General features: G+C 44.6%; 1 protein-coding gene across 2 annotated transcripts; it reads left to right on the forward strand.

Moving 5' to 3' along the window:
- The first annotated feature begins 4,193 nt into the window (after positions 1–4,193).
- Positions 4,194–219,251, forward strand: KCNN2 (potassium calcium-activated channel subfamily N member 2). Of its 2 annotated transcripts, none has more exons than XM_063964144.1 (8): positions 4,194–5,435; positions 5,775–5,870; positions 30,147–30,565; positions 153,731–153,872; positions 186,416–186,526; positions 202,270–202,397; positions 208,076–208,145; positions 208,549–208,662. In XM_063964144.1, exons 1-8 carry the CDS (start codon positions 4,452–4,454, stop codon positions 208,645–208,647), a joined length of 2,049 nt encoding a protein of 682 aa, XP_063820214.1. In that variant the 5' UTR covers positions 4,194–4,451; the 3' UTR covers positions 208,648–208,662. The 2 variants fall into 2 exon arrangements, with proteins under 2 accessions (XP_063820214.1, XP_063820213.1); XM_063964143.1 differs by lacking the exon at positions 208,549–208,662 and adding an exon at positions 218,319–219,251 and having other exon boundaries at positions 4,213–5,435.
- The last annotated feature ends 69,107 nt before the right edge of the window (positions 219,252–288,358 follow it).

The following is a 288,358-nucleotide window of genomic DNA, read 5'->3' on the forward strand; positions in this document are numbered from 1 at the left end:
GTGCTTTAAGGATCTACGTGGATCGTACCATTGCCATCAGAAAAACAGACACTCTCTTCATTCTCTACGTATTTCACAAGAGAGGATAGCCTGCTGACAAGCAGACACTGGCGAGGTGGCTTGGAATGACGATTTCAGAAGCATATTCTCAAGCTGATCTCCCTGTTCCAGCTAATGTCTCTGCTCACTCTACTCGTAAGGTAGATTCGCCATGGGCAGCACAACATGGTGCTTTAGCAGAACAGATATGTAAGGCAGCCACATGGTCTTCCAGTAACACATTCATTAGACATTACACCTTTGATACCTTTGCCTCTCAGGACGCCGAATTTGGGTGAAGGATTCGCCTGTCCAATCAGGAGCGTCCCCACCACTAAATTGCTTTGGGACATCCCAATGTTATCCTGTGGATAACCTGTGGACCCTGCAGGATAAATAATCGTTATGGTAGACTTACCGTTGATAACTCTATTTCTCCTAAGTCCACAGGATCCACAGGGATCCCACCCTGATGCATCTGATTTGAGGATCCTTTTACTAACCTCTTCCTTCTTGTATGGAAGGGTGTGCATGTGTGTCCTTCTCGTCTGATTAGGGCTCTCTATGATGTTCCTGCCTTGAGCTTTGGAAAACAACTGATTTGCCTGAGCCAGCAGGCGAGGATATAGGGACAGGCCCGTTGCATTCTCGGAGGCCAAAAGCTTTGATCGTTCGGTGCCAATCCGCTGTCGCTACCTCATATCCCAATGTTATCCTGTGGATCCTGTGGACTTAGGAGAAATAAGAGTTATCAACGATAAGTCTGCCATAACGATTATTTCTCAATAAGAAACTTTTTACCTAGTGATGCCATGAAAAACGTTCTGATACTCTAGGGTGCCATGATTCAAGATGTTTGGGAACCACTGGCCTATGATATACTAAGTTTAGGTAAAAATCAATTGTATGGTCATTAATATTATATGTATTATCGTTTTATAGCTCCTCTGTTTAAAGCTAAAAATAGAAAAGTCTTCTCTGTTCAATCTTGTTTTTAATGATCTCCATAATGTCATTAATTAACCAAGATTTGTTGTAGGTTTACCATAATTGTCTTTGTGGTATCTATTAGTAAATGAATCGTCTGTGTTTACCTTTTTTGTTGAATGTAATATTTGACTGAATGGCTGGTGGTATCTTCTGTGTAAACTAGGCAGCATAATTAGAAAGACCATGGGCAGTGTACACACAGTATATTCACATAAATTTGTGCTACCATATATGTGTACATAAAGTATATTCACATAAATATGTGCTACAATATAGCCGTGGCTAAAAGTTTTGAGAATGACACAAGTATTGGTTTTCACAAAGTTTGCTGCTTCAGTGTTTTTAGACCTTTTTGTCAGATGTTACTATGGTAGACTGAAGCCAAATTACAAGTATTTCATAAGTGTCAAAGACTTTTATGCAAAAAAAATATATATATTTGCAGTGTTGACCCTTCTTTTTCAAGACCTCTGCAATTCGCCCTGGCATGCTGTCAATCAACTTATGGGCCATGTACTAACTGATATCCACCAATTCTTGCCTAATCAATGCTTGGAGCTTGTCAGCCTTTGTGGGTTTTTGTTTGTCCACCCGCCTCTTGAGGATTGACCGATCTTTATTCATGGCTGTGTTCTTAGGCAAAATTGTGAGTTTGCCCACTCCCTCGGCTGAGAAGCAACCCCACACATGAATGGTCTCAGGAAGCTTTACTTTTGGCATGACAGAGGACTGATGGTAATGCTTACTATTCCTTCTCCGGACAAGCATTTTTCCAGATGCCCCAAACAATCTGAAAGGGGATTCATCAGAGAAAATGACTTTACCCCAGTCCTTGGCAGTCCAATCCCTGTACCTTTTGCAGAATATCAGTCTGTCCCTGAGGTTTTTCCTGGAGAGAAGTGGCTTCCTTGCTGCCCTTGTCCGGAGAAGGAAGGTGAGCGCTTCCATCAGTCTTGTGTCATGCCAACATTAAAGCATCCTGAGACCATTCGTGTGTGGGGTTGCTTCTCAGCCATGGGAGTGGGCTCACTCACAATTTTGCCTAAGAACACAGCCATGAATAAAGAATGGTACCAAAACATCCTCCAAGAGCAACTTCTCCCAACCATCCAAGAACAGTTTGGTGACGAACAATGCCTTTTCCAGCATGATGGAGCACTTTGCCAAAATTTTGGGTCCATGGCCAGCAAACTCCCCAGACCTTAATCCCATTCAGAACTTGTGGTCAATCCTTAAGAGGCGGGTGAACAAACAAAAACCAACAAATTCTGACAATCTCCAAGCATTGACTAGGCAAGAATGGGCGGCCATTAGTCAGTATGTGGCCCAGAAGTTGATTGACAGCATGCCAGGGCAAATTGCGGAGGTCTAGAAAAAGAAGGGTCAACACTGCAAATATTGACTCTTTGCATAAACTTAATGGAATTGTCAATAAAAGCCTTTGACACTTATGAAATGCTTGTAATTTAACTTCAGTATTCCATAGTAACATCTGACAAAAAGGTCTAAAAACACTGAAGCAGCAAACTTTGTGAAAACCAATACTTGTGTCATTCTCAAAACTTTTGGCCACGGCTGTACAATGTAAGCACACCCATAAACTATTATTGCAATCTATTTATTTGGCTCACTGAACTAGTAACAAATCACCCCTAATACCCTAGTCAAAATTAACATAATCAGAAATGTATTTTGAAGTGGATGGGACAAATACAACCTAGGGCCAATTAGTGCAGTAGATCTCCTACTATTAAACACAAAAGTTAGCCACCTGAAACAACACTAATAAAACAAAGAAATTAATGTGAAATGTTTATCTATATAAAAACCAAGCTCATCCTATATAACAAAAGGCTAACGCTGCTCCTCACCTGTATGGGGGGAATTTGTTTTGCGCACTGGTGACCATTAGAGCAATTCAATTGTTGCTCTGTTCGGGCGCACACAGCTGCCGGCGCTGACATTACTGTCATGTTTTTCCATCATTTTGACGGGCTGGTAACTAGTATACTATATAGTGTACAGCCTGTTAATGTTTAACTTTAACTGATGGCCTTTACTAAAGTAAGTGATGAGCAGTCAAAGCATAACTATAACCTGGGAAAAGTAATATGGAGCTACAACCAACGCTGCTGTGAGTACAATAAGTGATCCAGACACAGATCACTACCTTAATCAGTACCACGAGCTTTGTGTATATACCAAACACTAGAAACAAAATCCATATACAGGATATCACAGTACATTGTGCCTGCCAATATACAGTAATAGAGAACCCCAGCCTATTCTATTCTAAAGACTTCCTATGGGAGCAAAAATTAATTTATCACTTGGTATAACTAAGGGGGTAATTCAGACCTGATCACTGCTGTGCGTTTCTCAGAGCAGGCGATCAGATCTGAACTGCGCATGCGTATGTACCGGGCATCGGTGCCCAGCGACTGCAAGGTGCAAAAAAATCAATTTGCACGGTTGATCGCAAGGTGATTGACAGGAAGAGGCCATTTGTGGGTGGCAACTGACCGTTTTACAGGAGTGTCCGGAAAAACGCAGGTGGGCTCAGGCATTTTCGGGGAGGGTGTGTGACGTCAGCTCCGGCCCCAATCAGCAGGATTACATCACAGAGGAAGAGTAAGTCCTGGGCTCTTCTAGAAATGCGATCGCACACCTGCACAGACTTATCCCCCTCCCCTGTAGGTGGCGACTATCTGATTGCAGGGCTGCAAAAAAAAAAAAAAAAAACAACCTGCACCCTAGCAAATCAGGTCTGAATTACCCCCTAAATGCAAACCTAATGTTACATGCAGGATAAATGTGGTGTGATATTTATAGAACTTCAGAAACATATGGAAACAAAAGCTCATATGTAATTTATCTGACTGATATGATGTTATGGTAAAAAACAGATGTTTTAATTCAATAGATAATAATAAGTGTATGTCTGTAGCAGCAGGGAGTACGGATGAGCTATGATGAGTATAGCATGTAGCGCTGCAGCCACCAGTTACTGTCCATGAAGCCTGCGCTGCCACTAGTACTAATTACCTGTGTATGTGCGATTATGTTGCAGGCTGAAATCCCGAGCCACGCCGTGAGCTGTCCCGCTGCAGAGCACGTCTACACAACACAGCCATCAGCACCGGACAGCGCCCAGCCCACACCCAGGAGATGCCCTGCCCCTGTGTGGGGACCTGAGCTACTGCCATGCCCGGGGATGCCCCCCAGTACCATGTCCCCAGCAGCCCTGGAGTGATGTGCGGCTCGGTGCCCGGAGCGCAGCTGGCAACCGGAGTGTGACACCCACCTGCGAGATCCCGGCGCCGGACACATGTGCTGGAGGCTGCCCGCACTGGATCACACTGAGACGCAGCCGTCGCACTCTCCAGCGATTCCGCCCTGAGCCCCGCCCAGGCGCTGACGTCATGCCCGTTGTTTTGGTCCGCCCGACCAATCGGACGCGTTGCCTGGATTCTACGGGAGCCGAGATGGGCCCTTCCTCCCGTGCTGGGGACATCCCCGTCGCTGACAGCAGCAGCACGCATTGCGCTGGGTGCGCTGCCTCCTGGCGCTCCTGTAACAGCAGCAGCAGCTTTATCAGCCCTGACATGGAAACAGCGCTGCAGTTCCCGCCCGGCTACTTCCCAGAGCAGCAGCAGCAGCAGCAGCACAGCCCGGACCAGCAGCAGCAGGACAGCGGCGGCGGCCAGTGCCTCCAGTGCAACAGCTGCTCCTTCCACGGGGACCAGCTGCCCCTCCTGCGGTCCTCCTCTCCCATCGCCGCCGGCGCTCTCCGCAGCAACTCCTCGCCGCTGTCTTCCTCCTCCTCCCGGCAGGGCAGCCAGCTCAACGTGAGTGAGCTGACGCCTTCCAGCCATGCCAGTTCGTGCAGAGCTCAGTACCAGCAGCAGCACCAGTACCACCAGTGCCACAGCCGGCAGCAGCCGAGCCCCAGCGACAGCCAGCGCCGGGAGAGTAACCCCTTCACGGAAATAGCCATGAGCAGCTGCAGGTACAACGGCGGGGTCATGCGGCCGCTCAGCAACCTCAGCGCATCCCGCAGGAACCTCCACGAACTGGACTCGGAGTTCCAGCCGCTGCAGCCCGTCTCCAGCTCTGCCCCGGAGATCGTCGTCTCCAAGCCCGAGCACCACTCCAACAACCTGGTGCCGTACGGAGGCTCCGGGCAGGCGGCGGCGGTGGGGGGCGGTGGGCAGTGCAGCAGCAGCAGCGGCGGGGGCAGCAAGTCCAGCAAGAAGAGGAACCAGAACATCGGCTACAAGCTGGGGCACCGCAGGGCGCTCTTTGAGAAGCGCAAACGCCTGAGCGACTACGCGCTGATCTTCGGGATGTTCGGGATCGTGGTCATGGTCATAGAGACGGAACTTTCCTGGGGAGCCTATGACAAGGTAACGCTGGGAGCTGGCTGGATGCAGAGCCGCTGGGACATTTACTGATGAGGATAGCACCAGATTATTGCACAGTGGGCAGCATTGCAGCACTTTGTTACATAGTGTAATGTACTTTGCTGCATAGTGGGTAATTATTATTGTGTGTGCTGCTGCCTATGATACAGTTTCCCTGACAGCTCCCTGCTCTTCCCTGTAGTCTTAGTGCAGCGTTCTGCCCCCCTGAGAGTAGTCCCAGGTGCAGGCAATGCCTTGTCCCAGTACTCGCTATGCTGTGTCTATGACTTATCTGACAACTTTCTCTTCCCTCCACCAGTCTGATCCGTGTTTCTGTTACAGGGCTCGCTGTATTCATTAGCTCTAAAATGCCTTATAAGCCTTTCCACGATCATCCTGCTTGGTCTTATTATTGTATACCACGCAAGGGAAATTCAGGTAAATTACCTTTTAAATTATATCCTTGTGAATTCATGTATGTCTTATTTATTTCATTTTGCAACCTTGGGGCCTTACTTCGTAGTGTTAATAACTATAATGATATTTGACGCATGCTTTTTTACTACTCCCGTGTGTGTGTGCGTTATATATTTGGGTATGTGTGTAACATAGATATCTCTCTCTATCTATCTATCTATCTATCTATCTATCTATCTATCTATCTATCTATCTATCTATCTATACACACACACACACACACACACACACACACACACACACACACACACACACACACGTATGGCACGTTATATCCAATGTAAATGGATAAATACAACTTACTTCTTTTTTATACATGTGTAAGCTTCATTTGGTGTAATGAAACAAAGCACAGCTTCCACTTGTTTTAAATGTTTGATCTGTTTGTTGTCTTTATGGTTGTAGTGATGGAGCAGTTACAGCTTATGCATAGTTACTGGGTGCACTTTATTTCACGCACGAAGTGTCATTAATTCTAATGTTTGTTTCAAGTGAACGATTTATTTATTTGACAGTTGAATCATTGTATCTAGCTACCAGCAAGGTTTATAGCATGCTTTGTGCTTCCACAGCTTATGCACATTCATCTTTATCTATCTATCTATCTATCTATCTATCTATCTATCTATCTATCTATCCCTAACATTTGTCTTTATCGTTCTTGTAACCTGAAAGTGAACCTGTTGCTTTTAGTGGAGTTATATTAAATTTAAGTGATAGATTGCAATTTGAGGCTTCTTTTTGCGGAATATTCAATGTTTGTACGATGTGTTTGGTGTTGGTCGTTTTCAATATCATGCTAATTATGCAATGTGTCGTTACCAGAGAAGATAAACTAGAAGAAAAATTGTTTGTTCATGAAGCCAATGGTCTATTTTCAGTCCGTTTGAAATACATTTGTATAGAGTATATACTTTAATTATCTGCCTCTTGTGAGATCACAATAGTTTTCTGTAGCAAATGCTAAACTTATGGATAAGACTCCATGTCAAGTGTACGGAAATCGTGTCTGGTGTGTGTGTGAGAGAGTATATATACTGTGTATGTATTATGTATGTATATGTATATATAGTTATATTTTTTTATATTTTTGTTCCAGTGTCTGACACAGTGTATGTGCTTTGTGTTATACCCATAGTAGAGTAATGCGGTAATAAGACAATTATAGCATAAATGAGTGTTTAGAATTGAAAGTAACTGAATTGGATTTTGAAAGCCACATTTATTTCAAGTGAAACGAAAATCGGGAGTATTCATAGTTTTGTCTGTTTATTTTGTCTCATTACTGTGTCAATTAATGTTCTGTCCTCACGGGAAGTCTCAGAAGAATGATGCACATAGAATATACACTGCTACAGAATATATTCTGTTAGATCGCTTCTTACAAAGCGGGATTAATAATTCTAACCTTATGGTTGTATTCCCCCACCTTCTCGGTACTACGTATAAATTCCATATAATGTTAAGTAAAACCATGTAGATAAAGTTAGCTAACCATGCCACAGTCCCATGTGGATGCTCCATATATATAGTGACTCTTCAGATGAAACACATTGGTCTGCTCGTGCATGTTAGAATAAGAGGCTACCTTCAGGAATGTCTTCATAAAATAATTATTATACTCACAAACGAATACGGCCAAACTCGTGTTTCTGTGTGTTCAGTAGCAATCCATTAGGTTACATATGTTCATAGGCTATGCTCCTGTGTGGCACATACTGTTACTATATACACATTGATTGTATTGGGCTGTGTGCGCTGCAGAGCGTTCAGCACCTAGGACAGCTCCGAGCACAAGCTGAGTGATCCGCGATCACCCCCCCCATCCCTGTCAATGCTCTGTGCTACATCATGCATGCATTACATGTGCCCCATGCACAGACATTTACATGTGCCGCCTGGCCCAGCATATTCCGTGTAATAACTCCAGCAGTGTATGTAAGGCGGCACAGTATATCCATATTTCGTGCAATAACTCCAGCAGTGTATGCACTGTGCTGAAAATAAATGCAGCCATTATAATCTGTATGTAATTACTACATTTCACGTCGTCATTTGTGCATGTTATACATTGTCATTTGTGCATTAGATACTATGAAATGTTTTCATGATTACCGATAAACTAATGTCTCGTATGGATCAGAAAATGAAGCATGCATCGCTAGAGGTGCTCCTGCTTCCCTTTCAGCTGGAGCGCAGAGCAGATGAGATGGGGAATCCCTTTCATTTCCCCACTACAGTTACATACCGCAGCAGCTGGCAGTCCGAGGTGCCCCTCACTCACTGGGCTCCATGCATTATTAATGTCTCCGAAGCTAAACATAGCTGAGGTGCCGATCGAGCCCGTAGACTGCTAATGATGATGGGGTTACCCCGGCGGCTCGGAATCCCCGGATTCTCCGGGACTGCCTCTGTGTGTGCGGCTGGGAGTATAGCGCGCATGCGCAGTGCCGCATTGCGTGGGGAAAGCAGCTACTAATCATCTGTGCAGACAGGGTGAGGGGGGCAGCAGCAGCAGCCAGAGGGGGGCTTCCTCTGCTAATAGTATACCCTTGTGGAGAATAATTAATTATTGGTACTAGCTTAGGCTGCAGCATGTACAGCGGATTACAGGGAAAGGTAATTCCCTTCATATGGATGCATAGCATGTCTGCTAGGGTGTAACCTGGGATACTGTAGCTAATGCAGAAAGCATAACCACACAGATGCAGGAGAATAGATATTATCCTCTCAATCACAAATGTCTTTAGATATGTATAGGTGGGGGTATTTTGTTCTCTGTTTGTGAAAACCTGGCTGGCATTGTGCAGAGACTGAATTATTTACCAGGTTCATTTTCGAAGAATTCTTTAAACATGAGAGCACATTGCTTGCCAAGGGCATTTTGTGGCTCCATGGATGAAGACGTTGCCAAATTGTTTTGGAAAAAACATTGCTTTACTTTATGAGATGCCACAGGCAGTGAGTACGGTATGGAAATAACGCTGTGGGAAGTATTCTTTAATGCTTTTAACCTTTTGGGGTATTTTGTGCAGTGCTGGCCCATTATAAAGTATTTGTTTGTATTAGCAGGCTGACTAATATTCATGCTGTTTTGTTCTGATGGTTCCAGTCTGAGTTTGAGTTAGTGTATATGTAGTGACCGATATAGTTCACATAATAACATACATCCTGTATTACAGTTATAGTCCGTATAAGTGTATTATGTCAATCTATGTTCAAGCAGCTTAATGCATGAGTAGAGAGAATGAAAAAATAAATGTATTCCATCATTTTTACACAACATATCAGCTTTTTCAATTCTCGCGCTACAATGGTGCTCGCTGGGTGCAGCAAATCCCATCACAACAAGCCATGCAGCATAACCAGCCCCACTGCATACCCATAAGAAGACACATGGCAGTTAACTTGTATCCACACATTATTATAGAAATTAATGCTACTTAGTTGAAATTCCACTTCACATTATAGCCAGCAGGAATCATTCAGTGTCTGTATGAGTCATAGAAAAATGATCATTGTTTGCAAATGATGGCAGCTTTATTAAGATTATCATAGTGTCAATGTAAGTTAGTATGTTACATATTGTGATTTACAATATTTGAGTGATCACTCTAAAAATGATCCAGCAGCATTGTATTAGATCATTATATGCAAGCAGCACTGTGTGTCAAATGCTGTAGTAACCAGCACGCTTGCACCTTCACTGGAGGGTGTTAATGGAGGATGCTACATTATCCCAAATGCATTTATTTGTGGTTATTGCTCATACATCTACAAGTTTTGTATCCATAAAAGCGATTGTTAAAAATCAAAAAGCTTTTCTAAGCACATTCTGACACCAGTGAATAAGGGGCATAAGGAACAGTGTACCTCTCCTACATTTTATGCTTGTGAGATGATATTATGTTATTTTGCACATTTAGCTATAATGCAGCACCACAGATACAACCCCAAACATAACATCTTGAGAAAATGAATTTAGTAAACAACGTCTTCCCTTTATCTAGGGTGAGTGACTGCAGAAATAATCTGCACTGTTCCAGGCTGCACAGTAATGCTTTCATTCAGGTCTACAGTCTCTGTGGGATTATGTAGTAATAAGGCAAGATTCACTCCCAGTGCAATAAAGTATACATAAGGGAAATGTCTTAAAATATCATTAAATATAACAATTACAATTTAAGTACTGTTTCATTGATGTCTCAGTCTCAAATACAGTGGAAGTCTTTAGGAAATCCAATGAAAACTGCAGAGGCACATTGCAAAATCAGTGTTGGGCCTGCTGTGTTTTTGGGTTTGCAGAAGTGTACCTACTGTAGATATTTACAGAAGTGCATAGCTTTATGGAGGAAGACTGCCATGATTGCAGTGCTGATAAGTTTGCACAAGCAATGTACAGAGTAGGTGCGCTGGTGTGCCTGGTTTTGCAGAGCAATATAAAACAAGACTTAATTTTACAGTGCTTGTATATTGAAACCAGATAAAGTGGTGGAGAGGCTGTATTGTAGGGGTGTTTATTGTTCTGTGAAGAGACTTCTGGACATTTTTATTCTGCTAAAGGAGTCGACTTTCACATCTGCTCATAGCCAGTGGTACCAGGGTTCAAACTGTATTTTTACATTTTGTTCCTTTTGTGTTGCATATTTATAGGTACACTCTGACAAATCTGTTATAATGCCTTTCACACAAAAATGACAGGTAGTAAAAGCAGACCTGGTCTGTCATAACTCTGATACTAAACTGAACAATATTTTAAGAGGAATATGGAAACATTTAATTGAATGAAAGGGGTAGTTCTATAAAAGTAGAAGGTTTGACTTTCTTTGTGGTGATTCAACTTTTGCACAGTGCTCTTTTTGAGTCTGTTCCACCTTTCCAACTGGGTGCACCTCTACCTATCTGAAGCTTCTCTGGAGAGCAGAGAGTAGATGCACCTTAATATGCTGTGGGCAGACCATCCAGTTGAATAAGCGTAAGATCAAGGCCCACTTTCTGTACATGCACTGTGAATAGTTCATAGTGATTGAGTGTTAAGATGACTGGTGCTACATCTAAAGCAGTCTACAGTGTTTTTCACAATTTCATATTTGATTGGTTTGATTTACAACAAAGGTTGTAAACTACTTCAAATGATTTAATAGGACGAATTCAGAAAGATACAGTATATATTCAGGGGTGTAACCAGAACTTTGTGGGCCCCATAGCAACCCTTTCCCAGTGCTTCTTGGGAGACATCTCACTGCAGCAGTTATTAATTTTATTCCCCGTAATTGTGCCCTAGTTCATTTTCTGAGCCATAGTAGTGCCCTAGTTTATTTCATGAACTGTCAAAGTGCCCTAGTTTGTATTATGTCACATTGTAGGGCTGCCAGTACACATTATGCAATACAGTATCCCCAATTCACATTATGACTGTGTGCCCTGTTCATATTATGCCACATTACAGTGCCCCAGTACATAGTACACTATAGTACCTCCATTTCATATTGTGCCACGTTAGCATTCCCCAGTTCTTATTATGCAACATTATAGTGGCATTTACATTACAATGAGCATATCAGATAAATTACATTACAGTGGCCTCCAGTTTACATTATGCCACATTACAGTGCTTCCTTACCATGATCACACCCACTACACACTCCTCTCACTGAAAATATATTGTCACACAGTTCAGGCTGGACAATGGATCAGACCCAATTGCTTAGCAGGCAAATCTGGGAAATTGGTATGCATCTTTAAAACTTGGGTCCAGGCCCCCCTAAGCTTCTGGGTCCCATAACAGTAGCACCCACTATAGTTACGTCCATATATATAAGGTGTGTGAATATATTGTAGAACTGAAGTAATACATGTACAGTTAGGCATTTAGCTGCATTGTTAGTACAGGTTCTGCAGGCATTCCTTGTTGTGACAAATTATTGTTTTGTGACACACCTGTTCTACAATATATAATGACACATAAAAGTTACATCGTTATTTAGAATCTTACATGCTGCAGTTATAAAATATGACCTGTGATGAGGAAGAGATTTCAGCAAAATGTAATTTTGTGCCTTCTGACAACTTTTACATGTTCTTTTTCAACTTTGTATGCGATACCTTTATAGGAGCGTTTATCTCTGTTGTCATGGTATATGATACAATGCTGTACTCTTAATGCACTTACCTCCAATGCAGAGAGGAGAACGCTATCACTGCTCAGGTCAATACAATGAATAGCTCTTCTTTATGATATAATGACATGTCAGAAAAGCACAAATTGATTTAAGAAAGCAAATGCAATGTATTTAGTAAAAACTGCAGTGTGGCACTCAGAGCCCATAAACTAATATTATTTATCTACATAACAAGCTACATGAAGCAGCTGTGTTTTAAGGTATACAGTTGGTGTGCTGGTGACAGCAGATGGTCAGAATTGATGCCGGCATGGTTAAAATGTTGCGATTGACCGTTATAATGTGTACATTTTCAGGTTAGAGTTAGGGATAGTGACAGAAGGAGAAGAACATGCAACATGGTCGATGTCTATATAACCGTGTGGACAGTGTATATATCAAACCCGGATTTTGTTTTTTATTCCAAATATTTATGTTTCCATTCCACTATGGAACACACCTGTCAGAAAGCTTTGTAGCTTGGGCTCTTTATGAGGACTCATGGATGCAGGAAATGACCGTGCACACGCCAGGGTATTGACCGTTGTTCTATGCTTTACTTACAAAGTAAACAACTATTTTAGAATGGTTTTTTTTAACTGATTATTACCATAAAACAGACAATAAAATAGTACTTATTATGATACATCTGGTTGCTTTATAGGCTTGCTGTAAAAGCTACTTTATCTAATTATCACTTCAAATGTGAGGCTACTCCGCATAGGGTGGTTTCTAGCTTTTAAAAATGTATTTCTTTTCTACATTTATCATAATGCAATAGCCACAATTACACCACTTTGTACTGTATGTATTTGCTATTCTTTCTCTTTCAGCTGCTTTCATTGATGTGACAAAAATGTGTCTTGTGGCAACAATTCCTTCTTAAACCTGCTGAGCTCTGCTTCATCCCACATTACCAAATACTATAGCAGACTAACTAGTACTGTACATCACTATCACTTTGACACTTCTATCAAAATAATATACATATAAGGCAACTTGAAGGCACAGTGGCTAGTATTGTTGCTTAAGTGCTGTCTGTATGAGTTTGATTCTAAGCACTCTAGCTTTCCCTGTGTTGTGTTTTATTCCACTGGTTTTATTCGCACAGTTCAAAAAACATACTCCTTTATTAGCTTCTGGCAAACACACTATTGCAGTAAGGGAATTCACAGAAGGCTTTAGGCACCACACAAATTACTGATGTGAATGACTACATAGAAAGGAGCACACCTCAATGTCTGCCTCGCCCTCTGCAGTAATGTAAAGCTTTGATTCCTATTGGTAGAAAAGTTCTATATAAATACATAATAATAATAATAATAACAACAATAATACTAATAATGTTTTTCCACATCATCGTCATTATTATATGATTTTTCTTCTTCTTCTTCTTCTTCATAATAATTTTCTTCTTCTTCTTCTTCTTCTTCTTCTTCTTCTTCTTCTTCTTCTTAATAATCATCTACTTCTTCATCTTCTTCTTCTTCTTCTTCTTCTTCTTCTTCTTAATAATCATCTACTTCTTCATCTTAATCATCTACTTCTTCATCTTAATCACCTACTTCTTCATCTTAATCATCTACTTCTTCATCTTAATCACCTACTTCTTCATCTTAATCGCTAATAAGTTCACCGGGAGCTAACCTGTTAGCACCAAAGCTGGTGTCCTGATCCCCTGATGCCGGCACTTATCGGGGATTATGTTTCTTCGCAATAAGCCGCCCACAGATCCGCAATGACACATGGGCCCTGGAACTTATTCCAGATCCCATGTGTTATTGCCCGAAAGTGGGACCATCAGTCATATATCACGCTATCAACACGTTTTTTTTAAAAGCATCGGAGCTAATAGGATACCCCTCTTAAGTTTTTGTACCAAAACAGGAATCCTATGTGATCCTAATGAGATCTTAAATTTGAAGTTACACCTCATGAAACTAGCGACAGTTGTGGTGCTTTTCGTTCATTTTTTCCCCCTAATGGATTATTTTAGGAAAGGAGAAAAGAAGATTCCATATGAATATAGTGAAATGATACAGTGGAAGCCAAGGGATTTGGATGAGTATTTAAGTTAAATAAAATATTAAAATCTGCAGTTTTTTTTTTTTTTTTTACTGCAGTATTAAGTTTGTATCTATCTGTGAAAATCTTCTCATCATCAACACATATATTTACAGGAAAGCTTTGGGAGTAACAACAGGTACGTTGCCTAAGAGATGTATCTGGAGATGCAGCATGCTATAAATAGGCTCAGATTGCAGGGAGCATTGCTGTCTATCTGCCATTCTGGGAGAGTATGCAATATGGTCTAAACTGATCAGATTGGAATTGACTATGCCTTTTAATATGGTTAGAAGATGACCTTTTTCGATCCATTTGAGGTCATCCTCTAATTCCACAGACTCCAGTGATTTCAAAACCGGATCCTGTAAGATCAAATTGGATCCTGACCAACACATTTGACATCTGTGACTTTGTTGTTCTGTATCATATCCAATTAGGACAGTGTTCTAAATATGTAGATTACTAGTTGACAGAGCTGTAGTGGTAACACTGCATTTGCCTTTATACTGTATTTTATATAAGAATATTTAATTTTGGAATAGAAACTATCTGTCAAAATTGTTTTTATAGACTGTGTGTTGTCTATTTGTCTTCAGTCAGAAGACTGTTATGTTATCTGTGATATAAATGTAGCTGGTTACACAGCAGGATTATTTTTTTTATTTTTTAAGGTTGTAGAGTATGATAGATTTAAAGATCTAAAGCACATGAAATTGTATTTGATCTGTAGTTTGTCCCCCAAAAGTTACTCTGAGCAAACTGGTACATAAGGCTTGGACATATTTTAATGGAGTTTTCCAGTAGTTGCATTGTCTTATCAAGTCTAATAGTGAATATTCCCAGAAAACTACATGTATTAATAGGCCATGTACCATATAAAATATGGATGACTAGCATTGTACAAAGCATTGAAAACACTATGAATTATTTTCCTAGTTTGCATAAGTTTTACTTTAAAAGATCTGTCATCCAAACTGACATTTATTTAGTTAAATGGTAACTTCCTCTGGTGCCCTTCCTAGAATCCAGGCATAGTAAGCGAATTGAACAGCACTGAGATGGCATGGTGTCCGAAAAGTCACTACTGACACAGTTATGGCATCATAACAATATTACTTTTTTAATGTGTATGTATATTTATGTGTGTGTGTATAAATGTGTGTGTGTGTGTGTGTGTGTATATGTATATGTGTATGTATGTGTGTGTATATATATATATATATAGAAAATAGTAACATGCGGCACTCACAGCTTAGTAGAAACTGGTGAATAAACGGCCAGACTCCGTGAAGATCAACGTTTCAATTTATAAAATTTTCGTCAGGATTATAAATTGAAACGTTGATCTTCACGGAGTCTGGCCGTTTATTCACCAGTTTCTACTAAGCTGTGAGTGCCGCATGTTACTATTTTCTATTTCATCCACACATGGCCGTGAGGGCACCGGGCGTGTATTAAGTATATATTGGAGTGCCGGACATTGCTTACATATATATATATATATATATATAATATACAGAGAGAGAGAGAGAGATATTTGGTTTTGTTGGCTGGCAGTTATAGTTGATGCTGATATAAACTTTGTATCCCTATTTATAGTTACTATTCTTATAACTAATGGGTCCTATGTGTTGTCACCCAAAAATTTGATTTCTTTTCTGTCGAAAAAAACATGCTTGTAGTGAATTGCCCAAATAAACAATTGGTCCAAAAATTACCGTAAATCCAGTTTTTTGTCGGGGGGGGAAAATTCAGCCGCTATTGAATTGCCTCCTAAGGGGCAGCACAGACAGTGTTATGGTTAACATTACTGCCTCCCAGCACTGAGGTCCCACTGTGGTCTTAACTGTGTGGAGATTGTATGTTCTCCTCATGCTTGCATGGGTTTCCTCCGGGTACTCCGGTTTCCTCCCACAATCCAAGAATATACTGTTTGGTTAATTGGCTCCCAACAATATTAACCCCAGCGTAAATGTGTGTGCGTGTACATGTGGTAGGGAGTATAGATTGTAAGCTCCCCTGGAGCAGGGACTGATGTGAATGGCCAAACATTCTCTGCAATGCGCTGTGGAATATGTGTGCGATCTAAAAATAACTCTTAATAAATAAATAAATAAATAATAATACTCTCTGGCGAAATGAGCATCACTAGATACATTTTTGCCTTTTATAGTGCTCATTTTTGTAACTATACTCGGGTAAATTTTACTAAAGTGGGAGTTTTTTTTTTAGAACTGGTGATGTTGCCCATAGCAACCAATCAGATTTTATCTATTAACTTCTAGGAGCAGCTAGATAAAAGTTAAATAGAATATGGTTGCTATGAACAACATCACCAGTTCTAAAAAAAACTCTTACTTTAGTAAATTTACCCTTAAGACTCATTTCTGATCACAGATGTACCAGACATACGCCATCATGGTCTCATGGCCCATATAACACAAAAAAGATATTAGCGTAATAATATGTGTCACAGTTATAACATTTCTATGTAATATAGACTTTGGCATCATAGATTGCAGTTTTTACTGGAACACAGCTGCATCATTCAGTTCTCTAAATTACTGTTGCCAAAATAAAAACTCATATTTAACATTACAGAATGCTGATATGTACCTAATAATAATCCTTCAGTTCAGCTAGGAGTGGTCAATGATGGAACACAGATCTGTTCACACTTAGAGGCAGATGTACTAAGCCTTGAAGAGTGATAAATTGAAGAGAGATAAAGTACCAGCCGGTAAGCTCCTAACTGCAATGCTGTGTTTATTAAATGACAGGAACTGGTTGGTACTTAATCTCTCTCCATGTTATCATTCCCCCATAAAATGTTAGTTGGTCAGTACAACTAAACTCTCAAACCATTCTACAGTGTGTGGCCTTTTACTTTACATCCACAATCTGCTTGTTTAATCCATAAGGATGTATACCAAGGATAATCAATGATCCCCATCTCCCGTGTGTGAGGTCCGCCAACTCTTACAGTGTACAGCCAATTTTTTATTGAATTTCCATTATGTGGACATTGTTATTATAATCATTAGTGTATATACTGCCAGGATATTCTGCAGTGCTTTACAAATGGGTTATTACAATAGTATGAGTTCTGTGCCGTTTGGCCAAATTTGTAAACAAATTAGGATGCAGTGATTAAATCAGACAGGCGGGGAGCAGGAGCGTGCCTGACTCTGTCGCTGTAAGTAAGAATATACTGTTGTGGTCAGGGAACTTGGGGGCTGTCTCTGAGTAGGACGCGATGCTTCATGCAGATGGTCGATGCTTTTTAACTGCACATCTAAGTTGCTAAAAAACTCACACAGTGCATGCATTCCACAGTGGGTATCCGCTGACATGGTTGACATGGACCATGTCTACATGCACAGGGGGGTATTCAATTGTTTGAAAAGTCAGTTGGGCGTCTGTTTTTTCCTATCTAATAGACAGGAAAAAACAAACTGCCAACTGACTTTTCAAGTATTTGAATTCCCTCCCACAGTGTCTACATTAGAATGTCACTGTGCAACATGTCAACAGGTACCAGGTTGACATCCTCAGAATGTCAACATGCTCACTGTGTTGACATCTGAAATGGCACATTTTCAGAATGTCGATAGTTAGGGTTAGGCGCCGCTGCTATCTCCACCATGAGGTGATAGCCGGCGATATTTGTGCCATTGCTGGCCTTGCTCAATAGACTTTTGCATGTATTTGCATGGGAAACTATCAACAGTTGCTTGTTAAAACTCCCTTGCAATTTTTTTTTGCCCAATAGTTTTTTGGGCAATTCAATTCAAGCCTTTTTTTTCACCCCCTCAAAAATACAATTTTTGGGGCAAAACACATAGGATGTGGGATAAGTTCCCTGACCTAGGTGTTTTTCCTGAAAGCTGCTGCAAAAAAGCAAAACACACTTATCAGGGATTTTATTCGGGACCTCAGCGGGTCCCAAAAAATATCCCCAGTAAGTGTCTGCGTCAGGGCTAATTGGATAGCCCCCAGGGAATCAATTAGCCGAAGTTAATTTTTGCAGCTAAGGGAATTCACCCCTTAGGGGTATATTCAATAAAAGTTGGATCCATTCCAACATGCATTTGTCGGAATGGATCCGACAACCCCTATTCACTGGCTGGCCAAATCCGACTGTCTGATTTGGCCGTACCCAGGGTGCTGTTCTGCCGCTGCTGTCAGCTGCCGGCTGCGCTGACAGCGGTGGTGGGAGGAGCAGACAGCGGCGGCTGGTGGTGGGTAGGTGACGGCGGCGAGCGGCAGGTGACAGCGGCGTGCATGAGGTGACAGCGGCGGGAGCTGGATGGTGGCGGCCCGCGGGGGGAGCTGACAGCGCCTGAGGAGAGTGATGTCTGCGGCCGGGGACGGAGAGAGGTGCCTGGCAAGGTACCTCACATCCCCGTAGCCTGCGGCAGTGCTCCCCGTCTCCTCACCTCAATCCGACTGGTTTTCAAGTCGGATTGAGTTTGTCAGAAAGGGGGCCAAAACCTGTCGGATTTGGTCCCATTTCCGATAGAAGCACGCGGATCGGCGGCTATTCTGCTGATCCACGTGTTTTCCAACAAGTCAGGAATTCCCAACTTATCGGAAAAAAAAAATCCAGTTTTTGAATAGGTCGGAACCCCTTCCAGCCGAAATCTGTCGGAAGCTGCCGTCTTTCCGACAAGACGGCAGCTTCCGACAGTTATTGAATATACCCCTTAGTGTTCTATGGGGGTAATTCAGACCTGATCATAGCAGCAAATTTGTTAGCAGTTGGGCAAAACCATGTGCACTGCAGGGGGGGCAGATATAACATGTACAGAGAGAGTTAGATTTGGGTGGGGTGTGTTTAAACCCCCCCCCAAATCTAATTCTCTGCAAATGTTATATCTGCCCCCCCTGCAGTGCACATGGTTTTGCACAACTGCTAACGAATGTGCTGCGACGATCAGGTCTGAATTACCCCCTATATCACTTTTGTCCAACTACTAAACAGCAATGCTTGGCTAAAAGTGAACATACTGTAAATCATTACATTATTGTACCTACAGTACTTCATCCTGTGTTTACTTCTAACAGTAAGTATTGTTATTTAATAATTGTTTTTATATAACCATCTTTGATCTAACGTCACTCTTATAATGTATCGGACTGTCTTAAGAGGAAACCCTATATTCGTTTTATCTAGTACATGGTCATCACGCAGAAGCATTGCAGAGCAACCTTTTCATAGATATTTTCCTCCTACGACTCTGTGTCCATGACAACAATCTTCAAATCTCAATGGGTAATTGAGAGGAGTTTTCAGATAAGTGGTTTCAAATAAAGAACTACTTTACCTGCAATAAGCATGGCATGTTGCTTCTTTTCCAGCATAAACGCAAATATAGTGTGATTGTTTAATTATGATAGATAGCTATTTAACCTGCCTATTGACCCAATGAAAACATTTTTGCAGTTACTTAATCTTACAATTTGATATTTGAGTCATGCTGGCATTGTATAACAGTTGCAAGGTAAAAGAACATTCCAGGCTTTTGTGTTTTTAGAAATAAATCAAAATGTAAATTTTTTTTTTCATTGTAACTATTTGTAGTTATATTTTCTGATTTCTCCCCAAACCATCAAATACCACAGTGCAACACATTTTTATTGGTGGATTCAGTAATGTTTTAGGCAGTTAAACATTCGTTAAAGTGCACTAGTCGTCATGACACAGCGGTTTCAGAAGAGTATTCAATAATTCACATCAGTACCTGTCCTGTTGAGCTGCGCTTACAGAGTAAATTTCCTTTTACACAAACTAGAGTTCAATTTGGTCAGCAGTCGGTGTATTTTTTATTTCCCAACTGCAGTTGGAATGAAACCTTTAGGCTCAGCACTGTGAAGCCGCAATGTAAAACACTGTGTTACCATACTGGCTATCCAAAATGTTGACAGATATTTTGTTTGCTGATGTTCTTAAAATTGCATCTTTCCTTGGTGTTCTATATTCATTGGTTAGTGCTGTTTTTATTTGTTTTTCATATATCACCGCACAGAGTTCACTTTATTTGACAGCTTATCTTGGTATAATATCATGAAGCATAATTCTTAGCTACAGTAAAATGCTGGATATCAGATATAGGGGTTGCTTGCTGAATCTACCCATAGTTGTTTATTATACAATACAATGTGATGCATGGAATTTAGTAGCTCTTAAAATTTCATTTTATTGTCTTTATCTTATTTTTCCACTGAGAAACAAAGAGGAATAGTTTGGAAAATTGATGCAAAAGTAAAACTGTCCATAGATAGCACATTGAATTTTTTTTCTACACTGCAGTTTAAGAAATGAATGCAAGCACCGTTTGCTATAGGCAACATTACCTTTTCTTCTTAGCACCAGTTTCCATAAATGTCTCCAAGCGTGTCTCTATGATGTCCCTGTTTTCTATTAAAGTGATAGACCAGAGTCATATTAATGACTGGGCAGGAGGAGGGGGGGGGGGGGGGTGCTGCAGGCCCCTCCTCCATTCAGCGGGCCCTCTTCCCCCTACCTTCTATGTATACAGCGATAATTTTAGGAAGATGGGGCATACACAGAAGGTAGCAAAGGCTTTGGCATAGTGCCATAGTCTTACCTATAACCTGTGCACATGCCAATTTTCTGAAGATATCACATGAAAGATGGTGCACCACGGACAGTGGGATCTATTGTGGGTGCAGTGGGCTCCCCTGATCCAGTGTCCCATGTTCATTGCACCCCCTGCACCCATTATAGATAAGCCACTGTGATAAACTATATTCTTCAGTCTCCCTACTATGGGAGGTAGCCAATTAGAGCTGAAAATTTTTTCGGGAGTGAAAAAGGGGAGGTTTTTTTTTTCATTATTTTTTTTTTTTTTTTTTTTACATTGTTGAAGATAAAAATTTTTTTTAACCCATCCAATTAATCCCCGTGTTTTATGGGCATAGGTCAGGGAAACTATCCCGGTTCCTATGTATCTTTGCAAGAAATGGGTCTGATAGGGCTCAATTTTGCTAATTCTTTTTCACTAACTTAGGCAGGTGAAAGGAAGCCCCCGATAACTGCCAGCTTTCGGGGCTAATTGGATAGCCGCTGGGGGATCAATTAGCCACGCTAAATTACACTGGTCTGCATCATTTTTGAAGTCAAGGTTTTCATAGGTGATCTTTTATATTTAGTGCATGGTCATTTCAAAAATATAACTAATTTTACTCAATCATGTCAGGTTTTTTTGCACTCTCAAGTTTCAAAAGTTCATATTTTTTTAAATACATTATATAATAGTTTGTAAATGATGATGTTTATTGTTTCAAAGCAGACAAGCATTTGCATCAAATGCCTCAAGAGAGATGTTCCAGGTGCAAAACACACACAAAAAATAAATATATATATATATATATCATACTAAAATGAGCCCCTAACAGCAATTTTATTTTCGTATTCTTCTCTAAGTGAGGGAAGAATGTTCATTTTGCAGAGTTTCTCATGTTTGCTTTAATGCTGCAGACAATAGGCACCTTAAAGGTACACTATTTTTTTACTTTTCATTTTTGTATTTGTCTAATGTAAATCTTAAGCAGACCTCAATCATGTTGCATGGGTTTCCCTAGCTTCAATAAAGGTCTCACACAGTCGGCCTCCAGAGTGACCTATTGTGTCTTTAGGTTTTGCCTGTAGTGGTTTTTTTGTACCGTGCAGCATGTTAACTTGTTTCAAACAAAGAAAAACGATTCATGTGATACTACTAGGGGCAATATGTTTTTAAACACACTTAATGATAACTACTTAGTTCAACTAATTGAGGAACCAACTAGGTACAATGCAATCTTAGACCTGGTATTAACAAACAATGGGGATTTGGTATCAGGTATTATAGTAGAGGAACCCATAGGATACAGCAACCACAATATGGTCACATTCAATATCAGTTTTCATAAACAGCCCTATACTGGTTCAACTAGGACTCTAAACTTTAGCAAAGCGAATTTTGAAAAGATGAGGGTGTTTTTCAGGGATATTGAATGGGAAGGTTTGTTTTTAGGAAAAAATACTACGGAGAAATGGGAGGTACTAAAATTCCTGCTAGCTAAAAATACACTCAAATTTATTCCTACGAGCAGCAAATAAAGGAATAAAAATCATAAACCGATGTGGCTTAACAAAAAGATAAAGGAACCTATGGGCAAGAAAAGGAGAGCATTTAAAAAATACAAATCTGACGGGGAAGCAGAGTCATTTCAGCACTATAAGGAATGTAACAAAATATGCAAAAAGGATTCAGTAATATCAGGTATGGTTCCCAAAGACTGGCGTATAGCGGAAGTAGTGCCTATATTCAAAAAGGGAAGTAAAGCTGAACCAGGTAATTATAGACCAGTTAGTCTTACATCTATAGTGGGGAAAGTATTGGAAGGTATTCTAAGAGATAGTATTCAGAAGTTCCTTGACGTCAATAAGGTCGTTAAAAGGAATCAACATGGGTTTATGAAGGACAGATACTGTCAAACCAATTTACTTGGCTTTTATGAAACCGTAAGCGCAAACCTAGATCAGGGTAAAGAGGTGGATGTAATCTTTTTAGATTTTACCAAAGCATTCAACACTGTACCACACATGAGCTACAAGAATCAGGGCTAGGAAGCACAATATGCACTTGGGTCAAAAACTGGTTAGATAATAGGGAGCAGCGCGTTGTGGTTAATGGATCTTTTTCAACTTGGACTGAAGTGCTAAGTGGTGTGCCGCAAGGCTCAGTATTAGGACCGCTATTGTTCAATATTTTCATTAACGACCTAACAGAAGGTCTAGAGAGCATGGTGTCAATTTTTGCAGATGATACCAAATTGTGTAAAGTTATAAATGCAGAGGGGGATGCTGAGTCGCTTCAGAATGACTTAGTTAAATTAGAAGCTTGGGCAGCGAAATGGAGAATGTGCTTCAATACAGACAAGTGTAAGGTAATGCACTGTGGTAACAAGAACAAAAATAACACCTACCTACTAAATGGGGTAAAATTAGGGGATTCTGTACTGGAAAAGGACTTAGGTGTCCTCATAGATAGCAAACTAAGCAGTAGTACCCAAAGTAGGACTGCAGCAAAGAAGGCTAATAAGATATTAGCATGCATAAAACGGGGAATTGATGCTAGGGACGAGAGTATTATACTCCCGTTATATAAATCGCTTGTGATTACACCTTGAATACTGTGTACAATTCTGGGCACCTTACTACAAAAAGGATATCCTGGAGCTAGAAAAGGTTCAAAGGCGGGCGACCAAACTAATTAAGCGTATGGAGACGCTGGAATACGAGGAAAGGCTTGCAAGACTAGGCATGTTTACACTGGAAAAGAGGAGATTAAGAGGGGACATGATCACCATTTACAAATATATAAGGGGACATTATACAGATCTTGCGCAGGACCTGTTTATGGTTAGATCAACACAGAGAACTCGTGGACACTCGCTCAGGTTAGAGGAGAGGAGATTCCGCACAATACGGCGCAAAGGCTTTTTTACGGTAAGGACGATACGTGTTTGGAATTCCCTGCCTGAGGGAGTTGTAATGGCACACTCAGTCAACACCTTTAAGAATGGGTTAGATAAATTCCTAATGGATAAGGATATCCAGGGGTATGGTGCATAGTCACACACTATGGTTATTATAAAAAAGAGGGGTAAAACGTAACGGCAGTCATCAACTTCAGTCAAAATTTTCTACAAAATAATTGTGCATAGGAGACCACAAATAGGTTGAACTCGATGGACAATTGTCTTTTCTCTAACGTCCTAAGTGGATGCTGGGGACTCCGTCAGGACCATGGGGTTTAGCGGCTCCGCAGGAGACAGGGCACAATAATAAAAGCTTTAGGATCAGGTGGTGTGCACTGGCTCCTCCCCCTATGACCCTCCTCCAAGCCTCAGTTAGATCTTTGTGCCCGGCCGAGAAGGGTGCAATCTAGGTGGCTCTCCTGAGCTGCTTAGAATAAAAGTTTAAGTTAGGTTTTTTATTTTCAGTGAGTCCTGCTGGCAACAGGCTCACTGCTACGAGGGACTTAGGGGAGAGAAGTAAACTCACCTGCGTGCAGGATGGATTTGCTTCTTAGGCTACTGGACACCATTAGCTCCACAGGGAGTCGGAACACAGGTCTCACCCTGGGGTTCGTCCCGGAGCCGTGCCGCCGACCCCCCTTGCAGATGCCGAAGTTGAAGAGGTCCAGAGGTCCGGAAACAGGCGGCAGAAGACTTTCAGTCTTCATAAGGTAGCGCACAGCACTGCAGCTGTGCGCCATTGTTGTCAGCACACTTCATACCAGCGGTCACTGAGGGTGCAGGGCGCTGGGGGGGCGCCCTGGGCAGCAATGTATTATACCTTTTTTATGGCTAAAATACATCACATATAGCCCTTGAGGCTATATGGATGTATTTAACCCCTGCCAGATCTCACAAACTCCGGGAGAAGAGCCCGCCGTTTTAGGGGGCGGGGCCTATTCTCCTCAGCACATGGCGCCATTTTCCTGCTCAGCTCTGCTGTGAGGAAGGCTCCCAGGCTCTCCCCTGCACTGCACTACAGAAACAGGGTTAAAACAGAGAGGGGGGGCACTTATTTGGCGATATGATTACATATGTGAAAATGCTATAAGGGAAAACACTTGTATAAGGGGTTGTCCCTGTATAATTATAGCGTTTTTGGTGTGTGCTGGCAAACTCTCCCTCTGTCTCCCCAAAGGGCTAGTGGGGTCCTGTCCTCTTTCAGAGCATTCCCTGTGTGTGTGCTGTGTGTCGGTACGTGTGTGTCGACATGTAGGAGGACGATGTTGGTGAGGAGGCGGAGCAAATTGCCTGTATTGGTGATATCACTCTCTAGGGAGTCGACACCGGAATGGATGGCTTATTTAGGAATTACGTGATAATGTCAACACGATGCAAGGTCGGTTGACGACATGAGACGGCCGGCAAACAAATTAGTACCTGTCCAGGCGTCTCAGACACCGTCAGGGGCTTGTAAAAACGCCCATTTACCTCAGTTGGTCGACACAGACACGGACACTGACTTCAGTGTCGACGGTGAAGAAACAAACGTATTTTCCTTTAGGGCCACACGTTACATATTAAGGGCAATGAAGGAGGTGTTACATATTTCTGATACTACAAGTACCACAACTAAGGGTATTATGTAGGGTGGGAATAATCTACTTGTAGTTTTTCCTGAATCAGATAAATTAAAGTGTGTGATGATACGTGGGTTTCCTCCGATAGAAAATTATTGGAGGTATACCTTTTCCCGCCAGAAGTGAGGGCGAGTTGGGAAACACACCTTAGGGTGGATAAGGCGCTCACACGCTTATAAAAACAAGTGGCATTACCGTCTCCAGATACGGCCGCCCTCAAAGAGCCAGCTGATAGGAAGCTGAAAAATATCCTAAAAAGTATATACACACATACTGGTGTTATACTACGACCAGCAATCGCCTCAGCCTGGATGTGCAGCGCTGGGGGGGCTTGGTCGGATTTCCTGACTGAAAATATTGATACCCTTGACAGGAACAATATTTTATTGACTATAGAGCATTTTAAGGATGCATTTCTATATATGCGAGATGCGCAGAGGGATATTTGCATTCTGGCATCAAGAGTAGATGTGATGTCCATATCTGCCAGACGATGTTTATAGACACGACAGTGGTCAGGTGATGCAGATTCCAGACGGCACATGGAAATATTGCCGTATAAAGGGGCGGTCCATCGGACCTGGTGGCCATGGCAACAGCTGGAAAATCCACTTTTGTTACCCCAAGTCACATCTCAGCAGAAAAGGACACAGTCTTTTCAGTCTCAGTCCTTTCGTACCCATAAAGGCAGGCGGGCAAAAGGCCAATCATATCTGCCCAGGGTTAGAGGAAAGGGAAGAAGACTGCAGCAGGCAGCCCATTCCCAGGAACAGAAGTCCTCCACAGCTTCTGCCAAGTCCGCAGCATGACGCTGGGGCCATACAAGCGGACTCAGGTGCGGTGGGGGGTCATCTCAAGAGTTTCAGCACGCAGTGGGCTCACTCGCAAGTGGACTCCTGGATCCTACACGTAGCATCCCAGGTGTACATTGGAAATTCGAGACGTCTTCCCCCTCACAAGTTCCTGAAGTCTGCTTTACCAACGTCTCCCTCCGACAGGGAGGCAGTATTGGGAAAAAATTCACAGGCTGTATTCCCAGCAGGTGATAATCAAAGTACCCCTCCTACAACAAGGGAAGGGGTATTATTCCACACTATATTGTGGTACTGAAGCCAAACGGCTCGGTGAGATCTAAAAGATTTGAACAATTACATACAAGGGTTCAAATCAAGATGGAGTCACTCAGAGCAGTGATAGCGTACCAGGACGATATGGTGTCACTGGATATCAGGGACGCTTACCTACATGTCCAAATTTTGCCCTTCTCACCAAGGGTATCTCAGGTTCGTGGTACAGAACTGTCACTATCAGTTCAGACGCTGCCGTTTGGATTGCCCACGGCACCCCGGGTCTTTACCATGGTAATGGCCGAAATGATGATTCTTCCTAAAAGAAATATGGACGCTTTCCTGATAAGGGCAAGGTCCAGAGAACAGTTGGCGGTCGGAGTAGCACTATCTCAAGTAGTTCTACGACAGCACGAGTGGATTCTAAATATTCCAAAATCGCAGCTTTTTCCGACGACACGTCTAATGTTCCTAGGAATGATTCTGGACACAGTCCAGAAAAGGATGTTTTTTCCCGGAGAAGAAGACCAGGGAGTTATCCGAGCTAGTCAGGAACCTCCTAAAACCAGGAAAAGTATCAGTGCATCATTGCACAAGGATCCTGTGAAAAATGGTGGTTTCTTACAAAGCGATCCCATTCGGTAGATTTCACGCAAGAACCTTTCAGTGGAATCTGCTGGGAAAATGGTCCGGATCGCATCTTCAGATGCATCAGCGGACAACCCTGTCTCCAAGGACAAGGGTGTTTTCTTCTGCGGTTGCTGCAGAGTGCTCATCTATGAAAGGGCCGCAGATTCGACATTCAGGACTGGGTCCTGGTGACCACGGATGGCAGCCTGAGTGGCTGGGGAGCAGTCACACAAGAATTTTTTTTTCCAGGGAGTGTGATCAAGTCGGGAGACTTCTCTCCACATAAATATACTGGAGCTAAGGGCAATTTACAAGGCTCTAAGCTTAGCAAGACCTCTGCTTCAAGGTCAGCCGGTATTGATCCAGTGGGACAACATCACGGCAGTCGCCCACGTAAACAGACAGGGCGGCACATGAAGCAGGAGGGAAATGGCAGAAACTGCAAGTATTCTTCGCTGGGCGAAAAATCATGTGATAACACTCTCAGCAGTGTTAATTCCGGGAGTGGAAAACTGGGAAGCAAACTTCCTCAGCAGGCATAACCTCCACCCGGTAGAGTGGGGACTTCAGCGGGAAGTCTTCCACATGATTGTAAACCGTTGGGAAAAACCAAAGGTGGACATGATGGCGTCCCGCCTGAACAAAAAACTAGACAAATATTGCGCCAGGTCAAGGGACCCTCAGGCAATAGCGGTGGACGCTCTGGTAACACTGTGGGTGTACCAGTCAGGGTATGTGTTCCCTCCTATGCATCTCATACCAAAAGTACTGAGAATCATAAGAAGGAGATGAGTAAGAACGATACTTGTGGTTCCGAATGGGTCAAGAAGGACTTGGTACCCGGAACTTCAAGAGATGCTCACGGAAGAACCGTGGCCTCTACCTTTAAGAAAGGACCTGCTCCAGCAGGGGCCTTGTCTGTTCCAAGACTTACCGCGGCTGCATTTGACGGCATGGCAGTTGAACGCCGGATCCTGAAAGGGCATTCCAGATGAAGTCATCCCTACCCTGGTCGAAGCCAGGAAGGATGTAACCGCAAAACATTTTCACCGCATTTGGCGAAAATATGTTGCGTGGTGTGAGGCCAAGAAGGTCCCTACAGAGGAATTCCAACTGGGTCGTTTCCTACATTTCCTGAAAACAGGACTGTCTATGGGCCTAAAATTAGGGTCCATTAAGGTTCAAATTTCGACCTTGTCAAATTTCTTCCAGAAAGAACTGGCTTCAGTGCCTGAAGTTCAGACGTTTGTAAAAGGGGTACTGCATATACAGCCTCCTTTTGTGCCCCCAGTGGCACCTTGGGATCTCAATGTTGTTTTGAGTTTCCTAAAGTCACATTGGTGATCCACTCACCACTGTGGAATTAAAATATTTCACATGGAAGGTGAAGATTCTATTAGCCCTGGCTTCAGCCAGGCGTGTGTCAGAATGGGCGGCTTTATCATATAAAAGCCCTTACTTAATTTTTCATTCTGACAGGGCAGAATTGAGGACTCGTCCTCCATTTTTACTTAAGGTGTTTTCTGTTTTTCACATGAGCCAACCTATTGTGGTACCTGCGGCTACTAGGGACTTGGAGGACTCCAAGTTACTTGACGTTGTCAGGGCCCTGAAAATATATGTTTCCAGGACGACTGGAGTCAGAAAATCTGACTCGCTGTTTAGCCTGTATGCACCCAACAAGATGGGTGTTCCTGCTTCTAAGCAGACGATTGCTCGCTGGATTTGTGGTACAATTCAGCTTGCACATTCTGTGGCAGGCTTGCCACAGCCAAAATCAGTAAAAGCCCATTCCACAAGGAAATGGGCTCATCTTGGGCGGATGCCCGAGGGGTCTCGGCTTTACAACTTTGCCGAGCTGCTACTTGGTCAGGGGCACACCCTGACTGAGGAGGACCTGGAGTTCTCTCATTCGGTGCTGCAGAGTCATCCGCACTCTCCCGCCCGTTTGGGAGCTTTGGTATAATCCCCATGGTCCTGACGGAGTCCCCAGCATCCACTTAGGACGTTAGAGAAAATAAGAATTTACTTACCGATAATTCTATTTCTCGTAGTCCGTAGTGGATGCTGGGCGCCCATCCCAAGTGCGGATTGTCTGCAGTACTTGTACATTGGTCCTCATTCCGAGTTGTTCGCTCGGTATTTTTCATCGCATCGCAGTGAAAATCCGCTTAGTACGCATGCGCAATGTTCGCACTGCGACTGCGCCAAGTAACTTTACTATGAAGAAAGTAATTTTACTCACGGCTTTTTCTTCGCTCCGGCGATCGTAATGTGATTGACAGGAAATGGGTGTTACTGGGCGGAAACACGGCGTTTCAGGGGCGTGTGGCTGAAAACGCTACCGTTTCCGGAAAAAACGCAGGAGTGGCCGGAGAAACGGTGGGAGTGCCTGGGCGAACGCTGGGTGTGTTTGTGACGTCAACCAGGAACGACAAGCACTGAACTGATCGCACAGGCAGAGTAAGTCTGGAGCTACTCTGAAACTGCTAAGTAGTTAGTAATCGCAATATTGCGAATACATCGGTCGCAATTTTAAGAAGCTAAGATTCACTCCCAGTAGGCGGCGGCTTAGCGTGTGTAACTCTGCTAAATTCGCCTTGCGACCGATCAACTCGGAATGAGGGCCATAGTTATTGTTACAAAAATCGGGTTATTCTTGTTGTGAGCCATCTTTTCAGAGGCTCCTTCGTTGTTATCATACTGTTAACTGGGTTCAGATCACAGGTTGTACGGTGTGATTGGTGTGGCTGGTATGAGTCTTACCCGGGATTCAATATCCTTCCTTATTATGCACGCTCGTCCGGGCACAGTATCCTAACTGAGGCTTGGAGGAGGGTCATAGGGGGAGGAGCCAGTGCACACCACCTGATCTTAAAGCTTTTATTATTGTGCCCTGTCTCCTGCGGAGCCGCTAAACCCCATGGTCCTGACGGAGTCCCCAGCATCCACTACGGACTACGAGAAATAGAATTATCGGTAAGTAAATTCTTATTTTTTCAACCTTAGATACTATGTTACTATGTATTAATAACCCAGATTATGTTAATACCTATATTTTAATAGTGTAGATTTACTTGAAAAGGTGACGTAGAGAGATAGAATATACTGTACAACTACTGATAAAACATTTTATACTTGCAGTTGTTCATGGTGGATAATGGAGCTGATGACTGGAGAATAGCCATGACCTATGAACGCATCTTTTTTATCTGCTTGGAAATACTGGTGTGTGCAATTCATCCCATACCGGGAGATTATAAATTCACATGGACAGCACGACTTGCCTTTTCTTATACTCCCTCCACGGCTACAGCTGATGTGGATATTATTTTGTCTATACCAATGTTCTTAAGGCTATATCTTATTGCCAGAGTTATGCTTTTACATAGCAAACTTTTTACAGACGCTTCTTCTCGAAGCATTGGAGCACTAAACAAAATAAACTTCAACACACGTTTTGTAATGAAGACTTTAATGACAATTTGTCCCGGAACAGTATTGTTGGTTTTTAGCATTTCATTATGGATAATTGCTGCATGGACTGTCCGAGCCTGTGAAAGGTAAGATTCCTATTTTAATTTCTACCAATGATCTATGTATAATAGTTCTTTATTTATATTTAATGATGCACTGAATCTCAGCTATTCGCAGGATTTTTGATTCAGAAGCACAGGTTTCATTTTCCCAGTACTTAATGGCTAATTTCATTGAAAGCCTTCACAGCACTAAGGCTGATACTTCCGATGATATTTCACTGAATACTTTCAAAAGCAAACGGTTTCTTAATATTTATAATATGTGACTGCTATTAAATACCAATTATCTGTATTGCAATTCATAGAAATATATGGCTGTCTGGTTTACATTTCACTGCATTACAGTTAGTTTGTAACCAAATGCTTTATATGCATTGTAATTTAGGGCCTAATTTAGACCTGATCGCAGCAGCAAAATCTTTCTCTAATGGGCAAAACCTGGGGGGTCATTCAGACCTGATCGCACACTAGATTTTTTCGCTGCACTGCGATCAGGTCAGAACTGCGCATACGTATGCAGCGCAATGCGCAGGTGCGTCGTACAAGTACGAAGAGGATCGTTGCCCAGCGATGGATTGTACGAAGAATCTGTGCGCACAGCCGATCGCAAGGAGATTGACAGGAAGAAGGCGTTTGTGGGAGTGTTTGGAAAAACAAAGGCGTGTCCAAGCGTTTGCGGTGCGGGTGTCTGACGTCAATTCCGGCCCGGACAGACTGAAGTGTTAGCAGTGACTGAGTAAGTCCTGGGCTACTCAGAAACTGCACAAAACTTTTTTGTACCGTCCGGCTGCACATGCGATCGCACACTTGCAAAGCAAAAATACACTCCCCTACGGGCGGCGACTATCTGCTCACAGCAGTGCAAAAAAACCCTAGTGAGCGATCAGGTCTGAATGACCCCCATGTGCACTGCAGGTGGGGCAAATATTATGTGAAGAGAGAGTTAGATTTGGGTGGGTTATTTTGTTTCTGTGCAGAGTAAATACTGTCTGCTTTATGTTTCCACTGCAAATTTTGATTTCAGTTTGAACACACCCCACCCAAATCTAACTCTCTCAGCACATGTTATATCTGCCCCACCTGCACTGCACATGGGGCCTAATTCAGACCTGATTGGTGCTGTGATTTTTCACACCGCAGCGATCAGGTCTGAACTGCGCATGTACCGGCACCGTAGTGCGCCGGCGCATGCCAGACAGCCAACGGCTGTCTCAGCCCTGCGATCGCCTCTGCCTGATTGACAGGCAGAGGCGTTCGCTGGGAGGGGGCGGGCCGGTGGCGTTTGGCCGCCATTTTAGGGATGCAGTCCAGGCAACGCAGGCATGCTCAGACCGTGCGGGGGGCGGGCCGTGGCGGCTGCGGGACCCTCACAGCGACGAGTAGCTCCCTGCCAGCGCGCAAGAGCTGCGCTGGTGGGGAGCTATTCTTCAAGTACAAAAGCATCGCCGCCGTGCAATGCTTTTGTACTTGTGCAACAGGGCAGGGCGTGACATGCGGGGCGGACTAGCCCTGTGCTGGGCGTCCCCCTGCATGTCAGGGAAGCTGATCGTAGATGTGCTAAATATAGCACATTTACGATCAGGTCTGAATTAGGCCCATGGTTTTGCCCATTAGAGAAATATGTCGCTGCTGCGATCAGGTCTGAATTAGGCCCTTAAGGTATGTACACACAGTGAGATAAATCTGTAAGATTTTAACTATATAGTCAAAATCTTAAGGAAAGTTAGTGCACATCTCAAGGTGTTAGGCAGCTTGCGATACTGATTCGATCCCGATGCACATTCCCTTGGGGTCAGTATCGTAAGGCTAGATAGACTGTGCAGGCAAGTCAATCTTGACTATCTACTGTAGTATCTAGTACAAAGTATAGTCAAAATTGGCACTTAGTGAAAATCGTACATAGACAAAGTGGTATATTCAATAACTGTTGGAAGCTTCTCACCCCGTCTCCTTCTCTCTTCTGCTCCGTCTCCTCCTCTCTTCCACTGCATCTCCTCCTCCTCCGCTGCTCTCCCCGCTGCTCCCCCCCACCGCCGCAGACCTCTCCCCACCCTTCCCACGGCAGCCGCTGACAGCTCCCCCCGCTGCCGCTGTCAGCGCACCCAGCAGCCGCTGACAGCAGCAGCAGGTCAGGACACCGGGATCGGCCAAATCCGACAGTTGGATTTGGCCGCTCTTTGAATAGAGGTTGTGGGTCCATTCAGACAACTGCATGTCAGAATGGACCCGACTCTTATTGAATATACCCCAATATCGAAAGTATCGTCAAAATCTGTGCTATCTCGGATCTGGGGGAGTACAAGGGAAATTGCATAGTCAAAATCGGGGTTAACAAGGATCTCACCGTGTGTACACACCTTTAGTTTCCCAGAAATGTTTCCATACACTTAAAGAACAAGTGAACCAGTCCTGGACTTTTTGTTACGCAATAGACCCTAATGTTATTTTTTTGTAAATTGAAGTCCTGCCTATCCTGTTTAATTAAATAGATACGCTCGCTTATAGAGTGTATTTAGTGGTACCAAGAAGTAGAGATCTGAAGAATGTTCTCTTTTCAGGGACAGCACCATAAGCAATCCTATGGATATGCCTAGCTCTACACAATTTGTTATCAGCCTGACCTCAGCAGTTTTTACATCCCATGGATGAATAGCTGTGTGTTTGGGTGATTATAAGCCAACTGATACTGGGCGTGTGGCATGGCGGTGGGGGTCAGTATTTGATACCTTCAATGGAAGAGAGATGATGCTTTCCTGCACTATTATTAGAAACATTCTGCAAGATAATATGGGGGACATATACTAAGCAGTGATAAGCGTGGAGAAGTGAGCCAGTGGAAAAGTTGCCCTTGGCAACCAATCGGCACTGAAGTAACATCTATAATTTGCATACTATACAATTATACAGAGCTGCTGATTGGTTGATGGGGTAACTTCTCCACTGGCTCACTTCTCAGCTCTTATCACTGCTTAGTTAATGTCCCTCAATATCACCAGAAAAACAAAATAGACGGGGACTTTTTTTTTTACAAAATGATACCTTTTGATTCCACAACCTACGTTATTTAGAAGAAAAAAATACACATAGGAATAGATCTCCATAATTGTATAATATGAGCATTTTAATAAAACTATGATTGTGCTACATAAAGTTCTTTTCACTTGTTCATATACATACTGTTCATGCCAAATCTACAAAAATACAATTATTAGTTTAAAGGAAGGACACTGTTAATACTATGGCTACCAAGGAGAATAGCAATAGTTAAAATGCTTTATTAGAATTTAATCATACGATATACAGTTTGTGAAGAACATTTCAGAACACGGATGTATGTAAAGGAGCTTATAATGAAATAGCTAAGAAGCTGTGGAGACTGGGATAATTAACAAGACTAGGATCCCTGGAGTGACAAATATACACCCCAGTGTACACAGTATGATGTATAGAGGTCCTTATTAGACTGACAAGGGTCCAATGCCTTTTCTTATTACAATACTCTCACTCCTCCAAAAAGGAATAGAATTCCTTTACTGTTCTGCAAATCCCAGTGACAGGGCGCCTATTTTGCATGTTATAACTCAATTCTTTATCCATCTGTCCATAATAATTCCTGGCCCTCCACAAATATGGACCTCTTACATTTCTGAAGCGGTTTTTTTTTCTTCATTTTGGAATTAACTTTGACTGTGCATATAACAGGTGCACTTTAAATTTACTGTATAATTATAGGTTACCATATACTATAAGTGGGCAAATATGTAGAATTTGTTATGTAGTCTCTCAAAGAAAGCTATGTGCTAAAAGATATTTTAAGAAAGTGATTCTGAACTGTCTGATACTTGTTTTAGCTTAAACATATACAGAATCGTTAGACTAGGCAACAAAACTCAAGCAGGCAGGTCCTCTTAAAGCAAAGTTATGCAGTACACATGGTGTGTAGGCTAAAAGGAAGAGGGGACAAAAGCAGAAAGCTCTCCCAACTGTCCCAGTTTTGGTGGGATATTTCTGCTATCCCAAGGGTGGGCTGCAGTGGTCACCAGTGCGGAAAGGTTGGGAGGCTTCTCCCACCTGTTGCTCTGCAGAGTAGCAGTGCGTAAATGTCTGTGGCATATTAATATTAGAGCTAGAGAGACTGGGGCAGCCCAACAGCTCGGAAAGCTCTGGACACACCCTCCAGCAAAACAAGAACTGGGGCGTGATGCTCAGGCATGCGCTCATGATGTGTGGCCAGATTTTGAAAGGTTAAAGTATGGGTTAAGATCTGGAGCTTCATAATATCTGAATTAGCAGGGTGAGCACTCATACGGCTGGTTCAACCCATTCCCCAATTCAACTAGACTGTTAGCTGTATAATGAACAGGTCCTCCCTACTCTTCGTTTTCATGTCTACCTTATATATCTTACAGATTTGCATGTACCCCAGTGTTTTGGTTTTGGAAAAATCACCCTCAAGTGTTTTGGTTTGATTTTGGTTTTGGATTCCTTTAAATTTATAAAAATAGCTAAAACCATGTAATGTTTGGACCTGTTCTTGTTTCTACAGTAATATTAACATTAATTTCCAGTCATTTCCAATGTGAAATGGCACCTCAAATCACACGGGAGGGCCTAACATGCCATCAACCACATGCAAAATATGTTTTTTAGAACCAAGATCTGACCCCTAAGTGACATGAGCCAGGACTCTGTTCGACTCGAAACCCCAAAGTTTGGGTTTGCTCTCTAATATATCTTTGTTTTATATACAGTACGGTATGTCCTATTTTTCCCACTCTCCAGCTCTACGCAGCACTGTGGGGCATAAGTGAGCAACAGCTGTATATTGTATATCCATAAGTACATCAGGAAAGCTGAGGAACAATGCCACCGGCACATCTAATGTTTTATTTCAAAAGTTAAAAAAAATCAATAATAGAAAATGTATTTCTAACATTTACATTATGAATAATGAAGCACCACTGACTCCACCAACTGCAGAAGCTACATTTATATGTATATAAAGCTTGGTTTTGCAATAAAATGTGATAATTTAATTTAACTTACTGTTATTTTAAGAACCAATGCTCTTGGTGACTCATTAAAGTGAGACACCTGCCAGGAACATCATCCTCCACCAGGTCTACCAGAATGACAGTTTTAGCTTGAATCTCAGCAGGAACCATAGGAATTCCCTCATAAGACCTAGCAACAGGGAAAGGCAGCTTGTTACACTCAACTGGAGGCCACACAGCAATTTATTTAAGATTAGACAGAGTTGTCATTGACAGCCATCAGGGTAACTTCATCTATTTCTAATTGCTTCATGGTTTCTTATGTTGGTTACTGCACTCCAGGAATTATCTGAGTCAGTTCTTCACACCTTAGACTAGGTGGTAAGTATAAGAAAGGAGGTGATAAGAATACACTTTTGTGAGCCAGAACAAACTATAGTATTACTGTAGAAAGGACATGTTAATTGCAGATTAGGGGGTATATTCAATAAGAGTCGGGTCCATTCCGACATGCAGTTGTCGGAATGGACCCGACAACCCCTATTCAAAGAGCGGCCAAATCCAACTGTTGGATTTCGGCGTGCCTAATGTCCTGTCCTGCTGCTGCTGTCAGCGGCTGCGGGGTGGGGGGGAGCTGTCAGCGGCGTTGAGGGGGGGAGATGGCGGTGGGGAGAGTAGCGGAGGAGACGGAACGAACTGGGGGAGGCGAGGAGGAAACGGGGAGCAGCGGCTGCAGCAGCGTAACTGGAGGCTCATGGCAGCGTCCACCCGGCTCCAACAAGCGGGACCTCACTTGCTGGAGACGGGTGGATTCTGCCGCTGGGTTCCTGCTCTCCCCCGTCTCCTGCTCTCAGCTACCTCATCTCAATCCGACTTTTTTTAAAGTCGGATTGAGATTGTCGGAAACGGGGCTAAAACCTGTCGGGTTTGGCCCCGCTTCTGACAATGCACACTGATCGGCGGCTGATCAGCGTGCTTCGGAAAAAATGGGTCCGTAATGAATAGGTCGGAACCCCTTCCAACCTAAAACTGTCGGAACCTGCCGTCTTTCCGACAAGACGACAGCTTCCGACAGTTATTGAATATACCCCTAGATGTATGTTGAGGCTGTCAAGGGACAGGCTCTTCACTGGTTTGGTGTAAGTGAAGGGATTTATGCAACTACACTTTTATTTGTCAGCTGCTGCAGGTTTTCCTGCTTAACTACGCTTTTACTCCTAGGGGTATATTTACTAAAGTGTGGGATTGCAGAGGTGGAGATGTTGGCCATAACAACCAACCAGATTCTAGGTACAGGTTGAGTATCTCTTATCCAGAATTCAAAATCCCACATTTTTTGGGTCCCCTACTGAGATGACATATATTTTATACATTATGTGTATATATAGATATCTATATATATAAAATAATATATATGTATATGTGTCACTCTCTCAGTAGGGGAACCAAAATTGTGTGATTTTGAATTTTGGATAAGGGATACTCAACCTGTAATGTCTTCTAGAAGGTGCTAGATAAATAAGTAGAATCTGGTTGGTTGCTATGGGCAACATCTCCACTTCTATAAACCCACACTTTAGTAAATAAACACTCTAAACATCTAAATCACACATAAAGAAGCTGCCATCACACAATGCTAAGGTTTTAAACAAATAAGGAGCTGTAGTAGATTTATAGTTGGCAAATGTAGTGCTAACATTTTGGACCATATCACATACTATTTGATAACAAAAATATCAATATTGCAGATAATTGATTAAATATTTAAAATTAAATGTCAGAGTATTGTTGCATGGTTATAATTGGATTTGCATATAGGCAAATATATTTTTTTTTCTGTAAACACTTAATTTGAGCAAGATACTCCTGAGTTACTTCCAACTGCATCTGCCCCCCTGTGAGCATTGGCAGTAACACCTATTATGGCTGATTTGTAAAAGACACTCTGCTACACCAAAGAGTAGGGAAAACAAGACATGCATAAAAGAGAGATGTACAATGTAGGCACAATAGTTGCAGTCGTGAAAAGGGTAGGGATGACCCTGCTCATAGGAGAGCTTACAGTCTAATTGGTAGAGAGTGCAGCTGAGACAAGAGGAGCCAGTGTAGCTCAAAGATTGGACTAGTAGTGAGGGTGCATTAATGTGAGTATGCTGTAGTTGGGAGAAATGTAAACTTTAATAATGGGAAGGTTTTCAGAGTGTTTTTAAAGAATTGACTGTGGGAGAGTGTAATCAGGCATGGTTTTACATGGGAGTATGCAGGCAGGAGTGTGAGGTGGTTACTGGAGAAGAGGAACAAGTCAATCATTTTAAGAAGGCGAGTGAAAATATTTTCATATGAGTTGTGAGTTGTATGGAAGGGTTGTAAAATTGATTATAGGTGAATAGCTAAAGAGGAGTAATTTCAATTGGACTCTGGAGTAAAGAGGAGTAATTTTAATTGAATTCTGGACAATAGTAATTTGCAAAGTTGTGAGGTAAGAGAGGAAGATCAATCATGCAGAGACATTTAAGATCATTGGTGACACATACTAAAAACTGGCTGATGTTGCTTCACTTTCAAGATTAATTGAAGGTTGCATTACCAAATATTTTAATAATGGGCTCCTGCCCCCCAACTGTAGCTTTGGGGTTTTGTACGTGCAGTCATTTTTCCAAAAACGAAATCAGTCTAATTTGCTAACTTAAACTGATGACAGCGGTAAGACCAATTAAAGCCGTTTGTCTTTGGCCTTTGCGGAAAGAGAGACAGGTTGATTCAGCTACGGGGCATGTCAGGGAAATGTTTTCCATGGGGGGTTTTGGAAATTTAACCACTTACCTCACATTTCCCCCCCCCCCCAAAAAACGCTCAGAAATTGATGTGTGTTTTTTTTATTTTATGAGTGAATTAGGTGAAGAACATGAATTTAACCCTATGCAAAATGATTTTAGTTAAAAAATTATAATTTTTTTCCCGAAACATATGTTGGAAACACCGTGACCATTGAAACATAGGTAACAACGCGACCATCGCGATTTTACCTTTTAGAGCCCGGACAGCCGCCAGATACGCAGTGGAAACTGGGGGTGGCTTGGAGGAGGGGTTGTTTTACACTTCTCCAGCGGCTGCTATTGTTTGCAGCCTCTGGGGGCGGGGGTCCTGCCATGCTGACCGAACAGCAATGATCGGCAGCACAGCAACACTGTGGGGAGGGTGCATGGAGGTAGACAGCAGCAGCAGCGGAGGGAAGTTTCTCTTCCTTGCTGCTGCTAGCACTGTTTATCTGACTGGTCGCATCCTGTGTGACCAGGTCAGATAAAACACTGCCTGGTGTGGTCATGCCAGGCAAGTGGTTAAAGCACGGCTGAGGCTGAACCAAGCCTCAGACATGCTGAAAGTTTAAATGAATGAAGCTAATGATCTAAAAATGGGAATAGGTTAGAACGTCTAAGCAAAATGTACACTTTTCGAAATGCTAATTTTCAAGTGAACAAATGAATAGACATATCACACTGTTAACAATGGGCAGGAAATATATGCACATCATGAAATATGCTAGATGGGCAATTGGGCACAATTGTGGCTATAACAGTAGTGTGGGATGTCACCTTTTGTGCTTCTTTTGCTTATTTAAGCTGATGCTTTGATTTGGAAAACACAAAATACATAAAACATACATAGAGTAAAGTAAGAAAATGTTACAATTCCATGTAAGAATATTGAAAATACAATTATAAAATTTCCACCTGGACCCTATAGCCCTTCATCTTTTATTTGTATGGTACCGCAAATTGTGTAGTGTCTGACATAAATGATGTACGCAAAAACAGGGCGTGTAATAACGGCTATCTGGGTACTGATGAGAGGAATTATAAATGCATGGATGTAATTTGAATAACAAATGAGTCTTACAGAAATATTCAAAAGCAGGCTTAGTGCCCTTGAGCAGAATAATAAATGCTTGGATACAATTGGTTACAATTAACAGAACAAAATAATGCACATGTGCTACCATTTACACAGTAATAGGCAATCATCTTCTATGCTTTAGCTTGCCAGTAAAAGGCGCTATCACGTACCGGTAATGCCACCTACCTAGTTTTCACCAAGACTGTCAGAGTTCAGGGTGTCAATCCCAATTTTCAGAATATTTTGCAGGTTTCCTTAAAGAAAAAACAAAATTAGACACAAAGTAATACAGTTCTGAGTGCGAATGAAACACATGACTACAAGTGATCAACTGAAGTGATAGGGACAAGGGTAGGCACTACAGTGTGGTGAAACTAGGCGCTAATCTAAGTCCCCAATATATATTGGGAACCTAAAACACTGAATGCGTATCTGTATGTCACTCGTCAAGTCTTTTTAATCCCCCTACTTGAGTGCCAGACACTGACATGAAGAGGAAGTAGCCAGCAGCTCACTGCCTGTGATATGCTAGGAGTGTCGCGCTTGGTTATGATGTCACAACGAAGAGTCCCACTCACAGTTTTGGGAGCAGAAGCTACTCCACCTTCCGCCAAAGGTAGGAAGTAGTAGCAGTGAGGGTTGGTACTTTAGGGGGGAAGGGAGCACTCTGTAGGGATCGTGCTGGCACTTATGGGAACTAATTTGAAATTTCAGAAAAGCAAATTCTAATTATTGATGCAGCATCAGTTACACCAAATTAATTTTGGATTACTCTACATTCATCTCTATTTTATTTACAACATAATAACATTTAAATGTATGTAATATTTGAGAGAGAGTTAATCGGGGAACAAACTAAACAATTTTTTTTTTAAATGACAGAACGATTTCCAATGGATGTAAACGACAAATCTTTCACATCGCTCAGTGTGTACGCACTGTCGTGTGTCATTTGTCACATCTTCAGATTAATCGTGCATGCAGCTCAATCTGATGATATCGTCATCAATTTTTAAGCAAATTGCCTAGTGTGTACGCCCTACCTACATATTTACCTGGTAATATTGCTAACAACCAAACTACCGAATGATGGGGGTATTCCAAGTTGATCGCAGCAGGAAATTTTTTAGCAGTTGGGCAAAACCATGTGCACTGCAGGGGAGGCAGATATAACGTGCAGAAAGAGTTAGATTTGGGTGGGTTATTTTATTTCTGTGCAGGGTAAATACTGGCTGCTTTATTTTTACACTGCAAATTAGATTGCAGATTGAACACACCCCACCCAAATCTAACTCTCTCTGCACATGTTAAATCTGCCTCCCCTGCAGTGCACATGGTTTTGCCCAACTGCTAACAAAATTCCTGCTGCGATCAACTTGGAATTACCCCCGATGCGCAATATATTGTTCGTCGTTTGTAAGATTGCATTATATCGTTTGTCCAGGAGTTCAAGGGAAATCGAGACGGCCATTACGTCATTTGCACATGGTCTAATACATGGGTCTTCAACCTGCAGCCCTCCAGCTGCTGTTGAACTACACATCCCAGCATGCCCTGCCTCCATTTTATCATGCCTTAATAGCATAACTGTAGCAGGGCATGCTGGGATGTATAGTTCCACAGCAGCTGGAGGGCCGCAGGTTGAAGACCCATGGTCTAATGTGTACCCAGCTTTAGAGGGAACCTGTCATTTTTTATGTGGAAATAATGCTTAGAGTGACTCTCTTTTTTTTTTTTTTTTTTTTTACTTCATGGAAAAGCTTACGTATGCTGATATATATTTACAATCATGCACAGCAATTTAAATAAACTGTTCTCTGTGGGAGAATAATTTATTTTGTCCGCATGTCAGTATGTTAGTATGTTATGCAGTAAGTAAAACTGCTGTTTCCTTCTGTAGACCATTACTGCTGCTTTTGTTGTAATAAAACTACTGTGTGCTTAACCAAAACGCTTCCATGCATATTTTTCTGTTGTAACAGCATTTCTGCTAAGGTCAGAGGGAAGATTTCCATGTTTATTTAAGTGTATTGAATGAGCCCCTTATGATGCACCTACTGATCATGTTTCTACAATTACTGTAAAAGTACATTTTAAATATTTATTAAGACTGGAATCAAGCTGTTTTGCTGTCACCTTGATTTATGGCTAGGAAAGAATATGAAGGGTGAGATAGTTGTTTCAAATGTAGTAAAAGTTAATTAAAGTAAGGTGAAGCCTAAAATCTATTTTAAATCATTCATAAATAATATGCTTAAATGCCTCTAGCGAAACACTAGTTCCCTTTGTTTAATGATATGTGTGCCCTTGGGTTAAGTAAGCATAGAGATTGCATCATTGTAATAGATATTTAAAACTGTAAATACGTATAACTAGTAGTATGTTTATCTAGGTCAATGTTCTTAAGTCAAATAAGATGTGCAATAAATGGTTAACCTTTATGTGGCAGACCATGGCCTAACAGCAAAATCAGCATAGACCTTTGATAAACCTTCAAGAAAAATAGCCTTTACATTGGGATTAAGAACAATTTGTTTAGATAGAGAACTGCAGGGAGAGAGAACTGCAGGGGGGTTTCCAAGTACCCAGAACTCCCCTCCCCCCCAGCCTCCCGAATGGACCTAACTCTTTTTTTTTTTTTTTAAATTCAATAGTTTTTATTGGATTTTCAAAGTAAACATTGAAAATTTACACAAACATAACGAACAATTACATACACGCACCTAAAGCGTGTGAACAGCTGTACATATATGATATTGATAAGGCATTGAGTGAATATATTGTCTCGTAAATCACACAGTCACAGATTATCGGTGTCTGAAAGTAACAATCCATAAACATATCACTTCCGATATAGACAGAAGTATTGCAGAAGAGGCACAACAATACCTAATATAACACAGCATGGCCGGCCGCGAGGGTGTCCACCCCCACACAGTTCTTCCATAAAATAAGGAGAGAAATACTCATCTATACTTTATCTGTCCTTGAAATATCTAGAATCTATCCACCTGCCCCAGATCATGGACAATTTCCTTTCTACCTTCCTCGCCAGGAACACAATTTTTTCGTGTGCGATAGTTTCGTTGACCAGGGATATCCAGGCCTTCAGTGCCGGGGCCTCCCCTGCTAGCCACAACCGGGCTATACAGACCCTAGCTAAAGCACATAGATTGGTAACATATCGCCTGCTAGGTGGGTCTAAAGCCTCTTCATCCACAATCAGCAGCGTACACAGTGCAGGCGTACATACGGAGGCGGGAACACCCGTATCACATATGGTGCGTATAACAGCCGTCCAGAACCGAGACACGCCAGGGCATACCCATAGGAGATGCCAGAAGTCGGCACCCACAGCTCCGCATTTGGGGCACCGTGAGTCATGAGACCCCCCAATATGTGCCAGCCTCACCGGGGTCATATACACTCTATGCAGAATGTATAATTGTATTTGCTGGTATCTAACAGAGGAAGTGGAGATCCGATGGGCTCCCATAGCAGCACTCCATGCATCGTCTGATAACACACCCACATCAGTCTCCCACTTGCCCCGGAGAACAGCTAGAGGGTCCATATGATGCATCCGGAGAATACGGCCATATATCTTAGAGACTTGGTGTCCCGAGTCCAGCGTTTGCAACATTAATTTGACCGGGGAGTCAATGAGGGCCGGAGGGCCATTTGGAAATTGGGCAGCCAAAGCGTGTCTCAGCTGAAGGAATCTAAAAAAGAACCCCGAGGGGACATTATGTGCCTGTTGAAGTTGTTGGAATGAGGTAAGGGTCCCATCACTATACAGTTGTCCTAGGGAATGCACACCCCAATTACCCCAAACCTCCCGGACCTGGAGCCGACACAGTTCCGGCAACCCGTAAGCATTATCCAGTGGGGTATCAGGATCGACACCGTGGCCGCGCATCGCAGAGTGCACCAGCCTCCATATTAGGATGGATTGTTTAATCAGTGGCATTGTGGACATTTTGACGCTACCACAGAGGAGTAGCTGTAATGGGGAGCCCCCAGGATAATCATGGTGCAGCATCAGCGAGTGCAAGGCCAGGGCATCAAGATCGGTAACCCACTCCCAAACATACGTCAGCTGCGCCGCATAGTAGTAGAAACGGAAATTGGGTAGAGCCAAACCCCCCATTTCACGTGCCCTGGTCAGAGTATCTAATTTCAAACGTGCCCGCTTACTAGCCCACACCAGGGAGGAGAGTAACCCATTTATTTGTTTAAAAATCTTCTGCGGAATATAAACGGGAGAGTGCTGCAGGACATATAGAAGTTTGGGCTGGAAAACCATTTTTACCATATTAACCCTCCCCGTGACCGTTAGAGGTAATTTTCCCCATGCCTTCACCCGACTACGAAGATATGTTATTTGTGGGTCAATATTTAGGGAGGAGAATGTTTGAGGGTCATTAGACACCCAAATGCCCAGATATTTGAAGGAGTCTACCCAACGCAGCGGAAGAGCCACCAACGGGGAGGCAGGAACCGCGCCCTGGAGTGGGATAATGGAGGATTTCTCCCAATTAATCAGGAGCCCAGAGTATCGCCCGAACTCAGCAATAATTTCCAGAATCCTAGGCATAGACTCAGCATAGCGACTCACAAACAGCAAGACGTCATCAGCGTATAAGGCCACCCTGTCCTCACGGGCACCCACCTTAAAACCAGATATCCCAGCATCCGCCCTCAGAAGGCACGCAAGGGGTTCAATGGCCATAGCAAACAGAGTAGGGGACAGTGGGCAGCCCTGACGTGTACCTCTAGATAAGGGGAAGGAGTGAGATACGAAACCATTAACCGCCACCCTCGCCGAGGGAGAGGAATACATCAATTGAACATATTTAATGAAATTTGGGCCTATACCGAATCTACTCATAACTTCAAACAGATAGGCCCACTCCACCGAGTCAAAAGCCTTAGCGGCATCCAATGAGACGACTATGGAGGAGGCGGGGTCCTTGTGGGGGAGTTGTAGATGGGTAAACAGACGTCTAAGGTTAATGGAGGTCGATTTATTGGGCATAAACCCCGTCTGGTCCGGGTGTATAATGTGAGAGATAACGGAGTTTAATCTGCCCGCCAGCACTTTAGCCAATATTTTTATATCCGTGGGTAAGAGGGATATAGGGCGATAGGACTCAACTTTCTTAAGATCCTTGTCAGGTTTGGGCAGGACCACTATCACTGCCTCCGCCATAGATGGGGGGAGAGACTCCTGCGCAAAAATCTGGCCATATAACTCAAGTAGTCGGGGGACAAAGAAATCCAGGTGTTGCCTATATACCTCAGAAGGTATTCCATCTAAGCCCGAGGCTTTACCACTAGGGGAGGCGTTAATAGCAGCCATAATTTCATCGGAAGATATAGGCGCCTCCAATAGGCCACAGGCCTCGCTAGAAAGAGTGGGAAAACAAATACTGTCTAGATACTCATTTAGATGCGACTGAGTGCATTCCATTTTAGATTCGTACAGACGGCTATAATAGGATACAAATTCAGCCGCTATCTGTGGAGTCTGAGTCAGGGATTCGCCATCAGAGTTCACTATCTCAACCACCACATTATTAGGTCTGTCCCCCCGGGCCAAGGAGGCCAGGTATGACCCCGGCCTATCCCCAGTAGCGTAAAAAGCATGTGCTGAGAAAAGAAATCTATGCTGAGTCTTCTCCATTAGATAATCCCTCCAGTCTCTCTGAGCCGATAACCAGGCCAACTTAGAGCTATCCAAGGAATCCTGTAAGTACTGCAATTCTGCAGCGACACTCTGGGCCTCCAACTCCGCCTCCCGTCGCTTATAGAAGGACTTCAAACTAGATACTCGCTTAATCAAACTCCCCCGCATAAAGGCTTTAAACGTGTCCCATAAAGTAGAGATAGCCGTTTCGGCACTGTTCAAATCAAAGAATTCCCGCCATGCGGCCACTAGGTCAGAACCATCCCCCATATGAACGAGCCAAAATGGGTTAAATTTCCATACAGCTTGGCCCCTAGAACAATTAAGGTCCAAGGTAAGAGTCACAGGGGAGTGGTCTGATATACCCCTAGTCTCATATCTAATACTACCAACCCGGGGAACCATGTCACTCGAGAGGAGGGCCAGGTCAATCCTGGAGAACGAAGAATGGGAGTGAGAGAAACAGGAGTATTGTTTGAGAGACGGGTGTCTCAGTCTCCAAGGATCGACCAGGCCCAGCCCCGACACCACATTTGCAAAAGTGGATTTCCCAGGACGTATAACAGGTGAAGACACAGAGAGCCTATCCATCTCCGCATCTAGCACATTATTGAAATCCCCGAGGCAAATAACCGATATCCCAGGGTATGAGGCCATAAACCCAGCAGCTTTCTTAAGAACATCAGGAGAGTAGGGGGGAGGCACATACACAGCTAGAAGGAGGACTGGGACATAAGAGAGTCTACATTTCAAAAACACATATCTCCCCCATGGGTCCGTCTGCATAGACTCCAGCACAAAGGGGACGGTCCGCTTAATAAGGACTGATACCCCCCGAGAGGCTGAAGTGTGCATGGAGTGGTATGCCCATCCCACCCATGGCCTTTTTAGTGAAAGAATCTTACTCCCCACCAGGTGTGTTTCCATAAGGCGAATAACATCAGCGGCATAGCTTTTGAGCTGTCGGAGTACCAGGGACCTCTTAACTCTATCATTGAGCCCCCGTACATTCCACGCTAGCACTTTAATCCCCGTCATATTGCATTCTAGATAAAATAAATGTAACACCTCGCGGCCAGCCATTTCTGCCACGCGCAGATTCAGTTACCAGACACCAATACCTCAGTAGTACAGCCACATACCTTATCCATTCACATCGTACACTTCCATGCAAACAATAACTACTACCCAGAGCCTTCCCCCACCCCCCTCCCTGTATACCACCCCCAACATGCAGCATACTTGGATCCCAAAACTCAATACGAACACTTAAAAATCAAAAAGAAACAAACCTTGTAGCACCATTCACTGGTGCAAACACTCCTTAGTCGGGGCCAAGAATATAATGACTCTCGGGAGAAATAGAGATAGCCTCCAGCCACCAACCATCACCCCCCCGAAAAAAGGAGGGGAAATCATAAAATCCACCCCCTAGGTCTTTCAATACCCAGAGTAAAACAACCACGGATATCAAAAGCCAGACATATCAAGCCTGAAATATAAACCCCCCCCCCCAACGAAAAAACACCCGCCAAAACTAGGATAAGTTCAAGAGCATACCCAGGATATCAGAGTAGGCAAATTAATAATCACATACCCTGTCTTAACCGTGGGTACATAATAGCAGGGATACAGTGGGCCCCCTCATCTATCACCCACCTCCGCATCCCAGGGTAGCTGACTTATATAAAGCTACCATAATAAATGACAACACATGAGATAGTCAGCATTAGAGTCAGACCGGAGATTCACGGGTCTGCAAGGGCACGCCTCGCTGGGAACCGCCTGTCCAGCCAGACCATGGCCTCACGAGGAGTTGTGAAGAATCTTGTTTCCCCATCGGCCACCACCCGCAGCTTGGACGGGAAGAGCATGGCATATGATAGGTCAAGTTCACGGAGTCTCCTCTTGACCGGCAGGAATTGAGCCCTTTCCTTTTGCACATCCACTGCGAAATCCGGGAATACTGATATAGGTGACCCATTCCATTTCAGCGGGCCCTTGGTACGAGCCAGCCTCAGCACGGCGTCCCGATCACGGAAGTGGAGGAACTTAGCAATAAAAGTGCGTGGTGGGGCCCCTGGAGGCAGTGGGCGCATCGGAACTCTATGGGCCCGTTCGACGGTGAAGTAGGGCGAAAACTCCTCAGATCCAAAGGCATCCCGGAGCCATTTTACGAGGAATTCTTCAGGAGCTGATCCCTCTTCTTTCTCGGGCAGACCAATGAATCGGACATTATTACGCCGCAGACGTCCCTCCATGTCTGTCAGCTTTTTGCGCACATCTGTCATCTGAGATTCTAAAGCATCGGTGCGACGACCCAGCGGGCCAACAGAGTCTTCAACATTAGATATACGGGTCTCAGCCTCTCCCACTCTCTCTCTCACCCGCTGAAGATCCTGATGAATAATGGAGAGATCGGATTGTACTTGCCCAATTTTATCAGATAGGCGCGCTTCACTGGCAGTCACCGCATCCAGTATTCTCTGCAGTGCGGCATCTGGAGGGTCAGAAGAGGCGGAACTGTATGCAGGGGATGGGGGTGATGCCTCAGGTCTTACAGTCTCTCCCCTTCGCTGCTGAGGGCCAGGGTCACGAACAAATTTATCCATTGCTCCCGTATTAGCGCCAGTCTGGCGGCCCTTCACCATTTTGGACAGCAGGTTGGTGGTCCCTCTAGTCTGCAGGATAATTTACAACAATTGCAGGCGAGGAGGGGCGCCCTCACCACCACCTTATACACCGGCCAGTGGGTGCAAGAGTGTATGTAGATGTATATATGTAGAATAAACAACAGAGCAAAAGTCCCCAGAGTTAATGCAAAGTGTCCACCTAAGAAGGAATACAGGGGCTGCCACCTCCAGACAGCTCTGTGGGGTGTATAGGATCAATCCCCCGGCAGGAGCCTCCAGATGCAGCAGGGAAACTCTCACCACAAATGAGTTGGGCCAGGTTAGTGAGCCAGAGGAGGGATGCAGGCAAAAAGGGGTATATGCAGCCCAGTGATTTCCCAGCCAGTCCAGCCAAGACTTCAGGTGGTAGCTCTCCCCACCTTAATCAATGTGCGCCCCATGTACCTGATTCCAGCGCGACTGGGGCCACATAGCAGCAGGAGGTCCATGAAATGGCGACAGGGGCTGGTAGGCAGTCGGTGGTGCGCAGGATGGCCTCTCTCCCCTCCAGACTTCACCCAGGAGGCAGCCCAGTCCCGTGATCCGCGTCCTGGAGGTCTCGGCTGGCTGCAGCGGGCGGCGGTGGGTAGCGGGAGCCGCACTTCCGGTCCCCTGCACAGCGCGAGTCCTCCCCGGCACGGCGATGCAGGAAGCCCAGCAGGACTTCCCCTGGTCACAGCAGGTGGCAGACGAAGCAGCAGGGAGAGCGCGGCGCCCCCGTCTCTTCAGTGTTCGGCTGGTCACAGCGGGCGGCGGCGCGGAGGGGAGAGAAGAAGCCGAACTTCCGGTTAGAACACGGGGCAGCAGCAGTCCCAGCGCAGACCAGGGCCCGCCGGTACAACAGGCTCCAGCACCCCCACAGACAAAGGCAGCAGGCTCAACTCTTCCCAGGGGGGGCAGGAGGTATTCACACACCTATGGCCCCAGTATCAGACCCAGGGGGGGAATACAGGATATATATCAGGATGAATTGGCTGGAGAGCTGCACTATGCAAGTGCTACTCCATGCCCGTCCAGGCCACGCCCCCCACCTAACTCTTTTTTTAATCAAAGATGGAGACTGCACCTGCTGTGGGCGAACTGCGATTGGAGCTAGGGAGTTGCTGCAGGGAGAGCATGCACTGGGTAGAGGCTGCGGAGGGGGGGGGGGGGGGGGGCAGGGGTACCGGGAAGAGGCTGCAGGGAGCAGGGGGGGGGAGCAGGAACGGAGGATAAACTGTGAGGGGAGTGGGCACTGGGGAGAGACTGCGGAGGGATCAAGCACTGGTGAGAGGCTGCGGGGGAGGGGGTGGGCAGGGACACTGGGGAGAGGCTGCTGAGGAAGCAGGAACTGGGGAGAAGCTGCCAGGGAAACAGGGGCACTGGGGAGTGGCTTGAGGGGAGCAGGGAAAAATGAGGAGATGATGTGGGGGAGTGTGCACTGGGGAGAGACTGCGAGGACACTGGGGAGAAGCTGTGAAGGTAGCAAGCACTGGGTGTTAGGTTCCTGGTGCTCAGAACAAGGGAGATGTTGCGCAGTGAGTCCTGAGCACCAGAACGTGACACTGAAATAAGGTGTGGTGTGGAAATAGCCCCTAGCACCCTACCTCCGTTGTTTTACCCGTGTGGTCAGTTCACGCCTGCATGACTATGGTTTCTTGGGCCCATGGCAGCCGCGTTTGAAGGGCGGATTAGGTCTGCCCAACTCCGATGCCCCCTCAGGTCTTAAAGGGAGACAAAGCGTGAACTGAGACAGGGTAATAACAAGGGGACCTCTAACTGAAACAACCAAAGCCGGGGGCTACTGACTAGCCTAAAACTAAATGTGTGTGCGGCTTGCCGCCAAAGGAAAAGAACAACCAAAGGAAATGCTGTCCACACGCCGACACAATACTTTTATGTACCGGCGGTGACAGCATAAGCAGAACCCTCTGCAAAACACCAGTAACTAAATATAACAAAGGAATACAGCGGCCTAGGCCGACGGACGCGGCAAAGCCGCTACTCACAGAACCGGTACAAATACTGGCAAACGGACAGGAACCCCCAATGCTGCCGACACAGACTCTCAGAACTGGAGGACAGGCAGAATCCCAAACGACAGACCGGTGGACACCAAGAAGCCAGAAACTCGACCAGGGACAGGCAAAGCCACAGGACTTCTGGACAGGAATGCTTCACGGCAGGACACGGAATCAGACACAGGAACTGACACAGGAATCGACACAGGAACCGACACCGGAAGCAGCTAGACAGACACTGCTAGACAGGAGCTCAGGCACTGGCAGGGACTAGCTCAGAACTCAAGAACTCTGGAACCCAGGAAATCTAAAAATATCACCAGCCTCTGTGAATTGCACTGAGCCAGCATATAACAGAGAGGCCTAATTAATTATGTCATGCAGCTGCCCCGTTGCATGACTCCAAAATGACAAGATGCAATTAGCAGACAGGTGAGACCAACCACATGGAAACAGGCTGCAATTACACAGACTACCACTGACAGCAAACAAATATCTTCTAAACCAGAGCAAAAGGAAATCCTGGCCTGCAAGAGAACTATAAACATAAAATAGGAATGAACCACTACCTGTGGTTCATAACAGTATCCTCTCTTTAAGGGTGAGCTCCGAGCACCCCATGACACCCACGGGGAACATAAACAGAAGTATAACATAAAATACATAACCAAAATGCAAAACAGGAATGAGCCACAGCCGTGGCTCATAACACTGGAGGGAGCGGACACTGGGGAGTGACTGCAGATATGTGTGTGTGTGTGTAAATACAGTATATATATATATATATATATATATATAGTGTGTGTGTGTGTGTATGTTTATATATATATATATATATATCTATATCTATACACGAGCAGCAGACGTGGCACTCCTGGTGTCTATACCAATGAATCTCTCAGGCAGGCAGTATGTAAAACTGCAATGTTTCAGTGCCGGTTTATTAAGGCATTTTCCTCAGGTGAGGAAAATGCCTTAATAAACTGGCATTGAAACGTTGCCACGTCTGCTGCTCGTGTATATGGTTTATCACGGAGGCAACCAGTGCAGTAACTGCCTCAAGGAGAGCCGGATCACATGGACTCTTAATTGAATAATTGAATCTCTTATATTGGCTCCTGATAGGAGATTTTTTGGTGGTTCCTCTTAGGAATACTGGTAGTTCTAGATGGATATTTCTACAGGCTGCCTTAAAAATAATTATAAAAACATCCTTTATAGGGCTCCTTATGGGAACTATTGGTTGAAGTTCCCTTTATATAGGAATACTGGCAGTCATATATCAGAGTTTTGGCAAACTGCCTGAATAAGAAATCCAGATCTTGTAATCAAGACTGTTTCCAATTCAGGTGTTAGCCCGTATAAAATATAGTTCAAAAAGTATATAGCTGATTTGACAATCACAACTCAATGTAACTTCCTCAATAGATCTCACATAATGGATCCTGAAGGATTTTGGCTGTGTGTGGAAGTATCATTCTGTCACTATCAGTATTCCTAAGAGGAACCACCAATAAATCTCCTATCAGGAGCCAATATAAGAGATTCAATTATTCTTATATTTAAGGTTGTGATTCGCTACATATAAATCTACCAATGGCAAATAAGCCTGTTTCTTATATGTGTTACCCCTGATGAAGTCGATAAGACGAAACGCGTTGGGTTTGTCAGTCAGAAGTCTCCAACCTAGTTTGTGAAGATACTCCCTCTTGAGCTCACACCTTGTAAAAGGTGAGGGAGTATCTAGAGTTAATACCACACAACAAACATACTGGTTGTATTTTCTGACATTATCATTTTTAAAAGAATACTTTTGTGAACATTACATGATGAACTTTATGTAAAAATTCCATTTGTTCGAATGTATGCTATTAAAATAATTTTTTACTAATTGGCCTTGGGCCTCTTGTTTGGGTGACTATCTGGTGAGGGGTTTCTGTTACATGTCCCCAGATACAAACTTTCTCCAGTATACAATTCACACCTACGGAAATAACACTGGAAGAACCATTGTAAATACGTTTTACTCAAGCACACTTGGGAAATTGTTTTATATCTTGTATGTTATTGACGTCTTTCAACAGGGATTTCTCCCATTGTGCTGCTCCCAGTTTGGCGCAAGATAAGGATACTGTTGTGTCTTTTATATATATATACCACTGACTCATCACAAAATCTCCTGAACCATAAGGACTAGGACCTTGACATTTGGACAGCAGCTTGCGCTTTTGACATAGCCACCCACAAAGGGGTTAAAAGGGGTAAGATGATTAATGGGAATTCTCTCCTCACAGAGGAGAGTTAAGACAGCCCACCCAGCTGGGGCTATAAAAAATGCATGGTGCCGGCGATACCAAGTCACTGAGGCGGGAGGACACAATGCTCTGTTTCTGGACTTCCTTGCCAGTGGCAGTTGCACAGCAGTCCATTATTCAAATAGGGAAGCCACATCAACTGCCACCCCTAAACACTGTCAAACATCGTTGGATGTGGCTCCCCTATTTGAATAATGGACTGCTCTGCCACTGGCAAGGAAGTCCAGCCTTATGGTTCAGGAGATTTTATGATGAGTCAGTTGTATTTGCCTTTTAAGTACTTAACCAACCTATTTCCAGTCAGGAGAGGATAGTGTCTCAGTTATTAGAGGTTAACCTGTCACTTAAACAAAACATTGCCGAACCTCTCAGAGAGCAATAGGAGGAAAGGATAGATATTTTGGGGTATATGCAATTCCGGGCGAATTGCGGCACTTTTTCGCCAGTTTTTAAATTCTACACAATTCGACCGTCGAATTCCGGCAGGTGGGTGCCAGAATTCGACATATTCAATAAAAAACGAATTCGACAGTCCCGCTGTCGAAAAACGGCCGATTTGACGGATTTTGATTCGATTTTTAAAAATGTTTAAAAAACGGAAAAAAACGGTAAAAAACCCGAAAAAAAATTGCGTGGGGTCCCCCCTCCTAAGCATAACCAGCCTCGGGCTCTTTGAGCCGGTCCTGGTTGCCAAAATACGGGGAAAAAAATGACAGGGGATCCCCCGTATTTTAACAACCAGCACCGGGCTCTGCGCCTGGTCCTGGCGCAAAAAATACGGGGGACAAAAAGAGTAGGGGTCCCCCGTATTTTTTGTACCAGCACCGGACTCCACTAGCTGGACAGATAATGCCACAGCCGGGGGTCACTTTTATACAGCGCCCTGCGGCCGTGGCATTAAATACCCAACTAGTCACCCCTGGCCGGGGTACCCTGGAGGAGTGGGGACCCCTTCAATCAAGAGGTCCCCCCCCAGCCACCCAAGGGCCAGGGGTGAAGCCCAAGGCTGTCCCCCCCCATCCAAGGGCTGCGGATGGGGGGCTGATAGCCTTGTTGAAAATGTAAGAATATTGTTTTTTGCAGAAGAACTACAAGTCTCAGCACGCCTCCCCCGCAAGCCGGTACTTGGAGAACCACAAGTACCAGCATGCGGTGGAAAACGGGCCCGCTGGTACCTGTAGTTCTACTGCAAAAAAATACCTAAATAAAAACAGGACACATACACCGTGAAAGTATAACTTTATTACCTTCATGCCGACACACATACTTACCTATGTTGACACGCCGACTCTGGCCACGTCTCCAATGTCGATGTCCGGGGTACCTGAAAAAAAAATTATACTCACCTGATCCAGTGTCCGGTTCTTTTATTGTAATCCACGTACTTGGCAAAACAAAAAAACGCATTTACCCGAACGAGATGGACAGAAAGGGGTCCCATGTTTACACATGGGACCCCTTTCCCCGAATGCAGAGACCCCCCGTGACTCCTGTCACAGAAAGGTCCCTTCAGCCAATCAGGAAGCGCCACTTCGTGGCACTCTCCTGATTGGCTTTGCGCGTCTGAGCTGGCAGACAGCGCATCACACAGCTCCCTCCATTAGTTTCATTGGTGGGAACTTTGCGGTCAGCGGTGGGGTTACCCGCGGTCAGCCGCTGACCGCGGGTGACCTCACCGCTGACCGCAAAGTTCCCACCATTGAAGATAATGGAGGGGGCTGTGCGATGCGCGTCTGACCGCTCCGACGCGTATACAGCCAATCAGGAGAGTGCCACGAAGTGGCGCTTCCTGATTGGCTGAAGGGACCTTTCTGTGACAGGAGTCACGGGGGGTCTCTGCATTCGGGGAAAGGGGTCCCATGTGTAAACATGGGACCCCTTTCAGTCCGTCTGGTTCGGGTAAATGCGTTTTTTTGTTTTGCCAAGTACGTGGATTATAATAAAAGAACTGGACACTGGATCAGGTGAGTATAATTTTATTTTCAGGTACCCCGGACGTCGACATTGGAGACGAGGCCAGAGTCGGCGTGTCAACATAGGTAAGTATGTGTGTCGGCATATATGTAATAAAGTTATACTTTCACGGTGTCTGTGTCCTGTTTTTATTTGGGTATTTTTTTTGCAGTAGAACTACAGGTACCAGCGGGCCCGTTTCCCCCCCACATGCTGGTACTTGTGGTTCTCCAAGTACCGGCTTGCGGGGGAGGCTTGCTGGGACTTGTAGTTCTTCTGCAAAAAACAATATTCTTACATTTTCAACAAGGCTATCAGCCCCCCATCCGCAGCCCTTGGATGGGGGGGACAGCTTCGGGCTTCACCCCTGGCCCTTGGGTGGCTGGGGGGGGACCCCTTGATTGAAGGGGTCCCCACTCCTCCAGGGTACCCCTGCCAGGGGTGACTAGTTGGGTATTTAATGCCACGGCCGCAGGGCGCTGTATAAAAGTGACCCCCGGCTGTGGCATTATCTGTCCAGCTAGTGGAGCCCGGTGCTGGTACAATAAATACGGAGGACCCCTACTCTTTTTTTCCCCCGTATTTTTTGCACCAGGACCAGGCGCAGAGCCCGGTGCTGGTTGTTAAAATACGGGGGATCCCCTGTCATTTCCCCCCCCCGTATTTTGGCAACCAGGACCGGCTCAAAGAGCCCGAGGCTGGTTATGCTTAGGAGGTGGGGCCCCACGCATTTTTTTTTACTGATTTTTACACCATTCCATTTAAAAATAAATAAAAATAAAAATAATATTTTGAAAAATATATAAATAATACTTGTGCCTCCTAAATAGACAAACCAAGTACCTAATCCCTTCTAATATAAATAGATATGCTATTACTAATAAAAAAAACACAAAAAAAACATGTTTTTAAAATTTTTTATTAGATTCCGCCAGCAAAGTGTGGCGGATTGAGAATGATGAATTTACTGTCTAAAAGCACCGTTGTCGAATTTACAATCTTCACTTGAATATACTTTTGTCGAAATGCCGCATTTGTACCATTGCAGAAATGTCGAATTTGACAAATGTCGAATTTCAAAAAGTCGAATTTGGAATGGCCGTTTTTTTGGCGAAAAGTACTGTATTGCATTGTCGAATTTTTTTTTGGGATGAAAATGTCCCGTTTTTCGACATTTTTGGGAATTCGACCGCAATTGCATATACCCCTTTGACTCTTAAATGCAATAAAGGAAAGCTTGATGGTCAGCAACTGCGTATCTGCTGTGTAAAGGGTATCAGCATTTACAGCACTGTGCAGGGCAGCATCAGAGGTGGGATGGGGCAGAGAAGGAGGCGGATTATTCTCCTCAGCAACAGCCTTTTGACAGCATCATTCCAGGGAAAGCCCACCTGGAGGTGCGCCCTGACAAAGATTGGCATTATACTTGAAATTCTGGTATTCAGCTAGTGTATATGTGTGTATATGTGTATATTGTATAATATATATAAATAAGAAAGGTAACAGCGGCACTCCAGGTCTTGTATCAATAAATAGTGTTGTATTCAAGCATTTAGTGACAAATGTGAGGACACGCATTTGTCACTAAATGTTTGAATACAACACTTTATTGATACAAGACCTGGAGTGTCGCTGTTATCTTTCTTCTATACACCCTATTTGACTGAGGGCACCCGGGCAGTTACCCTATGACATTAATACAGATATGTACTCATGGCCATAAGTGCATATCTATACATTCATGTAATTCAGTAAAACTTTTCATCTTATTGAAGACCGGAGTGCCGCAGTTCTCTCTGTTTAAGTATTGCTATTTATCCACTGAAGGCACCCACCTGATGTTTTTATCCGGCGCTGACTGACGGTTCTACTATATACAGGTTGAGTATCCCATATCCAAATATTCCGAAATACGGAATATTCCGAAATACAGAATTTTTGGAGTGAGAGTGAAATAGTGAAACCTTTGTTTTCTGATGGCTCAATGTACACAAACTTTGTTTAATACACAAAGTTATTAAAAATGTATTAAATGACCTTCAGGCTGTGTGTATAAGTTGTATATGAAACATAAATGAATTGTGTGAATGTAGACACACTTTGTTTAATGCACAAAGTTATTACAAATATTGGCTAAAATTACCTTCAGGCTGTGTGTATATGGTGTATATGAAACATAAATGCATTCTGTGCTTAGACTTAGGTCCCATCACCATGATATTTCGTTATGGTATGCAATTATTCCAAAATACGGGAAAATCCGATATCCAAAATACCTCTGGTCCCAAGCATTTTGGATTAGGGATACTCAACCTGTGTGTGTGTATATATATATATATATATATATATATATATATATATAGTCCATCCGGCACTCCTGTGTCCCCTAGGGGTATTTGCTCAGGTGCCTTCCTAGGGGTAGTGCAGCCCCAATACATACAATGTGTGGAGGCGGCACTCAGAGGCTTTCACACAATAGGTAGAGATCAAGCCAGGTGAATTTATTGAGTCAATGTTTCGGGACTTTGTTTGTAGTGTCCTGAAGAAGGGGGTTTGTCCCCCGAAACATTGACTCAATAAATTCATAATAATCATTATAATACTTGTTTAATAGGACGATTACGTCACTTCCGTCTCCTAGGCAACGGTACGGAATACAATAAATCTTATACCAGCTTCCTCATAATGATTGACACAACAAGTATCCAATGGTGCACCTACTATAATCAAACCCAATAAATAAATAAACCACTGTTAAAGCAATATCACGCTGTAACCACACTGATAAGAGGGCATCCAAGGGCAATCTCAGTATAACACAATTTTCATTTATACAAAAACACACATGTATTTTAATAATTGCAAAAAACACTTATTAAACAAACCATTATATTGTGAGTGAGCAGTTTTTTGCAATTATTGAAATAAATGTAACCGTAACTGTCCTATTAAACAAGTATTATAATGAGTATCTAATGTGTTGATTGATACCGTTGATATGTTCGGGGTATGGTGCCTGATAAATTTGTCAAAATAATTTTATGTATAAGTGTGCTGCTTAGTGCTTGTTGTACTTTTAAGCTAATCTCGTTAAACCGGAAGTAGTTGATACTTCCGGGTTTAAACATAAACCCGGATACCACGCTGCACATGCTGGCGGGGGGCATTTAAGAGGCATCCAGAGAACAGATAATGTTACTTCCGCTGTGATGACTCTGCTATGCAGTTATGTTATTGGCTTAATCTGGTGACATGCTTGACAAAGGTCTTGAGGGACCGAAACGTTGCTACAGTACCTACATGCATGTGATAAGAAGCCTAGCATTTGTAACTTTGTGAGTATAATATATTAAAAGAATACATTTAAAAGGACTTTGGAGAGTGCCTATTTGCTGGAAACTATATTTATTGGAATCGCCCTGTTAGGGGATAATCTGTGTAGTGTACCCCACGGATGGACTTTTGATGTGAGTGTGGGACACCCCCCTTTGGAGAGTGCCTCCTCCACACATTGTATGTATGTATGTATGCATGTATGTTTGTGTATATATATATATATATATATATATATGTTTCCAAGAAATAGGCACTCTCCAGGGTAAAAGCATCAAGACGTTTTCTATATCACCTACTCACGAACAGTACAAATGCAAGGCTTCTTTTAAATTGCATAACAAGAAACAGCAACGTTTCGGTCCCTCCACCTTTATCAAGCTTTTCATCCAAGCAAGCCATCAGCACATATACACAGCAGAGCTCATTGCAGCGGAAGTCATCTGTCTGTTACCTGCCTGTACCTTAAGTACCCCATCATGGAGCGCAGCATGGTCCCGGCGTGTGTTCCACCGCCGCCGCCAGCCTCTAACGGGAGTGCGTATCACAGGCAGATAACAGACAGTTGACTTCCGCTGCAATGAGCTCTGCTGTTTATTTGTGTTGATGGCTTGCTTGGATGAAAAGCTTGATAAAGGTCTGGAAGTTGAGGACAGTTGAGTCAGTTGAGGAAAGCACTGATGATTGGTCGGAGCATGTCCTGCAGGACCCAGTCTTTTTTTTTTTTTTTTTGTAAAATCCCTTTTCATATGTGTAAAAGTGCATACTGTACACTGGCAGAGGGAAATGGAGCTGCTGGTTGGAGGAATGGGAAAGCTCTGCAGGGAGGAGGAGGTAATGCTCCACGATTGTGTAGGGGAGAGGGATCTTCAGGAAGGAGGAAGGGGAAGAGGGAAAAAGAACTCTAGGGTGGAGGGGGGATGGGGTGGGATCTGCAAGGAGGAGGGAGGGGAAGTTGATGAAAGAAGAAGAGGGGAAACACAAAACACCAGTGGGTTCCCGACCTTACTGCACCATTCTGAATCTCATCACTGTTCACTTTTATTGGGTAGAAAACAATTAAAACCCACTAGAACAGAATGAGATGTATAAGCCAGAAAACTAATGTAGACACTTGTCTTTGACTACCATATTGGCTACCATATTGTTTGCATACCCTCCAACATTTCACAGGTAAAAAAAGGTTCACTTGAATCACCAGATTTGCAGGCAAAACCAAACCCCCGATAAGTGCCTAATTGGATATCCCCAAGCGAATCCATTATCCGCTGTAAATTACCGCGGACAATTGAACCCTTAATACCAGCTGGGCATAATTTAAATACCACGGCCTGAGTATTGTTGCTGACCATGTATATCCCTTTGTCGTCATATTCTACCCACCTCCTAGCTCAGTGGATCCCAAACTGTGTGCCTAGGCACCCTGGGGTGCCTCGAACACTTGAAGGGGTGCCTTGGATTGGTGATCCAGGACCAATTAAAATTATTTTTGGTCAATGTAAGGGGCAAAACCGGTGCTAGTGGCTGCTAATCATAAAATATGTGGACAAACAGAAGCAAATCTTGTCCCTCACCACACAATTTAAATTATGGATGACATATAAACACACAAATTACTTAATTTAATATTTCTTTCTAAATTTCTCAATAAGAGGTTTTTGTCCTGGAGGTTCCGTGAAAAAAATTCTGATGCTCTAGGGTGCCGTGATTCCAAAAAGTTTGGGAATCACTGTCCTAGGTAATGAATACTTCTAGCAGGATAATGAGTAGTGACACAAAGCACACGTTATCCCAAGCCGGTTCCATAAACATGACAATGAGTAATGGCCCCACAATCACAAGATCTCCATAGAATAGATAGAATAGTAGCCACTAAGTGTATAAAAATATATAATAGATATTTATTTTTTTATCTTTAGTATTGTCTTTGTCCATTGCATGTCTTTGTCATAAGTGTTCTGTACTGTATGTCTATTTATAGCCATATTCAAGTTCCACTATAAGTAGCATATTTTAACATTTTGTGCAATATATAGTACTTTTATATATCTAATTATCTGATAATCAAAATATTCTAATACCATATTAGCATGAGGCATCAAATAAATTAAATATTAAATATTCAGTATCCATGGATTCCAGCTGCCATGCCTGAAAAAAATTCTCTGACATAAGGAGAACATACTGTACATATTTGACATTAAAGGTGGACTGATGTAGATAAATTGCACACATACCCTGCAGACATCTGAATAGAAAAACAAACAGGTGGAGATAGACAGTTGCAACATGGAAACAAAAATTATTTTATTTATATAAAATTCCTTACCCTAGGCACTATATGCATTGTACAGTTCACAGAAAGTGTCACATGTAAACAGTATACTGTATGCTTGCATGTAGTGTGTGTGTGTGTGTGTGTGTGTGTGTGTGTGTGTGTGTGTGTTACCTAGAAAGACTAAAAGATATTAACATGTATAGTTTGGAGTAGAGAAGGGAAAGGGTGGGACATGATAGAAACTATCAAATATACCAAGGATTTTAACAAGGTCCAGGAGGGAAACATTCTTCAAATGAAAAGAAGCAATGGGACACGAGGACATACACTGAGACTGGAGGGAGGGAGGTTCAGGGGAAATTTGAGGAAAAATTATTTCACGGAAAGGTTAGTGGAATAATCTCCCGTGAAGGTGGTAGAGGCTAATGCAGTAGAGCAATTTCTAACATGCTTAGGATAGGCTGATGAATATCCTTGCAAAAAACTAAAGATCAAATAAGGATAATTAAAAGGGGCAGACTAGGTGGGCCAAGATGCGGTAAGATACTGACTGTCGGGATCCCGGGAGTCGGAATTCTGATAACGGAATACCGCTACCCATCAAAATGCTGATAGCGGAATCCCAACATGGGGGGTCATTCCGAGTTGATTGCTAGCTGAAAATGTTCGCTGCGCAGCGATGATGCCAAAAAATGGCTCTTCTGCGCATGCGTATGCGGTGCAATGCGCACGCGCGACGTACTTTTCACAACGGCCGATGTAGTTTCACACAAGTTCTAGCGAAGCTTTTCAGTCGCACTGCTGGCCGCAGAGTGATTGACAGGAAGTGGGCGTTTCTGGGTGTCAATTGTCGTTTTCAGGGAGTGTTCGGAAAAACGCAGGCGTGCCAGGAAAAATGCAGGCGTGGCTGGGCGAACGCAAGGCGTGTTCGTGACATCAAAACAGGAACTGAACAGTCTAAAGTGATCGCAAGCGCTGAGTATGTCTGTAGCTACTCTGAAACTGCACAAAATTATTTTGTAGCCGCTCTGCGATCCTTTAGTTCGCACTTCTGCTAAGCTAAAATACACTCCCAGTGGGAGGTGGCATAGCGTTTGCACGGCTGCTAAAAACTGCTAGCGAGCGAACAACTCAGAATGACCCCATGGTCAGGAGACGGATGCCAGAAGCCATGGGGGAAGGGGGAGGTTAGGTTTAGGTAACACCCAGGAGAGGTTAGAGTTAGGCTGTTGTGGGGGGGAAGGCTAGGGCTAGGCAGCGGGGAATGGGGTTAGAGTTAGGCACTCCGGGGGGAGGTTAGGCTTAGGTACTAAGCTGGGAGGTTTAGGGTTAAGCTGTGGGGAGTAGGGGTTAGGGTTAGGCACCACCAAGGGGAGGTTAGGGTTAGGCTACAGGAAGGGAGGGTTATGGGATACTTACCTCGCCCCTGACGAGATTCTAAAGATCGGGATGCCGACGTCTGTATTATGACCACCAGCATCCCGTCCGCCGGTCACACATACTGAACCCGATGGGCCAAGCAGTTCTTATACTGTATGCTGTTCAATTCTAGAACATACATTACATTCACAGACTTGCACATCAGGGTTAAATTAGTACGAATCCATTTAAACTGCCAGTATGTTTTTGGAGTGTGGGAGGAAGCTGGATCACCTTGAGGAAACCCATGCGAACACAGATAGGCCATGATTAGAATTTGAACTCATGACCACAGTGTTGTGACATAGTAATGCTAACCACTATGCTGATGTGCTGCCCACATACATATGCATGCGTACATAACAATTAAAAGTATTTGAACTCTTTGGAATTACCAGGATTTCTGCATAAATTGGCCAGACAATGTGTTCTGATCATTAGCGTATCTCTAATGGGTGCAGTGTGTGCGGTGCACATGGGTCTCTGGGTCCACGGAGTTCCGCATCGCACAACCTGTACCCATGTTTAATTGTTTAATTACCTCTACGTAGTTCCGCATCCCCCAGAAAATGGCTGTCGCGCGTGTCTCTGGAATATTGCGGAGCCAGGTTTCAGGAAGCCTGTGCATGCGCAGTAGACCTTCGTACACTGCCAGAGTCTACATTACCAACGAGAGGAAGGGGCCTGCATGGAGTCTGCACATGGGCCCCCTCCCCTGTTAAACCTCCCCTGATTCTGATCTTGATTTAAGTCACCAAAGACAAGCTTAAACTGATAACACAATAATTACAGTACTTTTCTTGTCCATTTAGAATACAAATTTTCAACATTCAAAATATAGGTTGGAAAAAGTATATGATCCCCTAGATTAATAACTAATTTGTATTACGAGTTAGCTAAAAAATAATATTTTAGCTAGGCAAACACAGAAAGTGATTCATTTAAGGGGCACTCTTACTATGTTAGTATCAATTGATTATTCATATAAAAGAAATACTTGATTTCACATATTAAAATATTGGGGTATGCAGCCCTATGTATAACTGGACTATTCCTGAAAACACACACCGAAAATGACAATACACTTGTGACAGTCTTTCCGACAATGAAACTGTCCCAGAATTAAACAGATAATTAAACAGCTGTCACAAATTAGCATTCAGGTGTACTATATGGCTAATTCATTATCCAGTGGTGAGAATATCTCTTTTGCATAAAAGTTAAATAATATCAGGTTGCCAGGAGACAAATGTGTTGGTATAATCTTGTAGGAGACCCTAAATTAGTGCGGGAAATGGTTGTTAAACAGTTAAAAGGTTGACACCATAGGGTCGACAGGGTCAAAAGGTCGACAGAGCCAAAAGGGGCGACTTATAAAGATCGACACACATATGGTCAACACATGTTTTTTCATGGTTTTACAACTTTTGCTACATTTAGTATCCATGTCACAAACGGGTTCACTACGATCTGCCGGCGGCCGGCCTCCCGGCGACCAGCATACCGGCGCCGGGAGGCCGGCCGCCGGCTTACCGACAGTGTGGCGAGTGCAAATGAGCCCCTTGCGGGCTCGCTGCACTTGCCACGCTACGGGCACGGTGGCGCGCTACGCGCGCCACACTATTTTATTCTCCCTCCAGGGGGGTCGTGGACCCCCACGAGGGAGAATAAGTGTCGGTGTGCCGGCTGTCGGGCTCCCGGCGCCGGTATGCTGGTCGCCAGGAGCCCGACCGCCGGCATACTGAAGACCACCCATCACAAACTGTTACCTTTAATAACTCTACCCGAAGCGTGGTGAGCTAAGTGAGCCCACGAGGGGACGCATTTCAACAAACTTGGGTGAAATATGTTTAAAAACACAAAATAGTTGACGTTTTCTGTGTCGATCGTTTGACCCTGTCGACTTTTTGACTGTCTACCCTATGGTGTCTACCTATGGAATGTCGGCATTTTCACTGTCTCTCTAACAATCCGCACCCTACTTGGTAACTCTAAAAAAAAATCTGATATCATGCACAAATATGTATCAGTGAGCAGTCCTCATACATCAGTATAGAATCCACTGTGAAGGCGTGAATTTACAATACACATATAAAAGCTTACTATCCATGAATTAAGATGAAATGTTAAATATCATATGCTCAGTACTTTCAGATGTTCAGCAATGTAATACAATGTATCAATTTTTTATATCCAATTCAACAACATCATCAGTACACAGTTTGCTGTTTATCCCAGGAGTCATTTATCAAGATATATTAGCAACATTTAACAGTATATATGCAAAGTTACATAGGCAATTATGTTGTGGATAAATAGATAGTACAACACTAAAGGGAGGGGTGGGGGGGGGGGTATTCAGTTAGTTCCGACAATTTCGGAGCTATTGAATTCACCCCCTCTGTATTCAATTGCAGGCCGTTTTCGCCCGTTTTTAAGGCTTTTTCGCCAATGCCTTTTCACTTCTTTATTAAGTGAAAAGGCATTGCCGAAAAACACGTTAGTTCGCCGATGCACACGTGTTTTGCTCCTGCCGATTTTTTTTTCACCTAGGCGAAAAATTGGCCCTGCTATTGAATAGGGAAAATCCTCATTCACCTTATAAAATAGCAAAAAGTACAGTTTTTTTCACCTAGGCAAAAAAATTACCCTAAATGAATACCCCCCTAATGATGTCTTTACCACCTTTGCTGTCTGCCATCATTCAGTGACAGCAAATGAGAGAGAGAAAAATAGCAGTGTTGATGGAAAAAGAGTTAATAGGAGTTAACTAACCTGGAGTCCAATAAGTTGGACAAGGTTGGAGGTGTTGCTAAAGGTGGGTACACACTAGGCGATGTGCTCTATGAGCAACGTCGCCTAGTGTTTACCCTCCCGGGCCGGGCGGTCGGTCGGCAGCAGTGCGTACACACTGAACGATATGCAAACAATATCGCTCAGTGACGTCATGCCACGGCCGGACCATGCATGCAGTTTTTGATGACAGTCCAAATTGAGCTGCATGCAGCCTAGCTGCGAAGGCAGGAAGCCACCTGCCATGTTTCGGGTCGCAGTGGCTATGTGTCACGTCATGCCGCCGCTGCAGCTCACCCCCAAATGGTCCAGACATGCCGGCGTTGTCCGGACTGCGCCACCCCCCCAATGCCAAGTCGACGCCCTTTTAACGCCACCGTGATGTTTCCTCCTGCCCTGTGAATGCCTCTGCCTGTCAATAAGGCACAGGCGTTCGCACAAGTGAGATGCTGTCGTAGCTCACTATGTGCGCACGCACAGTGCAACTGCTGCGCATGTGCACACTTTACAGGCCTTCAGCCTGCGATCGCTGTCATAGTATCCAGGCCTGAATTAGGCCCTAAGACACCATTGGTTGCACCAGTTCTAATGAAGGCGGAGAATCTCCATCTAAACATGGCCACCTATGTTGGTGCAACTGCGTGTTTAGATGTAGTCGCTAACATCAGCATCTGGCTTGCCCCCCTTTGTAACCGCACAGAAACGCCCACCAAAATTGCATGTATCTACGTGTAGTTTTGATCTGCATCTTTGTGTGGTAACCAATGGGACGCATGTGCAGTGTGGCTGAAACACCTCTGAAAAGAAGGCCCAGCACACCAGAATATAAGTATCAAACATCATATGCAAGCTGTGATTCCACACACTCACACACGCACACACTAATCCTCTTAGAATGGATTGTAACTGGAAAGCAGAGCCATTAGACAACCAGTTTAAGTGATCTCGGGATCCAGGCCAAATATTTTTTCTGACCTCTGAATTAGCTCCAATTTCCCTCTCCCTTAGAAGTGCAAATGTATTCAGCCTAGTGATATTTGTATAACCATCTTCAGAATGGTCTGTGGTGAAATATCTGCTCCCCGCCTGTTTTTCTTATCCAAGGTGCTCCCCATCCTTATTTTAGGCCTATAATTGAAAGCTGTTGTCAAAAATACAACTTTCTTAAAAGTAACATTTACAGATGTCCATATGCATCAACATTTACTTTTAGTATATATGGATATCATTGAAAGCTACATAATATGAAGAGTACTGTTATTTAATTCCATGGCAAATGGCACCAGTGTGACCTACAATTAATGCTGACAGTCATTTTATCTATTTTAGTCATCTGAGGTTAATGAATGTTATATACTGTTTTTGTATAGATAAACAATGGCTGTTCAGTTTATAATATCAGCACTTGTCTGCCAAGAGAATCTGCTCCTAATGTGTTAGAGCTACATGTGCATAACATCTAGACTGGCACTGCTTTAATTACGGAATTTATATTAAGTGCACCTAATTCAGTCTTTATGTAGCAAAAAGTTACTGTTCTTTCTGTAAATGCAGAAATGATATTGACTGACTCTCTCTCTCTCTATATATATATATATTTTAGAGATGAGCGGGTTCGGTTTTACTTGGATTTACCCAGATCTTCTTGGCTCTCGGATGTCACGTGTTTTGGTTAGCCAATAAGAAAAATCTGGAAAATCTGAACTGTCGTTAATTCTGGCATTAAGAGCCGAGTAAATCTAAACCCTCTCATCTCTAATACAGTATATTTCTATCTATCTATCTATCTATCTATCTATCTATCTATCTATCTATCTATCTATCTATCTATACACAGTATATACAGAGGGAGCCTCCCTCATCTTTGCAGTTTCTCCGCCTAAACTGAGTATTTGTCGTGCCTTAGCTATAGCTCAAGTTGTCGAGGTCTTGTGTGGTAAGGCGCGTTGAGGTGTGACAATATACACAGCATGCAATACACATCTTCACCACTGGGTAGCTAATGCTCCACTAATCCAGTACTGTTGAACGAATAGCGGCAGATGGATATACAGTACAGTAAAAGTACTGTAATAGTGTACTCTTTGCAAGCCCTTGCAAATAGGCAGTGACAACTGTAATGCTATACATACAGACCAGCGGTCAGACGGAGAGAGTCAATCAGGAGCTTGAAGTGTGTAGCGTACTATAATTAAAGGAGGCATATTTTTACGCAGTGGGCTCACAATACCTGTATTGTCATTTTGGCAGTGATGTGCGGGTGTCACAAACGCATTGATACCATGATTTACTAAAGAACGCCGGGCTTAATTAGTAAATCATGCATCAAGTCATGCTAAACAGCCCTTGAAGTCACACCATGCTGCGACGGGACTCTGTAGTGCTGATAGTCTTTTTTTGATTTTTTTTCCATGTAAACGCGTCTAGACGCAAAGTAATGTAATAGAAAGCACAAGCAGCTTCTGCTGATTAAAATAATATGTAGCATGCCTTTTTTCTGTGTGTGACTGCGACTGTATTTGCATACAACATGCTCTGCTACAGTGTTTACCTGTAACGTTTTCTTTCGGATGCAGATAGAGCCACTATTACACACAGAATATAGGCATGCTGCATATCAATTTAATCAGCAGAAGCTGCTTGTGTGTCGTATTACATTACTTTGCGTCTTAAGGCCCATACACACTTGCAGATAAAATGAGCGACGTTGCTCATTTTCCCCCTCCCTGAGCGGCGTCGCTCATTTTATCGGCAAGTGTGTATGCCGCCAGCGACGACCGATGCGCGGCCCCGCGGGTCGCCAACGATCGTCGCTGTCGGTAGGGCATGCATGCAGGATCTGGACTGTCGTCCACGACCTGCATGAAGGGCTGGCGGAGGTGTGACGTCAATGAGCGATATGAGCGGTCATATCGCTCAGTGTGTACAGTCGGTCGCCGACCGGCCGGCCCGGGAGGGGGAAACATTAGACGACGTCGCTCACAGAGCAACGTTGTCTAATGTGTACGGACCTTTAGATGCATTTTCACAGGTAGAGCTGCATTTCCCACCCTAGGCTTATACTCGAGTCAATACGTTTTCCCTGGTTTTTGTGGTAAAATTAGGTGCCTCGGTTTATATTCGGGTCGAGTTATACTCGAGTATATATATATATATATATATATATATAATATATATATGTGTGAGAGGGCTTGTGTCTCGCCACAATTGCCCACATTTCTGTGGGATCAGCTCCCTTTAAGAGAGAGGAAAACAAGACCTGCACATTGTGCACCTGTAGTGGAGATTTATAATTCCGGGCTATTTGAGTTGCACAGCTTCAGCTGGAGAATGAGAGGTCCTGGTTTTCTAACTCACCCAGAGGCAGCAGGAGTCAGGTGCAGGTGAGGAGTTTAAAACTCCCAGACACCCACAGTGCATTGCACTGATGCCTATTAGTGGCCAGTGAGCAGGGATCAGTTTGCAGTGCCAGGGACTATGGACATTGGCCGTGCTGGAGAGCGTGGCATATGTGTGGCTGCAAGCAACTACAGAGGACTGATAATAGAGCACAAGAAGTGCTAGGACTTTTTATGTTTGTGATTTTATTTTTCTGTTTGTACCTGTGTGACCAGGCCCAAGCCTGAATATTCTCTGCACAGTGTCTGCTACCAGTAAAGACCCTGTGTTGTAACCGGAATACCTGCCTCCGTGTCTTCATTTCAAGTACCCCTGTTACTATATATATATATATATATATATATATATACATACACATACACATGAATCGATGTGGCTTTCCATATATATCTATCTACAGAGGAGGGGGCCTGCCTATTTTGTAAGTCCAGGGCCCCACAATTTCTGATGGCAGCTTTGCACATCATCTCAGTTTGTACCCAGCTAAAGAGTTGCTAAAAATCTGTTAATGGGGCATATTTATGACAATCCGCATCTCAGATGCAGATGGAATGTGAAAATTCGCCCAATTGCGCGTTGTGATATTTAAATATATCGCAAGACTGTATCAAGTATCGCATGCTGGGACAGAGTTGGCGAGAAAGCTATGTCCCTGCAAATCTCTCCCCCACAAAAAAAAATGCCCTGAGACTGCCTGCGCATGCACCGCCAGTTCAACTCCCCTCATGACACCTCCCCTGTGGTGATCTGGTAAGCTCCTCTGTGGCCCCAGCCTGCTGATCGCTGGGCTACTGCTCTGTGACCCCAGTCAGCTGTTCGGTGCTGTAAGTCGAGATGCCAGTTGGGAGTTTTATAGCATCACAGTTCACAGGCACAAATTAGCTGGCCAGGGTCACAGAGAGGAGGAGCCCACCGGATACTGATCCCTGGGTTTAGGAGCATGCAGGTTTTATTTTATTATTTACATTTTTAACTATGTATTTTCATCAGTGATCAGCCTGTGGTCTATTTAGACACACAAGGTTAATAACGGTTCTGAGCTGTCTGTCAGAGCAAAGGGGGTAGTAGAACCGGAGGGAAGCCTGCATATCTGATGATGACATTATTATCACAGTGCTCCCTCCGGTATTTTTTAACAAGTTTGTTTGAGTAGATTTAAGCAGATCATATTTCCTTATACAAGTATGGAAAATGTGCTCTGATTATTAAATAAATTTGATATTAAGGGCTTGGAGGAGAATTTTGTGAGTTTTCCTCCAATTACCCATTAGTACATTCCACTGATGCTTCCAGTGATACTTCAAAACACACTTGTTTTCACATTATTTTAGTGAAGATAAATATCCCCGTTAGTGCTGCATAGAAGCTATTTTAAATACCCTTTTTAAATACTCATCTTATTATCATTTCTTTACTTTGATTTATGTAACGCCAGCTTACAATACAGCACTTTATCACTGTGATTACCAACAGAGAGCTGCCTGTCACACCCATGTGCTTTCTGCTTCTCTTACATTAATGGAACAAGTGCCATTACCCTGACAGAGCCAGGAGGCACCTGACTCATTGTTAAAAAGCTATAGAGTAGCATCCTGATCATTAATTAGACACATGGGGAAAACAACCTCTTAGGTTCTAGTGAGACTCGGTTCCTCAATGCCTCTCCTGTGACACCTTGTGGTTACATGCTCTGATATAAACTAGCTCATGCTTTACTGGATAAAAAATCAATTTCCACAAAGTAGCGGTTATAGTTATTCATAGCCCAATTTGGTGGTTGTATTTCTATCTGAAGTAGAAGTTTCAACAGTATCACGTACATTCTTATTTTTGTTATATTCATGATTCATTTATTTACTGTACCCACAAATTATTCCCTTGTGCTCTGCAGTTATGTTTTATATGCAATGTCAGATTCAAATATATTATATGTCATCTTTATTATTATTATTATTATTATTATATGTGTTTCATTAGTAATATTTTGTTCTCTGAGCCGAAAATAAAAAGTGTGAGTTATATTTGTGCATACTGTCGGTATCCTATATTAACAATGTGAAGAAATCCAGTCTTAAATGTAAAATCAAGGTTGTCATGCTCTATTTCCTACAAGTTCACTGATAAATACCATGACCCAGTGATACATACTACAATGACTCACATGTACAAACCTTGTCATAATGTCAAATATAGCATCATTCGTGAGGAATTATATACTTTGAATGCAAGCATCGTGAACCATTCACAATGGGATAACGCGTTTGTAGATATGTATCGTTAAAGGCCAGGTTTGATGATTGTTACAAGCATTGTTTTATCATAAAAATACAACCCAAAAACATTTGATTGTTATATTTTATACATGACTAGTTTTTAATAAAACATCTACAGTATACATTTCTTAAGCAGTCAGCTTTCTTTTACCTATGAATGGAGCATCCAGATTAATTGCTCTACATTATTGCTGAGATGTAATGTCAGCTTGAAAAACATAAAGAACGGGTAAAATACTGTATGGCAATCAACACTCTATTAATGCAATTCATGGGGGTTTCATAGTCTTACATCAAAGTCTGTTCATACTAGAGGCCTGTTCATCAAGGCCTACCAACCGTCCATACAGTCTTAACTCATGCCCTCTATACTCCCTCAATATTTCTTCCTAGTTTACCCCCTTCCCCCTAGACTGTAAGTTCTCATGGGCTGACCTTGACCACTTGATTCTCACCCAGGGCACTAGGTCAGTGACTGCTAGCTATGGTTTAGCCCCAGCATCCCTCTGTGTGCTCACTGAAAAAAGGTTATGGGGCGTAACCAATCTTCACAATGTTGTATCATGAGTCACAGGAATGTGGCTCACAACATGCCCCCATCTCTTTGCATGCCAGTAGAGTGCTGGGAGGAGGAGCTCCTCAGCAGGATTTCAGGAAGGACTGGCCTGTCAGGCCAGAAGTGCCAGGTGACCAGCCTGGCCCTTCTCACTTATACAGAAATCTTGAACAATGCTTAAAGAAAAAGGAACCAGTTTAAAATGGGTGCACTCTTACATTAATATGGTAATAAGTAAAATCAAGTTTCATTAGATATGCCCTAAAATAAGGTGTCAATACTAATGTTACATTTACTTAGAAAGCTTTATTGATGCCTTATACTTTATATCAACCTTTGCTGTGATATCTTATTATAAGATATCACAGCAAATGTTAATATAAATAAAGTATAAAGTATCATATTAAAACATACAAAGTACACTCAGAGACATATGACTGAAAGTTTTGAATTTAAATAAATATGAAGAAGATTCAACCATGTTGTTTCTCTAATTCTTGCCGCTTTAATGTGTTGGAGTTGTTTACCCTCTCAGGGGGACATTTACTAAGCAGTGATAAGAGCGGAGAAGTGAGCCAGTGGAGAAGTTGCCTCATCAACCAATCAGTAGCTCTGTATAATTTTATAGTATGCAAATTATACATGTTACTTCAGTGCTGATTGGTTGCCATGGGCAACTTCTCCTCTGGCTCACTTCTCCGCTCTTATCACTGCTTAGTAAATGTCCCCCTTAGATTGAAAATGTTAGTTGTGGTTTTCTACTATCCTATAGGCTTGTTAGGGAAGGAGTTTGTGGAGTGTTAGCTGATGCTAAGTAGATTTAGTACCTCTCTGATCCGGTTCACCCTCCCCATATATCTGTTCTGTGTGTGAATTTAGTGGTTCATCTCACTCAAATAAAGACCACAAGCAACAAGAATGTAGAGTAATACCAGGGGGATTCCCTTATATTAGGCTATAAGTAAGAAGTCACGGCGTTGTGCTTGTAGTCGCAGCATAATAAAAAGAGTGTTTTTTTTTGTTTGTTTTTTTAAACCCCTTTGGTTTAAGCATGGTTTAAATCAAGGTGGTTTTCAACCAGCCAACCCTGTTTTTTTATTTTCTATTCCAAATCTCCTTTTTAACGTGGTGACCAACTTTTGTCCTTAGCAGCAGCTTTCTCGATTGTGCAAGAATTCACTTAGATGTACTATGCAGACTTGTTTTACACTGTTGTTGTGCATAACATCATCAGAGGATTGCTACATCACCATTGTCCTGCTCAGCGCCACTTCTCTGATCTACAGTATATACTGGAAGAGGGAAAGATAAGTGGTTGAAATGGATAATTGCGCAATTGCATGCCTTTACATCCAAGCTTGTGACAGCCTATTTCCTACCTCTCTGCATTGTCTCAGACAATAAATTTCAAGGTAACTACTTAAAATAAATTTTCTTTCTTATAAAGATATATGAACCATACAGTATTTATTGGACATATATAGAGAAAAAATAAAGAAGCACTGCAGCATTTGATGGCCTTCAATGTGCACTCAGGAGTGTTCAGTGTTTAGTTGTAAAGCTTGTAGTGCTGTATTGATTTGAGAATGTTGCCTGCCTCATTTTCTTCTCTGAGCCGGGCATACTTTTCCTGTCTGTGGCCAGCAAAGGCTATATCCATTGATCTGTGTTGCCGTATGACCAGCAGTTTTCTTACAGTGCATTTTGTTTTAAACATAGGGTTCTGTTTCATCTCTTAAATGTGAAACTAAAGATTCCATATGTTTTAAGTTTCACTGCTATGTTGGAAAGGCTTAACGCATAACATAACAATTATCTTCTCCGTTAATACCGGTCTCCTACATTTTCGCATTTGAAAGAGCTACTCATTGTTCTCTATAGCAATTAACATTTTCTACTGTTTAGTAAACAGAAAAAAAAATGTCAATGTAAAAGCTAAATACTGTACTTCTGAATGTGACGACGTCTGCTGAAAATGCGGGAGTAGACAGACATTTTCCCATTACTCTTTGCATTTGGTTTCAGCTCCTTCTATTCACTGCCTCTCAAATGCCCATAAGTGCTGCACTATATATGTGTGTGTGTGTGTGTGTGTGTGTGTGTGTGTGTGTGTGTGTGTGTGTGTGTGTGTGTGTGTGTGTGTATAAAACCTCCTAGTGCAATAAATTAGTGAAACTTGGAAATTGAAGGTGATACCAAATGCACCATGTACCATATGATTAACCCAAAGGATTGCCTTGAGTATAACTCATTTGTTAACAGTAACTTCACAACAGGTGTAGCAAATTCCAGACTCCCAAGGGGTAAATTTACTAATGTATTTACTAATAACTCGATATTGGATTCAGTTTTATGGTCAATTTAAATAGACTGAAATGGAATCAAATCCACTAGATTGTTAGCTCTTCAGAGCAGGGCCCTCTTTCCTCTTGTCTAAGCCCTCTTCTTGACACATTTTACTCAGCGACCATCTTTACCTGCTTTTTCTCCTGCTGGTAAATGGCCCCTCTCTATCTATGGCCGCCAGCCCCAAGTAGTACAATGATTACTCCTTCGCTACTTACATCTAAGCTGTATTATGCTTTGAGAATTGTGGTGCTCCTTGTTACCTGCACTCCATTTTTGTTATTTATTTACTGTTATGCTAAGTTTTGTCTCCCTGTACTGTCCTCTGTACGGCGCTGCAAAACACTTGTGGCGCCCTATAAATAAAATGTAATAATAATAAAAAAAAATCAACCTTCTAAATCACTCATTAAATCTCTCATTTACTAATATTCGATTTTGCATTCGATTTTTAAATCAAATTCGATGTTCGATTTTGAGTAGTGATTTTGATTTTGGTTTCGGGTTAGGAAATCCCTTTTTAAAATCACCTATAAAACTGACTGCAAAATGGAATATAAAATCAAAAATAACTTCCTCATTTATTCCTGTTGGTCCAAACATATCACATGCAAGAAGCTGCTGTGGTTCTCTGATTCTGGATTGCGTAAATCTCTGATGGTGGGGCACCTCCACATCCACAGGACCCATTATGTTCATGTGCAGATCGGGTCCTGCATTGTTGCACACAGTGCCATCTACAGTGAGCCGCAGCCGGTCTCTGTTTGTGGGCGGGAATCCAAATACACAGGAGCTGCAATGGGTCCATCTCTGAATGAGGCCCATAATTCCTGTAGCCACAGTGAACCACATGTTTGGGTTCATTTTGAAGAGTTGTGCCCAGATCCTCAAGTGTTTCTTGATTTCTTTTAAAATTGCTAAAGACATTTATATCATGTAATTTTGACCTGTTTTTGAATGCAATGGCGATTATCACGCAACAGACTAATCATCACTAAACTGCACATAGCTGCGTTCGCTCCTAATGAGGATTTAATTGCAAAATCATTGACAGGAAGTGACCGTTTGGAGGTGTTAATGGGTGGTTTATGGGGAGTTGCTGAGAAAACGCTGTGTCATGGGCTCATCTCTGTGCACCCTACACAAAGCATCAGCTGCCACCTACCGGAGGGGAGATGCAGGTGGTCACTACTTGGGCTGGGGTGAATTGCATCAATATATATATATATATATATATACAGGTTGAGTCTCCCTTATCCAAAATGCTCGGGACCAGGGGTATTTTGGATATGGGATTTTTCCGTATTTTGGAATAATTGCATACCATAATGAGATATCATGGCGATGGGACCTAAATCTAAGCACAGAATGCATTTACGTTTCATATACACCTTATACACATAGCGTGAAGGTAATTTTAGCCAATATTTTTTATAACTTTGTGCATTAAACAAAGTGTGTGTACATTCACACAATTCATTTATGTTTCATATACACCTTATACACACAGCCTGAAGGTCATTTAATACAATATTTTTAATAACTTTGTGTATTAAACAAAGTTTGTGTACATTGAGCCATCAGAAAACAAAGGTTTCACTATCTCACTCTCACTCAAAAAAGTCCGTATTTCGGAATATTCCGTATTTCGGAATATTTGGATATGGGATACTCAACCTGTATACACACAGAAAAGGTACAAAACTCAAGGACTTTTTTGTAAGTGATAAAGAATATTGTAAACAAAGTCATAATATGTTCACAATATACTTTCACTTTAAATGTCCTTGATATATATATATATATATATATATGTATGTATATATCTTTATGGTGGAAGCCATAAAAGAGATAGGCTTGCTTAATGCACGCACCACCGCTATGGCAGTGTCAGCATGCAGGGGCTTGTGGCTACACCAGCGGACTGCTGATGCAGACTCCAGGAAAGGCGTGGAAGGCCTACCATTCACAGGAGAGGCCTTGTTTGGAGATAAACTAGACAAATGGATCTCCAAAGCTATGCTGGTAAGTCTACGTATCTTCCTTCTGCAGCTCCCCCAGCCTGGAAAGCTTATTAAGCTTCAAATTTACAGTCCTTTTGGACGGCCAAGTTTAAGGGCGAATCCAGAGGTGCTTCTATGGCCTCCAGAGGCGCAAGAGGTAAACCACGTAAACCAGCAACTGCAGGTGCTCAGGAACAGAGCTCAGGCTCTGCTTCCTCAAAGCCTTCAGCATGACGGTGGACCGTGATGCCTGGAAGGCTGTCAGATGGGAGCCCGACTAAAATTCTTCAGTCACATCTGGTCAAGTTCATGCTGGGATCCCTGGGTCATAGATCTTATTTCCCAGGGCTACAGACTAGAGTTCTAAGAGCTCCCACCTCACAGATTCTTTGAATCACTTACCAAGAGGCAAGTATAACTTTACAGCAGGCCATCCAAAAAACTGGTTCAGACTCACGTCATTGTTCCAGTTCCACCTCATCTACAAAACAAAGGGTTCTATTCCAACTTGTTTGTAGTTTCGAAACCGAATGGTTCGGTACGGTCGATTCTGAACCTCAAGTCCTTGAACCTGTTCTTTAGAGTGTTCAAGTTCAAGATGGAGTCTCTGAGAGCGGTGATCTCAGGTCTGGAGGAAGGGGAATTCCTAGTGTCGCTGGATATCAAGGATGCGTACCTACACATTCCGATCTGGCCGCCTCATCAGGCTTATCTTCGGTTTGCATTGCAGGACTGTCACTACCAGTTCCAGGTTCTGCCATTTGGTCTCTGCATGACACCGAGGGTGTTCACCAAAGGGTTGGCAGAGATGATGTTTCTACTCTGCAAACAGGGAGTGAATATAATTCCGTACCTGGATGATCTTCTGATAAAGGCACCGTCCAGGGAGAGGTTGCTGGACAGCATTGGTCTCTCAACCAAACTTCTCCAGGATCACGGGTGGATTTTGAACCTACCGAAATCTCACCTAACTCCAACACGGAGGCTTACATTCCTGGGAATGATACTGGACATGGAGTCGCAGAAGGTGTCCCTTCCACTGGAAAAGGCATTGGTGATCTAGTCGATGGTTCGGGATGTCCTGAAGCCAACCCGGATATCGGTGCATCTATGCATTCGCCTTCTGGGGAAAATGGTGGCCTCTTACGAGACGCTTCAATATGGAAGGTTTCACGCAAGACCCTTCCAGCTCGATCTGTTAAACAAATGGTCCGGATCGCATCTTCACATGCACCAGAGGATCCGTCTGTCAGCAAAAGCCAGGATCTCCCTTCTGTGGTGGCTACAGACTTCTCACCTCGTCGAGGGTCAGAGGTTCGGAATTCAGAACTGGATTCTGTTAAACACGGACGCAATCCTCAGAGGTTGGGGAGCAGTCACCCAGGGGATGCAGTTTCAAGGAAGATGGTCAAGTCAGGAAGTCATCCTTCCAATCAACATTCTGGAAAAAATGCTGTGGCGTTGTCAGCAGTCTTCATTTCGGGAGCAGACAACTGGGAAGCAGACTTCCTCAGCAGACTCGACCTGCACCCGGGGGAGTGGGGCCTTCACCCGGAAGTGTTCAGGGGCTTGACACATTGATGGGGATATCCACAGATCGACATGATGGCCTATCATCTCAACAAGAAGCTCAAGCGGTATTGTTCCAGGTCGAGTGACCCACAGGCAGTGGCGGTAGACGCTCTGACGACTCCATGGGTCTATCAGATGGTGTATGTGTTTCCTCCACTTCCTCTCATCCCAGGAATTCTAAAAAGAATAAAAAGGAAAAAGGTTCAAGCAATACTCATTGCTCCGGACTGGTCAAGAAGAGCCTGGTACGCAGACCTTCTGGAGATGCTCCCCGAAGATCCGTGACCTCTACCTCTTTGCGAGGATCTTCTGCAACAGGGCCCGTTCATCTATCAGGACTTCACACAGCTTCGTTTGACAGCATGGAAGTTGAACTGCTGATTCTAGCCAGAAGAGGGATCCCTAACAAGATTATCCTGACTATGATCCAAGCCAGGAAGGGGGTAATGTCTTAACATTACCACCGTATTTAGAAGAAATACGTCTCTTGGTGCGAGAGCAGAACTTATTCTGCAGTGGAATTTCATCTGGGACGTTTCCTGCTTTTTTGCAGGCAGGTGTGGATGTGGGCCTACGTCTGGGCTCCATGAAAGTCCAGATTTCAGCCTTATCCATTTTATTTCAGAAACAATTGGCTTCTCTCCCTGAGGTTCAGACGTTCTTAAAAGGTGTTCTGCACATCCAACCTCCCTTTGTGCCTCCCACGGCACCTTGGGATCTCACTTTGGTGCTGCAGTTCCTCCAATCGGACTGGTTTGAACCATTACAGGAGATGGACGTAAAATATATTACGTGGAAGACCGTCACAGTTTTGGCATTGGCTTCAGCAAGACTTGTGTGGGAACTGGGGGCTTTGTCTCACAAAAGTCCCTATTTAATTTTCCATGAACTCAGAACTCGTCAGCAATTTCTTCCTAAAGTGGTGTCTGCGTTTCACATCAACCAACCTATTGTGGGTTCGGTTGTCACCGACACCTCTGCTACTTCAAAGTCTTTGGATGTTGTGAGGACTTTGAAGGTGTATGTAAAGCTAACAGCTCGTCACAAAAAATCGGACTCACTGTTCTTTTTGATCCCAATAAAATTGGGTTTCCTGCTTCAAAGCAGTCCATGCACGCTGGATCAGGCTCACTATCCAGCATGCTTATTCCACGGCAGGTTTGCAGTTTCCAAAATCTGTTCAGGACCACTCTACTCGGACGGTGGGTTCTTCCTGGGCGGCTGCCCGAGGTGTCTCGGCTTTACAGCTCTGCCGGGCAGCTTTTTGGTCTGGTTCGAACATGTTTGCTAAGTTCTACAAGTTCGATACTTTGCCCTCTGAGAACCTTCAGTTTGGTCAATCAGTTCTACAGGAACCTCAGCACTCTCCCACCCGGTTTGGGAGCTTTGGTACCTCCCCATGATACTAAATGGAACCCCAGTATCCTCTAGGACGTAAGAGAAAATAGGATTTTAATTACCTACCGGTAAATCCTTTTCTCGTAGTCCGTAGAGGATACTGGGCGCCCGCCCGGTGCTTCGTTCTTCCTGCACTGTTACTTGGTTAAGTATTGTTGGTTCAGCTGTTGCTGTTCCTGTTTAAAGTTGGGTTAGCATGGCTTTCCTCTGGTTTGTGTGTGCTGGTTCGGAATCTCACCACTATCTTTATCTATCCTTCTCTAAAAGTATGTCCGTCTCTTCAGGCACAGTTTCCTAGAGTGGGTCTGGTAGGAGGAGCCAGCCCACACTATCAAATTCTTAAAGTGCCCATGGCTCCTAGTGGACTAGTCCATACCCCATGGTCTAAATGGAACCCCTCTACGGACTACGAGAAAAGGATTTACCGGCAGGTAATTAAAATCCTATTTTGTATGCTCCTTATTGTGTTCCTTTTCCCAGCTGTAAGTTTATTACTGACCCCTCTCCTCCATTTGTACTGTATGGTTCCCCAGTGTCTGTGTTTTCCCCGCAGAACCCCCATGGGTTACTTACCTTGAGCTGTTTTCTTGTTTTTCCCTCGACATTGGCAGGATACCTCTTGCAGATGACAGCAGCATTACAGTTACGCTGCGAGTGCAGACATGTAGTCATGTGCTGCTTGCTTCTAGAGAGCCGGGATCTAGAGGCCTTAGAAGAGGTGCTTCAGGACTATGAGAATAATTTCCAAGCGTCACCTCCTCCTATGCCGAGAACGAGTGTCGGGTCGCTTGACCCAGGTCACCCGTTCACGCCGCATGAATCCCGGGTCGATTCCGACTTCAACCCAGGTCGCAACCTGGGATGAAATGCCGGGACGCTTGACCCGGGATATTCCTTTAGTAAAATCGTGGGTTGATGTGCGAAATGTTTGCCTGAAAGGGGTATTAGTAGATAGAGTGGATCCATAGGATCCGTTGTGTCAATCTGGCGGTATTGAATGAGAACATCTTGTGTACACAATTTTTTTAATCTGGCGGTATACGGTGGGATGTAATGGAGTTCGAGATTGCTGGAGGTGTGGAATGCTGGCCAATTGCAAACTTTTTTTTAAAGGGACAATCACAAGCCATGATTTTGCTTTGTAAGTGTTTGTCGCTTTAAAATAATGTTTGAGATTGACCTGCACCCCGTACCTCCAGCGATTTCGGACTTAATTTTGAAGCTAGAAATATTTTTATTTACATCTACATGTTTGTGACTTCACTTCCAACACTGGACTATCAATCAGCTCACTTTTACTAATTTATTAAACATAGCATAATGAGATCTGTAGTGTACCATTTAATAAATGTATTTTAGAGAACTGCTCAATGGCAATCTCCGATTTAGACACTTTGTAGGAGAACATAGATGGTTGCAGAAAGACATTGGAATGTAGAGCTGTACTGCTAGAATGATTTTTATAGTAGACTAGGAGCTCTCATACGTGACTGGCAGCCTACATTTAACCGGATGACATGAGCGTTACGGTAACTCAGTTAACGCCAGGTAATTGCTCCATTTATTTTTCCAGCTGTCTGTGATAAAGTACCCAGTGGCTAAGATCTCTGCAAGAAAGTCGAGCAATGTTTCTCAAATCTGGCCCTCAGGGACCACTAACAGTGAATATTTTCCAGGTCCACTCATACATTCACAAGTGAAATATCCCTGAGGACCAGATTTGAGAAACATTAAGGTAGAGGATTTCTGAATAATCTGTGACGCATGCTAAAAAGACTGTAATTATCATATACGTGTGAGCAAGCCTTACACCTTTGGTTTCATCTTTCACTTATCTTTTTACAAAGAACCAAGTGATCATGTTTGTAACAGTGGGGCAGAAGTATTAACCTGGAGAAGGGATAAAGCATTGATAAGCGGAAGGTGATAATACACCAGCCAATCATTACGATTGTGAAAAATGACAGTGAGGAGCTGAGTGGCTGGTGCGTCATCACCTTGCACATGTCACCGCTTTATCACTTCTCTATCTCTTCTCCAGGCTTAATACATCTTCCCCAATGTATCAGCTGCAGGAATTGCTGTGTTGTATACCACCACTATTGTCACATTTTTGATCGATTGCTCAAGCTCATCCCTCTGCGCATCTCTAAGATTTGCATATTCAGTTGTTTTAGACCACTCAGCTTCCATAGGTGCTGTATTTGTGAAAACATTTTACTACCTTTCTTAAGTAAATATGACTTGTTCAGGGTACTTGATGATTGGATCTGAGAAACCCTGTTGTATACATTTTGATGCATGAGTATACACCAGTGTTTCCCAACTCAGGGAACCCTGACATGTTTTACAGATCTCCTCTGTATCACAAGTGAAATAATTAGCACCACCTGTGGATCTCTTAAATTGTGTCAGCCAGTAATGAATACACATGTGCAGGAAACATGAGAGCTGGAAAACATGCACTCTTAGGTATCATTGAGGAATGGAGTTGTGACACAATGTACAGCTGGGCACATCATGAAATGCATTTACCTGAACATTCGTAGATAAATGCGTTTTTGTCTTTTCCTACTTAATTTTGTCGCACAAATGCGTTCGAATCTACATGAGCCCCATCTATAAACATACCTCCCAACATGACCCTCTCCGGGAGGGACACAATGCTCTGCTTCTGGACTTTTCTCTTAATTTGTGATTGCCGACACCGGTTTTGAACAGGTTAATGGATAAGAAAGATGTTTCAGCACAGGTAATGGCAATCATACATTAAGAGGGAAGTCCAGGAGCAGAGCATTCTGTCCCTCCTGGAGAGCGTCATGTTGGGAGATATGTATATATAGCAGAAACAGCATACCTCCCAACTTGTGAAAAGAGGGACCCTGCCCAAAAAGGGTGTGTGGCCTAAGTGAAAGGGATGCGGCCTTGCGGCAGAGCCACGATCGTGGGTCACAGCCCCCTTTAAACGTCACTGAGGGGACATGCCCAGCGCTCTCTGAGCTGCTGGCATGCCCTCTCTCTCTCTGTCACCTGTGAATAGACAGTGTGCGCAATGCGTCTATTCACCACTGCAGCAGTGACAGGAGACTCCCAACTGCCCCCCACCCCCACCGCAAGACACTGCGGCCTGCGGGTGGGACAGTCCCCAAAAAACTGGACTGTCCCACGAAAATCAGGACAGTTGGGAGGTATGGAAATAGGTTTGTATTGTGTGAACTTGCATTGTTTCAACAGCTGAGCTGCATGTTAATTTAGCACATACCGATGGCCTGTTAATTCAACTATGTTCAAAGTGTAAGTAACATTTTTTCCCTATTACCTGTGGCTATTTTTCATCATAATGTTCCTTTGAACTCTTAGGTGGCAAGCTTTACATTTTCTACCTTCACGATTTCCATGTGAGCTCTCAGTCCAGCAAATTATGTTCACATTATAATAAGCTTTTTAGATTGCTGTTGCCATGTGGAAACAGAATGATGGGTTACATGGGAAAAATATTGTAGTGCTTTTGCAAAGCACTAATGTTGAGAAAATGTATCTCCGATTGTTCATAGATCAAGGCTCTTTACATATAATTAGCTCTGCTTGGGTCAATGAGCAATTTGCAGCGTCACTGGGATGAAATAAAAAAGGACATTTATGAGGGAAAGCGAGAATATAGACTTTGCAGACGTTCTTTTTTTCACATATTTAAGATTAAACAGTTTGGTAAAATGTAAAGTAAATGGAATCCTCTCTGGATTTATGTTAGATCTAAAACAAGACACTGAACATTTTACAGAAGGTCAAAATGGTTTTCGAGAAGCTCTTGATGTTGGTGTCTAGCCTTTATGATACGATAAGGTTTATAATCCTGATGCAATAACCACCCTGTGGTTTGAAAATTGCTGGGTTTACAGAAATGTTAAAATTTATGTTTTAATCTGCATGTAAATACCTAGGCAGTATTGCTGAGAAATTCAGCATGTATAGCGTATCACAACATACTGTATAGATCCTGCGAAGAAAGAATTTAGCAATGCCTGTCTTGCCGTTTTTGAAAATGAAACATTAATAGTATACCATTGTTTCCCAACCACAGTCCTTAAGGCACACTAATGGGCCCTACACATACGATACGGCAGACGGGCGACCCGGCGGGGGGGGGGGGGGGGGAGGTGACGGGGGGGAGTGAAGTTTCTTCGTTCCCCCATAACCCGGCTCCATAGCAGTACATGCAAATATGGACGAGATTGTCCATATTGGCCTGCATGCACAAGCGACGGGGCACCACCGATGAACAAGCGCGGAGCCGCGCATCGTTCATCGTTGCTGCCTCCACACTGAAAGATATGAACGGTATCTCGTTCATTAATGAACGAGATTGTTCATATCTTTCAGTAATATCGCCCAGTGTGTAGGGCCTATAACAGTCCAGGTTTTAAGTTTAACCATACTTGAGCATAGGTAAATTAATTAGTACCTGTTATTTTGATTTAAGCTCAGGCATGGATATGCTTAAAACATGGACTGTTAGTGGGCCTTGAGGACTGAGGTTGGGAACCCCCGGTATGTACTGTACTAATATTTAAAATCCCAAATGCATTGTATTTTATATTCTGCATATATGTTATACATTCTTGAGGGGGTTTGAAATTTAAAATGTCAACAATCGGTATTGGGCAGTGTGAGGTCGAACCCGCAATGCCAAGCTGTGATTTATACTATTTAAAGCTTCAAACATGTTAGCAACGAATCGTGTTTGAAGTTGTAGAGCTGATACTGTTATAACGCCTTAAATCGCATTATTAACAGGTTTTTACTGCGGATTCCTCTTCACACTGCCTCCATTCTTAGTGTTAACATTTTGTTTGTGAAACTAATGACTACATACCTTTGTGAGGAAATAAGATCTAAAGCTGTCCGTCTGTGATGAGTCTTAGGCATTGATCCAAATGAATGATTTGTATGGTTATGTCACTAATACTGTATGTCCCACTGATAGGAGTCCCTTCAGTGCTGCGTGTACCTGTAGCAGGAGTGCGTGTTGTTGAAGGTATGCGTTAAGGTAGTGACTGCGGACGGTGGTGATCCAGTTCATCTGGTACAGGAACATGCTGTCATGATTTTGACAACAACAAAAAAAGTTAAAACAGGATGCAACAAATAATCTTTCTGTGATCCACCCAAACTACACCTGAATCCGACCTTACTGCCGAAACCATTCTCACTTTATCACAAGAGCTTACCCCTTCTGTGTACTGAATTGATTGTGGCTGCTAAAATAGGGAACTGTTTTCTAAATCAAAATTGTACTGCTAGAATAGAGACTGTTGGGGGGCTTGCACTCAGACTATGGGGGTCATTCCGAGTTGATCGTTCGCTAGCTACTTTTTGCAGCGCTGCGATCAGATAGTCGCCGCCTATAGGGGAGTGTATTTTAGCTTTGCAAGTGTGCGAACGCCTGTGCAGCCGAGCTCTGCAAAAACATTTTGTGCAGTTTCTGAGTAGGTCTGAACTTACTCAGCCCTTGCGATCCCTTCAGCCTGTCCGGTCCCGGAATCGATGTCAGACACCCGCCCTGCAAACACTTGGACACGCCTGCGTTTTTCCAAACACTCCCAGAAAACGGTCAGTTAACACCCATAAACACCTTCTTCCTGTCAATCTCCTTGCGATCGGCTGTGCGAATGGATTCTTCGTTAAATCCATCGCTCAGCAACGATCCGCTTTGTACCCGTACGATGCGCCTGCGCATTGCGGTGCATGCGCAGTAGTGACCTGATTGCTGCGCTGGGAAAAACGGCAGCGTGTGATCAGGCCGGAATGACCCCCTATATTTTTAATTTAATAAAATGCCATTGATCCATGGTCTATTCTGTCTTCTAATGCATCCTATGTGTTGCAGTCTAGAACAGGTTAGATATATAACTATGTTATTCAAGTTTCTGTTTACTATCAAAAATAAGAAAGGTTCATGTTCATGTCCTCATTTAACTTGAAGTATTGTAATATAAACTACTCTGTTTCTCTTCATTCCATCAAACTAAGTGTACCACTGTCACTCTGCAAATTGTCTAGATGCAAAGAGTACCCTCCAGGGTCATTTGTGCTCATCCAAGTATTCATCTAGCATGACCTACAAAAACAGAGCTTTCTGCCTTCCTGTGCAATGACTGAAATGGAAAGAATTGCGCAAAGACAGAGTATCACGCCAAGGAATTTGTATTCCCTGCAAGGATGGTTGACTGTGAAGAGTTTTTATTTATTGTTTTTATAACCATAAAGTCATAAAGTAACATATCACACTATTAAGCATAACATTTGAAATGACATAATAACATATTGGAGTCAATCCAATTAGGTGCAAGGTGGGTCCTGTGAGAGCTTCTTGCAGGAACTCGCACTGTGAATTACATTTGCAATCCAGTACCAAACTCGCATTGATTTTCTAAATAAATTTTGCATTTATTTGTGTGCACCCCGCGAGCAGGTGAAAATGTAGAAAACATCTTTATTTTAAGGTAAAAATGTCAGGATACAGAGCAGAACCTCTGATTTACCCCCTTCCAATGAATAAGCACGCATTTGGAGGGGTTTAAATAGCATAATATGACTAATAAAGACATGTCAGTTTTCAGGTGTATTTATCGAAAAAGCTCAATATTGGGATAAATGTAGGACAGGTATGTGGAGAAATTCTACTGATGGGAGAGGGTTTTTTTGAACTTAACATAGAAACATAGGGGGTGATTCAGACCTGATCGCTGGACTGCTAACTTTGCTGTCCTGCGTTCAGATAGTCGCCGCCTCCAGGGGGAGTGTAAATTCGCTGTGTAAGTGTGCGATCCCATGTATACGCCGAGCTGCAAAAATCCACTGTGTGCAGTCTCTGCGCAGCCCAGGACTTACTCCTCCAGTGCGATGAGAAGAGGCTGATCGGGGCCGGAGCTGACATCACACACCCTCCCTGAAATTGCTTGGGCACGCCTGCGTTTTTCCGGACACTCCCAGTAAACGCTCATTTACCACCCACAAATGGTGTCCTCTTGTCAATCACCTTGTGAACATCCGTGCGATCGGATTTTTTGCACCATCACGTCACTGACCGGCGATGCCCTTTGTTGTCCGATGCGCGTGTGCATTGCAGTGCATACGCATGCGCAGTTACTACCTGATCACCCGCTTTGCGAAAAAAAGCACAGTAGCGATCAGGTATGAATCAGGCCCATAGAAACATAGAATTTTATGGCAGATAAGAACCACTTATCCTGTCTAGTCTGCTCCTTTTTTACCATATATTTATCTCAATCCTCATTTGATCCTTATTTCTCTGTAAGGATATCCTTATGTCTATCCCAAGCATGTTTAAATTACTCTACTGTCTTAGCCTCTGCCACCTCTGATGGGAGGCTATTCCACTTGTCCACTACCCTTTATGTGAAGTTATTTTTTTCTCAAATTTCTCCTGAGGGCCCCCCCCCCTTTCCTTCTCCAGTCTCAGTGCATGTCCTCGAGTTCTAATACTTTCCTTCATTTGAAGAATGTTTCAATCCTGGACTTTGTTGAAACCCTTGATGTATTTGAAAGTCTCTATTATGTCCCTTCTCTGCTCCAAACTATACATATTGAGATTTTTAAGTATTTTTTGAGTCTTTCTGGGTATATTTTGTGATGTAGGCCATGCACCATTTTAGTTGCCCTTCGTTGTACAACTTGCAGATGAGAGGTACAGTAATTGTTTATTCCAACTTTTTTAAAACATGTATGAAAACACTGAAATATTACTATACAGACATATTTCTGTACCCCGACATGCTGGAAAGACTTTCATTTGATGAAAAACACTTAGGGCGGGATGTAACTGAAGTCCAAGTTCGGCTGATATGCAGGATGCCGGATGAACTCTGACGTTTTTTAAGGGTGCGATCATTTACAAGGCTAAATCATGCCTTTTAATGATTGCCCCTTTAAAAAAACATCTGTGTTCGGCCATCTTCCCGCTCGGCACCGGAACTCGGATTTCATTACATCCCGGCCTTGCTGGCTGTCATTTTTCAACTATTCATAAAAGTTCAAAAATCTGCATTTAACACCTTTTAAAATCTTCCAGTACTTTCCTTATGGCCACTAACAGCCTTATATATGGCACTGCTATCTTCTTCTTCCATTCTTTGGGGTCTAGTATGGTTTCCCCACTTTTTCATGCATTTCTCCCAGGTCACATTTTATAGCAAAGTCACGCAACATTGCCGCGACCATCACAGATGTGCATTTTCTAATGTGGTCTCGCATTTCTTGGATGTGTGCAATTGTGTGATGTTTTCATGTTTCATGAAACAAACTTATTTTTTGCAAGTTCACACCTAATTGAATTTACCCGATTTTGTGTAATACTTTAGTAATAATAATATACAGTAGAGCTACTGCTGTTAAAACAAATTAATAATAATAATAATAAAACATTTTACGTAACTTTTCTGGCGGAACTGGGCTTCTATAAAGAAAATATATTTATCAAGAAAAAAGTATTTGGCAAAATCTGCAGTATAAAAACAATTTGCCAATCCTGAAAATTATATTGCTAAAATGATATTATGTCAGTTCTTATTACAAGATTATATTTGTACTTTGAAGCGGACATTATCTAATAGAAGCATGGGAGGGTATCTTTATAGGCATGGGCTGCCTCTGTATTTCAGAATACAAAATTCAATTAAAAAAATTGAACTCCCAAATATGTTATTGTTATTATTATTATTATTATTATTATTATTATATTTTAAACTGTATGAGGTCTAGTTTAAAGGAAATGGCTTTCCCACAATAAAATGTAAAATCAACATTAAGTTCACAAGAACAATTTTGTATTGAAAATGTTTTATCAAATACTAATGTTCTGAAGGAGGAACAGCTGAAACAGGGGGTGTGGTATGCGTTACTGGTGGAATGCCAGCACGGGGGGGGGGGGGGGGGGGCAAGCGCAACAAGCCCTTTTCGGACTTGGTGGCAACCTGCAGTCACAACGGGTTCTATTCCCACTCTATGGGGGTCATGCAGACCTGATTGCACGCTAGCTTTTTGTGCAGCGCTGCGATCATTTCAGAACTGCGCATGCGTATGCACCACAATGCGCACGCGCATCGCACGGGTACAAAGCGGATCGTTGCTGTGCGATGGGTTTTACGAAGAATCCATTCACACAGCCGTTCGCAAGGAGATTGACAGGAAGAGGGCGTTTGTGGTGGCAACTGACCGTTTTCTGGGAGTGTTTGGAAAAACGCAGGCATGTCCAAGAAAAACGCAGGCATGTCTGATGTCAATTCTGGGACCAGACAGGCTGAAGTGATCGCAAGAGCTGAGTAAGTTCTGGGCAACTCAGAAACTGCACAAATGTTTTTTGTACCGCCCGGCTGTACATGCGATCGCATACTTGCAAAGCAAAAATACACTCCACTATGGGCGGCGACTATCTGCTCGCACCAGTGCAAAAAACCCATAGCAAGCAGTCAGGTCTGAATTAGGCCCTATGGGTGTCGTGGACACCCACGAGTGGTAATAGTCCCTGTTGGTCGGCATGCCGACCATCGGGATTGTGAGGGGGCAGGATGTAGGGGGAGGTATTGTGACCAGCAGTCTCCTACATCCCGAAATGGGTGGTGTCTTGCTTCCCAAGTTCTCTACCAGCTTGGCTGCCCAAAGTAATAGCCAGCATTTATAAACTGCCTTCATTTCTTCACCACCATTGGTTAATCACAGTGAATTAGGAAAAAGAGTGGTCAGACTTTGGGGGGAATTCAATTAATTGCCCCCTTTCACGGTTCAGACTTGCACCAGATTCACATTTTTTTTTTCTTGCAGCCCTATGGGGCTACTAAAAATTATTATATCAGTGCGCTACTAACAAATATAAGTGTGGCATATTACTTACTTGCAGGGGCAAGGAAATCACCCGTTATTGAAATCCCCCTTATATGTTGACATTGTGCAACAGTTGCTATAGATGGCAACACTTTATAACAAAGGGTAAAGGAGCTGTAAAAAAGAAAAGCACAGCGGTTGAATTGGTTTCTTTCTGCATTTTCAGAAGTTAAATATTTGACAATAACTTTGAGTTGGGAAACTGTAAAATTAATGATTATGTTTTTCACTGCTGAACATGTCCTGCAAGATGATGACCTGATCAGTACATAGTATATCTGTAATTAATGTTCTTTAAAACTTTTTTTTTTAACATCGATCACTAGTGAGATATAAGAATAACCCTAGACCTTTGTTTCTTTAGACTGATTTGTATGATTGCTAATTGATTTCTCAATAGTGTTTTGTGAATGTCATGGCAATCACAGTCACATGGCATATGATGTAGTAGCTTGATTGACTTTAGAATGCCTATCTCAGTTTTCACTGTGCTCCTTGCACATGACATGCTGAGAACTGTGAGCTCGTGGCAGTCATAATTTTGTTTGACCTCCAGATAGGTATTGAAAATGAGACAATCTTATCTAGGAGAATAGCTTAAAATAATGACTACCGCATGTATGCTTAAAAGGTACTTAATGTGCTATTTAAAAAAAGAAATAACTATGTGGGATTGCTGCTTTAATAAAAATGAAACACAAAAAACTCCAGTAATGAATGCTTTAAAACCAATGACCAGTGTATTTATTTTAATGTGTAAGTACTTCATTCTTCTGACATAGAAAGCCAATATCTTGTTCAAGTTGAATTTAACTAATGAAGCAAGGTTTGTTCGAGGTCATTTGTGTACTCTTATTGTGGATGATATTTGCATGCTCTGTTTAACACTCTAACAGATAAAACATGTCTCCTGGCTTTTCTGTAAATGTGCACAAAATAAAGTCTAGAACTTCTTTCCTATAAATATGTATGCATTTGGTCTGTGTATGTTATTTTATTTTCAATTTTTTTTATTGATTTCAATAATAAGTAATCATTAATGCATTTTGTAAGCTAGAGGCAAAACAGATTAAAAATTCTCAACATTTTATTATGCCCCAATGCCCCATCCTATTACATCTTCCTCACTATGGTATCCTTACCAGAACTGATTGCCTCTGTAATAATCAGGCCAGTTTAAATGATGTGAGGATCTTAAACCATACTCAGCAGGTGAATAATTCACAATGATTACATACAGTGTATCAGACAGTCTCCGTTGTATCTAAAGTGTTTCTAAAATGCCACCTGTTTGTGTCCTGGGGCTACAACACTTTAAAACAAATATGAGTAATGGTAAATGTTAAACAAGTTTCTGCTGACCTTAGAACAAAGACATCATTTTATATGTAATTTAACCATTTTCAAAGATGTTATCTAAGATAGAAAATGCATTTATTTTCTGGATGACAACAAATGTATCTTTTAGTATAGGTTAAATGTTTAAAGAGTAAAGCTAGGTACACACTTTTGTGATCACTTGGTTTATTGTGTAAAACTCTTCTGATCCGCTAAGTAGTGTGTACCCACCTTGACTCTCTGTGACAAGAAAGTGAATTAGTAGATATTTAATAAAATAAAATATATCACACATTCTGGCACAGCAGGAGTGTGTAGTATAAATGCAGATTCTCCCACCGAATGCAGCACCATACTGCTGATTGACAGTCTCTGCTCATTATCTGCAATACGGTTGGTATTATAAACCAGCGATATAATGCTCATAGAGCAGTATTAAAATGGAGTGGATATTGTGCATTAAGACTTTCTGGTGCTGTCTCTGGTTGTTACTGGCAGTAAGTACAGATGTGTCCTCATGCATCTAGCCTCAATATGCTACACAGTGTAAGATGCCTAGCGGCAGTGAGCTGTCAGGTCCCTTGCAACTCTGCTAGCGTCGGGATCTTTATTTGATGGAAAATGCGTCTTAGTCACAACATGGTGCGACTAGGACGCACCAGAAGACTGTGCTGATTAGTTTGATATGCAAATCCGTGTGTGACTGAGTCTGTATATGGAGCACAATGGAACTTGTATTGGGTAAAAGCTGCAGCTGCTATTATATTGTAGCACTTTATATGCAGATTCAGAGACTCAGTCGCACACATATATACAAGTGTCATATCAAATGAATCAGTACAGTCTCCTCTTGTGCCTAGTCATATCGCTTTGCAATTAACTTGTATTTAGGCAGAAAAGGGGCTGTTTGGTGTGGCTGCAGCAAAGATGTATGAGGACACATGTGATTTGTTTACAGTAAGGCCTCATGATAAAGGCTCATACAAAAATACAGTGCCTTGCTAAAGTATTCACCCCCATTGGCTTTTTACCTATTTTGTTACATTACAACCTGTAATTGATTTTTTTTTTTTATCTGAATTTTATGTGATGGACCTGCACAAAATAGTCTTAAGTTGGTGAAGTGAAATGAGAAAATGTTTTATATAAAAAATAATTTTTATAAATAAAAATTTGAAAATTGTGCATATGTAGTCACCCCCTTTGCTATGAAGCCCCTCAAAAGTTCTGGTGCAACAAATTACCTTCAGAAGTAACATAATTAGTGAAATGAAGTCCACCTGTGTGCAATCTTAGTGTCACATGATCTGTCAGTATAAACACATCTTTTCTGAAAGGCCACAGAGGCTGCAACGGTATCCGTTCAGATGGTCGACCATGTTATGGTCGACAGTCATTAGGTCGACCACCATTGGTCGACATTGACATGGTCGACATGGACACATGGTCGATACATGAAAATGGTCGACATATGAAAGGTCGCCATGAGTTTTTTTACTTTTTTTCTTTTGGGGAACTTTTCCATACTTTACGATCCACGTGGACTACGATTGGGACGGTAATCTGTGCCGAGCAAAGCGGCAGCGGAGCGAAGGCACCATGCGAGGGGGTGCACTAATTGGGGTTCCCAGTCACTTTACGCAAAAAAAGAAACAAAAAAAGTAAAAAAACTCATGTCGACCTTTTCATGTGTTGACCTTTCATGTGTCGACCATTGTCACGTGGCGACCATGTGTCCATGTCGACCATGTCAATGTCGACCAATAGTTGTCGACCTAATGACTGTTGACCATAACATGGTCGACCATTCATACCGGTACCGGCTGCAACACCACTGAGCAAGAGGCATCACACAATGAAGACCAAGAAGCTCTCCAAACAAGTCAGGGACAAAGTTGTTGAGAAGTCAGGGTTAGGTTATAAAAAAAATATCCAAATCTTTGATGATCCCCCGGAGCACCGTCAAATCCTTAATCTTCAAATGGAAAGAACATGGTACCACAACAAACCTGCCAAGAGAGGGCCAGCCACCAAAACGCATAGACCGGGTAAGGAGGGCATTAATCCGAGAGGCAGCACAGAGACCAAAGGTAACCCTGAAGGAGCTGCAGAGTTCCACAGCAGAGACTGGTGTATCTGCGCATGTGACCACAATAAGCCGTACACGCCATAGAGCTGGACTTTATGGAAGAGTGGCCAGTAAAAAGCCATTACTTAGTGTTAAAAATAAGGCATGTGGACGACTCTCCAAATGTATGGAGGAAGGTGCTCTGGTCAGATGAAACTAAAATGTAACTTTTCGGCCACCAAGGAAAACGCTATGTCTGGCGCAAACACAACACATCCCATCACCCCAAGAACACCATCCCCACAATGAAACATGGTGGTGGCAGCATCATGGTGTGGGGATGTTTTTCAGCAGCAGGGACCGGGGAAAAATTTCGAGTTGAGGGAAAGATTGATGGTGCTTAATACAGGGATATTCTTGAGCAAAACCTGTCTCAGTTTGCCCGTGATTTGAGCCGGGATGGAGGTTCACCTTCCAGCAGGACAATGACCTGAAGCATACTGCAAAGCAACACTCAAGTGGTTTAAGACGAAACATTTAAATGTGTTGGAATGGCCTAGTCAAAGCCCATATCTCAATCCAGTTGAGAATCTGTGGTCAGACTTGAAGATTGCTGTTCAAAAGCGGAAACCATCTAACATGAAGGAGCTGGAGCAGTTTTGCCTTGAGGAATGGGCAAAAATCCCACTGGCAAGATGTGGCAAGCTCATAGAGAGTTATCCGAAGCGACTTGCAGCTGTAATTGTCGCAAAAAGTGGCTCTACAAAGTACTGACTTTAGGGGGGTGAAAAGTTATGCACGCTGAAGTTTTCTGTTATTTTGTCCTATTTGTTGCTTGCTTCACAATAAAAAAAAAAACATCTTCGAAGTTGTAGCCATGTTCTGTGAATGAAATGATGCAAACCTTCAAACAATCCATTTTAATTCCAGGTTGTGAGGCAACAAAACATGAAAAATGCAAAGGGGGGTGAATACTTTAGCAAGGCACTGTACATCCAGATTGAGGGATAGCTTACATGAGAGCCACCCCTAAGATCTCCCATTAGCACTACAAGGAACAGCATGCCCCCCAAATGCTTCTCCCATTCGATGCCTTCTCACGCATGCAAATAAATAGTGGTAGTACCTCAATCACTCTGAAGATACTTATCAGGTACCAGAAAAGGGGAGGGGTCACAGCAAACAAAAAGGGTGGTGCTCCCCCCCCCCCCACCCCCCGGTATTCCTCTAGCACACTGACTAATACCTGTAACAATACTTGAACCTATCTTGTAATAGAATTTCACAGATACTTGTTACTTCTCTGATATCAACAGTCCTACAATACATAATAGCAGTGCCCACAAAACCAGTGTTTGTGGCTTCCTGTCATAAAATATGTGGACAAATAGCACCAAGACCTTTCCTTCGCCACATTACTGAACCTAGGGATGACCTATAAACACAATTTACTTCATTTAATATTTTTTCCTAAATTTCTCAATAAGAAACTTTTGGCTTGGGGTGGCGTGAAAAAAATATTATTCTCTATTGCGCCCAAAAAATTTACTTTACTGTTCTTATTCATAGTCAAACAGGTAAAAAATTCTAAATCAGACCTACAGTAAACTTGTCGTAATAGCTTATAATAGACTTTTTAGTTACACATTCAGTTCACTGAGGTCATCTGTCTCCAGTTGGTACAGCTCCTTAAGATGCTCAATGCTGTGGCAACACATCGCTCTAATGAATGTGACATTTGTAAGAAGCAACTGTGAGACAAGACTCTACTATACCTGTATAAACATGCAATTTCTGCTGTACTGTATATTATACATAATGCGGTTATAAAATTGAGACAATTCCAGAACTCTTTTGTTAATTAAAAACTGCACCACCATTATGTCCACTACCTCACTAGAGCCTCAGGTGCTACTCTAATAAGAAGATGTTCTCACAGACAGGGCAGGTCCTGATTGGTCCTTCAGATCACACCCTCTTTCAAATCCATTTTAATGTGGTGTACTTAAAATGTTAATGTGCTTTCTCTAACGTCCTAGTGGATGCTGGGGACTCCGAAAGGACCATGGGGAATAGCGGCTCCGCAGGAGACTGGGCACAAAGTAAAAGCTTTAGGACTAGCTGGTGTGCACTGGCTCCTCCCCCTATGACCCTCCTCCAAGCCTCAGTTAGATCTTTGTGCCCGGCCGAGAAGGGTGCAATCTAGGTGGCTCTCCTGAGCTGCTTAGAAGTAAAAGTATACTTAGGTTTTTTTATTTTCAGTGAGTCCTGCTGACAACAGGCTCACTGCAGCGTGGGACTAAGGGGAGAAGAAGCGAACTCACCTGCGTGCAGAGTGGATTGGGCTTCTTGGCTACTGGACATTAGCTCCAGAGGGACGATCACAGGCCCAGCCATGGATGGGTCCCGGAGCCGCGCCGCCGGCCCCCTTACAGATGCTGAAGCAAGAAGAGGTCCATAAATCGGCGGCAGAAGACTTTCCTGTCTTCATAAGGTAGCGCACAGCACTGCAGCTGTGCGCCATTGCTAACAGCACACTTCACACTTCGGTCACTGAGGGTGCAGGGCGCTGGGGGGGGGGCGCCCTGGGAAGCAATGAATTTACCTTATTTGGCAAAAAATACATCACATATAGCTCCTGGGCTATATGGATGTATTTAACCCCTGCCAGTTTTCCAGAAAAAAGCGGGAGAAGAGCCCGCCGTGAAGGGGGCGTGGCCTATCTCCTCAGCACACAGCGCCATTTTTCCCACACAGCTCCGCTGGTAGGAAGGCTCCCAGAATCTCCCCTGCATCCTGCACTACAGAAACAGGGTAAAAAAAGAGAGGGGGGCACTTATTTGGCAAAATAACAGATATAAGCAGCTATAAGGGATAGCTATACATATATAGCGCTCTGGTGTGTGCTGGCAAACTCTCCCTCTGTCTCCCCAAGGGGCTAAGTGGGGTCCTGTCCTCTATCAGAGCATTCCCTGTGTGTGTGCTGGGTGTCGGTACGTGTGTGTCGACATGTATGAGGAAGAAAATTATGTGGAGGCGGAGCAATTGCCTATAATGGTGATGTCACCCCCTAGGGAGTCGACACCTGAATGGATGGCCGTAATTAAGGAATTACGTGACAGTGTCGGCACGTTACAGAAAACTGTTGACGACATGAGACAGCCGGCAGCTCAGTTAGTGCCTGTCCAGGCGTCTCAAACACCGTCAGGGGCTATAAAACGCCCGTTACCTCAGTGGGTCGACACGGACCCAGACACAGACACTGACTCCAGTGTCGACGGTGAAGAAACAAACGTATTTTCCAGTAGGGCCACACGTTACATGATCACGGCAATGAAGGAGGTTTTGCACATCTCTGATACTGCAAGTACCACGAAAAGGGGTATTATGTGGGGTGTGAAAAAACTACCCGTAGTTTTTCCTGAATCAGATGAATTGAATGAAGTGTGTGATGAAGCGTGGGTTACCCCCGACAAAAAACTGCTAATTTCTAAAAAATTATTGGCACTATATCCCTTCCCACCAGAGGTTAGGGCTCGTTGGGAAACACCCCCTAGGGTAGATAAGGCGCTCACACGCTTATCAAAACAAGTGGCGTTACCGTCTCCAGAAACGGCCGCCCTTAAGGAGCCAGCAGATAGGAGGCTGGAAAATATCCTTAAAAGTATATACACACATACTGGTGTTATACTGCGACCAGCAATCGCCTCAGCCTGGATGTGCAGTGCTGGGGTGGCTTGGTCGGATTCCCTGACTGAAAATATTGATACCCTGGACAGGGACAATATATTATTGACTATAGAGCATTTAAAGGATGCATTCCTATATATGCGAGATGCACAGAGAGACATTTGCACTCTGGCATCAAGAGTAAGTACGATGTCCATTTCTGCCAGAAGAGGATTATGGACGCGACAGTGGTCAGGGGATGCGGATTCCAAACGGCATATGGAAGTATTGCCGTATAAAGGGGAGGAGTTATTTGGGGGCGGTCTATCGGACCTGGTGGCCACGGCAACGGCTGGGAAATCCACCTTTTTACCCCAAGTCACCTCGCAGCAGAAAAAGATACCGTCTTTTCAGGCTAAGTCCTTTCGTCCCCATAAGGGCAAGCGGGCAAAAGGCCACTCATATCTGCCCCGGGGCAGAGGAAGGGGAAAAAGACTGCAACAGACAGCTTCTTCCCACGAACAGAAGCCCTCCCCCGCTTCTGCCAAGTCCTCAGCATGACGCTGGGGCCTTACAAGCGAACTCAGGCACGGTGGGGGCCCGTCTCAAGATTTTCAGCGCGCAGTGGGCTCACTCGCAAGTGGACCCCTGGATCCTGCAGGTAGTATCTCAGGGGTACAAATTGGAATTCGAGACGTCTCCCCCTCGCCGGTTCCTGAAGTCTGCTTTACCAACGTCTACCCCCGACAGGGAGGCGGTATTGGAAGCCATTCACAAGCTGTATTCCCAGCAAGTGATAATCAAGGTACCCCTCCTACAACAGGGAAAGGGGTATTACTCCACGCTGTTTGTGGTACCGAAGTCGGACGGCTCGGTAAGACCCATTTCTCTAACGTCCTAGTGGATGCTGGGGACTCCGTCAGGACCATGGGGAATAGCGGGCTCCGCAGGAGACAGGGCACATCTAAAAAAGCTTTTAGGTCACATGGTGCGTACTGGCTCCTCCCCCTATGACCCTCCTCCAAGCCTCAGTTAGGTTTTTGTGCCCGTCCGAGAGGGTGCAATCTAGGTGGCTCTCTTAAAGAGCTGTTTAGAAAAGTTTTTTTTTAGGTTTCAATCTCAGTGATTCCTGCTGGCAACAGGATCACTGCATCGAGGGACTTAGGGGAGAGATTTCCAACTCACCTGCGTGCAGGATGGATTGGAGTCTTAGGCTACTGGACACTTAGCTCCAGAGGGAGTCGGAACACAGGTCAGCCTGGGGTTCGTCCCGGAGCCGCGCCGCCGATCCCCCTTACAGACGCTGAAGAGACGGCAGAACGGAGATCCGGAAAACAGGCGGCAGAAGACTCCACAGTCTTCATGAAGGTAGCGCACAGCACTGCAGCTGTGCGCCATTGTTGTCACACGGCTCACTGACTCAGTCACGGAGGGTGCAGGGCGCTGCTGGGGGCGCCCTGGGCAGCAATATAATTACCTTTAGTGGCAAAAGAAATACATCACATATACCCATTAAGGCTATATGTATGTATTTTGACCCAGGCCAGTTTCTTAAAAACCGGGAGAAAAATCCCGCCGAAAAAGGGGCGGAGCTTATTCTCCTCAGCACTCAGCGCCATTTTCCTGCTCAGCTCCGCTGGTGAGGAAGGCTCCCAGGACTCTCCCCTGCACTGCACTACAGAAACAGGGTAACAAAGAGAAGGGGGGCATAAATTGGCGATATTTATATATTAAGAGCGCATATATAGTAAACAACACCTTCTAGGGTTGTTTATATACATTTATAGCGCTTTTGGTGTGTGCTGGCAAACTCTCCCTCTGTCTCCCCAAAGGGCTAAGGGGTCCTGTCTTCGATTAGAGCATTCCCTGTGTGGCTGCTGTGTGTCGGTACGGGTGTGTCGACATGTATGAGGACGATGTTGGTGTGGAGGCAGAGCAATTGCCGATGATGGTAATGTCACCCCCTAGGGAGTCGACACCGGAATGGATGGCTTTAGTTATGGAATTACGTGATAATGTCAGCACACTACAAAAGTCAGTTGACGAAATGAGACGCCCGGCAAACCAGTTAGTACCGGTTCAGGCGTCTCAGACACCGTCAGGGGCTGTAAAACGTCCTTTACCTCAGTCAGTCGACACGGGTACCGACACAGATGAATCTAGTGTCGACGGTGAAGAAACAAACGTATTTTCCAATAGGGCCACACGTTATATGATCACGGCAATGAAGGAGGCGTTACAGATCTCTGATACTGCTGGTACCTCAAAAAGGGGTATTATGTGGGGGGTGAAAAAACTACCTGTATTTTTCCCAGAATCAGAGGAATTGAATGATGTGTGTGATGAAGCGTGGGTTACCCCCGATAGAAAATTGCTAATTTCAAAGAAGTTGTTGGCATTATACCCTTTCCCACCAGAGGTTAGGGCGCGCTGGGAAACACCCCCTAAGGTGGATAAGGCGCTCACACGTTTATCAAAGCAAGTGGCGTTGCCGTCTCCTGATACGGCCGCCCTCAAGGATCCAGCAGATAGGAGGCTGGAAACTACACTGAAGAGTATATACACACATACTGGTGTTATACTGCGACCGGCAATAGCCTCAGCCTGGATGTGCAGTGCTGGGGTAGTGTGGTTGGATTCTCTGACTGAAAATATTGAGACCCTGGATAGGGACAGTATTTTATTGACTCTAGAGCAATTAAAGGATGCTTTTCTTTATATGCGAGATGCTCAGAGGGATGTTTGTACTCTAGCATCAAGAGTAAGCGCCATGTCCATATCTGCCAGAAGAAGTTTATGGACGCGACAGTGGTCAGGTGATGCGGATTCCAAGAGGCATATGGAAGTATTGCCATATAAAGGAGAGGAATTGTTTGGGGTCGGTCTTTCGGACCTGGTGACCACGGCAACTGCCGGCAAGTCCACCTTTTTACCTCAGACCCCTTCACAACAGAAAAGGACACCGTCTTTTCAGCCGCAGTCCTTTCGCTCATATAAAAAGCGACCAAAAGGACAGTCTTATCTGCCGAGAGGCAGAGGAAAGGGTAAGAAAGGGCAGCACGCAGCCCCTGCCCAGGAACAGAAGCCCGCCCCGGCTTCTACAAAGCCATCAGCATGACGCTGGGGCTTTACAAGCGGACCCAGGAACGGTGGGGGGTCGACTCAAGATTTTCAGCAATCAATGGGCTCACTCACAAGTGGACCCGTGGGTCCTGCAGATAATATCTCAGGGTTACATGCTGGAGTTCGAAAGGTTTCCCCCTCGCCGGTTCCTAAAGTCTGCTTTACCAACGTCTCCCTCAGAAAGGACGTCGGTTTTGGAAGCCATTCACAAGCTGTATTCTCAGCAGGTGATAGTCAAGGTACCCCTCCTACAACAGGGAAAGGGGTATTATTCCACACTATTTGTGGTACCGAAGCCGGACGGTTCGGTAAGACCTATTCTAAACCTGAAATCCTTGAACCTGTACATACAGAAATTCAAGTTCAAGATGGAGTCACTCAGAGCAGTGATAGCGAATCTGGAAGAAGGGGACTTCATGGTGTCCCTGGACATAAAAGATGCTTATCTGCATGTCCCAATTTACCCCTCACACCAAGGGTATCTCAGGTTCGTGATACAAGACTGTCATTATCAGTTTCAAACGCTGCCGTTTGGTTTGTCCACGGCCCCTCGGGTCTTTACCAAGGTAATGACCGAAATGATGGTTCTTCTACGAAGAAAAGGCGTATTAATTATCCCTTACTTGGACGATCTCCTGATAAGGGCAAAGTCCAGAGAACAGCTGGAAGTCGGTGTAGCACTAACCCAGGTAGTGCTTCAGCAACACGGGTGGATTCTGAATCTTCCAAAATCTCAATTGTCCCCGACAACTCGTCTGCTGTTCCTAGGAATGATTCTGGACACGGTTCAGAAAAAGGTGTTTCTCCCGGAGGAGAAAGCAAGGGAGTTATCCGAACTTGTCAGGAACCTCCTAAAACCAGGAACTGTGTCAGTACATCAATGCACAAGAGTCCTGGGAAAGATGGTGGCTTCGTACGAAGCGATTCCATTCGGCAGATTCCATGCACGGACATTTCAGTGGGATCTGCTGGACAAATGGTCCGGATCGCATCTGCACATGCATCAGCGGATAACACTGTCACCGAGAACAAGGTTGTCTCTCCTGTGGTGGTTGCAGACTGCCCATCTGTTAGTGGGCCGCAGATTCGGCATACAGGACTGGGTCCTGGTGACTACGGATGCCAGCCTACGAGGTTGGGGAGCAGTCACAAAGGGAAGAAACTTCCAGGGCGTGTGGTCAAACCTGGAGACGTCTCTTCACATAAATATACTGGAGCTAAGAGCGATCTACAATGCTCTAAGTCTGGCAAAACCGCTGCTTCAGGGTCAGCCGGTGTTGATCCAGTCCGACAACATCACGGCAGTCGCCCACGTAAACCGACAAGGCGGCACGAGAAGCAGGAGTGCAATGGCAGAAGCTGCAAGGATTCTGCGCTGGGCGGAGAATCATGTCATAGCACTGTCAGCAGTGTTCATCCCGGGAGTGGACAACTGGGAAGCAGATTTCCTCAGCAGACACGACCTTCACCCGGGAGAGTGGGGACTTCATCCAGAAGTTTTCCACATGATTGTGAACCGTTGGGAAAAACCAAAGGTGGACATGATGGCGTCTCGCCTCAACAAAAAATTGGACAGGTATTGCGCCAGGTCAAGAGACCCTCAGGCAATAGCTGTGGACGCTCTGGTAACACCGTGGGTGTACCAGTCAGTGTATGTGTTCCCTCCTCTGCCTCTCATACCAAAGGTACTGAGAATTATACGGAAAAGAGGAGTAAGAACGATACTGGTGGCTCCGGACTGGCCAAGAAGAACTTGGTATCCGGAACTTCAAGAGATGCTCACGGAGGATCCGTGGCCTCTACCTCTAAGACGGGATCTGCTTCAGCAGGGACCTTGTATGTTCCAAGACTTACCGCGTCTGCGTTTGACGGCATGGCGGTTGAACGCCGGATTCTAAAAGAAAAGGGCATTCCAGAGGAAGTTATTCCTACCTTGATTAAGGCTAGAAAGGAAGTGACTGTACAACATTATCACCGCATTTGGCGAAAATATGTTGCGTGGTGTGAGGCCAAGAAGGCTCCAACGGAAGAATTTCAATTGGGTCGATTCTTACATTTCCTGCAAGCAGGATTGTCTATGGGCCTAAAATTGGGGTCCATTAAAGTTCAAATTTCGGCCTTATCAATTTTCTTCCAGAAGGAATTGGCGTCAGTGCCTGAAGTACAAACTTTTGTCAAAGGTGTACTACATATACAACCCCCAATAGTGCCTCCAGTGGCACCGTGGGATTTGAACGTGGTTCTAAATTTTCTCAAATCTCATTGGTTTGAGCCGTTAAAATCGGTAGAATTAAAATACCTTACATGGAAGGTAACCATGCTGTTGGCCCTGGCTTCTGCCAGGAGAGTTTCAGAGTTGGCAGCTTTGTCATACAAGAGCCCATATCTGATATTCCATTCGGACAGGGCAGAATTGAGGACACGTCCTCAATTTCTCCCTAAGGTGGTTTCGGCATTTCACTTAAACCAGCCTATTGTGGTGCCTGCGGCTACTAGCGACTTGGAGGACTCCAAGTTACTGGACGTTGTCAGAGCATTAAAAATATATATTTCAAGGACAGCTGGAGTCAGAAAAACTGACTCGTTGTTTACATTGTATGCACCCAACAAGATGGGTGCTCCTGCGTCTAAACAGACGATTGCACGTTGGATCTGTAGCACAATCCAACTTGCACATTCTGTGGCAGGCGTGCCACTGCCTAAATCTGTAAAGGCCCACTCCACAAGGAAGGTGGGCTCATCTTGGGCGGCTGCCCGAGGGGTCTCGGCATTACAACTTTGCCGAGCAGCTACGTGGTCAGGGGAGAACACGTTTGTAAAATTTTACAAATTTGATACTCTGGCTACAGAGGACCTGGAGTTTTCTCATTCGGTGCTGCAGAGTCATCCGCACTCTCCCGCCCGTTTGGGAGCTTTGGTATAATCCCCATGGTCCTGACGGAGTCCCCAGCATCCACTAGGACGTTAGAGAAAATAAGAATTTACTTACCGATAATTCTATTTCTCATAGTCCGTAGTGGATGCTGGGCGCCCATCCCAAGTGCGGATTGTCTGCAATGCTTGTACATAGTTATTGTTACAAAATCGGGTTATTACTGTTGTTGTGAGCCATCTTTTCAGAGGCTACTTCGTTTTGTTATCATACTGTTAACTGGGTTCAGATCACAAGTTGTACGGTGTGATTGGTGTGGCTGGTATGAGTCTTACCCGGGATTCAAGATCCTTCCTTATTGTGTACGCTCGTCCGGGCACAGTACCTAACTGAGGCTTGGAGGAGGGTCATAGGGGGAGGAGCCAGTACGCACCATGTGACCTAAAAGCTTTTTTAGATGTGCCCTGTCTCCTGCGGAGCCCGCTATTCCCCATGGTCCTGACGGAGTCCCCAGCATCCACTACGGACTATGAGAAATAGAATTATCGGTAAGTAAATTCTTATTTTTAAATCTGAAAGCCTTGAACACTTACATAAAAAGGTTCAAGTTCAAGATGGAGTCACTCAGAGCAGTGATAGCGAACCTGGAAGAAGGGGACTACATGGTGTCTCTGGACATCAAGGATGCTTACCTCCATGTCCCAATTTGCCCTTCTCACCAAGGGTACCTCAGGTTTGTGGTACAGAACTGTCACTATCAGTTTCAGACGCTGCCGTTTGGATTGTCCACGGCACCCCGGGTCTTTACCAAGGTAATGGCCGAAATGATGATTCTTCTTCGAAGAAAAGGCGTCTTAATTATCCCTTACTTGGACGATCTCCTGATAAGGGCACGGTCCAGAGAACAGTTAGAGGTCGGAGTAGCACTATCTCAAATAGTACTACGACAGCACGGATGGATTCTAAATATTCCAAAATCGCAGCTGATTCCGACGACACGTCTGCTGTTCCTAGGGATGATTCTGGACACAGTACAGAAAAAGGTGTTTCTCCCGGAAGAGAAAGCCAGGGAGTTATCCGACCTAGTCAGGAAACTCCTAAGACCAGGCCAGGTGTCAGTGCATCAGTGCACAAGGGTTCTGGGAAAGATGGTGGCTTCTTACGAAGCGATTCCATTCGGCAGATTCCACGCAAGAACTTTTCAGTTGGATCTGCTAGATAAATGGTCCGGATCGCATCTTCAAATGCATCAGCGGATAACCCTGTCTCCAAGGACAAGGGTGTCTCTCCTGTGGTGGTTACAGAGTGCTCATCTCCTAGAGGGCCGCAGATTCGGCATTCAGGATTGGGTCCTGGTGACCACGGATGCCAGCCTGAGAGGCTGGGGAGCAGTCACACAGGGAAAAAATTTCCAGGGCTTGTGGTCAAGCATGGAAACGTCACTTCACAAGGCCTCTGCTTCAGGGTCAGCCAGTATTGATCCAGTCGGACAACATCACGGCAGTAGCCCACGTAAACAGACAGGGCGGCACAAGAAGCAGGAGGGCAATGACGGAAGTGGCAAGGATTCTTCGCTGGGCGGAAAATCATGTGATAGCACTGTCAGCAGTGTTCATTCCGGGAGTGGACAACTGGGAAGCAGACTTCCTCAGCAGACACGATCTTCACCCGGGGGAGTGGGGACTTCACCCAGAAGTCTTCCACATGATTGTAAACCGTTGGGAAAAACCAAAGGTGGACATGATGGCGTCTCGCCTCAACAAAAAACTGGACAGATATTGCTCCAGGTCAAGGGACCCTCAGGCAATAGCTGTGGACGCTCTGGTAACACCGTGGGTGTACCGGTCAGTGTATGTGTTCCCTCCTCTTCCTCTCATACCAAAAGTACTGAGAATCATAAGAAGGAGAGGAGTAAAGACTATACTCGTGGCTCCGGATTTGCCAAGAAGGACTTGGTACCCGGAAATTCAAGAGATGCTCACGGAAGACCCGTGGCCTCTACCTCTAAGACAGGACCTGCTCCAGCAGGGACCATGTCTGTTCCAAGACTTACCGCGGCTGCGTTTGACGGCATGGCGGTTGAACGCCGGATCCTGAAGGAAAAAGGCATTCCGGATGAAGTCATCCCTACCCTGATCAAAGCCAGGAAGGATGTAACCGTACAACATTATCACCGTATTTGGCGTAAATATGTTGCGTGGTGCGAGGCCAGGAAGGCCCCTACGGAGGAATTTCAACTGGGTCGATTCCTGCATTTCCTGCAAACAGGACTGTCTATGGGCCTCAAATTAGGGTCCATTAAGGTTCAAATTTCGGCCCTGTCGATATTCTTCCAAAAAGAACTAGCTTCTGTTCCTGAAGTTCAGACGTTTGTCAAGGGAGTACTGCATATACAGCCTCCTTTTGTGCCTCCAGTGGCACCTTGGGATCTCAATGTAGTGTTGGGATTCCTAAAATCACATTGGTTTGAACCACTCACCACTGTGGACTTGAAATATCTCACATGGAAAGTGGTAATGCTGTTAGCCCTGGCTTCAGCCAGGCGTGTATCAGAATTGGCGGCTTTATCCTATAAAAGCCCTTACCTAATTTTTCATACGGACAGGGCAGAATTGAGGACTCGTCCTCAATTTCTCCCTAAGGTGGTTTCAGCATTTCACTTAAACCAACCTATTGTGGTGCCTGCGGCTACTAGGGACTTGGAGGATTCCAAGTTGCTGGACGTAGTCAGGGCCCTGAAAATATATGTTTCCAGGACGGCTGGAGTCAGAAAATCTGACTCGCTGTTTATCCTGTATGCACCCAACAAGCTGGGTGCTCCTGCTTCTAAGCAGACGATTGCTCGTTGGATTTGTAGTACAATTCAGCTTGCACATTCTGTGGCAGGCCTGCCACAGCCAAAATCTGTAAAAGCCCATTCCACACGGAAAGTGGGCTCATCTTGGGCGGCTGCCCGAGGGGTCTCGGCTTTACAACTTTGCCGAGCAGCTACTTGGTCAGGGGCAAACACGTTTGCTAAATTCTACAAATTTGATACCCTGGCTGAGGAGGACCTGGAGTTCTCTCATTCGGTGCTGCAGAGTCATCCGCACTCTCCCGCCCGTTTGGGAGCTTTGGTATAATCCCCATGGTCCTTTCGGAGTCCCCAGCATCCACTAGGACGTTAGAGAAAATAAGAATTTACTTACCGATAATTCTATTTCTCATAGTCCGTAGTGGATGCTGGGTGCCCATCCCAAGTGCGGATTGTCTGCATTACTTGTACATAGTTATTGTTACAAAAATCGGGTTATTGTTGTTGTGAGCCATCTTTTCAGAGGCTCCTTCTGTTATCATGCTGTTAACTGGGTTCAGATCACAAGTTATACGGTGTGATTGGTGTGGCTGGTATGAGTCTTACCCGGGATTCAAAATCCTTCCTTATTGTGTACGCTCGTCCGGGCACAGTATCCTAACTGAGGCTTGGAGGAGGGTCATAGGGGGAGGAGCCAGTGCACACCAGCTAGTCCTAAAGCTTTTACTTTGTGCCCAGTCTCCTGCGGAGCCGCTATTCCCCATGGTCCTTTCGGAGTCCCCAGCATCCACTACGGACTATGAGAAATAGAATTATCGGTAAGTAAATTCTTATTTTTAGTACCATTGTGTATTTCTCCATATCTTCATCACCTGTTTTCCTCAACATCTTCATTATATCGGGATGTAGTTGGCTTCCTGACTTACGTGATTCCTGCGGTCAGTAGACCGGTGTCGGCATCACAACATCCGTCAGAATGCCGGCATTGGAATCAAGACTTCTTTCAGAATGCCGGCACCGGAATCCTGAACATAAGTATGCTAGGGAGGGTTAGGGCTGCGAGAAGGGAGGGTCAGACTTCGGGAAGGGATGGTTAGGCTGTGGGAGGGAATCGGTAGGGTTAGGATAAGTGTTAGTTTGTCACCCATGTAACCCATTTTATCATCTCCATTCATTATGCCCTATTAATATATTCCCCTTTGCACAATGCCTGGTTAAAACATACAAAACAAATGGTCAGTCCACGTGTCTTTAATTGTGTTGTGATATAACTTTCTGTCCCACACTTTTATACAGTAGACTTGGAAAAGGTAGGTGAGTAAATAATACTGTTATTCTCATTGTAAGATCGATGTATAAGCTACAGATATGAATTGGGACAATTATTAGTAATCACAGACCTGGTCTAACAGATCAAACATTTTAATCAGCATTTTACACAAAATAAACGTTAGTATGAAGAATGAGATAAATTATTTGGCATCATTAAAATCATTCAGGGGTTAATGCACGGCTGAAAGCAAATCTGTTTTGTGTATGGATCTTGGGATTCATATACCCCTTTCACACCGCCAATGCAGGATCCCACCCGGAAATTGGAAACGGTTCCTTCCCGGGTGGGATCCGGCATTGGACGCTACTGCTGGCTTCCCCGACCCGAAAATATGCTGGGTGGGTTGCCATAGCGACGGTTAGCAGACCCAGCAGTGGGGGCGGAGACGGCGCTGGGAGATGAGATCATCTCCGTGCTGCCTCTCCCTGTTGTAATGAACGGGTCCCGGGACGCATCGACCCGGGGAGCCCTTTTGCGCTGCCACTGACCTGGTATTCAACCCGGGAATAACACTGCTTATAACCCGGGTTGAATTACCGGGTCAGACGACCCGGAATTTCGACTATGTCGCTTTCACACCGCATACCGACCCGCGTCGACCCGGCAATAGCCTGGGTCGATACCGGGTTATTTGTGCAGTGTAAAATGGGTAATTGAGGTGTGCATACTCCATGGCCAAGCATAAGCAATTTTGAGCAACTATGGGAGTCTCTATGTTGTATATAAGTCTGTCAAATTTCCCCTTACTGCTGAATGGGCGTAACTGGGTGGCAACGGGGATTCACACATAGAAGGTCATTCCGAGTTGTTCGCTCGCTGCCGTTTTTAGCAGAATTGCGATCAGGCTAAAAACCGGCAATTCTGCGCATGCGTATGGGCCGCAGGGCGCACGCGCTAAGTACTTTCACACAAAACTATGCAATTTTACACCGGGGTGTGCGACGCTTTTCAGTCGCTCTGCTGATCGGTGAGTGATTGACAGGAAGTGGGTGTTTCTGGGTGGTAACTGAGCGTTTTCCGGGAGTGTGCTAAAAAACGCAGGCGTGCCAGACGAAAACGCAGGAGTGGCTGGGGAAACGGGGGAGTGGCTGGCCGAACGCAGAGCGTGTTTGTGACGTCAAACCAGGAACCAAACAGTCTGCAGTGATCGCAATCTAGGAGTAGGTTTGGAGCTACTCAGAAACTGCAGGGAAATATTTAATAGCAGAACTGCTAACCAATTCTGCTAAGCTAAGATACACTCCCAGAGGGCGGCGGCCTAGCGTTTGCAATGCTGCTAAAAGTAGCAAGCGAGCGATCAACTCGGAATGAGGGCCATAGGGCCTAAGTCAGAGTTGATCGCAGCAGCAAATTTGTTAGCAGTTGTGCGAAACCATGGCCCTCATTCCCAGTTGTTCGCTCGCTAGCTGCTTTTAGCAGCATTGCACACGCTAGGCCGCCGCCCTCTGGGAGTGTATGTTATCCTAGTAGAATAGCGAACGAAAGATTAGCAGAACTGCTACTAAATAATTCCTTGCAGTTTCTGAGTAGCTCCAGACCTACTCACAGATTGCGATCAGCTCAGTCCGTTTAGTTCCTGGTTTGACGTCACAAACACGCCCTGCGTTCGGCCAGCCACTCCCCTGTTTCTCCAGACACTCCCACGTTTTTCCCTGACACGCCTGCGTTTTTTAGCACACTCCCGGAAAACGCTCAGTTACCACCCAGAAACGCCCCTTTCCTGTCAATCACTCACCGATTAGCAGTGTGATTGAAAAGCGCCGCAGGATCCACAGCAAAACTGCTAAGTTTTCAGTTAAATAACTAAGTGCGTGCACCTTGCGTACCATGCGCATGCGCAATTAGCAACAAATCGCAGCATAGCAAAAATCGGCAACGAGCGAACAACTCGGAATGACCCCCATGTGCACTGCCGGTGTGGCAGATATAACATGTGCGAGGAGAGTTAGATTTGGGTGGGATGGGTTCAATCTGAAATCTAAATTGCAGTGTAAAAATAAAGCAGTCAGTATTAACCCTGCACAGAAACAAAATAACCCACCCAAATCTAACTCTCTCTGCACATGTTACATTTGCCACACCTGCAGTGCACATGGTTTTGCCCAAATGCCATCAAATTTGCTGCTGCAAACAACTTTGAATTACCCCCATAGGCTTAGTAGTCTGATGGCATTTCCGTGGCGTGTTGGCCAAGTTGAATGTGTGCAGGGATCTGTCTGATTTTGGACAGTTCTCTTGCACCAGGTATCAGGTATAGGGCTGGTAGTGACAGAATGATAGATGGTGGCGGTGCGGCCTTATAGATATCTACAATTAAGCAAGAGGACAAATATCTGCATTTATATACATGTGCGCAATGTGGTCACACCTGTGGCCGACTTGTGACCCCTTCAGGGTGTTTTTAAAATACATTTATGGTAATATACCTAATGCAAATATAGATGCTAATAATCCTTATTTACATTTGCAGACACTACTAATATACTTAGATAGCATTAAGGTGATATTGTACCTCTGTAGATGTGTTTGCCTAGATGCCTGTTTGCCTGTGCTAGTAATCTCAGATACAGTAGTATGCCATCAGTGAGTCAGTAACACGTGCTGTGATTGTATGCTAAATGAACAGTAGCAAATCTAGAACTGTATCCCCCAAGTGTGCAGAGTAATTTGTATATGAAGTCGTATTGGGCAATTCTCTCCTGTTTTCACACGTAAGAGATACGTATTTTGATAAACCTTTTTCTCTGACTTCCTAGTGGATGCTGGGAACTCCGTAAGGACCATGGGGAATAGCGGCTCCGCAGGAGACTGGGCACAACTAAAGAAAGCTTTAGGACTACCTGGTGTGCACTGGCTCCTCCCTCCATGACCCTCCTCCAGACCTCAGTTAGAATTTTGTGCCCGGCCGAGCTGGATGCACACTAGGGACTCTCCTGAGCTCTTAGAAAAGAAAGTTATATTTAGGTTTTTTATTTTCAGTGAGATCTGCTGGCAACAGACTCACTGCTACGAGGGAAAGCGGACCTACCTGCTTGCAGCTAGCTTGGGCTTCTTAGGCTACTGGACACCATTAGCTCCAGAGGGATCGAACACAGGCCCAGCCTCGGTCGTCCGGTCCCGGAGCCGCGCCGCCGTCCCCCTTGCAAAGCCGGAAGCAAGAAGATGTTCCTGAAAATCGGCGGCAGAAGACTTCGGTCTTCATTAAGGTAGCGCACAGCACTGCAGCTGTGCGCCATTGCTCCCCATGCACACCACACACTCCGGTCACTGATGGGTGCAGGGCGCTGGGGGGGGGGGGGGGCGCCCTGGGGCTGCAATAAGAGTACCTTACTGGCAAAATAACACATAATATAGTCATTAAGACTATATATGTGTAAAATCCCCTGCCATATATTCCATAAAAAAGCGGGAGAAGCCCGCCGAGAAAGGGGCGGGGCTATCTCCCTCAGCACACTGGCGCCATTTCGTCTCACAGCTCCGCTGGAAGGACGCTCCCAAGGCTCTCCCCTGCAGTTTCCAGACTTCATAGGGTAAAAAAGAGAGGGGGGGGCACTAAATTTAGGCGCAGTATCTGTATATTAATAGCAGCTATAAGGGAAAAATCACTGTATGTATAGTGTGAATCCCTACATTATATATAGCGCTCTGGTGTGTGCTGGCATACTCTCTCTCTGTCTCCCCAAAGGACTTTGTGGGGTCCTGTCCTCAGTCAGAGCATTCCCTGTGTGTGTGCGGTGTGTCGGTACGGCTGTGTCGACATGTTTGATGAGGAGGCTTATGTGGAGGCGGAGCAGGTGCCGATAAATGTGATGTCACCCCCTGCGGGGTCGACACCTGAGTGGATGGATATGTGGAAGGAATTACGCGACAGTGTCAACTCCTTACATAAAAGGTTTGACGACACAGCAGATGTGGGACAGCCGGCTTCTCAGCCCGTGCCTGCCCAGACGTCTCAAAAGCCATCAGGGGCTCTAAAACGCCCGCTACCTCAGATGGCAGACACAGATGTCGACACGGATACTGACTCCAGTGTCGACGATGATGAGACTAGTGTACACTCCAATAGAGCCACCCGTTACATGATTACGGCAATTAAAAATATGTTGCATATTTCTGATATTACCCCAGGTACCACAAAAAAGGGTATTATGTTTGGGGAGAAAAAACTACCAGTGGTTTTTCCCCCTTCTGATGAATTAAATGAAGTGTGTGAAGAAGCGTGGGCTTCCCCCGATAAGAAACTGGTAATTTCTAAAAAGTTACTAATGGCGTACCCTTTCCCGCCAGAGGACAGGTCGCGTTGGGAGACATCCCCTAGGGTGGATAAAGCGCTCACACGTCTGTCAAAGAAGGTGGCACTACCGTCTCCGGACACGGCCGCCTTAAAGGAACCTGCAGATAGAAAGCAGGAGGCTATCCTGAAGTCTGTATATACACACTCAGGCATTATACTGAGACCAGCTATTGCTTCAGCATGGATGTGCAGTGCTGCAGCTGCGTGGTCAGATTCTCTGTCAGAAAACATTGATACCTTAGACAGGGACACTATATTGCTAACCGTAGAGCACATTAAAGACGCAGTCTTATACATGAGAGATGCACAGAGGGATATTTGCCGGCTGGCATCTAAAATAAACGCAATGTCCATTTCTGCCAGGAGAGGATTGTGGACTCGGCAGTGGACAGGTGATGCTGATTCTAAAAGGCACATGGAAGTTTTGCCTTACAAGGTTGAGGAGTTGTTTGGGGATGGTCTCTCGGACCCCATTTCCACAGCTACAGCTGGGAAATCAGCATTTTTACCCCATGTTCCCTCACAGCCAAAGAAAGCACCGTATTATCAGGTACAGTCCTTTCAGCCCCAGAAAGGTAAGCGGGTTAAAGGCGCGTCCTTTCTGCCCAGAGGCAGAGGTAGGGGAAAAAAGCTGCAGCATACAGCCAGTTCCCAGGAACAAAAGTCCTCCCCCGCTTCCTCTAAGTCCACCGCATGACGCTGGGGCTCCACAGGCGGAGCCAGGTACGGTGGGGGCCCGTCTCAAGAACTTCAGCGACCAGTGGGCTCGCTCATGGGTGGATCCCTGGATTCTACAGGTAGTATCTCAGGGGTACAAGCTGAAATTCGAGATGTCTCCCCCTCGCCGTTTCCTCAAATCTGCCTTGCCGACGGCTCCCTCGGACAGGGAGGCAGTGCTGGAGGCAATTCACAAGCTGTATTCGCAGCAGGTGATAGTCAAGGTACCCCTCCTTCAACAGGGACGGGGTTACTATTCCACAATGTTTGTGGTACCGAAACCGGACGGTTCGGTAAGACCCATCTTAAATTTGAAATCCTTGAACACTTATATACGAAGGTTCAAGTTCAAAATGGAATCGCTCAGGGCGGTTATTGCAAGCCTGGACGAAGGGGATTTCATGGTATCACTGGACATCAAGGATGCTTACCTGCATGTCCCCATTTACCCCCCTCACCAGGAGTACCTCAGATTTGTGGTACAGGACTGTCATTACCAATTCCAGATGTTGCCGTTTGGTCTGTCCACGGCACCGAGGGTATTTACCAAGGTAATTGCAGAGATGATGATACTCCTTCGAAAAAAGGGAGTTATAATTATCCCGTACGTGGACGATCTCCTTATAAAGGCGAGGTCCAGGGAACAGTTGCTGATCGGAGTAGCACTAGCTCGGGCAGTGCTACAACAGCACGGCTGGATCCTGAACATTCCGAAGTCGCAGCTGGTTCCTACAACGTGTCTACTGTTCCTGGGGATGGTTCTCGACACAGAACAGAAAAAAGTGTTTCTCCCGGAGGAGAAGGCCAAGGAGTTGTCATCTCTAGTCAGAGACCTCCTAAAACCAAAACAGGTGTCGGTGCACCACTGCACGCGAGTCCTGGAAAAGATGGTGGCTTCTTACGAAGTAATTCCATTCGGAAGGTTCCATGCAAGTATCTTTCAGTGGGATCTGTTGGACAAGTGGTCCGGATCGCATCTTCAGATGCATCGGCTGATAACCCTGTCTCCGAGGGCCAGGGTGTCGCTGCTGTGGTGGCTGCAAAGTGCTCATCTTCTAGAGGGCCGCAAATTCGGCATACAGGACTGGATCCTGGTGACCACGGATGCCAGCCTTCGAGGTTGGGGGGCAGTCACACAGGGAAGAAATTTCCAAGGACAATGGTCAAGTCAGGAGACTTTCCTACACATAAATAATCTGGAACTAAGGGCCATTTACAATGCCCTAAGTCAGGCAAGACCCCTGCTTCAACACCAGCCGGTGCTGATCCAGTCAGACAACATCACGGCGATCGCCCATGTAATCCGACAGGGCGGCACAAGAAGTAGGATGGCGATGGCAGAAGCCACAAGGATTCTCCGATGGGCGGAAAATCATGTGTTAGCACTGTCAGCAGTGTTCATTCCCGGAGTGGACAACTGGGAAGCAGACTTTCTCAGCAGACACGACCTCCACCCGGGAGAGTGGGGACTTCATCCAGAAGTCTTCCAAATGATTGTACAACATTGGGAAAGGCCACAGGTGGACATGATGGCGTCCCGCCTCAACAAAAAGCTAAAAGATATTGCGCCAGGTCAAGGGACCCTCAGGCGATAGCTGTGGACGCTCTGGTAACACCGTGGGTGTACCAGTCGGTGTACGTGTTCCCTCCTCTGCCTCTCATACCCAAGGTACTGAGAATAATAAGAAGGAGAGGAGTAAGAACTATACTCATTGTTCCGGATTGGCCAAGAAGAGCTTGGTACCCAGAACTTCAAGAAATGATCTCAGAGGACCCATGGCCTCTGCCGCTCAGACAGGACCTGCTGCAGCTGGGGCCCTGTCTGTTCCAAGACTTACCGCGGCTGCGTTTGACGGCATGGCGGTTGAACGCCGAATCCTGAAGGAAAAGGGCATTCCGGAGGAAGTTATCCCTACGCTAATTAAAGCTAGGAAAGAAGTGACCGCAAACCATTATCACCGCATATGGCGGAAATATGTTGCGTGGTGTGAGGCCAGGAACGCCCCAACGGAGGAATTTCAGCTAGGTCGATTTCTGCACTTCCTACAGTCAGGGGTGACTATGGGCCTAAAATTGGGTTCCATTAAAGTCCAGATTTCGGCTCTATCGATTTTCTTCCAAAAAGAACTGGCTTCACTACCTGAAGTTCAGACATTTGTTAAGGGAGTGCTGCATATTCAGCCCCCTTTTGTGCCCCCAGTGGCACCTTGGGATCTCAACGTGGTGTTGGATTTCCTAAAGTCGCATTGGTTTGAACCACTTAAAACCGTGGAACTAAAATATCTCACGTGGAAAGTGGTCATGCTGTTGGCCTTGGCTTCGGCCAGGCGTGTGTCAGAATTGGCGGCTTTGTCTTGTAAAAGCCCTTATCTGATTTTCCATATGGATAGGGCGGAATTGAGGACTCGTCCCCAATTTCTCCCAAAGGTGGTTTCAGCGTTTCATTTGAACCAGCCTATTGTGGTGCCTGCGGCTACTCGTGACTTGGAGGACTCCAAGTTGCTGGACGTAGTCCGGGCCCTAAAAATCTATGTTTCCAGGACAGCTGGAGTCAGAAAGACTGACTCGCTATTTATCCTGCATGCGCCCAACAAATTGGGTGCGCCTGCTTCAAAGCAGACTATTGCTCGCTGAATCTGTAGCACGATTCAACTTGCACATTCTGCGGCTGGACTGCCGCATCCTAAATCTGTAAAAGCCCATTCCACGAGGAAGGTGGGCTCTTCTTGGGCGGCTGCCCGAGGGGTCTCGGCTTTACAACTTTGTCGAGCAGCTACTTGGTCGGGATCAAACACATTTGCTAAATTCTACAAGTTTGATACCCTGGCTGAGGAGGACCTAGAGTTCGCTCATTCGGTGCTGCAGAGTCATCCGCACTCTCCCGCCCTTTTGGGAGCTTTGGTATAATCCCCATGGTCCTTACGGAGTTCCCAGCATCCACTAGGACGTCAGAGAAAATAAGATTTTACTCACCGGTAAATCTATTTCTCGTAGTCCGTAGTGGATGCTGGGCGCCGTCCCAAGTGCGAATTGTCTGCAATACTTGTATATAGTTATTGTTTAACTAAAGGGTTATTGTTGAGCCATCTGTTGAGAGGCTCAGTTATATTTCATACTGTTAACTGGGTATAGTATCACGAGTTATACGGTGTGATTGGTGTGGCTGGTATGAGTCTTACCCGGGATTCAAAATCCTTTCCATATTGTGTCAGCTCTTCCGGGCACAGTATCCTAACTGAGGTCTGGAGGAGGGTCATGGAGGGAGGAGCCAGTGCACACCAGGTAGTCCTAAAGCTTTCTTTAGTTGTGCCCAGTCTCCTGCGGAGCCGCTATTCCCCATGGTCCTTACGGAGTTCCCAGCATCCACTACGGACTACGAGAAATAGATTTACCGGTGAGTAAAATCTTATTATTTATAAAGTGTCCAGTAATTGCACAATATCCCAAGTTATATTTTATATTAGTCATATTCACTTTAGAGGTTGATAACTCATACCCTCCAACATTTTACACATAAAAATCGGTACAAATTAGGAAAGGGGTTCATGGCCACTGGTAAAGGGGGCGTGGCTACTTCCCTTTTCCTATACTTTCAATGGAAAAATGGGGAGTCAAAAATCGGTACAGACCACAGAAAAATGTACTGTACCTGCCAAAAAGGTACAGTGGAGGGTATGATAACTACACTTTCTCTAACGTCCTAGTGGATGCTGGGGACTCCGTAAGGACCATGGGGAATAGACGGGCTCCGCAGGAGACAGGGCACTTTAAGAAAGAATTTGGATACTGGTGTGCTCTGGCTCCTCCCTCTATGTCCCTCCTCCAGACCTCAATTTGAATCTGTGCCCGGACGAGCTGGGTGCTACTTAGTGAGCTCTCCTGAGCTTGCTATAAGAAATTATTTTGTTAGGTTTTTTATTTTCAGAGAGATCTGCTGGCAACAGACTCTCTGCATCGTGGGACTGAGGGGAGAGAAGCTGCCCTACTCACTGATGATAGGTCCTGCTTCTTAGGCTACTGGACACCATTAGCTCCAAAGGGATCGTACACAGGATCTCACCCTTTGTCGTCCGATCCCGGAACCGCGCCGCCGTCCCCCTCGCAGAGCCGGAAGACAGAAGCCGGTGACAGAAGCAAGAAGACTTCAAAATTGGTGGCAGAAGACTCCAGTCTTCAAACTGAGGTAGCGCACAGCACTGCAGCTGTGCGCCATTGCTCCCACATTAAACCCACATACTCCGGACACTGTAGGGTGCAGGGCGCAGGGGGGGGCGCCCTGGGCAGCAATTAGGACCTCTTGGCAATAGTTGGGCATATATACAGTTGGGCACTGTATATATGCATGAGCCCCCGCCATAATTTTACACAGAAACGCGGGACAGAAGCCCGCCGCTGAGGGGGCGGGGCTTCTTCCTCAGCACTCACCAGCGCCATTTTCTCTCCACAGCTCCGCTGAGAGGAAGCTCCCCAGGCTCTCCCCTGCAGATTCACGGTAGAAGAGGGTAAAAAGAGAGGGGGGGCACATAAATTAGGCGCAAAAACAGTATATACAGCAGCTACTGGGTTAACACTAAGTTACTGTGTGATTCCTGGGACATATAGCGCTGGGGTGTGTGCTGGCATACTCTCTCTCTGTCTCTCCAAAGGGCCTTGTGGGGGAACTGTCTTCAAAAAGAGCATCCCCTGTGTGTGTGTGTGGTGTGTCGGTACGCTTGTGTCGACATGTTTGACGAGGAAGGCTATGTGGAAACAGAGCGGGAGCAAATGAATGTGGGGTCGCCGCCGACGGCTAGCTAGGGGAGTGTATTTTAGCTTTGCAAGTGTGCGATCGCATGTGCAGCCGAGCACTACAAAAAAGTTTTGTGCAGTTTCTGAGCAGCTCAGAACTTACTCAGCCATTGCGATCACTTCAGCCTGTTCTGGCCCGGAATTGACGTCAGACACCCGCCCTGCAAATGCTTAGACAGGCCTGCATTTTTTTTTTACCACTCGCAGAAAAAGGTCAGTTGACACACAGAAACACCTCCTTCCTGTCAATCACCTTGCGATCGGCTGTGTGAATGGATTCTTCGTACAATCCATCGCCCAGCAACGATCCGCTTTGTAGCCGTACGACGCGCCTGCACATTGCGGTGCATGCATACACATGCGCGGTTCTGACCTGATCGCAGTGCAGCGAAAAATCCTAGCGTGCGATCAGGTCTGAATGACCCCCATAGTGACATTCTGTCCAGAGGGGTGTGAGCCGCACCCTCTGAGAAGAATTTATATACTGATATCTGAACCCAAAGGGAGTGATGTGGGGCTGGTAACTTAGGGGTCTATTTACTAAGCTTTGGATGGAGATAAAGTGGATGGAGATAAAGTACCAGCCAATCAGCTCCTAGCTGTCATTTTTCAAACACAGTCTGTAACATGGCACTTGGGAGCTGATTAGCTGGTACTTTATCTCCGTCCACTTTATCTCCAGCCAAGGCTTAGTAAATAGACCCCTTAGGGGTTTGTTTACTAAGCCTTGGAGAGAGATAAAGTGGACGGAGATAAAGTACCAGCCAACCAGCTCCTAGCTGCCATTTTGCAAACACAGCCTGTGACATGGCAGTTGGATCTGATTGGCTGGTGTGATATCTCCCACCACTTTACTGTATCTCTCTCCAAGGCTTAGTACATAGACCCCATAGTTCCCAGCAGGAATCTTAAGTTCCTCTCTCTACGGCTTGATACAGAGGGTTAGATGAGGATGCTAGCCAGACATGGGAATCTAGTGGACAGCGTCTGCACCCAAAAATGCAGTTGCACTAACCGCCGTGTTCCAACAGACATTATGGGGCAATTTGACTGCCTGAGGATCCCACTAGGGGGCACAAAACGGAGCAATTCAATTGTTGCTCCGTTTAGACACCCGTTAGTCGCGGGGGAGACATTTCTTCTTGCAGCCTCCTGAGGTGCAAGAAGAAATGTGTGCATGGATGAGTGCAAAGTCCAGGATTTTAGATGGGATTAGCCGCTATTCGTGGCTAAACCCAGTTTACTTGGGCACGATCGTCACAACAATTTTTTTTTTAATTGCGACATCCAATCTCCTGTCACTTTAAATGCGAGATTGGGCATGCAAAAACATTGAATCACCATCCTTTGTGCCATTAGCATTAAGTCGCAGTCACACTACGCAAATGATCAGTCATGTCTGCAACTGCGTCCACCTTCGAATCAGGCCCCAAGCACTGTATGTATAAAGCTCCAGCATGCCAGTAGCAAGCAGTGATTAAACTGCAGTTGGAGAGGTGAGGCCTGTGACATGGGGCCCAAATTTTTAACAACCTGGTTTTGTTTTGTAAATGATTAATGCTTTAAAAAAAACCGGGAAAACCTGCACAAAGTCACGCACCTCTGGCAACTCTGAGACTATTACATTTAGCCCCAACCATTAATAGAAGTGGGAGAGGGAAGAGGAGTCATGAGAAAATGGCCAGGTAGGAGGACAGCCAGGAGAGAGCAGTATCACATAGGCCAAGGAAGTGAAGGATTTGGTGGTCCACAGTGTAAAATGTACCAGAGAGGCCTAGGGAAATGAGCAGAGAGTACTGGCATTTAGATTTGGCAGCAAGGAGGTAATTTCTGTCTATTGTGGGGGCAGTCTCAGTGGAGTGGAGAAGACAGAAGCCTGACTGAAATTGGCCAAGCTTGGAGTCGGAGCAAAGAAAAGTGGTGAGGTGATTGTAAACAATGCGCTCAAGGAGTTTGGAGGCAAATGGGAGGAGAGAGATGGGAGTGTTGGGATCAAGGGTAGTTTTTTTAAGAATTGTGGAGACAAGGCCATGCACCCTAGTGACAACACTGGATGCAAGGCATTCTGGGATACAAAAAAATGCAATGCCAGTGCCCTCAGTAGTGAGCTAAGGATATCTGCTCCTGAAGGACATTTAATCTCTTCTCATTGAGCGTTCTCACATTGCTCCTGGAGGGGAGACAAAGGACCTAATTCAGACCTGATCACAGCAGCAAATTTGTTAGCTAATGGGCAAAACTATGTGCACTGCAGGGGGGGGGCAGATATAATATTTGCAGAGAGAGTTAGATTTGGGTGGGTTATATTGTTTCTGTGCAGGGTAAATACTGGCTGCTCCATTTTTACACTGCAATTTAGATTTCAGTTTGAACACACCCCACCGCAAACAGCGGCCACGTCCATAAGGTCTGCACACACGCCATAGTGTGCGTACCTTCACGTTGTGACCACATCCCAATAGGTGATTAACAGGCGGTGGGTGTCCAGGGGCGGCAACACAGCATTGGGGGGGGGGGGGGTCGGGAAACGCAGACATGTCATGGCTATTTTCGGGGCCGGCCTATGAGGTCGCCTGTGTTTCCTGCGTAAGGAAACATGGCAGCAATGTCCCTCCCTACACAGCCAGGATGCACAGGCAGGGGATGACCTCCATTCGATGTGTTCGCATTTAAGTTGCAAGTGCATCACAGCGCGGTGCCACACATGCTGGGCGGCCTTGTCCTGTGCTGTGCGGCCACAGCATGTGAGTAACTCTGAATAGCCCCACTGTGTTTAAAAAATATTAGTTTGGAATTGATCTCTCTCCAAGCTCTGACGTATGTCCCCCTAGTCTCTTATATGATGTCTCTAATCTGATGTATTTCTTCTAAATATCTACTATTCAAATAAATTAGGTGTATTCAACTTCCAATGCAATAAACATGCACCTTCTCTTTTTTTTTTTTTTTTTTTTTACTTTATTGTTATTATTATGTGCCTTAACGAAGATTTTACAATATTTGTCTCTGTGAAATCACAAAAGGAGGTCCACGTGTCAAAGGTGTTGGTCATTCAAGTGATCATGGACACTCCTCCATTGCCAAATACGGGTGTGTATGTGTTAATTACATTGTAAGAGCAAACTGGAGCACCAGTGGAAACTCCTAAAAACATTCAAAGGAGATTTCCCTGAACCTGAGTTGAACTCAAGTCCATCTTATGGTTTGTCGCACAGTACATGACTTGTGCACCAGGGGTACACAAGTGCAGGCATTGCAACCATATACATCTTTACTTGTAACTGAGTAGGTGAAACTGAGTTGTAACCGGGCATTCCTGCATAGGCTAGGTTCAGTGAGGGCATGATGACAGAATTGCAGACTATGCTGACGTGCATATGCAGAAATACTCCTGTTTCCAGGCTGATCCCTTGTACCAAAGAGAGCATACTGTAGGTGGAAGTGCGCACTGATAATAATGATGGCTATGAAACCAAGCATGCGGATAGGGGTGGTCCAGCCGCAGAGATGGTCATACAGGTGAATATTTATTTTATAGGTCTGTGCATGCTATGCAGCATCAATTACAGCCAACTTGCCGGTAACTCTGAATTGCCACCACAAACTACATGGGGCTATTTTACTAAATGAACCCAAGACCCTATGGCTGTGAGGAACCAATCTGCTATCTAGGATGCCCCATAATCCAAAACATGAAGGGAAGAGATAACTGCAATATTTGTTTAATTAGTAAATACTATTTCTCTGACGTCCTAAGTGGATGCTGGGGACTCCGTCAGGACCATGGGGAATAGCGGCTCCGCAGGAGACAGGGCACAAAATTAAAAGTTTGACCACTAGGTGGTGTGCACTGGCTCCTCCCCCTATGACCCTCCTCCAAGCCTCAGTTAGGTTTTTGTGCCCGGCCGAGAAGGGTGCAATCTAGGTGGCTCTCCTAAAGAGCTGCTTAGAATAAAAGTTTGTTAGGTTTTTTATTTTCAGTGAGTCCTGCTGGCAACAGGCTCACTGCAACGCGGGACTAAGGGGAGAAGAAGCGAACTCACCTGCGTGCAGGATGGATTGGCTTCTTAGGCTACTGGACACTAGCTCCAGAGGGACGATCACAGGTACAGCCTGGATGGGTCACCGGAGCCGCGCCGCCGGCCCCCTTACAGATGCTGAAGAGAGAAGAGGTCCAGAAATCGGCGGCTGAAGACTTCCCAGTCTTCTTAAGGTAGCGCACAGCACTGCAGCTGTGCGCCATTGCTCTCAGCACACTTCACACCGCGGTCACTGAAGGTGCAGGGCGCTGGGGGGGGGCGCCCTGGGCAGCAATGTAATTACCTTTACTGGCTAAAAATACATCACATATAGCCCCTGGGCTATATGGATGTATTTAACCCCTGCCAGGATTACAGAAAAAACCGGGAGAAGAGCCCGCCGTGAAGGGGGCGGGGCCTATCTCCTCAGCACACAGCGCCATTTTTCCCACACAGATCTGCTGGTGGGAAGGCTCCCAGGCTCTCCCCTGCACTGCACTACAGAAACAGGGTTAAAACAGAGAGGGGGGGGGCATTTTTTGGCGATATTATTATATATTAAGCTGCTATAAGGGAAAACACTTACTATAAGGTTGTCCCTGTATAATTATAGCGCTTTGGTGTGTGCTGGCAAACTCTCCCTCTGTCTCCCCAAAGGGCTAGTGGGGTCCTGTCCTCTATCAGAGCATTCCCTGTGTGTGTGCTGTGTGTCGGTACGTGTGTCGACAGGTATGAGGACGATGTTGGTGTGGAGGCGGAGCAATTGCCTGTAATGGGATGTCACCCCCTAGGGAGTCGACACCGGAATGGATGGCTTTATTTATGGAATTACGTGATAGTGTCAACACGCTACAAGGTCGGTTGACGATATGAGACGGCCGGCAAACCATTTAGTACCTGTCCAGGCGTCTCAAACACCGTCAGGGGCTTTAAAACGCCCATTACCTCAGTCGGTCGACAGACACGGACACTGACTCCAGTGTCGACGGTGAAGAAACAAACGTATTTTCCAGTAGGGCCACACGTTACATAATCACAGCAATGAAGGAGGCGTTACATATTTCTGATACTACAAGTACCACAAAAATGGGTATTATGTGGGGTGTGAAAAAACTACCTGTAGTTTTTCCTGAATCAGATGAATTGATTGAAGTGTGTGATGAAGCGTGGGTTACCCCCGATAGGAAGTTGCTAATTTCAGAGAAGTTATTGGCATTATACCTTTTCCCGCCAGAGGTTAGGGCGCGCTGGGAAACACCCTCTAGGGTAGATAAGGCGCTCACACGCTTATCAAAACAAGTGGCGTTACCGTCTCCTGATACGGCCGCCCTCAAAGATCCAGCTGATAGGAGGCTGGAAAATACTCTAAAAAGTATATACACACATACTGATGTTATACTGCGACCAGCAATCGCCCCAGCATGGATGTGCAGTGCTGGGGGGGTTTGGTCGGAATCTCTGACTGGAAATATTGATACCCTGAATAGCGACAATATTTTATTGACTATAGAGCATTTAAAGGATGCATTTTCTTTATATGCGAGATGCACAGAGGGATATTTGCACTCTGGCATCAAGGGTAAGTGCGCTGTCCATTTCTGCCAGAAGAAGTTTATGGACGCGACAGTGGTCAGGTGATGCGGATTCCAAGCAGCATATGGAAGTTTGCCGTATAAAGGGGAGGAATTATTTGGGGTCGGTCTATCGGACTTGGTGGCCACGGCAACAGCCGGAAAATCCACCTTTTTTACCTCAGGTCACCTCCCAACAGAAAAAGACACCGTCTTTTCAGCCTCAGTCCTTTCGTTCTCATAAGAACAAGCGGGCAAAAGGCCATTCATATCTGCCTGAGGCAAAGGAAAGGGTAAGAGACTGCAGCAAGCAGCTCTTTCCCAGGAGCAGAAGCACTCCCCCGCTTCTGAAAAGTCTTCAGCATGTCGCTGGGGCCTTACAAGCGGACTCGGGTCCGGTGGGGGGGTCGTCTCAAGAATTTCAGCGCGCAGTGGGCTCACTCGCAAGTCGACCCCTGGATCCTGCAGGTAGTATCACAGGGGTACAGATTGGAATTCGAGACGTCTCTTCCTCGCAGATTCCTGAAGTCTGCTTTACCAACATCTCCCTCCGACAGGGAGACGGTGTTGGAAGCTATTCACAAGCTGCATTCCCAGCAAGTAATAGTCAAGGTACCCCTACTACAACAAGGAAAGGGGTATTATTCCACGCTGTATGTGGTACCGAAGCCGGACGGCTCGGTGAGACCTATTCTAAGTCTAAAATCTTTTGAACACTTACATACAAAGGTTCAAGTTCAAGATGAAATCACTCAGAGCAGTGATAGCGAATCTGGAAGAAGGGGACTTTATGGTGTCCTTGGACATCAAGGATGCTTACCTCCATGTCCCAATTTGCCCTTCAAACCAAGGGTACCTCAGGTTCGTGGTACAAAACTGTCACTATCAGTTTCAGACGTTGCCGTTTGGATTGTCCACGGCACCCCGGGTCTTTACCAAGGTAATGGCCGAAATGATGATTCTTCTTCGAAGAAAAGGCGTATTAATTATCCCTTACTTGGACGATCTCCTGATAAGGGCAAGATCCAGAGAACAGTTAGAGGCCGGTGTAGCACTAACCCAAGTAGTGCTGCAACAGCACGGGTGGATTCTAAATTTTCCAAAATCCCAGCTGAGCCCGACGACACGTCTGCTGTTCCTAGGGATGATTCTGGACACAGTTCAGAAAAAGGTTTTTCTCCCGGAGGAGAAAGCCAGGGAGTTATCCGAGCTAGTCAGGAACCTCCTAAAACCAGGAAAAGTGTCAGTGCATCAATGCACAAGAGTCCTGGGTAAATGGTGGCTTCTTACGAAGCGATTCCATTCGGCAGATTCCACGCAAGAACCTTTCAGTGGGATCTGCTGGACAAATGGTCTGGATCGCATCTTCAGATGCATCAGCGGATAGCCCCGTCTCCAAGGACAAGGGGGTCTCTTCTGTGGTGGTTGCAGAGTGCTCACCTTTTTGGAGGGCCGAAGATTCGGCATTCAGGACTGGGTCCTGGTGACCACGAATGCCAGCCTGAGAGGCTAGGGAGCAGTCACACAGGGAAGAAATTTCCAGGGAGTGTGGTCAAGCCTGGAGACTTCACTTCACATAAATATACTGGAGCTAAGGGCAATTTACAATGCTCTAAGCCTGGCAAGACCTCTGCTTCAGGGTCAGCCGGTGTTGATCCAGTAGGGCAACACCACGGCAGTCGCCCACGTAGACAGACAGGGCGACACAAGAAGCAGGAGGGCAATGGCAGAAGCTGCAAGGATTTTTCACTGGGCAGAAAATCATGTGATAGCACTGTCAGCAGTGTTCATTCCGGGAGTGGACAACTGGGAAGCAGACTTCCTCAGCAGACACGATCACCACCCGGGAGAGTGGGGACTTCATCCAGAAGTCTTCCACATGATTGTGAACCGTTGGGAAAAACCAAAGGTGGACATGATGGCGTCCCGCCTCAACAAAAAACTGGACAGGTATTGCGCCAGGTCAAGAGACCCTCAGGCAATAGCTGTGGACGCGTTGGTAACACCATGGGTGTACCAGTCAATGTATGTGTTCCCCCCTCTGCCTCTCATACCCAAGGTACTGAGAATTATAAGGCGAAGGGGAGTAAGAACGATACTCGTGGCTCCGGATTTGCCAAGAAAGACTTGGTACCCGGAACTTCAAGAGATGCGCACGGAGGATCCGTGCACTCTACCTCTAGACTTACCGCGGCTGCGTTTGACGGCATGGCGGTTGAACGCCGGATCCTGAAGGAGAGGGCTCCGACGGAGGAATTTCAACTGGGTCGATTCCTACATTTCCTGCAAACAGGATTGTCTATGGGCCTCAAATTGGGGTCCATTAAGGTTCAAATTTCGGCCCTGTCGATTTTCTTCCAGAAAGAATTGGCTTCAGTTCCTGAAGTCCAAGCTTTTGTCAAAGGAGTACTACATATACAGCCCCGGTTGTGCCTCCAGTGGCACTGTGGGATCTCAATGTAGTTTTGGGATTCCTCAAATCCCATTGGTTTGAGCCACTCAAATCGGTGGATTTGAAATATCTTACATGGAAAGTGACCATGCTACTGGCCCTGGCTTCGGCCAGGAGAGTGTCAGAATTGGCGGCTTTTTCGTACAAAAGCCATATCTGATTTTCCATTGGGACAGGGCAGAACTGCGGACGCGTCCTCAGTTTCTCCCTAAGGTGGTATCAGCGTTTCACCTGAACCAACCTATTGTGGTGCCTGCGGCTTCTAGCGACTTGGAGGACTCCAAGTTGTTCGACGTTGTCAGAGCCTTAAAAATATATATATATATATTTCAAGGACGGCTGGAGTCAGAAAGTCTGACTCGCTGTTTATACTGTATGCACCCAACAAGCTGGGTGTTCCTGCGTCTAAGCAGACGATTGCTCGTTGGATTTGTAGCACAATTCAACTTGCGCATTCTGTGGCAGGCCTGCCACAGCCAAAATCTGTAAATGCCCACTCCACAAGGAAGGTGGGCTCACCTTGGGCGGCTGCCCGAGGGGTCTCGGCATTACAACGCTGCCGAGCAGCTACGTGGTCAGGGGAGAACACGTTTGTAAAATTCTACAAATTTGATACCCTGGCTAAGGAGGACCTGGAGTTCTCTCATTCGGTGCTGCAGAGTCATCCGCACTCTCCCGCCCGTTTGGGAGCTTTGGTATAATCCCCATGGTCCTGACGGAGTCCCCAGCATCCACTTAGGACGTCAGAGAAAATAAGAATTTACTTACCGATAATTCTATTTCTCGTAGTCCGTAGTGGATGCTGGGCGCCCATCCCAAGTGCGGATTGTCTGCAATACTTGTACATAGTTATTGTTACAAAAATCGGGTTATTATTGTTGGAAGCCATCTTTTCAGAGGCTCCTCTGTTATCATGCTGTTAACTGGGTTCAGATCTCAAGTTGTACAGTGTGATTGGTGTGGCTGGTATGAGTCTTACCCGGAATTTAAAATCCTTCCTTATTGTGTACGCTCGTCCGGGCACAGTATCCTAACTGAGGCTTGGAGGAGGGTCATAGGGGGAGGAGCCAGTGCACACCACCTAGTGGTCAAACTTTTAATTTTGTGCCCTGTCTCCTGCGGAGCCGCTATTCCCCATGGTCCTGACGGAGTCCCCAGCATCCACTACGGACTACGAGAAATAGAATTATCGGTAAGTAAATTCTTATTTTTAATTAGGTAAAACATGACACAGTATTTCTACATTCAAACCTGATTTCCTTTAAACATAGAAACATAGAATTTGACGGAAGATAAGAACCACTTGGCCCATCTAGTCTGTCCGTTTTTCTTTTATCCTTTTGGCAGCTTCAACCAAATTAGTAAATACAAAGTAGAACAAGTTTTTCCAATTACAAACCTGATTTCCTTAGTGATGAAAAGTCTCTTCTGTCTTTTGTTAATTATGATGAAACACAATATTGCATCTTATTGCACTGCATGTTTGCATCTCCTTCTGTACGGTATTCTCATTGTTATACATTTGTATCGCAGACAGAACCAAACTAGCGTTTAATCGAATAGACAACAATACAATAGGAGGGAGACCCGTCTTAATTGTACTTGTCACCTACATTTACTTGTGGGCTGTCCTCAGTGCGCTACAAATGCACAGACATTTTAATGCAGAATTTCAGAAGCCCGTTAGTTTGTTTGTTTATTATAATGTCGTGATTACATAATAATGTTTTCCAAACGTTTTCCATTAATGAAAGATGACTTATAAAATGAGTTCAGTGACAAGGACCCCTGGCGAAGATTTAGTCTCAGCATGTACAGTTTCTTTAGCGCAGCAATGTTTTCACAGCTCCTCTTATAGAAAAGACAGATTGAAGTCTCTCCCTATCCCTTGTTATATTGCGTCTGGAAATGCTGCCTGTGGCAGTTTCTGTAAAAATCATGCTTCATTTGCTTTATGGTCTACTTGATGCTCTTCCCAAATATATTTCATTGCACAAGACATTGTAGTTAGTTATCCCTATGAATTTTTTGATGTATATGTGGAAATACTATCTGAAATTACGGAAATAATATCTGGGATGTAATTAAATAGTATATCTCATGTCATTCATTCTTCAAAAAACAAACAGATATACATAATGGATTTATGATGCTACTGTATTATTACATATGTTACACGTCATTGAGAGATCCAGTGAATGTATGCCTTGAGTGACTACTTAGATATGAACTTAGAGCCTGATTCTGATTTGTATGGAATTACACAGCTGCAGGGAATGCAAATGCAGCAGGGGGCATCTGTAGAAGAAATCTGCGAGATTCGAGAACCGCGTCTGAGGGGTGTAGTATGGTATGCCAATGGTCGGGGTCCCGGCGACCAGCATACCGGCACCGGAATCCCGACCGCCGGCATACCGACAGCTGGACGAGCGCAAATAAGCCTCTTGCGGTCTCGCTGCGCGCGCCACGCTATCTATTCTCCTTCCAGGGGGGTCGTGAACCCCCAAGAGGGAGAAAAGTTGTCGGTATGCCGGCGGTCGGGATTCCGGCACTGGTATGGTGGTCGTCGGGAGCCCGGCCGCCGGCAACCTGAAGACCACCCTGTCTGAGGACACAGCATCAGATCACTATCGCGTCCAGTGGTCGTGACTAGCAATGTTAGCAGACCACAGTCAGTCTGCTTAAGGTAAAGGTTACTGAGACTAATATTAGCCTCAGTCTACATTATCTGGGGAATTTTAGAATTTGCCCATATGTGATCCAAGTTATACCAGAAACCTTACTGCACAGCAAGATAAATCAGTTGCTCTTATCCCAGATCTAATGCAAAAAGAGCCAGATGCAAACCCTATAGTTCACATACATCTCTAGTAATGGTCACAGTGCCACCTAAGCCGCAGCATGATTGACATCCTGCAGCATTTTGAGGGTGGGGAAGGGGCAGCAATGGCCAGCCTTTTAGTAAATGGTGGTGTGTCAGCCCCATTTTCTGGGCATGCTGAGGCCGTGCTGCTTCACTGGCCCCACCTGCGTAATATCACCAGCAATGCTGAGTAACCAGGGGATTAATCAGATGACCGATGTTCACGTAAACTGATCTTTGAACACTGCAGTGAAATACAGAAGCTGCCAGAAGGTGTCCAAGTACACAAGACGCCTGCTGCAGCATTTTCCATTGTACCGCCGTTGAGTACAAAGACAGAGCGTCTGTGCTACTGCATTCATCTCTGTATCAGGACCACAGTGTAGAAAGGCATTCCCTGCACCTTTGCAAACATGAACTATTTACATTTCCTTACAACTTTGCTGGTCTCTGTTACCAATCTTGAGGTACTTTTTACACTGTGGAAGTAGTGCCAAATGTTTTAGTTATTGGAACACATCAGTGGCGTCGGAACGGGGGGGGGGGGGGACAAAGGGGCAGCATCCCCCCCACCAATATTACAGGCACAGGTGCTGGTGAGGGGAAGCGCTTACCTCCGTTACCTGCGGAGACTTGTTTTTTAAACAAAAAGTCTGCTGCCGCACAGCCGCAGCGTGCTATGCTGTGCGCTGTCCAAGCAGGCTCTTCACTGATGCATTACTGAGAGGAGGCGGGGACGTTCCAGCAGGCTCAGCATGTCCACGCCTCTACCCAGTAATGCATCAGTGAAGAGCCGGCTTGGACAGCGCACAGCATAGCACGCTGCGGCTGTGCGGCAGCAGACTTATTTAACAAAATAAGTCACCGCAGGTATCGGAGGTTAGCGTTCCTCCGCTCTGGGGGTGGGGATTGGGGGGAGCGCCAATACAGTATGTATGTTTTTCTGCGCCCCTCCCCCCAACCTCAAAACATTCTGGCGCCCCTGGAACACATTCACCCGGTTAATCATTTCTGATAATTTGCTGCTCGAATCACAACATTTAAATAAAGTGTAATTATTGTCATACTATTTTTATACATCATATACTCCATTTTATATATATTTTGATAATTGATGTCTGGTATTGTTTTTTATTCTCACAACTTTCCCATTTGCTGTATTGTAGTTCTCTTTTTCTACAGTATACTGTATCTTCTCTCTGATTCAGTAGTTCTACAATTGGCAACAATAAAGATATTAGCTTGGTTGAAGGATATGAATGATTTATGTACTTAACAGGAAAGTTATGCTGCTGATATTAAAATTAATAGCCTGTACAGACATTAAATGAGATTTCCTTGTCTTTGTAAGGAATGACTTTAAGAAATTCAAAAGTAGTGGTTACCAACCATAGCAAAAACAGCATGCAAAAGACAAATCACACGATTCATATTCTGTGAAATTAAACATAATGGGAGTTAAAACATTCAAAAACATGTAAAAGTTTCCATACATTGACAGCACGTGAGGTCTCAAGAGATCCTCAAAATGGCCTGGTTGGGCTTGTCATGTGCATTGATTTGCACTGATGCACCAGGTTTTCTCTCAAGTGCACACTGGTTTGGCAGCTAAAACGATATCTCAGCTCTTGTAATCACTGTAATACTGGGTACACACCTATTCGATCCCCGGCTGATCGGGTTAAATGCTCCTGATCATATGAGCGTGGTGTATCCAGCCATGACCTCCTGTGAGGCGCGAGGGTAGCAAGTACTCTATGGGGATCGGGAGGTCCAGCTGTACAGCACAGTGCCGTAACTAGACATTTTGGCGCTGTGTGCAAGAAACGGCATAGGTGCTCCCCCTTTATGTAAAATAGGGGCAGTGTGCGCCGCAGGTAGAGCCCCTTTTACACATTACTGCAGACAGCATCCTCTTTTTTACACATTACTGCAGACAGCGTCCTCTTTTTTACACATTACGGCAGACAGCATCCCCTTTTTTACACATTACGGCAGGCAGCTTCCCCTTTTTACACATTACGGCAGACAGCGTCCCATTTTTACACATTACGGCAGCCAGTCCCCCATTTTACACATTACGGCAGACAGCGTCCCCCTTTTTACACATTACGGCAGACAGCGTCCCCTTTTTACACATTACGGCAGACAGCGTCCCTTTTTTACACATTACGGCAGGCAGCGTTCCCCTTTTTTACACATTATGGCAGACAGTCCCCCTTTTTACACATTACAGCAGACAGAGTCCCCTTTTTACACATTACGGCAGACAGCGTTCCCCTTTTTACACATTACGGCAGACAGTGTCCCCTTTTTACACATTACGGCAGACAGCGTCCCCTTTTTACACATTATGGCAGACAGTCCCTCTTTTTACACATTATGGCAGGTGGAGCCCCCTTTTACTCATTACAGCAGGCAGAGCACCTTACAGCCCCCCTACCCTTAGGCTGTAATGTAGTGTACTGTAGTGTACTGTAGTGTAGTGTACTTTAGTGTAGTGTACTGTAATGTACTTTAGTGTAGTGTAGTGTACTTTAGTGTAATGTAGTATAGTGTAATGTTGTGTAGTGTGTGGGCAGCCACTTACATGATTTCTCCTTCCTGTGGCTGTGCGGCTGCCGGCTCCTGACCCAACGCTCCCTCTGTATACTGCACTGCAGGCCAAGAGAGGGGGCGGGCCGTGGGAGTGCAGCACAGCGGGACCAAGAGAGGGGGCAGGCTGTGGGAGCACAGCTGAGCACACGGGGCCGATGGAGGCCCGCCACGAAGAGAGGTGGCGGGCCGCTGGAGCGCAGTACACGGCGGCGGATGGAGGAGGGGCCGTATGAGCACAGTACACGGGCCAAGAGAGGGGGCGGGCCGCGGGAGTGCAGTAGACAGGGACGGGCAGTGGGAGCGCAGGGGGAATATGTGCTCTAACTAGGTGTGCGCTGTGGGCAATGCCCCTTCTGCACACACCTAGTTACGGCGCTAGTACACCACATAAGATGCAACCTCCCAGTCTTGGTCGTTGCAGGAGCATTATAAGCCGTTTATCGACTAACCGTCTCCTGCATTGACACTGCATACACACCTATACAATCAATGGCCATTCAGCCGATATAAGGAGAATGGGACAATGATTGTACAGGCGTGTACCCAACTTGAGACGGCATAGTGCAGTGAAGGTGGTGGCAAGCAGGGACATGTGTAGCCCTCTTTAGTCCCCTCCGTTTAAAGTCCCATGCATTTTAGATCTGTGGTGATCAAAGACAGACCTCCAATATTCTGGCCATTAGGTCAGAGGTGCTGGCGGTGAAGCCAGTGACCAGATCCCTCAAATTGGCAGTGCCCCACAATAAAAACTTGTGTAGGAGCAATACTGGCTGATGGGGACTGCTGGAACGAAGGCATTTGCTGCATAGTACAGAGTAATGGTGTGCTTAGTTTAGCAGGACTATACAAAAACCAGTCTCATTTTCAGTAGCAAGATTATTAAAATAAGATAAAAACAGTGAATTTGTAATCTGTGTGCTCTGTTGATGAGCTTACAGTCATGTTCACACTGCAGGACCAGCAGGGCTGGTGGAGGTTGGGTCTTTTATTATTATACAGAGAGTCATTTTGCATTTTAAAGTGAACTAGGAATTAAAAAAACAAAAACAAATTCAGAGACAAAGTTCTATGTGTAATGAAAGCACTCCTGGTGTCTCCTCGTGTGGTTCAGGCAATGGGACTAAACAGCCGTATTTTAGAGCAAAAAGCAAGGATACTGAAATATAGGTTACAGAAACTGATGATTCTAAAGTAGTAGGAGATCATAAGAGACCTGTGCTCAGTGTGCCTGTTCAGGCTTTACTTCCTGCAAATCAAAATGTATGTCTACTGTGCAGAGGCTTCTCAAAGACCAGAAAGTGTCCATGGACATAATGGGCCGATGCAGCGGTGGAAGTACATTGGGCATACTTTGCTCATAAGATAAGTGCACAGATACAGAGGCCAACGTGCGTCTGTCTATCCATGTGTAGCTAATGCACTTGGGGGGTCATTCCGAGTTGTTCGCTCGCAAGCTGCTTTTAGCAGCTTTGCACACGCTTAGCCGCCGCCTACTGGGAGTGAATCTTAGCTTATCAAAATTGCGAACGAAAGATTAGCAAAATTGCGAATAGACACTTCTTAGCAGTTTCTGAGTAGCTCCACACTTACTCTGCCAGTGCGATCAGTTCAGTGCTTGTCGTTCCTGGTTTGACGTCACAAACGCACCCAGCGTTCGCCCAGACACTCCTCCGTTTCTCCAGCCACTCCCGCGTTTTCCCCAGAAACAGTAGCGTTTTTTCGCACACACCCATAAAACGGCCTGTTTCCGTCCAGAAACACCCACTTCCTGTCAATCACATTACGATCACCAGAACGAAGAAAAAACCTCGTAATGCCGTGAGTAAAATACCTAACTGCATAGCAAATTTACTTGGCGCAGTCGCACTGTGGACATTGCGCATGCGCATTAGTGACTAATCGCTCCGTTGCAAGAAAAAAATACAGAGCGAACAACTCGGAATGACCCCCTTGGTCGGATACAAGTCCTTAATCAGTATGGACTTATACTTGCCCTATACTAGGTGCAAATGCTACAAACCCTAGCAACCTTACAGTATATTCGCTTGTGTGCAGGCCTGAATAAAGAGCATCTGTGGGAACGCACCCTTGCTGAATTTTGTTTTCGCCCATTCACCTCACTCATTCCTCTACGAAGTGTAGATCCAATCAAAATGCCTATGAAAGCATTGCTCAGACTTGTGTATGCATATTTTTGGAGCATGCGCAGTGTGAATATATGCAAGATATTCTCCCCAAATAGTACAGGGATTCAGGGGGTCATTCCGAGTTGTTCGCTCGCTAGAAGTTTTTAGCAGCCGTGCAAACGCTAAGCCGCCGCCCTCTGGGAGTGTATTTTAGCTTAGCAGAAGTGCGAATGAAAGGGTCGTAGAGCGGCTACAAAAAAAAAATTGTGCAGTTTCTGAGCTGCTTCAGACCTACTCATCGCTTGCGATCACTTCAGACCATTCAGTTCCAGATTTGACGTCACAAACACGTCCTGCGTTCTCCCAGCCACGTCAGCGTTTTTCCTGGCAAGCCTGCATTTTTTCAAACACTCCCTGAAAACGGTCAGTTGACACCCAGAAACGCCCTCTTCATGTCAATCACGCTGCGGCCAGCAGTGCGACTGAAATGCATCGCTAGACCATGTGTAAAACTACATCGTCCGTTGTGAAAGTACGTCGCGCGTGCGCATTGCGCCGCATACGCAGAAGTGCCTTTTTTTGCATCATCGCTGCGCAGCGAACATTTTCAGCTAGCGATCAACTCGGAATGACCCCCTCAGTATGATTTACCGGCGGATGTGATGCCGGCTGTTAATATCCCGACAGCAGCATCCCACCCGCCAGAATGCTGGCAGCGGGATGAGCGCAAAGACTCCTCTTGTGGGCTCACTGCAGGCCCAGTGGCTTGCTGCACTCGCCACAGACTCTATTCCCACTTTATGGATGTCTTGGACACCCATGAGTGGGAATAGTCCTGTAGATTCCGGCTGGTGGCATTGTCGGCTGTCGGGCTTCCAGGGTCGATATCCTGACCGTCGGGATCCCGACAGCAAGCATATTAAACGCATCCCCATTACACATGTATCTCCAGCTAAAACAACAGTACTATACTGGTTTGCTAGTGTATATTGTCTGATATCGGTCTGCCCTTGAGCCACATAACAGGTTGACAGATCTGTTAAATGCGCTGGGTCCAACTTTCTACCACTTTCAGGCCGCCATGTTATTTAATAATGTTAATCTGTCTCCTAAAACATTTCTGTTTCCCTAATACACACTCAGGGCCTGATTTGGATTTGAAAGTAAAGCAAAAAAAAATAAAATTAACATGTGCAGAGAGATTTGGATTTGGGTGGGGTGTGCACAAACTGAAATCTAAATTGCAGTGTAAAAATAAAGTTGTCTATAAAGCTTTATTTTTTTTAATTTTTTTTTTGCTTTCCTTCCAAATTAGACTCAGGCCTTCAGTAAGGTGTACCCTTTATCTGGCCAACACCTTTCATCTCTGCTGGGGCATCTTGGCCTGTAACTCTTGACATGGAAGCTTATAAAGAACGCCTGTTCTGCAATTGTACACTTAGCATTTTAAAAATGAACCTGATTTTGTATGATCTTGTTGTTTACTGAATTACTGTATCCCATATTTCAGACGTATCCTCATGGTAACTGCGGATGTGACATTTCACTGTGGCTTAATGAAATCCTCATTTAACATTATAGAAACTATTGCTAATATTCTGTAATGACATGCAAAAGCATTAACAAGAGAGTCCATGTCTAAGATGACTTTTAATGCATAATAAGCATAAAAATACATTTGACATACAGGACCCTAGAGGAATTTAAGAAAACAGAATCATCATGGACAAAGATATTTCATTGAGGCTGTAAATCAAAAAGAATTGGATGTATTCTTGGTCAGAAGTCTCCCCTGAAAGCAGGTAGAGGGACCAATTGCACTGATTGCACCCCCATACCCTGGAAGTGACCCTGGCTGAGGGGTGGATGGCGCTCCCCTGTGCCTGTTCGCTCCGCTTCATGACGCATTAAAAGTACTTTGCAATGTTCATTGTTTGAAAGGTGGCGTGATCACACTATCATGATTAGGCCATGCCACCGGCATTACCGGGGCCGGGCTAGCTGTCTATGGCCCTGGCAGGGAGTTGAGAAGGAGTGGTGGAGTACTGAGCTCAGAAATGTGTATCAAAGCATCTCTGCTCGCTACATCATGAGCAAATATGACTGTCGTTGCCAAGGTAGTCACATGAAAAAAATCATTCATAAGAGTCTTATTTATGTTACAAAAACACTTCATTTATTGGATTGCTGTTTTAAGATAAATTAGAAGGGGTATAAAATATATCTAAAAAACAAAGCAGTTAGTATCTAATAAGCATTCTTATGTACAGTATGAATGTGATATCTGTTGTGGTCCCTCCAGTGTCCGACATTAGCAGTAGCCCTACAAAGCTGTCATATTTTATTCTGAAGTTTGGCCACGACGGCTAATGCCATCTGGTTATTGCGTTAGCCACTGTAGCCTATCGGCTACATTCTGCAGAAATTACTGGGAGAGGGTTCTTCCGCACATTGCACAGTAGGCATAAAACAGAAGTTGAGTGACCGCACATGTGATCACTTCACTTCTAAAACATTGCAGAGATGGGCTTCTCCCCACATGTGTTTTTTGATACATAGTGATACAAAATTACAATAATTGTCCCTGTCATTAACATATATGCCCTTATTTCTTCTGTTTAGTTTGTAGCTATGTATTTATTGAGACTATTTAAAAATCCAGTGAATTGTACTATGAACTATAAACATGTTTAATAGTCATGTGATGAGGTTTTGTGTCCTATTTGCTCTTATAGGGGGTTTCAAGTAAGTGAATTTTTTTTCGACTGGTCAAAAAAAGTCACTAATTCGACACAGTGTATCCAATTGCGGGTATTTTTGTCCTTTTTTTAAACCATTTTCATGCCGTATCACTTTATTTGTGGAATCAGCATGGGCAAAAGTTGTGCCAAAAATAGACGAATTCGCAAAAACTGTGGTTTTTGCCAGTGACGGATTTTTCGACCAGTTGAAAAAATGGCACCGGCATTGAATAGGTCAAATTTACATTCAATTTAAAAATGGTTGAAAAGTGCGATAAAATGGCACTAAGTGAATACCCTCCATAGTACCCTGTGTGTGCATTGCAGAATCCTTTTAGCAGCAGATATGTAAACCATTAAACAGTTTGTGCTTAATTTTGTGTCTCGAGGGTTTGTTTCAAGCAGTTACTGTACATAACTACTCAGGGCCGAATCTAGACTTTGTGTTGCCCCGGGCAAAAAATAGGCGCGTGGCTTCACAGAGAAGGGGCGTGGTCAGTTATGCCCCCTGTAGAGTTCTGCCCCCTAGTTGCACCATGCCCCAGTACTGTGCCCTCTGTAGAGTTGTGCCCCCTAGTTGCGCCATGCCCCAGTACTGTGCCCCCTGTAGAGTTGTGCCCCCTAGTTGTGCGGTGCTCCCAGTACTGTTCCCCCTGTAGAGTTGTGCCCCCTAGTTGCGCCGCTTAAAAAATAAAAAATAAAAAAAATAAATTAATACTTACAATCCCCGCTCCTGCTTCACGACCGCTGCTGCCCTCCGTCTCTGGCCACCGGCGCCGCTCCTCTGATCTATGTATTTTTGTCAAGTTAAAATTGCAATAGTGTGACTATATTTGAATATGTGAAAATAATGAACACTATACTGATGGCTGGCTATGTTTTGTCTTCTTTTTCTTCTTTTGAAATACTTTGCTTAAATGAATGCAAATGCTTTAATTGCAATTAGAAATGTTGGTATATACTCTCTCATTAAGAGTTTTTCTGAAGTACAGCTTCCAAGAATTTTAACAACATGGCTGTAGATTAATAATCTCATTTAATATTATATTAAATCCTGAGTGGGTTTACTGTAGTTCCTATGTAATTCAATTTACTGATATTACTGGGTCATTTTGCTTATTCTAATATGTACGGTTTGTGTAATGTAAGCATTAATTCAATATACTGTAACATGATTCAGTTAATTTCTGTACAAGAATGATGCCCCTTCCCAGCATGCTTCCAATGCTTTATATTTAGTGCTGCCATAGGCATTGTGGGTGAATATCCCATAAATTAGCAGCTGCGTTCTCCACATACTAATTATATATAATTCATCAACCATTTTTACTAGAGAAATGCGTGTTAGGTAAAGATTAAGATGCAAATAACAAACAAAATATATATAAAGTATAACAAAAATAGTAAGCTTCATTACATCCATTGCACCCACCAGAGGCGGAACTACCGGCAGGGCAAGCAGTGCGTTGCGCTGTGCGCTGCGGGCAACCGCTGCCCGCAGCGCACAGCCGCCCACAGAGGAGAAGAGCAGCGGCACGGACGGGGGAAGGAGGAGGACGGAGGTGAAGGAGGGAGCCGCAGCAGCGCTTTGTTACTGGTGGAGGCGCTGCTGCTGCTGCCCCTCTGCTTCACTATAGGCTGTCTTCCGAGAACAGCCTATAGTGAAGCAGGGGGGCAGCAGCAGCAGCGCCTCCACCAATAACACAGCGCTGCTGCGGCTCCCTCCTCCACCTCGTCTACTGCCCGGGAATCGTCAAGCTGCACGAGGAGCCTGAGCCAGCGGAGAGGGTAAGTATGATTCTACTTTCTTTCTTTCTCTTTCTTTCTTTCTTTCTTTCTTTCTTTCTTTCTGTCTCTTTATTTCTTTATTTGTTGGGACTGCCTGCCGCTATGTGTAAAAATGGGGGACTGCCTACCGCAATGTGTAAAAAGGGTGGACTGCCTGCCGCTATGTGTAAAAATGGGGGACTGCCTACCGCAATGTGTAAAAAGGGGGGACTGCCTGCCGCAATGTGTAAAAATGGGGAATCTGCCTGCCGCAATGTGTAAAAATGGGGAATTTGCCTGCCGCTATGTGTAAAAAGGGAGAATCTGCCTGCCGTAATGTGTAAAAAGGGAGAATCTGCCTGCCGTAATGTGTAAAAATGGTGAATCTGCCTGCCGCAATGTGTAAAAACGGGGGATTGCCTGCCGCAACGTGTAAAAAGGGGGAATCTGCCTGCCGTAATGTGTAACAAGGGCACGCTGTCTGCCGTAATGTGTAACAAGGGCACGCTGTCTGCCGTAATGTGTAACAAGGGCACGCTGTCTGCCGCTATGTGTAAAAAGTGTACGCTGTCTGCCGTAATGTGTAAAAAGGGGGACGCTGTCTGCCGTTATGTGTAAAAAGTGTACGCTGTCTGCCGCTATGTTTAACAAGGGCACGCTGTCTGCCGTTATGTGTAAAAAGTGTACGCTGTCTGCCGCTATGTGTAAAAAGTGCACGCTGTCTGCCGCTATGTGTAACAAGGGCACGCTGTCTGCCGTTATGTGTAAAAAGGGGACGCTGTCTGCCGTAATGTATAAAAAGAGGGACGCTGTCTGCCGTAATGTGTAAAAAGGGGACGCTGTCTGCCGTAATGTGTAAAAAGAGGAATCTGTTCGCTGTAAGGTGTAAAAGGGTCTCTACCTGGTGTAGTGGTGCTACTGTGCGGCGTAATTTGAAGAATGGAGACTACTGTGTACCGTTTTAGGAATTGGTATTATTTTGTGGCCACACCCCTTCCCCGCGAAGCCACGCCACTATGTATTTTTGCGCGTGCCTACGGCGCGCACTGCCCCTGTTTTGCATGCAGGGGTGGGGCTCCGATGCCGTTTCTTGCACACAGTGCTAAAATGTCTAGTTACGGCACTGTTGCTAGGTATCCATTTCTCTGGCCCTGAGCAGGTCCCCCTCACCAGATCCTCTCCAGGGGTGAGGGGGTGGACTTGGATGGGATGGGGGGGGGGGGGGCAAAGCATTTTGTCGCACCTGGGCCCACCACTTGCTAGTTCCGCCACTGGCACCCACTATCCACATCCACTAATACTGCATCCACTGAGGAAACGCCGCACACCATTAAATGCAGCAGCATTTTGCTATATGCGACAATATTATTTATTTATATCCTTTATTTAGATCACACCTCAAGGGGTTCGCAGTGCCTTACTAGTACATGCAGGGAATACAATTACAAGGGTTGTAAGACGCAGATTTAAAATGTGTATCGTCTCCATGAGGCATCAGTCTCAAACCTGCACAAAACTCAATTTTTTAACCATGTTGAGCAATGTGCTCAGGTCATAGTTGCCCGCGCTCCCTCATTCTGCAGGAGACTCCCTAAAATAGTAACAATCTCCCTAACTCCCTGAATAATCCATCAATCTCCCTGATTACACCTTATCCCCATTATGCAGCTGTAACATTCTTGTGGGAAAAAGAGACATCAGAGATACATACATTCAAATGGGAACATCAGTGCCATTTCCCTGCTTTGGTTATAAGGCTCAACGATACCTATGGCTACATGCATTTTAAATAAGGTATCTCGTGGCCACTTATAGTGTATGGAACCTCTTGTAAAACACAAACAAATCCTGCACAATATCAGTGTCTTTTCTTCAAAAAGTAGATCTTACAAACTTTAGGGCTCATTTACATTTGGAGGTAAGTCATTTTTAGGACACGCCAGTACATGTCAGAGCTAATAGGTGTAACTTTCACAGTCTCCCTGAAATGCTTTTCAAAATTAGGCAAGTATGGCTCAGGTGACTGAGCCATGCCCTCACTTTTCGGCACTTTGGGGGCATGCCCAGCGCTCCAGGAGCTGCTGGACATGCCCAGAGTCTCTCTTTACTGCTATTATCTGCCTCTCCTCACGTGATGAAGCTGGAAGTGAGCTTTCTTTCTCATTTGTCGGTTGTTAATAAAGTTATACAAATTCTGAGTGCTGAAGCTGCAACCCCTCAGGGGACAGGGGAGAGTCCCCAGTGTCAGTCACCGCTGAGGTTGTAATTTAACGCACACTCTCCCCAGCAGGGCAATTTATAGTACAAATCACGTTAGCCGCCTAATCATCTTATTCCTACGTGGGGATGTTAACAAGAAAACAAGCTTATGTGAAATTCACTTATAAGAGAAAATATGGCTTTAGTTATACAGTTTGTCTATTAACTAATTAATAACTAGGCTATCAGAGAAGCCATCTTCACAAGGGCTACACTATCACCACATGCCTGAAAAAATGCTTTTACAAAGCATACTTTAGCAGAATTGTGAGCTATACAGTGTATCATCTACTGGGATGTGTGCAGACAGTGGGAAATTGCAAAGTATCCTCGCCAAGGATTGTCATCACATGAAGGACGTGGGTGCTTCAACGATCTGCTGTAATACTATTTCTGTTCAGCTGCTGGATCCATTGAGTTTAGCTCTGATTCCTGTTACCATCTTTGCGTCTGTCATCATGACTTGTATGAACTTGGGGAACAAATGTCCTGGTACTGGGCCAGCAGTGAGCACGATGCCAAATAAAAATACCAGACAAACGCATACTGTCATCTGGCGGATAAGCAGCCCATGCAGCACAAACGTGAAACCTTCTCCTGAACCAGAATCAGAGCCGGCCCTAGGCATATGGAAATTAGGCAAATGCCTATGGCATTTGGAATGCCATCGGGCACAAGCAGCTTCTGCTGATTAAAATGATATGTAGCATGCATATATTCTGTGTGTGACTGCGGCTCTATCTGCATACAAAATGCATTACTAATGTGCGGCATATGTGTAAGGAACATTTTGTGTATAAGGGCATTAATAATGTGTGTCATATGTGTAAGGGGAATTACTGTGTGGTATTATGTGTATTATGTGTATAAAGGCATTACTAATGTGTGACGTGTATAAGGTGTACTACTTTGTGGCGTAACATATAGAAAAGGCACTACTGTGTGGTCTAATGTGAATAAAGAGCAATACGGTGTGGTGTAATGTGAATAAGGGCATGACTGTGAGGAGTAACGTGGTACTACTGTGTGTTGTAACGTGAGTAAGAGACACTATTGCATCATATAATGTGATTACATTTGTAGTACTGTGTGACGTAATTTCAACTGGGGGTATTATTGTGTGGCCATGCCCCTTCCCAGCAAGAACATGCCCCGTTTTGGGCTGCTCACCGAATGTGCACACTGTTCCTATTTAAAATATAGGCGGTATGAGCACCAAAATGAGGACTGCGATGGGTGATGGTGCTGGGAAAGTGGTACAGGGTCAGAGACAGAACTAGTGTCTGTGCTAGGGGGCACCAACCAAAATTTTTCCTAGGGCATCATATTGGTTTGGGCCGGCTCTGACAAGAATAAGGAAGAGGCTTCAGATAATGCAAATGATGAGAACTGTTATGGTTGTCAGCAGCTGACATTTGTAAGGTTTCAACAATGACTTGTTCATCTGTGATGCCTTCACTTTCTGGTTTCACAGCTGATCACACCAGATCACACCACCGGTAGCTGCATAAAAATTGCAGACATCAATCAATGTTTTTATATTGGTGAATGACTATGGTTCTGCCTTATTACGTCTTGGTTTGATTCCCACTAAATACTAACTTTGTGGAGTTTGTATGTTCTCCTCTTGTTTACGTGGGTTTCCCCAGGGTAATCCGGTTTCCTCCCACATTCCAAAAATATACTGGTAGGTAATTGGGAACATGTTTGCACTGAATAGTGGGTCTGATTCATGTAAGGAATTGCACAGCTGCAAGGAAGTGGCTGTGCAATTCTGTATCATTGAAGTTTTAATGCACCAGGAGGCGTCTCTAGGAGATAGACACCTTCTGCTTGCATTAGTGAGATCTGAGTGCTGTGTCTGAGAACTTAGCCTCATATCACCATCACGACCTTTGGTCATGATTGCTAATGGTTTTAGGCACTGGCCAGCCTTCGTCAGCTAAACCTTGAGCAGGCTGGTCAGCAAATCCGGACATTCGGGTACAGGACGTCTGCGATCGACAACGCAGACCCTGGACCCGTCATGACTTCAAAATGAGGGTGACATGCCACTGTTTTAAAAACCAGTGCTGGGTCTACCCCCGTTTTGTCTCCCAAACACCACAGCATGCCAATCACGCTGCAACCGACATGGCTGTGAGCGATATCGCAAGATCTGTTCTGCACATGCAGAGAACGGATCTTGCGCCTGCGCAGACCTCCAAACATTGTATTTGATAGTCTGCCTACAAATATGTATTAGGCCCATAAATGTCGAGCTCAGGGACTTATGTGAATGACCAAGCATTCTCTGTAAAACACTGTGGATTATGAGGGTTATTCAGTACGGATTGCAAATTCTAAAAAGCAAATTCTAAAAAGCAGAATTTGCAATACATTCTTTCACATGCTGGGGGCCGCCCACCTCAGGGCGCAGACACCATTTCTCTAACGTCCTAGTGGATGCTGGGGACTCCGAAAGGACCATGGGGACTCCGAAAGGACCATGGGGAATAGCGGCTCCGCAGGAGACTGGGCACAAAGTAAAAGCTTTAGGACTAGCTGGTGTGCACTGGCTCCTCCCCCTATGACCCTCCTCCAAGCCTCAGTTAAGATTTTGTGCCCGAACGAGAAGGGTGCAATCTAGGTGGCTCTCCTAAAGAGCTGCTTAGAGTAAAAGTTTAAATAGGTTTTTTATTTTCAGTGAGACCTGCTGGCAACAGGCTCACTGCATCGAGGGAGGGAGAAGAAGCGAACTCACCTGCGTGCAGAGTGGATTGGGCTTCTTAGGCTACTGGACATTAGCTCCAGAGGGACGATCACAGGCCCAGCCATGGATGGGTCCCGGAGCCGCGCCGCCGGCCCCCTTACAGATGCTGAAGCAAGAAGAGGTCCATAAATCGGCGGCAGAAGACTTTCCTGTCTTCATAAGGTAGCGCACAGCACTGCAGCTGTGCGCCATTGCTCTCAGCACACTTCACACTCCGGTCACTGAGGGTGCAGGGCGCTGGGGGGGGGCGCCCTGGGAAGCAATGAATTTACCTTATTTGGCAAAAAATACATCACATATAGCTCCTGGGCTATATGGATGTATTTAACCCCTGCCAGTTTTCCAGAAAAAAGCGGGAGAAGAGCCCGCCGTGAAGGGGGCGGGGCCTATCTCCTCAGCACACAGCGCCATTTTTCCCACACAGCTCCGCTGGTAGGAAGGCTCCCAGAATCTCCCCTGCATCCTGCAACTACAGAAACAGGGTAAAAAAGAGAGGGGGGCACTTATTTGGCAAAATAACAGATATAAGCAGCTATAAGGGATAGACACTTATTGTAAGGTTGTCCCTATACATATATAGCGCTCTGGTGTGTGCTGGCAAACTCTCCCTCTGTCTCCCCAAGGGGCTAAGTGGGTCCTGTCCTCTATCAGAGCATTCCCTGTGTGTGTGCTGGGTGTCGGTACGTGTGTGTCGACATGTATGAGGAGGAAAATGATGTGGAGGCGGAGCAATTGCCTATAATGGTGATGTCACCCCCTAGGGAGTCGACACCTGAATGGATGACCGTAATTAAGGAATTACGTAACAGTGTCGGCACGTTACAGAAAACTGTTGACGACATGAGACAGCCGGCAGCTCAGTTAGTGCCTGTCCAGGCGTCTCAAACACCATCAGGGGCTATTAAACGCCCGTTACCTCAGTGGGTCGACACGGACCCAGACACAGACACTGACTCCAGTGTCGACGGTGAAGAAACAAACGTATTTTCCAGTAGGGCCACACGTTACATGATCACGGCAATGAAGGAGGTTTTGCACATCTCTGATACTGCAAGTACCACAAAAAGGGGTATTATGTGGGGTGTGAAAAAACTACCCGTAGTTTTTCCTGAATCAGATGAATTGAATGAAGTGTGTGATGAAGCGTGGGTTACCCCCGACAAAAAACTGCTAATTTCTAAAAAATTATTGGCACTATATCCCTTCCCACCAGAGGTTAGGGCTCGTTGGGAAACACCCCCTAGGGTGGATAAGGCGCTCACACGCTTATCAAAACAAGTGGCGTTACCGTCTCCAGAAACGGCCGCCCTTAAGGAGCCAGCAGATAGGAGGCTGGAAAATATCCTTAAAAGTATATACACTCATACTGGTGTTATACTGCGACCAGCAATCGCCTCAGCCTGGATGTGCAGTGCTGGGGTGACTTGGTCGGATTCCCTGACTGAAAATATTGATACCCTGGACAGGGACAATATATTATTGACTATAGAGCATTTAAAGGATGCATTCCTTTATATGCGAGATGCACAGAGAGACATTTGCACTCTGGCATCAAGAGTAAGTGCGATGTCCATTTCTGCCAGAAGAGGATTATGGACGCGACAGTGGTAAGGGGATGCGGATTCCAAACGGCATATGGAAGTATTGCTGTATAAAGGGGAGGAGTTATTTGGGGGCGGTCTATCGGACCTGGTGGCCACGGCAACGGCTGGGAAATCCACCTTTTTACCCCAAGTCACCTCGCAGCAGAAAAAGATACCGTCTTTTCAGGCTCAGTCCTTTCGTCCCCATAAGGGCAAGCGGGCAAAAGGCCACTCATATCTGCCCCGGGGCAGAGGAAGGGGAAAAAGACTGCAACAGACAGCTTCTTCCCACGAACAGAAGCCCTCCCCCGCTTCTGCCAAGTCCTCAGCATGACGCTGGGGCCTTACAAGCAGACTCAGGCACGGTGGGGGCCCGTCTCAAGAATTTCAGCGCGCAGTGGGCTCACTCGCAAGTGGACCCCTGGATCCTGCAGGTAGTATCTCAGGGGTACAAATTGGAATTCGAGACGTCTCCCCCTCGCCGGTTCCTGAAGTCTGCTTTACCAACGTCTACCCCCGACAGGGAGGCGGTATTGGAAGCCATTCACAAGCTGTATTCCCAGCAAGTGATAATCAAGGTACCCCTCCTACAACAGGGAAAGGGGTATTACTCCACGCTGTTTGTGGTACCGAAGCCGGACGGCTCGGTGAGACCCATTTTAAATCTGAAAGCCTTGAACACTTACATAAAAAGGTTCAAGTTCAAGATGGAGTCACTCAGAGCAGTGATAGCGAACCTGGAAGAAGGGGACTACATGGTGTCTCTGGACATCAAGGATGCTTACCTCCATGTCCCAATTTGCCCTTCTCACCAAGGGTACCTCAGGTTTGTGGTAAAGAACTGTCACTATCAGTTTCAGACGCTGCCGTTTGGATTGTCCACGGCACCCCGGGTCTTTACCAAGGTAATGGCCGAAATGATGATTCTTCTTCGAAGAAAAGGCGTCTTAATTATCCCTTACTTGGACGATCTCCTGATAAGGGCACGGTCCAGAGAACAGTTAGAGGTCGGAGTAGCACTATTTCAAATAGTACTACGACAGCACGGATGGATTCTAAATATTCCAAAATCGCAGCTGATTCCGACGACACGTCTGCTGTTCCTAGGGATGATTCTGGACACAGTACAGAAAAAGGTGTTTCTCCCGGAAGAGAAAGCCAGGGAGTTATCCGACCTAGTCAGGAAACTCCTAAGACCAGGCCAGGTGTCAGTGCATCAGTGCACAAGGGTCCTGGGAAAGATGGTGGCTTCTTACGAAGCGATTCCATTCGGCAGATTCCACGCAAGAACTTTTCAGTTGGATCTGCTAGACAAATGGTCCGGATCGCATCTTCAAATGCATCAGCGGATAACCCTGTCTCCAAGGACAAGGGTGTCTCTCCTGTGGTGGTTACAGAGTGCTCATCTCCTAGAGGGCCGCAGATTCGGCATTCAGGATTGGGTCCTGGTGACCACGGATGCCAGCCTGAGAGGCTGGGGAGCAGTCACACAGGGAAAAAATTTCCAGGGCTTGTGGTCAAGCATGGAAACGTCACTTCACATAAATATCCTGCAACTAAGGGCCATTTACAATGCCCTAAGTCAGGCAAGGCCTCTGCTTCAGGGTCAGCCAGTATTGATCCAGTCGGACAACATCACGGCAGTCGCCCACGTAAACAGACAGGGCGGCACAAGAAGCAGGAGGGCAATGACGGAAGTGGCAAGGATTCTTCGCTGGGCGGAAAATCATGTGATAGCACTGTCAGCAGTGTTCATTCCGGGAGTGGACAACTGGGAAGCAGACTTCCTCAGCAGACACGATCTTCACCCGGGGGAGTGGGGACTTCACCCAGAAGTCTTCCACATGATTGTAAACCGTTGGGAAAATCCAAAGGTGGACATGATGGCTTCTCGCCTCAACAAAAAACTGGACAGATATTGCTCCAGGTCAAGGGACCCTCAGGCAATAGCTGTGGACGCTCTGGTAACACCGTGGGTGTACCGGTCAGTGTATGTGTTCCCTCCTCTTCCTCTCATACCAAAAGTACTGAGAATCATAAGAAGGAGAGGAGTAAAGACTATACTCGTGGCTCCGGATTGGCCAAGAAGGACTTGGTACCCGGAAATTCAAGAGATGCTCACGGAAGACCCGTGGCCTCTACCTCTAAGACAGGACCTGCTCCAGCAGGGACCATGTCTGTTCCAAGACTTACCGCGGCTGCGTTTGACGGCATGGCGGTTGAACGCCGGATCCTGAAGGAAAAAGGCATTCCGGATGAAGTCATCCCTACCCTGATCAAAGCCAGGAAGGATGTAACCGTACAACATTATCACCGTATTTGGCGTAAATATGTTGCGTGGTGCGAGGCCAGGAAGGCCCCTACGGAGGAATTTCAACTGGGTCGATTCCTGCATTTCCTGCAAACAGGACTGTCTATGGGCCTCAAATTAGGGTCCATTAAGGTTCAAATTTCGGCCCTGTCGATATTCTTCCAAAAAGAACTAGCTTCTGTTCCTGAAGTTCAGACGTTTGTCAAGGGAGTACTGCATATACAGCCTCCTTTTGTGCCTCCAGTGGCACCTTGGGATCTCAATGTAGTGTTGGGATTCCTAAAATCACATTGGTTTGAACCACTCACCACTGTGGACTTGAAATATCTCACATGGAAAGTGGTAATGCTGTTAGCCCTGGCTTCAGCCAGGCGTGTATCAGAATTGGCGGCTTTATCCTATAAAAGCCCTTACCTAATTTTTCATACGGACAGGGCAGAATTGAGGACTCGTCCTCAATTTCTCCCTAAGGTGGTTTCAGCATTTCACTTAAACCAACCTATTGTGGTGCCTGCGGCTACTAGGGACTTGGAGGATTCCAAGTTGCTGGACGTAGTCAGGGCCCTGAAAATATATGTTTCCAGGACGGCTGGAGTCAGAAAATCTGACTCGCTGTTTATCCGGTATGCACCCAACAAGCTGGGTGCTCCTGCTTCTAAGCAGACGATTGCTCGTTGGATTTGTAGTACAATTCAGCTTGCACATTCTGTGGCAGGCCTGCCACAGCCAAAATCTGTAAAAGCCCATTCCACACGGAAAGTGGGCTCATCTTGGGCGGCTGCCCGAGGGATCTCGGCTTTACAACTTTGCCATCTTTTCAGAGGCTCCTTCTGTTATCATGCTGTTAACTGGGTTCAGATCACAAGTTGTACGGTGTGATTGGTGTGGCTGGTATGAGTCTTACCCGGGATTCAAAATCCTTCCTTATTGTGTACGCTCGTCCGGGCACAGTATCCTAACTGAGGCTTGGAGGAGGGTCATAGGGGGAGGAGCCAGTGCACACCAGCTAGTCCTAAAGCTTTTACTTTGTGCCCAGTCTCCTGCGGAGCCGCTATTCCCCATGGTCCTTTCGGAGTCCCCATGGTCCTTTCGGAGTCCCCAGCATCCACTACGGACTATGAGAAATAGAATTATCGGTAAGTAAATTCTTATTTTTTCCCATTGGAGCGGCTGCGTGTTATGTGATGCAGATGCCCCAAAAACAGCGCCGACCTGCCCCTGTTTTCCCCGTGCCACCCCCGCAACGCTCTGTCACCAGGTATGTTTACCATGAAAGTATATGTTACATTGGTTGCTGTGATTTTAGTGCTGATTTTCGCACTTCAGCACTGACTAATAAATGTTAGAGCAGTCACAGTGTTGGTCACTTGTTCGCCTCTAATAGGCCGCAAAAATATTACCTCTATCATTAATTGTCTTTCCAGCTCAATTGTTCATAAAACCATCAGAGTTAATGTGTGATTAAAATAGATGAAATGTTGCCCATAATTATGTAAATGTGGAGAATGTGTAAAAGGCAATTTCTCTGACGTCCTAGTGGATGCTGGGAACTCCGTAAGGACCATGGGGAATAGCGGCTCCGCAGGAGACTGGGCACAACTAAAAGAAAGCTGTTAGACTACCTGGTGTGCACTGGCTCCTCCCACTATGACCCTCCTCCAAGCCTCAGTTAGATTTCTGTGCCCGGCCGAGCTGGATGCACACTAGGGGCTCTCCTGAGCTCCTAGAAAGAAAGTATATTTTAGGTTTTTTATTTTACTGTGAGACCTGCTGGCAACAGGCTCACTGCAACGAGGGACTAAGGGGAGAAGAAGCGAACCTACCTGCTTGCAGCTAGCTTGGGCTTCTTAGGCTACTGGACACCATTAGCTCCAGAGGGATCGACCGCAGGACCCGTCCTTGGTGTTCGTTCCCGGAGCCGCGCCGCCGTCCCCCTTACAGAGCCAGAAGCAAGAAGAGGTCCGGAAAATCGGCGGCAGAAGACTTCAGTCTTCACCAAGGTAGCGCACAGCACTGCAGCTGTGCGCCATTGCTCCTCATGTACACCTCACACTCCGGTCACTGATGGGTGCAGGGCGCTGGGGGGGGCGCCCTGAGCAGCAATATTAAGACCTTGGCTGGCAAAATAATCACAATATATAGCCCCAGAGGCTATATATGTGATAAATACCCCTGCCAGAATCCATAAAAAAGCGGGAGAAAAGTCTGCCGAAAAAGGGGCGGAGCTATCTCCCTCAGCACACTGGCGCCATTTCTCCCTCACAGCTCCGCTGGAAGGAAGCTCCCTGGCTCTCCCCTGCAGTCTGCACTACAGAAGGGTAAAAAAGAGAGGGGGGGCACTAAATTTAGGCGCAGTATAATAATTATAGCAGCTATAAGGGGATATAATTCAGTTAGTCCCTGTATTATATAGTGCTCTGGTGTGTGCTGGCATACTCTCTCTCTGTCTCCCCAAAGGGCTTTGTGGGGTCCTGTCCTCTGTCAGAGCATTCCCTGTGTGTGTGCGGTGTGTCGGTACGGCTGTGTCGACATGTTTGATGAGGAGGCTTATGTGGAGGCAGAGCAGATGCCTATAAATGTGATGTCACCCCCTGCGGGGCAGACACCTGAGTGGATGGACTTATGGAAGGAATTACGTGCAAGTGTCGACTCCTTACATAAAAAATTTGACGACATGCCAAATGCGGGACAGCCGGCTTCTCAGCTCGTGCCTGCCCAGACGACTCAAAGGCCATCAGGGGCTCTAAAGCGCCCACTACCTCAGATGGCAGACACAGATGTCGACACGGATACTGATACCAGTGTCGACGACGAAGAGTCTAATTTAATGTCCACTAGGGCCATTCGTTGCATGATTGAGGCAATGAAAGAGGTATTACACATTTCTGATATAAACCCAGGTACCTCAAAAAAGGGTATTATGTTTGGGGAGAAAAAACTACCAATAGTTTTTCCCCCATTTGAAGAATTAAATGAAGTGTGTGAAGAAGCGTGGGCTTCCCCCGATAAAAAATTGGTAATTACTAAAAAGTTACTAATGGCGTTCCCTTTCTCGCCAGAGGATAGGTCACGTTGGGAAACACCCCCTAGGGTGGATAAAGCGCTCACACGTTTGTCAAAAAAGGTGGCACTACCGTCTCCGGATACGGCCGCCCTAAAGGAGCCTGCTGATAGAAAGCAGGAGGCGATCCTGAAGTCTGTATATACACACTCAGGCATTTTACTGAGACCAGCTATTGCTTCAGCATGGATGTGCAGTGCTGCAGCTGCGTGGTCAGATTCCCTGTCGGAAAATATTGACACCCTAGACAGGGACACTATTCTGCTAACCATAGAGCATATAAAAGACTCAGTCTTATACATGAGAGATGCTCAGAGGGAGATCTGCCGGCTGGCATCTAAAATAAGTGCAATGTCCATTTCTGCTAGGAGAGGCTTATGGACTCGGCAGTGGACAGGGGATGCAGATTCGAAAAGGCACATGGAAGTTTTGCCTTATAAGGGTGAGGAGTTATTCGGGGATGGTCTCTCAGACCTAGTTTCCACAGCAACAGCTGGGAAGTCAGCATTTTTGCCCCATGTTCCCTCACAGCCTAAGAAAGCGCCGTATTATCAGGTACAGTCCTTTCGACCCCAGAAAAACAGGCGGGGAAAAGGCGGGTCCTTTCTGTCCAGAGGCAGAGGTAGGGGAAAAAGGCTGCAACAAACAGCAGGTTCCCAGGAACAAAAGTCCTCCCCCGCTTCTTCCAAGTCCGCCGCATGACGGTGGGTCTCCACAGGCGGAGCCAGGCACGGTGGGGGGCCGCCTCAAAAATTTCAGCGATCAGTGGGCTCGCTCACAGGTGGATCCCTGGATCCTTCAAGTAGTATCTCAGGGGTACAAGCTGGAATTCGAGGCGTCTCCCCCCCGCCGTTTCCTCAAATCTGCCTTGCCGACAACTCCCTCAGGCAGGGAGGCTGTGCTAGAGGCAATTCACAAGCTGTATTCCCAGCAGGTGATAGTCAAGGTGCCCCTACTTCAACAAGGACGGGGTTACTATTCCACACTGTTTGTGGTACCGAAACCGGACGGTTCGGTGAGACCCATTTTAAATTTGAAATCCTTGAACACATACATAAAAAAATTCAAGTTCAAGATGGAATCGCTCAGGGCGGTTATTGCAAGCCTGGACGAGGGGGATTACATGGTATCCCTGGACATCAAGGATGCTTACCTGCATGTCCCCATTTACCATCCTCACCAGGAGTACCTCAGATTTGTGGTACAGGATTGCCATTACCAATTCCAGACACTACCGTTTGGACTGTCCACGGCACCGAGGGTGTTTACCAAGGTAATGGCAGAAATGATGATACTCCTTCGAAAAAAGGGAGTTTTAATTATCCCGTACTTGGACGATCTCCTTATAAAGGCGAGGTCCAAGGAGCAGTTGTTAGTCGGAGTAGCATTATCTCGGGAAGTGCTACAACAGCACGGATGGATTCTAAACATTCCAAAGTCAGAGCTGGTTCCTACCACACGCCTACTGTTCCTGGGGATGGTTCTGGACACAGAACAGAAAAAAGTGTTTCTCCCGCAGGAGAAAGCCAAGGAGCTGTCATCTCTAGTCAGAGACCTCCTGAAACCAACACAGGTATCGGTGCATCACTGCACACGAGTCCTGGGGAAAATGGTAGCTTCCTACGAAGCAATTCCATTCGGCAGGTTCCATGCAAGAACCTTTCAGTGGGACCTCTTGGACAAGTGGTCGGGATCGCATCTTCAGATGCATCGGCTGATAACCCTGTCTCCAAGGACCAGGGTATCTCTACTGTGGTGGCTGCAGAGTGCTCATCTTCAAGAGGGCCGCAGATTCGGCATACAGGACTGGGTCCTGGTGACCACGGATGCCCGCCTTCGAGGCTGGGGGGCAGTCACACAGGGAAGAAATTTCCAAGGAGTTTGGTCAAGTCAGGAGTCGTCCCTACACATAAATATTCTGGAACTAAGGGCCATTTACAATGCCCTAAGTCAGGCAAGGCCCCTGCTTCAAAACCAGCCGGTACTGATGCAATCAGACAACATCACGGCAGTCGCCCATGTAAACCGACAGGGCGGCACAAGAAGCAGGATGGCGATGGCAGAAGCCACAAGGATTCTCTGATGGGCGGAAAATCACGTCTTAGCACTGTCAGCGGTGTTCATTCCGGGAGTGGACAACTGGGAAGCAGACTTCCTCAGCAGACACGACCTACACCCGGGAGAGTGGGGACTTCATCCAGAAGTCTTCCAACTGTTGGTAAACCGTTGGGAAAGGCCACAGGTGGACATGATGGCGTCCCGCCTAAACAAAAAACTAGAGAGATATTGACCAGGTCAAGGGACCCTCACGCAATAGCGGTGGACGCTCTAGTGACACCGTGGGTGTACCAGTCGGTTTATGTATTCCCTCCTCTGCCTCTCATACCCAAGGTACTGATAATAATAAGAAGACGAGGAGTAAGAACGATACTCGTGGTTCCGGATTGGCCAAGAAGAGCTTGGTACCCAGAACTTCAAGAAATGATATCAGAGGACCCATGGCCTCTACCGCTCAGACGGGATCTGCTACAGCAGGGGCCCTGTCTGTTCCAAGACTTACCGCGGCTGCGTTTGACGGCATGGCGGTTGAATACCGGATCCTAAAGGAAAAGGGCATTCCGGAGGAAGTCATTCCTACGCTGATAAAAGCCAGGAAAGAAGTAACCGCAAACCATTATCACCGTATTTGGCGAAAATATGTTGCGTGGTGTGAGGCCAGGAAGGCCCCAACAGAGGAATTTCAGCTGGGTCGTTTTCTGCACTTCCTACAGTCGGGAGTGACTATGGGCCTAAAATTGGGTTCCATTAAAGTCCAGATTTCAGCTCTGTCGATTTTCTTCCAGAAAGAACTGGCTTCACTGCCTGAAGTTCAGACATTTGTAAAGGGAGTGCTACATATTCAGCCCCCTTTTGTGCCTCCTGTGGCACCTTGGGATCTCAATGTGGTGTTGAGTTTCCTAAAATCACATTGGTTTGAGCCACTTAAAACCGTGGATCTCAAATATCTCACGTGGAAAGTGGTCATGTTATTGGCCTTGGCTTCGGCCAGGCGTGTGTCAGAATTGGCGGCTTTGTCATGTAAAAGCCCTTATCTGATTTTCCATATGGATAGGGCAGAATTGAGGACTTGTCCCCAGTTTCTCCCTAAGGTGGTATCAGCTTTTCACTTGAACCAACCTATTGTAGTGCCTGCGGCTACTAGGGACTTGGAAGATTCCAAGTTACTGGACGTAGTCAGGGCCTTGAAAATGTATGTTTCCAGGACGGCTGGAGTCAGGAAAACTGACTCGCTTTTTATCCTGTATGCACCGAACAAACTCGGTTCTCCTGCTTCTAAGCAGTCTATTGCTTGCTGGATTTGTAGCACAATTCAGCTGGAGCATTCTGCGGCTGGATTGCCGCATCCTAAATCAGTAAAAGCCCATTCCACAAGGAAAGTGGGCTCATCTTGGGCGGCTGCCTGAGGGGTCACGGCTTTACAACTTTGCCGAGCTGCAACTTGGTCAGGGGCAAACACGTTTGCTAAATTCTACAAATTTGATACCCTGGCTGAGGAGGACCTTGAGTTCTCTCATTCGGTGCTGCAGAGTCATCCGCACTCTCCTGCCCGTTTGGGAGCTTTGGTATAATCCCCATGGTCCTTACGGAGTTCCCAGCATCCACTAGGACGTCAGAGAAAATAAGATTTTACTCACCGGTAAATCTATTTCTCGTAGTCCGTAGTGGATGCTGGGCGCCCATCCCAAGTGTGGATTGTCTGCAATACTTGTATATAGTTATTGCCTAACTAAAGGGTTATTGTTGTGAGCCATATATTGAGAGGCTCAGGTTATAGTTCATACTGTTAACTGGGTATAGTATCACGAGTTATACGGTGTGATTGGTGTGGCTGGTATGAGTCTTACCCGGGATTCAAAATCCTTCCTTATTGTGTCAGCTCTTCCGGGCACAGTATCCTAACTGAGGCTTGGAGGAGGGTCATAGTGGGAGGAGCCAGTGCACACCAGGTAGTCTAAAAGCTTTCTTTTAGTTGTGCCCAGTCTCCTGCGGAGCCGCTATTCCCCATGGTCCTTACGGAGTTCCCAGCATCCACTACGGACTACGAGAAATAGATTTACCGGTGAGTAAAATCTTATTTTTTGATAGAAAAAGCAATTACAAAAACGTAAAACTATGAACTCACCTAGATATTTAAAAAATATAATTTAATGAAAAGTGAAAAAATATAACTTAATGAAAGTGATAAAGATGAAATACTGCACATTCAATAATAAATGAAGAACTCCCAGTTCTATGAACCATTTTGTGTATAGCAACATCATAAATTAGAAATTAATTTTTTTAATGAGAAAATAAAATTCTACCAATATATGGTGATCTGCAATCTAGATTAAATTTGGGCAATTAAGCAAAGGTGAATATACATAATTATTTACATACACACATTAGTTCAAAGAACAACAATGTATGTTCAGTAACTCTTGAAAGATTCAGAATGTATAATCTTATGACACAGTGCATTTTGCAACCGGTGAGGCAACCACCTTGGACACGCTCAGTTGCTGTACTATGTAATGTGCTACATCAGTTCTTGCCTCATTGGCGCTTACACACACATACACACACATCCACTGCCGTATTTATAATGGGCGCTGTGCTCACCGCACACCCTGCTCCCATTTGTTGAATACTTACCCCTTCAGAATCCTGCATCGGCAGCAAATCACTGGGAAAATGGCCACCGCACTATTTTCCCAAAGACCTGCACATGGTCACACTAGACTCTGATACAGTGCTATGGTCTCCTAGTGACCCTAGTGATCAGAGTCCCACTGCAGTACTGGTTAGAGAGTAGGGTGCCCACTGGTTAGAGACTGCACACTGGCCCCCTCCTCTCTTTAGACGCCCCTGCACACACTGGTTTGATTCATACTGTACATATGAACCCATTGCTGGCGCTGGGAAGCTGCACTGTTAACTGCTGTGCCAAGCAAGGTACATGAAAACATAAATAAAAACAAACAACCTGGTCTGTCTAAAAATGGGTAAACTTCCCTAAAATTACACCTTACACTTTTTTTTTCACATTTCTGCAACTAAAATTTTATTACAAAGCTGCTTAAGTCTTCAGTTATTCCCGGACCTATTTATTGACATTTATTTATATAGCGCCAGCATACTACTTTGCACTTTAAAAATGTGTCCCATCTTATAATACGCTCGCAACTTAATTAGAGTTACTGTTACAGTTGCCTGCTTTAACTGTAGCATTTATTTAAAAAAAGTGGAACTGGCACATTAATTCATTAAGACTAAAATTATATACAATATTACAAAATATAGTATTACAAAAAAGATTAACAGAAAAAGCAAACTTACACTTTTTTTATGGAGTCTGAATTGGGGAAGGCTGTTAAATAGACGAACCTCTATAGCAGATTATAAGGGAATGGTATGGTATCCCGCCGCACGGGATGCCAATGGTCAGATTACCAACATCGCCATCCCGAGCCGTGGAATGCCGTCAGGGGGGCGAGCGAAACAAAGCCCCTTGCGGGCTGTATGGCGAGCTACGCTCGTCACAGGTTCTATTCTCCCTCTATGCATGTCGTGGACACCCATAGAGGGGGAATCACCTACCATTGATGAGGTCAGCCCTCCCAGGTAATCTAGCATGCAGGGTTTAGTACAGGGTAAAATGAGCCCCATCCATCAAACTACCGCATTTAGCTTTGTCTTCTTCCCAGCCTACACGTCAGTAGCCTACTTGCATACTTACCTACTCTCATGGAATGTTCCCTTTGACTTTCGGAAAAGCCAGTGATTCTCTTGGATCACACCCACTGCTGCTTCCGAATCATGACATTGTGTTGCCGGGGGTAAGGCCATGATTTTTTATATCCTGTCATCATATCCCCTGCACACTTGCCCCTTTAACACGTTCCAGGGTCTCCCAGAGAAGTAATAGAAAAAGTAGACGAGAATGCCTATATGCATCTGGAACTCAGCGTGCATCCAGAATTCAATCTATGGGCCTAATGTTATATCTGCCCCCCCTGCAGTGCACATGGTTTTGCCCATTAACTAACAAATTTGCTGCTGCCCCAATGCCCCTAAGCTAAGAACAGTGAAATTGAAGTTATACCTGACAAGATAGAGATTCATTAAAAACTATCATACTCTTCACTGCAGATACAGTGCTTGTTGTAGAAACTTGTAGAAACATTTGGATCTTCTACCTCTTAATATGCAATTACACATTGTCAATTCTTTATTTGCATTGTCTGGTCTCTTCCTGTTATTATTTGTGTTTATTAGTTAATATGTTCTGCTTTTATATTTGAGTACAGAAGTAGTTTTTCTACTGGCATAAGAACATAGTTGGCATCTGTTACTAAATTTCCTGACAGTCAATCAAAGATTGTAGGGCAGTACAGATGATGTAATACAGAGGTTCTCAAACGCTGTACTCAAGGCACCCCAATGGTCCAGCTTCTAAGTTTATCCATGCTTGGCGACAGGTGGCTTAATTAGCAACTCAGTCTATTTGATATAACCATCTATGCTGAGCCATGGATATATTGTACCTACAACCTGGATCTTTGGGGTGCCTCTGATGTGATGGTTAGCATTACTGCCGCACAGCAGTGTGGTCATGGGTTTGTTTCCCAGCATGGCCCTAACTGTGTGGAGTTTGTATATTCTTCCCATACTTGCGTGGATTTCTTCCGGGTACTCCGGTTTCCTCCCACACTCCAAAAATATACTGGTAGGTTAATTGGCTCCCAACCAAAATTAACCCTAGTGTGTAAGTATGTGTGTATATGGACAGGCTAGATGAGCCAAGTGGTTCTTATCTGCCGTCAAATTCTATATTTCAGTTATCTGTCAGAAAGGACAGTAGACAATCACTGACAGTAATACATAACAAACTGGGTCCAACACACAAATGCATGTGAATAGGGTAATTAGTCCTTGTCAGCTTTTTTTGCCAAGCATGCTAATATTTAGATTTTTCATACACAAACAACAGAAATAATGTGTCAGTAAAAATATTGATTGTCATTAAACATTTTTACAAGATTGGTAATGAAAGTTTTCTCAAGGGTTAGGATTCGGGCAAAAGGATATTACATTCTATTTCTGTAAATCATTTTGCTCACATAACATTGTTGGCATTCTACGTATAATACAAACATTATAAAAAGCATACTTATAATAATAACTTTATAATTCAAAGCATACTTATAATACAAAGCATGTAATTGTTCTTTTTTGATGGAGTATTTTCTACTTATTTCAGATACCATGATCAACAGGATGTTACTAGCAACTTTCTTGGAGCCATGTGGTTAATTTCAATAACTTTTCTGTCGATTGGATATGGTGACATGGTACCAAACACTTACTGTGGAAAAGGAGTGTGTTTACTTACTGGAATTATGGTAAGACGATACTTTAATGCAATAACTTGAACACCAATGAAATATGGCTTAATAGGATTGGTCCTTCTGCCGTAGTTCATTATATTGTAAAACTGAAAACACAAGAAATGCTCCAGTGACATAATGTGACATAATCTGTTGTGTTCTTTCTCATGTATGTATGCTGTTGGGCACTATATACTGTAGCCCTTAGGTTTGAATTAGTGGACGTCAGAACTGTAGATGTTTGTTATACCTGGAAACAGTGGAGCATATATTTAATATTTACAGTTTATAAAAGTAGGAGCATGCACTTTATGGGTAATATCCACCCAAACTGACGGTGTTTACAATTAAACAAGCTCCCCTTAGGTATCTTATTGGCTGGTGTTAAGTGAAAATAACCCTGGCCGTTTGGGATATGTTTTTGTCCTCAAAAGTTCTTCTTTGCCTAATTTCCATGCCACTGATCAAAGAATAGTGACTGAAAGCGCATAGATGATGATGTAGAGTTGGACAGAAATGCTTAGTGCCTATTGCAAGGGGTGGTCTTCAGTATGCCGGCGGTCGGGCTCCCGGCGACCAGCATACCTGCGCCGGGAGCCCGACAGCCGGCATACTGACACTTATTCTCCCTCGTGGGGGTCCACGACCCCCCTGGAGGGAGAATAAAATAGTGTGGCGCGCGTAGCGCGCCACCGTGCCCGTAGCGTGGCGAGCGCAGCGAGCCCGCAAGGGGCTCATTTGCGCTCGCCACACTGTCGGTAAGCCGGCGGTCGGGCTCCCGGCGCCGGTATGCTGGTCGCCGGGAGCCCGACTGCCGGCATATCGTAGTGAACCCTATTGCAAGTGCCTATTCAGTGAGAGACACATCTCTTGCTTACTACTCAATGCTGGGGGGGGGGGCTAAACAGGAGGGAGGTGGTGACCCCACTTGTGTAGTTCTATCTGCACTAGCACTCAGAGGCTAGGCTGCTAGTGGCAACATCAGGAGACAATCAGCTTGTTGTTGAGTTCACTAGCAGCAACAGGCATGAAAAAATATGCTGTCTCCACCTTGAAGAAAACAACCCGTGCTAAAATCACTAGTCTCATCCTACATCAATGCTGTGACCGGTGTTGGGTTATTAATAGTTAAATAACAGTTTTCAGATGTTTTTGCTGCTGCGTTGACGGTTTCAGTAAGATCTGGCGTGCCTACACGGTTTGTGTATGCTTTCATCTTTAAAACTACAATTTCCAGCATACCTATGGTTTCTGTGACCCCTAAAGAGTTAGGTTAGGAATAAAGTTGTGTTAGGGAAATCACTAATGACTATTTTTATATTGCTTTATAATATTTTACAAAATATTAATATATATGATTTTAACGCCGCTAAACACAAACAACTAATTTAACTTCTGGTTAAAGGAAGAACCTTCTATTTTATTGTCCACCTATATCAATTGATTTAGAGACACGGTCATTTCCTGTTAGTGTTCTTATATATGACTGACATCATCCAGTCTACATACCCCTCACAAACCATATTCTCAGGTGTTTTGGTCTAATTATTATTAGACATTTTAACCAAATAATGTTTATCAGGTGTAATCTGTTTTTCTCTTACGTCCTAGAGGATGCTGGGGACTCCGTAAGGACCATGGGGTATAGACGGACTCCGCAGGAGACATGGGCACTCTAAAGACTTTAGATGGGTGTGCACTGGCTCCTCCCTCTATGCCTCTCCTCCAGACCTCAGTTAGATCCTGTGCCCAGAGGAGACTGGATGCACTGCAGGGGAGCTCTACTGAGTTTCTCTGAAAAGACTTTTGTTAGGTTATTTATTTTCAGGGAGCACTGCTGGCAACAGGCTCCCTGCATTGTGGGACTGAGGGGAGAGAAGCAGACCTACTTAACTGATAGGCTCTGCTTCTTAGGCTACTGGACACCATTAGCTCCAGAGGGTCGGAACACAGGTGTCGTCCTCGCTGTTCGTCCCGGAGCCGCGCCGCCGTCCTCCTCACAGAGCCGGAAGATAGAAGCCGGGTGAGTATAAGAAGAAAGAAGACATCACAGGCGGCAGAAGACTTCAGATCTTCACCGAGGTACCGAGGTAACGCTGCGCGCCATTGCTCCTACATTCACACACACTGACAGCACTGTAAGGGTGCAGGGCGCAGGGGGGGCGCCCTGGGCAGCAAGAATAACCTCAAGGGACACTGGCTGACATATTATATACTGCGGAGGCAGTATATAAAAAAAAAACCCGCCAGTATAAAGAATTTGAGCGGGACCGAAGCCCGCCGTTGAGGGGGCGGAGCTTGATCCTCCAGCACTAACCAGCGCCATTTTCTCCACAGCACGCTGCAGAGAAGCTGCTCCCCGGACACTCCCCTGCTGTTCAAGTACAGAGGGCAAAAACGAGGGGGGGGGGGGCACATTAATTGGCGCAGTGAGTGTATTTTTGATCTATAAAAGCGCTGTACAGACTGGGATTCTGTTCCAGTGTCCAGTGGCGCTGGCTGTGTGCTGGCATACTCTCTCTCTGTCTCTCCAAAGGGCCTTATTGGGGAACTGTCCCCATATTTATTTATCCCAGTGTGTGTCGGGGTGTCGGTACGTGTGTGTCGGCATGTCTTAAGCGGAAGGCTCGTCTAGGGAGGAGGTGGAGCAGATGATTGTGGTGTCTCCGTCAGCGCCGCCGACGCCTGATTGGTTGGATATGTGGAATGTTTTAAATGCAAATATGACTTTATTACATAAAAGATTGGACAAAGCAGAGTCCAGGGAAAAGCCAGGGAGTCAATCCATGGCTTTGACTGTGTCACAAGGCCCTTCGGGGTCTCAAAAACGTCCCCTTTCCCAGGTAGTAGACACTGATACCGACACGGATTCTGACTCCAGTGTCGACTATGATGATGATTCATTATATGATTATGGCTATAAAAGATGTTTTGCATATCACAGAGGACCCCTCTGTGCCTGACACGAGTGTATGCATGTTTAAGGAAAAGAAACCTGAGGTAACGTTTCCCCCATCTCATGAGCTGAACGCCTTATTTGAAAAAACTTGGGAAACTCCAGACAAGAAACTGCAGATTCCCAAGAGAATTATTATGGCGTATCCTTTCCCCTCACAGGACAGGTTACGGTGGGAATCCTCGCCCACGGTAGACAAGGCTTTGACGCGCTTGTCCAAAAAGGTGGCGCTACAGTCTCCAGACACGGCAGCTCTCAAGGATCCTGCTGATCGCAGACAGGAAACTACCTTGAAATCGATTTATACACATATGGGTGCCTTGCTCAGACCGGCAGTAGTGTCAGCATGGGTGGGTAGCGCAATTGCAGCATGGGCAGATAACTTGTCATCTGACATTGACACCCTAGATAAGGATAGCATTTTATTGACCTTGGGTCACATTAAAGACGCAGCGTTATATATGAGAGATGCTGCGAGAGACATTGGGCTGTTGGGTTCAAGAGCCAATGCCATGGCAATTTCTGCTAGGCGGTCCCTGTGGACCCGCCAATGGACGGGTGATGCCGATTCAAAGAGACATATGGAAGTTTTACCTTACAAGGGTGAGGTTTTATTTGGGGAGGGCCTCGCGTACCTGGTTTCCACAGCTACCGCGGGTAAGTCTTCTTTTTTGCCTTATGTTCCCCCACAGCAAAAGAAAACACCTCAATATCAAATGCAGTCCTTTCGGTCGCATAAGGCCAGAAGGGGTCGGGGCTCTTCCTTCCTCGCCAGAGGTAAGGGTAGAGGGAAAAGAACACCTGCTACAGCTAGTTCCCAGGAACAAAAGTCCTCCCCGGCTTCTACAAAATCCACTGCATGACGCTAGGGCTCCACTGAGGGAGTCCGCGCCGGTGGGGGCACGTCTTCAACTCTTCAGCCAGATCTGGGTTCAGTCGGATGTGGATCCTTGGGCGATCAAAATTGTATCCCAAGGCTACAAACTGGAATTCGAAGAAGTGCCTCCTCGCCCATTTTTCAAATCGGCTTTGCCAGTTTCTCCCCCAGAGAGGGAAATAGTTTCAGCTGCCATACAAAAGCTGTGTCAACAACAAGTGATTATCAAGGTTCCCCTGATGCAGCAGGGGAAAGGGTACTATTTGTGGTCCCGAAGCCGGATGGCTCGGTCAGACCCATTCTGAATCTAAAATCCCTAAACTTGTATTTGAAAAAGTTCAAATTCAAGATGGAATCTCTCCGGGCAGTGATCTCCAGCCTGGAAGGGGGGGATTTTATCGTATCACTAGACATAAAGGACGCATACCTTCATGTCCCCATTTATCCCCCTCATCAGGTGTACCTGAGATTCGCTGTACAGGACTGTCATTACCAGTTTCAGACGTTGCCGTTTGGGCTTTCCACGGCCCCGAGGATTTTTACCAAGGTAATGGCGGAAATGATGGTGCTCCTGCGCAGGCAAGGAGTCACAATTTTCCCATACTTGGACGATCTCCTGATAAAAGCGAGATCGAGAGATCAATTGCTGAAAAGCGTGTCGCTCTCCCTGAGAGTGCTGCAGCAACACGGCTGGATTCTAAATCTACCAAAGTCGCAGTTGGTTCCGACGACTCGGCTATAATTTTTAGGCATGATTCTGGACACGGAAAAGAAGAGGGTTTTTCTCCCAACGGAAAAAGCCCAGGAACTCCAGAACATGGTCAGAGACCTGCTAAAACCAAGAAGAGTGTCAGTTCATCAATGCACTCGTGTACTGGGGAAAAATGGTGGCGGCCTACGAGGCCATCCCCTTCGGCAGGTTCCATGCGAGGACGTTTCAGTGGGACCTTCTGGACAAGTGGTCGGGTCCCATCTACAAATGCATCAGAAAAGAAGCCTGTCCCCCAGGGCCAGGGTGTCTCTCCTGTGGTGGCTGCAGAGTGTTCACCTTCTAGAGGGTCGCAGGTTCGGCATTCAAGACTGGGTTCAGGTGACCATGGACGTGAGCCTCCGAGGATGGGGAGCAGTCACACAAGGAAGAAATTTTAAGGGACTATGGTCAAGCCAGGAGGCTTGTCTACACATCAATGTGCTGGAATTTAGGGCCATATACAACGGCCTACGACAAGCGGAGAATCTTCTTCGCGACCTACCCGTTCTGATTCAATCAGACAACGTCACAGCCGTGGCTCATGTAAACCGCCAAGGCGGGACAAGGCGCAAAGGGGCAATGGCGGAAGCCACCAGGAGTCTTCGCTGGGTGGAAAATCATGTAAGCGCTCTGTCAGCAGTCTTCATTCCGGGAGTGGACAACTGGGAAGCAGACTTCCTCAGCAGACACGATCTCCATCCAGGAGAGTGGGGTCTTCATCAAGAAGTTTTTACAGAGATAACATGTCGTTGGGGACTTCCTCAAATAGACATGATGGCGTCACGCCTCAACAAGAAGCTTTGGAGGTATTGTTCCAGGTCAAGGGACCCTCAGGCAGTAGCGGTGGACGCCCTGGTGACACCATGGGTGTTTCAGTCGGTCTATGTGTTCCCTCCTCTTCCGCTCATCTCAAAAATATTGAGAATCATACAACGAAAAAGAGTACAGATAATACTCATTGTTCCGGATTGGCCTCGAAGGGCCTGGTATTAAGATCTTCAGGAAATGCTCACAGAAGATCCGTGGCCTCTTCCTCCCAGGGAGGACCTGTTGCAGCAGGGGCCCTGCGTGTTCCAAGACTTACCGCGGTTACGTTTGACGGCATGGCGGTTGAACACCAAATCCTAGCTAGGAAAGGTATTCCGGGGGAAGTCATCCCTACTCTGATAAATGCTAGGAAGGAGGTGACGGCGAAACATTATCACCGTATCTGGAGGAAATATGTATCTTGGTGTGAAGCCAAGAATGCTCCTACGGAAGATTTCCACCTGGGCCGTTTTCTCCATTTTCTACAGACAGGAGTGGATATGGGCATAAAGTTAGGCTCCATTAAGGGGCAGATTTCGGCCCTATCAATATTCTTTCAGAAGGAATTGGCTTCTCTCCCAGAAGTCCAGACTTTTGTAAAGGGAGTGCTGTACATCCAGCCTCCTTTTGTGCCCCCAGTGGCACCAGGGGACCTTAACGTGGTTTTACAGTTCCTTAAATCACACTGGTTTGAACCTCTTCAAACGGTTGAATTAAAATTTCTCACTTGGAAAGTGGTCATGTTGCTGGCCTAGGCATCTGCAAGGCGGGTGTCCGAATTGGCGGCTTTGTCTCACAAGAGCCCCTGTCTGATTTTCCATGTGGATCGAGCAGAGTTGAGAACTCGTCCTCGATTTCTACCTAAGGTGGTTTTGTCGTTTCATATGAACCAACCTATTGTGGTGCCTGTGGCTACGGGTGACTTGGAGGATTCCAAGTCCCTTGATGTAGTCAGGGCCTTAAAAATTTATGTAGCCAGGACGGCTCGAGTTCGGAAAAAAGAGGCACTGTGTGTCCTGTATGCGGCCAACAAAGTTGGCGCTCCTGCTTCTAAGCAGACTATTGCTCGTTGGATCTGTAACACGATTCAGCAGGCTCGTTCTACGGCTGGATTGCCATTACCTAATTCGGTAAAGGCCCATTCCACTAGAAAGGTTCGCTCTTCTTGGGCGGCTGCCCGAGGCGTCTCGGCTTTACAGCTTTGCCGAGCAGCTACTTGGTCGGGTTCAAACACTTTTGCAAAATTCTACAAGTTTGATACCCTGGCTGAGGAGGACCTCATGTTTGCTCAATCGGTGCTGCATAATCATCCGCACTCTCCCGCCCGGTCTGGAGCTTTGGTATAATCCCCATGGTCCTTACAGAGTCCCCAGCATCCTCTAGGACAGAGGTTCTCAAACTCGGTCCTCGGGGGCACACACAGTGCATGTTTTGCAGGTCTCCTCACAGAATCGCAAGTGAAATAATTAGCTCCACCTGTGGACCTTTTAAAATGTGTCAGTGAGTAATTAATACACCTGTGCACCTGCTGGGTTACCTGCAAAACATGCACTGTGTGTGCCCCCGAGGACCGAGTTTGAGAACCTCTGCTCTAGGACGTAAGAGAAAATAAGATTTTAAACCTACCGGTAAATCTTTTTCTCCTAGTCCGTAGAGGATGCTGGGCGCCCGTCCCAGTGCGGACTAATTTCTGCAAGACTTGTATATAGTTGTTGCTTACATAAGGGTTATGTTACAGTTTAGATCAGTCTTTGGCTGCTGCTGTTTTGTTCATACTGTTAACTGGTTTCGTATATTTCATGTTGTACGGTGTGGATGGTGTGGGCTGGTATGTATCTTGCCCTTAGATTAACAAAAATCCTTTCCTCGTACTGTCCGTCTCCTCTGGGCACAGTTCTTTAACTGAGGTCTGGAGGAGGGGCATAGAGGGAGGAGCCAGTGCACACCCATCTTAAGTCTTTAGAGTGCCCATGTCTCCTGCAGAGCCCGTCTATACCCCATGATCCTTACGGAGTCCCCAGCATCCTCTACGGACCAGGAGAAAAAGATTTACCGGTAGGTTTAAAATCTTATTTCTCTGACGTCCTAGTGGATGCTGGGAACTCCGTAAGGACCATGGGGAATAGACGGGCTCCGCAGGAGACTGGGCACTCTAAAAGAAAGATTAGGTACTATCTGGTGTGCACTGGCTCCTCCCTCTATGCCCCTCCTCCAGACCTCAGTTAGATTTCTGTGCCCGGCCGAGCTGGATGCACACTAGGGGCTCTCCTGAGCTCCTAGAAAGAAAGTGTATTTTAGGTTTTTTATTTTACAGTGAGACCTGCTGGCAACAGGCTCACTGCAACGAGGGACTAAGGGGAGAAGAAGCGAACCTACCTGCTTGCAGCTAGCTTGGGCTTCTTAGGCTACTGGACACCATTAGCTCCAGAGGGATCGACCGCAGGACCCATCCTTGGTGTTCGTTCCCGGAGCCGCGCCGCCGTCCCCCTTACAGAGCCAGAAGCTAGAAGAGGTCCGGAAAAATCGGCGGCAGAAGACTTCAGTCTTCACCAAGGTAGCGCACAGCACTGCAGCTGTGCGCCATTGCTCCTCTTGTACACCTCACACTCCGGTTACTGATGGGTGCAGGGCGCTGGGGGGGGGGGGGGGGGCGCCCTGAGCAGCAATAATTAGACCTTGGCTGGCAAAATAATCACAATATATAGCCCCAGAGGCTATATATGTGATAAATACCCCTGCCAGATTCCATAAAAAAGCGGGAGAAAAGTCAGCCGAAAAAGGGGCGGCGCTATCTCCCTCAGCACACTGGCGCCATTTCTCCCTCACAGCTCCGCTGGAAGGAAGCTCCATGGCTCTCCCCTGTAGTTTTCAGGCTCAAAGGGTTAAAAAGAGAGGGGGGGGCACTAAATTTTGGCGCAATATTGTATATACAAGCAGCTATTGGGGAAAATTCACTCAGTTATAGTGTTAATCCCCACATTATATAGCGCTCTGGTGTGTGCTGGCATACTCTCTCTCTGTCTCCCCAAAGGGCTTTGTGGGGTCCTGTCCTCAGTCAGAGCATTCCCTGTGTGTGTGCGGTGTGTCGGTACGGCTGTGTCGACATGTTTGATGAGGAGGCTTATGTGGTGACGGAGCAGGTGCCGATAAAGGTGATGTCGCCCCCTGTGGGGCCGACACCAGAGTGGATAGATAGGTGGAAGGTATTAACCGACAGTGTCAACTCCTTACATAAAAGGCTGGATGACGTAACAGCTGTGGGACAGCCGGCTTCTCAGCCCGCGCCTGCCCAGGCGTCTCAAAGGCCATCAGGGGCTCAAAAACGCCCGCTCCCTCAGATGGCAGACACAGATGTCGACACGGAGTCTGACTCCAGTGTCGACGAGGTTGAGACATATACACAATCCACTAGGAACATCCGTGACTTGATCCTGGCAATAAAAAATGTGTTACACATTTCTGACATTAACCCAAGTACCACTAAAAAAGGGTTTTATGTTTGGGGAGAAAAAGCAGGCAGTGTTTTGTTCCCCCATCAGATGAGTGAATGAAGTGTGTGAAAAAGCGTGGGTTCCCCCGATAAGAAACTGGTAATTTCTAAAAAGTTACTGATGGCGTACCCTTTCCCGCCAGAGGATAAGTTACGCTGGGAGATATCCCCTAGGGTGGATAAGGCGCTCACACGTTTGTCAAAAAAGGTGGCACTGCCGTCTTAGGATACGGCCACTTTGAAGGTACCTGTTGATAAAAAGCAGGGGGCTATCCTGAAGTCTGTATTTACACACTCAGGTACTAGACTGAGACCTGCAGATATTGCTGCTGCAGCGTGGTCTGTGACCCTGTCAAACAGGGATACTAGTTTGCTAACATAAGAGCATATTAAAGACGTCGTCTTATATATGAAGGATGCACAGAGGGATATTTTACCGGCTGGCATCCAGAATTAATGTAATGTCCATTCTGTCAGGAGGGTATTAGAGACCCGACACTGGACAGGTGAAGCTGACTTTAAAAGGCACACAGAGATTCTGCCTTATAAGGGTGAGGAATTGTTTGGGGATGGTCTCTGGGACCTCGTATCCACAGCAACAGCTGGGAAGAAAAAACTTTACCTCAGGTTTCCTCACAGCCTAAGAAAGCACTGTATTATCAGGTACAGTCCTTTCGGCTTCAGAAAAGCAAGCGGGTCAAAGGCGCTTCCTTTCTGCACAGAGACAAGGGAAGAGGGAAAAAGCTGCACCAGTCAGCCAGTTCCCAGAATCAAAATTCTTCCCCCGCTTCCTCTGAGCCCACCGCATGACGCGGGGGCTCCACAGGCGTAGCCAAGTACGGTGGGGGGCCGCCTCAAAAATTTCAGCGATCAGTGGGCTCGCTCACAGGTGGATCCCTGGATCCTTCAAGTAGTATCTCAGGGGTACAAGCTGGAATTCGAGATGTCTCCCCCCCCACCGTTTTCCTCAAATCTGCCTTGCCGACAACTCCCTCAGGCAGGGAGGCTGTGCTAGAGGCAATTCACAAGCTGTATTCCCAGCAGGTGATAGTCAAGGTGCCCCTACTTCAACAAGGAGGGGGTTACTATTCCACACTGTTTGTGGTACTGAAACCGGACGGTTCGGTGAGACCCATTTTAAATTTGAAATCCTTGAACACATACATAAAAAAATTCAAGTTCAAGATGGAATCGCTCAGGGTGGTTATTGCAAGCCTGGAGGAGGGGGATTACATGGTATCCCTGGACATCAAGGATGCTTACCTGCATGTCCCCATTTACCATCCTCACCAGGAGTACCTCAGATTTGTGGTACAGGATTGCCATTGCCAATTCCAGACACTGCCGTTTGGACTGTCCACGGCACCAAGGGTGTTTACCAAGGTAATGGCAGAAATGATGATACTCCTTCGAAAAAAGGGAGTTTTAATTATCCCGTACTTGGACGATCTCCTTATAAGGGCGAGGTCCAAGGAGCAGTTGTTGGTCGGAGTAGCACTATCTCGGGAAGTGCTACAACAGCACGGATGGATTCTAAACATTCCACAGCTGGTTCCTTCCACACGCCTACTGTTTCTGGGGATGGTTCTGGACACAGAACAGAAAAAAGGGTTTTTCCCGCAGGAGAAAGCCAAGGAGCTGTTATCTCTAGTCAGAGACCTCCTGAAACCAAAACAGGTATCGGTGCATCACTGCACACGAATCCTCGGAAAAATGGTAGCTTCATACGAAGCAATTCCATTCGGCAGGTTCCATGCAAGAACCTTTCAGTGGGACCTCTTGGACAAGTGGTCGGGATCGCATCTTCAGATGCATCGGCTGATAACCCTGTCTCCAAGGACCAGGGTGTCTCTGCTGTGGTGGCTGCAGAGTGCTCATCTTCTAGAGGGCCGCAGATTCGGCATACAGGACTGGGTCCTGGTGACCACGGATGCCAGCCTTCGAGGCTGGGGGGCAGTCACACAGGGAAGAAATTTCCAAAGACTTTGGTCAAGTCAGGAGTCGTCCCTACACATAAATATTCTGGAACTGATGGCCATTTACAATGCCCTAAGTCAGGCAAGGCCCCTGCTTCAAAACCAGCCGGTACTGATCCAATCAGACAACATCACGGCAGTCGCCCATGTAAACCGACAGGGCGGCACAAGAAGCAGGATGGCGATGGCAGAAGCCACAAGGATTCTCCGATGGGCGGAAAATCACGTCTTAGCACTGTCAGCAGTGTTCATTTCGGGAGTGGACAACTGGGAAGCAGACTTCCTCAGCAGACGCGACCTACACCCGGGAGAGTGGGGACTTCATCCAGAAGTCTTCCAACTGTTGGTAAACCGTTGGGAAAGGCCACAGGTGGACATGATGGCGTCCCGCCTCAACAAAAAGCTAAAGAGATATTGCGCCAGGTCAAGGGACCCTCAGGCGATAGCTGTGGACGCTCTAGTGACACCGTGGGTGTACCAGTCAGTTTATGTGTTCCCTCCTCTGCCTCTCATACCAAAGGTACTGAGAATAATAAGTAGACGAGGAGTAAGAACGATACTCGTGGTTCCGGATTGGCCAAGAAGAGCTTGGTACCCAGAACTTCAAGAAATGATATCAGAGGACCCATGGCCTCTACCGCTCAGACAGGATCTGCTACAGCAGGGGCCCTGTCTGTTCCAAGACTTACCGCGGCTGCGTTTGACGGCATGGCGGTTGAATTCCGAATCCTAAAGGAAAAGGGCATTCCGGAGGAAGTCATTCCTACGCTGATAAAAGCAAGGAAAGAAGTAACCGCAAACCATTATCACCGTATTTGGCGAAAATATGTTGCGTGGTGTGAGGCCAGGAAGGCCCCTACAGAGGAATTTCAGCTGGGTCGTTTTCTGCACTTCCTACAGTCGGGAGTGACTATGGGCCTAAAATTGGGTTCCATTAAGGTCCAGATTTCGGCTCTGTCGATTTTCTTCCAGAAAGAACTGGCTTCACTGCCTGAAGTTCAGACATTTGTAAAGGGAGTGCTACATATACAGCCCCCTTTTGTGCCTCCTGTGGCACCTTGGGATCTCAACGTGGTGTTGAGTTTCCTGAAATCACATTGGTTTGAGCCACTTAAAACTGTGGATCTGAAATATCTCACGTGGAAAGTGGTCATGTTATTGGCCTTGGCTTCGGCCAGGCGTGTGTCAGAATTGGCGGCTTTGTCATGTAAAAGCCCTTATCTGATTTTCCATATGGATAGGGCAGAATTGAGGTCTCGCCCCCAGTTTCTCCCTAAGGTGGTATCAGCTTTTCACTTGAACCAACCTATTGTAGTGCCTGCGGCTACTAGGGACTTGGAAGATTCCAAGTTACTGGACGTAGTCAGGGCCTTGAAAATTTATGTTTCCAGGACGACTGGAGTCAGGAAAACTGACTCGCTTTTTAGCCTGTATGCACCCAACAAACTAGGTGCTCCTGCTTCTAAGCAGACTATGGCTCGCTGGATTTGTAGCACAATTCAGCTGGCGCATTCTGCGGCTGGATTGCCGCATCCTAAATCAGTAAAAGCCCATTCCACAAGGAAAGTGGGCTCATCTTGGGCGGCTGCCCGAGGGGTCTCGGCTTTACAACTTTGCCGAGCTGCAACTTGGTCAGGGGCAAACACGTTTGCTAAATTCTACAAATTTGATACCCTGGCTGAGGAGGACCTTGAGTTCTCTCATTCGGTGCTGCAGAGTCATCCGCTCTCTCCCGCCCGTTTGGGAGCTTTGATATAATCCCCATGATCCTTACGGAGTTCCCAGCATCCACTAGGACGTCAGAGAAAATAAGATTTTACTCACCGGTAAATCTATTTCTCGTAGTCCGTAGAGGATGCTGGGCGCCCATCCCAAGTGCGGATTGTCTGCAATACTTGTATATAGTTATTGTTGAGCCATCTGTTGAGAGGCTCAGTTATATTTCATACTGTTAACTGTGTATAGTATCAAGAGTTATACGGTGTGATTGGTGTGGCTGGTATGAGTCTTACCCGGGATTCAAAATCCTTCCTTATTGTGTTAGCTCTTCCGGGCACAGTAAACTAACTGAGGTCTGGAGGAGGGGCATAGAGGGAGGAGCCAGTGCACACCAGATAGTACCTAATCTTTCTTTTAGAGTGCCCAGTCTCCTGCGGAGCCCGTCTATTCCCCATGGTCCTTACGGAGTTCCCAGCATCCACTACGGACTACGAGAAATAGATTTACCGGTGAGTAAAATCTTATTTTTTTTACGCTCTGTATGATGAATCTCTTGCACTTTAATCCAGTGCACTACCTGTGGGAAAAAGGGAAGATTTGTATTGTCCAAATGTCATAGGAGTATAAACCATCGGATGAAATGTACTATGCAGCGAGTTAGTATGTGATATGCATGGGTGTAGTATGTGATGCCGGCGGTTGGGCTCCCCGGCGGCCAGCATACCGGCACCGGAATCCCGACCACCAGCATACTGACAGCTGGGCGAGCGCAAATGAACCCCTTGCGGGCACGGTGGCGTACTACGCGCACCACGCGTGCTACACTATCTATTCTCCCTCCAGGGGGTTCGTGGACCCCCAAGAGGGAGAAAATCTGTCGGTATGCCGGCGGTCGGGATTCCGGCACCGGTATGGTGGTCGTTGGGTGCACGGCCGCCGGCAACCTGAAGACCCCCGATTTGCAACATGGGATGCGGTGATAACACACATTGGGGCAGATGTATTAACCTGGAGAAGGAATAAAGAAGTGATAAAGCAGTGATAAATGGAAGGTGATAACGCACCAGCCAATCATTACAGATTTCAAAAATGACAGTGAGGAGCTGCGTTATCACCTTGCACATGTCACTGCTTTATCACTTCTTTATCCCTTGTCCAGGCTTAATACATCTGCCCCACTGTGGCTGCAGATACAGTTTGGAGGTAGGAGCAGGGAAACCGCATCAGAGCATGAGAATCCTTATGGCGGCCCCCTCTATGTTAAACAATGTTTATGCATCCTTCTTGTTTAACCCTCCGTCAGGCACACCTCTGGGACTTCCGGGTTCAGGCGCAGTGCACCTGACAGGCGCCTGTTAGAAAATCGTCATTAGCACCTAATTAACTAAATTATAATGCTCTTAAACTGATCAGTGACCTTCATTAGGACGTACAAAGAGAGAAATCGTAGGTTTTACGGGCCAATTCAACAGAAAATCTGAAGCAGAAAAGAGAAAACACGAACATGAGTATAAATTTGGGTGCAGTGTGCCTGAGAGGCCACCCTGGACAAACCTACATATTTCCGCAAAATATCCACAACCTTTGTAATTTTCATTCATAAAATGAGCAAAATAAACAATAAATGAAAATAGAAGGAAAAACAAACCTTCAAAAGTCAGAGGAGTTTGGGCGCAGTGTGCCTGAGAGGCCAGGAGGGTCACTACTGCACTCCGCACAGGCTGCGGGAAAACTGACTAGGGGAGTTTCGAACAGCACCTAGAGATAGGAAGGTACTAGGAGGGACAGGCCCCTGCGCCCCCTTGGAGTGGAGAGGGGAGCGAGAACAGCTTTGCGGCGCCTGTCAGGCTAGTTGCACCTGACTGAGGGTTAAATGACTGAAGAACTGCACATGTTCACTCGGTTTCTCTCAGTATTGGCTTTTATCCTGCTTGCCTTATAAGTTGAGGTGTTTTGAGTAGGAGTATTTAAATAGAATCATAATGATGTGTCGCTTCTGTCAAACTGATGAAGGGAGACTGTGGTGTCAAACTCTACATGAACACACTTGTTGCAGTTATGTCTTACAGTGATCTCTAGCAGTAGATTTGTCATGCTAAAGGGGGGTACTCACGGAGAGATCCATGCTTAAAATCTAAGCACTCTGACTAGATTGCTTAGATTTTAAGAACAGATCACTCGTGTGTAGCCCCCTCAGCGATAGCGATGCGCAGCCCCGCACATCGCTATCGCCGCTGCTAGATTGTGCCTGCATGCAGGCCAATCTAGCACGTCGCTCATTTCACACGCTGAGTGAAATGAGCGGCTCCCCGTCCTCCCCCGCATCGCTCAGCACACATCGCGCTGTGCTGAACGGCGGGAGAGATGTGTGCTGAGCAGTTCGCTCAGCACACATCTCTCCCGTGTATAGGGCCCTTAACACTAGTATCATTTCCTCACCAGTAAAGCTAGGATATGCAGAAGGAACCTTTCAGTGAATATGAATAGTGAGCTTAGTTGTGAGTCCAGGCCCTTCTGGGAACTAAGCAGTGGCCCTTGAAAATCATATATGACAAATGTAGTCATGTGAGACATTGTCAGGTGTGTGCCCCATTAGCTTCTGCCCCCAGTCACTGTGACATTTGAAATGTGCCTATATATCATTCAACGACAGCTGCCACATAAAAGCCACACAGCAGCTGTGTGTGACAGAGATTCTCCTCACATCATGACATTACACAGAGCGTGTCTGAGCTGTTCACTGTAGAAAATAAGTTCCTGATATTCTGATTGGGAGTCCCCCAAGATCAAACTGCAGGGATATCATATAATTAGCAACAAATGCAGCGTTTAGAAAAGAAACCGTGTACTATAGTAAGAGGATTATGAAAAGACTGCAAGATGAAAGGCAGAGGGCTTGATGAGGAAAAGCAGGGAAGAGATGATGCGTCAACCATGTGTCAATAGATATTTTCACTCCCCAGATCAAGTTTTCATAATACGACCTTATCATGTTTCCTGGGTCTGTAAAGTCAACCTGTGAACTGTCTGGACTTTAAAACTACTCAACATGTCTATATACAAACAGCTTGCAGACAGCTTCAAGCTCCGAATTTCAACACGTACTGTATCTACTGAAGGGCATCTAAATTGTCAAAGTAAAAGACATACAAAGTACAGAGCCTGGATCATCATGGAAAATAACACTTGCCTGGAAATCAATAGGAACATTTACAGTAATCACTGCAAACCCTCATCACCTTGTACAATGGGGGTCATTCAGATTTGATCGCTGGGCTGCAAAGTTTGCTGTCCTGCGTTTGGATAGTTGCTCCAGGGGGAGTGTATATTCGCTGTGCAAGTGTGCGATCCTATGTGTACACTGAGCTGCAAAAATCCACTTTGTGCAGTGTGTGCGCAACCCAGGACTTACTCCTACAGTGCGATAAGAACAGACTGATCGGGGCCGGAGCTAACGTCAGACACTCTCCCTGAAAACGCTTGGGAACACCTGTGTTTTTCCGGACACTCCCAGTAAACGGTCAGTTACCACCCACAAATGGCCTCCTCCTGTCAATCACCTTGCAAACGCCCATGCAATCGAATTTTTCGCACCATCCCGTCGGTGACCAGTGATGTCCTTTGTTGTTGTCCGACATGCGTGCGCATTGTGCTACATACGCATGCGCAGTTACTACCTGATCGCCCACTGTGCGAAAACGCACAACAGCGATCAGGTCTGAATCACCCCCAACGTTTGTATAAATGCTGAAAAATTTATTTCATTCATGTCACCTTGCAATAATAAGTTGTTACCATTCACTAGTATTGGGCTTCATTACGCATGGACTGGACCCACAGGTGCTCAGAAGAGCGAGCGGAATAATATGGAGGGTACACTGGCAATTCTATACACCGCTTCCCCTCTTGCACCTGTAGCATCTGCACCCCCTCCGGAGGCGTTAACTTATACTTGCCGACTTTTCAATGGTCCTGGTAGTAAGTGTGGGAAGCATGGTGCCTTAAATTGCATCATCAAGTCCCCAGACCGCACACTTCCCCAGAAGACGGGTCTGTACTGAGTATTGGAGAACTCTGTGAAATTCAAGAGTCTTCACAACATTCTGGTAGAGTAAAAGGGTCTATTTACTAAAGTGCAGGTTTATAGAAGTGGAGATGTTGCCCATAGCAACCAATCAGATACTAGCTATTATCTACTAAAGATAAGCTAGATAAATAATAATATTAATATTCTCATTTTTCTGAGATGGTACACATTTCTGAGACTGTGCTTTTCAGTTGAAAAACATCGACCATTTGCGGGAATATCGACATTGCATGCGGTTGAAAATCAGGTGCATAGTGTGCCATGTGCAAAAAAAGAATTCATTTTCAACCCTTGGTTTGTCCAGGTGCAAATATTATTATATATTATATATATTGTATCCTTTAGCTGGATTTGCTTCTAACCGTGAAAGATGTAAATTGCAACTTTTCTAATGACTTGTTCTGTTGATATCCCGCTCTCCCCAATGTGGAACCAGGTGGATACAGCAGGGGACATGGATTAAAAGAAAGGTTATTACACTATCTGCTATTTTAAGTGTCCTAGTCCAGAAGGTATAATAAGCATCAGGTACTGTATATTAACCAGTGTGGTATATCAGAAAAACTTGCTGATTACAGTTCTTGATTTCTGGCATCCGAAGTAACTATAAACTCAGAAGACAATGAAGCAAATATACATGTTAATGTGCTTTATTCTAGTCATTGTACAATTGTGTATTTGCTGCATGTGCTAGTATTGTTTATCTGTACCACAAGAGTAGGCTAATAACCTTGTTCATGACCTAATATTTCATTCTTTTTAATGATTGATTGTTTTGTTTATCACAATCACTGCCAGCTGAGCAAAGTGTCAGGTGAAAGAAACAGTGGGGGGTTTTTCTATGTACTTTTCCATACCACAGAAGTGTGGAAGATGACCTCACATAGCGCATCATACATAGTAATGGCTGAATTCTTCTGTATAGCAAATTCTACTCTAGATAGGACACAGTACATTTTTGTAATCTGTGGGTAATTATTAGTGTATTTGTTTGCAGTATAGGTTTTAAAGAAAAATAAAAACTTCTCAAAATATTAGGAACAACAAATGTTCCTAATATTAAACTCAACGAGTAAAGGAAAATGAAATGAGAACGTGATTGTGGTATGTTTGCTATGTTTGTGATCACGAGACAATGGGCCTGATTCAGGTCTAGAAGCAACTGTGGCAGCAGACGAAAAGCATAGCTGGGCAGTACTTTGCACATGTGCTGGACCCGTGCAGCACATGTGCAAGACGAGTCCTGTATCGTCAGACACAGAACAGCTGCAGACATCAAGTGATTGACAGTCTGCATCCATTTGGGGGCGGGGAAGGGCTGGTTTCACAAAACACCTCCGTCTTCCGATGGAAATTTCCTGGCCCCTTAGAAGGAGCTGCAGCATCACAGGTCACTCAGCTGCCTGATGGTGTCGCAAGTTATCTGATGCTGCATCCGGATCACACATGCATGCAGAAGGCATCTACTTGTATCAGATGCCTCCTGATGCATTAACATATGCTGTCATCAGTGCTGCACCCAAATAAGCAGCAGCGACACTAAATCTAACCATACCTGAATCAGGCCAAATGTGTAAAATAGTGTAAAATAAAAAAAACAATAGCTGTCAGAATGCTTCACTCTGTACTGTAAAGCGCAACAAACATGCAGTACCCCAGCCAGTGGAGAAGGGTGTGCTTAATTACAGCAGTGTTGTTTGCTGTGTCGGTGATTCCTCAATCCAATGAGTAATATTAAGATTATGTTGCCATAGTCAAAACTCTGGAGTATACGGGTCTATGATAGGTGAGGCAGTGCCTCATCTCCCTACCTCTTCCGCACATCTCTGATCAAAACTCACCAAATTTCCAGCAATATATGCTGCTGCACCTATGTATAATGCCCACGTGAACCCTTATATCTGGCTCTGGTTCTAGCCAGTGCCTCCTCAGCCGTTTACATCACCGCACGTTCTTCTTTGTCTGACTTTTGTCAACTCTCCACAGCTTTAAATGCTCCTTTTAGGCACACCTTTCCACTAAAGCCTACCAGCCCTTCTCTTAGCTCCTCCCACTATCCCTCCTCCTACCCAGTTTGTCTCGTTCCTAGTCAACCTCCTACTGTTTATCCCATGACCCTGTTAAAGATAGTTACCCAGATTCTCTTTTCAGAATTGTATTGACCTTTTATTTAAACCATACATATTATCATAAATCACTTTTACTGCCATCTAATTATTATTTACTTTTATATTAATTCTGCACTGTATCACTTTGAGATGAGGCGTGTTATAAAAACAGTGTCTCATGAGTTTTTGTTTAGAATAGACACCAGATTCTATTCTGTATGCATCTATTTCTTTATTCTTTGCCAGCCCTGGTAAATAAATGTCTAATTCCACTTTCTGTTTCCTTGTCATATCTCAGAAGTTATTTTTCTTATTTTAAAAGAATAAATAGAATGTAACAAATGTTATATTTGGGTTATACCTTCAGAAGTTCAGTAGTGGTCATCTGGTTTTGCTAACCGCATCAGATGCAATATAAATCAAGAGTGCATTATTTACATTGCTCCTTGATGCGAGCAATACATTGTGAAAGCTCCTTTATGGATGAAGCCCATAATTTACAAGTGGCAAGAAGCTAAAATTGAGCACAATCTGGATCTAGTCCAGATCTGAGGATATCAGTTTTCTTCCCTTCCTATATTACTGAGGTTTTAGTATAGATCTTTAGTATTGATCTTGTTTGTTGTGGTTGAGAAAAAAAAACTGGTTAGATATTTTCTGTTTGATGTTTTTGTTACACTGAGATGACTTTTTTGTAGTCGATTACTACCGTAGCTGTTTGTTCATAGTGTCATAGAGCTCTGTGATTGATCTATTCATACCTGTGTTCTGGGTATAATAAATCCAAAATCTTCTAGGGAAGGAAAGGATGGAGTCCTTGTAATCTAGACATTTTTGTGCACTCATATTTTATGGGATCCACTGATATCATTAAACACTGAGCTATGCTGAATAATACTTGCAGTGAGAACATTTGGCCTGCCAGTGAGTATAAATATTGTTTGGTTATTGTAGATTATTAAGCAGGAGGGTTGATGCACACCTGACATGGAAAAATAATTCAGACATTTTTGCCAAATGATTTCTCAGGGACTTTATACCTCACTGGGGAAGTCCAGAATACCTGTGTAGTAACAAACCATCTGAGTTTGTGGTAAAAATTAAGAAGGAGCATTAAGGTGTTGAACTTTTGGAGAAACTGCCCATACATCCCCAGTCCTCAGGACTTGTTGAACAGGTAAAACTAAATAATAGACTAAATACTGTAGCAAGTTCTGTTGGCTTTGATAAACTTAAGATCCTCATCTAAACTGGTCCATGTGAGGTCATAATGGGTCCAACAATGTTAAATCTGGGGTTTCCCATTTTTGGATCTAGGTGGGGCAACTATGCAACATGTATTAAGTAGCCTAATACACAACTTACTTAAAACCAACATGTATGGTATTAAATATTATTGTCCATTTAAATTTTAAAAAGCACCATGTAGTAAATTTACCCCTGAATTGTTTATAGAATTGAGTTATCTAATCAGGCTCATAACATACAACCTGGTGACTGGATCCTTGTCCAAAAGTGCTTCTGGATATCACATCTCCAGACCCATTAGGAAGGTCCCTTTCAAATTCTATTGAAAACTACTACAGATGTAAATGTTATAGAAAAATGTGCTTGGGTGGATGCTTCCCACACTTGTCTGGTGTCTCCTCCAAATGACAGATTCCCTGCATCTGCTGCAGCTAGTTCTTGTTGAGAAAATAACGGTGTTTTCAGACCAGAATGAGAAGCAGATGGCCTCAGTACACTGCAAGAAGACATCTCCAAAACAGATTGATTAGTAAATGATCAGTGTCAAAATCTTGAAGAGTGCATGTTCACCCAGATGGAATGTTGTATTGATTTTGACATTCAAAATGTCAACAATGAGAAAGGGTACACTGTTAGAACTAACTCAGTATGCTGTAATGTAAATATAGTGCTTGAAAACATTGTAACAGTGTTGGGGTTATAGATCCAAACATAATGGTAAAGAATCATGTTTGAAGTTGCAGCATTGGTGGAGCAGTGACTCCAATTGGAAGCTTAACATTTGGTAGCATATAAGTGTGTGTGTGTGTGTGTGTGTGTGTGTGTGTGTGTGTGTGTGTGTGTATACACACTGTATATACAGTACTGTGCAAAAGTTTTAGGCAGGTGTGGAAAAAATGCTGCAAAGTAGGAATGCTTTCAAAAAAAGAAGTGTTAATACTTATTTTTATCAATTAACAAAATGCAAAGTGAATGTACATTAGAGAAGTCTAAATCTAATCAATATTTGGTGTGACCCAGTTTTTGAAGGAACTCGCCAGGGATGTTTTTCCAAACATCTTGGAGAACTAACCACAGATCTTCTGTGGATGTAAACTTGCTCAAATCCTTCTCTTTCTTCATGTAATCCCAGACAGACTCAATGATTTTGAGATCAGGGCTCTGTGAGGGCCATATCATCACTTACAGGACTCCTTTTTCTTCTTTACACTGAAGATAGCTCTTAATCAGTGGCAGTTTTTACCTATGCGCTGCAGGACTGCCGCCCCCCCAAGCAAAATCTGTCACCCTGCTCATTGTCAGTGAATCCAGATGCAGTTTGTGAGACTACACTGGCTTTACTGTGACTGGCAGGGACTTTCTATTGGAAAGTGACTTTCTATTGGAAAGTGACTATTGGAATGTGACTTTCTTCCAGTCACAGACACTACAGGCAGTCCCATTGGGAGGTGTTTCCTCCCTTTGGTACTGCCAGACCGGACGGTGATAGGCAAGCCAGCTCCCTGCCTCGTCAGCCCTAGCCAGCTTCTATGGGCTGCAGCCGATGCAGTCCATAGAAGCCATGGTTTTGCAGAAGCGCAGTCAAGCCACTGGTTGTGCACATGCGCTAGTCCTCGATCCTGTCAGCTTCATTATGCAGGTGCCGGGACAGGGGCTGCAGCAGGGACTCTCTTCCAACAGCCCCCTTTCTCCATATAGGTAGGAGCCATCGCTGCTCTTAATGACCTTGGCTGTACAGTATGTTTGGGGTCATTGTCCCGCTGCAGAATAAATCTGGAGCCAATCAGACGCCTCCCTGATGGTATTGCATTATGGCTAAGTACCTGCCTGTATTTCTCAGCATTGAGGACACCATTAATCCTGACCAAATCCCCAACTCCATTTTCTGAAATGCAGCACCAAACTTGCAAGGAACCTTCACCATGCTTCACTGTTTCCTACAGACACTCATTATTGACCCACCCTCCAGACCTTTAGCGATCAAGCTTTCTTCTGTTACAGACAAATATTTCAAATTTTGACTCATCAGTCCAGAACACATGCTGCTTGCATAGTTGAGTCGCTTAGCTTTGTTTCCAGGTCGAAGGTATGGCTTTTTGGCTGCAATTCTTCCATGAAAACCATTTCTGGTCAGACGTCTCCAAACAGTACATGGTTGTACATTTCTGCCAGTTCAGAGCTGATGGCATTGCTGGACTTCTTCCGATTTTGAAGGGTAGTAAGCATGTTGTGTCTTTCATTTGATGCACTAAGTTTCCTTGGCTGACCAATGCATCTACTGTCCTCAGCGTTGCTCGTTTCTTTGTGCTTCAATGCTGAGAAATACAGGCAGGTTCATATCCATCATGCAGTACCATCAGGGAGGCGTCTGATTGGCTCCAAATGTATTCTGCAACAGGACAACAACCCCAAACATACAGCAAATGTAATTAAGCACTGTCTTCAGCGTAAAAAAGAACAAGAAGTCTTGGATGTGGTGATATGGCCACCAGAGAGCCCCGATCTCAACATCATCGACTCTGTTTTGGGATTACATGAAGAGACAGAAGGAATTGAGCTAGCCTGCATCCACAGAAGATCTATGGTTAGTTCTCCAAGATGTTTGGAACAACCCCCTGTCCCTTCAAAAACTGCCTAAAACTTTTGCACAGTACTGTATGTGTATGTGTATATATATATATATATATATATATATATATATAGTAGAAGTACACTGAATCAGCGGCACTCAGACAGACTTTGTAAATCGTATGAAAGTGGTACTTTATTCGTCCAACGGCGTTTCTGGGACTTGCCCCGTCGTCAGGGACAAGCGTTCACACCATGTGAAAAAACAAACACACATATATAGGCCTCTGAACAAGTCATTACATTGATAATAGCACTCACCTGATCAGCGCTGCCTCGCCCGCCAGGACCGGACCCTGAATGACCGGACGCCACAGGAACCGATGCCAGAGGGCTGCGCCGACCGGGCCGTGCACAGGAAGCCACAACCATGTTGCTAGGAGACGCTATACAACAACAGGAAAACAATAACAAAACACGTTTTAAAGTGCAATATGACATATAATACATCAATAGCTTCCACCCACTAAACTAAGTGAAAAACATTATCTTGCTGAGGATTGTTATAACACTGACGTAAAAACGGGTAGAAAAAAGAGAATCTAGGTACTAAATACCCTAACGTTCTCACTATGTATTTGTTTTATACTACAAAGTCCCAAAGTACTATACACAAGCAACTTAATTACCATAGAATTAGAGATAGCATTGCAGGCCCAAATTCTCATTTAGTCCTGCTGGTGAAAATGTATTTAAAATAAAGATCCATCTACTTTCCCGTTGTAAGAGAATCTTGTTTCTATTGACGCCCCTGGGTGACAATGGAACGTGATCAATAATCATGGCTCTCATACTTGCTATACTGTGTCTTGCTTGTACACAGTGTCGGGCTTCAGATTGATCACTGTTACCTTTTTCCAAAGCTAACTTGATGGCACTGCGATGTAGAGCCATGCTTTCCCGTAATTGTCTCTGGGTCTTGCCTATGTAGGCAAGGCCACAGGGACATTTCAACATGTTGTTGTTTTTGCACAAGCCTGGAGTCGGTCGTTGGTGGATTTTAGCACAAATGGTGCCTGAACATGGGGCCCTTCTGCTAGTCGTGTCACACGTGGCAGAGGACCCAACAGCCGCAAGGTAGCGGCACACATACCAGCGAACTCCAGACCAAGCTGAACTCGTGGGCATCAGTACCAGACCAAGGGTGTCAGGAGTGGTTCCGGTATGAATGGTCGACCATGTTATGGTCAACAGTCATTAGGTCGACCACTATTGGTCGACATTGACATGGTCGACATGGACACATGGTCGACGCATGAAAATGGTCGACGCATGAAAGGTCGACATATGAAAAGGTCGACATGAGTTTTTAACCTTTTTTGTGTCGTTTTTTGCGTAAAGTGACTGGGAACCCCAATTAGTGCACCGCGTCCCCTCGCATGGCTCGCTTCGCTCGCCATGCTTCGGGCATGGTGCCTTCGCTCCGCTACCGCTTTGCTCGGCACACTTTACCGTTCCAATCGTAGTCCATGTGGATCGTAAAGTATGGAAAAGTTCCCCAAAAGAAAAAAAAAAAGTTAAAAACTCATGTCGACCTTTTCATGTGTTGACCTTTCATGTGTCGACCATTTTCATGTGTCGACCATGTGTCCATGTCGACCATGTCAATGTCGACCAATAGTGGTCGACCTAATGACTGTCGACCATAACATGGTCGACCATGTGAACGGATACTGTCAGGAGTAGTGGTTAAGACCAACCCCACGGGGTAAAAATAATGATATGTTTTGTTTAAACTGAATGTGTTTGATTTTGGTGCAAAGGTTTGCATTGGCCTGTTCTGTCTTATGGGGGTGATTCCGAGTTGTTCGCTCGCTAGCTGCTTTTAGCAGCATTGCACACGCTAAGCCACCGCCCTCTGGGAGTGTATCTTAGCTTAGCAGAATTGCGAACGAAAGATTAGCAGAATTGCGAATAGAAATTTCTTAGCAGTTTCTGAGTAGCTCGAGACTTACTCACAAATAGCGATCAGTTCAGTCAGTTTCGTTCCTGGTTTGACGTCACACACACGCCCAGCCACTCCCCCGTTTCTCCAGACACTCTCGCGTTTTTCCCTGAAACGCCTGCGTTTTTCTGCACACTCCCAGAAAACGGACAGTTTTCGCCCAGAAACACCCACTTCCTGTCAATCACACTCCGATCACTTCAACGATGAAAATTCTTCGTTCGGACGTGAGTAAATCTACTAAGTTTTGTGCTAAAATACTAACCGCATGCTCCCTGCGCACCATGCGCATGCGCATTTTTGCCTTAATCGCTCCGTTGCGAAAATCGGCAACGAGCGAACAACTCGGAATGACCCCCTATATGCTTTGCACCATTCATTTGAAAGTAGCTGTGCTGATTTGCTCTAAGGTGTTGCAAGCAGCTGATCATTTATGACTGAATTTCTATTCCAAGTCTGGTGTCCTTGTTAATTAGCTCATTAAGACCAATCAAGCAAAGTTGAAACCTTTTATAAATGTGGTTCTATTTAAATAGAGAAATTTTGTGGCACTATGTGTCCCAGCAATCCCTGAGTTCTAGTTTCAAGAGCCTGAAGGGAGAAGTTGTTTATTTGCAATACCAGTGTAAGGTATTTGGGACCACTTAATCTGTGCTAAAAAGAGAAAAAAGGAATTTTTATTTTCCCTTTCACTTACAGTTTTCAAAGGTAACAGGGTGAATAAAGATTTTCAGATATACAGCATATTCTGAAGTGTCTCTCCAAATGGGTAACAAAAAGAGAATTCATGCTAAAAAAACAAAAGGGGTGACAGCTCTAACACCTCAGGTCAGGAACTTATGTGACCCTATTAAAGCCCCACAGTTGGAGAGTGAAGTGGAGAGCTTATTGGGGAGTAATCCAGATCTTGGGGAAGATTTTAGCATGGAACCTTTTTTTTGGTGTCACATGATAAGTGACCTTGAAAATAATGTCCAATTAAAGGACCAGGCGCTAGAAGAGCTTAAGGAAAAATGTGATTTACTTCAAGAGCAGGTGAATACCTTAACACAAAAGCTGGACGAGAGGGAAGCTCTTTTGTCTGACTCTCTGACCAAATTGGGAAGGAGTAGAGAAGAGATTGCCAAGCTCTCAGGCCAGGTGTCCCAGAGTTGCAGAAAACCTTGGCAAAGGCTAAACCCAGATCTGAAAATTTAGTAGTACATAGCCATGGACTATTAGAGAAAATCTCCTGTGACCAGACACGAGATGGAAGTCTGGTGCTGGCCAATAAGGCTCTGTCGCAAAACTGGGCGGTGCTTCAGGAGGAGGTTTCTCAGCTAAAACCATTGGCTATGCCTAGTTTCAGTTCAGACACAGGCATAGCTACACTAGTTGCTGAAGACGTTATGCCGAAGGTTGGGTCAGAGACATTATCAGCCAAAGTGGAGATGCCATCTTCGGGGGAAATGATGCCAACGGTGGTGCAGGCTGCGGAAGAATGGTACCATACTGTATTGGAACCCGGCTATACTGGATTCCCTGTTCCAGCCAGAGGGAACAGGAAAGTTGAGCCAGAGATGCCAGTGCCTAAGGCCCGGAAGGCTCCCTGCTATGCCACTACTAAGGCCATCTGCCTGAAAAGTGGAAATGACCCTTCCTCAGAGGTAAAGAATTTACAGGCACTAATGTCCATTCAGTTGGTATTGCCATTCCAGAGCATGGAGGAAGCTGCAGCCATTATTGCGCAGCGCACAGAAAATCCACGGAAATTTTTCAAGCAGCAAGAGAGAGCCACATCAGATGGCAGTGTTTTGTTGTTAACCCCTAGGACGGCAGTAAGAAGTTCCTCCGAAGCAGCACCACCTCATTCTCCGGAAAAAGAATGTCGTAGTAGCTTGGGTGAATAGTCGAACAAAGCCCTGAGTTCAGTAGAACCTGTTCAAGATGGAGCATGGCAGCCACAGGGGCTCACAGAAGATGTGTTTATGGAGACACGAGATGAGGATGTGGGATGCCCGGCTGCTCCTCAGTTGACAGGGAGTGAGGAGGAAGCGGTAATGGAGCTGGGAGAGGTTTACTTGATGTCAAGTGATCATCCACCTCCAAAACAAGAATCCTCTAATCTGCTGGATCTGTGGCAGAATGATGAACCCCAGGAATCTACCTGGACAGATGGCAATTTGATGACTTCTCAAGAGCCCATCCTAGAGCAGGAAGTCTTATCTGAGCTGGAGATTGCTTCTGTTGGGGTTTTGGAAACCCAGGATCTGGACATCCAGTGCACATATGAGACTTTCTCTGACGAATCACAGACAAAGACCATACCTTTTGGCGGTGTCTCACCCACGTGAGCTAGTCATGTCTAATACAGGAGTCCACTTCCGAAGTCATCCGGGTACCTGCTTCTGAAGGAGTTCCACTCGTGTATGTGGACAATAAGGTGCAAGATTTCGATCTTGGGGTTGTTGCACCCCGGCATGATCCACCACGAGAAGCTCAAGATCCAATTGCTGAACTGTGACAGTTCATAAAGGACACACTAAGTAAGGAACAAGAGCCTGTCTCAGAGGAATCGGTGCAGAGTCCCATTTCTGAGATTGCTCTACCCAGGGAGAGTTCCCTATATGAGACACGAGAGCTGGAAAATTTGAGGGGAGAGTACCAAAAGCTGGCCCTAAGTAATAACCAACTAAAAGAAGTTGTGAAGGAGATTCCTGAACTACGGAGTCGAATAAGAGACCTGGACAAGAGAATCTAAATAGGTTATGTGCCGGTCATAAAACGGCAGGAGTCAGTGACTAGGGTCAAAGATGGGAGATCGGAGGACGAAGCAGTCACGTTTATGAAAGAAATGTTACCAAAGCTGGAAAGACTGAAGGAAGCACTAAAAGTTCAACAAATGAAAGGACTTTCTGAGACTCGGGACCAGTGCCTTACTCTGAAGGAAAGGTTGGGGGCAAAGTTGGACAATGAGCTCAGAACAATTAAAGTCAGGGCAGAGACTAGGTATTACCGGTGCCAAGAGCTTGGCCATAAAAGGTGGAATTGTCCATATAGGCTAAGACCAGTGAGGGCCGGGGTGACTACTGGGCCCAGAGTGAACTTAAAAACCTTCCCCAGTCCAGAGTTGGTTAATGTCAGGTCTCACAAACACCCAGAAAAGAATGAAGCGACTTCCTCAGTAGCCAGTAAATCCGAGCCTGATAAGGGAAACATCCCTAAAGGTGGAAAGGTGAAGAGAAGGGGAAGTTTAGTAGGCAACAGGAAGTTGTCCATTAACACGACCACTTTGGCCACTATGCCAAAGTGGAGGGAAAGGGAAGGTGGCACAGTGGAGTCGGTGCCACCAACCTTTAATGGAAATAGATTCCAAGGCCAGTTAAAAGGGCCTCGAACATGTACTTGGGAGAGGAACTTGGGACCCAGGTGTATGGGCCCAAGTTATGTCCCAAAGATTTGTCAGCCCAAAATAATTGGCGAAGGTGAAACCTTGCCAATGTCACATGCCGCTTTTCTTAGCCAAGAAAAGCTGAGGGAAAGGGTATGTGGCAGGAGAGGTACTTTGCCACCTGTAAGCTACACACAGGACCCTGGGGGTGAATGGGAAGTGTGGATGACCCAGGTTCCCATCCATTTGGCCCAGACCAGGTCTTATAGGCTTCTTAGCCCACGAAGCTGCTTCATCAGCCAGCACCTGGCTGCTGGCTTTAAAGCAGAGTCTCTTCCATGATTCAGGGCTCCTGAAGGCAATTAGTGTCCAGGTGATAGGCCTGCTAGGGACAGTGGGATCCGGAGGGCCGGGCCACTAGTGTCAGGATGCCAGGACCTGAAGGGTTCCTTATTAAGTAATAGGGAGTGAGGCAGGGCCTAACCTCCCTGGATGTTTATACTAAAGACAGTGATCTTTCTTTTATGCATATCTTTGTTTTTGAGCTACCTGAATAAAAGGTATTTGTTGCTTTTGCACAAGCCTGGAGTCGGTCGTTGGTGGATTTTTGTAGCAGAGCACATTCTAGCAACTCTCCTGTTACAATATATATATATATATATATATATATATGTGTATATACATATTTATTTTCTTTTAAAACAAGCAGGAGGCAGTCACAAGTATTAGTTTTCACATACAAATTGACAGTCCTGTACCCAGGTAAGATGAGGACTACTGAAATGTTAGTGCCTTCCTATGCAATTTACCTATGGACTCAAGCATTGATATCTTTTAAACCTATATCATAATGGCAGAGTGTGAGAAACTCTGCCATAAGGCGGTTCCCTGTTTTAAGTGCCCCAGACCTTGTATTCTCAGTCCAGCTCTGCGCGCATGCTGCACATAGTTACAATCAACACTAACAAACAAGTAAATATTTGTTTAATATAGTTGATAAACTATGTAGTATATATGCAAATTCCAAAATTAATTCTTAGCATAAATAGTAAGACATCAGTACCGAATGATATCACAGAGCTCATTGTCAAAATAGGTCATTGATATGGCCAATAGAATTGTGATACCTTCTGCAGTAGAATGCAAGGGTGATAACTACGATTAGCATAGAAAAACAGAAATTCTACTGTGGGCCTTATACAGCTGCAGACGCAGCTGAGAAGCGTTTGCAATTCCCCGGTTTTCTGGTCAGTGCCTACTTGCAAGGCCCACATTTCGAGTGCGCAGGCAGGGAGATGCGATCGCAGCCAGGCTGCATTGGCAGGGGATCTTCCCTTATTTAGCGATTTAATCGCCATTGAATTGTGAGCGCATCGCTGGCTGCCATTAGCATGCTGGGCGGCCTTGCCCTGTGCATGATATTGCAAGCAGTTTTGCTAATTTAGCAAAACTGTAATTGAAGCTAATCAGGTGAATTCTTTATATTATGCAGACACATCACTATGATCTTATCATGGAAGAGGGGATTTCACAAAGGGAAAATGCTTCATATCTCTGCTTGATAATTCATCCTCATGTACTCACATATTATAATGACATGTTTATCTTGTGATGTGATAGATGTGCCATGTCACAAGAATTGTAGCGAAAATGTCAATTACTTGTTGAAGCTTCTGTCAGTCACTGGTGAAAAATATAACCAATCTAATGACTGTACTTTGTTTGTCACAATAGCTTTTAGGAACTATAACTGTGTCAGAAGCCAGGCATCCTTGAAGATAGATTGTTTTATTGTCAAGACAGCACAATTCTTAGTTGGTTCCAAACATATTCCCATACTTACTTATTATCCTTATAATATAACTGAGTATATTAAAGGTAGGATCACAAAAGGTCCCTGCTTTGCCATGGATCAACCTTTGGACAGCCCTGAACTGGCTTTTACATGATACATATTTTTACTTGCTCAGAAATTTCCTAAAAATGTACACAATTATAGTGCTTGAAGACTTATAATTCTGGAGAGGTAGTTCCATATACAGTATGATTTATAAACATGGGCAGAAGCCAAAATGTATAATTTTACATTAATTTAGCCTACAGTATGTGTATTTCTTTGATGGTTTTAGGATTCTGAGTTGCAGACAAACCGTACGCAAGATAAACTGTCCATTGATAGAAATAGTACCATCATCATACTGAGAGTGAAAGTGAAGGCCACCCACTGGTGAAACCAGGCATTTGGATGTAGGACATTATATTGCTGTCATTGATGCCAAAGTAAACCTTTAGTCAACCTCAATTTACTCATGTGGATGAGCCATGAAATTTAAGCGGTTTGCGGACTGCAGCAAAATTGTTTCAACAAAGTGGGGGGAAAAAATAGTTTTTCTTGCCAAATACAGAAAATGTTAATATCAGTTTCTTAATGTTGTACAATGCTCTATTATGTACAACAAAAATGTTAGCTATTATATAGAAACATGAAACTGCTTACTATTATAAAGTATGTTATAACATTTATGTGACCTGTATTTTAACTTACTGTATATAATTTTAATTTGTATTTATTTAACTTAGGCCCACACAGGTCTGTGTAGAGGAAGCGGTTATGTGACCGGCGATCAGGAGACTGTCGGTCACAATACCGACGCCGGAATCCCGCACGGGTGAAATCCCGACAGTCGGCATTCTATTTGACATCATCAGCGGCATGTACTGGCGTCCGAGATCGTCGGAGGTGTGGGATGCAGGCCGATCACTAACATTTAATTTAAATAACATCCGAGATCGGCCGGCATCCTGCACCTCCAACGATCTCTGATGCCAGTACATCCCACCCAAAATGACTTAATCTAAACTGGGTCTCAAACTCTGCCCCCAACAGTTCACGTTTTCCAGGTCACCAAGCAGGTGCACAGGTGTCATTACTCACTGACACATTTCAAAATGTCCACAGGTGGAGCTGCTTATTTCACTTGTGATTCTGTGAGGAGAACTTTGGACTGAGTTTGAGATCTTATAACCTATAACAGGCTAGATGATTTTATTGACTAGATGATTTTATTTTCATGACTAGATGATTTTATTTTCATCCTGAAAGTAATGTTTGTATCCACTATGAATCTGATTCAGAGTTGGGAGCGAATCAGCAACAAAAGAGAAATTTGCACCTTGGCTAAACAATGTTGCACTGCAGATGTAGCAGATTTGAAATGTACAGAGATATTCTAAATTTCAGTTTAAAAATAAATCTGCACATTATTTGTTTGCTATGTGCGTAATATGTGTATATACAGATGTGTAATTTGATATGCGGAACTTGTATATCTGTGTGAATGTGTCTCTGAATCTGTTTATGAAGTGCTACGATGCATTGGCTTCATGACAAGCTCAATTGTGCTTTGTGTACAGACTCAGTCGCACACAGGTATACAAGTGTCGCATATCAAACAAATCAGCACAGTCTTCCAGTGCATCTAAGATGTATTTTCGGCCAAAAAAGACTACCGGCGCTAGCAGAGTTGCACAGGACCCAGCGGCTCAATCCCCCCAGGCATCTTGTGCTGTGTGGCATATTGAGGCTAGATATATGTGGACATATCTGTAGGCTTGAGGATGTAGCAGAGTTTCTGTACACACCAGCGGATGCCTTACAACTATAAACAGCCCAGTTATTTGACCAGTGGAATGGTTTTATTGAAGATAAAGCAGGTACAGCCGTACTCACTGTTATACACACTGGTAGATAGAGCGGAGCTGGGTGTCATACAGTTCGCTAGCCAGTGGACCTGTGTAGGTACCAGGTAGCAGTGCAGGTTGCTGGAACAGTGTCTAAAACAGCAGTTAATTGCAGGTCTCACTGAGTAGAAGGCTACTGTCTACCACTGTAGCACGCATACAGTGTCAGGATAGCTCTCTGCATGCTTAGTAGTAGCCTCTGAAGACCATTTTGCTACAGGGAATGAAGTTTCGCTGGAGGAGTAGCAACATGGAGTCTGTGCAGAAGCCCACTCCACTTTCAACATGTTATAGGTTTACGGCGGTATCATATTGGGTGCCGTGATTTACTGCATGGTAGTAACAGTTTTTTTTAACCTGATAATACTATCGGGCTATCCAATTACAGCCAGTTTTTACCGGGCGGTAAATCACTCGTTATTGGGCAATAGCACATGGAATCTGTGATAACTTCGCAGACGAATGTGTTACCGTCTGATAACGGGTCTCCTTGGGCTGGTTATCGGTGATTCTGCTTCAAGTTCCTGAGGCATGCAAAGCAAAATCCCCGATAAAAGCTGAGCTACGGGGCTAATAGGATAGTCCCAGGGGAATCCATTAGCTGTGGTAACTCACCGCAGCTAATAGGATACCACCCTTAGTATCCATTTTACACAGATGTGGGAAAGAGGGGCAAAAGGGCATTTCATTTGTGTTATTACCTTAGGAAATATAAAATTTTGACAGATCAACTGTAATTTATGTTCATCTTGTATTTCTCTGCTTTGAACAATGAAATAGGTATTGATGCATTTTAAAGTATGTGTTAAACATTCAGTGAATGAACGTCCTCTATTATTTTGTACCTTACTGCAGGGTGCTGGCTGCACTGCACTTGTTGTAGCTGTGGTTGCAAGAAAGCTAGAACTTACCAAAGCAGAGAAACATGTTCACAATTTCATGATGGATACACAGCTCACTAAAAGAGTAAGTAAACAATATGCAATATATGGTATATTTTACACAGTCTAAGCTTGCAGATAATTATTTCACCATGAATTGAAATGACATATACAATACATTTGTTTCTTGAGAAATGATCACATCAAAATTATTTCATGTACTGTAGATACTATTTGTATAATAGTAATGTTTTTTTCTTTGTTTTTTTCAAACTTTTTATTGAATAATGTATACAAAACACAATCGCATATATAGAAAGATATGAAGGGATTTCATGACATTTAACATCTCAAAAATTATACTGAATGATAGAGAAACATGCAGATAGTGAAAATAGTACAAGTATCCCAGGGTAGCCAGAAGAGAACACAAATTGGAATGTCAAGAAGGAATATTAGTTATGTCATCTACTGTATGACCATATGATTATCAGTCCTTGGGAACCAGTTCCTGGTACAGGGGAGAGAAGACAACCTCCAGAGAGCTGGAATAAAAGCATTTGCCTCATTTTCGAGGTATCTAAAAAGGGAGACTTCTAGGAGGTAAACTCTTTAACATTTAAACATGCAGTACTATCAGAGAGGAGTCTGATTGGCTCCAAATTTATTGTGCAGCAGGACAATGACCCCAAACATACAGCCAATGTCATTAGGAACTATCCTTATCAAAAAGAAGAACAAGGAGTCCTGGAAGTGATGATACAGCCCCCACAGAGACCTGATGTCAACATCATCGAGTCTGTCTGGGATTACATGAATAGACAGAAGAATTTGAGCAAGCCTACCCCCACAGAAGATCTGTGGTTAGTTCTCCAAGAAGTTTGGACCCCCCCGCCGAGTTCCTTCAAAAACCGTGTGCATGTGTACCTTGAAAAATTTATGGCGTTTTGAAGGCAATGGGTAGTCACACCAAATATTGGTTTGTTTAGATTTTGTACCTGCCTAAAAGTTTTCACAGTACTGTACATCATCAGAAGCCTCCTTGTGATCCTTTATATTGGCAGTATGCCCCCATGAGCTGTGACAAGTCTGACTGAATGGTGGCCACCTCCTGACGCATAATAGTTTGAAATTTACATTACAATTTCTGGAAATAGTGCTTCGTTGGCAATGACCTAATATGAAAGAGAATTTCCCTGAGTTCCTGGTGAGAATTAAGTGTAGATTGAGGAATCGGGACTTCTGCTGAAGACATTATATCAAGAGAGAAAGGTGGCACAGGGGAGGGAGGTGAAGGAATATCAACTGCTGGATATTTTTTAGAAATTAAGGCATATCAAAATAGTAACATAGTTGATGAAGTTGAAAATAGACAAAATGTCCATTGAGTTTAATCTAATCTACCTTACCTGCCATTATTGACTAGGATTTAGACTTCTTATCTTTTCCCATGACTAAATAGGATGATATTAAAAAAAACACACAAAAAAAAACCACACAGACACAAATAGGAGTGTCTATCAGATGTCTTCAGAAATTTAGGTAAATTGGAAAGAGAGCTGGGTCATACTCATAACACAAAACTGTCCACCATCCTATATAATAAAGGCAAATGCTGCTCCTCACCTGTATGGTAGGAATTCAAGTGTTTTGCCCGCTGGCAGCAACGAAATGATGCCCGATGGAGCAGTTCTAGTGTTGCTCCATTCGGGCACAAACAGCCGCTGGCGCTGACATTACTGTTGTGTTGTTGCATAATTTTGTCAAGCTGGTAACTAGTAAAATATATAAATAGCCATGTAGGGATGCATATCTCAATATATATATATGTATCCATAAATGAGAGATCACAAACAGAAGCACACCTTTTGGTAAATGTAGCTAGAAAACCGCCAGCTAATTATGCTGGCTCAGTCATGGTAAAGCTCATAAAGTTCCTATGTCCAGCAGAAGAGCTTTAGGGTCTCACTCTTGAGCAAGTCCTTGGGGTGGCTAAGTGGGGGGCAATGGTTGGGCTAAAATATTGTCAAAGCTAGACTTATACTGGAGCATACAGACACCTAGCTGGTGAGACATGGTCAAGTGCACCTGACCATCTGGAACCCGCAGCAGACCTGTTTATGGTAGCATGAGACCTGGGTGGAGTGAGGGTTGTCTGGCTTCAATCAAGGGGGCGGTGTCCGCTTACAAAGAGATCCAGCTCTGGCTGGGATACAAAACTAGGAGATTACTGAAGGCATGCGGATTCAGTCGGTCATGGTCATCCCATGGATTTGAACAGAGGAGGTTCCTCCAAAAGCACCGCAGGGAAGAACAAAAGGGCCCAGGGAAGGTCCACCTAACCAGAGAAAATGGTTGCTGGTTCTTGCAACACAAAGGTTACTGGGCCAACAGCAGAGCCAAGTAAGCGACAGAGGCTCCAGTGAATGCAAGAGGCCCTCCCAACTCAGACGCGTGCTGAGTCTGAAGACATAGTTAGCAGGCTGTAGGACATGTATAGAGCTCCTATCCCATCTCCTATCTCCTATTTTCAAGTCTGCCAGGACAATTCCCCAGGGATGTTATTTTCAAAATGAACCTGGAATTTCATGTGTCTTACTAGGATTTTTGAAATTAGTACCCATTATTCCTAATGAGGCCATACACACTAGCATTTGTTCAGTTTCTCAGAAGGCATCTCGTTCCATTCATTATGTTTACCACAAATAAGATGAACATGTTAAACCTACAGTCACCTATAATCACCTTAAAATATTAGTAAATTTGATAGTAACAGACATCTTGGGGGTTTTCTTTGTTTGCTTGTTTTGCAAAAATACCAGCATGGTGGGTATTCAATTAGTGCCGTTTTTTTCGACCAATCGAAAAAACAGCACTTTTCGCCTGTTTTTAGGTCGAATTTACATTCGACCTATTCAATGCCCGTGCTGTTTTTTCGACTGGTCGAAAAATTTGGCACATGCAAAAACAACGTGGATCAGCAAATTTTCCGCCGATACACAAGTTTTTTCGAATTTGCAGGCATTTTCATCTGTTTTAGGTCCGTATTGGGCCATGCCCATTCGTCAAAAAAAAAAAAAAAAAAAAGACATGGGCGAAAATGAATCCAAAAACGATCAAAAACGCCTGCTATTCAATACACATTGGTCGAATTAGTGCCGATTTTCCGACTGTCTGAAAATTCGGCACTAATTGAATATCCCCCTAAGTGTGAAACCTAACAGACCTGGCCTTCACCATTAGCATCTTGTCCTTTGGATTGGCCTGTTATAAGCAAGCATCTCTCCTATCCTCAACTAACTGAACTACAGTATGATAGTTCCAGGGACCCTTAACTCACCACATCCACACACCAACACTTTTCCCCAGTGGCAGCCGGAAGATTGAGGGGTCCAGTCTGCACAGGGATAGATTTCAACTGTTCCCATTTTTTTAAACATGAAAGACCATTGTAGCACAGTCACTAAGCAACCTACCAAGTCACAGGGATGATTAGCTTCAGGCCATCACATTCTAGTTGTTAAGGGCTAATAATGTATGATAGTTGGAACTATCCTTTATGTAAAGGTAGACTCAAAACATGAATAACTCCCATTTTGCCTGTGTACCTATGACTGTAAAAAGAGCTGTTGAACAAACTAATAAACAGATTAGTGATCATACAATATCATTACTATTTTGTAACCTATAAAAATGAATCTGTTTACATTTTAGAACATGTAAAGTATCATAAAAAATAAGTAAAACACATTTTGAATTAAAAATTAAATCAGTAATCAAAGATGATTTACGAGCAGGAATATATCACAGTAAAAAAAAAGTGTTACCCTTTAAGTGTAATATATATGTGTGTATGTGTTCTGGGAGATTTATCAGAGCTTGGAGAGAGATAAAGTGGAGACAGATAAAGCACCAACCAATCAGCTACTGACATTTTTCCACTTTCTCTCTCAAAGCTTTGTTAAATCTCCCTCATTGTTGGTAATATAAAATATAGTTATTAGGTACAACATCTTTAGCTACTGTAGCTTCAGGGATTATGTTTTAAACTGCTTTGTATGAGTGGAAAAACAAATCCTTGTGTTTTACAGTATATCATAATGTAAACCAACTGCCCTCTTAGTAAACTCTTTTCAAGATATCCTGTTAATACTTGCATTGTTAACACAAAACAACATTTACTGTACCTTTTCTACATCTTTCCCTATGCTGTTTGTTGTAAGTGTAACTGAATATTTAAATTCAACTAAAGCTTTTCAGTGTGGGTTTAGTCTGCCCGGAAGTCTGTCTTCTCTGCGTCTCTGCTGAAAAGTAGGATTTATTATGTAAGCTACAATACTGTAGTTTGAAATGCATTTTACAGATTCCCCGTTAAAGTTAAGTGTATTGTACTCCATGGGGTATATTTACTAAGGTCCCGATTTTGACCGAGATGCCGTTTTTTCTTCAAAGTGTCATCTCGGTAATTTACTAAGCAAAAATCACGGCAGTGATGAGGGCATTCGTAATATTTTGGAAGTCCTAGGAAAAAATCACGAATCAATACACCATCGGTCAAATACGCCTGCAATTTGGTAGAAATCGGGAATTTACTAAAAAGTGCAAATCACAAACACTGCCGACAATAGCCAAACACTGCCGTGCAGAAATACAAATCGTAAAAAAGTGCTAAAAAAAACAGACCTGCTTTTTTATCCCGTGTTTGGATAGGCATGCAGGGATCCATGAGATCCGTGCATGTTTATCAGTGGGAAGGGGATGGGAAAGTGTTAATTTTTTTAAAAAAAATTGCGTTGGGTCCCCCCTCCTAAGCCAAACCAGCCTCGGGCTCTTTGAGCCGGTCCTGGTTGCAAAAATATGGGGAAAAAATTGACAGGGGTTCCCCCATATTTAAACAACCAGCACCGGGCTCTGCGCCTGGTCCTGGTTCCAAAAATACGGGGGACAAAAAGCGTAGGGGTCCCCCGTATTTTTGAAACCAGCACCGGGCTCCACTAGCTGGACAGATAATGCCACAGCCGGGGGTCACTTTTATACAGCGCCCTGCGGCCGTGGCATTAAATACCCAACTAGTCACCCCTGGCCGGGGTACCCTGGAGGAGTGGGAACCCCTTCAATCAAGGGGTCCCCCCCCTCCAGCCACCCAAGGGCCAGGGGTGAAGCCCGAGGCTGTCCCCCCCATCCATTTGGCTGCGGATGGGAGGCTGACAGCCTTTGTTGTAAGTTATGAATATTGTTTTTTAGTAGCAGTACTACAAGTCCCAGCAAGCCTCCCCCGCAAGCTGGTACTTGGAGAACCACAAGTACCAGCATGCGGCGGAAAACCGGGCCCGCTGGTACCTGTAGTACTACTACTAAAAAAATACCCCAATAAAGACATAACACACACACCTTGAAAGTATAACTTTAATGCATACATACACACCACCATATACACATACTTACCTTATGTTCACACGAGGGTCGGTCCTCTTCTCCATGTAGAATCCATGGTGTACCTGTTGAAAAAAATTCTACTCACCAAATCCAGTGTAGAGGGCTCCTCGGGTAATCCATTTGTAATCCACGTACTTGTAAAAATAAAAAAACGGACACCCGACCACGAACTGAAAGGGGCCCCATGTTTTCACATGGGACCCCTTTCCCCGAATGCCAGAAACCCCCCTGACTTATGTCTAAGTGGGTTTCTTCAGCCAATCAGGGAGCGCCACGTTGTGGCACCCTCCTGATCGGCTGTGTGCTCCTGTACTGTCTGACAGGCGGCACACGGCAGTGTTACAATGTAGCGCCTATGCGCTCCATTGTAACCAATGGTGGGAACTTTGTGGTCAGCGGTGAGGTTACTTTCGGTCACCCGCTGACCACAAAGTTCCCACCATATAGAAGCTACTGTTTAATTTGTGGTGTATTGTAACATTCAGAAATATATGTAAATGGTGAAATGCATGACAGCTCTTTTCACTGCCAGGGGTCCATGGCAAAATTGCCCGGTAACAAGGCTCAACTATTATTAGGCATGTCTGCGCTGATTCATTGTAGCCAAGAATAATATGGCATTACAAGGATTGCACAGGAGAGGGGCTGCATGCAGATTCCGCAATTATTATTATTATTATTGTGATGACGCCCATAGTTCCCTTGATTAAAAGGCAGCAGCGTTGAGTGGGCGGAGAGGGGGCTGAGGAAGGGCTGTGTTCCTGAAAGTGTGGTGGGGTGTTGCCCGCATTTTCTAGGAAAGGAGTGCCAAGAGTCGGCATGTCACCAAGCAGAATTCCTGGTCTCGCAGCCCCCGCTTCTGTTGGCCAGTTGCGCTAGGCTGAGACTTACTTAGCTGGCTGTCTGCGGGTAACATTGTGACCGATATCCACGATGTTGGATCCCAGCTTGCAACGTCGGTCACAATGGTGTGATCGCAGTTACATGCGTCTTTTCTACTGAGACGTCTCCTGCATGTCCCTCCTACTGTAGAAATCGGACAGAAGTTCAGTGCTGCTTGCATGTGACATTGAACTTCTGTCCAGCTCTGAAGGCCCAAAGATGGATGAAGGTACAGCAACTTTACAAAAGTAGAATAGTAACCACCTAGACCTGTTAAAGAGTCAAAGACAAGTTCACAAATGACATATATACCTGCATCATACAATTCTCCCATGGATGAATAGATGAAAGCTCCACAACTAACATGTGTATACTTTTAAAGAATACCTAGAACAGTACTTCATAGGCTCTTTATTTTTTTATTTTGTGTTGCATTCTCTGCATTTGTTTAATATTAGGGTGGCCAATCCCAGGTAATTTTTTCAATACCCGAGTTTCACTTGTTGGGTTTAAATTAAAAATGTTCAATGTCCATCACCCCCGCCCCCTTCCTCCCCGCCCAGCCCACACATCCTCACCATCCTCTGGACGGATGGGCGGGAGGTAGAGAGGGAGTGTCCACTTGCTGTGGGCAAAGAGGTGATGCCCAGGCGGCTGGCGTCAGGCTGCGCGACATGACCTCTGACTCTATGGAAAATTTAGGTGGCAATGACAGTTGTGTCCTCATACATCTTTGTTCCAGTCATGCCAAACAGCCCCTCATGGCATGCCAGGTCACATGAGAATCTTATAGCATTGGGCATCTTTTTTTGCAATTGTGTGTTACTGAGTCTCTGAATCTGTACAGGAAGTGCTACAAAGTAGCGGCTGCAGCTTTTTTCCAATACAAGTTCTGTTCTGCTCCATATAGACTCAGTCACACACAATATAGAAGCACCTGGCATTAGCAGTGCTGCACTGGATCCGGGGGCTCACTCATGCCAGGCATCTCACGCTACATGGCATACTGAGGACACATCTGTAGGGCTGTGGAAATGTATCAACTCCGACTCCAATATATTTATCCAAAATATGGAAATGTATCAACTCCGACTTCAAAATAAAAATGTATAATATATAAATATCAACGATTACAGTATCACATGTATAGGCATGTTGGTAGTAGCACAGATGGGATGCAATCAATGTGCCGGTGATCGGGTTCCCGGCCGTCAGGACACGCCAGAATCCCGACAGCCAGAAACCTGGTACACAGGGGCTATTCCCACTCGTGGGTGTCCACAATATCCATAGACTGAGAATAGAATCTGCAGCGAGCCACCGTGCCGGCAGCGTGGCGAGCACAGCGATCCTGCAAAGGGGCTCTTAGCGTTCACCCCACTGCCGTCATTCTGGGGGGCAGGATGCCACTGTCGGGATCTTGACAGCCGGTATCCCGTCCGCCGGTAAATAGTATGTAACCCGCACACGGGATAGGCTGCGTACTAAGGATGGCCCTGATTTAGAGTTGGTGCAAATTGCACTTTTTGAACACACCATATAGCACTGTATGCAATGTGTACATATACATTTTGTTTTTGCTGGCAGTGAAAATACTTCATGATTATACAGTACATGCTGTGTACACATATCAGTCAGCTCTATTTTTACACAGCATTTTAGGAATTTAGCAAAGTTTTCTTGCTCTGAAATTTTAATAAAATAAATGGTAGTCCTGAAAGTGATGATATGGCCCCCACAGAGCCCTGATCTCAAAATCTTGGATCTGTCTGGGATTACATGAAGAGACAGAAGCATTGAGCAAGTCTTCATCCACAGAAGATCTGTGGTTAGTTCTCCAATATGTTTGGAACGGGTGTGGTATTGAAAGTCGACAGTAACTAGGTCGACAATGTCTAGGTCGACCACTATTGGTCGACAGTAACTAGGTCGACAGGGAGTCTAGGTCGACATGTTCTAGGTCGACAGGTCAAAAGGTCGACATGAGTTTTTAATGTTATTTTGGTGTCGTTTTCTTCGTAGAGTGACCGGGAACCCCAATTAGTGCACCGCGTCCCCTCGCATGGCTCGCTTCGCTCGCCATGCTTCGGGCATGGTGCCTTCGCTCCGCTACCGCTTCGCTCGGCACAGATTACCGTTCCAATCGTAGTCCACGTGGATCGTTAAGTATGAAAAGGTTCAAAAAAAGAAAAAATTGTGAAAAACTCATGTCGACCTTTTGACCTGTCGACCTAGAACATGTCGACCTAAAGACCCTGTCGACCTAGTTACTGTCGACCAATAGTGGTCGACCTAGACATTGTCGACCTAGTTACTGTCGACTTTCAATCCGGATCCCGTTTGGAACAACCTCCCTGCTGAGTTCCTTCAAAAACTGTGTGCGCAAGTGTACCTAAAAGAACTGATGCTGTTTTGAAGACCAAGGATAGTCAGTACACCAAATATGGATTTGATTTAGATTTCCCTTCTGTTCATTCACTTTGCATTTTGTATTGATAACAATAAACTTTTAACATGTCTATTTTTGAAAGCATTCTTACTTTGCCTAATTTTTTCCACACCTGCCTAAAACGTTTGCACAGTTCTGTATGTGTTGTAAATAATCAGATAACACACTTTTTTTTTTTTATACCATGTGAAAATAAGGCTTATGTTTCTCTATGGTTGAAACATTTTTATGGTTGCGTATATGTACTTTGTTTCCATGTGACATTTCTCAATAGTATGTAGTGGCTAGCAGAAGACTTTATCTAATCTGTTCACATAGCCTGAGAATATACATATCATGCAGTTCCACAAAACATTAATAGCACAGCTTGAGTGACTGTCTAATTGCAATGTTCAGGTTTTACCATCTATGAGAAAAAGTAACTTCAGAACCATACCCCACCCCTTTCCCATGTCATAAATGCTTTAGACAGCTGTTGGTGTGAGCATGAGTACTTGTGACATTGATGTAATGTGATTATTCAGAGCCAGTGCCCTGAGTGATGGTAATCCGATGATGTCACAAAAAGTTTCTCATGGACACAGTAAGCACGCTTCTGTCAGTACATGCATACCTCTACACACCTGTATTATGTTTTCTCTTACGTCCTAGAGCATACTGGGGTCCACATTAGTACCATGGGGTATAGACGGATCCACTAGGAGCTCTGGGCACTTTAAGAAATCAATAGTGTGCACTGGCTCCTCCCTCTATGCTCCTCCTACCAGACTCAGTTTAGAAATGTGCCCAGAGGAGCCGGTCACGCTTAGGGAAGCTCCTGAAGAGTTTTCTACATTTATTCTCGGTTTGTTGTTTTACAGGCATTGCTGGATGGCACCAGCATGCCTGCTTCGTGGGACTTAGGGGGGAGAACGGCCCAACTTCCTAAAGAGTTAATGGTCCCGTTTCTCCGCTGACTGAGGGAGTCATCCGCAAGCCCCGCCATGGTGAGCGTACCCTCCCACAGCACGTTGCCACCCCTACCAGAGCCGAAGATAGAAGAGTGGTTAGTACAGCGCCGGCGTCCCGGTTAGCAGGTCGCTGGCGGAAATGGCGGCATGAGGGTTGGAGCGCAGCGCTGACATGCAGGCAGCGCTCCGGGGGCTCAGGATGACATGTGGCTACGTGTGTCCTGCTGTGAGGTGCGCGCTGATACCCACACTGGCTATCCAGCTTACACAGGGTTTTAACCCTCGGATTAAGCACTCTAAACCTCAGGCCAGTATAAAAAAGACCGGGAAGCTGAGCGCCATTACGGAGGCAGGGTTTAACTATGAGCAGATCCAGCAGCTCACCAGCGCCATTTTGCCTCTGCAGCTCATACTGGCACGGTACCAGGTGGTCAAAGTAAGTGGGAGGAGGTGGTAGTATACTAAGTCCTTTGAAGGGATTTAGTGTGGCGACCCAGCTGTGTTTTTACTCAGCTACAGAGTAACGGTGTGGCTGGCTACTATTTCTCTGTCTCCATGCGGGCTCTGTGTAGGTTATACTGTGTTTCCCCTTCTGTGTGTGGGTGTGTGTGGGTCCCTTCGCATTACCATGTCCAGGGACTGTGTGTACTGCACAGCAGAGTGTCTGTCCTCCCCCAGGGACTCGCTACCGTGTACCCAGAACAGTACACATTCTCAGGCTAGTGGGTCAGAACCTCCATGGTTAGATTCCATAAAGGGGATGATATCTAATTTTCTACTACATTAGCCCACACTGAAAAAGAGACGCAATATATAAGACAGTCTATGGATGACCTGATGAATAGAGATTCAGTTCACATACCAATGTCTGAGACCCCTGCCATTTGCCCACAAAAGCGTACTCTGTCCCAGCTCATGCAGGCTGATACTGATGACGATGCATCAGACCCAGAGGAGGGTGAAGTGGATGCGAGTGGGGGGGATGCTGTCCTGTCACAAGGAATACAGGCCCTGATAGAAGCAATCAGAAATGTCCTGCACATTCCTGACAAGGTGGGCTAATCCTGACAAAAAGTTTCAGATCCCTAAAAGGTTAATTACATCCTTTCCCTTTCCTCTGGAGGATAGAAAGAAATGAGAAAACCCGCCGATTGTGGACGAATCAGTATCTAGGTTGTCGCGTAAGATAGTGTTACCTGTCCCTGGGGCAGCATCCTTAAAGGACACGCCTGACCGCAAGATTGAGACCATTCTCAAATCTTTATATACTGCTGCTGGTGTGGCCCAGAGACCCACTATTGCTTATGCATGGATCATTAGGGCCATTGCTAAATGGTCAGGTAACCTAATTGATGAATTAGATTCCTTGCCCAGGGGGGAGATCATTTTACTCCTACAGCATATTCAGGACTCTGCTAACTTTATAGTGGAGGCCATAAAGGAAATTGTTTTTTCTCAACGCACGCTCCACTGCCATGGCAGTGTCAGCATGCAGGGGCTTGTGGCTGCACCAGTAGACTGCGGATGCAGATGCCAGAAAAGGCATGGAAAGCCTACCATTCACAGACGTGGCCCTTTTTGGAGATGAACTGGATATGTGGATATCTAAGGCTATGGCGGGTAAGTCTACATACCTTCCTTCTGCAGCGCCCCCAGCTAGGAAAACCTACTCGGCTCCAACTCTGCAGTCCTTTTGGACAGCGAAGTTTAAAGGCAAAACAAAAGGTTCTTCTACAGCCTTCAAAGGCAATAAAGGTAAATCCAGAAAACCAGCAGCTGCAGGTTCTCAGGAACAGACCTCCGGATCTGCTTCCTCAAAGCCTTCAGCATGACGGTGGTCCACACTGCCTGGAAGACAGGTGGGTGGGTGCCAGGCTATATTATTTCAGTCACGTTTGGGCAACATCATGCCAAGTTTCCTAGGTCAAAGACCTTAACGCCCAGGGATACAGACTGGAGTTTCAGGAACTCCCACCTCACAGATTCTTCAAATTAGGCTTACCAGCTTCTCCGGAAGCAGTTATGACTTTGCAGACAGCAATTCAGAAACTGGTACAAACTCAGGTCATTGTCCCAGTTCCACTTCACCTACAAAACAAGGGTTATTACTCCAACCTGTTTGTGGTACGGAAACCGGATGGTCCGGTAAGGCCCATTTTAAACCTAAAGTCACTGAACTCGTACTTAAGGGTGTTCAAGTTCAAGATGGAGTCTCTGAAAGCGGTGATCTCAGGTCTGGAGGAGGTGGAATTTCTGGTGTCTCTGGACATCAAGGATGCGTACCTCATATTCCAATTTGGCTGCCTCATCAGGCTTATCTACGGTTTGCACTCCAGGACTGTCACTACCAGTTCCAGGCCCTGCCATTTGGCCTCTCCATGGCACCGAGGGTATTCAGCAAGGTAATGGCAAAGATGATGTTTCTCCTCCGCAAGCAGGGAGTGAACATAATACCGTACCTGGACGACCTGCTGATAAAAGCACCATCCAGGGAGAGGTTGTTGGACAGCATTGCCCTCTTAACCCGACTACTCCAGGATCACGGGTGGATTCTGAACCTGCCAAAATCCCACCTGGAACCAACATGGAGGCTACCGTTCCTGGGGATGATACTGGATACGGAGGAACGGAAGGTATTCCTTCCATTGGAAAAGGCTTTGGTAATCCAATCAATGGTGCGTGATGTTCTAAATCCAACATGGATATCGGTGCATCTCTGCATTCACCTTCTGGGGAAGATGGTAGCCACTTACGAGGCTCTGCAGTATGGAAGGTTTCATGCAAGGCCCTTTCAGTTTGATCTGTTGGACAAATGGTCCGGATCGCATCTCCACATGCACCAGAGGATATGTCTGTCGCCAAAAGCCAGGATTTCTCTATAGTGGTGGCTTCGGGATTCAAAATTGGATTCTGCTAACCACAGACGCAAGCCTCAGAGGTTGGGGTGCAGTCACCCAGAGGGAACAGTTCCAAGGAAAATGGTCAAATCAGGAAACCTTCCTTCCGATCAACGTTCTGGAGCTAAGGGTCATATACAATGCCCTTCTACAGGCATCACATCTTCTTCAAGATCACGCCATTGAAGTTCAGTCGGACAATGTGACGGCAGTAACGTACATAAACCGACAGGGCGGAACTAAGAGCAGAGCAGCAATGTCAGAAGTAACAAGGATTCTCCTCGGTGGCGCTGTCGGCAATCTTCATTCCGGGAGTATACAACTGGGAAGCGGACTTCCTCAGCAGACGCGACCTCCACCCAGGAGAGTGGGGACTTCACCTGCAGGTGTTCGAGTCCTTGACATGTCGGTGGGGGACTCCACAGATCGACATGATGGCCTCTAGTCTCAAAAAGAAGCTCAAGCGATATTGTTACAGGTCGAGGGACACACAAGCAGTGACGGTGGATGCTCTGGTAACCCCACGGGACGTACGGAGATTCAAAGAACACATCACCATTAGAGGACCAAAGGACTTTATTTCAGAGACTGTAAAGAAGATCCGTTAGGTATAATTTATCCCATTGCATATATATAACACCATTGTTATTGTAAGAGATAATCTGCATAACATATATTGTTCTATTTTTTCATGTGTAGCAGTGCGCAGTTGAGGAATACTCACTTTTTGGTTGGTTCGCGGATCTACTGAAGATGCTCCTAGAGGTCCTGTGGCCTCTGCCTCTTTGCGAGGATCTTCTCCAACAGGGCCCGTTCATCTATCAAGACTTAACTTGGCTAAGTTTGACGGCATGGAGGTTGAGCGTCAAATTCTAGCCCGGAAGGGGATCCCGGACAGAGTTATTCCAACCCTGATCCAAGCCAGGTAAGGGTAACGTCTAAACACTACCACTGTATTTGGAAAAAATACGTCTCGTGGTGTGAAACAGGAAATTTCCTACTGTAGAATTTCAACTGGTCCGTTTCCTCCATTTTCTTCAGTCAGGTGTGGATGTGGGCCTACGTTTTGGCTCTTTGAAAGTCCAGATTTCATCCTTATCCATTTTCTTCCAGAAACAATTGGCTTCCCTCCCTGAGGTTTAGACGTTCTTGAAGGGGATTCTGCACATCCAACCGCCCTTTGTGCCTCCCACAGCACCTTGGGATCTGAACGTGGTGTTGCAGTTTCTACAGTCGGAATGGTTCAAGCCTTTACAGGAGGTTGACGTAAAGTTTCTTGCGTAGAAGACCGTTACACTGTTGGCCTTAGCTTCCGCAAGGCGTGTGTCGGAACTGGGGGCACTGTCTCAGCCCCTAGTTGATTTTTCATGAAGATAGAGCTGAACTCAGAACTCGTCAGCAATTTCTTCCTAAGGTGGTGTCTGCATTTCATATCAACCAACCTATTGTGGTTCCGGTGCTTACGGACACCTCTGCTACCTCAAAGTCCTTGGATGTGGTGAGGGCTTTGAAGATCTATGCGAAGCAGACAGCTCGTCACAGACTCGCTATTTGTTCTCTATGATCCCAAGAAAATTGGGTGTCCTGCTTCAAAGCAGTCTGTTGCTCGCTGGATCAGGCTTACTATCCAGCAGGCTTATTCACCGGCAGGACTGCTGGTTCCTAAAGTACAGGCCTACTCTACTAGGTCGGTGGGTTCTTCCTGCCCGGGGTGTCTCGGCTTTACAGCTTTGCCGAGTAGCTACTCGGTCGGGTTTGAACACGTTTGCTAAGTTCTACAAGTTCGATACTTTGGCCTCTGAGTACCTTCAATTTGGTCACTCCCAGTTCTGCAGGAACCTCAGCACTCTGCCACCCGGTTTGGGAGCTTTGGTACATCCCCATGGTACTAATGTGGACCCCAGTATCCTCTTGGACATAAAAGAAAATAGGATTTTAATTACCTACCGGTAAATCCTTTACTCAGTCCGTAGAGGATACTGGTCGCCCGCCCAGCGCTTCGTGTTTCCTGCACTGTTCCTTCGTTGAGTATTGTTGTTGGTTCAGCTGTTGCTGTTCCTGTTCCAGTTTGGTTAGCATGGCTTTCCTCTTGTTTGTGTGTGCTGGTTCGTAATCTCACCACTGTTTTGTTACATTCTTCCTCAGGATATGTCCGTCGCCTCGTGCACAGTTTCTAGACTGAGTCTGGTAGGAGGGGCATAGAGCCAGTGCACACTATTATTTTTTAAAGTGCCCAAGGCTCCTAGTAGACCCGTCTATACCCCATGGTACTAATGTGAACCCCAGTATCCTCTACGGACTACGAGAAAAGGATTTACCGGTAGGTAATTAAAATCCTATTATTTGAGATACTCAGGGCTTGGCTATGTCACCTTTGAGGTTCTCCATGCTGTTCCAAGTGTTCTCAGTGCTTGGCCACTGAAAACACCCATGTGCTCCACCTCTGCATTGCACACACCAGTGGAAGGTGCTTATCACTCATGACACATCTCACCAAAGTCTTTCCAATAAGTTCAAAGAATCAGGCCTCTTTCATGTAAATTGTGGCATTTGGGTGGAATTTTACCCAGGGTTTATCTGAGTAGATAGAACAAGAAATGTAATTAAATTAGACAACTGATGATCACACTTACACAATTCCAATCATGTAGACTGATTGCAGACCAATGGGATCCATGTCTCATTTGGCCACATGCGTGTATCACATGGGCCCACTATAACACATACCGTATTGAAAAATCTAGACAAATTAGGGAAAGCTTCCGATCTGCCCTGTTCACCCAATTCAAGACATATTTCACAAAAAGCCATTTTTCTTTCCTGTTGCATATGCCTCTTGCGGCATCCACAAATTGCAATTGTCTCATGAAAATGGGAACTATTGACTTTCATAGGATTCAAGCAGTGTGATCAGTTGATGATATCACAGATACATATATGTTCAGTAAAATTCAGAATACCCTGGTGGGCCTTGATTGGGCCTTTTGAACCCAGCAGTGCCAGATCAGTTTGTCTAAAAATTGACAAAACCATTCACACAGTGCATAGCTAAAAAGTAAAGTAATAAAACATAGGGAAAATGCCTTCATTTGATGTTTTAGGTTTTATATCTTGACGTTGACCCTATACAGTACATGCTGTCACTCGTAGAAAACTTTCGAGAGTTGCTAAAGTGGAATAAGTTTTACTAGTGTTGTGTTTGTTCTCTTCACAGGTGAAAAATGCAGCAGCTAATGTTCTCAGGGAAACATGGTTAATATATAAAAACACAAAACTGGTCAAAAAGATAGACCACGCAAAAGTGAGAAAACATCAGCGCAAATTCTTGCAAGCTATCCATCAGTAAGTACTATGTTTCACTTTTCATTGCGTGCACTGTATTTTGTTTCTGCTAGATATCAGTCATATAAGTCACATGCATATCATTGTTTCTGGAGAATATTGATCTATTTGCAATTAAAGAGCATGTAGTATCTAAAATTGTATAATACGAGAAATACAGGGAAACAAAGCCACAATAAGTAAAGGTAATATTTTTATTTGTGAATATGTAAATAAAATATTAAGGTTCTAACTTGCAGCAGGCAAACATTTATTGTCAGGTACAGTTCCCATTCTGAATAGATAGATAACTGTATACAGTACTTTCATATTTTTTGTTACACAAATTGTCATTCTCTTTATTATACATACAATGGAAAATAAAAAAATTAGGACACATTCTATTGGCAAGGAAGCGTGATCATGTGTCTGTCATGGTATGCACCAAACATTCCACATGCCTTTTAACTGCTCCACAGGAAGGTGTGATCAGGTAAAGCTGATAGAACTTAATCCAGAACATGCTCTTCAGTAAGACAGGTGTAGATTGTGTCTCTTAGCTAAACATATCTGGGTCCATCAGAATTTAAAATATGGGCCTAATTTAGAGATGTATGCAATGAATCTGCTCATGACCCCTAAGCCACAGTATAATTGAGATGTTGCGTCCTTTTGGGGAAGGGGTTGCAACTGCCAGCGTTTCAGAAAATGGGGGAGTGTCACCCCTGTTTTCTGGGCGTGCCAAGGCCACTGGCTGCGTCCATGGACTCAGCTTCACTGGCCATGTCAGTCTGAACACAGTGGCTATTGTGAGTAACCTATGGGTTACTCAGATGGCCGATGGTCATGCAGTTGATCTGATATTGTGTCCTCGAATGCAGCAGTGGATCGGAGATGACGGCAGGAGGTGTCTATTTACACAAGACACTCCTGCGGCATTAGCATATTATTGCACAGCCGCTGCATGAAAAGTTGCAGCAGATGTGTAATATCTTGCATCTCTGAATCAGGCCCTATATCCTGGACAGTATATTATCTACAGTGTCAGTCTTTTCTTGCTGAGAGTTGCAATGCTAATGTTTCTCAAAATACTGTAGATGATTGAGTACAAGGGCTGTTGTAGTCTAACATGTTGTGCTCTAATGGTTTATTATAACATGATGGCTAAAGAATACACAAGAAGTCTGCAGTAACATACATCACTGGTAACAGAACAATTTCTTCATTGATTTAAGTCAGTGACAGCATGCACAAACAATATCTGTTTAATTTCTATACTCTCTTAATACGCTATGGAATTGTATTGAATGTGGGCTATTTTGTATGTAAGTATGTTTTTTGTTAATGAAACTAATAGCAGTAATTTAATATTGAAAAACTCTACATCCAGTAGTAAAACATTTTGCACTAAAATATCCCAGCAGAGATATAGTGGGTAATAGTAGACATGTATGATTAGTTTCCTTGTGTTACACAAAAACTGACATACTTACTATAGAAGTTACACAATTTACTAATTTACAAAGATAAAAGCCATAAATATTATGAGAGCATATATGTATGGATGTGTCACTACCATCTGCAAGCCAATCTATAAGCAAGCACAAAACACCAGAGCTCTAGATAATTGTAGTTAAACATAAATGCACTTAAACTTCAATAATACATGTAACCTTTTTATTTTTTTAACCAAAGTCTATCCATTTCCATTTCCTAAAATACTTCCTCTGTTCTGATGTTTTTATTGCTATAATTAGAAAATAAGAGTTTTCTTTCTATGCAATATTCAGTCATATTTACAGTTAATGCTTTGCTGTGAATAAATCCATTGTAACTTGTGCGATCTTACTGTGCTCCGCAAAGACTGTGCTTTCCTATGCGTACATGGCTACTACAGCCTAGCTCATTAGAATTCATGCTAATACCCCTTTCACACATAGCCCTTCTTCCCAGGGATTGCGGCTCGACCCTGTTCTCGGCTATGTGTGAACAGACTCAACCAGGGTCGGATGGACCCGCAGTTTAAAAGGCATTACTTGAGAAACGATGACCCGAGTCATGCCTAACTGAGTTGATTGGCCGTCACAGTAACACTTGGAGATGACATCATCTCCAAGCGTCCACTGTGATACGTAAGACCTGGGTCATTGGAAGATCTGGTTCCAGTGTGAATGACATGGCCCCTGTCCATCACTAATGTGTGAAAGGGGGTAAGTACTGAAACCCCCGGCTTAAGCCTCCAGTTTCTGTGGTCCAAACCAGGTTAAAGCCGGGGGTTATGTGTGAAAGGGTTATTAAGTACTTACAACGTTCTGTTTATATCTAGTGGTATTTTGACCTGATTTTTATTTTAGTTATTATGTATTGGGTGAACAGGATCACATCTGCTTACAACTTTGTTATTCAAAAATAAAATTTAGACCATTAAAACACTGCATTACCTGCATTTTCTAGGTTCTTCCAATTTTTCTGTAAATATTGTCACATCTCTGTATGGTATGGTGTGGCGGGATCTCATATCAATCCCCTCTGTATTAACAATAAGTTGCTTTATGCTAAATGATCATTGGTGTATTGTTCTGCAGAATGATGTTTTGGAAACATAAATAATATTGTTTAAGAAGAATATTCCGAGATCATCAACAGTCAAGTCACAATTCAATGTAAAATTAGGCTCCTAAAATATAGACTCCAACAGTGTCATTTCTGTATTTCCCATAACATGTATATCTTTTCACAGTGTATTTTAAACAGGTTTTCCTTTGTTTTGTCCTTTTGTTTTTTGTTTTTCAACAAAATGAAAACAGAGCTCGGAAGTAAGTTACACTGTATCAGCTGTTGTTTCAGATCTCTGAAGACTGTTGACAACTGCATGCCAAGAAGTGGTTATTTCTCTTTACATCATTAACTTTAATGCTTGAAGGATACTAGCTCCTTGAGATGGGCTACTGTCCTATCAGTCACATATGAGTTATTGATATGATTGCTGTCATGGAAACTAAACCGAAAGTCATGATTGTAATTTGTGATAAGTGAAATTTAGACATTAAGTGGAAAGTCCACATTTTCTTAAATCCATATCCCTTTATTAATAATATAATAATTTGCAGATTATTTTTATGAAAGCTGGTATTTTTGTGGTGCCCAATGATTACAGTTACTTCTAGCCTATCTACATGTGAGCTGCAGATTTCAGTCAACATTTGTCAAGTCAGTTTGCAAAGATGGCAGCCCGACCTGTCACATTACCTTTCATCCTTCTGACTAAAAATGTACAGGCCGCCATGAAGAGTGTTAGTGGGTGATTCAGACCTGATTGCTGAGGTGCATTTTCACACAGCGGGCGATCAGCGATAGACTGCACATGCGTATGCACCGCAATGCTGGTGCGAAAATTTCAATTGATCAGCCATTCACATGCTGATTGACAGGAAGAGGCCATTTGGGGGTGGTAACTGACCGTTTTCTTGGAGTGTCAGGGAAAACGCAGGCGTTCCCAAGCGTTTTCTTGGGGTGGGGTGGGGTGTGACGTCAGCTCCGGACCCAATCTCATCGCACTGTAGGAGTAAGTCCTGGGCTGCGCACACACTACACACACTGGAAAAGTCATTCAATGGGGAGTGAGGTGTGAACGGATTTGCAGCTGTCCGCTGACTGAGGGGTTTTTCTACAGCTCGGCGTACACATGCGATCACACACTTGCACAGCAAATATACACTCCCCTTGGGCGGCGACTATCTGAACACAGCACAACAAAGCAGCGCAGCGATCAGGTCTGAATCACCCCGCTAGTTTGCTTACTTTGTTGAAATAATGTTGCTGCAATCTAAAACAAAGTTAACATGCAGAGAGGTTGTTACTCTTAAATGTTCCTTTTCAGCCTTAAGATTGCTGAAAATGAATAACAGTTTTTGCAAATGATATTATAAATCGGGGAATATGCATTTAAGAAATACCTGTTCCATAAGTGATCAGTTTCCTTTTTAAATACAGGCTATTCAAAAAAAACTTCCATCCCTGTTCTGGGTTACCTTGGAGAGGAACCAATATAATTCTTGCTCAGTATGGCAACTGCATATCTCAGTCCCTTACCAGCACCCAGTTGGTATAGCACACTTACGTGGGTATGGGTGTGTCTGTGGCTGTAATTAGCATATTTGCCAAGCTGTTTAGCATCCTAGCCATCTTGATTAGCATGTTAAGTAGTCTGAGACACAAATCCCTTCTGAGAAATGATGAGGGAGGAGTGTTCGATGCTTTTTTGAATAGCGTGTAATTAGCTATAGAGAACGGGTCACCTACGTGATAAATCTTCTTGAAATATACACAATCTAAGAAGAAATTACTTTTAAATGCTAAAGTGGATGATTGATTGCAGGTCCTTTTATTTTGACCATAGCAGCTAAATTATCATAGTTTAGAAGTTTGTTCTAGTAACTATAGAAGGCCTGTCATATGCAGAGTCAAGTTATTCGTCAGAATAAGGCACCAGACCATTAATTACATTTGGGGATGTGAATCGACATTTGCCCAGAGAGCTACAAAGTTCTATCCCTGCTCTGTCAGAGTTCTCTACAAATTCCTTATGTTTTATGGCACATACCATGCCTACAAGAATGGCTGAGGTTGAGCGGATCAGAAGTTCCAATGTGGAAGTGGAAGAGAAACAATTAGTGAAATGATGACGTTGAACTTAAGAGCCTAGAAAATGAAGAAACCATTAAATATTAAAATCATGCATCCATTACTTTCTTCAACACCTCACTTAGGGGTACATTTACTAAGCAGTGATAAGAGCAGAGAAGTGAGCCAGTGGAGAAATTTCCCCATCAACCAATCAGCAGCTCTGTATCATTTTATAGTATGCAAATTATAGATGTTACTTCAGTGCTGATTGGTTGTCATGGGCAACTTCTCCACTGGCTCACTTCTCCGCTCTTATCACTACTTAGTAAATGTACCCCTAATTGCTTTCCCTTGATAGCAACTAACAGATGTATGAACTCAAATAAAAGAATTTAAATGGCATATGTAACAGATTGTAAATACAGTTAGGGTAGGCAGCTTTACTTACCAAGAATCACTTTCCTTATTCTAGTGTTGGCCCAATACAAAACAGTATTGCCTTATCGCACATAACTCTCCTTGTTGCCTGAAAACAACAAATTTGCCTTGACAAAATAGAAAATAGTTTTAGCTGCTGGTCAAGGTAATGATCTCTTTTTTGCAGTGGAGATTGTCACTTATCACTGTATTTTCATCAGGAATCAAAACACCTTTTAACCCAATCCATCTCAGACTAAAAAGGGGCTCACACTGTATCAGCACAGGCAGGCACTGGAATGAGTGTACAGTTGCGTTGTAAGATAGTCATTATATAGCTCAAACCTTTTTCCTGTGCCTGCTTATCATGATACTATGCTGCTTCTCTCTTCCATAAAATAAAGCGGTTTCTTTCTTTTACTCCGTAATCAGCTAGAACCATGATGAAGCTGAGGACATCACATTTTCTTGCTCTGCTCTTTGCTGTGTTAAGAAGCATGCTCTTCATTTTACAGATACATAACAAAACTGACCAATCAAACTTCGAAAGGCATCTCTCATTTAATATGATCTGCTCTTGCAAGAGGTGTGCATGCAAATCTGAACCCCCATAAGCTACAATATGGAGAGCGGCTAATCACAAAATCTCTTTTCAGGTTACGAAGTGTGAAAATGGAACAACGGAAGCTAAATGATCAAGCTAACACCTTGGTGGATTTGGCAAAGGTTAGTACAAAGCTAGAATAGAACTCAATATTAAACTGAAAACGTACAGCATATGATTACTCAGTGATGTCAGAAACATTTATTAATTACTTTGATAAATGGTCAGGTTGAACTGGCTCGCATCAGAGTTTGCTGACTAGGGCTGACCAACTAGAATAATGATCTCTTTAAATGTTAACAATTTATATTCTGATTGCCTGTAAAAAATTATATGAAGTCAGCATCTGTTGCAGGCTAAAGGCCCCCATACGTTACAGATATAGTGCTACAATGTCCCGATCCCCTGGCAGCTGGGTCCGGAAATTGGGACTATTAAACATGTTTAAAAATCTGGAACCCGTTATCCGTTTGGATCGGCATATCAGATTTTGAAAAATCAAGAATTTCTCTAATTCCCTGACAGATCGCCGATCTTCAATGCCCGCCGTTCCAATTAGAGGTGCCGGTCCGGTTGGGGAAACAAGGCTCTGATATACTGTATGGGACCTTTCATGTCTGCTAACAAGTCAGAACATACTAACAAGCTCTATGAGTGGACTTGCTGTTGTCAGATGATTTTGTCAACTAATTTGAAAATACTTTATGTTGCCTTTTTGCAGTTTAACTTTAGCAAAGCTATATTTGATATGATAAACGACAGAATCCTAATAAGTTACTATATTGTTCTAATGAGAGTTTTCCAAGTCATATAACAGACTAGTGACATTAATATATGTACTGTAGCAAAGCAGTAGAATATATCCTTACACATGGCTCATAGTGTTATTTAATTCAAGATCTGAACTTGTCAGTGAAGAGTAAGCACACTGGTATATGAGGACATCACAAAGAAGGACACAGTACTACAAGTCAATGATAATACAAGAGTATACAGCAGATAAACCATAAATTATGAGAGTAACATAAGTCGGGTATACACTAGGCCAGATGTTCCCAAACTCGGTCTTCAAGACACTCTAATGGTACTCTAACGGTTTAAGAATAACCATGCTTGAGCATAGGTGACTTAATTAGGACATCAGTTCATTTATTTTAACTATCTGTGCTCCGATATGGATATCCTTGAAAACTGGACTGTAAGGGGGATATCCAATTAGCCCCGGTAATTTACCTGGGCTAACTGTCCCACGAGGGGCTAGCTAATTAGCCCCGATAAGCCGCGTCCGAAAACGGGGCTGTTTCACACGAAAACACACAGGTTTCACTGAACCTTTGTGTTTTCGGGAAAAGGTTGTTTTTTTTACAGGCGATCCATCTGGATAGCCTGTAAAAGAAAATCGGTGAAACTTCGGAAAAAAAGTCCAAAAAACGGCCGTTTTTCGGACACGATGTTTTACTGGGGATAATTGGATATCCCCTTAGAGTGCTTTGAGGACCAAATTTGGGAACCTCTGCACTAGGCAATATTGTGTTCCGATCTGATAAATGGTCTGGTCTGACTGAGTAATTATAGGATCAGTGCTCACCCATTACACACTAAGCCAGAGGTTCCCAAACGCGGTCCTCAAGGCACCCTAATGGTTCAGGTTTTAAGTATATCCATGCTTGGCCACAGGTGACTTAATTAGTACCTCAATCAATTTGAATTAATCATCTGTGCCGTGCCATGGATATACTTAAAACCTGGACCGTTAGGGTGCCTTGAGGACTGCATTTGGGAACCTCTGCACTAAGCAATGAGATCGGTAGGTCGGGAATGATAAAGCATTTGCAGTACACTCTGTTTCGATCACCTGATCAGGAGCGTTTTGATCATTTATCAGTTAAAAATGCTCTAACACTCTTGCATGCACACTACCCAATTATTGGCTAATCAGACAGTTATCAAATAATTGGATAGTGTGTTACTGGTACAGGAAGCGGCTGCGCAATTCCGTGCATTTATAATTCAATTACAGCAGGAGGCGTCTCCTGTTTTGCATTTGCAAGATCTGAGTGCTGCATCTAAGGACGCAGCCCTGGATCAGGATGGGGAATTGAGATGGTTTTAGTCAGCCAGCATAAGCTAAAGTTTGTGGAGGCTGGCCGTCGGATTTGGACACCCGGGTCTAGTAAGTCTGTGTCCAACAATGCAGACCCTGGACCCATCACGTCTTCAAAACTGGGGTGACACGCCCCCATTTTGAAGAACAGTGCCGGGTGCTGCACTCCCTACCCCCACACCAAAAGCATGCTGTGGCTGACAGGGGCTGCAAGAGATATTGCAAGACGCGTTCTACACACGGGCCTGCACTGACCCACAACCATTGTATTTGTGTTATTTGTGTACAAAGATGAATTAGACCCAGAGTACTAACCATTCCACACTTATTGATTTACTGGCATTTGTCATGATTGTTGAACATCCAGATATGTTCCTATTTGTTATGCATTTAGAAGGCCACATTGGAAAAAGCTAGCTATATGCATCAAGTTGAATGTCTGTATACAGTGTGGCCCCACTACTGAGCAGTCACTAGACAATTGTGGTCACTGGCTAACTTTTTAGTAGAAAACATTTGAATGCAGATAGATTTTAATTATTCCCTGGCTTATATTGTGGTCTCACAGATTCGGCTATTTGGTATAAATTGTCGGAGATTGACACCAGTGTATAGCCAACTAGTCATAGAAGCTGCTGATAAATAGGTACACGAAGATGTACCTAAATAATTATCATCATTAATATCATTATTTATTTATTTATTTATTTGGCACCACAGGGTGTATGTACACAGCACCGTATACAAGACATAAAAAATTAACACAGTACACAGCATAAATAAATATAAAAAAATATATATTGCTGTTGAGCATATGCATTTACTAACACTGTACTTTCAGCTGCATTTCCACAAATCTACTGCACTGTCTCTCCATACAGCCTCCACTCTTACTTCCAGTCCCCCTCCTCATTTACCACTTCCGCAACATGACCATGTTTTCTACAACTCACCCCATCACTCAATTTCTACCTAACTTTTTATTATGCTCCCATCTTCCCACCTCTATCCTAACCCTCCTAGTCTACTCCTTGCTTTCTCTTCCCTCCTCTGTCTGCCCTCCACCCCTCTGCTTCCCTCTCCCTTCTCTCTCTCCTCTCCTCCACTTTCATTCACTGCTCCCCCACCATGGTCCTACTACCCCACCACTAAGCCCTGCTCTTTCCCTGTCACCTCACCTCCGCCTCACACTAAACACCCTCCCCTCCACCTGCAGTTTCCCTTCCTAGCATAGGAACCATCACTACACTCTACATCTCTGCCCTCCAAATGAATCTCACCTCAATGCTACAGAACCTTGATAATCTCATTCTCATCTCTCCCACAAACAAGGCCCCTCTCTCCTATGCCCTTTGGAATGCCAGATCTGTCTGTAATAAACTGGTCCTCACCCGTGACCTTTTCATCACTAAATCCCTCAATCTTCTAGCCATTACTGAAATCTGGATTTCCCCCTCTGACACCACTTCTCCGACAGCTCTCTCTTCTGGGGGCCTCACATTCACATCCACTAGCCTGGGAGTCTCCATGGTGGTGGTGTTGGGGTCCTTCTATCCTCCAGCTACTCCTACCAACTCATACCCTCAGAACCGTCCTTTACATGTTCTACATTTGAGGTTCATGCTATACGCCTCTTCTCCCTTGGTCATTCTTCCAAATTCCTTGACAACTTTGCTTCCTGGCTCCTCACTTCTTTAGATCTTCCCTCCATTATCTTCATTAGCCCAATCAATATTCCCATAGAGTCCTCTGCCTCTAAACTACTTACCATCACATCATCATTTGGTCTTTCCCAATGGACCTCCTCACACTTCCATGTGAGTCGGCACTCACTTAATCTGGTCTACACCCATCATTGTGATATTTCTGACAACACCAGTTCCCCATTACTCCTCTCTGACATCACCTTCTCTCTATTTAAATTGTTTTATATGTTGAATTGTTATAAGCAGTTTGTTTTCCGTGTATAAATTGAACTAACCAACTTATGAGTGATTTGCGTTTGAAATATTCTCAGCTGTGCTGCTGTACAAAGCTCCTGATTGCCATTGTGGAATGCTGTTGTGTCAGGGACTGACTTATCTGTGTACAGCTGATTACCAGCGCCTGTTTCCAAATCCGTACGGGAAGTTTCAGTTACTGAAATATTTATTATAATTAGAGTGGGTAGATATATACACTTTATTTGGAAATATGCTCTGCTAATGGCCACTATTATTGTGTATATAATACACTACTAATATACACTTTAGAATAATCAAGGTTGCATTATATGAAACACTATACACATTTTATATAATTACCATTTTATATGTGAAATAAATGCATGTCAGTCCACAATGACTCTTCATCTTCATGCATTTAAAATAAACACGCTAAAGACATACAGTAAACAAGATAACTATAAAAGGGAATAGATGTTATGTACCTCAATGGCTTATATAGCAATTGATGACTATAGGCCTGATTCTGCATGTGCAGTACGGGTCTGCGATGGCGGACGCAGTACAGCGTCAGACTGTCAGTTATTGACAGTCTGTTGCTGTCTGGTGGTGGGGAGGGGGCAACAATGGCTTCCATTTCTCAAAACTGAGGCATGTCACTGCCGCTTCAGGGGAGGGATGAGGCCATGATCTCCGCCAGAATTCCTGGCTTGTTGCTACGACTTGCAGCGGAGGGCAGCCTGCCAGTGATGTCGCAGTTGATCCAATGCTGCATCTTGGGATGCAGCTCGGATCATTAATGCAAGCAGGAAATGTGACACCTCCAGCTGCATTAACATATAGGTGTTGTCATTGCTGCCTCCATGTAAGCACAGCTAAAGCAACTTCGTCCACATCTTAACCAGGCCCAAGGAGCACAATAAAATAGATCATCAGTTTGTTAAAGTTACTTGCGACCATAGATGCCCCATAAACTAATTGGTACCACTGCCAGAAAGGCCAAAGCTATTTTAACAGTCCGCAGCCATTTGGAGGTGGGGAGGGGTGGGGACTACACACAAAATGGGGGTGTGTCACCTCCATTTTATGGTAGTGCCAAGACCAGGGTCCCTGTCTTCTGAGAGAGATTTCCTGGCCTCATGGAAGGAGCTGTGGCAGCCCGTTTGCATGACCTTATGGGTCACTCAGCCGGCCAGTGGTGTCGCAAGTGATCTGATCCTGCATCTTCGGATGCAGCTCTGAATCACATTTTCACGAGGCATCTACTTAGACCAGACACTTTCTGCTGCACTCTAAGGGGAATATCCAACCACATCTGAACCAAGCCCCTTATATAGAGTAGGTGGGCACAGGCGGTGAATGTAATTGTCTACTTGCAAAGTAGATGTCACAGATTGCACAGTGCCAGACAGACTGCTTTAGAAATCATGCAAACTCTAACATGAACATCAATACAGGGCAAGCACTTTCAAGTGCATGTAAATCATATACATGCAAGATAAATATATCAGGAGGAGAAGGACACATGAAGTACAGTAGATGATGTACAGGCATGAGACAAAAGGTAAAGAGGGACCTGCCCATGAGAGCTTACAGTTAATTGGGAGTTGGCATAATTGATGCAAGGGACATGTCTAGTTCCCCCCTTATCATGTCCCCACCATATCGTCATATCACCCATGTATTTGCCCCAAATCCGTCACCTCTCTTATCTACGTACGACCATATTAGGGCATGACAAGAAAGGGGATCACTGCTAAGTGCACATAGATGGTGTCTAACATTACTTTGTGACTGGGCACATTCTGGGTCCTATGTGCGATTGCCTGTGAGTAGGAGTTGTGGATGTTTTAAATAGAGGGCCTGATTTACGCATCGCATTTCCACAACTTGGCCGGATCTGAGTTTCTGTGAAATCGGAACTTGATGGTGACAATGTGATCACACGTAACTGCCCTGACTTGTGGGAGTGTCATAGGAGAACGCACTGCTGCAGAGCCAAGGTAATAACTATGCTAGGAGTTACTTGCCCTTGTGTCTCCACAATCTCAGCACAAAACTATATAATACCATGGCAAACAGAACTATAAAGATTTAAATTCGCTCTCCCACACACACAGCAAAAGCGTCATCTTGTTTCTTTTCAGTCAACAATATGGTTGCCATAGGAATATCAGCACTACAGAAGTAGAGAGATCCTAGAATGTGCGTCCCGTTTATTGTTTCACTTTGTTGGAAAAAAGACATGTTTTGTTTAGAATATGAGGATTATATAATATGCAGAAAGGGGCTGATGGTTTCTCAACTGCCAGCAGATTTCACACATGAGTGGGTGCAAAATGCACTGATATATTTCATGCACTGCACTCAGCAGCCAGAATACTGTATGTTCTCCTTTTCCAATATGCGTGTCTAGGTCAGTGAAGACCACACGTGGGTTGGAGGTCTAATTTAACACAGTGCTACGACTTATATAAGGTAAATTCCTGTGCACTCTAGCTGCTGCCTTTAGTGGGATCCTATCCTGGTGTGTCACCACATACACCTAAGAGAATTACAATAACAAATATTTGGATAGGAGCCCGCTGGTGGCGCAAGCACTGTGCGGTTACCGTGATGAGTTGCCGCAATAGTCAAATGTCCATAGGAGAACGCTGGACGAGTCCAAAAACTTCTTATTAATGGTTCTCATATACATCCAAGTCCATAAGGTAATATATGAAAGAAAAAAACAAATGGTACACAGAGGGTCAGTTTAAATTCCCAGAGTCAGTGGGTAATAAAGAGGTGACTTCTTCCAGGATTCCTTATACCGTGGTGGCTTTACGAGTGTGTTTCTATCTGTAAAGGTTCACCCTGGTGTTTGGGGAAAAAAGCAAGCTCCTCACATGTGTGCTTACTTCAAAGTATCCCAGAAAAACATATAAAGGTTTCTTTATAGTCTCTGAACGTGCAGTGTCTTTCACCCGATACAGATGGTGTCTTAGATAATCTCGTGCACTCTTTATTAAAATTGATGCTCACATTTGTGCTTACTTTAAAAGACGCCGTTCTTCCATATAACGGTTTCTTTTTCAGTTGGTCCTCATCCCGTCTTCATACACTTCCTGGCTTCGTATTAGGCTCGGTATTAAGCATAAACACGAACGCAGTTTGATTCACTGCTGCTAAATACTAGATACTGGTGCAGGGCTTGTTGTGACACTGTGGTATAGTGTTCTCTCGTTGCCCAAGCAAAGTCATTTTACAATAAATTTATATGAATCTTCACACGTCCCTTCGTGTTTATGCTTAATACCGAGCCTAATACGAAGCCAGGAAGTGTATGAAGACGGGATGAGGACCAACTGAAAAAGAAACCGTTATAGGGAAGAACGGCGTCTTTTAAAGTAAGCACAAATGTAAGCATCAATTTTAATAAAGAGTGCACAAGATTATCTAAGACACCATCTGTATCGGGTGAAAGACACTGCACGTTCAGAGACTATAAGAAACCTTTATATGTTTTTCTGGGATACTTTGAAGTAAGCACACATGTGAGGAGCTTGCTTTTTTCCCCAAACACCAGGGTGAACCTTTACAGATAGAAACACACTCGTAAAGCCACCACAGTATAAGGAATCCTGGAAGAAGTCACCTCTTTATTACCCACTGACTCTGGGAATTTAAACTGACCCTCTCTGTACCATTTGTTTTTTTCTTTCATATGTTACCTTATGGACTTGGATGTATATGAGAACCATTAATAAGAAGTTTTTGGACTCGTGCAGCGTTCTCCTATGGACATTTGACTATTGCGGCAACTCATCACGGTAACCGCACAGTGCTTGCGCCACCAGCGGGCTCCTATCCAAATATTTGTTATTGTAATTTTACACAGTTATCATTGTACATTATCAACACTGGATTTTTATCCAGTATGATGAGTCTATTCAAGGTACTGTATAAAGAACCAAAATCTCTCTTTTTTATGTAGTTATCCTATAATATCAAAACAAGTTTGATTTACCAGAAATCTTTGTGCCATGCTGCAAGTTCTTCTCTAACTACAACCAGGAGAGGTGTCAGGGGGCAGCAATGTTACACCAGAACAAACTGCTCAGAGTACAGATCTCCCCCTCTGGCCACGCTTGCTGCTACACATGCTGTTGTCTCGTCCAGTGCCTATTATCATGGCTGCTCCAGCACAAACAGTCCCACGCTTGGGGCCTTCTTCAGGTTTGTAAGCAAAGCAAATTATCAAGCAATTGGGCAAAACCATGTTGCACTGCAGGTGGGGCAGATGTAACATTTGCAGAGAGATTTAGATTTGGGTGGTGTGTGTTCAACCTGAAATCTAAATTGCAGTGCAAAAATAAAGCTGTCTAAAATTTGTGGGGTATATGCAAAATCAGCCAGTATTTACCCTGACCAGAAAAACATTTAACCCACCCATATATAAATCTCTCGGCACATGTTACATCTGGCCATGGTTTTGCCCAGTTGCTTGATAATTTGCTTTGCTTACAAACGTGAATTAGGCCCTCAGTGTAGTGCAAATGTTGGCTTCAATGTTACTGTAACATTTTTTTAGGGTACCTGTGCAGAGAGAGTTAGATTTGGGTGGGGTGTGTTCAAACTAAATTGCACTGTACAAATAAAGCAGCCAGTATTTACCCTGCACAAAAACAATATAACCCACCCAAATCTAAATCTCTCTGCACATGTTAAATCTACCCCACCTGCAGTGCACATGGTTTTGCCCACTTGCTATTTTGGTTTTGTTTGCTAACAAACCTGAATAACCCCCATAGTGTATGACCACTTGTGAAGTTTATAATCTGTGTTACTCTATGGAGTGGGTTAGCTATGTTGTCAAATAGGCACCATAGGGAAAGATAAGGTGAAGAATGGCAAATTTAGGATTTTCTACAGCTATTTATACAATTATTGTATTATATTATATTACAGGTTGAGTATCCCATATCCAAATATTCCGAAAAACAGAATATTCCGAAATACAGATTTTTTTTTTAGTGAGATAGTGAAACCTTTGTTTTCTGATGGCTCAATGTACACAAACTTTCTTTAATACACAAAGTTATTAAAATATTGTATTAAATGACCTTCAGGCTGTGTGTATAAGGGTGGTCATTCCAAGTTGTTCGCTCGGTAATTTTCTTCGCATCGCAGCGATTTTCCGCTATTTGCGCATGTGCAATGTTCGCACTGTGACTGCGCCAAGTAAATTTGCTATGAAGATTGGTATTTTACTCACGGCATTACGAGGTTTTTTCTTCGTTCTGGAGATCGGAGTGTGATTGACAGGAAGTGGGTGTTTCTGGGCGGAAACTGGCCGTTTTATGGGAGTGTTTTAAAAAACGCTACAGTTTCTGGGAAAAACGCGGGAGTGGCTGGAGAAACGGAGGAGTGTCTGGGCGAACGCTGGGTGTGTTTGTGACGTCAAACCAGGAATGACAAGCACTGAACTGATCGCACTGGAAGAGTAAATCTCGAGCTACTCAGAAACTGCACAGAGAAGTCTTTTCGCAATATTGCGAATCTTTCGTTCGCAATTTTGATAAGCTAAGATTCACTCCCAGTAGGCGGCGGCTTAGCGTGTGCAAAGCTGCTAAAAGCAGCTTGCGAGCGAACAACTCGGAATGAGGGCCAAGGTGTATATGAAACATAAATGAATTGTGTGAATGTAGACACACTTTGTTTAATGCACAAAGTTATTAAAAATATTGGCTAAAATGACCTTCAGGCTGTGTGTATAAGGTGTATATGAAACATAAATGCATTCTGTGCTTAGACCTGGGTCCCATCGCCATGATATCTCATTATGGTATGCAATTATTCCAAAATACGGAAAAATACGATATCCAAAATACTTCTGGTCCCAAGCATTTTGGATAAGGGATACTCAACCTGTATAATAATTTTATTTATATAGCACTCTTTCTCCAGTAGGACCCAAGGCGCTTAGCATTGTTTGCATTACATAGTACTCCACAATGATGATATTAGAACTAAACTAATGATATTCTATTGCTGTTCTGATAAACGTGTCCATTTGCAATCTGTTATATGTATACAACTGTCTGCTAACTAAAAACATTAATGATAATATTTGTTTTAATATAGTATGAAATGTGAAAATTCCTCCGTGTATGATATGAAGAAACTGCCATTGGCGACTGTATACAATGACAATGACAAAACAAGCAACAAAATTATTTCTGACCTTTTTTTCTTTTTCCTCCCAGACACAAAACATCATGTATGACATGATCTCCGATTTAAACGAAAGAAGTGAAGACTTTGAGAAGAGGATTGTTGTCTTAGAGACAAAGCTAGAGACATTAATTGGTAGCATTCAAGCTCTCCCTGGACTGATTAGTCAGTCAATCAGCCAGCAACAAAGAGACTTGGTTGAAGCTCAGTTACAGAATTATGACAAGTATGTTTCATACAGCGTGGAACGATCACGGTCTGTGTCAAGAAGGAGACGGTCTTCCTCTACGGCACCTCCAACTTCATCAGAAAGTAGCTAGAAGGGAGTACATTAACCAAAAAAGACTTTTTTTGCCATCATATGGTCAATATTTTAGCTTTTATTGTAAAGCCCTATGGTTCTAATCAGTGTTATCTGAGTTCTGATGTCAGAATCTTAGAAACCTGAACACAACGTTTTAGGCCAAATAGAGTGAAAACTCTCTTATTTCTTTCAGATGCACAGTGAATGCACCTACCATTACTATATAGATTGTTTCTCCGGTTTCACTAACTTTTTATTCATGCACTTCAAACAAACTTTATTACTACATAGTATAATAAAATATTAATATCTGAACATGATTGTATGGTCACTTCTGTTCATACAATGGGTTCTGCTTATATTAGGCAAGTTTATAAGAAGATAACTGAGTGATATGTACCAATGTGATTTTTATAAAATTATTTAATTATGAATTTTAAAAAGTAGTTTGACAGAGAAAAAGGCCTAGTTATTTTTTTAACCATACTAATAGGATATAATAATAATAAATACATAACAATACCTTTAGACTTTGCCTTAATAAACATATAGTTCTCAGTTGTAGATTTATCCAGGCTTGAATAAAGTTTCTGTTTTTCAAATGTTTTCCCTTTTTTTCTTCTTCTTTTTTTTAAATAAAGTTAATATATGATGCTGGTCATTCATTTTTCCATCCCAAGATCTCTTTTTGTGTGTCCCATGTTAATTGTTATGTTAATTATACAGTAAATGCAATGTAATACAAACCATAAAGGTATCATATAATCTCACAGGTCATCCTTCAACAAGCACTTCACATGATATCCTAATGGGCGTTTTCCTTACTGTGAAGTGGTAAAGTCACAATCTCAGGATTATATATGAAGCTAAAACAAGCATTAATTTAGCAGCAAAATTTATTTCATGAAAGGGGTGGTTTTAAAGTGGGAGCAGGGCCATAACTAGAGTTGTGCGGTCGGTGTCACCATCCAGGGTGCAGGGCCCTGGGTGTGGCATTGTCCCTGTCCTATGGCACCTGCATTTGCCTTCGGTCTCTCCAGCCCTCTAGCCTGTACAACCACCTGGAGCATCCTTAGGTACTATACTTCCTAGTGCCACCTCTTCAGCATGATATCACGAGTTCGGGAGCAGGTTTGGGACAGGGCACAAAATCGCCATGCATGCATTGAGTGGCTGTTAATAGACCTTTGATGTGGTTGTTACACAGTGGGCCACCTTCAGAATTGGCCACCTCTTTGAACGCCTGAGTACACTTCCGGCCTGCAGAAGTGTCTCCTGAATGGAGGGAGTAAGCATTCACCAGAAAGGTGCTACGTGGACCATGTAGGCAACTGGGTGCAACACCATCGTGTTTTATGCTGTGCTAGGAGTGTGCTTACATAATGAGCTTTGGTGTATTCAGAGAATAACAGGCTTTCATATCCCATTGTGGGTAACATGTTACATTATACACTAACTAAAACATTTTTCTGGCAATATATAATTTGCCATATGTCAAGGGAAATGTGCCCAGAGCACTCATTCCTAAACAGATGTACGGCTCATTCTGAGCATGTATACAGTATGTACATCTATGTACTGGCATTATGGGGGGGGGGTATAAAGCCTTTCTCAAACGTCCTAGAGGATGCTGGGGATGACATCAAGACCATGGGGTATAGACGGGATCCGCAGGAGACATGGGCACTCTAAAGACTTTTCATTGGGTGTGAACTGGCTCCTCCCTCTATGCCCCTTCTCCAGACCTCAGTTTTAGAAATGTGTCCAGGTCGACTGGATGCACTCTGAGGAGCTCTACTGAGGTTCTCTGAAAATACTTAAGTTAGGTTTTTTATTTTCAGGGAGATCTGCTGGCATCAGACTCCCTGCTTCGTGGGACTGAGGGGGCAGAAGTAGGAACCAACTTCCTAAAGAGTTTCATGGCTCTGCTTCTGGCTGACAGGACACCATTAGCTCCTGAAGGGAACTGAACGCTAGCCGTGCCTAGATGCTCACTCCCACAGCACGCCGTCACCCCCCTCACAGAGCCAGAAGTCAGAAGACAGGTGAGTGTTAGAAGACAGATCTTCAATCAAGAAAAGGACGGCTAAAGGTACCGCGTGGCTGGCGGGAGCGCAGCGCGCCATGTTGCCCACACATACACAGGCACTGCAGGGTGCAGGGCGTGGTGGGGGGGCGCCCTTGGAAGCATGAAACCTATGGAAACTGGCATAAATAAGGGGCATAAGTTGCTGAGCCACAGTCCTACCCCTACCAGTATAAAAAATTACCTCATAAAAGCTGAGGAGAAACACACCATTGAAGAGTGGAGCTTCCTCCTCAGCCAGCACACTGCTCAGCGCCATTTTCTCTCTCTCCTCAGGCTGCAGAGACAATGCTGGTCCTCCTCCACTACTGAACAAGTATCAGGGTGCAAAACAGGAGGGGCCACAGTGAATTTGGTGCTATATAATTGTGTGATTAACATTGTAAAAGTGCTGAATGTCAGTGGGCATTTTGTGTTCACAGACATTGTGTTACTGGCGCTGGTTTGTGAACTGGCAAATCCCATCTGTGTCCCTCTGACAGATTTTACTGTGGGTCTGTCCCCTATAAATCCCGGAGTGTCTGTGGTGTGGTTCTGCACGTGTGTGACATGTCTGTGGCAGGGAACTTTGTGGAGACATGTTAGGGACACAGAGGTGTAATATGACTGGGTGAAAGGTTACATGATAGTGTGAATCATATCAGTAAGAGGTTGGACTGAATCTCATACAGAAAATGAAAATAATCTGTTGAAGATGTGATTTTTAATAGTTCTGCCTTTCATCCACAGGGACCTTTCTGGGTCACATACAAATTTGCACAAGTAGTACAAACTGATACCGACACGGACTCTGTTTCCTGTGTTGACACTAGTGATTCCAGGGGAATAGGTCCTAAGTTAGCAAAAAAGCATTCAAAGCATGTTTTAGCTATAAAGGAGGTGTTAGAAGTTACGAAGCCCCCTCTTTTACCACAATTAGAGGGTTTACTTTAGTAAAGAAGTAATGTAATTTTCCCTCCACCTCAGGTCTGATTTAACCTGAAAAGAAATTTCAGATTCCCAAAAGGAATTCAGGCAGCTTACCTTTTTCCAAAAAAGGTGGGAGTCACCCCGCATTTTAGACAGGGTCCTGTCATAAAAGAGAAAAGGTGTTTTTCCCTGCGCCTGGAATGGCTTCACTTAAGGAGCCGACAGACCGCAAGTGAGTGAGGTGATTTATTGATGTGGCCAATGGGACACTACTCAGGCCTACCATTGTCTGTGAGTGGGTGAGTAGTGCTATTGAAAAGTGGTCAGAAAACTTGTCATTAGACATTGACACAATAGATGGAGATGAGATACTCCTAACGTTATGTCATATCAAAGATGCTGCTGCGTACGTACTAGAATCCATGAAATATACTGGTTTCTTGGGATCAAGAACCGCTACCATGGCAGTATCGGCTCGGAGGGCGTTGTGGATTCGCCAGTGGAATGCTGATGTAGATTCCAAAATAAAATATGGAGGCTCTCCCGTATAAAGGTGAGGCCTTGTTTGGTGATGGGCTGGATGCGTTAGTCTCGGTGGCTATCGCAGGTAAGTCGACATTCTTGCCTTATGCTCCTACACCGGCGAAAAAGACACATCCCTCTCACATACAGTCCTTTCGGCCCAACACACAAAAAGGCCAAAGGTCTCCCCTTTTTTTGCAGATAGGGGAAGGGGAAAAGGAAAGAAATCTGCAGCGTCTCCCGGATTGCAGGAGCAGAAGTCCACCCCTGCTTCTGCCAAATCTGCAGCATAACGCTGGGGCTCCCTTGCGGGAGTCCGCTCAGGTGGGAGCATGTCTGAAACTTTTCAGCCAAATCTGGATTCAATATGGCCTGGACCAATGGGTCTTACAAATAGTGTCCCATGGGTACAAACTAGAGTTTCAAGACGTCCCCCCATGCCGATTTTTCAAATCGACCTTGCCAGCTTCTCTTCCGGGAAGAGAGGCAGTAACAACGGCAATTCAAAAATTATGTCAGGATCAGGTCATTGTCCTGGTACCCTTGGCACAGTAAGGAGAAGGTTTTTTTATTCAAGCCTCTTCGTAGTTCTGAAGCCGGACGGCTCGGTCAGACCGATTTTAAACCTGAAAATCTGAATCTCTACCTGAAAAGGTTCAAGTTCAAGATGGAATCCCCGAGGGTAGTGATTTCCAGTCTGGAAGAGGGGGACTTCATGGTATCAGTAGACATAAAAGATGCTTACTTGCATGTTCCCATTTATCCTCACCAAGCTTATCTGAGATTCGCAGTACAGGATTGCCATTACCAGTTTCAGATGTTGCCATTCGGACTCTCCACGGCACCGAGGGTATTCACCAAGGTGATGGCGGAGATGATGGTCCTCCTTCCCTCCTTCGTTAAAAAGGAGTCAATATAATTCCTTATCTGGACGATCTCCTGATAAAAGCGAGATCCAGGGAACAGTTGGTGCAGAACATCGCATTCTCCCTGTCAATACTCCAACAACATGGTTTGATCATGAATTTTCCAAAGTCGCAGTTGGAACCGATGACAAGATTGTCCTTTTTAGGGATGATTCTGGACACAGAATTATGGAGAGTATTTCTTCCGGTGGAAAAGGCTCTGGAAATCCAGAAAATGTTGATCCATCAATGCATTCGGTTGTTGGGGAAAATGGTAGAGGCCTACGAGGCCATACAGTTTGGACGATTTCATGCCAGAGTATTCCAGTGGGACCTGTTAGACAAGTGGTCCGGATGCCACCTACACATACACCGGAAAATTATCCTGTTCCCCAAAGCCAGGATTTCGCTCCTGTGGTGGCTACACAGTTCTCACCTACTAGAGGGACGCAGGTTTGGGATTCACAACTGGGTCCTAATTACCACGGATGCAAGTCTCCGAGGCTGGAGAGCTGTCACACAGGGGGAAAGCTTCCAAGGAAAATGGTCAAGTCAGGAAGCCTGCCTTCACATAAACATTCTGGAATTGAGAGCCATTTACAACGGCCTTCTACAAGCGGTACATCTTCAAGATCCCGTGCAGATCCAGTCGGACAATGTAACAGCAGTCGCGTACATAAACAGGCAAGGCGGAACGAAAAGCAGAGCAGCAATGGCAGAGGTGACAAGGATTCTCCTCTGGGCAGAAAGACATGTTAGAGCTCTGTCAGCAATTTTCATTCCGGGAGTGGACAACTGGGAAGAAGACTTCCTCAGCAGACATGATCTCCATCCAGGAGAGTGGGGCCTCCACCAAGAAGTTTTCGCAAATGTGACGAGTCTTTGGGGAGTTCCTCAAGTAGACATGATGGCATCTCGTCTAATCAAGAAGCTTCAGAGATATTGTTCCAGGTCGAGAGACCCTCAAGCAATGGCAGTGGATTCACTGGTGACCCAGTGGGTGTTTCGGTCGGTATATGTTTTCCCTCCACTTCCACTGATTCCAAAAGTTCTCAAAATAATAATAAGAACAAGAGTATGAGCAATCTTCATTGCCCCAGACTGGCCAAGGAGGGCTTGGTATCCAGATCTTCAGGAGTTGCTCATAGAAGATCCTCAGCCTCTTCCTCCTCGAGACGACCTACTACAGCAGGGGCCGTGTGTATCAAGACTTACCATGGCTACGTTTGACGGCATGGCTGTTGAGCGTCGGATCCTAGCCCGAAAGGGTATTCCCAAGGAAGTCATCCCCACTCTTATTCAGGCCAGAAAAGTAACGTCTAAACATTACCACCGTATTTGGAGAAAATATGTGTCTTGGTGTGAATCCAAGAAGGCTCCTACGGAAGAGTTTGAGTTGAGACGTTTTCTCCATTTTCTGCAGGCTGGTGTGGATGCTGGCCTTAGATTGGGGTCAGTCAAGGTCCAGATTTCGGCCTTATAAGTTTTATTTCAAAAACAATTGGCCTCCTTTCCAGAAGTTCAGGCGTTCGTGAAAGGGGTTCTGCACATCCAGCCTCCATTTGTGCCTCCAGTGGCACCATGGGACCTTAATGTGGTGTTGCAGTTCCTTCAATCGGTCTGGTTTGAGCCTCTACAAGAAACAGAGTTGAAGTTTCTCACTTGGAAAGTGGTGATGCTTTTGGCGTTGTCATCTGCAAGGCGGGTGTCTGAATTGGGGGCCTTGTCCCACAAGAGCCCTTACCTGATCTTCCATGAACATAGGGCAGAGTTGAGAACTCGTCAACATTTTCTTCCAAAGGTGGTTTCCTCTTTCCACATAAACCAACCTATTGTGGTGCCAGTTGCTACTGACATGTTCGCTGAGTCAAAGTCTCTAGATGTGGTTAGAGCTTTGAAGATTTATGTCGCTAGAACAGCTCGAATACGGAAAACAGGTTTTGTTTGTCCTGTATGCTCCCAACAAGATTGGGTGTCCTGCTTCCAAGCAGACTATTGCACGCTGGATCAGAGGTACGATTCAGCAAGCTCATTCTATGGCTGGATTGCCGTTACCGATGTCGGTGAAGGCCCATTCTACTAGGACGGTGGGCTCCTCCTGGGCGGCTGCCCGGGGGGTCTCGGCATTACAAATTTGCCGAGCAGCTACTTGGTCAGGGTCAAACACATTTGCATAATTCTACAAGTTTGACACCTTGGCCGATGAGGACCTAAAGTCTGGTCAATCGGTGCTGCAGGGTCATCCGCACTCTCCCGCCCGTACTGGAGCTTTGGTATAGACCCCATGGTCTTGATGTCGTCCCCAGCATCCTCTAGGACGTATGAGAAAATAGGATTTTGATAACCTACCGGTAAATCCTTTTCTCCTAGTCCGTAGAGGATGCTGGGCGCCCGTCTCAGTGCGTACTTTACCTGCAGTTTAGTTATTACAGTTACAGAAGTTGTGTTATCTTGGTTTCAGCATGTTGCTGCAATTAGTTCATGCCTGTTGGCGTGTGTTATGTTGAATGCCATGTGTGTGGCATGGTTGAGGATGTGAGTTGGTAGATATCTCACCACTAGTTAAGTAATTCCTTTCCTCGAAATGTCAGTCTCCCTGGGCACAGTTCCTACAACTGAGGTCTGGAGTAGGGGCATAGAGGGAGGAGCCAGTTCACACCCAATGAAAAGTCTTTAGAGTGCCCATGTCTCCTGCGGATCCCGTCTATTCCCCATGGTCTTGATGTCGTCCCCAGCATCCTCTGCGGACTAGGAGAAAAGGATTTACCGGTAGGTTATCAAAATCCTATTATTTCTTATGCATTAGTGGACAATTTCCCCTGCACATCTCTGGATGTAGAGTAATTAGAACACATTCCTCACAACTTTTTGCAATATTTTGTGTGTGTGTAATATATACCATAAAGCTGTTTTCTGTGTCAATGGTAGGTCCTTGATTTGTGATTTGGTGATCCCATCAGAGGGGGACGGACCTAGGTTTTGCTGGAGCACTTACACTACCACTGTCAACAACACAAGGCATATCAGCACCTTATAGGTAATCCTATACGGGAACCAGACAACCAGAAGGATTTTGCACTTTTGTTTTCGTGTTGTATGCCTAGGAATCATACTTCCTACCTCTGTTCCAGTCAATACCATACATTTAAAGGTCTTATTCTGTTGTTAGTAAAGCATTTTCTCTGACGTCCTAGTGGATGCTGGGGACTCCGTAAGGACCATGGGGAATAGACAGGCTCCGCAGGAGACTGGGCACTCTAAAAGAAAGATTAGGTACTATCTGGTGTGCACTGGCTCCTCCCTCTATGCCCCTCCTCCAGACCTCAGTTAGAATCTGTGCCAGGCCAGAGCTGGATGCACCTAGTGGGCTCTCCTGAGCCTGCTAGTAAAGAAAGTAATGTTAGGTTTTTTATTTTCAGTGAGATCTGCTGGCAACAGACTCACTGCTACGTGGGACCGAGGGGAGAGAAGCAAACGTACCTGTTCACAGCTAGGTTGCGCTTCTTAGGCTACTGGACACCATTAGCTCCAGAGGGTTCGAACACAGGCAAAGGTCCTTGGTCGTCCGTTCCCGGAGCCGCGCCGCCGTCCCCCTCGCAGAGCCAGAAGATCAGAAGTTGGTGATGAAATCGGCGGCTGAAGACTCCTGTCTTCATTAAGGTAGCGCACAGCACCGCAGCTGTGCGCCATTGCTCCCACTGCACACCACACACTCCGGTCACTGTAGGGTGCAGGGCGCTGGGGGGGGGGGGGGGGGCGCCCTGCGCCCTGGGCAGCAATAAGAATACCTTTGGCATAAAAAAGACACATTATACAGTCTGTGACTGTATATGTGTAAAACCCCCGCCATTTTTTAGTCAGAAACAGCGGGACAGAAGCCCGCCGCTGAGGGGGCGGGGCCTTCTTCCTCAGCACACCAGCGCCATTTCTCTTCACAGCTCCGCTGGAAGGACGCTCCCCAGGCTCTCCCCTGCAGTCTCCTGGCACTAAGAGGGTAAAAAGAGAGGGGGGGGCACATAAATTTAGGCAAAAGGTGTATTGATACAGCAGCTATTGGGAAAAATTCACTTCTGGTAGTGTGTATCCCTGTGTATATAGCGCTGTGGTGTGTGCTGGCATACTCTTTCTCTGTCTCCCCATAGAACTTGTGGGGTCCTGTCCTCAGTCAGAGCATTCCCTGTGTGTGTGCTGTGTGTCGGTACGGCTGTGTCGACATGTTGATGAGGGTTACGTGGAGGCGGAGCAAGTGCAGATAAATGTGGTGTCGCCCCCGTCGGTGCCGACACCTGATTGGATGGATATGTTGAAGGTCTTAAATGACAATGTAAACTCATTACATAAGAGATTTGATTATGTTGCTGCCGGGGGACAGCCGGGCTCTCAACCCGGGCCTGCCCAGGCGCCTCAGAGGCCGTCAGCATCTCAAAAATGCCCACTATCTCAGTTTGTTAACACAGATGTCGACACGGAGTCCGACTCCAGCGTCGATGAGGATGAGGCACTATTACAGCCCAAAATGACTAAGGCCATCCGATACATGATTATTGCAATGAAAAATGTATTACACATTTCAGAGGCTGACCCTGTCCCTGACAAGAGGGTAAATATGTTTGAGGAGAAAAAGCAGCCAGTGACTTTTCCCCCGTCACATGAATTAAATGAGTTATGTGAAGAAGCGTGGTCTTCCCCTGATAAGAAAGTGGTGATTCCCAAGAGAATACTAATGGCGTACCCTTTCCCGCCAACGGATAGGTTACGCTGGGAATCCTCCCCGAGGGTTGACAAGGCCCTGACGCGCTTATCTAAAAGAGTGGCCCTGCCGTCTCAGGATACGGCCGCCCTAATGGAACCTGCGGATAGGAAGCAGGAAGGTATCTTGAAGTCTGTGTACACACACTCTGGTACTCTACTGAGACCGGCTATTGCTTCAGCTTGGATGTGCAGTGCTGTTGCAGCATGGACAGATACTCTGTCAGAGGGGTTGGATACCCTGGACAGGGATACCGTATTGCTAACACTTAGCCATATTAAAGACGTCGTCTTATATATGCGGGATGCCCAGAGGGACATTTGCCTGCTGGGCTCTCGAATAAATGCAATGTCCATTTCTGCCAGGAGGGTCTTATGGACTCAGCAATGGACAGGGGATGCCGACTCTAAAAAACACATGGAGGTTTTGCCTTATAAGGGTGAGGAATTGTTTGGGGACGGTCTCTCGGACCTCGTATCCACAGCGACAGCTGGAAAGTCGACTTTCTTGCCACAGGTTTCCTCACAGCCTAAGAAAGCACCGTATTACCAAATGCAGTCCTTTCGTTCTCAAAAAAGCAAGAGAGTCAGAGGTGCATCCTTTCTTGCCAGAGGCAGGGGTAGAGGAAAGAAGCTGCACCATGCAGCCAGTTCTCAGGAACAAAAGTCCTCCCCTGCTTCCACTAAGTCCACCGCATGACGCTGGGGCTCCACAAGCGGAGCCAGGAGCGGTGGGGGCGCGTCTCCGAAATTTCTGCAACCAGTGGGTTCGCTCACAAGTGGATCCTTGGGCTATACAAATTGTATCTCAGGGATACAAGCTGGAATTCGAAGTGACGCCCCCTCACCGTTACCTAAAATCCGCCTTGCCAGCTTCTCCCACGTGGAGGGAGATAGTCCTGACGGCTATTCACAAGCTGTACCTCCAGCAAGTGATAATAATGGTACCCCCCCCTTCAGCAGGGAAGGGGTTACTATTCCACACTGTTTGTGGTACCGAAACCGGACGGTTCGGTAAGACCCATTCTAACTTTAAAATCCTTGAACATTTACATGAAAAAGTTTAAGTTCAAAATGGAATCGCTCAGAGCGGTCATTGCCAACCTGGAAGAGGGGGGTTTTATGGTATCTCTGGACATCAAGGATGCGTACTTGCATGTCCCCATTTATCCGCCTCACCAGGAGTACCTCAGGTTTGTGGTACAGGACTGTCATTACCAATTCCAGACGTTGCCGTTTGGTCTATCCACGGCACCGAGAGTCTTTACCAAGGTAATGGCGGAGATGATGGTACTTCTCCGGAAGCAAGGAGTTACAGTTATCCCGTACTTGGATGATCTCCTCATAAAGGCGAGGTCCAGAGAGCAGTTGTTGGTCAGCGTAGCGCACTCTCAGGAAGTGTTGCTACGGCACGGCTGGATTCTGAATATTCCAAAGTCGCAGCTGATTCCTACGACGCGTCTGCCCTTCCTGGGCATGATTCTGGACACAGAACAGAAGAAGGTATTTCTCCCGGAGGAGAAGGCTCAGGAGTTAGTGACCATGGTCAGGGATCTCCTGAAACCAAAGCAGGTGTCGGTGCATCACTGCACGCGAGTCCTGGGAAAGATGGTAGCGTCATACGAAGCCATTCCTTTCGGCAGGTTCCATGCCAGGATCTTTCAGTGGGATCTGTTGGACAAGTGGTCCGGATCGCATCTTCAGATGCATCGGCTGATCGCCCTGTCCCCAAGGGCCAGGGTGTCTCTTCTGTGGTGGCTGCAGAGTGCTCATCTTCTCGAGGGCCGCAGGTTCGGCATACAGGACTGGGTCCTGGTGACCACGGATGCAAGCCTCCGCGGATGGGGGGCAGTCACTCAGGGAAGAAACTTCCAGGGGCTGTGGTCAAGTCAGGAGACTCGTCTGCACATAAACATACTGGAATTAAGGGCCATATACAACGCCCTGAGTCAAGCGGAGCCCCTGCTTCGAGACCAACCAGTGCTGATTCAGTCAGCAGTGTTCATTCCGGGAGTGGACAACTGGGAAGCAGACTTCCTCAGCAGGCACAACCTCCACCCGGGAGAGTGGGGACTTCATCAAGAAGTCTTCGAGCAGATTGCAAATCGGTGGGAACGGCCACAGGTGGACATGATGGCGTCCCGCCTAAACAAAAAGCTAAAAAAATATTGCACCAGGTCAAGGGACCCTCAGGCGATAGCTGTGGACGCACTGGTAACTCCGTGGGTGTTCCAGTCGGTATATGTGTTTCCTCCTCTTCCTCTCATACACAAGGTACTGAGAATAGTAAGAAAAAAAGAGGAGTGAGAACGATACTCATTGTTCCGGATTGGCCAAGAAGGACTTGGTACCCAGAACTTCAAGAGATGGTCACAGGGAACCCATGGCCTCTGCCTCTCAGACAAGACCTGTTGCAGCAGGGGCCCTGTCTGTTCCAAGACTTACTGCGGCTGCGTTTGACGGCATGGCGGTTGAACGCCGGATCCTAGCGGAAAAGGGTATACCGGATGAAGTAATTCCTACGCTGATAAGAGCTAGGAAGGATGTGACAGCAAAGCATTATCACCGCATAGGGTGGAAATAATGTTGCTTGGTGTGAGGCCAGGAAGGCCCCTACAGAGGACTTCCAGTTGGGTCGTTTTCTGCATTTCCTACAGTCAGGTGTGACTATGGGCCTCAAATTAGGGTCCATAAAGGTTCAGATCTCGGCCCTATCCATTTTCTTTCAAAAAGAACTGGCTTCACTGCCTGAGGTTCAGACGTTTGTAAAGGGAGTGCTGCATATTCAGCCTCCTTTTGTGCCACCAGTGGCACCTTGGGATCTTAACGTTGTGTTGGATTTCCTGAAATCCCACTGTTTTGAGCCACTTAAGACCGTGGAGCTAAAATATCTCAGGTGGAAAGTGGTCATGCTATTGGCCTTAGCTTCGGCTAGGCGTGTGTCAGAATTGGCGGCTTTGTCATGTAAAAGCCCCTATCTGATCTTCCATATGGACAGGGCAGAATTGAGGACTCGTCCCCAATTTCTCCCTAAGGTGGTATTATCGTTTCATTTGAACCAACCTATTGTGGTGCCTGCCTACTGTAGCACGATTCAACTGGCTCACTCTGCGGCTGGATTGCCGCATCCGAAATCAGTAAAAGCCCATTCCACAAGGAAGGTGGGCTCTTCTTGGGCGGCTGCCCGAGGGGTCTCGGCTTTACAGCTTTGCCGAGCTGCTACTTGGTCGGGTTCAAACACATTTGCTAAGTTCTACAAGTTTGATACCCTGGCTGAGGAGGACCTTGAGTTTGCTCATTCGGTGCTGCAGAGTCGTCCGCACTCTCCCGCCCGTTTGGGAGCTTTGGTATAATCCCCATGGTCCTTACGGAGTCCCCAGCATCCACTAGGACGTCAGAGAAAATAAGAATTTACTCACCGGTAATTCTATTTCTCGTAGTCCGTAGTGGATGCTGGGCGCCCGTCCCAAGTGCGGACTTCTTCTGCAATACGTGTATATAGTTATTGCTTACTAAAGGGTTATTGTTATGAGCCATCCGTTGATTGAGGCTCAGTTGTTGTTCATACTGTTTACTGGGTATGGTTATCACAAGTTATACGGTGTGATTGGTGTGGCTGGTATGAGTCTTACCCTGGATTCCAAATCCTTTCCTTGTAGTGTCAGCTCTTCCGGGCACAGTTTCCCTAACTGAGGTCTGGAGGAGGGGCATAGAGGGAGGAGCCAGTGCACACCAGATAGTACCTAATCTTTCTTTTAGAGTGCCCAGTCTCCTGCGGAGCCCGTCTATTCCCCATGGTCCTTACGGAGTCCCCAGCATCCACTACGGACTACGAGAAATAGAATTAACGGTGAGTAAATTCTTATTTTTAAATGCTATTGACATGTAAACTGTGCTTAAAAGGTATAGACTGTGCCTTGTATTCAGCCGCTTTAGAAGCCATATAAACAATTCACATGGAGCTGCCCACCTACTAGACAATGTACCTTCAAAGGGGTAAATTTACAAAAGCTTCTAAAACAGAAAATTGGTGATGTTGCCCATAGCAACCAATCAGACATCTATCATTTCTCTATTGCCTTTTAGAAAATGCTAGACAGCATCTGATGCTATGGGCAACATCACCAATTCTCTGTTTTAGAAGCTTAAGTAAACTTACCCCAATGTGTCCTCCATATCCCTTACATTAAATTTACAGATTTTGTCCCACAAAGCAACTTGTTGTCATGTTTGCATGTATGTGTAAAATGAGGTGTACTTTGGACATCCCTGATCCTCCCAGTTCATCCTTTAGTTTTACTGGGTTTTTCTGCTCTAGGATATTACTTTCTACACAGTCTCTGTCTTTCTGCATATTGTTCAGCCCATAGGACAAATGAGCTAGGGAAATGGATGGGCAAAGTCCACAGATGTGGGCACTGTGGGGTTCACGATGCAGAATTGGAACACTGGAAAACTCTGGTAATGGTGGCACGTTGCACATACAACATCGCCCTTTTTACTCCGTAGCACCATGGTGTTGTACAGTAAAAGGAGCAATGTTACTGTACTGTAATTATCCATGATGTGTGCAGCCACTGGTCATCGCTGATAATTGAATCACCCCTGTGTTCATGTTCGTGCAGTTCATTTAGTGCTCCATTCAGTAGAAGTTTACAATGAATATCAGGTTCTATGGTATTAGCAAGAAATGTCCTTGCGGCGTCACATGACAACTGGTCGAGCTACAATGCATAGCGAGCAGAGCCAGCAATATCACACCAATGATTTCATAATACTGGTTACTATCATTAATCACCACCCACTACTTACTGAAACATTTATGTGGCAACCATGACCACAGCTCCTGACTAACATGATGCTATGCAGGGGTCCCTACTTGCGAAAGTACTTGAGGAAGTCACCATTAATGCATATGCCTAGGGCTGCCCCTGAATCTCAGAAAGTTGGACATTATTTACTAAACACTAAGCGGCTGAATTGGTAACAAAATGGGCATAAATGACAAAATATAAAAGTGAATGTAATATTTCACCACTGAAGGTTTCTGTACATAGTCAGAGTATGGCACATCTCAAGATGATGCCTCTTCCTTGGCAGTATATGTTCTTAGTTTATGCAAGTCATCATTACATATATAAAAGCCAAATCCCACTGACTGACTCATCGCAAAATCTCCGTAACCATGTGGACTAGGATCTTGAAATTTGGATAGTAGCTTCGTTTTGTGACTTAGGGGGACATTTACTAAGCAGTGATAAGAGCGGAGAAGTGAGCCAGTGGAGAAGTTGCCCCATCAACCAATCAGCAGCTCTGTATCATTTTATAGTATGCAAATTATAGATGTTACTTCAGTGCTGATTGGTTGCCATGGGAAACTTCTCCACTGGCTCACTTCTCCGCTCTTATCACTGCTTAGTAAATGTCTCCCTCAGGCACCCACTAAGATTTGTCAAAATTCCACCCCCAAAGGGGTAAAAAGGGGTGAAATGTGTTTTTTTTTTATTAATTCTTCGCTATCTCTTAATCCAGATAAGATTTACATTTGGTTTTTGCATACCAACGTTACCAAATTAAGTGCCTAAGTACCTGTTGTGCTGTGGGGCACACGCGCTGATGGGGTCAAGCCATTTCTCAAGTCATCCTACTTATGGTCAAGAGACAATGTCCTTTTCTTGAGGGTCAACATGCTAGTGCACCTTAAAGGTGACTTGAAAGCAGAGGAGTTTTCTCTATTACTTCTGAAAATAGGAGATGGCAAGTTGTTGGAGGAAGGGGGAAGAGTCCATATTCCGGAAAACCTCTGCGATTTAGTCTACGACTTGAATGCTTTGACTGAGAGGATCTACCCGGCCTTGAATTAGAATGGAGGTAAAAGCGTCTCTTGGCTGAGGGAGAGGGCTATGCTCACTCCAACAAATGACTCGGCAGTTAACACCAACTGTTGAAGAAACTGGATACTAATATGGTTAGGTACAAGACTGTTGAGTCTGTTGAGTTCCAAGAATTCCTCTGGTACCATCAGACTACCATTTCCAGTTCAAATGGAACCCCCCCGCCCCCCCCCCCCCCCCCGCCCCCAATCACCCCTGGTAAAGGTCTGCTACACCATGACCATTAACAAAGCTCAGGGGCAGAGTTTGAAAGTGTCAGGTGTGGATCTGAGGAGTGACTGCTTCTCTCATGGCCAGTTGTATGTTGCCTGTTCCAGCCTGAAGGAAAGACCAAAAACTGAGTTTACCAGGAAGGCCTTCAAAATTAAAGTTACACCCACGGAAATGCTTGAAATTCTGTAGCGATGCACGGGTATTCAGATACTAAGCATATATTTCTGCCTGTTTGATAGCACTGCAAAAGATACTACTTCTAACAGGGTGGGTGGGGTGTGGTCAAACTGAAATCTAAATTGCAGCCAATATTTACCATGCACAGAAACAATAGAACCCACCCAAATCGAAATCTCTCTGCACATGTTATATCTGCCCCACCTACAGTGCAACAGCCTATTAGTGTGCTTTTTTGGTTTGCGAACAATCCTGAATAACCCTTATCAACTCATGTAACCCTGGTCCTAAAAGACTGTGTCCAATTAAGATCCTATGTGCCTTACTCTAAAACAGGGGTGCAAAGCCGTTTGTTCCGGCCCACCCGCTTGTGTCAGTGAGACACACCACCGCTCAGTCTGGCGGCGGCGTGTCTCAGCCGTCAGGGCAGGGAGGAGAGCGCAGCTACATGTCCGGCAGCAGTGGCAGGTAAGATCTCAAACCAGCCGTCGGTTCGTGAGCCAATCAGAGCTCGCGGACCGGCAGCCAATCAGGAGCCGCCGCTGCCGGTCCGCGGGCTCAGATTGACTCACGAAACGCTGGCTGGTTTGAGGTCCTAAACGCCATCGCCGCCCGACTTAGCCGCGCTCTCCTCCCTGCCCTGACACCCGAGACACACCGCCGGATGGAGCAGCACCCATGAGCAGCACAGTGGGGTGGGGGGGGGGGTACTGTGGGGGAATTTGTGTATCTGGCACTGTGGGGGCATTTGTATACCTGGCACTGTAGGGGCATTTGAGGATTTGGCACTGTGGGGGGCATTTGTGGATCTGGCACTGTGGGGGCATTTGTATACCTGGCACTGTGGGGGCATTTGTGGATCTGGCACTGTGGGGGGCAATTGTGGATCTGGTACTGTGGGGGCAATTGTGGATCTGGCACTGTGGGGGCAATTGTGGATCTGGCACTGTGGGGACAATTGTGGATTTGGCACTGTGGGGGCAATTGTGGATCTGGCACTGTGGAGGTAATTGTGGATCTGGCTCTGGGGGGGCAATTGTGTATCTGGCACTGTGGGAGCAATTGCGTATCTGGCACTGCACTGACATGTGTATCTGGCATGGCACTATTGGGGGCATATGTGTATCACGTCCCAATTTAATTGGCCACACCCACTTTTTGGCACGCGTGCCTCTGGCGCGCGCACTCAGTACCTCTAAGGAGCAGACCTACTGGGGGGCAGGGTAATTTAAAAGTTTAGAATTTTTGTATGGCCCCGAAGGATTTTATAAATATCCATATGGCCCTTGGTAGAAAAAAGGTTCCCCACCCCTACTCTATAATATACAGGTAAGTTGATTTAATTCACAAGGAAGACTGGAGACTCACGCACTACCTTAATAAATGAATAATCACAATATATACCAGCATAAAAAGGAATGGAGGGTGTACAAGGAAATTAATGAATGGCTAGGCCATTGGTAATGAAGGACGGGATCTCATATCACTGACATTTTTGCAAAACTGGACATTTTTAAACATGAATGTTTTTAAAATGTAAAAATCATTAGAAAAAATAATGCTAATGGTATGATCTGATTTTTTGTCTATTAAAATATTTTTTTCTAGTCTTTCTTGTGTTAGTACAGTGTGAGGAACTTTGACTTGACAATGGCATTTTAAATAGAAATCTTTGATTTGCTGAATCCGAGTCAGCCTGCATACTCTTCTGGGTCAATGAAACACTGAGTCAAATAAATTCTGGCTCTAGCAGGGGGTAATGACTTCTCTAAACAGCATTCAACAGCAAACATTATAGGACTCAAGAAGAAAATATTTCTCACATGATTATATGTTCATTGGGGGTCATTCTGAGTTGTTCGCTCGCAAGCTGCTTTTAGCAGCTTTGCACACGCTAAGCCGCCGCCTACTGAGAGTGAATCTTAGCTTATCAAAATTGCGAACGAAAGATTCGCAATATTGCGAAAAGACTTCTCTGTGCAGTTTCTGAGTAGCTCCAGACTTACTCTGCCAGTGCGATCAGTTCAGTGCTTGTCGTTCCTGGTTTGACGTCACAAACACACCCAGCGTTCGCCCAGACACTCCTCCGTTTCTCCAGCCACTCCCGCGTTTTTCCCAGAAACGGTAGCGTTTTTTCACACACTCCCATAAAACGGCCAGTTTCCGCCCAGAAACACCCACTTCCTGTCAATCACATTACGATCACCAGAACGAAGAAAAAACCTTGTAATGCCGTGAGTAAAATACCTACCTGCATAGCAAATTTACTTGGCGCAGTTGCACTGCGGACATTGCGCATGCGCATTAGCGACTAATCGCTCCGTTGCGAGAAAAAAATAACGAGCGAACAACTCGGAATGACCCCCATTGTCTGTATGAAACACATACATTTTGTGGTCCAGTTACTGTCATTTTTATTGTCTCTTCATTGTCCAGTCAGTCACGTCTGTTTTACCAATTCGACATGCAGGAGATAAAACACTGTATATTCACTGAAATCGGCTTAATGGAATGAAGCAATATATTTTGCTTTTCTTAGTTATCAGATCTATTTAATCCTCACATTTGTTCTGATTTCACTGTTGCGCTGCATCATAACTAATCTTTTTTTTTCTTGCCGAGAATTATGTTGCTTGATCTTTGCTGAAGCAACGTAATCTCTGATGCTCTTCTCTAATAAAACTGTTGACCGGAATTAACTGCAAGAAAGCTAAAGCCCTTGTAGGTTTTTGTTAAAGTAACATTCTGGGTTTGGAGGACATGAAGTGCCTGTGTGTTCTGGCAGATTGTGCTTCTACTACGGGGAATCATTATCAGGCATGTATGGCCTACATAAAGAGCAAAGAGAAAGAACAGCGAGGCTTAACTACTGTAGAGGAATGGTTTCTGCAGCTAAGCTGAAAAGTACAATACTTGGCGAGTCGCCTAAGTGTTGTTTCTTTCATTCCTAAATACATTAGATCAACTTTAGGGATAAATAATCACTGTGCATTTTTCTAGGAGTCTTTTTGGCTTGACTCTTATTTTAATCTGTTCACTGGAGGACTAAGCAACATGTGACTTCCCATCTGTTTTGTGACCACAACACTTGTCGGAGTCTTGGGAGAGTTTTTTCTTTAAATAAAGTCTGTCTATTGTACAGCAAATACACAAAACAAGACATAGAATTTGACGGCAGATAAGAACCACTTGGCCCATCTACAGTAGTCTGCCCCTTTTTTTTTTACCATATTTTTTTTATCTCAAACCTTATTTGATCCTCATTTCTTTGTAAGGATATCCTTCTTATGTCTATCCCATGCATGTTTAAATTGCTCTACTGTCTTAGCATCTACCATCTCTGATGGGAGGCTATTCCACTTGTCCACTACACTTTCTGTGAAGTAATTCTTCCTCAAATTTCCCCTGAACCTCCCCCCTCCAGTCTCAGTGCATGTCCTCGTGTCCTATTGCTTCTCTTCATTTGGAGAATGTTTCCCTCCTGGACTTTGTTAAAACCCTTGAGATATTTGAAAGTTTCTATCATGTCCCCCCTTTCCCTTCTCTGCTCCAAGCTATACATATTGAGATTTCTTAGTCTGTCTCTGTATGTTTTGTGATGTAGGCCATGCACCATTTTAGTTGCCCTTTTTTGTACAGTCTCTAATGTATTAATATCCTTTTGAAGATATGGCCTCCAGAATTGAACACAGTATTCTAGATGAGGCCGTACCAATGACCTATACAGTGGCATTATTACTTCTTTCTGCTGCTGATTCCTCTCCCAATGCAGCCAAGCATCTGACTAGCCTTCCTTATTGCTTTGTTACATTGCTTACCTGCCTTTAAGTCACCTGAAATAGTGACTCCTAGATCCCTTTCCTCCTCAGTAGTTTCCAGTATAGTGCCATTAATAATATATTTAGCCTTTGGATTTTTGAGACCCAAGTGCATGATTTTACATTTTTTTGGCATTAAACTGTAATTGCCACGCTCTTGACCATTCCTCTAGTCTACCTAGATCCTCAATCATTTGTTTTACCCCACCTGGTGTGTCTACCCTATTGCATACCTTTATGTCATCTGCAAAAAGGCATACTTTCCTTTTAATGCCATTTGCAATGTCACCAATAAAGATATTAAAAAACAGAAATGCAAAGCTGGAATCATGTTCTTTACATCATTCATAAAAATTGCTGTCATTTTTTTTTTACAGGAAATATAAATGAAAGTCAGTACCTCTGAGAACATATGTATTATGATAAAGTGTGAGAATTAGACAATTAAGGTAAATTAAGGGATAAGGAGGGTAATTCAGACCTGATCGCTGTTGTGCGTTTTCACACAGCTTGCGATCAGGTCCAAACTGCACATGCGTATGCACCGCAATGCGCAGGTGCGTCGCATGGGTACAAAGCGGATCGCCGCTCAGCGATGGGTTTGTGCAATGGATCCGTTCGCATGGGCGAGCGCAAGGAGATTGACAGGAAGAAGGCATTTGTGGGTGTCAACTGAGCGTTTACTGGGAGTGTCACGGAAAACGCAGGCATGTCAATGCATTTGCAGGGAGGGTTCCTGGCGTCAACTCTGGTCCCGGACAGGCTTATGTGATCGCAGCGGCTGAGTAAGTCCTGGGCTGCACAGCGACTGCACAAAATGTGTTTGTACACCTCTGCTATACATGCGTTTGCACACTTGCACAGCTAAAATACACTCCCTCTGTAGGCGTCAACTATCTGATCGCAGTACAGCAAAAATCGCCTGCTAGCGATCAGGTCTGAAATAGGCCTAAAGAAGGAAAGCACATAAAAACAAATATAACAGATAAAAGTAAAAATAAAGAAGTAAAAATAAAAATAGACTAATATCTTTCAAAATAATGGATATACAATACTGTAAACTCCAAAAATCAACCTACAGCGGTGTAAGGACCTTTTTAGCTGTATACTACTGAGGCGAAAGAGGTATAGGTTGGCAGGGACAGCATAGAAAGGGCAGCAGCCTATGAAGTATAACTATCTAAACAGAAATTGAGAGAGTTTTTGTTTTTAAGTGGAATACTGAGAATTAGAACCTACACTAAAGGTCCATACACACGGAGCGATATAGCTGAGAGATTTTGACTATATAGTCAGAATCGCTCAGAAAGTTAGTGCATATCTCTCTATGTGTACACAGCCAGCGATAGCGATGCGCGTCCCCGCCAGGTCGCTATCGCTGCTAAAAATAGACTGTGCAGGCAAGTCAATTTTGGCTAGGTCGCTGGAAAATAAAAAGCATCCCCTTGCTTAAATGAGTTAGCCAAAATCGCTCATAGTCAAAATCGTTGGTAAAGTTAGTCAAAATCGCTGTAAAAATTAGTCAAAATCTCCTACTGCCAGTTCAAGGGAAATCGCTCAGTCAAAATCTCTCATAGTCAAAATCTCTCCGTGTGTATGCACTTTAAGTTTGCCTCATCTACACTGTAAACCAAAGAAACCTTAAGTGATCCCTTTAAATCTCTCCTCCTAGAGTGCAGCAAATTTCAATTAAAAATACAGAAATTGCTACAATTGATTAAACCATTGGTAAAGGTAGGCATACACTATACAATTATCTGGCAGGCCATCTGCCAGATCTGGCTAGTTTGAATGAAAATCTGGTAATGGATGAGAGCAAATGACAATTGATCATTTGCTTCCAAACTCTGGAAAAAGGATACAAACTGTCGTCCAGACAAATTGGCTACATTACGGATTTTTACCAATTTGTATGAACTACAGTTTGTGTCCACTTTCCAGTGTTTTGGAGTGAATAGTTGATTGTCATTTGCTGTCATCCATTACTAGATTTTCATTCCAACCAGCCAGACCTGGCAGATAATTGTATAGTGTATGCCCAGCTTTATGGTGCCCATACACTTGTGAGATAATCGGTGCTAACCTTCGATTTCGACCGTATCTGTGAGAGAAATCGAAGGATTGTATGCACATTTTAGGTACCTTTCGATGCGATGTGTGGGCACGCCAGTCGAATCTCACGTCTCAAGATAGTATGTGCTGCACTTAATATTTATCGAATCGCAGTGCGATCGCATGTGTTTTTAAAAACATGCTATATATCGCACTGCGATGGGACTCTGGCCGCTCCCACTCGGCGGTGACATGCCCATCACGTGATTACCATGCGATCTATCGCATGATCGCATGGTAATTACTTTGGCAGTTCAGGTGCGATTTCCCGGTGCGATGCCCCTCGGCATCGCAAAGTGTATGGGCACCATTAGGCAGAGGGATTTAGATTTGAGAGGGAAGCGTCCAAAGTAAAATCTAAATTGTCCCTACAGTTGGTGCAGACTAACATTGCTGGGGCCGCTGGCCTCACTCCGTCGCTGGTTCCAGTCTTCCAGATACAAATTGTCTTGCTTTTTTTTATTTTCTCCCTAATCAGAATCAGCTCTAATTGGTTCTTTGTTCATACGCTAAAAGCATGAATGCCAAGGCTGATCAATTTTATATAGACCAGAGGTCTCTGCTGTGTCATCTAATACCCTTATTATCTACAGCTAGATGTATGTTATTTGTTCTAATGCGCAGGTGAGCTGGGTTCACAGAACACCATGAGTGCAATAATAGACCAGCCAGCCATACACACATTTCACCCTGTAAAGAAAGAATCACCCCAGAATTAAAAATCAGATCACAAATAAATATTTATTTATCACTTATAATACACAAGCAAAAACATTTTATTACGTTTTTACAATAGGATTATACTGCAAGTAATGATATTGCACCTGTACGATTATGACAATATTACATACATCAGATTATAACAGTGCTGGTAATACTTGTGTTTGAAAGTTAATTTACAAAACCTGCCAACATGCAGATCTTTACTACAGTATTTGTCACAGTGCTTCTGTTTATCTATTTATCAGACTTATAGATACAGGATCATAGTACAGTTTTGGAAGCTGCACCCAAAAAATTAAACTGTAACTACTTTTGTGTGATTGTGGGTCTGACTGATACACATACACCCAGCTGGCAAAATGACGGTCAGGGAAGACTTATATAAGACTGATTTAAAGGTGAGCATACAAGTTTCCCATCTGGTGATGTGCATGTATGTGTGACTTACGTTTTCCACCAATATAGTTATCTTGCATACAGTACATCTTAAGATATTGTACAGTAAAACCTTAAATCTGGGGTATAGGTGTGACTGACAGGTGCACAACCGTACTGCACTGATTGCACTAGCATGTGAACCCTCTTCATCCACTTCTCAAGGGACAGCAAGGGTAAATTATAGTTCTAACACAGAAGGGATCAGTACGAGATCCCGCTGGACGGGATCCCGGCGGTCGGAATACCGACACCAGGATCCCGACCGGCACAATCCCGACAGGGGGGACGAGCGCAACGCAGCCCCTTGCGGGCTCGCTGTGCTCGCCACGCTGCAGGCACATTAATTTATTCTCCCTGTATGGGTGTTGTGGGCACCCACAGAGGGAGAATATGTCAGGATTGTGCCGGTCGGGATTCCGGTGTCGGTATTCCGACCGCCAGGATTCAGTCCGGCGGGATCTTGACCGGATCCTGCACAGAATACTGATGCTCGCTGTGCATATGCAAACTGTAATGTCACGCCTGAGGTCTGACTCTGGACAGTAGAGATCTCAGGCGTAGGGGCAGAATAGTATGTGAACCTGGGAGCTTTGATTAAGTTCTTGTACATTAACCAGGATGTGGTGTACTAGAGCATAGGCCCAAAGGCGTGACCCAAACAACAGAGATTGTAAAATGAAATAAGTTTTTATTCAGCACGCAAGATGGTATAGTTAGCAGCAGTTCGTAATAGACAGATAATCGGTATGACAGATAATGCAGTAACTTAGGCATAGGAACTGAGGCAATGCTGTAGCAGATGTAACATCGATGGCAAGATGTAATATCGGATGTTGTGTGAACCACTAATGAAGTCTCAATATGGGTGAGCACACAACAGTAGACTTTAGATGCAGTGTGAACCACTGATGAAGTCCCAACATAAATAAGCACAGCAGCAGACTTGAGTGCACTGATAAAGTCCCAATTAGAATGAGCACAAGGTTACTGACCACTGGAGATGAGATGGATACCGATGATACTGGATATTGGTGCAGAGCACCACTGTAGCTTGAGATCGATGGCGGAACACCGATGGAGCTAGTGATCGATGGCAGAACACTGATGGATCTAGAGATTGATGGCGGAACACCGATGGAGCTTAGTATCGATGGCGGAACACCGATGGAGCTGAGTATCGATGGCAGAACACCGATGAGCCAGGCAGAGCTGCAAGCTGGATGGAACTCAGGTCTCAGGACAGAATGGAATCTCCTGGAGCAAGGTAACCTGGAAGCAGCTGAGCGCAAACAACGATGCAGGGAATGACAATCATAGCACTGGCGACTAGGCAGTCCTTGCCCAGCATTCTTTGGCAGCCAGTGTGTAGGGATTGGCTGGGATGATCAGTTGGACAGCAGGATGCCCAGGATAGGCTCACTGGAATCAGATGACCGGATCAAACATGGCAGCCCCCATGTTTGGTATAGGAGGGAAACTATGTTTGTGTTACATGCATACTTGCCTACCTGACCCTCTCCATGAGGGAGAAAATGCTCTGTTCCTGGACTTTCCTGGTAATGTATGATTGCCATCACCTGTGGTGAAACACCTTTCTTATCAATTAACTAGCTCACCACAGGTGATGGCAATCATACATTACCAGGAAAGTCCAGGAACAGAGCATTTTCTCCCTCATGGAGAGGGTCAGGTAGGCAAGTATGGTTACATGTGGCTGCAGATCTGCCACACTATGCAGTGGATACAGACCACGCTGATAGCAACTGGGCCTGGAACGTAGTGACAGCTTGGACAGGCACTTAAGAGGTAAGAATGTCTGTTTAATTACCCGGACCGTGACATGTAACACATACTGTATACTAAATTTACACATATATCCAGTGCAACTGCAAATACACTTATTGGTAACTCTACACCAAATACTAGATCTGCTGGGGGTGTGGTCCCTATCACTACCTTACTACATTTTATTTAAAGTAGTGTGGAAAGTTCACAGACCTAATTTTATGATGGTGTTTGGACATGTGTAGAAAAATTTAATAATTTAATACCATTTGCTTTACACAGTTTCCTCATGTTTAATAAGTAATAATATAAAGAAAATGTCATGGTTCCACCACCCACTGTACCGTGCTGAGAAAACAGGCTTTGTATAGTGGGGGCAGGACTACGGTGACGCGAGCCAGCATGATTTGCATCGTAGGGCCCCCTGGCACACCCACTTGTGCTCTGTAAGTATGGGGCCACGTGAGGGTAGTAATGGCGGACTCTGTAGTAATGGTGGACTCTGTCAACACTTTTAAGAAGGGGCTAGATAAATTCCTAATGGATAAGGATATACAGGGTTATGGTGCGTAGTCACGTCCTATAGTTATTAAAAAAGAGGAATAAAGAATAAACACAACAGCCGACATTAGCAACAGACAAAATTAGTCTTAAAAAATAATACAGCATAGGAGACCGCATATTGGCTGAACTCGAACTCAATTGTCTTTTTTCAACCTCAGAAACCATGTTACTATGTTACTATGAGGGGGGTGCGCACACTGTGCAATCTTGCAAAAGACCTAAAGATATATCGTCAGTGACCACATTCAGAAGTATGTTGTAGTTGATGATATCCCCAGACTGAGCTGCATGTAGGGTGACCTGAAGATGCAACGGATGACACAGCGGGAGCGTGCATAATGCATACACACTTGACGAATTGAACGATTTATCATTCTATACCGACGGAATTGTGCAAATCGTTCAAAATATCGTCTAGTGTGTACACAGCTTTAGAAGTAGAAAGAAGTAAAGAGTTGCTCTACTTGATATGCTTGGACCTCTCATCTTGTGTGACCCTGTTTACAAAGCCAAACCCTCTATCATGCATGACTACATCACTGCTTTAATTTTACATTGTACATAGTGCTTCAATAGATATAATAGAAAACTGTATTCTTAATGTATACAGCGGCACAACAGGATGGCAGTGCGCCATGTGCCACCCCCCAGCACATAACGTTTTGGCGTTGACACTGCATATGGTGTCCTGTGGGCTCTCCACTTGCTGTACAGACTGCTGGATGCGTGCCTGGACTGTCCAAAGGACTGCAGGGTGCCGTTGCAAAAATCCTGTTACCCAGAAGCAAGGATTGTGGGGCAGTGAACCCTGCACTCTCTGCGACGGCACCGCCCTAGTTACGGCCCTGAATGTATATCCCCCTTTCATTATCAACTTCACTCACTGCCAAATATATTTAAATATAACAACACTCTCACTATATTTGACTTTTAATTGTGTAATTTTAGATTTCAATCTCTTCCAAATAAATAAAATATGAAATAAATGGTAACACAACATGTGCTATTAACAATAACTAAGCCCTGCAAATAAGGACATTTATATTTTAATTCAATTATTTCAGAATGTTATTGGTGTAATTTTTCCAAAACAAACAAACATAGCTGATAAAGAATAGATGAAACATTGCCATCACCTACTGGATCTTGGTTTCCCGTTTCCCGCACTCATGGAGCCTGATTCTGAGATAGGAGTAAAGAAAAAACAAGTACTTTTACACCTGGGCAAAACTACGTTGCACTGCCGATGGAGGAGATTTAAAATGTACAGAGAATTAGATTTGGGAGGGTGGAGACTATTTCCTAGCTAATTTGTAGTGTAAAAAATGTAGCTGTCCAGCATTTGGGGGCTACATGCAATAGCGGCCAGTATTTACCCTGCATGCAAAAATAAAAAATGTATTTGCCCCCTTCTAATGCAACATGGGTTGTACAGGTGCAGTTATTTGCTCTTTTTTTGCTCTATTCCCAACTGCATCCACTACTCAACCAAATATAAAATGTATGTAATATTGTGTGATGTCTCCACTCTATGTTAGCATTCATCTGACAATGCAATAATATTTCTCACTCAAATGTTCAATCTCAAACAGCAGAAATAAGTTAAAAACCTGTGTTAAAATGAACATTGATTTTCACTAGTACTCATTACTTCATATTGATATTTCTGTTCAATCCACTTGAACTATGCTAGCAACCCATCAGCCTAAGACTTCCAAAGGAATAACTCCAATGACTTGACGTAAATAGTCAATGACCGGAGCCTGATTTAAACACTGATTGGTAGATTTTTTCCATCATCTTTCCAGCTCATTAGCCCAATATATACATTAAATTCTCTTTAACTCTTTGACTTACCTTGACCCTATGAGTCAATGAGAATACAAATGTTGATTGTTGTGTCTATGGAAATAAAGCAGATTAGTTAATTGAATTCCCAAACAATCTAAAAGTCTATAAATAGAGACTGTGGAATATCAGTGCGTATCAAATGAGTTAAGCATTAGTGTCGATCCTATATAAACATGCAGTAATTGATTTAATGCTTTACAATTTTATGTGTCTTAAGAATGGTCAATAAAATGCCATACTTTGTTATTCATGTAGGGAATAAAGTTTGGAATAATAGGCATGTAAGAACCCAGAGAATTGTATGCTAAGGTCATACATCTTGAATGCATCTAAAAAATCTATAAATATTTCTCTAAACGTCCTAGTGGATGCTGGGGACTCCGTCAGGACCATGGGGATTAGCGGCTCCGCAGGAGACAGGGCACAAAAATAAAGCTTTAGGATCAGGTGGGGTGCACTGGCTCCTCCCCCTATGACCCTCCTCCAAGCCCCAGTTAGGTTTTTGTGCCCGTCCGAGCAGGGTGCAATCTAGGTGGCTCTCTTAAGGAGCTGCTTAGAAAAAGTTTTAGGTTTTTTATTTTCAGTGAGTCCTGCTGGCAACAGGCTCACTGCATCGAGGGACTTAGGGGAGAGAAGTTCAACTCACCTGCGTGCAGGATGGATTGGCTTCTTAGGCTACTGGACACCATTAGCTCCAGAGGGAGTCGGAACACAGGTCTCACCCTGGGGTTCGTCCCGGAGCCGCGCCGCCGACCCCCCTTGCAGATGCTGAAGATTGAAGGTCCAGAAACCGGCGGCAGAAGGCTTTTCAGTCTTCATGAAGGTAGCGCACAGCACTGCAGCTGTGCGCCATTGTTGTCACACACTTCACACCATTAGGTCACGGAGGGTGCAGGGCGCTGCTGGGGGCGCCCTGGGCAGCAATGTATAATACCTTTTATGGCTAAAAAATACATCACATATAGCCCTTGAGGCTATATGGATGTATTTAACCCCTGCCAGATATCTCAAACTCCGGGAGAAAAGCCCGCCGGAATAGGGGGCGGGGCTTATTCTCCTCAGCACACAGCGCCATTTTCCTGCTCAGCTCCGCTGTGAGGAAGGCTCCCAGGACTCTCCCCTGCACTGCACTACAGAAACAGGGTAAAACAGAGAGGGGGGGCACTTTTTTTGGCGATATTTTATATATTTAAGCTGCTATAAGGATACAACACTTATATAAGGTTGTTCCCATATATATTATAGCGCTTGGGTGTGTGCTGGCAAACTCTCCCTCTGTCTCCCCAAAGGGCTAGTGGGGTCCTGTCTTCAATAGAGCATTCCCTGTGTGTCTGCTGTGTGTCGGTACGTGTGTGTCGACATGTATGAGGACGATGTTGGTGTGGAGGCAGAGCAATTGCCGATAATGGTGATGTCACCCCCCAGGGAGTCGACACCGGAATGGATGGCTTTGTTTATGGAATTACGTGATAATGTCAGCACATTACAAAAATCAGTTGACGACATGAGACGGCCGGAAAACCAGTTGGTACCTGCCCAGGCGTCTCAGACACCGTCAGGGGCTGTAAAACGCCCTTTACCTCAGTCGGTCGACACAGACCCAGACACGGACACTGAATCTAGTGTCGACGGTGAAGAAACAAACGTATTTTCAAGTAGGGCCACACGTTATATGATCACGGCAATGAAGGAGGCTTTGCATATCTCTGATACTGCAAGTACCACAAAAAGGGGTATTATGTGGGGGGTGAAAAAACTACCTGTAGTTTTTCCTGAATCAGAGGAATTGAATGATGTATGTGATGAAGCGTGGGTTAACCCAGATAGAAAAGTGCTAATTTCAAAAAAGTTATTGGCATTATACCCTTTCCCGCCAGAGGTTAGGGCGCGCTGGGAAACACCCCCTAAGGTGGATAAGGCGCTCACACGCTTATCAAAACAAGTGGCGTTACCGTCTCCTGATACGGCCGCCCTCAAGGATCCAGCTGATAGGAGGCTGGAAACTACCCTAAAAAGTATATACACACATACTGGTGTTATACTGCGACCAGCCATCGCCTCAGCCTGGATGTGCAGTGCTGGGGTGGTCTGGTCGGATTCCCTGACTGAAAATATTGATACCCTGGATAGGGACAGTATTTTATTGACTTTAGAGCAATTAAAGGATGCTTTTCTTTATATGCGAGATGCTCAGAGGGATATTTGCACTCTGGCATCGAGAGTAAGTGCGATGTCCATATCTGCCAGAAGAAGTTTATGGACACGACAGTGGTCAGGTGATGCGGATTCCAAACGGCATATGGAAGTATTGCAGTATAAAGGGGAGGAATTATTTGGCGTCGGTCTATCGGATCTGGTGGCCACGGCAACGGCCGGGAAATCCACCTTTTTACCTCAGACCCCCTCCCAACAGAAAAAGACACCGTCTTTTCAGCCGCAGTCCTTTCGGTCCTATAAGAACAAGCGGGCAAAAGGACAGTCATATCTGCCCCGAGGCAGAGGAAAGGGTAAGAGAGGGCAGCAAGCAGCTCCTTCCCAGGAACAGAAGCCCTCCGCGGGTTCTGCAAAGCCCTCAGCATGACGCTGGGGCTTTACAAGCGGACTCAGAAACGGTGGGGGGTCGACTCAAGAATTTCAGCGCGCAGTGGGCTTGCTCACAGGTGGACCCCTGGATCCTGCAGATAATATCTCAGGGTTACAGGTTGGAATTCGAGAAGTCTCCCCCTCGCCGGTTCCTAAAGTCTGCTCTGCCAACGTCTCCCTCAGACAGGGCGACGGTATTGGAAGCCATTCACAAGCTGTATTCTCAGCAGGTGATAGTCAAGGTACCCCTCCTACAACAGGGAAAGGGGTATTATTCCACACTATTTGTGGTACCGAAGCCGGACGGCTCGGTAAGACCTATTCTAAATCTGAAATCTTTGAACCTGTACATACAAAAATTCAAGTTCAAGATGGAGTCACTCAGAGCAGTGATAGCGAATCTGGAAGAAGGGGACTTTATGGTGTCCCTGGACATAAAGGATGCTTACCTGCATGTCCCAATTTGCCCTTCACATCAAGGGTACCTCAGGTTCGTGGTGCAAAACTGTCATTATCAGTTTCAGACGCTGCCGTTTGGATTGTCCACGGCACCTCGGGTCTTTACCAAGGTAATGGCCGAAATGATGTTTCTTCTACGAAGAAAAGGCGTATTAATTATCCCTTACTTGGACGATCTCCTGATAAGGGCAAGGTCCAGAGAACAGCTGGAGGACGGAGTAGCACTAACCCAAGTAGTGCTGCAACAACACGGGTGGATTCTGAATTTCCCAAAATCTCAGTTGACCCCGACAACACGTCTGCTGTTCCTGGGAATGATTCTGGACACGGTTCAGAAAAAGGTGTTTCTTCCGGAGGAGAAAGCCAGGGAGTTATCCGAACTTGTCAGGAACCTCCTAAAACCAGGAAAAGTGTCTGTGCATCAATGCACAAGAGTCCTGGGAAAGAAGGTGGCTTCTTACGAAGCAATCCCATTCGGCAGATTCCACGCACGAACTTTTCAGTGGGATCTGCTGGACAAATGGTCCGGATCGCATCTGCAGATGCATCAGCGGATAACCTTATCGCCACGGACAAGGGTGTCTCTTCTGTGGTGGTTACAGAGTGCTCATCTGTTAGAAGGCCGCAGATTCGGCATACAGGACTGGGTCCTGGTGACCACGGATGCCAGTCTGAGAGGCTGGGGAGCGGTCACACAGGGAAGAAACTTCCAGGGAGTATGGTCAAGCCTGGAGATGTCTCTTCACATAAATATACTGGAGCTAAGAGCAATTTACAATGCTCTAAGCCTGGCAAAACCCCTGCTTCAGGGTCGGCCGGTGTTGATCCAGTCGGACAACATCACGGCAGTCGCCCACGTAAACAGACAGGGCGGCACAAGAAGCAGGAGAGCAATGGCAGAAGCTGCAAGGATTCTTCGCTGGGCGGAAGATCATGTGATAGCACTGTCAGCAGTGTTCATTCCGGGAGTGGACAACTGGGAAGCAGACTTCCTCAGCAGACACGATCTACACCCGGGAGAGTGGGGACTTCATCCAGAAGTCTTCCACATGATTGTGAACCGTTGGGAAAAACCAAAGGTGGATATGATGGCGTCTCGCCTCAACAAAAAACTGGACAGGTATTGCGCCAGGTCAAGAGACCCTCAGGCAATAGCTGTGGACGCTCTGGTAACACCGTGGGTGTTCCAGTCAGTGTATGTGTTTCCTCCTCTGCCTCTCATACCCAAAGTACTGAGAATTATACGGCAAAGGGGAGTAAGAACGATACTCGTGGCTCCGGATTGGCCAAGAAGAACTTGGTACCCGGAACTTCAGGAGATGCTCACGGAAAATCCGTGGCCTCTACCTCTAAGACGGGACCTGATTCAGCAGGGACCGTGTCTATTCCAAGACTTACCGCGGCTGCGTTTGACGGCGTGGCGGTTGAACGCCGAATTCTAAGGGAAAAAGGCATTCCGGAAGAGGTCATCCCTACACTGGTTAAAGCCAGGAAGGAGGTGACTGCACAACATTATCACCGCATTTGGAGAAAATATGTTGCGTGGTGCGAGGCCAGGAAGGCCCCCACGGAGGAATTTCAATTGGGTCGATTCCTACATTTCCTGCAAACAGGATTGTCTATGGGCCTCAAGTTGGGGTCCATTAAGGTTCAAATTTCGGCCCTGTCGATTTTCTTCCAGAAAGAATTGGCTTCAGTTCCTGAAGTCCAGACTTTTGTAAAAGGAGTACTACATATACAGCCCCCGACTGTGCCCCCAGTGGCTCCGTGGGACCTTAATGTAGTTTTGGATTTTCTCAAATCCCATTGGTTTGAGCCACTCAAATCGGCGGATTTGAAATATCTTACAAGGAAAGTAACCATGCTACTGGCCCTGGCTTCAGCCAGGAGAGTGTCAGAATTGGCGGCTTTATCGTATAAAAGCCCATATCTGATTTTCCATTCGGACAGGGCAGAACTGCGGACGCGTCCTCATTTTCTGCCTAAGGTGGTGTCAGCGTTTCACCTGAACCAGCCTATTGTGGTGCCTGCGGCTACTAGCGATTTGGAGGATTCCAAGTTGCTGGACGTTGTCAGGGCATTGAAAATATATATTTCAAGGACGGCTGGAGTCAGAAAATCTGACTCGCTGTTTATACTGTATGCACCCAACAAGCTGGGTGCTCCTGCTTCTAAGCAGACGATTGCTCGTTGGATTTGTAGCACAATTCAACTTGCACATTCTGTGGCAGGCCTGCCACAGCCTAAATCTGTCAAGGCCCATTCCACAAGGAAGGTGGGCTCATCCTGGGCGGCTGCCCGAGGGGTCTCGGCATTACAACTCTGCCGAGCAGCTACGTGGTCGGGGGAGAACACGTTTGTAAAATTCTACAAATTTGATACCCTGGCTAAAGAGGACCTGGAGTTCTCTCATTCGGTGCTGCAGAGTCATCCGCACTCTCCCGCCCGTTTGGGAGCTTTGGTATAATCCCCATGGTCCTGACGGAGTCCCCAGCATCCACTAGGACGTTTAGAGAAAATAAGATTTTACTTACCGATAAATCTATTTCTCGTAGTCCGTAGTGGATGCTGGGCGCCCATCCCAAGTGCGGATTGTCTGCAATACTTGTACATAGTTATTGTTACAAAAAAATCGGGTTGTTCTTGTTGTGAGCCGTCTGTTCAGAGGCTCCTACGTTGTCATACTGTTAACTGGGTTCAGATCACAAGTTGTACGGTGTGATTGGTGTGGCTGGTATGAGTCTTACCCGGGATTCAAAATCCTTCCTTATTGTGTACGCTCGTCCGGGCACAGTATCCTAACTGAGGCTTGGAGGAGGGTCATAGGGGGAGGAGCCAGTGCACACCACCTGATCCTAAAGCTTTATTTTTGTGCCCTGTCTCCTGCGGAGCCGCTAATCCCCATGGTCCTGACGGAGTCCCCAGCATCCACTACGGACTACGAGAAATAGATTTATCGGTAAGTAAAATCTTATTATTACTTGATTACTTCTATGACTGGAGATGCATTATTGCACAAACACAAATGTATTGGAAAATATAAAGGACAGCCAGGAAAGCCTCATAGTACAGACACAGTACAGAGGGCCTGATTTTGACATGGACGCAATGCTGATATTTACGCAGTACAATGATTATTGGTGGCCCGCATATGCGTCAGTCACACTGCGCATATGTGGCGATTCATTAGTGATGATGGTCGCAGTGAGGATGTATTCACAAAGCAGGTGGTCACCGTTTGTGGGAGGTAACGGGGAGGGGGGGGTTGGAACTTAGATAATTGGCTGATCTGCGACGAATGCAGCGGCTCTGGTCAGCGTTCCTATACAGATCCTGGCAGCTGCGACATTTGAATATTTTCTCACAACCACTGCGTACTAATTAGCAGCAGCGATGGCATTAGCGCACATCTCTGAGTGAGGCCCAAAGACCTTGTTACCTTAGCTCTATAACAACACCTTCTGTGTACCAGGTCACTGTGAGCATGGGCAAAAGTGGCTCACTGGTACCTGCCAAGATTTCGTCCAGAACGTAATTCCTGAGTTTTGCATTGCAATGCTATAACATGATTGGCTAAATCAGCGTAACTATTTTGTTTATGGTACCAGTATTGACTGTTTGGGAGACTCTTACTGCAATTCACAATATTCATTCATTATAAAATCCTATTCTCCATTAGAAACAGATGAATAAATGAAAGGTTCTACATGCACCTCTAAATAATTTATCAGCGTAAGTGGGACAGCCTGAGCTAGTTGCCTCTAAATATACTAGGGAATGCAGTGCAGGAGGGACCAGAGATTGAGAAAGTGAAGTACCTGGAAAAGTGTAAAGTACAGTAGTCCTAATCTCCAACCCCCATAACCCTAACCCTCCTTACCTGCAGCCTGACCCTAAAAGCGCAACCTAACCTTAACCCTCCCCAGTGGTGCCTAACCCTAACCCCTCATCTCACCGCAGCTTAAACCTAACCCTCCCTCCCCTGCAGCCTAACTCTAAACCTCCCCAGGGGTGCCCAACCCTAAGTACCCCTCCCCGCAGCCTAACCTCAACAACCCTTCCCCACACGCCCCCCATGTGACTTACCTCTTTGGTGGCCCATCAAATCCTCATTTGGGATCCTGGCAGTTGGGATCCCGGTGCCGGGATAGTGATGTCGGGATCTTGGTACCGGGATTCCGACCGCCGGAATCCTGACCAGATCCTTTATTATCCCTATTAGTATGTACTTATTGCATATGTATTAAACTGTTCATTTTATGTGATCAAAGCAGCATGTCTTATTTAGTTCTGAGTAATTGAGTGAATGCAATGCTGGTTTTCTTTTTCTTTATTTGCGTGTAGAAGTCTACATCTATTCCTCTATAAGTGCCAGTGGTTAGTCACAATAGCATCAGACAAAAGGGATAGCAAAAAATAAATAATAGTGTACAATTGACCTGATTCATGTATATACAGTAAGTAAAGCAAAAATGTTAGCAAATGGTCAAAACCATGTTGCACTACAGGTGGGGCAGATGTAACATGTGCAGAGAGAGTTAGAGTTGGGTTGGGTGTGTGCAAACTGAAATCTAAACTGCAATGTAAAAATAAATCTGCCTAACATTTGTGGGCTACATGCAAATGTACCTTACCGCTGCTAATAGGATCCTTTTCCCCCAATGTCAGCATTTATCGGGGATTACATAATCCGCGTGAGGGGCCGCCGGTACCACGATAATACATGGGATCGGGGACTTACCCCTGATCCCATGTGTTTTTGTGCGATCATGGGTCCAATTTCAGCCAATCAAAACGGCCTCTAATTGGATACCACGATAATGATCATCGGTCATTAAATGCGATTTCCAGTCATTTTGATCATCCGAAACAGCATCGGGGCTAATAGGATACTGCACCAAAGTGTATTCAAAGCTTTCCTCAAAGTATGTATATAAGTAAGCTATTAAGGTCTTATGTATAAAAGACCACCATTTCTCATGGAATGGAAACTATTTTATATTTATTCTACAAATAATTGATAATATGATACAAAATTTGATTCTAGCATTAATATCACATAGAAAATAATGCATTAAAATCTAACTTTTAAATCCTGGTAGAGAATGAATATAAACCAGAGACCTAGTTACAACACTGGGCCTAACTCATATTTGTACGCAAACCCGATTGTTTACATACAAATACGATGGTTGTAACATAGTAACAGTATCTGAGGTTGAAAAAAGACAATTGTCCATCGAGTTCAACCTATTTGTGGTCTCCTATGCATGATGATTTAACTAAAATTTCTCTGACGTCCTAGTGGATGCTGGGAACTCCGTAAGGACCATGGGGGGAATAGCGGCTCCGCAGGAGACTGGGCACAACTAAAGAAAGCTTTAGGTCACCTGGTGTGCACTGGCTCCTCCCACTATGACCCTCCTCCAAGCCTCAGTTAGATTTCGTGCCCGGCCGAGGTTGGATGCACACTAGGGGCTCTCCTGAGCCCTTAGAAAGAAAGTATAGATTTAGGTTTTTTATTTTCAGTGAGACCTGCTGGCAACAGGCTCACTGCAGCGAGGGACTAAGGGGAGAAGAAGCGAACTTGCCTGCTTGCAGCCGGATTGGGCTTCTTAGGCTACTGGACACCATTAGCTCCAGAGGGATCGACCGCAGGCCCAGTCCTTGGTGTTCGGTCCCGGAGCCGCGCCGCCGTCCCCCTTACAGAGCCAGAAGCAAGAAGAGGTCCGGAAAATCTTATAAGGGCAAGGTCCAAGGAGCAGTTGCTAGTCGGGGTAGCACTATTTTGGAAAGTGCTAAAACAGCACGGTTGGATTCTAAACAGTCCAAAGTCACAGCTGGTTCCTACGACACGTCTACTGTTCCTGGGGATGGTTCTGGACACAGAACAGAAATAAGTGTTTCTCCCGGAGGAGAAAGCCAAGGAACTGTCATCTCTAGTCAGAGACCTCCTGAAGCAAAAACAGGTATCGGTGCATCATTGCACGCGAGTGCTGGGAAAAAATGGTTGCTTCCTACGAAGCAATCCCATTCGGCAGGTTCCATGCAAGAGGGCCGCAGGTTCGGCATACAGGACTAGGTCCTAGTGACCATGGATGCCAGCCTTTGAGGCTGGGGGGCAGTCACACAGGGAAAAAACTTCCAGGGACTTTGGTCAAGTCAAGTGACTTCCCTACACATAAATATTCTGGAACAGAGGGCCATTTACAATGCCCTGAGTCAGGCAAGGCCTCTGCTTCAAAACCAGCCGGTACTGATCCAATCAGACAACATCACGGCAGTCGCCCATGTAAACCAACGGGGCGGCACAAGAAGCAGGATGGCGATGGCAGAAGCCACAAGGATTCTCCGATGGGCGGAAAATCATGTGTTAACACTGTCAGCAGTGTTCATTCCCGGAGTGGACGACTGGGAAGCAGATCTTCTCAGCGGACACGACCTCCACACGGGAGAGTGGGGATTTCATCCAGAAGTCTTCCAAAGGATTGTGCACCATTGGGAAAGGCCACAGGTGGACATGATGGCGTCCCGCCTCAACAAAAAGCTATAAAAGATATTGCGCCAGGTCAAAGGACCCTCAGGCGATAGCTGTGGACGCTCTGGTAACACCGTGGGTGTACCAGTCGGTTTATGTGTTCCTCCCTCTGCCTCTCATACAAAAGGTACTGAGAATAATAGAAAGGCGAGGAGTAAGAAAGATACTCGTGGTTCCGGATTGGCCAAGAAGAGCTTGGTACCCAGAACTTCAAGAAATTATATCAGAGGACCCATGGCCTCTGCCGCTCAGACAGGACCTGCGGCAGCAGGGGCCCTGTCTGTTCCAAGACTTACCGCGGCTACGTTTTGACGGCATGGCGGTTGAACGCCGGATCCTAAAGGAAAAGGGCATTCCGGAGGAAGTCATTCCTACGCTGATTCAAGCCAGGAAAGATGTAACTGCAAAACATTATCACCGCATATGGCGAAAATATGTTGCTTGGTGTGAGGCCAAAAAGGCCCCAACAGAGGAATTTCAACTAGGTCGATTTCTGCATTTCCTACAAGCAGGAGTGTCTATGGGCCTAAAATTAGGCTCCATTAAGGTACAGATCTCGGCTCTGTCGATTTTCTTCCAAAAAGAACTAGCTTCAGTACCTGAAGTTCAGACATTGTAAAAGGAGTGCTGCATATTCAGCCCCCGGTTGTGCCTCCAGTGGCACCTTGGGTTCTCAACGTGGTGTTGAGTTTTCTTAAAATCACATTGGTGTGAGCCACTAAAAACCATGGATCTAAAATATCTCACGCGGAAAGTGGTCATGTTATTGGCCTTGGCTTCGGCCAGGCGTGTATCAGAATTGGCGGCTTTGTCATATAAAAGTCCTTATCTGATTTTCCATATGGATAGGGCAGAATTGAGGACTCGTCCCCAGTTTCTCCCTAAGGTGATATCAGCTTTTCACTTGAACCAACTATTGTAGTGCCTGCGGCTACTAGGGACTTGGAGGATTCCAAGTTACTGGACGTAGTCAGGGCCTTGAAAAATTATGTTTCCAGGACGGCTAGAGTCAGGAGAACTGACTCGCTGTTTATCCTGTATGCACCCAGCAAACTGGGTGCTCCTGCTTCTAAGCAGACTATTGCTCGCTGGATTTGTAGCACAATTCAGCTGGCGCATTCTGCGGCTGGACTACCGCAGCCAAAATCTGTAAAAGCCCATTCCACAAGGAAGGTGGGCTCATCTTGGGCAGCTGCCTGAGGGGTCTCGGCTTTCCAACTTTGCCGAGCTGCAACTTGGTCAGGGGCAAACACGTTTGCTAAATTCTACAAAATTGATACCCTGGCTGAGGAGGACCTGGAGTTCTCTCATTCGGTGCTGCAGAGTCATCCGCACTCTCCCGCCCGTTTGGGAGCTTTGGTATAATCCCCATGGTCCTTACGGAGTTCCCAGCATCCACTAGGACGTCAGAGAAAATAAGATTTTACTCACCGGTAAATCTATTTCTCGTAGTCCGTAGTGGATGCTGGGCGCCCATCCCAAGTGCGGATTGTCTGCAATACTTGTATATAGTTATTGCCTAACTAAAGGGTTATTGTTGAGCCATCTGTTGAGAGGCTCAGTTATATTCATACTGTTAACTGGGTATAGTATCACGAGTTATACGGTGTGATTGGTGTGGCTGGTATGAGTCTTACCCGGGATTCAAAATCCTTCCTTATTATGTCAGCTCGTCCGGGCACAGTGTCCTAACTGAGGCTTGGAGGAGGGTCATAGTGGGAGGAGCCAGTGCACACCAGGTGACCTAAAGCTTTCTTTAGTTGTGCCCAGTCTCCTGTGGAGCCGCTATTCCCCCCATGGTCCTTATGGAGTTCCCAGCATCCACTACGGACTACGAGAAATAGATTTACCGGTGAGTAAAATCTTATTTTCTGACTGATGCTGCTGTCAGCCGTTGCATTTTATCCCTATTTATAGTAACTATAATGCATGACTATGCACCATACCCCTGGATATCCTTATCCATTAGGAATTTATCTAACCCATTCTTAAAGGTGTTGACAGATTCCGCCATTACAACTCCCTCGGGCAGGGAATTCCAAACACGTATTGTCCTTACCGTGAAAAAGCCTTTACGACGTATTGTGCGGAATCTCCTCTCCTCTAACGTGAGCGAGTGTCCACGACTCCTCTGTGTTGATCTAACCAAAAACAGGTCCCGTGCAAGCTTTGTGTATTGTCCCCTTATATATTTGTAGATGTTGATCATATCCCCTCTTAGTCTCCGCTTTTCCAATGTAAACATGCCTAGTCTTTCAAGCCTTTCCTTGTATTTCATCGTCTCCATGCCCTTAATTAGTTTGGTCGCCCTCCTCTGTACCTTTTCTAGCTCCAGGATATCCTTTTTGTAGTACGGTGCCCAGAATTGTACACAGTATTCAAGGTGTGGCCTCACTAGTGATTTATATAACGGGAGTATAATACTCTCGTCCCTAGCATCAATACCCCGTTTTATGCATGCTAATATCTTATTAGCCTTCTTTGCTGCAGTCCTACTTTGGGTACTACTGCTTAGCTTGCTATCTATGAGGACACCTAAGTCCTTTTCCAGTACAGAATCCCCTAATTGTACCCCATTTAGTAGGTAGGTGTTATTTTTGTTCTTGTTACCACAGTGCATTACCTTACACTTGTCTGTGTTGAAGCGCATTCCCCATTTGGCTGCCCATGCTTCTAATTTAACTAAGTCGTTCTGAAGAGACTCGGCATCCTCCTCTGTATTTATAGCCTTACACAATTTGGTATCATCTGCAAAAATTTACACCATGCTCTCTAGACCTTCTGTTAGGTCGTTAATGAAAATATTGAACAATAGCGGTCCTAATACTGAGCCTTGCGGCACACCACTTAGCACTTCAGTCCAAGTTGAAAAAGATCCATTAACCACAACGCGCTGCTCCCTATTATCTAACCAGTTTTTGACCCAAGTGCATATTGTGCTTCCTAGCCCTGATTCTTGTAGCTTGTAGATAAGTCTCATGTGTGGTACAGTATCGAACGCTTTGGCAAAGTCTAAAAAGATTACATCCACGTCTTTACCCTGATCTAGGTTTGCGCTTACTGTTTCATAAAAGCCAAGTAAGTTGGTTTGACAGGATCTGTCCTTCATAAACCCATGTTGATTCCTTTTAATGACCTTATTGACTTCAAGGAACTTCTGAATACTATCTCTTTGAATACCTTCAAATACTTTCCCCACTATAGATGTAAGACTAACTGGTCTATAATTATCTGGTTCAGCTTTACTTCCCTTTTTGAATATAGGCACTACTTCCGCTATACGCCAGTCTTTGGGAACCATACCTGATATAACTGAATCCTTAAAGATCAAAGATAGCGGTTTTCCCAGTTCAGAGTGAAGCTCCATTAGAACCCTTGGGTGAATACCATCGGGTCCTGGTGATTTATTAATCTTTAAATGTTTTAATCGGTCACAGACTACTTCCTCGCTTAAATAAGTACCTATCAGTGGGATATTCTGATTATTGAGATTGTGTGTCAGTCCCTGAATTGGGTCCTCTCTAGTGAATACTGTTGAAAAAAATTCATTTAGTGTGTCCGCTATGTCATTATCATTTTTGCTTAAGACTCCCAACTTGTCTTTTAAAGGGCCTATACTCTCCTTCTTTAATCTCTTGCTATTAATGTATTTAAATATTTTTTTGGGATTCGCTTTGCTTTCCTTTGCTACTAGTTTTTCAGTTTCTACTTTAGCCGCTCTTATTTCCTTCTTGCAAATTTTGTTACATTCCTTATAGTGCTGAAATGACTCTGCTTCCCCGTCAGATTTGTGTTTTTTAAATGCTCGCCTTTTCTTGCCCATAAGTTCCTTAATCTTTTTGTTAAGCCACATCGGTTTATGATTTTTATTCCTTTTTTTGCTGCTCATAGGAATAAATTTTAGTGTATTTTTAGCTAGCAGGAATTTTAGTACCTCCCATTTCTCTGTAGTATTTTTTTCCTAAAAACAAACCTTCCCATTCAATATCCCTGAAAAATACCCTCATCTTTTCAAAATTTGCTTTGCTAAAGTTTAGAGTCCTAGTTGAGCCAGTATAGGGCTGTTTATGGAAACTGATATTGAATGTGACCATATTGTGGTCGCTGTTTCCTATGGGTTCCCCTACTATAATACCTGATACCAAATCCCCATTGTTTGTTAATACCAGGTCTAAGATTGCATTGTACCTAGTTGGTTCCTCAATTAGTTGGACTAAGTAGTTATCATTAAGTGTGTTTAAAAACATATTGCCCCTAGCAGTATCACATGAATCGTTTTTCCAGTTTATCTCTGGATAGTTAAAATCTCCCATCACTACTATGTCTCCTACTCCTGCTGCTCTTTCAATTTGCTTTAGTAACAATTCCTCATCAGATGCGTTGATACCAGGCGGCCTATAGCATACACCCAATACTAACTTTTTTATTCCTTTTTCCCCGCATGCAATTTCTACCCATAATGTTTCGACAGTGTCTACAGTCCCCTCCTGAATATCTTCCCGTATATCAGGTTTTAAAAACGGCTTTACGTAAAGACACACCCCTCCACCCTTTTTATTTAGTCTGTCTCTCCTAAACAGTGTATAGCCCTCTAGATTGACTGTCCAATCATGAGATTCATCCCACCAAGTTTCAGTAATGCCTATAATATCATACTGTTTGCTTGCTGCAAGTATTTCTAGTTCACCCTTTTTACCAGTAATGCTTCTGGCGTTTACATACATACAACTAAGATAAGTATTTTCCCTTGCGTTAGGGACATCTTTCACCTTATGTAGCAATGATGACCTGTAATCGTCATTGGTTAGTGCTTTGGTAAAATCTCTTTTAGTACCCATGTTAGTAACCTTACCGCCTGCTCTTACCCTCCCCCCAACTTCTCCCCCATTTCGTTTACTACCGCCATCCCCATTATTCTCACTGCATGACCCGTAGTTTCTAGCTAAACCCTCCCCCCAGGCTCCTAGTTTAAAATCTCCTCCAACCTTCTAACCATCCTTCCCCCCAGCACCGCTGCCCCCTCCTCAGTCAGGTGCAATCTGTCATGACAAAAGAGATGGTGCCTGACTGAGAAGTCCGCCCAGTGTTCCAGGAACACAAACCCCTCTTTCCTGCACCAATCCCTAAGCCACACATTTACCTCCCTAATCTCCCTCTGCCTCCCTGGACTAGCGCGTGGCACGGGTAATAATTCCGAGAATATTACCTTAGATGTTCTTGCCTTCAGTTTCTTTCCTAAGTCCCTATAGTCTTTCCTAAGGACATCCCACCTTCCGCTAACTTTGTAATTGGTGCCAACGTGCACCAAGACCGCCGGGTCTTTCCCAGCCCCTCCCAACAATCTATCTACCCGGTCCGCGATGTGCCGTACCCGAGCACCCGGGAGACAACAGACTGTACGGCAATCACGGTCCCGGTAGCAGATTGCCCTATCTGCCTTCCTGATGATAGAATCCCCTACCACCACCATCTGACTAGGTACCTCTCTTTCTTTTATCCCAACCGCGCCAGAGGGACCGCTCCTCTGGATGCTAGAGGGAGCAGTCTCCTCCGGCACCGTAATTTCTTCACTATCATCCTCCGATTCCTCGTCCAATCGGGAAAATTTGTTCGGGTTTGATAGTTCGGAGATGTCGAGCCTCCCCCTCTTTTTCTTCCTTCTAACTGTGACCCAACTGGCTACCTGATCATCATCCTCTTCTACCAGTGACCCCTCCCGCAACTCCTCCACCGTTCTGTCTAAACTACGCTCGAGATTGTGAATCTCCCTCAGTCGCGTAACGGTTTGCTCTAGATCAGTTACCTGGGCTTCCAGGGCAACAGTTCGCACACACCTCATGCAGATGTAATCACACTGGGCCGGTAGCTCCAGGTGTGCATACATCTTGTGGGTCTGAGCATATGCAAAAAGGGTCCTGCGATATCACTCACAGCACCCTGTCAGCAGCAGTATGATTTACATGCTGCGGAGTTCGGGGATGGAGCAGCGGCAGCACCTGACACTGCTCTTCAATACGAGGGCATGTTGCGCCTGTTTAGAAGGCATGATGGGTCATCATCGGAAGCAGACTTACTGGACCTGAGTATCCGGATCCAAAGGCCAGCCTGAGTAAGCTTCGGCTTGCGCAGGTTGACCGCTACCTAAAAACATTGCAATGGTGATCCGAGGCTACGTCTTCACACACAGCTCTCAGATCTCACAAATGCATTTCGACGTTGCAGGATTTTTGCTGCATTTTTAGGGCAGCTGCGTGAAGTCACACGCAGCTGCTCCAATAAAAAAAATGGCAGCAGACTGCCTGACAGTGCAGCCAGGCTGCACTGGTCAACCTTAATTCGATGTGTCCGCAATTACATTGCGAATGCATCATGAGGTGGCGCCACACACATACTGGTTGGCCTTCTCCTGCGCCGGGTGGCCCCCATCATGTGAGGAGATGGACGCAGATCTCGCTACTTATGCAACGATCTACGTCCATGTCTGAATCACCCCCGTAGTACATAGGAAATGTTCAGCAACAATTTAATCCATAGTGTAATTAAAAAACAAACAAAAAAGCCATCTTCTGTATTTAGATTTTTATATTTTTATTCAAATATTTTATTTAAATAAAATGGGTGCACAGCTTTATTTATGTATCATATACTGCCAATATTTTATGGCACAACAGAACTTTTTTGGTTCTATGTAGGGACAACTAGTTTGTTAGTATTAATGTGATAAAGACATGACATAGGGGGATATCCAATGAATTACCTGCCACGGCTGATTGAATTAGTAGGGATTACCCAGCACGCTAAACTCCAGAGGTGGTCTTTTTCTCAAGCTTTAGGAGCTGTGAGGAAAAGTCTAAGATAAAGTGCCTAATTCAGAGTTGATCGCAGCAGCAAATTTATTAGCAGTTGTGCAAAACCATGAAAAACCATGTGCACTGCAGGGGGGGGGGGGGGGCAGATATAACATGTGCAGAGAGAGTTAGATTTAGGTGTGGTGTGTTCAAACTGAAATCTAAATGGCAGTGTAAAAATAAAGCAGCCAGTATTTACCCTGCACAGAAACAAAATAACCCATCCAAATCTAACTCTCTCTGCACATGTTATATCTACAACCCCCCCCCCCCCCCCCCCTGCACTGCACATGGTTTTGCCCATTACCTAACAAATTTGCTGCTGCAATCTACTCTGAATTACCCCCAAAATGCAGTCTCTGGGGTTTGACTCACAGGGAAACTCATTGATTTGCAATTTAACCCGGAATCAATGGGGTAACACGTGTTATCCCAGGGTTAAACCCGGAACTATTCCCCATGCAGCAAACCCCAGGCCTAATTGGATTACTCTCATAATATGACTAAATTTATAAGGGACAAGATTTTAATTATAATTACCCTCGTACTCACAGTCTAGGGTTACCAGAGTCTGCCCAATGCTGTTCAGCATTTGGACAGTTATCTCTAAGTGAGGGAACGTGATTATATGTTTGTCACCCAACTGTCACCTGTCAGAACCGCCTCTATTGTTATCAGTGTGTTTAGAGTGATTTTTATACTCAGCACTTTCTCCATCTGGCGATTTGTATTTCTTATGTTAAAAAAATCAGGATGGACACTTATGTGGTTTTATGCCATCTCTCAGCGATGCAGCATCTTTTATATACAGTGGTTGCAACTTGCTCCAAAATAAATAACTAGAAAAACCCAAATTTTATCAGGGGCTATTACATTCAACCCTGAATCTCTGTCTTAAAATAAAGCTGCCCAGTATTTGCATGCCACATATATTAGCAGGTAGTTATTTTACTTGCATACAAACAGAAAATTGCATTTGCATGGTCAGAACAGGTGCAAATTGCATCCTTTAACTGGATTGCTCTAACTCTAAATGAGGGCCTAAAAGTTTGACAGAACACATGTGCGCTACTCTTTCTTGACAAATCTACTCTATGGAACATGATGTTGACAGACTCTGTGTTCTAGATGATTGCAATTAGCCCCCTGTATCTCCATCTGCCATCCCCTTCAGCGTAACTTGAATCAAGTTAAGTAAAAGTTCATTTTGTGCTCATACAAGCACTGTTTTGGCAAGTTTGCCTTACCCCATGCTTTGTTCCTGACTGTGTTGGACAGTCAACTTGACTTTTGCAGCCGATATAAACAATGAAGTGTGGTCAGCACAGTCTGTGTAAACTATAATGCAGGTGGACAGCTGCAGGCTCTCCATCAGCCCAATATATTCTAGTGAGAGGATGTACACAGCACTTTATAGATGCAATAGGGCTAGTTTTTATTTTACTCAAGATTTCAGACTCATCTTGAGTGTTTTATCAAATTGTGAAAATGCTTCAACAATCTTTAGTTTAATGACGGTGCCAATGAACAAGCCATACACACAAAGGATACATATGACTTCACAATTAAACAACATAAGCAAACCAAAACAATTAATAGATTTTGACTGTAGATATAGTAATTACCAGGTCAATTTTTTAATACATTTTATTGCACAAATACACAAAATGTGAACATGAAACCATCAATGAATACTTCAAAAATAGATAAATTCACATATCATGAAATAGCTTAAAACTAGGTCTGGACATGTCTGGACATGGCTACTAATAACAGATGCACAAACAAAATTCTTAAAGGCATGTGTGCAAAAGCTAGGAGCTTAGGAGACAAAATTCCAGAGCTAATTGCGATCATGACAAGGGATCACCTGGACATTGTGGCAATTACAAAGTCATGGTGCAGTAAGAATCATGACTGGGACATAGCTATACCAGGATACAATTTATTTAGAAAGGATAGAATGGGAAGAATAGGAGGAGGGGTAGCAATGTATGTGAAAAAAGCATAAATGCTACTTTAATACAAAATATTGAAGACAAAACTGAGGCCCTTTGGGTCACCACAGAAACCAGGGAGAAGGACATTATTCGCATTGGGGTGATCTATAGACCACCAGGCCAGGGGCAGGATTTGGACAGGAACCTATTGTTTGACATCTCTAAATGGCTTTAAAGGGAGAAGTCATAATCATGGGAGACTTTCATTTACCTGATGTAAATTGGGAGGGGTCCTTTGCAAGTTCAGCTACAAGTGGCAAATTTCTAAATTCCTTACAGGGAGCATCTCTCAAGCAATTGGTGAGGGAGCCCACTCGCAAAAACTCAATATTATATTTCATTCTTACAAATGGTGACAGGATATCCGACATATATGTGGGTGATCACCTGGGATCCAGTGATCATCAAGCAGTATGGTTTAGTATAAAGACAGAATCCAACTCCTGTCACACAAAAAACAAAGGTGTTGGATTTTAGAAATGCTGACTTTGCAAAAATGGGGAGATGTTTAAGTGATTCATTGGCGGACTGGAGGAACTTGGAAGGGGTGCAGGAGAGGTGGGAAAAACTGAAAAGTGCAATACTAAGGGCAACAGACCTTTGTATCAAAAGGGTCAGGAAAAGCACCAGGAAAAGGGAGCCAGTGTGGTTCACAAAATAAGTATCAACTAGTGTGAAAGCAAAAAAAATGGCTTTTAGGAAATACAAACAGACTCAAAATAATAATGACAAAGAGGTGTATCTTGACAGATGGAAGGATGCTAAGAAAGTGATCAGACGTGCCAAGGCAGAAGCTGAGGAGACAATGGCCCAGTCAGTAGATAAAGGGGGCAAAACTTTTTTTAAGTATATAAATGAGAAAATCAAAAGGAGGAATAATAAGACTTAAGACAGAGAGTGAGAATTTGGTGGAGGGAGACAAGGCAATAGCAGATCACCTAAATAATTATTTTTGCTCAGTATTTACTACAGAAGGAGAAGGGTAGGGGTCACAGTTAAGTTGCAAGGACAATCATAAAAATAAGGTAGATGAAAGTACATTTACAGAAGAGAAGGTCCTAACAGAACTTTCAAAACTAAAAGTGGATAAATCAATGGGGCCAGATGGGATACACCCAAGGATACTAAAAGCGCTAAAAGATGTGCTGGTGGCACCATTAACAGAATTATTTAACCAGTCACTAAATACAGATGCCATTCCAAAGGACTAGAAAAGAGCAAATATAGTTCCACTGTACAAAAGTGGAAGCAAGGAAGAAGCAAGTAACTACAGACCAGTAAGCCTTACATCAGTAGTAGGGAAAGTAATGGAAAAACTATTAAAAGAAAGAGTTTTGGAATATCTTAAATCAAACAACTTTCAGGATCCAAAACAGCATGGATTTACTGGTGGGCGATCATATCAAACAAATCTTATTGACTTATTTTGACTCTGTGATGAAAATAATAGATTAAGGGCAAGCTGTAGATGTAGCATATCTAGACTTTAGTAAGGCATTTGACACTGTCCCACATCGCAGACTGATAAATAAACTTGAAAGCGTGGGGGTGAATTATAAAACAGTTAAATGGATAAGAACCTGGTTGCAGGATAGGAAACAGACAGTTGTAGTAAATGGAGTTCAATCTATGGAGGGAAATGTTACCAGTGGAGTACCCCAGGGATCTGTACTTGGACCAGTTCTCTTTAATATCTTTGTTGGTGACATTGCAAATGGTATTGAAGGGAAAGTATGCCTTTTTGCAGATGATACAAAGATATGCAACAGGGTAGTAACACCAGGAGGGGTAAAACAAATGATTGATGACCTAGCTAGGCTTGAAAAATGGTCAAGAAATTGGCAACTACAGTTTAATGCTAAAAGATGCAAAATCATGCACTTGGGTCTCAAAAACCCAAAGGCTAACTATAGTATCAAGGGTACTATAATGGAAACTACCGAGGAGGAAAGGGATTTAGGAGTCACTATTTAAAGTGACTTGAAGGCAGGAAAGCAATGCAACAAAGCAATGAGAAAGGCAAGTCAGATGCTTGGTTGCATAGGGAGAGGAATCAGTAGCAGGAAAAAAGAAGTAATAATGCCACTGTATAGGTCATTGGTACGGCCTCATCTGGAATACTGTGTCCAATTCTGGAGACCATATCTCCAGAAGTACATAAATACATTAGAGAGTGTACAAAGAAGGGCAACTAAAATGGTGCATGGCCTACATCACAAAACTTACCCAGAAAGGCTAAAAGATCTTAACATGTATAGTGTGGAGCATAGAAGGGAAAGGGGGGACATGATAGAAACTTTCAAATATAACAAAGGTTTTAACTAGAGATGTGCACCGGAAACTTTTCGGGTTTTGTGTTTTGGTTTTGGATTCGGTCCCGCGGCTGTGTTTTGGATTCGGACGCGTTATGGCAAAACCTCCCTGAAAATTTTTGTCGGATTCGGGTGTGTTTTGGATTTGGGTGTTTTTTTAAAAAAACCTCAAAAACAGCTTAAATCATAGAATTTGGGGGTCATTTTGATCCCATAGTATTATTAACCTCAATAACCATAATTTACACTCATTTCCAGTCTATTCGGAACACCTCACAATATTATTTTTAGTCCTAAAATTTGCACCAAGGTCGCTGGATGACTAAGCTAAGTGACCCAAGTGGGCGGCACAAACACCTGGCCCATCTAGGAGTGGCACTGCAGTGTCAGACATGATGGCACTTAAAAAAAAATAGCCCCAAACATCACATGATGCAGAGATAAAAAAAAAAAAGAGGTGCAAGATGGAATTGTCCTTGGGCCCTCCCGCCCACCCTTATGTTGTATAAACAGGACATGCACACTAAAACAAACCCATCATTTCAGTCACAGGGTCTGCCACACGACTGTGACTGAAATGACGGGTTGGTTTGGACCCCCACCAAAAAAGAAGCAATTAATCTCTCCTTGCACAAACTGGCTATACAGAGGCAAGATGTCCACCTCATCATCATCCTCCGATATATCACCGTGTACATCCCCTCCTCACAGATTATCAATTCGTCCCCACTGGAATCCACCATCTCAGCTCCCTGTGTACTTTGTGGAGGCAATTGCTGCTGGTGAATGTCTCCACGGAGGAATTGATTATAATTCATTTTGATGAACATCATCTTCTCCACATTTTCTGTAAGTAACCTCGTACGCCGATTGCTGACAAGGTGACCGGCTGCACTAAACACTCTTTCGGAGTACACACTGGAGGGGGGCAACTTAGGTAAAATAAAGCAAGTTTGTGCAAGGGCCTCCAAATTGCGTCTTTTTCCTGCCAGTATACGTACAGTCCGTATGTATACTGGCAGGAAAAAGATGCAATTTGGTCCGTCTGACGTGCCTACTTGGATGCGGTCACTCATATAATCCTCCACCATTCTTTCAATGGTGACAGAATCATATGCAGTGACAGTAGACGACATGTCAGTAATCGTTGGCAGGTCTTTCAGTCCGGACCAGATGTCAGCACTCGCTCAAGACTGCCCTGCATCACCGCCAGCAGGTGGGCTCATAATTCTTAGCCTTTTCCTCGCAGCCCCAGTTGCGGAAGAATGTGAAGGAGGAGCTGTTGACGGGCCACGTTCCGCTTGACTTGACAAGTATCTCACAAGCAGGTCTTTGAACATGTGCAGACTTGTGTCTGCCGGAAAGAGAGATACAACATTGGCTTTAAACCTAGGATCGAGCACAGTGGCCAAAATGTAGTGCTCTGATTTCAACAGATTGACCACCCGTGAGTCCTGGTTAAGCGAATTAAGGGCTCCATCCACAAGTCCCACATGCCTAACGGAATCGCTCCGTTTTAGCTCCTCCTTCAATCTCTCCAGCTGCTTCTGCAAAAGCCTGATGAGGGGAATGACCTGACTCAGGCTGGCAGTGTCTGAACTGACTTCACGTGTGGCAAGTTCAAAGGGTTGCAGAACCTTGCACAATGTTGAAATCATTCTCCACTGCGCTTGAGTCAGGTGCATTCCTCCTCCTTTGCCTATATCGTAGGCAGATGTATAGGCTTGAATGGCCTTTTGCTGCTCCTCCATCCTCTGAAGCATATAGAGGGTTGAATTCCACCTCGTTACCACCTCTTGCTTCAGATGATGGCGGTGCAGGTTCAGGAGTGTTTGCTGGTGCTCTAGTCTTCGGCACGCGGTGGCTAAATGCCGAAAGTGGCCCGCAATTCTTCGGGCCACCGACAGCATCTCTTGCACGCCCCTGTCTTTTTTTTTTAATTCTGCACCACCAAATTCAATGTATGTTCAAAACATGGGACATGCTGGAATTTGCCCACATGTAATGCACGCACAATATTGGTGGCGTTGTCCGATGTCACAAATTCCCAGGAGAGTCCAATTGGGGTAAGCCATTCTGCGATGATGTTCCTCAGTTTTAGTAAGAGGTTGTCAGCTGTGTGCCTCTTATGGAAAGCGGTGATACAAAGTGTAGCCTGCCTACGAACGAGTTGGTGTTTGCGAGATGCTGCTACTGGTGCCGCCGCTGCTGTTCTTGCTGCGGGAGGCAATACATCTACCCAGTGGGTTGTCACAGTCATATAGTCCTGAGTCTGCCCTGCTCCACTTGTCCACATGTCCGTGGTTAAGTGGACATTGATTGGGTACAACTGCATTTTTTAGGACACTGGTGACTCTTTTTCTGACGTCTGTGTACATTCTCGGTATCGCCTGCCTAGAGAAGTGGAACCTAGATGGTATTTGGTACCGGGGACACAGTACCTCAAGCAATTCTCTAATTCCCTGTTGGACAGTCAATTGCTTACTGGAAATAGTACAAGTGGTCTTCCGACTTCCCCTCTGGGATGACGATCGTCTCCCAGCAGCAACAACAGCAGCGCCAGCAGCAGTAGGCGTTACACTCAAGGATCCATCGGAGGAATCCCAGTTAGGAGAGGACTCGTCAGACTTGCCAGTGACATGGCCTGCAGGACTATTGGCGTTCCTGTCTAAGGAGGAAATTGACACTGAGGGAGTTGGTGGTGTGGTTTGCAGGAGCTTGGGTACAAGAGGAAAGGATTTAGTTGTCAGTGGACTCCTTCCGCTGTCACCCAAAGTTTTTGAGCTTGTCAATGACTTCTGAGGAATGCACTCCAGGTGACGTATAAGGAAGGATGTTCCTAGGTGGTTAACATCCTTACCCCTACTTGTTACAGCTTGACAAAGGCAACACACGGCTTGACACTTGTTGTCCGCTTTTCTGTTAAAATAATTCCACACCGAATAGGTGATTTTTTTGTAATTTGACCAGGCATGTCAATGGCCATATTCGTCCCACGGACAACAGGTGTCTCCCCGGGTGCCTGACTTAAACAAACCACCTCACCATCAGAATTCTCCTTGTCAATTTCCTCCTCAGCGCTAGCAACACCCATATCCTCATCCTGGTGTACTTCAACAGTGACATTTTCAATTTGACTATCAGGAACTGGACTGTGGGTGCTCCTTCCAGCACTTGCAGTACAAATGGTGGAAGGCACCACCTCTTCCCATCCAGTGTTGGGAAGGTCAGGCATCGCAACCGACACAATTGGACTCTCCTTGGGGATTTGTGATTTAGAAGAACGCACAGTTCTTTGCTGTACTTTTGCCATCTTAATTCTTTTCAGTTTTCTAGCGGGAGGATGAGTGCTTCCATCCTCATGTGAAGCTGAACCACTAGCCATGAACATAGGCCAGGGCCTCAGCCATTCCTTGCCACTCCGTGTCGTAAATTGCATATTGGCAAGTTTACGCTTCTCCTCAGACGCTTTTAATTTAGATTTTTGGGTCATTTTACTGAACTCTAGTTTTTTGGATTTTACATGCTCTCTACTATGACATTGGGCATCGGCCTTGGCAGACGACGTTGATGGCATTTCATCGTCTCGGCCATGACTAGTGGCAGCAGCTTCAGCACGAGGTGGAAGTGGATCTTGATCTTTCCCTATTTTACCCTCCACATTTTTGTTCTCCATTTTTTAATGTGTGGAATTATATGCCAGTAATATATCAATAGCAATGGCGTACTGTACTGTACTATATATGTATACTGTTGGTCACCAAAATGCTGCACTGTAATACTATATATACTGCTCACAAAAATGCAGCACAGATATGGAATGGATACTTGCAGTGACACAGAGCTGCAAGATACAGCAATGGCCTACTGTACACAACTATATACTGTTGGGTCACCAAAATGCTGCACTGTAATACTATATATACTGCTCACAAAAATGCAGCACAGATATGGAATGGATACTTGCAGTGACACAGAGCTGCAAGATACAGCAATGGCCTACTGTACTGTACTACTATAAGTATAATTATATACTGGTGGTCCCCAATCCCCACAATAAAGCACACTGAGCACAGATATTTGCAGCACACTGAGCACAGATATGGAGCGTTTTCAGGCAGAGAACGTAGATATTTTCAGCACATTGAGCACAGATATTTGCTGCACACTGAGCACAGATTACGGAGCTTTTCAGGGAGAGAACGCAGCCACTTCCTCTCCGTTCAATCTCCAATGCACGAGTGAAAATGGCGGCGACGCGCGTCTCTTTATATAGAATACGAATCTCGCGAGAATCCGACAGCGGGATGATGACGTTCGGGCACGTTCGGGTTAACCAAGCAAGGCGGGAAGATCCGAGGCTTCCTCGGAACCGTGCAAAATGGGTGAAGTTCGGGGGGGTTCAGATCTCAGAGAACCGAACCCGCTCATCTCTAGTTTTAACAACGTTCAGGAGGGAAACATTCTTCAAAGTAAGAGAAGTATTAGAACTTGAGGACATACACTGAAACTGGTGGGGGGGAGGTTCAGGAGGAATTTAAGGAAAAATTACTTCACAGAAAGGGTAGTGGATAAGTGGAATAGCCTCCCCTCAGAGGTGGTAGAGGCTAAGACTATAGAGCAAGTTAAACATGCTTGGGATAGGCATATGAATATACTTACAAAGAATTAAGATTCGAAAAGGGTTCAGATTACCTAAAGGATAAAAAAAAGGGGCAGACTAGATGGGCCAAGTGGTTCTTATCTGCTGTCAAATTCTATGTTTCTATGTTTAAGTAATATTAGTAAACACACCTGTGGAGTTCTTAAGCTAGGTACACAATATACCAGACCAGTCCAGGATTTAGGTATATCCATGGCTCAGCACAGATGGTTAAATCAAATTGACTGAGGTGCTAATTAAGTCATCTGTGGCCAAGCATGGATACATTTAAAACCAGGACCATTGGGGTGCCTGGAGGACGGCGTTTGGGAACCTCTGCACTATACAATTATCTGGCAGATTATCTGCCAGATCTAGCTGGTTTAAATGGAAATCTGGTAATGGATGAGAGCAGATGACAATCGACCATTTGCTCCCAAACACTGCAAAATGGACAAAAACAGTTGTTCTTACAAGTTGGTTAAATTTGCGTTTAACCAATTTGCCTGAATGACGGGTTTTGTTTGCTTTCCAGTGTTTGGGAGCAAATGGTCGATTGTCATCTCCTATCATCCATTACCAGATTTCCATTCCAACCGGCTAGATCTGGCAGCTTATCTGACAGGTAATTGTATAGTGTGTACCTAGCTTTACTCTGTTGATTGTGTCCAATGATATTATCCGTATAAGATAGTAGATACTGTATAGGGGTCTGTTTACTAAGCCTTGGGGAGAGATAAAGTGGACGGAGATAAAATACCAGCTCCTCTCATTTTTCAAACATATCCTGTAACATGCCAGCTAGGAGCTGCTTGGCTGGTACTTTATCTCTCTCCAAGACTTAATACCCCATAGTGATGTATCTCATAATCTCCAACCATTTCAAATGTAGAAATGACCACAGGTTTGGAAATAAGAGGCTTGTAAGCAATTTTTTTTGTCTTCATAATAATTGCAAAATTCTTATAAAATAAGGAATGTGCTCCATGTAGATGTTAATCAATTATAAAGCTTTTAATAACTCCTGATAATGTATGGAGCAATTATCTACAAGCTGTAAATGCAGAACTCCCTCACTGTAGTGGTAGTGGGGAAGAATAAACAGTCCTGAGTGCTCCTTTCAGAAGATGGCCCATGAAGAAGGATGGTAACATCAATAAACAGCCAGGGATCCAAAGTCTATAAGCCACCTCACCTCACTTGAGGCAGAAGTTTTCTGTGTGGTCAGGAACACTGCCGCTTGTAGTAGTGGCAGGCTGGGCCAGGAGGCAGGGTGCCAAATACCCGCCCTTGGGCTGGCTGTATGTTCCATTGTATCTGGTGGCAGGAGACATGTAGACGATGCTCCCCGGCCGCTCAGTTTGTGCTATAAGAATAATCAGCACCACTGATCAGGCTGATCGGCCATGCTGATTATTCTTGTAACCCTTGTAACATAATCTGAGCAGCCATGGAGCATCCTCAGGATTCTGTGAAAAGCAGAATTGGGCCAGCTCTCTGCAGTGCTGCCTACTGCACATCCATGTCCATTGAGGCTCTCTCAGGGGAGAAATACAAAGTTGGGTCCTGCTGCAGCAAATGAGAGCAGACTGTCAGCCTCGTGCAGGAAGACATGACAACCTTCTGACACGCTGATGCTGCTCCGGGACAGAACACTAGTGTGACACTGTAGTTTAATGTGTAATGCGCTTACAAGGGTGGATGTACACATTTGTGAAAGTAGCAATTGGAAGGGTTTTGGAATATTGCTGTCTTCACTCTCATTTTCTTAATATTTATAGTGTAACTATTGCTCTAATCCATAAAGGTTTCAACAGTTTAAATAAGGCCTCCATCATATTCCATTTCTTTGGTTAATAAGAAAAAAAATTCAACAAACTTGGGATCAACAGTACAGGGATCTTTTTGAGCTAATGGAGCTTAAAATAATCCCCTAGTATGTACATACATAACATACCTTTTGTCTCTGTTGACTAATTCTGTGACTAAGGATTATGGCGGTAATAGTTGTTATATCTGGATTTGAATTTTTTCAATAGAATTTGAAATACTAACCAGTAATGACCGAGATCCTAGAGCAGTCACATGCGTCATCTAATCATCTTATTCTAACCATGATCACGATCAACATTATCATCATCAATAACACATATAAAACTTCATGGTAGTTACAATTTTAAGATTTATATAATGCACCGACAACTGATTTGCAATTTCTTTTAAGTATTGTTTCCCAGCAATATTTCTATTACAATGAGACTACAGCATGATGCTTTTTATTACAACTCACACTCTTAGGTTTGTTCCTTGATCAGCTGTCCTATTTTATGAATAATGGGGGTCATTCCGAGTTGATCGCTCGCTAGCTGGTTTTAGCAGTTGTGCAAACGCTATGCCGCCGCCCACTGGGAGTGTATTTTAGCTTAGCAGAAGTGCGAACGGTTGTATCGCAGAGCGCCTGCAAAATTTTTTTGTGTAGTTTCAGAGTAGCTCAAAACCTACTCAGCGCTTGTGATCACTTCAGACTATTCAGTTCCGGATTTGACGTCACAAACCCACCCAGCGTTCGGCCAGCCACGCCTGCGTTTTTCCTGGCACGCCTGCGTTTTTCCGCACACTCCCTGAAAACGGTCAGTTGCCACCCAGAAACGCCCACTTCATGTCAATAACTCTGCATCAAGCAGTGCGACTGAAATGCATCGCTAGACCCTGTGCAAAACTACATTGTTCGTTGTGCCCGTACGTCGTGCGTGCGCATTGCACAGCATACGCAGAATTGCCAATTTTTAGCCTGATCGCTGCGCAGCGAACAAATTCAGCTAGCGATCAACTCGGAATGACCCCCAATACACAAATGACAAATTACCTCTGAAAGTTTTAAATATTTAAAAACTAAAAAAAAAAAAAAATTTGTTGCTGTTTTAGGTGATGAAGAAATAGCAGCCGTGTCATTTTTATTACATTGTTATTTACAGTTCCTGTATGAAATTGTATACTTTAGCTTAAGTGGAATTGATTAGTTTCTGGTTGCAGTGATGACTTATCCAGTTGCTGGGACATTATTTTATGTTACACTTTCACATATCTGTGTCATCGTTCCAGTATCACTTTGCTTTACGCTATCCTGTTCATTTTATGTACTTGACACAAAAACAATTCCTGATGATTGCCCAATATGACTTAATCTACAGAATACTTGTCTTTGTTTCCAGTTGATGTACATTTTAACCCTTTCCTGTTTTATTTATTTCAGTCACAGGAATGCATATAATGGTTTCATGAGCAATGAATAAGTTGTGATTGGTTGCAGAGCAATGTCATGTATCACATAGGGGGAAATATTTTGTCCTCATCAGCCACTGTTGGACATGACATGGTGTAAATTATTATTTACACTTAGATAACTTAAAAAAAAAGGGTAACAAATTGGATGGTGCATTCATAGAGAGCTACTAAAATAAGCTACAGCATACAGTCCATGGCTTCCGTTATTGGAGTCATATCTTCAAAACTTTATTATGTCTTAAAGCTAGCATGCCTATCTTTTTGTTTTGTTTTTTCCCCTCCTTATTGCAAGCTGTCATCTCATTTCAAATACATTGCTGTCATCGGTCGTAACATATTTCTGTTTTGCAATAAGAAAAAAAAATTTTTTTTAAGACCTAATAAACATCCAGATTACTTTCTATTGCTAAGGATAAAGCATGTTTTAATAATCTATTACTGCAAACTCTGCAGACAAACCCAGGATGCAGCTCCGAGCAAGGTGGTTATTGGCTGTCTGTAACTATCCACCAATCAGATTACAGAATGCAGCAGGGCAGCTCCAGAGGTGGGGCTGCAGCTCAGTTCAAAATTCAGATAGGGGAGCCACACCAACTGCCAGTGAGTCAGTTTGAAATGGCAGTTGGTGACAGTTGGCGTGGATTCCCTATTTGAAATCTGAACTGACCTGCAGCCGCTCCTTTGGAACCGCTACCACTATGCAGTCACATGTCCTCTACATAGAAACAGTGAGTAATCTCAGGATAGGTATTTAATTCAATTGGGTTGCCCTTGGCAGTACTGTCTGGGAGCACTAAGAGTAGACTTAATAAATTGCTGTAATAATACTCAGGCATATTAGAATAGTTAACTTGACTAGCCAATTCAAGCTTACACGGTGGGATTGAAAGGACTTTTCTTTGGTAAATAAATACGCCTGCTGATAACAGCTACAGTAAGTACAGTACTGGTTGCACTAAAAACGAAATAATAACGATAGAAAATACATACAATATATATTTTTTCTTTTTATTTCTTAAATCTAGTCCAAAATTAGAAAAAATGTCTTGTGTAATAGCACCAATGTTGTGGGGAGTTCTATTTAGCCATATATGTATAAATCCATTGTGCTCTATATAATTGTGCTTTTAATCCATTTTGTATATTGACTTAATGGCAGAGCAGTTCGAATGCAGTGAGTGATCTTAAAGCTTTCTGACAGAAATTGTTAAAGATTTTAAGTAATGAGGTTACATAATGTATATGTTGTGCAGATAGTTATACACACTCACTGGAGTGGAATAAAATGGATCTATGTATCTAATTTTATATAAAAATTGAACTACAATATTTCATATAATGCTTATATATTACTATTCTGGTAAAAATAGGAAATATGAGTAGGAGATGTGAGTAGGAGATGGAAATAAAATAACAGTTAACTTCACAATATTTATCTTTTTATGAGGCTTATTGATTTGTTGGTATTGAAATCATTTTAACTTTATGGGACAAGAAAAGTAACGACATAGGGGCACATTTATCAATAACTTTTTCACTCAAATAATGTGAAAACATGTTTTCACACTATTTTCACATAAAGTTTCACTTAAATTAATCAGAGGGCTTTTTGAGGAGATTTTGTAAAAAAAAAAAAATGTATGCCATAAGCTTTGCATATGTTTAGAATTCTGATCACATTTCCATACTTCTAATAGGAGATGCAATCAGTCCAGATTTACCATGATTCAATTGTGAAAAAGTTTTGGAGGGAGACTCAGTAAACTAACGCCATCTTCAGATGGTGTTAGGAGAGGCTTTTCCTCTTTTCTTCTACTGGCCTGTTGTGACCTGCCAAGAGGAATAGGTAATTCCCTCCACAGACTGACCCATGGCAAAGGAAGACATTTGTATTTGCAAAAGCCCATGCCAACCTCTAAATTGCGCAAAAAGATGTCTGCTGCTTATTCGCTGAGACAGAGCTGAAAAGCATGCTCTGTCCCGGTACCTTCTTTTTACGAAAATCTTGTGATACTTATTAATATCACATTGCGAATTATGGCGAGTAATTATCTTTACAACTACATCTGAAATGCTGATTGTGACAAATAGGCTCAGATTTATCAAGCCTTGGGGAGTGGTAAATTGCATGGTGATAAAGTACTAACCAATCAGCTTCCATCATTTTTCAAACACTGTAACATGACAGTTAGGAGCTGGTTGGTTGGTACTTTATCACCGTGCCATTTATAACTCTCCCTGGCTTGAAAAATCTGAGCCATAGGCTCCTGAAGATTTTATCTATATTTCATCACCTGAGCCCCACCTATATATACACATGCTTACCCCAGTGACGTGTGGCGAGATGAGGCAGAGCCTTTCCTGTCATACTAACGTATACGCCAGAGTTTTGACTATGTAAAGTATATGAAAAATACAAAAAATATATTTCATAATAATTTTTATAGTCAAAACTCTGGAGTAAAAAGTCTATGACAGGTGAGGCACTGCCTATCTTTTCTGCACATCTCTGATGTAAATATGCACTGCTGCACCTGTGTATAATGCCCACATGAACCATTGGGCTCATATATTGTGTGTAAATCTGGCTATGATACTAGCCAGTGCCTCCTCAGCCATTTACCTCAACGCACGTCCCTGGCTTACCCTAATACAACAACGGATAAACATGTTATTTATTTTATTTTTTTTTATTGTAAAAAATGAAAATAAATGTAATCCCTCAATGTTTCCTATCACTGGCACTTGTCATAGTGAATAGGTGCTACCACAGCTAGTCTCCTCCTTTTACACAATTGTGCAGTACGAGAACTGCAATAAATCCTCTAAATTCTCTGCAGACTTTTGTGTACATAAATGATAATTTAGTGGAATTAAAAGGTTTTCACAGATACACAGTAGGAAACACCAGAATAGAGTACAGCATCATTGTTTTATAAGTGTAGCGTAATTACAGTAGTGTGCCATTTGGAAGCTCCCATTCAGCTTAATGCCAAATTACTAAACATGGCTATCCTCCATAAGAAAGTCAAGGCCCACATGGCTGCAACTAGGGGTGTGTGTGTGCTGAGGGGGCACTTGACCCGGGTGCCAGATGTTAGGGTGCGCTGACAGGGCCACCCAGCAAGGGTTTGTTGCTGCTATGAGGCCCGCAATGTCACAGGGACCTGCCGCTCCCACTGCACCTTCCCCTATCCCACTGCACCATGTCCTGAGCACTCAGACAGAACACAACCAAGGAGGAAAGAGCGAACCTTCCTCCAGCACTGCAGGAAGAGGAGTTTCCTATCAATTAGCGCTGCCGCGACGCTGGAGAGTACTCACAATGGGGCGGATTCATTGATTATACATGGCTGAGGAGAGAGCAGGATGCGCTACCGTGGGAAAAGAGCACAGTGTCAGTCTGCCAGGAGTATAGAGAACACAGACGGACATCACAGCTCAACCCTCTCCCTTGATTCTCGACCTTCTGTGCTGAAGTGATCATGTGGGAGTGCTGGAAGCCAAGTGTGTGCAGTGAGTGCTGTGTGAAAATTTAGATTAGGTTTTTTTTGGGGGGGTTATCCCTGCAAAAAAAACTTTCTCAGAGGTATACAGACAATTCCTTTGACTTCATACTTGGTTTGTGCTAAGACATGCACTGTCAAGTGTGGGACCTTATATAGACAGATGTGTACCTTTCCAAATCATGTCCAATCAACTGAATTTCCCACAGGTGGGCTCCAATTAAGCTGTAGGAGCATCTCAAGGATGATCAGTGGAAACAGGATGCACCTGAGCTCAATTTTGAGTTTCATGGCAAAGTCTGGGAATACTTATGTACATGTGATTTCTTAGTTTTTTATTTTTAATAAATTTGCGAAAATCTAAAAATAACTTTTTTTTCATGTTGTCATTATGGGGTATTGTGTGTAGAATTTTGAGGGGAAATAAATAATTTATTCCAGTTTGGAATAAGGCTGTAACACAACAAAACGTGAAAAAAGTGAAGCACTGTGAATACCTTCCGGATGCACTGTATATTATTTCCATTATGTATCATGTCATGTTTTGCTGGATTTAAGATCCAATGGTAGCGGTCATGTGGTGTTGTCAGAGATGTTCTGGATTGCTGGATCCACATACTGACTGTTGTGCCGTGAATATTATCAAAAAACAGTTATTTTCTATGGCTTTGCGGTTTATGTAAAAATTCATTTTATTCAGTTGTGATTCTATGTATTATGGATTAAATGTTTTAGTAATAAAATTAATTACACTACACTGGCCTTTTTGCGCTCTCTCTCTCTTTTTGTTTTTTATTCCATTATTGTGTGATAGGAGTTGGCTATTCCATTTTATTGAGAGGGCAGCATTAAGTCTGAGCTCCAATACTTCAGGATTATTTTAGACGCCTCTCTCCATTCTATTTTCGCTAGTGAAAAGTGATAGTGAGTGTAGACTTAAGAGAAAGCCAGGATGAGTGTAGGGGGTCTGTGCTACTGCTTAATGACAATGGTTAAGGGCTGCCTCTTCCATTGGGCTTTTTTTTTTGCAGAGACCCAATGTTAACCACTATGCTAGCAATCCTGATATAAAATGTGTGTGTGTGTGTGTGTGTGTGTGTGTGTGTGTGTGTGTGTGTGTGTGTGTTTGGGGGCACCAAATTCCTGCCTTGCCCCGGGTGACAAAAATCCTAGTTTCGGCCCTGAGGCCCAGTATGTGCATGTGTAACACCCCTAGTGGTGTTGTCGTCTGTCATGGTGGACAGTAATTGTTCTCTTCGGGACTCGCCATGTACTCCCCTAGTTTTCCAATACAATGAAGACACAATTGGTGAAGTGATGATTCCTTTATTTGCCTGCATTATTTATTTATTAACAGTTTCTTATATAGCGCAGCATATTCCATTGTGCTTTACAATTAGAACAACAGTAATAGAATAAAACTGGGCAAAAACAGACAGACATAGAGATAGGAAGGCCTTGCTCGCAAGCGTACAATCTGGCACGCTCTGTCTTGAATAAAACAGGGTAATATAACATGCATGGCCCAAACCTTCTGTTGGTGAAGTGAGCATTTCTGCATGTCAACAAAGTGGCCAACCAGTGGATGCATGGAAAAGATCCATCTTATGGGAGTGTCAGAGAGTGGTGTTTAACCAGACTTCCGTGCTCATTTAAGGTGTGAGTGCAGAGAAGGGACTCTGATGAAACTGTTGTACGTAGCATGGGGTGGTTGTAAGTGATGATACTAATGACGACTGTTGCGGCTGCGGATGGAAAAAACGTAGATGTTGTTCCCAGGAACCTTTTCCCCTATAGCATGTTTGTTCCATTTATATGTCGTCATACACATACTGTAGAACAGTACTTTTTTTCTTTTTACATTTTTTGAGACATTGCAAAACAGTTTATCATTCAACAATCAAAGCAAACACTACTGACACATCTAAACAAAAATAACAAATGCGGGATACATTGCAATGGTATCAAATATGGCCATACATAGACCACAGGACACACAAAAATATATCTTATCGTGGAATAACCGTGAAAACAAGAACAGTACTTTATTAAATCTTTTTTAATTACTATAAAATAATCACAATCACAACCAAGGACTCACAACTGGGCATATGAGCTACCAAATAGGCTATGAAAGTCAGAGAAGACATTTATTGTAGCGTGACCTTCCCACTTTCTCTTAAATTGATTCCTACAGTATATCTCACCTAATACAGACATCAGATCAGCAATCTTCAATCTATTTTCTTTAGTCATTGCAGGAGTTTTGTGTCAAGCACTTAAACAAATATGACTTTATCAAGGTCTCCTGACTGCAAAACTACAATGGCCATACTGTAGGAATAGGATTTAGTCATCTATGTCACATACAAATATGTGTTACTATAAGAACAGCGGTGTACATGCACATTATGAAAGTCATTTTAAAAGCAAATGCATTAGCTGCTGTACAGTGCTAAGGTGTTAATGCAGTTTTGGACTTGCCATTGTGCCTTAATTTGCAGAACAAGATTGGCACATTTGATAAGGAGCAGTGCAGTAACGAAATCTCAGAGAATCAGATATTGCTTTTGAGAAGAAATTAAGGATAATAATAAAAAGAGAACAAGGTGCATTTCAGGGCACTGTTTACTGATCCTTCTGCACTAGCTCAGAAGAGATCTTCTTGGGACCCACTCCGGTGGATAAGTGCTGTTCCATTCTGGGTAATGTACTAATATACAGTACTGTACTTCACAGTGACAAGTTAATATACAGTAATACATATGAAGCTTAACCAAACATTTAATTAGAAAAGGTAAAAAGTTTATTAACTGAATAAGGCACTGTTATAGTGTAGGGAGGTTGAACTCTGGTATTTCTGCCTCTCTATATATTAACAGTATGTGATCACATGACCGGCGGACCCTCATTAACAGGTCGTAGCTAGAGACATTTTATATTATTTTCTGGGTGAGGAAATTTTAGGTATTTTCCAACTTAAAAGTAGAGGTGCTGAACCCAGTAATTGTCATAGGTAATCGCAGCAAAGGTTATTAGGGTGAGCATAGTTGGAGATATCACTGGAGCAAAAGGTTGACTTTAGCCAGCAGAAGAGCATTCGTATGAAAAACTTTTATTTTCTTAATATAAACTTTCCAACACCATAAACAGTTGCATTTAACATGTAGCACTTGTCTATCCATATTTCTGTGCAAAACTTTGGTGGAATTAGATGACTTGGAGAATAACAGTCCAGTTCTAAACTACGAAAGACAGCAGTCAGAGGAGTTCCCAAAAGCATCCAAAGTGCACTCCGGACAGCTATACAGAGGACCATCTTAACAGCACTGTAGGATCTGGGCAAAGCAACGCACTGGGGTCCCTAACCATCCATTCATGGGAGCCAATTAGACAAAATCATAACATGGCCCCCCTGCTGTCCTGTGCTGTCTCTCCACATAATTCCATACAGTGATTGTATGACCACCACCTGCTCCTGCTCTATGGCCCCTAGAATTGTGGGGCTCTAGGCAGCTGCCAAATGTACATATACTTTAAGATGGCTCTAGGTCTACAAGCTTTAGGGTAAGTGCCCCAAGTATGCTCTGGGTGACTCTACAGACACCCTGCAGGCTAAGTTCAGATGCCATGGGTCAGCAATGGTGCTGCTCCCCAGGCCCACCACCTTGGGTGGCTTCACTGCCGGCACACCCCTATAAGGCCTTGTAACAGTCTTCTATCAATTTCTACTCTTTTTTTTAGCTCTATGCTCTTTGCTGTGCTCCCTGATCAAGACACATTTAGTTTTCGAGGTGAGCCCCAAGAGATCCTGGTCCATTTACCGCAACACATTACCTCATCCTTATTGATAAAGATGAAAGCCATATTTGTTCATAAGACTCCATATGTAATTGATATCTGATAAAATGTTTCTAATTGTGATTTTAACTTAGTGCTGATACAGGAAAAAGTACCAGACATTGTACTTTGTTTGAACTAGAGATGAGCGGGTTCGGTTCCTCGGAAACCGAACCCGCCCGAACTTCATGTTTTTTTACACGGGTCCGAGCGACTCGGATCTTCCCGCCTTGCTCGGTTAACCCGAGCGCGCCCGAACGTCATCATCCCGCTGTCGGATTCTCGCGAGGCTCGGATTCTATCGCGAGACTCGGATTCTATATAAGGAGCCGCGCGTCGCCGCCATTTTCACACGTGCATTGAGATTCATAGGGAGAGGACGTGGCTGGCGTCCTCTCCGTTTAGAGAAGAGAGTGAGACAGTAGAGAGAGACACAGTAGTAGTAATTTTGGGGAGCATTATTAGGAGGAGTACTACTATACTACTACTACTTGCTGAAGTGATATAGATTAGATAGTGTGACTGTATTAATTATCTGACTTGTGGGGGAGACACTGACAGTGGGGAGCAGTTAGAGTCTGAGAGCAGGACTCAGGAGTACATATAACGTACAGTGCACACTTTTGCTGCCAGAGTCAGTGCCACACTGTCATTGTGACCACACTGACCACCAGACCAGTATAATATATTTTGTGATTGTCTGCTTAGGAGTACTACTTGCAAGTTGCTGATAGTGTGACCAGTGACCTGACCACCAGTTTAATAATCAATCACCACCACCAGTTTAATATATATATATATATATATATATATATATATATATATATATATATATATATAATTGTATATAATATATATATATATATATATATATATATATATATATATATAATATTGTATACCACCTACCCGTGGTTTTTTTTTTTTTCATTCTTCTTTATACATACTACTATAGTAGCTTACTGTAGCAGTCTGCGGTGCTGCTGAGCTGACAGTGTCCAGCAGGTCCGTCATCAGTCATTACATAATAAATATATATACCTGTCCGGCTGCAGTACTAGTGATATATACATATATATTGATTTCATCTCATTATCATCCAGTCTATATTAGCAGCAGACACAGTACGTTAGTCCACGGCTGTAGCTACATCTGTGTCGGCACTCGGCAGTCCATCCATAATTGTATACCAACTCCCCGTGGTTTTTTTTTTTCTTTCTTCTTTGTACATACTACTATAGTATAGTAGCTTACTGTAGCAGTCTGCGGTGCTGCTGAGCTGACAGTGTCCAGCAGGTCCGTCATCAGTCATTACATAATAAATATATATACCTGTCCGGCTGCAGTACTAGTGATACTATATATACATATATATTGATTTCATCTCATTATCATCCAGTCTATATTAGCAGCAGACACAGTACGTTAGTCCACGGCTGTAGCTACCTCTGTGTCGGCACTCGGCAGTCCATCCATAATTGTATACCACCTCACCGTGGTTTTTTTTTTTCTTTCTTCTTTGTACATACTACTATAGTATAGTAGCTTACTGTAGCAGTCTGCGGTGCTGCTGAGCTGACAGTGTCCAGCAGGTCCGTCATCAGTCATTACATAATAAATATATATACCTGTCCGGCTGCAGTACTAGTGATACTATATATACATATATATTGATTTCATCTCATTATCATCCAGTCTATATTAGCAGCAGACACAGTACGTTAGTCCACGGCTGTAGCTACCTCTGTGTCGGCACTCGGCAGTCCATCCATAATTGTATACCACCTCCCCGTGGTTTTTTTTTTTTCTTTCTTCTTTGTACATACTACTATAGTATAGTAGCTTACTGTAGCAGTCTGCGGTGCTGCTGAGCTGACAGTGTCCAGCAGGTCCATCAGCAGTCATTACATAATAAATATATATACCTGTCCGGCTGCAGTACTAGTGATACTATATATACATATATATTGATTTCATCTCATTATCATCCAGTCTATATTAGCAGCAGACACAGTACGTTAGTCCACGGCTGTAGCTACCTCTGTGTCGGCACTCGGCAGTCCATCCATAATTGTATACCACCTCCCCGTGGTTTTTTTTTTCTTTCTTCTTTGTACATACTACTATAGTATAGTAGCTTACTGTAGCAGTCTGCGGTGCTGCTGAGCTGACAGTGTCCAGCAGGTCCGTCATCAGTCATTACATAATAAATATATATACCTGTCCGGCTACAGTACTAGTGATACTATATATACATATATATTGATTTCATCTCATTATCATCCAGTCTATATTAGCAGCAGACACAGTACGTTAGTCCATGGCTGTAGCTACCTCTGTGTCGGCACTCGGCAGTCCATCCATAATTGTATACCACCTCCCCGTGGTTTTTTTTTTTCTTTCTTCTTTGTACATACTACTATAGTATAGTAGCTTACTGTAGCAGTCTGCGGTGCTGCTGAGCTGACAGTGTCCAGCAGGTCCGTCATCAGTCATTACATAATAAATATATATACCTGTCCGGCTGCAGTACTAGTGATACTATATATACATATATATTGATTTCATCTCATTATCATCCAGTCTATATTAGCAGCAGACACAGTACGTTAGTCCACGGCTGTAGCTACCTCTGTGTCGGCACTCGGCAGTCCATCCATAATTGTATACCACCTCCCCGTGGTTTTTTTTCTTTCTTTCTTCTTTGTACATACTACTATAGTATAGTAGCTTACTGTAGCAGTCTGCGGTGCTGCTGAGCTGACAGTGTCCAGCAGGTCCGTCATCAGTCATTACATAATAAATATATATACCTGTCCGGCTGCAGTACTAGTGATACTATATATACATATATATTGATTTCATCTCATTATCATCCAGTCTATATTAGCAGCAGACACAGTACGTTAGTCCACGGCTGTAGCTACCTCTGTGTCGGCACTCGGCAGTCCATCCATAATTGTATACCACCTCCCCGTGGTTTTTTTTTTTCTTTCTTCTTTGTACATACTACTATAGTATAGTAGCTTACTGTAGCAGTCTGCGGTGCTGCTGAGCTGACAGTGTCCAGCAGGTCCGTCATCAGTCATTACATAATAAATATATATACCTGTCCGGCTGCAGTACTAGTGATACTATATATACATATATATTGATTTCATCTCATTATCATCCAGTCTATATTAGCAGCAGACACAGTATGTTAGTCCACGGCTGTAGCTACCTCTGTGTCGGCACTCGGCAGTCCATCCATAATTGTATACCACCTCCCCGTGGTTTTTTTTTTCTTTCTTCTTTGTACATACTACTATAGTATAGTAGCTTACTGTAGCAGTCTGCGGTGCTGCTGAGCTGACAGTGTCCAGCAGGTCCGTCATCAGTCATTACATAATAAATATACATACCTGTCCGGCTGCAGTACTAGTGATATTATATTGATTTCATCTCATTATCATCCAGTCTATATTAGCAGCAGACACAGTACGGTAGTCCACGGCTGTAGCTACCTCTGTGTCGGCACTCGGCAGTCCATCCATAAGTATACTAGTATCCAATCATCTCCATTGTTTACCTGAGGTGCCTTTTAGTTGTGCCTATTAAAATATGGAGAACAAAAATGTTGAGGTTCCAAAATTAGGGAAAGATCAAGATCCACTTCCACCTCGTGCTGAAGCTGCTGCCACTAGTCATGGCCGAGACGATGAAATGCCAGCAACGTCGTCTGCCAAGGCCGATGCCCAATGTCATAGTACAGAGCATGTAAAATCCAAAACACCAAATATCAGTAAAAAAAGGACTCTAAAATCTAAAATCAAATTGTCGGAGGAGAAGCGTAAACTTGCCAATATGCCATTTACCACACGGAGTGGCAAGGAACGGCTGAGGCCCTGGCCTATGTTCATGGCTAGTGGTTCAGCTTCACATGAGGATGGAAGCACTCAGCCTTTCGCTAGAAAAATGAAAAGACTCAAGCTGGCAAAAGCACCGCAAAGAACTGTGCGTTCTTCGAAATCCCAAATCCACAAGGAGAGTCCGACTCCAATTGTGTCGGTTGCGATGCCTGACCTTCCCAACACTGGACGTGAAGAGCATGCGCCTTCCACCATTTGCACGCCCCCTGCAAGTGCTGGAAGGAGCACCCGCAGTCCAGTTCCTGATAGTCAGATTGAAGATGTCAGTGTTGAAGTACACCAGGATGAGAAGGATATGGGTGTTGCTGGCGCTGGGGAGGAAATTGACCAGGAGGATTCTGATGGTGAGGTGGTTTGTTTAAGTCAGGCACCCGGGGAGACACCTGTTGTCCGTGGGAGGAATAGGGCCATTGACATGCCTGGTCAAAATACCAAAAAAATCAGCTCTTCGGTGTGGAAGTATTTCACCAGAAATGCGGACAACATTTGTCAAGCCGTGTGTTGCCTTTGTCAAGCTGTAATAAGTAGGGGTAAGGACGTTAACCACCTCGGAACATCCTCCCTTATACGTCACCTGCAGCGCATTCATAATAAGTCAGTGACAAGTTCAAAAACTTTGGGTGACAGCGGAAGCAGTCCACTGACCAGTAAATCCCTTCCTCTTGTAACCAAGCTCACGCAAACCACCCCACCAACTCCCTCAGTGTCAATTTCCTCCTTCCCCAGGAATGCCAATAGTCCTGCAGGCCATGTCACTGGCAATTCTGACGAGTCCTCTCCTGCCTGGGATTCCTCCGATGCATCCTTGCGTGTAATGCCTACTGCTGCTGGCGCTGCTGTTGTTGCTGCTGGGAGTCGATGGTCATCCCAGAGGGGAAGTCGTAAGCCCACTTGTACTACTTCCAGTAAGCAATTGACTGTCCAACAGTCCTTTGCGAGGAAGATGAAATATCACAGCAGTCATCCTGCTGCAAAGCGGATAACTGAGGCCTTGACAACTATGTTGGTGTTAGACGTGCGTCCGGTATCCTCCGTTAGTTCACAGGGAACTAGACAATTTCTTGAGGTAGTGTGCCCCCGTTACCAAATACCATCTAGGTTCCACTTCTCTAGGCAGGCGATACCGATAATGTACACGGACGTCAGAAAAAGACTCACCAGTGTCCTAAAAAATGCAGTTGTACCCAATGTCCACTTAACCACGGACATGTGGACAAGTGGAGCAGGGCAGGGTCAGGACTATATGACTGTGACAGCCCACTGGGTAGATGTATGGACTCCCGCCGCAAGAACAGCAGCGGCGGCACCAGTAGCAGCATCTCGCAAACGCCAACTCTTTCCTAGGCAGGCTACGCTTTGTATCACCGGTTTCCAGAATACGCACACAGCTGAAAACCTCTTACGGCAACTGAGGAAGATCATCGCGGAATGGCTTACCCCAATTGGACTCTCCTGTGGATTTGTGGCATCGGACAACGCCAGCAATATTGTGTGTGCATTAAATATGGGCAAATTCCAGCACGTCCCATGTTTTGCACATACCTTGAATTTGGTGGTGCAGAATTTTTTAAAAAACGACAGGGGCGTGCAAGAGATGCTGTCGGTGGCCAGAAGAATTGCGGGACACTTTCGGCGTACAGGCACCACGTACAGAAGACTGGAGCACCACCAAAAACAACTGAACCTGCCCTGCCATCATCTGAAGCAAGAAGTGGTAACGAGGTGGAATTCAACCCTCTATATGCTTCAGAGGTTGGAGGAGCAGCAAAAGGCCATTCAAGCCTATGCAATTGAGCACGATATAGGAGGTGGAATGCACCTGTCTCAAGCGCAGTGGAGAATGATTTCAACATTGTGCAAGGTTCTGATGCCCTTTGAACTTGCCACACGTGAAGTCAGTTCAGACACTGCCAGCCTGAGTCAGGTCATTCCCCTCATCAGGCTTTTGCAGAAGAAGCTGGAGACATTGAAGGAGGAGCTAACACGGAGCGATTCCGCTAGGTATGTGGGACTTGTGGATGGAGCCCTTAATTCGCTTAACAAGGATTCACGGGTGGTCAATCTGTTGAAATCAGAGCACTACATTTTGGCCACCGTGCTCGATCCTAGATTTAAAGCCTACCTTGGATCTCTCTTTCCGGCAGACACAAGTCTGCTGGGGTTCAAAGACCTGCTGGTGACAAAATTGTCAAGTCAAGCGGAACGCGACCTGTCAACATCTCCTCCTTCACATTCTCCCGCAACTGGGGGTGCGAGGAAAAGGCTCAGAATTCCGAGCCCACCCGCTGGCGGTGATGCAGGGCAGTCTGGAGCGACTGCTGATGCTGACATCTGGTCCGGACTGAAGGACCTGACAACGATTACGGACATGTCGTCTACTGTCACTGCATATGATTCTCTCACCATTGAAAGAATGGTGGAGGATTATGAGTGACCGCATCCAAGTAGGCACGTCACACAGTCCGTACTTATACTGGCAGGAAAAAGAGGCAATTTGGAGGCCCTTGCACAAACTGGCTTTATTCTACCTAAGTTGCCCTCCCACAAGTGTGTACTCCGAAAGAGTGTTTAGTGCCGCCGCTCACCTTGTCAGCAATCGGCGTACGAAGTTACATCCAGAAAATGTGGAGAAGATGATGTTCATTAAAATGAATTATAATCAATTCCTCCGTGGAGACATTCACCAGCAGCAATTGCCTCCACAAAGTACACAGGGAGCTGAGATGGTGGATTCCAGTGGGGACGAATTGATAATCTGTGAGGAGGGGGATGTACACGGTGATATATCGGAGGATGATGATGAGGTGGAGATCGTGCCTCTGTAGAGCCAGTTTGTGCAAGGAGCGATTAATTGCTTCTTTTTTGGTGGGGGTCCAAACCAACCCGTCATTTCAGTCACAGTCGTGTGGCAGACCCTGTCACTGAAATGATGGGTTGGTTAAAGTGTGCATGTCCTGTTTATACAACATAAGGGTGGGTGGGAGGGCCCAAGGACAATTCCATCTTGCACCTCTTTTTTCTTTAATTTTTCTTAATTTAATTAATTAATTAATTTTTCTTAATTTAATTTTTTGCGTCATGTGCTGTTTGGGGAGGGT

This window comes from Pseudophryne corroboree, chromosome 1 (genome assembly GCF_028390025.1).
Source record: "Pseudophryne corroboree isolate aPseCor3 chromosome 1, aPseCor3.hap2, whole genome shotgun sequence".
In the NCBI taxonomy this organism is placed as follows: Eukaryota; Metazoa; Chordata; class Amphibia; order Anura; family Myobatrachidae; genus Pseudophryne; species Pseudophryne corroboree.

Bases quoted from the DNA above. Each gene is read 5' to 3' on its own strand.
- KCNN2 (XM_063964143.1), top strand. From the start codon at position 4,452: ATGCCCGTTGTTTTGGTCCGCCCGACCAATCGGACGCGTTGCCTGGAT. The intron at 153,873-186,415 runs GTAAGACGATAC...ACCTTACTGCAG, and splicing joins GTTTACTTACTGGAATTATG to GGTGCTGGCTGCACTGCACT. The intron at 202,398-208,075 runs GTAAGTACTATG...ATCTCTTTTCAG, and splicing joins TTCTTGCAAGCTATCCATCA to GTTACGAAGTGTGAAAATGG.